This window comes from Diabrotica undecimpunctata, chromosome 4 (genome assembly GCF_040954645.1).
Source record: "Diabrotica undecimpunctata isolate CICGRU chromosome 4, icDiaUnde3, whole genome shotgun sequence".
Classification (NCBI taxonomy): Eukaryota; Metazoa; Arthropoda; class Insecta; order Coleoptera; family Chrysomelidae; genus Diabrotica; species Diabrotica undecimpunctata.
In genome coordinates, this window is record NC_092806.1 from 149,982,649 (window position 1) to 150,271,006 (window position 288,358).

The 288,358-nt window shown below is 33.4% G+C and overlaps 1 protein-coding gene across 3 annotated transcripts; it reads left to right on the forward strand.

The window, feature by feature from the left end:
• The first annotated feature begins 40,556 nt into the window (after positions 1 to 40,556).
• Positions 40,557 to 155,584, forward strand: sr (zinc finger domain-containg protein striped). Of its 3 annotated transcripts, none has more exons than XM_072530504.1 (4): positions 40,557 to 40,771; positions 80,423 to 80,827; positions 139,788 to 140,935; positions 145,811 to 155,584. In XM_072530504.1, exons 2-4 carry the CDS (start codon positions 80,512 to 80,514, stop codon positions 146,021 to 146,023), a joined length of 1,677 nt encoding a protein of 558 aa, XP_072386605.1. In that variant the 5' UTR covers positions 40,557 to 40,771; positions 80,423 to 80,511; the 3' UTR covers positions 146,024 to 155,584. The 3 variants fall into 3 exon arrangements, with proteins under 3 accessions (XP_072386605.1, XP_072386604.1, XP_072386603.1); XM_072530503.1 differs by lacking the exon at positions 40,557 to 40,771 and adding an exon at positions 54,212 to 54,547; XM_072530502.1 differs by lacking the exons at positions 40,557 to 40,771; positions 80,423 to 80,827 and adding an exon at positions 127,948 to 128,429.
• The last annotated feature ends 132,774 nt before the right edge of the window (positions 155,585 to 288,358 follow it).

Below are 288,358 nucleotides of genomic sequence, written 5' to 3' on the forward strand. Positions count from 1 at the left end.
GCCAAATCGATACAGTGAGTAAACAAACAGAAGTACCACTTTTTTCCTCTAATACCAGTTCTATATAAACTTACGTTTTGATCGCATCGATCTACGCCGCCCATATTTCGATTAAATAATTTTACCATAAATGGTTGAGGAACGTTTTTTTTCTTGTCGCGAATATCGCTTTACTTGATGAATAGGATTCGTACCAACTGCGTTCGAGCAGAGCGATACAACACTATTATCGTGCCAGCTGACGATTGTCAATTTCTTATTACCGTCAAACTTAGCATCGTACGAACCTCTTTTGTCTTTTTGTAACTCCTTTGCCGATTTCAGCGGATTTTTTGGTATTCTGTTACTTCTTGTGGTTCCTGTTCCTCTGATATTTTTTTCTGTCAGCATTTCAAATAAAGGCATTGTACTAAAAAAATTATCAAAAAATAAATGAAATTTTTTCAGCTCCCACTTTGATCTAAGAATGTCAACATAACTGAGTACCACACCTACACCGACACCAAAATCCTTGTATTTAGGCGATACGTGTGTTGATGCTCCCTGGTATGGCTCAAACCACGTTACGTACCCATTTTTGTTACATCCAACCCAAAGTTTATATCACCATCTTATCGGTTTACCCTTTATAAACTGTTTACAGCCGTGACGCCCGAAATAAGGAACCATGGCTTCATCAACACTGTGGTTCTCTTCTAAAACTGCATGTTTTAAAAAATTTTGATTTAGTAACCTAAAGAGAGGTCTAACTTTACTGAATTTATCAGAATGATCCAAATTATTATTATCGGCTATATGCAGAACGCTCATTATAAAATCAAACCTATCCCTAGCAAGTGCCCCAGAAACTAAGGAATTACAGACGTCTCTATCCTTTTCCCAATACATCTTCTTCCTTGGGTATTGAGCATAACCACTAAGAATAAGAATTCCTACGAATGCTTTGATTTCTTCGATACATATAGGCTTATTTTTCATACTTGCATATCTATTGGATTCGACAACCAGTAAATCAAAAATTTCTTCATCGAACAACTTCATGAACCAGTCTATGGGAGTATCTTCTGTATCAATATTGAGATCATTATCCTTTGACCAATCAAGTATTTCTGCTTCCTCTGAGGTGGTTGCTACTTCAGACCAGTGGTATTGCCGTGGAATTTTCAAAACTTTCTCAGATTTAACAGAATTTGATAATGGAATATCATCATCCGAGTCTGAGTCAACCGAACGAGGTACATGGATTTCAGCTACTGTTCTCAACATATTTGAAGGCAAATTATCCGGAGACACGTTTTCTTCATCACCAGAATCCTCATCTGTTTCAGCGGCATCTTCCGGAGGTAAGAGAACTATATTAGCTTGAGAATGAGGAAATTCATCTTCTTCTAACATCTCCAAGGCCTAATGTAAAGAAAAATTCCTGAAACAATAAAAGCAGTATGTTCATAACACTATCAACAAATTCTTTTGGGCTAAATACTAAGTAAAATAAACAAAGAAATCCAATGATTACAATAATTACTCAAAATTATAATTTTCATGCCATAATAGTACATAATCCTGACATCCTACATGTAGGACGGTCAAATTTATCACCACCTGGTGGCAGCCAACTGGCAAACATTTTGGATAAAATTATTTCACGATTTGGAAAAATGAACACTTATATACAAATAACATCATAAAAAAGTATATTTTATCAAAAGTTTAATATTCATTTCTTACCTTGCAAATCTGATTCCATGCTCAGCCATATTTTACGTTTTTTACAACCGCACCACAAGTAGACGTTTCAAGCGATAGGAACAAACTAAACAACAATGGGACGATTTGTCCTTGAGTAACATTTTGTGATAGACGGCGTTATCAAATTTAAACAGGGCCGTGTTCAAAAATTATTGAAATTAGCGTCCTACATATAGAACGTCAGGGTTATTAGTTAGGTTAGGTTAGGTTAGGTTATTATTTTATTATGTCGACATAATCTAACAAAACTGCAAACAATTTTTTGGAATAAATGCTGTTTTTAGATGGGTTTATTTATTTCCATGTTTATCCTTATATTATTGCTAGATTTTGGCTCATTTGGCTTATTTTGGAAGCTCGGCGACTATATTACGCAATATGGCTTAGTAGAAGCTTCACCTATAAATACAAAACCCTTTAAAATGGATCTCCCTTAGCAAAGCATACACATTTTCAATACGTATTGAAACGTAATAACAAAACACATATAGTTTGCAAGAATTGATATGTAACGGCCTTCTGCACAGATACATTTCCAAGTGACATTTCTCTAATTGCAAAGAGCTAAGAGGTACTACAAGCTCTAAAAAGTTAGATGATCCGGCTTATCAAAATCATTACTCCAGAATTAAAAAGTTCAATAGAAAATAATTGAGCTGTAATATAACTGTAAAAAAGATGTAATGTATGGTCTGTAAGTAGAAGAATGTCGAAACCAGAATACAGAACAAAAAAAAATAAAGATTATTATCAGGTATTTAATACAAAATTTAATTAGCATTTAAAAATTCCTCATTAAGATACCTGCAAGTTGTGTGATGATCTAGAGCTAAAACTAAAAAGTGCCGACAATGATGATTTAAAAAAACATATTTTAGTTGAAAAGAAGTTGCATTTACGAAAAGCAGATTCAGATAGGGAAAGTTTAAGGAGGGACTCAAGGAAAACAAGAGACACATACATTTGATTTATAAAAGGCTTTGCCTTTCCCTAAGCTGACAATGTCTGTGGCGTACTACAAAAGAAATCTTTATAATCTAGAAATTCATTTCTTCAATACTGGTTACATATATGTATGGAACAAGACAGCTGGTGTGCGCGGTTCGCAGGACATTTCAACTTGTTTAGTGAAGCATTTGAAGTATTATGTTGTGAATCATAGACATATAATTGCTTATTCAGACACATGTAGAGGTCAGAATAGGAATATAAAGATGAGTTTATCTTTGTTGAAATTTGTACAAGATCTAGACTTTGATATCAACATTATGGATCTTTAATTATTAACATCTGGGCACTCTTTTCTGTCAAATGATGGTCAATTCGCTACAATCAAAGGTAAAAGCAGACGTCACAGTATATCTACCATCCTGACGAGTGGATTAACATCATTAAAATCTCCAAACGAAAAGAACCCAGGCTTGTGGTGACTGAAATGCGACATGAAGATTATTTGAGCACGGCAGATTTAAGGAATATGATTACTAACCGGAAAGTAACTACTAATCATGGACGTATAAACATGCTACTAATTGATTCAACTTTAGCTGGCTTAAAATCGCTTTGATTTCAGAGAGAGCAACCCCTTGGATTTCAATTTAAGGAAACTCTAAATCTCTCCAAATTCCAATCTAAAGTGAATTTTATGATGTTGATCTTTTCAAAAAGAAAAATGATGGTAGGCCCATTTGTGGTTTGAACATAATACAAGAACCTCTTTATCTAACAAGAAGGACTGTTACAACTGCAAAGAAGAAAGACATGATGGACTTACTGTCATACATACCACCTGAACGTTATCATTTTTATAAAAACTTGCCCACTGCGTTAGCCACCCGAGCATCTGTTCAACGAAACCTTAGAAGATAGATCTTCTAAGGATTAACTGATATATGATATATGATAATAGCTGTAATAAGATGCAACACTCCTCGTCTGATTCGTATATCTTCGGATGTTGTATGCTACATTTTAATTGTTGCCATTTGGGGCTTTCTCCACGTGCTTCCAGCAGTACAAAACTTTAAATAAATTAATTTAATAATGGGCGTGGTCATCGAAATAGTTTTATGGGCATGTTAATAAATAATTTAATAAATATTAAAAAAAACAGTGGTAATCTGTTTTATTTATAAATTTAATCTATCAGCAATAGATCATGAGCAAATCGTATTACTTAAACCTTGCCATAATATCGGAAAGTACGTTTATGTTTGACAAACCCAAACTGTCTCACAAATGGCAGATCACCCATGGCAAGAAACAAAAGAATACAAATCAATTTCCACAATAAATCGTTTAAAACAAATAAGTCTGTCAAGGTGTGCGTCTCAAACGAAAGAATAAGTGTTTGCATTTAGAAAAAAAGCGACACAAAAAGACCAAGTTGGACATCAACCGCAGACAAAGCCATTTTTTAGGAGTTTTGGTTTTCTTTTTCGGTCTTTAATTGACTTATCTTGTCTCGCACGTTTCAAATCAGAACAACAGACTGCTGAGCAATTAACGCCTAAATAAAAATAAAATTGATTCGCGAGTAAATGAGGAATTCTGCACAATTACAGGGTGAACGAATATCATGTAAATTATATCTTTTAAAGTAAAGGATACAAAATATAAAAACTGAGTAAACTATGAAATATTTGAGTTTTTTGCTCAAGTTATCAAAAATTTTGCAACGAAAAACTTGCTCTGGATGTAGACAATTAATTTTCTACTAACAAATCAGCAAATCCTGCATCAAAGTGGACAAAAAGTCTGGAAAGGCAAAAAGAACGGAATATGCATAATCTGCAATATAGATTTCAAAATTGATGCTTGCAATGTTGCCAGCTTTATCATTTTTCCAATATCATTAGTCACTTTGGTTTTTTAAATACAACACTCTGTATATTGTATTATTATTGGAATACTCACTTCAATACGAGTAGTTCAACCATATGAAACACTTGTAATTTTATCTAGTCACGAGTAACTCTTGCAACAATTGCTATCGAGGATCCATAGTGAGATCCTGTGTCGGGTTAGCAACCCTTGGGAGTCTTGCATTGCCATGAAGTAAATCTGTTTAACTCGTAACCGGTGAGGTGCAATTTCAGTTATATTAAGCGTGATGTTCCATGGACTCCTTTTTAAAAAATAAAAAAAAAATTTAAGTATTTGAAAAAATTTCACTGCAATAAGTTACAACTAATAATCAAATAAAATAATAATAATAATAATAAAATAATCAAATAATCAAAGAGAGGAAAATGCAATACTTGGGTCATGTGCTGAGAGGCGAAAGATATGAATTACTTCAAGTTATACTGGATGAAAAGTACAGGGCAAAAGATCAGTAGGAAGACGCCAGAACTCGTGGCTGAAAGACCTGAGGAGATGGTTCGACCGCTCATCTGCAGAGATCTTTCGCGCAGCAGTTTCCAAAACTACAATTGCCATTTGGATCGCCAACCTTCGACAGGAGACGGCGCAATGAGAAGAAGAAGTTACAACTGGATGAACTTCAATCGCTGATAGTTATATAAGGATTATTTTAAAAAAAGTTATTAAAATATCTTTATTTTACAATAGTACTGAAATCTCTACTTATTATAACAAGCCTCTACAATTTCATCAATTAAAAAAAAAGTGTTTTTTTAAGTTTAAAATATAAATAGCGTTTAAGGGAATACTATTTATTAATTTTTATGCAAAAAATAAACAAATTTATTCAGTTAAAAAATTCTGACAACAGTTGAACTATTACTATAACTATGAACAACATTTATTTTCGCTACGATTATTTTGAACCACATTTTGTGCATATTTTCTTACTACATGATAAACATATGTATAGGCTTTTTACAATCATAGCATAAGTAAAATTGTCTTTCTATGAGGTTTAAATGGGCATAAATGACAGTATTTCCGATTCTCTAATTCTTCTTCGGGTGGAAATTTTACAGGTTCTTCCAGTGCAAGTATTCTTCTTATCGAGTTTCTTATACCTAAGCTAATTCTAGGATTTTTAAATCGTTTCCTCATAAAAGGTTCTGTCAGGCTTTTCGCTAGTGCCTTCATGAATTTGATTCGGGATGTATTTTCATTATGTTTAAAACAATTAGACATGACAAATGCATTTACATAGCTCATGTCTAATCTTTGATAAAAAAATAGCCATTGGCCAACGTCGAGTTCTCCTTGATGAGCCGTAAATGGTGCATTTTTCATCTAGTGCATCAATGTCTCTTTTTGTGGCATTATAGAGTATTATTTCAGGTTTGTTACTCTCAACATCCGTAGCACGACAGTGATGCATAGAGGAAATGAGAATTACAGCCTTGTTTCTCTTTGAAATTTCATGAACTAGCGTTTCATGTTTTGAAAATCTATATACTTTTTTTTATGTTTGTTTACCTTAAATTCTGGAGGTATTTCCATTTTTGATTTTCTCTTGGTTCCGACATAGGTAAGGCCTCTGGACTGTAACTCTTACTAGACGAAAAGAAGCTGGTCGATGCGATCCAAACGAAGATCTAGCAAGTTCTGTATATGTAGACTAGGTATTCCTGAGCCAATTCTGTCCTAAAGGAGAGCAAGGATATATATTTTTTATTTTTTTTTTTTTTATATAAATGCCATGAATTATGGACTGCAACATCCAACAACCATGTTACGATTGGCCAGTACCATTTTTTACTGCGAATTGCTACTGGTAGAATGAAACACCTTAATCCATCAAGTCGGTACCCCCCATATTTTTATTGTATTCAGCAATACAGTGAGATCGACTTACTTGAATGTGGCGTTTTTCTTCATGAGAAAATCTTTTTACCGTGCCTAATGCTGAACTACCACAACTCGTAGATGCAATTAATGTTGTAAATAGCCACGATTTCTTTTAGAAAACCTCTTTTTTTCCAAAGGGACAGCTAGGTGGAATTATGTTTTCCCTTATTGTTCCAATTGTGCCGTACCCCAAAAATCGTAGGTAACTAAATAAATTAAGTCCTGAGAATAGGTTGTCAACGTATAAGTTGTAGTGTAAATCTGACTGATTTATTTCTTTAAGCGTTCGCACCAAAGTGGATGAACACTTGCCAAAAAGTTTATTATATTGTTCATTTGGACGTGGATTTCTTCCTTGGTATAGGTCAAAGTTTACCAGATATAGAGTAGAAGTATTTAACGACCAAATTTTATAATGAAAGCGGATTGGTTTATTTCCTATAAATTGTTTACATTGATGGCGACCATAATACTTTATCATAGACTCATCATATGATAGATTTTTTGTTGGAACAAAATTTTTAAGACATTTTGTTTTTATTCTGTCAATCAAATGGCCGAATCTTTCATGCTTTCACTAACATTAAGCTTTGTATTATCTGCGAAATGCAAAAACCTTTGAATTTGCAGAAATCTATTTCGTCCCATTGAATTAGAAACGAAAGTGTTCTTTACATCATCATATCATGGGTATCCCAATACATTCTCTTCGATGGTAATGGATTGTTCCACGATAGCAGGAGAATACCTATAAAACAACGTATTTCTCCAGATGTAATGCATGGGTCAGTTTGGTTTACAAATTGTGCATATCGTTGGGTTTCTTCCGCTAAGTAGTTTACCGTCTCATCATCAAAAAATATACTGAAGATATCAAGACATGATAGATTTTCATATCTAGAATAATCTTCTTCTGGAAACGAAAAACTTGCTGACTGTAAGTCTCCTTGCACCCAAGCACATTTTTTCATTATTACATATTTTCTTTCATTTTGCCGTAGTTGAAACGATGCTCTAGTTTCTCTTTCGGGTGTCTCCACTACTGCTTGTGACTGTGATAAAAATAAATTTTAAACCTAAGCAAATTAAAAAATTGCTGGTTATACTTACCTCTGTCGGCACTTCTTCATTGTCAGTACCGATCCTTCCATTGCTAGAAAGTTGTATTTCTGCTTGCGCTCGTAGCTGCCCAGTTGTAAAAATAAATAACTATAATATGTAGGTATATCATTATTTGTACAACTAAGCACCGGTTAGATTATTTACGAATCCACCTTCATCTTCATTCACAGAATCCTCGTCTGTATCAGCACCATTTATATCTGGTGGTATTATGAAAATATTATTGATTTGCTCGGTTAATTTCTCGTCACCGTAAACCATATCTAGCGCTTCTGCTAACGAAAATCCACGACTGAAAAAAAAATAAGGTAATGTCTCCGTATTCGCCCACCGCAACCATATGGTAACGGAGTACTTTGACTATTCCTACCAAATTCGCTACATTTATCCATCCATCTTTTTCTATAAACTCAAACCACACTGTCATATAATTACCTCTCGACGGTTGAGAGAAGACTAAAATACGAATCCGTTACGTTTTATGGGCGTCTGAAGTATTCCTGGCCTGTAGTTGTTGGTACAGTCTTACCAAAGACATGAATATCTGATTTTTACTTCTCTGGTCAAAAAATATGCTAAGTTAACAATGTTCATACTATATTATGGTATGTTGTACACGTAAGTATTATAGAAAAACAGATTTTAAAACGAATCGTAACATCCAAAAATATCTTAGCGATAATAAAAAGCGTCAAAATCTTGACTAATTCAGCGATTTATACTCTACTACTATTTATTGTGACAAGAAGGTGTCTTTGATGTCATTGTATATAAAAATAAAATAACAATTACGTCTGATTATTTATTAATGCATTAAAATACAAAATAGATGTTGATTTGCCTTATAGTCACAGACCGACTAAATTTAAAAATGTTAAGGTCGAAATAAAAATATATTTAATCGATAAAAAATGAATTATTTAGTTCGCTGACGCATTAATTGCTATTATAAACTTTATTTTTGTAATATTTGACGTATAACGTAAATGCAAAAGGGGTTTTTCTTCTATTTCTAGTGCTATCTTCGCTACGAATATTGGCTGACATCATGGCAGTTTTAAGTTTTAACTGTCGAGGATGCTTCTCAACACAGTTTAATAAAACTAAAAACGAATTATTCTCTTAGGATTCTTAACGTAGATATGGTTCTAATAATGTTGGGCTTTCTATGAGTCTTTCCTTACATACTCATTTGTTCCAATTGGTCTTTATCTTCCGTGCTAAATTCCTATATACTATAATTTTAATACGTGTAATTAGTACACAAGTTATAATATAATCGCCCCCTCCGTTACCAGACTTAACTCCCCTAGATTTTTAGGAGAACGCTAAAGACTAATTTGTACAGGCATGAATTCGAACTTGGAGCAACTAGGAGAAACGATAGTATATAAACTCAAAGCCATGAGAAAGGCGTTGTATAATAAAATTAGTTTCTGTTTGTCACAAGGTGGTGGAATGTTAATTGTTTGAACATTTAATTCGGTAAAAAATAATATTTCGTTTATATTTTCTAATTTTTTGGAATTGTTGACAAAGTCGAGCTCGCGCTAACGCTAGCTAGTCGAGTTTGCCGAACTTGTAAGCTGTTGATATTATCTCACATTTATATACGACATAATACAAGGAGATATGATTGTTTTTGATTTTTTGATTTTTATTTTAAAACAAGGGAGATTTTTTGAGAAATTTCGAAAAAAGTGTCTTAAAACTATACTTTTTAAACCAGTTAAACTTCCAGAATGTAATGTTTGTATATAAATAAAGTAAACTGTAAATGAACAAAGAATAGTTTTAACCAGGGTGGTTTTGGCGGTGTTGAGTTTGTTACGTTTTATGTCATTAAAAATATAAGCGAACCTTATATTAGTTATAACTGACCTTAATTTTTATACAAATCACTTATACCAGTGGTAATTTAGAAGGTTATTTTACGATCTTTAAAAAAGTTTCTCATGAAAAAGTTACGATTTTCTGATTTTTCTGAAAAACATCATATATTTTCATTTTTTTTATTCGATGAATAAAAGTTTACTTTAGAGCAATAATAACTTTGTTAATGTTAAGTTTACGGTAATAATAATAAACAAATCTCTTTATTTTATAAGCGTTATAATTTTATATCCAAACAGTATTCCCGATAAAATTTAAATTTTTGGAGTTATTCGCAAAAAACCGTTCAAAAACATGCTTTTTTGAAGTGTAATTTGTGAAATTTTAGTCACGACAACTCCAAAACTATTGACTTTTTAAGAAAACTCTAAACAAAATGTTTCTCTTAAAATTCACTATTTTAGCGAGACTGCCATGTTTTTTTTTTATTAAATTTTTCCACCCCAGAGAAAAAGCACATATTGGCATAGGATGATAGATTTTGATCTGAGCTATTTTTTACCTACTGTCAAAATTTCAAGAGAAACCATGCATATAAAAAGAATTCTAAGCAGAAAACCGTCATATCCTGGAGTAGAGTAATTGGTCCATAGTCCAAAACCTACAGCTTTTAATAACCTATTTTATTTCATACCATTTTGATAAATTTTACTACCATATAAAATTACATAAAAAAGTATTGAAAAGTTTCCACAAAATAGACTCGCAAATTGCCGGAAATTTTTATTTAATAATATGTATCTTGTAATAAAGAGCAAAGTCATAAACACGTAAAAGCCTTATATCCTAAAACAGATTCGACAGGCTGTAGGTATTTAATCTGCGAGTGGGATGTAATTGAAGCAAGCACGGGAACGAACACAAAATATTTGTATTTTTATATTCATCGACCATATTGATAATAAAAGTCTAAAAACAAATACGAATTCATAATAGATAGAAACGGAAAAAAAATACAGAAATATTTTACTTTGCTACTAATTTTCCACGAAAAAGGATATAAGTTCATTCTTATGCTAGATTAATTTTTTATATAAGGTCCTATTTAATAAAAGAAAATTGTTATATATCGTACAAGCTAAACTGTATCAGTTTTTTATATTTTCTATTAAATTATTAGTATCCATAACAGCGAACGACTTTTCCTAGATTTGATTTCTACGAATCATAGTCCAGAAAAATAAATGTTGAGAACATTGATCAGGCCAGGTATCTGACAACTTTTCTGAGTTTTCTGGACGTCGATAACCAAAACGTTTATTATATTTATGTTTCCTGCAGTGAATTTGGTGAAGTTTCAAAATTATACTAAGTGACATAGAAATCCGAACACCCAGTTTAAATGATTTTATTTTAATAAAATATTTTGTATAACTACTTAGTACTAAGTGAAGTGAAGTAAATGATTAAAATTTCAAAATGATTGCATTGCTTTAAAGCCCTTTTACCTTTAATAATATGTGGATGCACCCCGATGTGTTACGCATTCTCCAACGCGCCTAGGCATGCTTCTGATCAGGTGGTGAATGTCCTCTTGTGGTATCTCATTCCAGGCAACCACCAACTCCTCTCGAAGTGCTTGTAGAGTCTGATGAGAACGTTGCAAATTGAGCAATCTCCTACCCATCGTATCCCACACGTGCTCAATTGGGGATAATTCTGGAGATCTTGGTGGCCATGCTAACAATGTGACATCATTATGTTGAAAGAAGTCTATTGTGACTCTTGCAACATGTGGTCGGGCATTATCTTATTGGAGTATAAATTTAATTTGCCAGGGTGTCAAGATAGGGTAAAAGGTGGGGTTCTAGAACTTCTTGGATATAACTCTGCGCGTTCATGTTACCTCTGATGAAGATTAAAGGTGACCTGGAACCATAAGCTATAGCACCCCAAACCATAACTCGAACAGTGTGATGAACATGTCTTTCAACAAAAAACTGTGGATTCCTCCTTTCACCACGTCGCCTTCTAACCCTCGCTCGACCATCGTGCATGCCTAAACAAAATCGAGACTCGTCACTAAAGACAATACTGTTCCATTCCTGATTCCAGAGTGACCGTTCTCTGCACCACTGAAGGTGATTACGGCGGTGTTCTGGAGTGAAAGGGAGGACCCAGTGTGGTCGGTATGAAAACAGGCCAAAACTTCTCATTCGTCGGTAAACACTTCGCATGCCAATAGCTCTGCCATGTTCTGCAAACCATTCATTTGCAATGGAGCTGGTAGTGGAGAAACGATCTCTTAAGGCCAATAATCTTGGCGGCGATCTTCACGGTCTGTTGTTCTACGGCGGCATCCAGTGCCCCTTGTTCTTTGCGTACGGCCTTCTTGAAGTCATGCCTAACCACGGTGTCTACACTTCTTTGCACTCTAACTGCAACTTCCCGAAAAGAAAGTCCAGCTTCCCGAAGTCCCATTATTCGGCCCCTATCAAACTCACTAAGTTGACGAAATCGTACAGGTCTCCGTACTCTAGGCATCGTAACCCATCGTGAAGAATGTCAAGTACCACAATCCGCCAAATTTTGAATCTTTACTGCGGGTGAAATATTCATTTTTAGATTATTGGTGAATTTAAAAACAAAAAGTATAAAAACCGGAATCTCCAACTGATAAGGCTAAAAACTTTATCACTTGTTTTTTTCAGTAAGATAAATAAATTACACCAAATTTTATTGAAATAAAATCATGTAAACTGGGTGTTCTGATTTCTACGTCACTTAGTATATTATAAATTCAAGGCAAGAACTTTGATCTACCAGTAAAAAGTAAATCTATTTAAACAAATTTAGAGGTAATTATTATTTTTTTTTTTATTGGCTTTGGCTTTAAACCTTTAGCCACGTTTGTAATTATTTGATAAAACATGTTTAAGGCTTTAAAATGGCGATTTATGTTCATTTACTTTTTTTGCTTAGAAAACTGTAAAAAACCTAAGGAGTCTTAATTTTCAATAAATGTTCATAAATATTGTAAAAATAAACCTACAACCTTGAATTCCGAGAAAAGTTGGCTCTTATAGTGTTAATAATACGGTGAAAATTTCAGAGTGATTCATCAATTAGTTTAAAAGTTATTAAATTTGTTTATTCCACACAACTTTTTTCTGCAATACATACGTCGGTAAAAATGTACTCACATTTAGTTTACCAGTTTGCCTAAGCAAGACAATGAGGGAGACAGTTATTCTATCAAAAGAATTTAAAAAAGAAGAAATAGCCATTTCCAACCACAAATCACCTACCTCATTATTATTAGTGGTCTGTGTTTCCAACATTGCAAAACTTAATTGCAAAAACATTGCAATTATTTGCTTATAAACAATTTTAATAACTTTTTTGCTTTTTCCCAGGGAAAAATTAGTTTTCAAATTCGGAAACTGGCAAGTTTAAAAATAAGGCAGAGCCTCGTATTATTTTAAGCGATTTTGATGCCCAGCATATACTTTGGGCGAAGAAATCGAAGAAATTGTTATGAATGGAAGAAATATCTTAATGATGGAAGAATCATAAGATTTAATATTTTCACCATGGGTCCACAGTAGATTTGTGCCTTTGTGACCCCGTCTTGCCACCCTCTTTGTCATGGGATATGACATCCCATTTGTATGGACGTGATTATAACCATATCTCTTCATCAATAACATCCAAAAAATGGTGTCTGAAAATACAGATTGGTTTCTTTACTCTTCTTTAATTTTACAAAAGATTTCTCAGTTGGTACGGCCCTTCGATTGAGAAAATTGATAATAACAGTTTTTGTATAGTTTTTAAGTACAGTTTTTACAGTTTTAAAACATGCTTTAGACCCATGGTAGAGCTCTGATTGTGAAACAGCAATTAAAGAGTCAAAAAGACGTTCAATAAATTTAAAAGATACCTTTTAAATAACCAGCTGAAGGGGATACTCTAGATACACCTTAAATAAAAGTAAGAGAAAAGTTTGGAAAATATATGTATCATCTTTAAATTCATCTAACCCTACTTCTGAGGTTTGGCAAATGATTAACAGAATACACTAGAAAAATTTATTAAACACCATCCATTATCTAGAACGTGATAACCATATTCACTCAAGAAAGCAAGAAATAGCCTCTGTACTAGCAAACTGTATATCAAGAACATAGCAGTAACAAAAATATATCTAAAAGTTTCCTAGTTCATAAAAATAAATTTAATATTGCCTGAATAAATCTTGATAATTATAGTAATTAACCTCTAAATGACATATTTTTAATGGATGAACTGTTAGAAGTATTAAACAAAATTAAAGACACTATCCCAAGGCCTGACAGCATACCTGCTACATTTTTATAAGCTACGCCAACAGAAGGCAAGCAATATCTTCTGGATCTCTATAATTTTATTTGGGCAAAGAATGTTTTCCCAATTAATTGGTATGTCTCAATTATCGTACTAGTTCTTAAACAGGGCAAGTATAAATCGAACCCAGAGTCTTACCAACCAATCTCTATAACTTAAATATTATCAAATTTATTAGTAATTTCCTGTATAGATGAAAGAAATTTTAAAAAGACAACTTTCTTTTAGACTCTAAAATCAATTCAAACAACATTCCTCGAGGATATACTTTTAGTGTTGCACTTTTCCTTATTACCATTAATGGAATCGCTAAATCATTAAGCCCATTAGTCAAAGTCCGTCAATTTGCTGATGGTGTTATTAAATTCTGTTGAGGAAAAAGTATATCAATAATGACTACCCATATACAAGTAATTTACAAACTATAAAATTGGTCGAAATTTAGTCAAACTCCAAAGAAGCACATTATACCACCAAAACTCTGCTTAAAGAATTTACGAACAAATTATTCAGATTAATTAAATTCTTATAAGTAAATCTGGATACTCGACTATCTTGGCAAGACCAGATCCACTCAGCCCGACCGTTAGCTCAAACCGGACTCAACTTAATAAAAAGTATCTCTTACAAACACTGGGGTGCCCACCTTCAAACTCTTATAACTGTATACAAAACCTTGATTCGTTCAAAATTAGATTATGTTGCTGTCACCTACAACTCAGCCAAAGGTTCTCTGTTGAAAGTGCTAAATCCAGTACATAATTGAGCAATTAGAATTGCACTGGGAGCATACTACATAAATTCAATTCAAAGCATGTATGTTGAATCAGGCGAATCATCTCTTTAACTCAGGAGAGAATTCCTTAGCCTCATATATGCCTCAAGAGTATCAACTGACCCACAGGTACCTCTTACCTCCGTACCTCCGTTTTATCATCGAGTGAAAGCAATGTTACAAAGCTTAGACACAATAATTCCACCCACTTACAACATTTTTCTAAACTCAGCCAATCATGGACAATTCCTCTCCGTGATTGTAATACAAACCTTTCTGCATTCAAGAAATGTAACACACCAGCCAAAATGATCATACAGAAAGTACTAGAGATATAATATATTATATTAGATGGTTTTATCGATTACATCCTTATTTTCCAGATCTGCAAACAGAGTAAGAGTGGATTTCACAATACATAACTGTAACAGTACCTACCAGCTCCCTCCCCAAACCTCCATATTCTCCGCTGGACTCTTGGCTATCACCCTCATCAAATACGCTCTAATCATTAGTTATTCCCTGAGTTCATTAACAGCCCTAGAGCAATCGTACCCCAAACATCCCGTTCTGCTTCAGCGGAACTCTCAACATGCCAACAAAATCAAAGATTAGTTCAGTTTCATTGGGTACCTTCACATTACGAGATAAAAGGAAATGATAAAGCTGAAATATCAGCAAAAAATGCAAATCCGAATCCGTTAACAGAGATTATAACTACCTCTGTTTATAATGATTTAAAGCAATATTTTAAGAATAAAATCGTGACATAATGTCAAAATAAATTGGAATAATTCAAACTCTACATCAAGAACTATTAAACAAAGTGTGTTGATGTGGAAACTTTTTACTAAGAGAAGAGACCAAGTGATCATACAAAGATAACCCATGATTTTATATTAAAGAAAAAACCCCCTTCGATGTGTCATGTGTGTGATAGTGAACTAACGGTGCAACATATATTAACAGACTACAGACTGTTCTCTCTATGTGCTAGAACTACAACAACAGTTACCTAATACCTTTAAAGAATGTTTAAGTGAAAATAGTTCATCTAAAATTCTCAATTTTTTTCGTGTCTGAGGGGATTAGGACTGAGTAACTAAATTTTATATTAACATTTCGTTCCTCTTTCACATTTTATGTAAATACAATGTTGAAGCAAATTGTAAATAAAAAAAAAACGGGTGGTAGAAGTTATACTTCTATACACGCGTTTGCCGTTAAAAATTGATATAGGAGTCAATCTGCATAATCATTACATATGTAATGCTACAGGTAAGAGAGAGCAGAAAGAGAAAAATAATTAGTTATATAGGTATATGATGCATCGTTTGCTGTATATAAACATTTGACCTGTAATAGGAGTATAGTAAATAAATGATTGTATCAATATTTTAATGAAAATATATATTTTTATTTTTTTATATGCAAAAAAAATTTACACATACTCTGCAGTAAAATTCATTGTTTATTTTGTTATTAATATAAAAATTACAATACAATAAATACACTGCAACATAATTCAATACATTAATACAATATAAATTAAAATGTAATATTCATAAGTATTTAAAACTGCCAATATACATAAACTTACTTTACGAAGATAAAAATAAAAAACCAACAACTCGGATTATGTTGTAAATTTTCATTTTATTTTAAAATTTATGGTTTTTTGCGTATATTACATATATTTAATAAGATTAACGTGAGGTTTTTAAATATTTCAAAAATAAAAAATAAAATTGGGATTCGAACTCACAACCACCAGCGTATGAACCAAACACGTAAAGGATTTGCCAATTAGACATGACACTAACGAATTTCAAAATTGACAGTTCTCGGTAAAACAGTGATTATTTTGAAATAAAAAAGCCTAAAATAATTATAAACGTTTAATTTTAAATAATACAAAACATATCACATAAATAATAATATTAATACATATTATATTATATATAATATGTAATATAAATATATATATGCAAAAGGAACATTTTTAGTCTCGAGAGAGGAAGAGAGAGAAATTATATCTTCTGTCTCTCTCTTACTCATTACCTTACATATGTAATGGTTTCACAGATTTACTCTCATGCAAATTTCCAACGCCGACCGTGCGTATAGAAGTATAACTTCAAAAAAGAATACTATCCATTATTCTACAGTCCTAGTTGATTTAAAGTTGGATGATGTCAATCAGATTGAATATGAGAAGATTTTTTATGATTTTAGTAATTGCAATTACAATGCCTTTAAACATCTTTAAAGTCTGACTGCCTCTCACCCTACTTGCTATAGTTTGTAGTTAACGAAGAACTCCAATATATAAAAAAATTGATAACAAACAATTTACAATTTGATTGAGCTCACACTTATTTCGTTCTCTACATGTTAATAAAACACCCGTACAATCCAATGAGTTTAATGATCTAGTTAAATCTTTAATCATGCCTAAAATTAGGCCCGTGCCAATTGAGTGACGTTAATTCATTTTTTTTTTTCGGACCGTTTGTCAAGTTCAAATGCTATTTTTAAATTTTGGTACGGAAATAAATCTAATTTTCTATATTTAGAACCAGAATCATTATGTTCCCTAAAATTATACCCGACGAAGCTGCTCTAAAAATAAGTGTTATTGATCCGAAAACAATTTAAAATGTTACTTCGATTACACTTAGGGCAGGTAGTGAGGAATATAAAAAAATTTTTTTTCGAACTTTTGGATTTACAATGCAATTGAATAGTGGAAGTTTCAAATGAGCTAAGAGCAAAACCAACATTTTAAGATATTTAGTAAAACGTTAATAAAACGCAAGGATTAATTTTTTGTGTTTATTCATACAAAAAAAAGTAATTACTACATGAACACTACATTACAAAAGTATTTTATTGTATTTACTTAATAGCACTTTCAAAAATATTATTTCCTATTTCACCCATCAACAATAAAGTTTCAAGAATCCAACTTCCCACATAGGTCTATTTTGCATTTTCCAGTTACCAAATGTTGCAAAACATAAAGGGCCTTTTATTAGAATCCTTATTTCACCCCATAATCAACCCCCTAGTTCCCACCCACCACAACCAAAAAAGTTTAAATTGCAAAAATACTGTTAAAAATGTTATCCAATGGTATAAATAATAATTCTACATAATGAAGCAAAAATTGTGAAACTTTGGCTTAAATGAAAAATTTAATGAGGTTTTTGTTGCACTACAAATTTGTTAAAAATATCAACTAAGTAAATGTTTAAAGTGGGTTCCGTTGTTTTGTAAACAATAATACAGCCTATTTGCAAGTTCTGCACGAACTTTGGCAATTGTTCTAGTAATAGCGAGACATGCTTGCGTAATTCCTTCTCGCAATTCCCCATTGACGCAGGTTGAGTTTTATAAACAACTGACTTGAGGTAACTCCATAGAAAAAAGTCAGATGGCGGTAAGTCTGGTGACCTCGGTGGCCACTCAATAGGACCTCCCCTTCCAATTCATTTGTGCGGATAATTAGTATCTAACCAGTGCCTAACTGGAGCAGCATAGTGAGGAGGTGCTCCATCTAGTTGGAAGTGCAGCAAATCTTTGTCTAGAGCTAGGTTGCCTTGATCGTCCCTTTGGTTCTCTAACTCATACACAATTAAAGGTTCGATGGTGTTTTACAGCATATCGAGATAATTGCCGCCACTTAAATTGACTGGTATGAACAACGGGCCAATTATAGCACGGCCTAATATTCCTGCCCAAACATTCAGTTTTTTAGGATATTGAGTGTGGCCTTCTCTGAATCAATGCGGGTTCGCATCACTTAAGTATCGACAGTTTTGTTTATTTACATTACCATTCAGCATAAAGGTACATTTATCAGTGAAACAAGTATTTTTTAATACTCTCGGTTCAACACAAATTCTTTCAGTCAGGAATTCACAAAACTCAATTCGTCGATCTGGATCATCATCGCCTAGTTCTTGAAGAATTTGTGTTTTGTACGGGTGAAACTTATGTAATTTCAACACCTTTCTAACCGACTCATATGAAAGTCCTACCATTGCAGATACTTGACGTGTTGATGCAGTAGGCTCTATTTCAAAATTTCCAAGGATCTCAATTTGGGATGCTTCATTCAGTAATCTTGGGGCATCACTTTTTATATTTTGCACTGATCCCATTTCTGTATGTTTTCAAATATGAAAATAATTATGTCCAAGCGTTCACTGTATACTGTAAACCATCGTGACAACTACAGCTAAATGGCAGTACCGATCGTACAAATAATGAAAACTAATGACATTTAAAATTCTCAAATAAACCAAAAATTATTGAATCTGACAAAACCCAAAAAACAGATGGTTTCAACTTGTTTTGCAAAAACGGCAAATTAAGTTTTTATTTAACAAAAAAAATTCCGACGGGCACTTATCATTAAAAATAATAGTCCGGGAGATAGCATTACAAATACAATAGTCATAGTAAACTGGCTGATATTAATACCCTGTATAATTATTAAACAATAATTATATAGGGTCATCAACAGAATCAACAAAAACCTCAATAAATTTTCCATTTAAGCCAAATTTTCACAATTATTGCTTCACCCTGTATAATTATTATTTATACCATTGGATACTTTTTTTTATAGTCTTTTCAATGATGTATCACAAGTAGGGGATTGCAATTTAAACTTTTTTGATTGTGGTGGTTGGGGTCTAGGGGGATGATGGGGGTCAGTTCTCTTTTACGTCTTTTTAGTTACTTCTTACTATCCTAGAACCGTTTTCAAAAATTTTTCGATATCAGCATGTTTTCGTGAGATATAGCCCATTGTAAGTTTTAAAATTGACACACTGTATATATGTATATATGTCGAATTTGTTCCGAAAAATTTCCTCGGTTAGTACAATGATTTAACCTAGAGCTAAGATTAATGCTATTACAGGAATCAATATTAAACTCAACAGTCTTCTGGATTGAACCGCGTCGATTATCATTGCGCCGAGCTTTCGACATCATTTTCAATGTCTTCTTCAGGAATTCCGAGATCTCAGTCTCCCGAGCCCCAAACACTACTACGCTGATCACCAATGCATTACTGGTACTGGGAATAGAGGACAGTTCATTTATACCGTCAAAAGTGACGTGGTCAAACCGTTAAAATTGACGGGTGGAACGGACGATATTTTCTTTATGAGAAGTCGACAAGTCGAAGGTAACCGTATGCCGTCATCTCTTTTATTGAGTCAATTTATTCTTTTTTCAATTTCTATGACTTCTTGGATTATTCTTGTATGAGGGCTATGGTTCTGGAGTTTTCAAAATCAATTTTGAGACCTGTATGAAGATCGTGTTGACCTAGAGCAAAAATTTAGTCGGAATCGAGAACTGAAATGAAATGTTCATAAATCCTATTTTGGATTCTATGATTTGTTTGACCTATATAGGATCGGGGGCAGTCTGCACAAATAATTTCATAAACTCCATAAACATCAAAAACTCCGTGTTGTTAATTTGAAATGTTGTCTTTGATTGATCGGACAAGAGATGAAAGTTTTTATTGGGAGTCAAAAATGTAAATAAATGAATTAAGAGGAATAAATACAATATTTTAGGCAAGAATTCAATTCCGATTTTAAATTTACACTACTATGACCCCCTCCTAAACGTTAGAATACTACAATTTTAGGATACCTCGCTATTTAAGGTTAGGCCTTCATTTTGTTTAACGCGACTGGACTATTATTGATGTTTAATCATTTTTAATAAATTCCTGTCAAAACAATGTTCAATCAAAGTTAAAATTACTTGTACGATAGATTGAAGTAATAAAACTCGATACTACTTTGAATTACAAAATATGTAATTGTTTTTCAAATTCCTAAAGCGTTTTATATCTCAGGCTAAAGAATTTCGTATTGTGAAATACCAAAAATTTTGTGAATTCTCTAGGATCTAAACACCATTTATCTCGAGGCGGCGGTTATGTTTAAATTACTGGAGACAAGCCAGCATTTGAAATATTAAATAAAAACATTGGACACTTTTTTTATTCACAATTATATCACAAGTCACACAACTGACAGAAAAGAATCGTAATTTGCTAAATTTGTTGGGTCTTCAAATAGCTAAAAATTAAGATGAGCAAAATCCTTCCAATTATAGAAGCATGAATCTTTTAAACATAGTTCTGTAATTGATCACCAAAGGGATAATTTAAAAAATAAATACTTTTATATCATTGTCGATAACATACTTCTAGTCAAAAAATAGCCCCAATGTTTTATGTTAGCCATTTATTGATTATTCGAACATTAAAACAAAATAAAATGTATGCCTATAAAATGATACCAACTCAGAAACTCATGGAAGACGACTTTGATAGCAGAACGTATTTTTGTGAATAAATGATGACAATGTTAGATAACAATGTGATCCCATTAGAACATGTCTTGTTTGATGATCAGTGTACCTTTAGAGTTCACAGGCAGAAATTCTAGATCTTTCATTGATAGCAAGTTAAATGGCGATGCTTATTTAGCACTTTTTAAAGATATTGTCTTTGGCTCTTCAGTTTTATGAGTTAACTAAACAGTCAGAGCCACCAACTTCCACTTCCCAAGCTGGTAAAAAATTTTCAGCTAGCAAAGGATGCTATAAAAAGAAATGCATTTCATTGCGGGAATACAAAATTCCATGGTACGACGAAAGGGTGAAAGCACTAGGAAATGAAAATAAACAAGCTTTCTTAACATACAAAGGAGTGAACACACCGGAGGCACGAGAAGACTAAGTGAGAATCAGGAATAGAGTAAACCAAGAAATAGATAACATCAAAAAAGAACACTGGGAGAAATTTACCAAAGATATGGAATACGACCTCTATGGATCCCAGAAAAAGGTGTGGAAGATGATAAGGAGACAAAAAACAGAAATGAATGAATTTGTACTCATAGATAACATTACGGAGGAATAATGGATTGATCATTTCACGAAATTATTTGGAGAAGGAGAAGAAGAGAACAGAGAAAGAATCATTAACAAAACTCACGATAAAGTACTTATATCAGAAAAAGAGCTACAAGAACGAATAAAAAAATTAAAAAACAAAAAAGCACCTGGTCCTGATAAGATTAACAATGAACTGCTAAAATATGGAGGAACAACACTACGCAAATAGCTCCTAAAATTATTCGTCGATATAATAAATAATGGAGTAGTACCAGCGGAATGAAAGGAAAGTCTTTTGCTATCGATACTTAAAAAGGGAGACTCGAGAAATCCTGAAAATTATAGAGGCATTAGTCTGATGAATAGTACATTAAAATTGTTAACGGCAGTCATAAAAGATAAAATCGAGGAAAAAGCGAACATGGCAGATGAACAACAAGGCTTCCGGAAGAACCGCAGCACAATAGACGCAATTTTTATTATCAGACAAATAATTAAACTATTAAATTATTACACTATTAAATATGAAAAACGAGCATACATGTGCTTTGTAGAAGATCACAGAAGAGAGCACTACGGCAGATAAAGCAGCTAATAAAGATGTACAAGAAAGCACTACAGCAGATAAAGCTGCTGCTTTATCTGTTGTAGTGCTCTGTCCTGTGATCTTGATATTAGAAAATGCTTCTTCTTCTTCTTCTTCGTGCGACTAGGATTACTCCTGTTTGTCTGCCTTTTATTCTGTTTCAGTCGTTGTTGATTGTACATTATCTTTCCACTTTTTTGGCGGCCTTGCAACGGGTCTTCTGCTATACGGCTTGTTTTTTTACAGATGTTCGCTAATCTATCTGGTCCCTTTCGGTTTACATGTTCGTCCCAGTTTTTTTTTTCTTGTTTTTATCCACCTGTTAATATTTTGAATTTTGCATTGTTCGCGTGTACTTCTGTTGGTTTGTCTGTCTACTAATGATATGCCCGCTATTGATCTTAATACTTTCATTTCGGTATTGTTGATTTGTTGTTTCGTCTTTCTTGTATCGGTCCTTGTCTCCGCTGCATATGTTAGGATTGGTCTTACTGTTGTCTTGTATACTTTCATTTTGCTTTCCGTGGTCAAATATTTGTTTCTTCATATGGTTTCTCATGTGCTAGCCATTCAACTCTCTATGCCCTGATTTTCTATATTCTTTGGATCTGTGGCGCACCCGGGGGGGGGGGGTTTCGGGGTTAAACCCCCCCCCCCAGGGCATATAAAGTAAACAATATATAAAGAATAGTAGGAAAACGTAACTTGTCTTTCACACATAATACAAAAAATCCAAAACGCTGATTGAATAATTAAATTACCACTTTAAATATGTAGAACAAAATAATTATTGTATTATTGTATAAATACACAATAATTAATAATATTTTTCATTATATTTAGATATCGATACCTAATATTAGGCTTATGAAAAAGTAGACAGAACGAGTCTGTTGCGAGTAGCATGCGCCTACAGGACTGTATCTGCGGCGGCCTTGTGGACTATCACGGGTTGTGTTCCTCTGCCTGTATTAGCAGTAGAAAAGGGACATCTCTATAGGAGAAGGAAGGATTTGACAGCTATAAAAAAAAGAAGAAAGGGAAAGATCAATGGAAAGATGGCAAGAAGAGTGGAACAACAAGGAAGATGTTGCTCAGTGGACAAAGATGCTGATCCCGAGCCTAAGGGACTGGGTAGATTGTCTGTTTTAGGACGTATCTTCATAGGTTTAGAAAGACAGATACAGATAAATGCATATACTGCGAATATTCCAACATTGTTACTCACACAATGTTGGAGTGTAATAGATGTACAGTGGAGAGAAACAGAATGTATAAAGAAATAGGTATGAACCCTGTGACTGTAAGAGAGATGATCGTGAAGATGACGGGAAATACGGAGGGATGGAATAGTGTTCACAATTACATCCGAGCAGTCAATAAAAAGAAAGAAGAAGAAGAGAAACACCAACCGAGCTAACGACAGAGATAAGATCTAATTACTATTTTAATGGGAATAAGTAGCAATTGAAGGTTAAAATAAGTTTATTGACGTTTGAATTTTTGATCTTTGATCTTGCACTGATAATTTGTTTATCATCATCATCATCATCCAGCCCCGTTTTCACATCCATTGTTGGATATAGGCCTCCTCCAAACGTCTCCAGTTCTCTCTATCTCTAGCTGCTGCAATCCAGTTTGTTTCTATTCTCCTTAGGTCGTCGGTCCATCGGGTGGGTGGTCTGCCTCGACTTCGCTTGTCGGCTCTTGGTCTCCACTCCAATAATCTCTTCGTCCATCTTCCGTCTTCCATTCTAGCAACATGTCCAATTTGTTTATCCTCCAACAATTAATAGAAAAAAGAATAGCGGTTAGTACTGAAGTACATCTAGCCTTTATCGACCTAGAAAAGGCATATGATACAGTTCCAAGACTTAAATTGTGGCAAGCTTAACAACAACTCGACATTAGTACCTTTTAGGAATAATCACAGAAGTATACAGGGATAACACTACTTATCTAAAAATCGGATATAGACTATCAGAGCCAATAAAAGTAACTATAGGACTAAAACAAGGATGCAGTATGTTACTCTAACTGTTTAATTTATATATTGAGGTAGCCCTCCAAAATTGGAAAAACCCCTGCCAGGGAATGGGAATCCCCATAGAAAATGACGTACTGTTCTCCCTGAACTTTGCGTATGACCAAGTCATCCTAGCTCAAGATTCTTATGATCTAGAATTTATGATAAAGCGTCTATAGAGAGAATATTTAAAATGGGGGTTACAAGTCAGCATGAAGAAAACAGAATATTTACTTAGTTATCAATTCAGATGCAAGGTTTGAAGTGTTGATAGACGAGGACGTGGAAATCCAACAAGTGGAAAATTTTAAATATTTAGGTCCACTCATTCCTAAGAACGGCTTGGAAGAAACCGAAATTAAACACGAATTAATCAGGGACGTAAAATTGTAGGATGTCTGAACTCCTTATGGTGGGATCACAACATTTCCAAAAGGAACAAAAAAAGAATAGAGCAAACCATGGTTGAATCAGTTCTTTGTTATGGCTCTGAAGTATGGACAATTAATGCAGACCTGAAGAGAAAATTGTTGGCAGTTGAAATGGATTATTTGAGAAGAAGTGCTAGAGCATCAAGGCAGGAAAGGAAGACCAAAGAATCTATAAGAAATAACATGAATGCTACAGAAACGGTCATTGACAGAATAGAAAGAAGAGGTTCAAAATGGTTTGAACATCTATTGAGAATGCCTGACGAACGTTGGCCCCAAAAACTTCACAAATGGAAGCCCCTTGGAAGAACAAAAGAGGTAGACCTCGACGATCATGGAATGAAAGAATTAAAAGAGCGATGGAATCGAGAGGTTTGGAGGAGAAACATGCCTTGGACCGGGAGGATTGGCGGAGGAAAACGGGAATACGGCGATAGCCGTCTCCAAAATGTATTGTATTTACAAGTTGGATTAATGTCAAACGTCAATAACCTTATTGTAACCTTCAATTGTGGCTTATTTCCATTAAAATAGTGATTACTTTAAAATGCCACAAGAAAATAGCTTCAGAACAATAGATAAGATCTAGATACGAGAAGGGAGTGTTCCAAAAATGTCGTCAGCCTTACAGTGGCCACCCCACTTTCGGAGTACGGTACGTGCGACAATCAACTGCGCACAAGTAAGAGAGGGTGGTTTTAGTTGCTAGGCAGGATAATAGATACCTGAATCTTTGGCACCGCTATCTTTAGTACTTTAAATTAAACTAAAACCCAAATTTTAGGGACTCAAAATGAAGGTAGCATAAAAAAATTTCAAACCCCCCCCCCCCTAAGACAAATTCTGGGTGCGCCACTGCTTTGGATCTCTTGTACATCTTTATTAGCTCCTGGTTTGTTCGTTTGCTTCATTTCTCGTTAGCGTCCTTTACTTTACTTTACTAGCCTACTACTTTACTTTAACCAAATTTCTAACTTTTTTCTTCTTTCTGATTTAAATTGCTATTCCTATGTAATTTTCACAGACGGTTTACCTTTTTTGTGAATTGGGCAGGTGAGTGTTATGTTTCATTACTATGGCATTTTTTTTATTTTCCCATATTTTTATGATAAGTCGAATTATCTTTTGCTGCAGTATATCTCCTTTTGCAGTTTTAATATTTCTGCTGGCGCTCAGCTGTCTCTTATTACTTCTATTACCTCCTTCCCTGTCGATTCTTGTGTTTTTTGTTATTATATTTCTTGTGTTTGTTGCTGTTTTTCTGTTTCTGTTAGGCCTTTATCGTTTAATCATTTGTCGAAATACTCTGCCCATCTGTTTAATTTTTTTATCTTCTGGTAACATACCATCTGTATTTCTGCAAAACATTGTGCTTTTATTTTGTGTCACTCGTGACTTTTTACTTCTTAAAAAAACTTCTTTTTTGAATTCTGCACAGTAAGAAGAATCAAGAAGAAGAACTATTAATTTCACTATAATTTTTTAATCACAAAACACACCACTCGCTTCCTTCCATTCCATTTATCATGCTCTGATCAAACTACCGGACTATAACAGTGCTCTTCAATATGTATACAGCTCTGAAAGTACATATTAAGCAAAATAAAGATAATGTTTTAGATTTATATTGATAAAATTTGTTGTCAATTGTCAATAGTCTCGTACGATAAAAATACTGGTAAAATTTGGATCTCAGTGTATATTTGAATAGTGTCTAACTTCAATTATAATCACTATGTCATAGTTAAAGATAAAAATCCAGGAATTTAAACTGTATATCTCACCACATGAAAGGCATCACCTTTTATGAAACCTCGGTACGTCACTAATTACAAACTCATCCGCAAAAATAATGTATCCGACTCAGGGTCTATATTTATCGATTTGAACACCGCTTACAAATCTTGGCAACCGTTTCCATAATCATCTAATTCTGTCCAAAACATCTGACTGGAATAGTCACACAAACAAAAACGAATCGCAAAAACAGTGACATCACACCTGACTTACAGAACCGAAATTAGAATTTTCGTTCGTTTTTGAGTACGAGTATTTTGACTCGGCCGAACAAATGGCTGCAGCTGTTCTTGACATGCGGAATCTGATATTACTTACTACTAACTGAGTTTATAAACGTGAAGTGTTTGTACATTCGATCAATATTTTGAAACATCTAAGTAAAGCTTGTGCAAATGAACAGAGTTACTAAAAATAAGTCATTTTATGCATTCAGGCTCGGTTCTAACATCAAACGAAGGAAATATTTAGGATAATCTCTTCTTTACAGGATTATTCGCAAAGTATGTGTTCTAACGCAACTTGTTATTCGTACATTAAAGAAACTTAGTTAAAAGCATGTAACGCTTCGCGGTATCAATAAGATAATCTTAACCACGGTCCAATCCTTGCACCATAGGAATACACAGCGTACTTGACTCTATTATAAGAACCGATTAGTCTTGATTTCCTCTCTTTTCTACATTTAATGCAACTTACCACCTCTTTGCAAATGTCGTGTTAATCACTTTATATTGATCAAAGTTCTAAGAGACATTGTGATGAATGGCAGAGACGTTTGTATAAATTGCAAATTTACATTGAAATCAAACAACCTCAGTTTTAGTAGACGGTTAGGAATCATAGGCTCATAATATTAAATGAGGGGTAGGTCAGGGATCCCAGGCAGGGAGTTGGCATTACAGTTAATAAGAATTCTCAAAAATATGTTTGTAACTTTGTTCCCCACTCTTCTAGAGTATTGATGCTGTCTCAACTTTCCTTTAAAACGTAAAATAAATATAGTCCAAGTATACGAGCCCACTGCAGACAAGGATGAAGACACCATACAGAACTTCTATGAACCAATTGGCAATGTCTTAAAGCTGACTAAAAGACATAATATAAATATTAAATTAGAAGATTTAAACGCTAAAGCGGGCCAAGGAGAAGTAAAGAATTGTGTGGGGCGATATGGACTCGGGGAGAAGAATAAACATGGAGATCGGCTGGTTGATTTCTGTATTAATGAGGAATTCATAACTGCAAATATCTTGTTTAAACTTCCTAAATGTATATTATATACATGGAGGTCACCAGCTGATAATAACAACAAATAGTCAGATTATATTATCGTCAACAGAAGATATAGAAATTCTATGATATCCAAAACTTATCCAGGAGCGGACATATTCTCCGATCACAATCCGGTTGTTTTGTCGATAAAAGTAAAATTAAAAAATGTAAAGCACCCTAGCTCCAAGCAAATCATGGATAAAAGTCGGCTTAAACAAGAGAACACATCTGTGGAAATGGTAATTAAGGAAAATCAAAGAAGATAATGTAGAAACTCTATTGACCAAAAATTGGGAAAAATTCAACATGCTCTTGTGTCAGTTGGAAAAGAAACCCTCAAACCACTTGGGGAAAAACAAAACCTTAGATTAGATTAGTTTAGATTTAGAGAGAGATAACATTCTCTAGCCTGACTCTTTTTATAAAGACTAGTAGCTTCGAGACTGTACCTTCCATGTAGCTATTTGCCGGTGGATTTTCTTCTCCTAATGCAAAGAACCAGACATTTGCCAGTCTGTCACACTGACATAAAATGTGCTCTGCTGTTTCTTCTTCGAGGTGACAGAATCTGCATAGGCCATCATCTGATAATCCTATCAGCTTCAAGTGCCTATTCAGCTTACAGTGCCCTGTTAGAAGACCTACTATGGCTTTGACTGTTTTGCTGTCTTTGCTTATTAGGCCTGCCGTAAATTTTGGCAAATGTTCTGTAATGAACTGTTTCGCATGTCTTTGTCTTGGTGAATTCCTCCATCATTTTAGAGATTTGTGAGCTACCCACTTCCTTGTAGCCGTTCTTGTTACTGACTTTGCAACGCCACAGAAGGGTTCCGGTCCAATGAATAGCATTGATGAGCCTTGTTTGGCCATTTCATCTGTTTTTTCATTGCCCTTATGACCCTCGTGCCCCGGTACCCAGGCTACTGTAACCTTGCTACGGTCTCCTAGTTTATTTAGGGCACACGCGCAATCCCATACTAGCTTAGAATTTGCCTCTATAGAATTGAGTGTCTTAAGCGCTGCCTAGCTATCTGTGAAGATGGCAACTGAACAGAACGTTCCTTCCTGCCTTTCTATTTCTTCCACGCAGTGATGGATTGCCGTTATTTCTGCCTGGAAAACTGTCTCATCCTTAGATAGACTTACCGGAAAATGTATCCCTTGATTTGTCCCTACTATGCCGGCTCCCACACCCTTCGATGTTTTTGAGCCATCCGTGTACCAGGTAGCAGTAGCTTGTATGGGTACACCTTTATTCCAGTCTTCCCTGCCTGGTATCTTAATTGTGAACTTATTGTTAAAGCTATATCTCGTAGCTGTTGCATTGATAGGTTTCCCCATCACAATATCGGCTTTTAGCTCCTCGATTAGCTTCCTGTTGTCAGTACATTATGCATCTGGCTTATATGTCGTCTGACTAATCTGTACATCTGTACACTAGGAGTTGTTTTTATGGCCCCCGTAATACACAGGCATGTTAGCCTTTGTGTATTACCTAGCAGCCTTATTGCTATCACTTGCTACGTCTTTGTCCACCACGTCACTGAGCCATAGGTTATCGTGGGTCTAATAACCCTTGTGTATAACCATAGAGTCATTTTGGGGTTAAGTCCCAATTCTTACCGCACATTCTTCTACATCTGCCCAGGGACATAGTAGCTTTCTGTGTGGTTTTCAGAATGTGATTATTCCAGGTAAGCCTATGATCAAAATATACCCCAAGGTATTTTGTTTCTTTGGCAAATGAAATCTCTGTTCTTTCCAGAACCGGTGGTTTTAGGCCTTGTAGTGCTGTTTTTTTTTTGGTGAAATTGACGATTTGTGTTTTCTGAGCATTGACTATCAGTCTCTTGCATTCTCTCAGACACCAACCGAGCAAACCTGCCCCTGACAACGATTGCTTTATCGTCAGCATATTCTAGGCAATAAAAGCCTTCTGTGGACAGATTTCTGATGAGATCATCTACCCCAAGGTTGCTCAAAGTAGAGGGGACAGAACTCCTCCTTTTGGACAGCCTCCACCTAGTTTTGCTTTGATGGTTGCTTTACCCAAAGTGGACATTACTCTCCTATTCTCCAAGGATGCCCTTATCCATCTACATATTACAGCAGGTGCGCCTCGTCTACTCATAGCTCCTATCAAAAAGCTGGTGGTAACATTATTAAATGCTCCTTCTATATCTAAAAAAGCGGCCATTGCTATCTCTTTGTCTTCCATTGACTTTAAGATAAGCCTATTTACCTTAGGCAAGTATATTACTTTAACCTTTTGCCATATTTCCGGTACGACCCCCCATGCTAAACTGGCTTTGAGGAGCTTGCATAGGTGAGGTATCAATACCTCTTATCCCATATGCAACAGTATTGGATATATGCCATTTGTCCCTGGAGACTTATATGGCCGAAACTTATTTATAGCCCATCTAATTCTGTTTGGTCTTGTGATTGCTGTGGCTATTTCCCAATCTGTAGACCTTTTCCTAGTGAGCCTTTGGTCCATGTGGGTTTGCCTATCTGCATCATCTTTTAGCTTTCCGAATTTCTTTCTTGTATAGCGTTAGCTTATACCTGTAGGCATCCCAATCTTGATTACTTTTGTCTTTCGAAAAAAAATTCCGAAAAACAAAACCTTGGATGACAATAGAAATTCTTGAACTTATGGAAGAACGAAGAAAACATAAGCAAACATAATAAATACAAAGAAATTCAGAATACATCAAAAAGAAAATTCGAGAGGCAAAATAGAGGTGACTCTCCGACAGATGCAGGAAATAGATGATCTGGATAAAAAGTATGATAGCTTTAGTTTACACAAAAAAATCAAAAAAATTACAGATTCTAGGAAAAACACAAGAACGAATATCCTTAAAAATGATAAAGGAGATATTATTAATGATATCAAGGAAAGATTGTGTCACTGAAACAATTACATCCAAAAGCTGTTTAATGATGAAAGAGAAGAACTATCATTTAGAAACCACAGAGGATACCTGATCACCAATATTACGGAAAGAAGTCATCTGTGTCTTCAAAATCACAAAGGAGGATAAAGCTACCAGACCAGATGATGTGCCCATCAAATTATTAAAATCCATTGATGAAGATGGTATTGATGTAATGGTTGAACTCTTTAATATAATATATCAGACTTCCACAATCCCCAGAGAATAGCTGCAATAAACCTTTGTGGCAATACCCAAAAAGTAATATGAAATATCCTGCTTAGATCACAAAACAATAGCTTTAATGTCACATACTTAAAACGTTTTTGAAAATAATACACAGCAGAATGTTAAAACTCTTGAATATGAAATTAGTGATACACAATTTGGCTTTAGAAATGGTATGGGCACAAGAGATGCTTTGTTCGGCTAGAATGTGCTGGCCCAGAGATGCATGGATATGAATCAGAACATGTACTTATTTTTGTACATTTTAAAAAGGCATTTGATAATGGTTTAATGGTTAAACATGAAAAGTTTGTAGAAATATTAAAAAGCAAAAATATTGACAGTCGTCATATGAAAATAATATCTAATCTATATTGGAATCAAACTGACAAGGTAAAAGTTGACAACCAGACACCCGAGATATCAAAATATAGAGAGGAGTCTGCCAGGGTTGCGTGCTGTCACCACTACTCTTCAATGTCTACGGTGAAGCGGTTTTTAAGAAGCGCTCTCAGATTCAATAGAAGGTATATCTATCAATGGAGAAGTTTTGAATAACTTGCGTTTTACAGACGATACAGTAATAACAACGGATAACAACAATGATTTACAGAATGTAATGCAACGACTTAATGAATGCTGTCATTAATACGGACTAAGGATGAATTTGAAAAAAACTAAATGCATGATTATGACTAAATCAGCAGATGCAAACATCCAATTGATTGTTGAAGATACTGTAATTGAGAGTGTGGATACCTACAAATATTTAGGAACATGAATAACTTTTAGGTTCCTTGCTGTTATTGCTTCATCGATATCATCACGCCAACTTCTTCGAGGAGGTTCTCTATGTCTTTCCTCAGAGGGAATCCATTATAATATTCTTCAAGGCCATCTATCTCCTGCAACCTCGGATGAAAGCTGCCAGGAAAACCACCAAAAAATAACAAGAGAGCTGGTGGTTAGGAATCACAAATAAGACTTTATATTACATATAAATACCGGCCATAGACTTATTCTGTGGCAAAGCATACCTATACTTAAATTTTGATTTTAATAAATTACAAAAAATAAATTCGGAAGGTAATTAATTCACCTTTACACACAATTTTATTAATAAACATATTAAAAATTTCTAAATCAAAACTATGCTACATAGTAACACATAGTAACACAGTATACACAAAGTAACACCCACAAAAATAATGGAGAAAAACGATTAAAATCAATAATTACGGTTCTGTTGGTAAACGTAACGAGTACGAAATCGACGAAATAATACCATTCTAGGACAGCTAAGTTGGTGGTGAACATCACCATGACGTAATAAAATCAAAAAGAGGTGGGAGTATTCGGAGATGACTGCCAGAAATTGTTAAGAGGTTTTCCCTTATTCCCCCACGGTTGGTCGAAAAACAATGTTGCCAAACACTGCACGATTTCCAAACTTTCCTGTTTTGTTCCACTATGCAGTTAATTTAGCAATACTTCTTTTTGTCATTCCACATATTCACTTACCAGTCTCAAATTCTTCTTCTAACAAATTTGCATTACACGTTTTTATTTAGTTTTGATCTACTCCTTAGCCTAGAATACCTACCAAGAGGTAATTAATTAAATCAATGAAACGCTCGGCACAATTCCAAGCAACAATAAGAATATTACATTGTGATCCAAATAATAGACGAATATATGCAAGAATAAACAAAAAAGTAAAAAATCTAGTAACTAAACCAAAAAATACTTTCCGGGAAAGTAAATGCCAAGAGGTCAACAAATATATCCAAAGATATCTGTCTCTGGTCATTTCTTTTAACGCAGGCATAGATCTTTTGCATATTCTGGTAATTTGATGGAATCATCTTGTTGGGGTTCTCCCTTGTGATCTTCAGCCTTTTTCCTTTTCTTGGCTAATAAGTATTTCCATGTTTTCTGTGTCTGCCTCATAACATGTCCAAAGTATTTTAATTGTTAGAGGTTGGACTTTGCTGGAAAGCCGTTTGTTGACCTTTAGTTTAGTTAAAACATTGAATTATTTGTCCTTTGGTCGGTAAGCGGAATTCGTTAGATTCTTCTTCAACAGAACATTTCAGTGGCGTCTATATTTCTTCTTTCCGCATGTCGTAGGGTCCAAGATTCACATCTGTATGTCATTATTGGAAATATTCAGCAGTTGATCAACCTAATTTTTAGAGTTATGTGAAATTTTAGTTCTTCCATATTTTGGGCATCTTTGCTATAGCGACGTTTGCTAGATCACATCTACGTTTTATTTCTTCCTGTATCAATCAATCAATTGTTATGTAGTTTACTCACTATTGTGATCTTTGTGATTCTTTAACATATATCTGAATAAGACCTTTTCAGTGTGGAAAAGAAAGTGCTGCAGTAAGGTTATCCCAATTGAAGACGAGAGATTGTATACGACACAATTCGCTGGCGACCAAGCTATTTTAGCTGAAGACGAGATTGATATGGACTTTATACTTATACACATAGGACATATTAAGAGCCTCTGCATATAACGCTCTGATGATACCGAAGGTTAAAATACATATTAGTGGATGGCAGATGCCCTGCATTGAAATTAAATCTAAAACCTTCTTTCTGTTTTATTTCTTTACTCGGTTTCGACTACCAGAAACTAATTACCCACTAAACTAAGAATTTTTGCCGTAATGAACGACATATGGAATGAAAATTGCAGATTCTCTTGTCGACTGAGTCATCAATATGTCTGCTTTGCAATTTGTAGAAAGCGCAGTGGTAAACATTTGAATTTAGTTTCACCAAGGAGGAAATCTTAGGATTTCTAATGTTACTGTATTACAGTTTAAATTACCATCAATCAACAGCATCCTGTCTGGGGAACTTAACACAATTCTATAAGCGTTAATTGTGATACAAGTTATAATTACTGATTCTCTCAGTTCATTACATAAAATAAAACAGCTGTAGAAAAATAATTCCATAGGCTATCTAATTCAATACAGTTTCATCTTCTAGATGAAGCTAAACTGAAGGTTCGCTTCATGTGGATCCCATCTGATACTGGTTTGCAACACAAAGAAAAAACTGATCATCATGTAAGTGAAACAATACAAAGTGCGTCGTCGGTGTTAGTGAAGAAAGTTTTAGAATCCGATTTTAAGTGTTTTGTTAAGCAAAAGGTGCTAGGTGTATGGTCAAATGAATGGCACAAGCCACAATCGTTTCTACACACCATTAAGACTACAATAAATTCTTGGTGTGAAACAAGCATTGACCGTCAGCTATACGTCTAAGTCGCTCGTTTGGGTATAGGACCCAGCAAAATAACTCATGGTTACCTTATCTCTAAATCAAACCGCCCTTCAGGTGAATATTGTAACTGTGGTATATCTGTAGCACATATTTTGGTAGATTGTCCTAAATACATTCTTTTTCTTCTTCAAATGCCATCTCCGCGGCGGAGGTCGGCAATTATCATAGCTATTCGGACTTTTGAGACGACTGCTCTGAAAAGTTCATTTGATGTACATCCGTACCACTCTCTCAGGTTGCGCAGCCATGACATTCTACGCCTTCCTATGTTTCTCTTTTCTTGGATCTTTCCCTGCATAATCAGTTGGAGCAAGGTGTATTTCTCTCCAAGTGTAATATGTCCGACATATTCCAATTTTCTTGTTTTAATTATATTTAAAACTTCTATTTCTTTATTCATCTTTCTCAGAACCTCTTTGTTTGTAATGTGTTCTGTCCACGATATTTTCAGAATTCTTCTATACACCCACAGCTCGAATGATACCCACAGCTCGAATGATTCCAGTTTTTTCATTGATGTCGCATTCAAGGCTCAAGATTCCATTCCATAAAATAAAGTCGAAAAAACATAGCACCTCGCCAATCTAACTCTTAGTTGCAATTTTAAATCCCTTGTACATAACACTCTTCTCATTTTGTTGAAATTTGCTCTAGCCTTTTCTATTCTGATTTTGATCTCCTGAGTGTAATCATTTGTGGAGTTAATCATTGTTCCCAGATATGCATATTTGTCCACTTGTTCGACGTTGGTTCCGTTTATTAGAAGGTTCTCGTACATATTTTGGTAGATTGTCCTAAATACATTAATGAAAGAAAAAACACTTAATACAGTATACCACCAAGTTTTAAGATCTAATTGCAATTTTAAATACTTATGTAACTATCTAAAAATCATTAATATCCATAACAAATTATACGTAAGTTTTATATTTCATAGATCTTAATAATATAGACCTTTAATTTTTAATTAACAAACCAACTAAAACTGTAATTTACTTTTTAATTTTATATTGTAATTATTGTGTTTTGTCCACCCGCTAAGTAATAACACTCAGTGGTTGATGCATTTAATAAATAAAAAAAACTCTAGAATAAACTTAGATTAATAGTTTCTGCCGTTTCACACATCAGATTATGTCAATTGAAAATAAAAATGCATTTTGCGTTAGAATTTCAAAGTCGTATATACAGTAATAAATTTTGATCTTACTGAGTTCATTTTTATATTTGGTAAATTTAAATAAATATTAACAATTCAATAACAACATTACTTTAAAGTAATAGCTTATTGTTATTATAATATATTGATAACGTTATAACTTTTTTATTGAAAAATTAATTATCAATAAATGTTTATCATATAAATTGTCATGCTACAGAGAGTATAATATTTAAATATAAAATAATAGAATTTTATATTGAAATAGATTCTTATAGACGGACAGTAAAATGTGTCTATTCTAATAACTGACTATTTGAGTGGAAAGATAATTCGCAAGTCATTTGTTTTGTTGGCACTTTGTGTCCATTTCATGAATTATTTTATAATAATTTTGTCTGCATTGCAGGAGGTGTATAAGTAAAAAAAGATAGCATGCTTTGCAACCCTAATTAAACTTACTTCTCCTTTACAATTTATTTCTTACATTACGCTTAGTCAATTTCATCTTTTTTGAATTTGTCACTATTCCTCAGCTTTACTTTTTTTATGTGCATTCATCCTATTACGTGATCCACTTCTTCATTCATACTCTTTCTTAAATCTTGGATCCCACCAATATTAGTTAATTAATTATAGTCTATGTTATATTATAGTTGTACCAATATACCATTAGTTACATGAAAACTTTCAAAACCGTCTGTTGAATTTGCTTGGAAGTGTGGATTTGTTTAGACATGGATCCGCTATCCCAGCTCCTAAATTCCACTGACTGATGGTTTTAGCACCAACTTTGATGATGAAGCTTAACCACTTTTGTATATGAATGATTTAAAATTAATGGTTTCCACACGAAACCACATAGATATATCTCTTCGACAACCATTTTCCATCCACTCCTAAATGTAGGTATTTCTTAATTCCTTCCATATTTCTCTATGTTGCTAGAATCTAATACACTTAGTCAATTTCATCTTCTTTGGATTCGTCACTATTCCTCAGCTTTACTTTTTTTATCTGCATTCATCCTATTACGTGATCCACTTCTTCATTCATACTCTTTCTTAAATCTTGGATCCTACCAATATTAGTTAATTAGTTATAGTCTATGTTATATTATAGTTGTACCAATATACTATTAGTTACACGAAAACTTTCAAAAACGTCTGTTGAATTTGCTTGGAAGTGTGGATTTGTTTAGACATGGATCCGCTATCCCAGCTCCTAAATTCCACTGACTGATGGTTTTAGCACCAACTTTGGTGATGAAGCTTAACCAATTTTGTATATGAATGATTTAAAATTAATGGTTTCCACACAAAACCACATAGATATATCTTTTCGACAACCATTTTCCATCAACTCCTAAATGTAGATATTTCTCAATTACTTCCATATTTCTCTATCTTGCTAGAATCTAATACACTTTTTGGTTGCCACTGCTCCTATGTCATCTACCCATCTCTTTTGAGGTCATTTTATTTTTGTTATTTCTTCCACGATATCCCTGATCTTATTTATACGCCTTATCGTGTTTCTTAATAAAATTCCAAGAATTTTTCATTCAATTGCACTTGTCGTTGTTTCTAGTTTTTTAGCAGATTTCCTGGTAAAGGTCTCCAACCCGAAGGTAAAACTGGTAGTGCATATATTATACACCTTTTTCTTTAAGTTTATAGAAATGGAGGTGTTTTGAAGCGGTCCATGCCAGTTATATTCATCTTTTAACTTAGATCAGATGCTAAAATCTCCAGAAAATTTTAGTATGAACTTCGGACTGAACAAGTGTTGTATTCTTATGCGGCACTTATCCAGTCCAAAGTGCATTCTAACACTTAATATAGCTAGAGAAAAAATATTTTGTATGTAATTTTGAAAAATCCCGAATGAACTTAATCTGACATTACTGCTCTCTTGTCTCTAGTGGTTTTTATTGTTGTTTCTTCTTTATAGGTTTAGTGTTACAGGTTGCATTAGATAATAATACGCTTTCTTTATTTTCAAGTGAATCCTCTACATAACTATTTCATGTTCCCTTCTTTGTTCCTTGGCTATTACCAGTCTGATACCCTATCAACTAAACACCCTGCTCGTTTAGGTCCATAAATTTCTGTAGCTTGTTTGCTCTTTTTATAAAGATTATTCGAACTATTCCTTTGCTCCAATATATTAATTTATTCACACTATTCACATTCATTTATTTATTTTTGGCTTGTCTAATAGCACTTCTTACCTCTTTTATTATGAAAAACAATGAAAGGTATCGATTGCTGCAACTAATTTTACAGGGGAAAGTAAAGTGAAAACGAGGCTCAGGAAGGCGAAGGATTCCCTGGCTGAAGAATCTAGGTACGTGGTTTGACACAACAACCACAAATAATGTTTTCAGCAGCAGTGTGCAAAGTGCACATTGCCATAATTTTCTACGTGAAATATCTGTTCTAAACTTAGGTAAATCCAATCTCTAATATTACTCAGTAAGATTTCCTTTTTCATTCCACTCCTTTTCTTCCATCTATCCTTACATCTTCCTTGTAGAATTTCATGTAAAAGAAAGTATTTATCATTTTAAAGTATGAGCCCCAAGTATGATTTTTTTCTTTTGACTATCTTCTAGAAGTTCTCTCAAAATTTTTTCATTTGTGATTTTAGACGTCCAAGGAATTTTAAGTAGTCCAAAGTACCACATTTCAAATGCCTCTAATTTTTTATATTGGGATTCCAATGTACAAGCTTCTACTCCATATAGTAGCTGCAATCTGTATTTTCAGAACTTACTTTCCATTCTTAGTCCATACTTTCTAAGAATAATAACAGAAGTATACAGGAATAAGACTACTTATCTAAAAATCGAAAATAGACTATCAGAGCCAATAAAGTCTCTAAAGCCCTCCAAAATTGGAAAAACCACTGGCAGAGAATGGGAATCCCCATAGGAAATGACGTACTGTTCTCCCTGAACTTTGCGGATGACCAAGTCGTCCTAGCTCAAGATTCTTATGATCTAGAATTTATGATTAAGCGTCTATACAGAGAATATGTAAAATGGGGGTTACAAGTCAGCATGAAGGAAACAGAATATTTAGTTAACAATTCAGATCCAAGGTTTGAAGTGTTGATGGACGAGGACGTGGAAATCAAACAAGTGGAAAATTTTAAACATTTAGGTGCACTCATTTATAAGAACGGCTTGAGAGAAACCAAAATTAAACACCGAATTAATCAGGGACGTAAAATTGTAGGATGTCTGAACTCCTTATGGTGGGATCGCAATATTTCCAAAAGGAACAAAAAAAGAATAGGGCAAACCATGGTTGAATCAGTTCTTTGTTATGGCTCTGAAGTATGGACAATTAATGCAGACCTGAAGAGAAGATTACTGGCATTTGAAATCGAGTATTTGAGAAGAAGTGCTAGAACACCAAGGCTGAAAAGGAAGACCAACGAATTAAGAAATAACATTAATGCTACATTAGACCTCGGGTCTACCCGAGGTCTTATGAGACCTCGGACCAAGAGAGGTAGACCTCGAGTCTACCTCTCTTTTCCTTTTATGTCCTTTTATGTTCTGCTATACGTTTGTTAAAAGTTCTACCAGTTTGACCGATGTAAGTTTTTGGGCAGTTGCCACACTTAAGTTTGTATACACCACTGTGTAAGTGCTTTTTATTTTAGCTCTTGTTGTTTTTAATATATGTGCCTAAGTTGTTATTTGTTTTAAAAGGTGGTGTTATTCCTTTCTATTTTATGTCTTTGGCTATTTTTGTTGATATCTTGCCTGTATATGTAATCGAGCAGAAAGTACTGGGTTTTTCTCTGTTGGTAAAAATACTTATTACAGGGCTTTCTTGTGTAGTTTTTGATTTAAAATTTTATTTATTGTTTGTTCATTGTATCCACTGTTTACTGCTACTTCGAATTTACTGCTACTTACCTTCGAGATAGAACTGCATACGATTAAGCAAATACCAAGCAAACCACCCAACAAGGGGTAACAGGAAAAAAATATTTTATGCCAAAAAACTGAAATAATAAATCTTGAGTTAGCGACTGCATATGTTTTAAAATATGACCTTATATGAAGAATTACAATATAAAATAGCAAATAGCAATTGGCAAGGATAAAATTAATATAGTTGTTATTAAACAATTATTAGTTAAATTATATTTAAGATACTAACTGCATATGGGACGAATTAAAGGGGTAAAAGAAATGTGCCTCCTTCATGTACGGAGGAGGTTATGTATGTATAAAAAACCCAAATTATAAAAAGACACTGAATATTTGCTAAATATTAACTATAACTTACTTCAAGAAAAGAATTAATAATATAAATGAATTTTCAATCCAAGCGTGCCTTTTTATAGATGAAAGATATTTATAAAAAATATGATACTTCTACAGAATTTTATGTTTCACGGCATAGAACATAATGGGGTCTGAATAAAGGAATTAGAATATTGTATAAAAATAAAAATTGGAATTTAAATTATGACAGAATATTTAGTGCATAGAAAGTCGACCGAAGAGTTGAGCGCCAACTATTTTTAGATTAAAACTAGTAAAGTAAAGATAGTTCATGGATGAATAAAATCGAAAGACATTGAAATAAAATACTTATTTAAAGAAAAATTACAAACATGTAACGTTACATAACCTTTTTGTTGATATAGTACTGCTTTTGTATTTCTGCCGGTCATGATTGTCTTTTTGGTCTAAAACTGATAATTGTGTAGATATCGTTTAAGTATTTCATACCACGTAATTCTATTTGAAATTATCTTACCAAATGATATCTGTCAGGATATAATTTTGTATGATAATGAATTAATTTTGTACGATAATGAATGAATAAGTCAGTAAAACATTATAAAAATCAATAAACAAATACTTTATGTATTTCATTTGCCCAATTTATCTTGCAGGAGGACAAATGCAAAAAATATGATGATTAAACTTGTAACGTTGCAATAACTGAAAAAATCTAATAGTTGTATTATTTTTCGAGTTTAAATCGAGTGATCGTCAATTTTTAATAGAGACCAAGCACACAAAAATTGTATCCCTTTAACTATGAGCACAAGTGAGAAACAAGTCGTGTACCGATCCAAAAATATTTTTGACAACTTTAAATTTCGAAAAAACGGCAACGTCGCGTTCTATTATCAGGAAGGAAACATTCTCGGCGATATACATTCGGAAGAACATACTCTGTGAATAAACGCGTGAAAATAAAACCGAAATCTCTGAGTGGGCCGAAAATCAGTGTGCGAATTGTGGTGGGCCCACACGCGAAAACCGACTGACAACTAATTCAAGGTGGTTGAGAATGTTTTGATTTGATGTTTTGTTTTTCTGATAATATGTGCTGCCGGAAGATTTTACGTACAAGATTGTTGTGCTGTGTGTGTGTTTGTGAATAAGCTTCATGATTAGCGTTTATGAGGTAAGTGAAGCGAATAAGGCATGGACAGTACACTTTTGCTTTTTATTCAATTATGTGTTAGTAAAAACGCGCTTCATTTTATACGATGCAAAAAAATGTAGGGAACGTTTATTTATACGTTTACAGCTAACTCCTATTTATATCTTCTTTTTGAAAAAAAAACAGTATGCAAATAAATTATCCAAACACTTCAGAGTGTTTCACACGTCTTCTGAGTACACCTGTAGACTAGGCGGGATCTGTAGAAATTCAGACCATAATGGACATTTTCCATAGGAAGCTATTTTTTTGCTAGAATCCCTTCAGGATGTGCCCAATATCGATAATCACGATATGCACCAGTTGCAAACCCTGTGCTAAATTTTTTATTTAACAAAATCTGAAAACAATTGAAAATTTCTCATTTTTTTGCTCCTATTTTCTTTTATAATTCGGAAAATATTGATCATAGAGAAAAAATTATCAGAAGTTAAAAGTTTCGTTATTCAATTTTACACAATATTTCGTTAGCTAGACATTGAAAATTTAATGTTTATTGTTGAAAAAATAGCAATAATTGGAAAAAAAGTACAAAAAAATGAAGTTAATCCTTTAAATGTTTTCGACTTTCTAAACTTAACTTACAAGCTCCATATTCCGCCTAGAAAAACTTTTTAATATGTTTAAAACGTGTGCTAAATTTTGTTAAGATCGGTCTGATAGGTTTTGCATAATAATTTTGCAATCCAGCGTACTGGAAAAAAATTGCAAATGTTCAAATTTATAGCAGGCCCTAAATAAGGCATTCAGATAGTTGCAAATTTTTTTACATATAAAGGAAGGCTCAAACTTTTAAACGCTTTTTGTAAAATTCAAATCGGTTCACTAGGAGAGCCTAGAAATTTTTTTAAAGTTTTAAACATTTTTTAGGCTTATAAACAAATTGAATATCTCAACGAGCTTTAAACATATCCTTCCAAAATAAGAAAAAGACTTTAAAAAAAATTATTGAAGATTGAGTCAAAATAAAGTTTATTTATAAAAAAAAAATTTTTTCGTTCGCCTTTGTTTTAACAATTTAAATTATTTATTAACAATTTATAAATACATATTTGTTTACTAAAAGTAACAATTTACTTCAATGTATAAATTGCAAGCTCAAAAAAAATGCATGAAGAAAAAATGCAAATACTTGTTTAACATACAATTGTTTATTGCAAATTTCCCAATTTGCAATTAAAAATGGTATTTGAAAATATATTTATAATCCTTGTCGTCCGAGACAGCGATTCAAAAAAAAGAGCCAAATTGGTTAACAATAAGCCGAGATAATGCAATTTTTAGCGCGCACTATGATTTTGCGCACATTTCGAGTGAATGTCCCCCACCACCACCTCTCATGCATTCCGAGCGACATTTTACGCGAAAACGGTTTTTTATTTGTCTTTTTTATGGATGTTGCCATGAAGCGCATTACGTAAAACTTTTGATATAAAAAGTACTTGAGAAGACGAGGGTATTTGTTTAAAAATGAGCCCTCTATCACTTATGGTTACACGGCAAATGTATGCCAACTTTGACCTTCAATATCTCGGCAACCAGTAAGCCTAATGTATCTTTTTTTTAAAGAAGCATCTTTTAATGTTCTTTAAGTGTATAAATTTTGAAATTGAAATGTTTAAAGCTCGTAAAGTTATTCAATTTGTTTATAAGCCTAATATATATAAAAAAATTTTAAAACTTTTAAAAATTTTCTAGGCTCTCCTAGTGAACCGATTTGAATTTTACAAAAAGCGTTTGAAATTTTGAGCCTTCCTTTAAGTGTAAAAAAATTTGCAACTATCTGAGAGCCTTATTTAGGGCCTACTATATATTTGAAAATTTGCGATTTTTTTCCAGTAGGCTGGATTGCAAAATTATTATGCAAAACCTATCCAACCGATCCTAACAAAATTTAGCACACGTCTTAAACATATTAAAAAGTTTTTCTAGACGGAATATAGAGCTTGTAAGTCAAGTTTAGAAAGTCGAAAACATTTAAAGGATTAACTTCATTTTTTTGTACTTTTTTTTCCAATTATTGCTATTTTTTCAACAATAAACATTAAATTTTCAATTTCTAGCTAACGAAATATTGTGTAAAATGGAATAATGAAACTTTTAACTTCTTATAATTTTTTCTCTAGGATCAATATTTTCCGAATTATAAACGAAAATAGGAGCAAAAAAATGAGAAATTTGCAATTGTTTTCAGATTTTGTTAAATAAAAAATTTAGCACAGGGTTTGCGACTGGCGCATATCGTGATTATCGATATTGGGCACATCCTGAAGGGATTCCAGCAAAAAAATAGCTTCCTATGGAAAATGTCCAATCCAAAACAGATCCCGCCTAGACTACTGGTCAATAAATCAAAAAAGTGTTAAAGTCGAATACAACAGCGATCTAATCTATTCTTACGCTATTACAAAATACTTATGATATTACCGCAGTATGGGAAATGATCTTGCACTATCATTAGTTTGAGGGATATACCATAAAACTGCTTATATAATATGTTCTTCTAACACATTACCGATACAGCTTTGACCATTGGAACCTCCTTATATTACTACAAGACCGGTTTTTTTTTCGAGACTTATCCCACCGAAACCAACATAGCGCAGAGATCAAATAGTTGCACCTCGTGTATTGCAGTACCAATGTTTCATTCACCAGGACATAATCTAAACTTGCACTTAATAGTCATTTTATAGAGATTGTCAAATAATATTCTCACGAGTCAAATTTAAACGGCATCGTGATGCTTTATTAAAAATGGTTTTCAATATTAACTACTCTATTTAATGTGAATAAACCACAACTTTAATTAATATTACGTTCTATTTGGTTTATTACGATCGAATAAAGTAAATAATATTGAAATATTAGAAAAAAAATTTTTACAACCATGCTAAATTTTAATATAGCTCCCCTTGATATATTTGTAACCGCTTGGTCCGAAGCATTCAGTTCGTGTTAGATGACGTAAGCTCTTCTACAACCGCTTAAAGGTTTTTGCAGTTAAAATCGAAGTTACCTTTGCCCGATTTTTCTTTGACAATTATGCCTGGAGCAATTTTAACCTTAATCTGTTTTTGTAAAATGGTTCCACAAACAGTGAATATCAAGAGACTGTTACCTAAGATTCTTGCAACTTACCCAACCTTGAATAAACCTTACCCAAACCCATTCTTAATTAAAGAAAGAGTTCTTTAGTAGAGTTCGCTAGTAACTTCTACTTCATAAAGATGCTGCATTTCTATTTTGTTAATAACTAATTATTGACATGTACGAGCCCCTTCCCATATCAGTGTCAATCCCATCGTTAAAATCTAACTTTTTCACACCTTTACACGACATGCTGCCCTAGATCATGACAGATGCAGGAAATTTTACTTTTTTCTTCAGAAAGTCGGGATGGTAAGCTTCATTTTTCCTGCGAATGACGTGATTCCTACTATCTCCAACACACACTTCAAATCTGGACTCATCACTTTATTGTATTGAATCCCATTGCGACTGAGTCCAATCTTTACGCTCTTTTGACCATCTTAGTCTATTTTTCTTTTGTTGTTATGTTAAAAGTGGCTTTTCCTTAGCCTAAAATAAAATTAAATTTATTAAAAACAATTCGTCCTAATTTTTGCAACTATAAAACTTATTTTGTAAGTGCCAAATCCTAATTTGTGGGCCTCTCGGTGACATATTGATGTAGAAACGCATCTTCCAATACCATTACTCCATAAAACGCTTAACTTCATATAATTTGCTCGTCGATTTTTCACTACAATGCGTCTTAATGGCCTTCAATCTGCTTCGGTTATTTTACTTTTTCGTAGAATTCTAGGTTTTGTGACGACCGAACCTGTAGTTTTGCATCTTCTGACTATATTTCTTACACTATAGCGTGACAATTGCAACATATTCGCGATTTCCAAATTGGATTTTCCAGAATTAAAAAATTTAATAATGATTGAACAAATTTGCTTATCGATAAGTTTACCTCGACCCATTGTACAATCCACAAACAGCAAAAAGCTTACAATACTACAAAATACATTTGACTTTGACTGACAATATTATTGTTTTGATGTCATTTTTCCATAGCTACCTCTGGATTTAACGTAATAATAAAAAAATCAACGTATGTTGACATAAGTGAATGCCTAGCCAGTGTTTAGTGAAATTTTTTTATTGTTGAAAATAAATAACCATAAGGGTAATGTTTTTAATAAGTATTAATAAAAATGCCATATTAATCAATATGGGAACTTATAAAAACATGCAGAGTATAATTTGTTTATGGTAATGTACTTAAACTGCAAATTCCATAGATGGGCCAACTGATATGGGAAGGGGCTCGTATACTATTATCCCTAAAAAATGCTAAACAGAGTACAGAGCTTTTATACCAGTCGCTCAGATGAATTCTGGTAGGATGAAATACGTATAGACGAATATATAGATTCACTATACGTGAAATCAAATCTTAATTGTCTTTCTTTTATTTCTATATAGTCTTTATGAGTTTCTTCTTAAAGTTCCATCTCCTATCGGAGGTTGGATATCATACCGGCTATGGTCACTTTGTTAGCTGCTGCTCTGAAAAGTTGTAGTGAACTACAGTTAAACCATTCTCTAAGGTTCTTCAGCCAGGAGATGCGTCTTCTTCCTATGCTTCTTCTTCCTTGGATCCTTCCTTGCATAATAATTCTCAGCAGCTCATATTTTTCTCCTCTGGTTATGTGACCCAAATATTCTAGTTTTCTTCTTTTTATGCTGTTCATAATTTCTAACTCCTTATTTAGACGTCGTAGTACCTCAGCATTTGTAATCCTTTGAACCCACTGAATTTTTAATATTCTTCTGTAACACCACATTTCGAACGCTTCTATTTTCCTTATGTGTTGTTTCTTCAATGTCCAAGCTTCCATTCCGTATAGTAAGATAGAAAATATGTAACATCTTAGAGCCCTCAATCTGAAATGCAACTGAAGGTCTCTGTTGGTAAGCATTGTCTTCATTTTCACAAATGCTTGCCTTGCAGTTTCAATTCGGACTTTGATTTCTCTGCTTTGGTCATTTTTGTCATCAACCCAGGTTCCCAGATATTTATATGTCTCTACTTTTTCTATTTGGGTTTGCTCTATCATTAATCTTTTATTTCCATGTTGCGTTTTTGAGACAATCATGAATTTAGTTTTTCTCTTATTTATTTTTAGTCCGTATCTAATGCAATAATCGTTAATTCTATTTACCAATTCTTGTAGCGATTCCAGAGTGTCTGCCATTATAACGGTGTCATCAGCGAATCTTATGTTATTTACTATTCTTCCGTTTACAGAGATTCCATCACCCAGATCCGCTATCGCTTCCTGGAATATGGCTTCACTGTACACGTTAAACAGTAATGGTGACAGAACACACTTTATGAGTACAAGGAAGCAATTCGCAAGGATTTTTGCTTAGCTTAGATAAAGAAATATGTTGTGGAATGCAACTTCTAGATTCCCAATACCTCTCCTACACCTACAGTAGAAATCTTTGCATTTCTACTTTGGTGATCTGCATAAAACCTTTGGAGGATTATGACTTATGCTTTCGCGGTACTTTGAGATAGATTAGTGATCTTTCTCTGTTTTTTCTTTAATTTATTGTGTATCCGTGGTGATTTCACTATTCACCATCTTATTTTCTCGGTTTTTCTTGGTTTTCTAGTTCATCTAGCTCATCAAATATTGTTTTTATCAAGTCAAAAATACCTAGTATATAAAAATGAATATAAAACTTAAAAACATCACAAACGAGACACAGATTAACAGAAAATGATTTATGGCAAAGTCACGGTAAGCAGTTCAGTGGATGTTCTGCAATGAGTCCTATATTATTCTGAGCAATAAAAGCAATGTTTCAGCAGATATTTTTTATAACGTTTTAAAAACTCTTACAGCATAGTATCCCTAGTTGTGGATTCGTCGTTGTATACTATATTCTTGATGTACCTCGAAAAAATAATCCAGTAAATTTAGTAGTGGAGATCTTTTGGGCCATTCCACAGTACCACTGTATCCGATCCATCGAGCAAAAAGACAAAAGAGGGAATCTAATCGTTATTAAAAGGAGACCAAAAAAGTGGCCTCTGATGGCGGACATATCCGGAAATGCGAATGCGCCAAATTTAAATTTCATGACACTTCACAATAATCATACAGTGGTGTAGGGGTTCTAATTTATCTATTTATTTGTTATATTACATAATATTAATATTACATAATATTAATAAATAATACACTTAAAATACTTTTTTTAACACTAGAACACAATAAAGTTTTAATTAAATAATAACAATAATAGTCTGAAATGTGAAACAATTGTTAAAAAACTTTAATACAAATACAAATAATCTTTCATGTGACAGTTGGGACAAACAATAACATCAGCAATAACATAACCCAACTAAATTTGATTTCTTAAACAAGGAAAGAGTCTCTCTTTCCTTGTTTAATGTGGCCTCTCAAGATGGCACTTCCAGTCTAACAATATTTTTGCCCCCACTACCTTTACATTCCCTCTTTTCTCTTTTTGCTCGATGATCCGATCCAACTTTCGCTGTAGTTATTATTATTCACACACTTCCAAAATTTATTTTACGATGCGGTGGTGGTCCACCCCCATATTTCGTCTAATTTCCAAGGGAAGATCCTCTAACAAGTCGGGCAACTCATATGTTAAAATACTATGATTATCATTGCCAGTAACCGTTCGGTAGAAGAAGTAAGAGCCAATAACGTATAATCTTCAACAATGCCTCCCCAAACATTTAACGACTATCTGTTCGGAGGCATAACTCGAAATAGGTGAAGATTTTCATCGGAGTAACAATGATAATTACGTCTGTTAACAAACCTATGGTATGGAGGCCTGGACGCTGACGGAGACGCTCACGAGAAAACTAGAAGCATTCGAAATGTGGGTGTACCGACGCATTCTTCGTATATCCTGGACCGAACATGTCACCAACATAGAGGTTTTCCAAAGAATCGAAAAGGAGAAAGAAATCGTGAATACAATTAAACAAAGAAAGCTTAAATATCTAGGCCACATATTGAGACACGATAAGTACCGTCTACTGCAATTGATTGTCCAGAGAAAAATAGACAGTAAGCGAGAGCCAGGCAGGAGAAGACACTCGTGGCTCCAAAATCTGAGGAAGTGGTTTGAGCTCACATCGGTCGAACTATTCAGAAGCGCCGCAAACAAGATCAGAATTGCCATGTTAATAGCCAACGTTCGCAACGGACAGGGCACTTGAAAAAGAAGAACAAACCTATTGCTATGAAATGTCGATTTGTCAGAAAATAAAATATTTTCCAAAAAATTTTCTTTTAGGCTTAACATTTCTTCCGTCTACATACAAAAATTCATTGTTGTTTGAAAATCATTTTCATTTAATTCTTGATGCAACTGAATCTTAAATCGATGAAATTTGTTTTTCTTTATAATGCTTCGAGCTATCGTTCTTCTTCTTCTTTGGGTGCCGTGTCCGTATTCAGACGTTGGCCGTCATCATGTTTATAATTTCCTGAAACCTTTCTCTGTCGGCTGCTGCTCGAAATAATTCTTCTACTGTGGAACCACACCATTGTCTAATATTACGCAGCCATGAAAGTTTCTTTCGACCAATCCATCTCTTTCCTTCCACTTTTCCTTGTATTATAAGGCGAAGTAGATGGTATTTAGGTCCTCTAATTATATGGCCGAAGTATTCTGTTTTTCTCCTCTTTATGGTGTTAATGAGCAGGCATTCTGACGTTCTGAATTGATCATTTGAAGAACATCCTTATTGGAAGTGTGCGAAACCCACGATATCTTTAGGATTCATCTATAGCACCACAATTCAAATGCTTCTAACTTGTTTAGCATTGTGGTTTTTAACGTCCATGTCTCACAACCATACAATAGGATGGACCACACATAACATTTCAGGACCTTTTTACGAATATTCGTCGACAGGTTTCTGTTGCATAAAACTAGTTTCCAGGTCATGCCTCTCTAGTTCCTAGACCGTTTCTAAATCCAAATTGATTATTACCCATCCTACTTTCGCATAGAAAGAATACTCGGTTTTGTATAATTCGTAAGAGTATCTTCAGTGTGTGACTCATCAAACTAGTCTAAAATCGCTGCATTTGGTGGGCCTGCTTTTCTTTGGTAATGTTATAAACAGTGACTCTAACCAATCATCTGGTATTTTTCCTTCGTTGTAAATTTTGTTGAAGAAAGTGGTTAAGCAGGCAATGCTTTCCTCATCCAAAAGTTTAAGTAGCTCAGCAGGGATTTGATCTGGTCCAGGTGCTTTATTGTTTTTGGCTTGTTGTATTGCCTTTTTGACTTCCGAATTCAGTATACTGGGACCTCTCTCTAACTGGTTGTCACAAGCAGTATTTGGAGCATTTTCTCTAGAAGCATCGTCAAAAAGGTCAGTGATGTATATCTCCCATTCTTTGCACTGTTGTTCGTGATCACAAATTTTTCCGTCCGCGCTTTTAAGTATGTGAGCATTTTTCTGTTTTCTAATTCCGGCAGTATATTTTTTAAGTTTCTTGTGGAGGTTGAAACTGTCATGCTTTTTTTGGAGGTCTTCTATTTCTTTACATAAATTCTCAAGCCAGGATTCTTTGGCTTGCTTAATTTTTCTTTTTATGCGTTTATTGATTTCACGGTATTCGATAATATTTCTATTTTTGTGTTTCCGTCGAACTTCCATCAGGTCTAGAATTTCTTGTGTCATCCACTCATTTTTTGCCAACATGGTAGGTGTTTTCAAATACTCTTGTACGTTCTCTAAAATCGAGTTTTGAATATCATACCAGCATTCGTTAATGGTTCTGTTTTCGTTTGATATACATATTTGATATTCTGTGTATTTTACTATTTATCTGCTGTGATATGTGTTCGCGCGTTTGAGGGTTTTTCAGGGGGTCGAGATATATTTTACAAGGCTTAGTTGGCTTTGTTAATTTCTTTAATTTAATTTGCACTTACATAACTCTGTATATAATTGTTTAATTGGTGCGTACTTATTTGTGGATTCTCTAAAATCTATCATAACTCGAAATTTATTTTCATTCTCTAAAACCCTTTTTGGTATTAATATTTTAAATATTGCACATTTCCTGAAGGAACGAAACGGTTTTTCCATGAGGATATGATTATAAACTTTTTAAGGTAGCAAACAGTTTCTGGTGTTCGCTCAATACAAACATCCACCAATTCTTCAGTTGATAAATATTTAATATTTAAAATGTACAAATTTGTTACAAAAAATGCAACTACAACAATACTAAAAGCTTTTGTGACACAAATAGACACTATTTATTTTAATAAATATTTTGACAGATGCATTAACCTTTTCTTTTTTTGTGTTATTAAAAATATAGGTACTTATATACATTAAAAAGTTATTTAACTAAGATTACCGGCAAATATAATTTATCTGACAATAAATTTAGTAAAGGAAAGCGATCATAAATTCATTTATTTGCTAAAAATTACTGAGTTAAACTTTAAAATTAGTTGTTTATTTAATTTTTTAATTAATTTATGGATATTGATTTGATTTATTAGTACAGTAAATATTATTTTGTAACATCTCTAGTCTCTAGTCTAGTCTATAGGCGAATATTCCATCATAAATTGTTGTCTGATGGATTTAAAATCTTCTCTTAAGGAAAACGAAACTGGTACGAATATTTATCCTCCAGAGTTGTATCGATTTCATCAATTGCGAATTTTTAGTACCGATCATAGGCGTCCGTTTTGGGTAGGTCAACGGTTATTTTAACGCATAACTTTTTGTCTTTATCGTTTAAGCACTGATACTTTACAAGCACCCCTACAAGGAGATTTTTCTACTCGTGAAGAATTCGCTAGATGGTTACAAATTCAGAAAAATCAAAATGAAGATTTGTTTCAGATAAATTTTATTTAGCAACAATGCTACATCCACAATAAATGAATTTTTCAATGTGCATAATGCACAATATTATTTGTACGTTCGTGACAATACCCACGTTGTTCAAGAAGTTAAGCATCAGCATAGGTTTAGCATAAAGGTCTGGATTGGAGTAGTTAACGATTATCTACTTGGGCCTGTGCAAAAGTTTTACCTGGTTCGTTAGTTGATGTACCTTTAAATATTCGGCAAAACTTATGTTTTTTACATGACTGCTGTCCCACTTTAGCAGGAATGAACGAGACTTTCTTGATAATAACCACTGGATTGGAAGAGGCTGTTCAGTTGCTTGGCCAGCAGAGTAAATCTTTGCAATTATTGTGTTTATTCCCTTCCGATACAAAATTGTGCACAACTCTGGCTAAGGATACAAGATGCTTGCAACGAATTAAAAAATAACTTTTTTGCAAGGAAATTTTGCAAGAATTTGGCGTTCTCTGAGCAAAAAGGCAAAGTTAAGCATAGAGTTTAATGGTCATCAACATCGAGCATCTTTTGTAACTATCTACTTTTGATGCTTGTGCTTTTGTGTTAGTTTCGTTTAGGTACGTATTATTTTAACTTTCATGACGAAAAAACGAAAAATTTTGAAATCGATTTTTCTAGAAAACAGTGTATCTTATCGACTTAGAGTAAGAGTACCTTTTAGTACTATAATATCTGAAAATTTATTAATCTGGGTATCACGAATGATTAACAGGTAAAGACAAAAAACTTATGCGTTAAAATACCCATTGACCTACCCAAAATGGACGCCTATAATCAGTACTAGAAATTAGTAATTTATGAAATCGATGTAACTCTGGAGGTTAAATAATCGTACCAGTTTTCGTTTTTCTAAATGGAAGCGTTCTAAAGGTTTTTAAAAAAAAACTAATTACAAGGCCCCATCTTCAAAGAGCTCTTAGCTCCTTTAGGAAGCCTTTTCGGGCTAGATGAATTACAAGACTTCTCTTACATCTTTTGCAGGTATCTACCCAGTTACTATCTTAAGTTTCGTAACTTGCAATCATTGTAACATCATTTTCTTACATGTGTGGTAAACATGGCATGTAATAGGTGTCTTAGTTATAGAAAAGGAGATGATACTACTGTTTTCATATTTGTTTTAATATTTTAGTTTTTCATTGCAATACGGATAGTATACTAGGTGTTTCAAAAAGGTATGTCATAAATTAAATCACGGATTCCGGGGACAAAAATAAATTGAATCCAACTTACCTTTGTAAAAAACTGTACACAAAAAAAGTCTCAGCTCTTTGAAGTTACAAAATAAAAATATTTTTTTTGGATTATCTCCTAAAATACTTGACATTTTGTAATAAAAATGGACACCTTACTTTCTTGTTCTGAAAGCATTTTTCATAAAAAAGAAACAATAAAATCTAAGCGCACAGAAAAATTTTAAGGGGGGTGTGCAGCTCTAAATCCCCCCAAACTTTTGAGTACGGTCAAATCAAATGAACTTTGTGGAACACATTATTTTTAAAAATTGTTTGCCTTTATCACTTTTTTCAAAAAACAGTTTTCATTGAGTTATGGCCCTTTTCATTAACCTAAAATTAAAATTACGTACAACTAAATAAATGGCTTAAATAAATTGACAAGTACAAAAAATGTCTATAACCTCTATAAATATGATATTACAATAAATGTTCAAAATGACCCAGACTTTCTTCTACCGAATACACATTCGATATCTTTTTAATAAGGAAAACCGAATGCGCTGAAAAATCATATTTTTTTGACGAAATTGATTTGTAGCTTCAATTATTCTAACCCTCAATTGTTGTTCGTCCTCTATTGTTACAGAATACACTTTTCCTTTCATAAAACCCCAAAAGCAAAAGTCCATGGGGTTAAGACCTGGACATCTGGGTGGCCAAGAAATAGGTAACGTCACGACCCCTTCCAATCCACCGACCAGGATACTGCCTGCAAAGGTATTCCAGGACTTCATTACTGTAATGCGCTGGAGCACCATCTTGTAAAAACCACATATTTTGTCTTATTGCAATATTCACTTCTTCCAAATACTCTTGTAAATCGTTTGCCAAAAACTGCAAATAATTATCACCATTTAAATTGTTGGGAAGAAATACTGGGCCTATTAGATTGTTATCCACAATATCTGTCCAAACATTAAGTGATAGGATTTAAGCAGCTGATCCTTCAAACGCCTTCAAACCCTTACGTGAGGAACATTTAGTTGAGCAGCTTTTACCCTTGTTCTTGTTCCAGGGACTTCTTCAATGATTTCTAGAATGTCTTCATCAGTTGCATCCATTATTGGACGACCACTATTGCCAGCAACTTGCGGTTGGAAAGTACTCGTTTCCCGTAAACGACGATCAATGGTCAGAAATAATCGTCTATCGGGTTCCCGATAGTTTATTGAAATCATAATTTAATCTGATCCAACTTGCCCAAAGTTAAATGCATATCTGCCATTTCCTGAAATGTGCAGGCCATTGTACATTGTACAAATTATTGACTATTATTGATGGAACTGTTTGTAATTATTGTATCCATAGAAACTAATTGTAATTTTATGGCCAACTAGGAAAAAACTAGTTTTTCGAAAAAGTGATAGGAGGCAAAAAAGTTTTAAAAATAATGTGTTAAACTAATGATGCCACAAAATTCATTTGATTTGAACGTACTCAAAAGTTTGGGGGGATTTAGAGCTGCACACACCCCTTAAAATTTTCTGTGCGCTTAGATTTTGTTGTTTCTTTTGTATGGAAAATTCTTTCAGAACAAGAAAGTAACGTGTCCATTTTTATTACAAAATGTGAAGTAATTTAGGAGATAATGCAAAAAAACAATTTTTATTTTGTAACTTCCAAGGGCTGTAACTTTTTTTGTGTACACTTTTGTACTAAGGTAAGTTGGATTCAATCAATTTATTTTTGTCCCCGGAATGCGTGATTTAATTTATGACATACCTTTTTGAAACACCCTGTATATAAATCATATTCTAAGTCTACAAATAATAGATCAATTTTGCATCAACATTTTTCCAACAAAAACAAATACATAGCTTTTAAGATATATATTCATATAAGAATCCAGCATTCACGATTTTAAAATATTTGAAAATGATTTTTATTGACATGGCATAATAAACAATATAAGAATACCTACATTGAAAGCAATTCGTTTCTTTAAAAAGCGTACAATAAATCAGATGAAATCGAATTCGTCCTTTTCCGTTTTCAAACGAGCGTTTTCAAAACTCTGACGCCTGGCCTAATACAAATACATCGAAGAGAGAGTGTTTTAACCATGACGACGCCGTGACGTGAAAATAGCGAGGGCGGCCCAACGTGGGCCCAAGAAAATCCTACGGCCGACTCACATGTATGTCCGCCGCGAGATTTCATTCATGTTTTGAACTTACCCGTCATCGTTCATGCCTAGGACGAACTCTCAGACACCGTAGGTCAGCTGATTGCTCAATTTTTTGCGCCCGATTCTTTACATCGCGGATGAACTCTGATCCGGCTGGATACGTCCGTCAAAGTTCGTCTGGTCCTGACAGTTTGGTGTGCTAGTGTTAAAAACTAGTGAGCCCTAACCTCAAAAAGTGTTTAGGAAGTGATCGAAGACCTTTAGCGATTCGCGTTTAGGTGCAACCTGTTGTTTTGGTGGAGTGGTGAAGTTTTAAGAGGTCAAATGGTATGAAAAATGGTCGTAAATGTTTGTTTTTCAATGTTTTTTGATGTGTTGGTGTTAAGGTTAGTGATTTTCTTTTATTTTTAAGCAATTTTGAAGTGGCTATTGCTATTTTTGCACAATTCACATTTTACATTTTCTTTTATTTAGTCTACTGCTTGATCTATTTTCATAGAATATATTTTAAAATAACGTTGTAATAAACGCAGTGGAAACTATTTTAAATTTGATTAACAGATGGTCAAAAACCCATTGCAAAATATTGTTGTGTAACAAAATTAGAATTATTTCTAGCTTTACTCTAATATATTAAGAGTCTATTCTCCCTACTACATCAATAAACTTCATTGGTCAATTCTCAATATGGTTTGATTTAATACCATGACGTCTATGACGTCATTTACCATTATATATTTTAAATCCATTATTAAATTTAAATCTTCGTGGAATGAGCATTTCTAATTTTAATTACCCATATTTATTAAACAATTGTTTTTGAAATTATAAAATAAATGAAGAATGAAATTGCACAATAGAAACAAACAAATTATTATTTAAACCGTTCAAATATTAGGTCAGTGTCTCACATATAAGGGTGCACAGTGTGTTTGCTTAGGTTAGAAATAAGTCAACTTTATAATATATTTATTATTTTAGTTGCATCTGGAGGAATAATTAATATTTTGTCACCAAGTCAAAGTTTTGTTGCCTTCTTAAATTTTCGCGCACTTTTTGCATAGTCATGAGATTCCATAGGATTTCTAGAACAAAGTAATTAGATATAATCCCCAATTTAAAAAAATATTCTTTTGCATCTACCCTGACAATTTCATGTCCCAAGTACTTATACGATGTAGTCTGCACAATATCCCTTCCATCAACAACAATATTTCGATTTAGCACCAGATTAGTCATTATTTGCGTCTTGTTCATATTAATCTTTAGTCCAACCTCCAAGGAAGCGTGATTTAATTTTTCAAACAATATTATTGCATCATCCATACGATCGGCTATAAGGACGATGTCATCTGCAAATCTCAAATGACTTAACTTCTTTTCATTTATGTTGATGCGATCCATGCTGTCATCCATACGATCAGCTATAAGGACGGTGTCATCTGCAAATCTCAAATAACTTAGCTTCTTTCCATTTATGTTGATACCATGCTCGTTCAGATGTGCCTTCTTACAAGTATGTTGTAAAAGCGTCGGGAATAGCTTTGGAGAGAAGGTGTCTCCTTACCGTACCCCTCGCTATATACAGAATTTATTTGTTTCTTGTTCAGATAATCTTACGATAGCTGTGGCATTTTGGTAGATATATTTGATTATCTTAGTGTAGCGATGGTCTATTCATCATTCTGTCAATGCTTTTAACATTTTCTGATGGCTTTTGGTATCGAATTCTTTCTCGTAGTCGACAAATATCAGTGCCAATGCTTTGTTGTATTCTTCAGACTTCTCTATCAGGTTTTTTATCACTAGTAAGTGGTGGTTAGTGCTGTATCCCGATCTTAATCCAGTTTGTTCTCTAGGCTGATAGAAGTCTAATTTAGCGTCCAGTCACTTTTTGAAAATTTTTATAAGTTTATATATGTGTGAAAACAAACTGATAGAACGGTACTTTTTTTAATCTGTCTAAATTAAAAAAAATCATATATTGAGAGAATTACAAATAAAGAAGTACTGGAGAGGTTTGATAAAGAAACAGAACCAAATACCACTGTACAAACAAGAAAACTGGAATACCTAGGCCAAGTGATGGGGAACCAAAATATGAAATTTTGAGAAATGATAATACCGCTAAAAAATTCATGGCAGAAGATCTGGTGGCCGGAGGCAGAATTCTTGGTTGAAGTATCTACGGGATTGGTATCAATGGAGACCAATTGATTTGTTAAGGGCAGCAAATTTAAAATTAAAAAGGCCAACCTACATAATGAGACTTCACTCTAAGAAGAAAAAGGACAATTATTAAACATTTGGTCACACCATGTCTCCATAATAGGAATATGCTCAACGTTGATAAGACCAGAATAAGATACAGAAGAGTCAGATGATAATTGCCAATCGCATAAGCAAAACTAACAAAAAGAAAAGTTGTAAATTATGCAGCTAAGTAGAAAATTTTTTCATATTAATTGTGGCTCCACATTTATGTACCTTGTTTCTCAAGAGTGATTTCATTATTATAAACACTATTTCGGGCATATAAACAGTAATTAAAAATATGAAAATTGTACCACATTTACCATTTTTCTGATATGATTAGTAACTTTGGTTTTTTAAATACAACACCCTGTATATTGAACCATTATTGAAATCTCCACTTCAATACCAGTTTACTACATTGCAAAATTAATGTTTACCTAATGAAGGGTTCAAAATGTCATCTGTTGGTAATTTGGCTGTATCCTAAACGATGGTAGCAAGCGTCGATTACATTTCTCGATGTTTCTCTAGAAATTAATATGGATAATGTGATGATTATTTGCCTTAGATCTGCAACAGCTCTTGCTGGTTTAGTTTTATAAATTTTACTTTTCAAGTATCTTCAATAAAAATAATCTCTAGAAATCAAATAGGGTGAACGAGGAGGCCATTCAATACTATCTAATATACCAATCCCTCGTTCGGGAAATGTCTGATCTAAATAACGCCGAATATTTACACCAAAATGAGCTGGAGCTCCGTCTTGCTGAAACCATACTTCATTAAAATTGGCTCAAAACTTGTTTTTAAGGGAAGGTAAAATTTAATAATTTTAAAGTAGCATTTCATAATTATCGCTTGTTAAATTTCCTTCTATAAAAAACGTCTTAATGAACTAAGTACCCACTATACTCGACCATACACTTAGTTTTGGTGGTATTTGAGTATGGTTTTCACGTATACTTTAACCTCACTCCAATACCTTAAATTTTGACGATTTACATTCCCACACAGTGTAATATTGCTTCGTCGGAGAAACATATCTTAAGGAAGTTCTCGACGGTTACAATTTTAGTCATTATTACCTTTCTAAACTGTAATGTACGGTCGTAGTCATCTTCATTTAATTCTTGTAACAACTGGATTTTGTTTAAATGAATTCTTTTGTAATACACTCAAAAGTGAAGAATGACCTACATCATGTATTTATGCAGCTCTGCAAATTCTGCACTTAATCTAAAGTTTTATTGTAATTTATAACAGTTTTTGGTCTACCTGTTCAAATATCATCATTAACTGGTACTTCTTCTTCTTCATGTGCCTTGTCCGTTCCGAACGTTGGCAATCAACATGGCTATTCTGACTTTGTTTACGGCAGATCTGAATAGTTCTGCAGATGACAATCCGAACCATTGTCGCAAGTTTTGGAGCCACGAGTGTCTTCTCCTCCCTGGACCCCTTCTGCTGTCTATTTTCCCTTGAACGATCAGCTGTAGTACTCTATATTTATTATGTCTCATAACGTGACCCAAGTATTCCAACTTTCTTTTCTTTGGAATGTGGGAAATTTACTGGTACAATTTCCTCAAAGGGCTTTTTTGGACCGTCACCTTATGAACAGGAGAATGGTTTGGAAAAGTATTGTTAAACAAGGTGACTGCTTCACTATAAGATCTTTTTCTATAGCCGTAGCCCCTCATCAGTAAAACAGTAATTCGCTCTTTTTCATTAAAAACCATCTTTACTGTAGAGCTTTTAAAAACACTTAAAACAACTGTCAGCTTTAGTTATTAATTTAATTTATTTTACACACTTTCTAGTAAACGTCAAGCTATTGTTACTTTTATGAATTTATGTCAAAATCATAGTAGGTATTCTGTACTTACTAAATTACTTCAAAACTATTTGGTTCTGAGAAGTTTTATTTATTTAGGACCTTCTTCTTCTTTGTGCGCCGTGCTTGTATTCAAGCGTTAGCTATCGTCATATTGACAAACTGATGAAATGTTTCTCGGTCGGCAGCTAGATGAAACAGTTCCTCGACCGTTCGACCTGTCCATTGTCTAATGTTACGCAGCCAGGACAGTTGTTTTCTTCCGACCCAACGTTTTCCTTCGATTTTGTCCTGAATGATTAAGCAGAGTAAGCGATATTTAGGTCCTCTCATTATATGACCGAAGTATTGGACCTTTCTCATTTTGATGATGTTAATTAATGCTCGCTCTTTGTGCACGGTCTCTAGCACGCGTTCGTTAGATATGTGTGCTGTCCACTGGATTCTGAGCATGCGACGGTAACACCATAACTCAAACGCTTCTAATTTGTTAAGATTTTTTATTTTTGTTGTCCAGGTTTCACATCCATAGAACAAAGTGGACCAGACGTAGCACTTCAATACTCTTAGACGTGTGGTCAACGACAGACTTCTACTGCATAATACAGAACGCCAGTTAATAAAGTTTTTCCGTGCGAATTCTATTCTGGTCGAAATTTCCTCGTCACTTTCAACCCTCGTCAATCCAGCTACCCAGATATCTAAAGTGTTCCACCCTTTTCAGGATTTTGTTATCTAATCTTAGTACTGGGCCTTCGATATTAATTTTTTCGACCACCATCCATTTTGTTTTTTTTGCGTTGATTGTTAAGCACTTTTCAGTGCATTCGTTGTTTACAGCATTTAACAGGGTTTGAAGATCTTCTAGACTCTCTGCCATTATTGCGGTGTCATCGGCGTATCTAATGTTGTTAATAATTTCACCACCGATCTTAACACCTTCGCGGCGATTATTTAACGCTATTTCAAAAACTGGTTCAGTGTAAGCATTAAACAATATCGGGGACATAACACATCCCTGTCTGACACTACCCTTAATAGAAACTTTAGCTGAAACCTCTTGGTCCACCTTAACACAAGCGGTCTGATTGTAGTAAAGATTTTTAAGCAATCTAATGTCATACGTGTCCAGACCAACTGAGTCTAAGCATTGAAATAATAATGTATGTGGTACTGTATCAAAGGCTTTTTTCGAAATCTATAAAACATACGTAAATATTTTTCCTAAACTCAATGCTCTGTTATAAGAGTATTCGCATGCAAAAAAGAGCTTCTTGAGTACCCATACCGTTTCGGAAACCAAACTGCTCATCACCAGTTATCCCCTCACAAAGTTTCTATATGCGACAATGCAATATTTTCATAAAAATTTTGAGCGTGTGACTCATTAAACTGATAAGTCGATAGTCGCTACACTGTCTGGCATTCTTTTTCTTGGGAATAGTATTTAGGACCTTAGTGACTAGATAAAATACCAAATGATTGAGCTCGTATTGAAGTGAGGATTGCTATAGTAATACAATATACCGAGTGTTGTGTTTAATGCGGCTACTATACTACTCGCGAAGTTAATCAAAGTTCAGCGAGTTCGAGGGTGTAGACAGGTACTTCATACGACCTCGCTTCGCTTCGTTCTACTTCCGTTCTGTGTTGGTTTTTCACGTCGAAGTCAAAGAGCCCGAAGTTCAAATACGAAGTGTCACAGTACATTACTCGACTTCACGAGTATGTATAGAGTCACCTCGCCTCGATTATCTTCACTTCGACACTTCGTCCGAAGAACTTTGACCGAAAGTGTAGACGGCGTTTAAAATCCTATGTGACCAATTCTAGCAGAAAAATGGTAAATCTGCATTTATGAGCATCAAATTTGAAATTTCCATATTGCCAAATTCTTCGTATCTCGGTATTTGTACAATTCAGACCATCTATTCAAGATATAATATATTATTGCTGCCAAAATATCTTTATTGTAACTTTTCCTTGGCCAACCTCTGTTTTCATTATTTAACAATAGTTTATCAATCATAGTATATCAATTTTATGAGATTTATAGAGAAGGCGTACATATTTTTACTTGGTAATAAGTTTCTAAAATAAGAATGCTATGAAATACGTAAGCATGATATTTATATACTTCAGTTAATAATAACTATGCAAAAATGCGTATCCTTGTAGGTATAGCAGTAGAACATACTGCAGTTTTTTCCGTATGTAAACACTTGTACTTAAATTTGTGTCAATAAATAGTAATTGTAATCTGCTGATATATATATTTTCGGCCCAATACCAGCACATTAGGAACTATCTGGTGTCCCACAGCATTTTTTTCTTTTCCTGAATAGAGTCGGGAGTTGTCAAAAACCACAACCGTATTCCATTTATCATAAAAATATGGTCCACCATTACAACTTCTTTTTCTTAAAGTGTCTTATCTACGATGGCGGTTGGCTACTGCAATTTAAAACTCTTCTCTGTCCTCAACTGTTCTTATTAGATGTTTTAAATATAACCCTGTCCATTGTCGGATGTTTTTAAGCTACGGTGGTCTCTTCCTTTCTAGCTCTTTCTTTCCCTCGATCTTTACTTTAACTATTAGTTACACCACAAGCCAAACAGCAGGATGTCGAGGTTTCAGTGAAATACATATAAATGGCTTATACAAGCGGAACCCAAAAGTGAGACACCGATTATATGTGGAATATACTCTTTCAAACTTAGATTAACCGGTTTTCATTAATCTAAGATTACAAACCATCAATTATCTCTAATCGACCGTGTTAAAATGGTGGTGTAAAGCTTTGTTTTTTTTTCTAATCTTTCTCTTTAGGCCTTCTTCACGTGTTTTTTGATCTGCCTACTCTTAAATTTTCTCCCGTGTTAAACTCTAAGAATCTCTTTTTTCTGTAAGAACAGATTTTTTTAAGTTTCTGAAAGTGTGCATGTGCTCTTTGTAATTCGATTTTCTTTTTGTATCTAGCAGTATAGCTGTATGTTTCGTATTAACTTTTTGTAAAGTGTTTTCCTTTGTTAAAACTGTTCCTTCAGATACTTTGCAGACATCTATTTGACATATTTTTTATTATTTTTTAATCAATATCGCCCATATTCATTTTATTTTGTTTGTTTTTTTCCAATCCAAACACTTAGTAGTATCAAAAGCAAATCTTCCTATAGTGCTGATAGACTAACCATAAACATTTTCTTAAATCTCCCAAAAAATGTGTTGGAAGTCTTACTAAGTAATGATTCTTTTGAAAAAAGGTATATTTTCAGAGTGTATAAAGACAGCCATTATTATTCCTCTTCATAAGATTGGTCAAAAATCGAATGTCTGCAACTTTATACTTATTGCCTTACTATCGGTCCTATCCAAAATTATTGAGAGATTTATAAAAGCCCGACTTATGTCCTTTCTCGTTGAAAACAACATTTTATCACAAAGTCAGTTCGGCTTTTTATCTAATAAATGTACCAGTGATGCTATGTTTTCTGTACTACATGAGGTCTATCAAGCACTGTAACGAAGATATTTTGCCTACCGCATGGGGTATTATTATAAGGGGTAGAAAATTGGGGACTGAAATTATGGGGGTCGAGATAGGGCAAGCAAAATAAATCGAAACGTATGCGAACGGCACTCAGGATTTGTTTGGAGAGCTGGGGTCGTGGATAAGTAAATGGCAAGGGGTCGGATTGGGGCATCTATACAAAATGAAACAAAGGGGTACTAACGTGAATCTCTTGGGACAAACAAAACAAAAGGAAATAGGAAATACCTCTAGCAATTTAAAAAGGACGCCGCTTCAAGGTGCCAAATTATAACCATTACAACAGCTGGTTGCAACTATTGAAATAATTATTAAACATAAAAAATATATCTATTCAAATAAAACTCAAAAAAGGGGTTAGAGAGGGAAATAAACAAAATGGTTTACAAAAAATTAAACATTTAAGTATTGTGTCTCACCACAAACAGTTTCAAAAATACAGATAATACATAAAGACAGTCACAAAAGTAAATATAAAAATAACAAAGAAAAAGTTACATGTGTTCTATTCATTTACAAACTCGGGAGATGCTACAAAAACTTATAAATGTTACAGGACTATAAACTGTGGCAAATAAAAAATTATCTTTTTAAATAATGAAAGCAATTATTATTATTTTTTAAAATGTCTATCTTGACTTTAAAATTTAACATAAAAAGTTACCTTAAATTTCACTAAATTTCACTCTGCATATCTGGGGTCGGGAACTGGATACACTAAATTTTCGACAAGAAGATGAGGGTGGAAGCCAGCACCGGCTGGAACACAAACCTTGAAAACTCGTCTCCTTCAAAGACTGGCATAGGCACAACTCAATGTCAACATGAGGCCATCTTCAAAAACTGTTGTAAAACTGCTCGATACAAAGCATCCAACTGCTACTGTCACTTCATACTACATTTCCATGACAAGAAAAGGAAAACGAAAAGATTACGAATTTGAAAATAAATTCGGACTCCAACAAAACTAAACAGCGTTTACAAACAAGATAATATACAATAAACTTCGACCAGGTCGTTCAAGAAAGTAGATAAATATGTTTCTTTGCAACATCCGTCATACCATCGAGAAGAGGTACTCGGACTCGGATTAGGACATATTTGGCTTTTCAAAAGTACTTTAAAATACACATGAGCCTAAAGAATATAGATATAGAACGTTAGGGGCTTGAGACACCGAAATAAAGCTGACAGTGAATAAATAAATACTATTTTGTGCAATTCCACAGCCTTGCCTTATACTGAATATATACGCTATTGAAAATCATTAGAAAAGTGTATCAAGTTAGAAAAAGGCTAATTTGAAAAATTACGATATTTTTTAAATTTTTGTGTTTTCTTTGCAATGCTATAAATAAACTATTGTACAGTTAGATATTATTTAAATAATCAACACCTACAGGTTTTTCTAAGCGAGTAGACAACATCTATAAGCCAGCCTTTAACAGCGTTTGGCTTTACCGAAAGTAAAAAATTATTTTTTAAATTCATTCGCACAATCTTGGTATAAACAAAACATATAAACTGGAACTTTATTTGAAACGCAGAATATCCTAAAAGAGGCTTCGATCAAAAAATACCGACAAAATACGCATCTTGTAAAATATAAACAAACTATAAAATGGTTTACACTAACTTCGGCGACGTAAAGATGAATTGGAAGAATTCGGTGTTGTAATACGTACGAATGGGAAATGAAATACACTAAGATATTCTTTGATATTTTAACAAATACGAGGGGATTTCAATACAATTCAAAGAATTTTCAAATGCTACAGCACTAAACAATAATATTTACACTGCCACTGTTTTTTGTGACTATGCCAAAGCTTTTCATTGTGTAAATCACGACATTTTGATAAAAAACTAAATTTCTACCAAATTCGAGATATTTCCTTCAATTGGTTCCAATCTTACTTGAGAAATAGGAAGCAACTAGTAGAGCAAATGATACTGACTCTGGACACAAAAGCATTATGGGTGGAGTACCAAAAGGTTCAGTATTTAATCCTGTACTTTTCCTTATTTTTATAAATGACATCACTAGCTTAAAAATCGATGGAAATTTTTTTCTTTTTGCTGACGATACCAGTATTACCTAGAGGAATTCTTATAGTGCAACTCTTCATGTAATTATAACTTCTGATCTACTGGATAAAAACCTGCGCCGACTCTAATTTACTCTCTTTTAACGTGAATAAGACAGTAGAATTATCCTTATAAAAGAGCTCTTCAACCCTTGCTTCTTAATAACAGCCAGATCAATATCGCTGATTCTGTAAAATTTCTTGGTATTTTTATAGACAGTAACCTTAAATGGTCCCTTTATATCGATTTGTTAAGTAAGAAACTAGCCTCAGCCTGCTATTCAATATGATCTGTTTTGAATGAAATCAATTTAGCATCCTCCAAAATAACATATTTTTCTATGTTCGAGTCTCATCTTCGATATGGCCTTCCTTTTTGGGGCTCTAGTACAGCTGCCAATCTGATGTTATTTTTAAATTACAAAAAAGAGCAATACGGTCTCTTTTTAGTCTCATTAGAATAACACATTGCGGAAGCTACTTAAAAAATTACGGGACTTTAACTCTTCCCTCTTTGTATATTTTAGAAACTGTTTGCCTAATTTGTAAACACCTACATGTTTTTCCAGCAAGACCTAGTCATGACTACTCCACCAGAAATTCAACCGTTGATGTGTATTTATCGATCCCGTGCACTGAGTTAGTAAAGAAATCTATATTATATTCGGCAAAAAAATTGTACAACAATCTCCCTTTGCAACTTAAATCTACAACGTCTTTCCTCTATCTATCTATATAAGGATTTTTACAGCTGTCGCCACCTTCCTTCTTTCAGCCAACGTCTCCAGTCCTTTCTGTTCTGCCATTCTCCATCTCTAAGGTCTCGTCTTTCCATGGCCTCGTCCACTTCATCCCTCCATGATCTTCGGGGTCTACGTTTTTTCCTCCTTCCTATTGGGCTCCAATCCGAAACCTTTGCTATCCACCTTGTATGATCTGTTCTTCTCATATGTCCATACCAAATTAAACGTTTTTCTTCGATGTAGCTAAGTATGTCTTGTTCTACTGCCATTCTTTGTTTTATCTCCTCATTTCTGATGCGATTCATTTTTGTCACTCTACAGCTTCTTCTCATGAACTCCATTTCAGTTGCTGTGATTTTGGACCTGTTTCGTTTATTTATTACCCAATTCTCTGCTCCATAGGTCATTATACTGCGTACCAAGGTGTTATAAATTCTCTTCTTTGTATTTCCGGTAATCTGTCTATCCCACAGTACCCCGTTCATTTGTTTAATACATGTTCTTGTCTGTGCTAATCTGCTGGTTATCTCTTGCTCGGTGGTTCCATTTTTTGAGAGTATGAATCCTAAATATTTGAATTTGTCAGTGCCGTTAATTTCCCTATTATCGTCCATTTCCAAGTTTCTCACTGGTTCTTGCTCTGTTGTTAAATATTCGGCCTTTTCTAGCTTTATTTCCAGTCCATTTTTTGTGTATTCCTTTTCTAATTTTCGGAGCATATAGCACAGATCTTCTTCATCTTGAGCCGTTACCACTTGGTCATCTGCAAAGCTTAATGTGTAAAGTAGTTGTCCCGGATTGGTATTCCCATCCCTTCACATTTCTTTTCATCAGGAATGTGAATGTGAACGTCTTTCCTTAAGTTCCTAATTTTAGTAAATTTTAATTGTTATTGTTATTGTTTTGACTTTTTGTAAGCTTTGTCCATAAAATTGTACAATTTTCAGTGACAATAAAGCATAAGTATTTCTAGCACATTTGGTGAGACATGTAGAGCAACTAATCGAATATTAATAGTAACATACCAAACAATTATCGAAAATTATATTTGTGAATGTGTTGATCTGATGGCAAATGAATTTTGCTAGGCTCAAACATGAAACTTTCTTAAAATGGCAAACCAGAAATTATGCAATATCTTATTATTCTGTAGTATTTATATACTAAAAGCCAATCAAAATGACTATAAATAATATATCTATAAATATATCCCCATCCTGTACATTTACATAGCTGTGACAAGTATAAATTTGATTTATTTTTGTAGTTATTTCACTGAAATAATGTCAGACATCCTTACTAATGACCAATATGTCATCAACCGACTAATAAAAGCTTGAAAATAAAAGTTAAAATTAGAATATTTTCCTATTGTTACCAAGTAATTAGCACACGATACACAACACGAAATTGGGATCAAGTGCTGTGAACTTTTGTGTACTTGTGCAACTGATTACCTTAACATTATTAAAAGACATTCCAAAAAAATTCTGTCTATCGTAGAAGAATGTTCCTGAATGGTATTTTAAATGTCATGTGGAATAAATCTTAAAACAAAATATACAAGCACTTACAACTATATATTAGGGTCAAATTAAAATATATAACAAACGCATGTGGTTGCCTGTTCATTTTTTATTATATATATATATATATATATATATATATATATATATATATATATATATATAATGGCTATACACCCCAGTGTGGGGTTAAACCGCAAATGCTTTCTAGATCCTATTTCTTAAGTGGATCAGTCTTTTTTGTTTATCTTATCTTCTTGACAATATCTCTCCATTTTTTCCTGTCTCTAGTTCTTCCTCTCCATTCTCTGACTCCTGCCCTTTGGAGGTCTTCTTCAACTTCTTGCAGCCACTTTGATCTCGGTCTTCCTCTTCTTTTTCTTCCTCCTGGATTCCATTCTATCATTGCGTATGTCACTGCCTCATTGCCTGCTCGCCAAATGTGACCTAACTATCTAACTCTGCATTGCTTTATTTTAGTTACGATGTCTTCCTTAAGTTCTTCGTTAATTTCTGCATTTGTTCTGGTTCTGGTTCTGCAGGGTGTTCAAATTTTGTTGAGCTTATTAACAAATTTGTTCTTGATGCTAGGTTACATAGTCTTTGCCCATTGTCATTCGTGTTTTCGTGTATTGTATGCTTTCCTGCAATTTGTTGTAAAAAGTCCTCTTCTCCAATCTGGGCGTTGAGGTCTCCTAGTACAAATATGACATCTTCTTTGGGTATTTTTTCTATCTCCTCTTCGACCCTATCATAAAAGATTTCTTTTTCGTCTGCATTGCTTGTTTCTGTGGGGGCGTATAAATTCAAGACTGATATATTAAATCGTTTGCTGTTAACTCTAACATAGGCCATCCTTTCGCATATTGGCTTGAAATTTATAATTTTCTCTCTTAGGTGCCTTAGTATTATGAATCCCACGCCTTTTTGCCCTTGCTTCTTTCCTTCTGAATATATCATTGTAAAGTCTTGTTTATCAATATGTCACTTTCCCTCCCAGCGTAATTCTTGCAGTGCTGCAATATCTATTTTATACTTTTTGAGTTATTTTCATATTTCTAGCATTTTTCCTGGAGCTAGTATAGTTTTTATGTTTCATGTGCTTATTTTCAACTCTTTATTTTTTTTGTTCTGTAGTCTTCTTCTTTTATTTTTGTTTTCTTGTCTATCTTTCTTTATTTCACTTTTGTTGTACCCGGGTTTATCTGCAGTCATTTCCTGTTTCTTTGCCTCGTCCGTCAACTAATAATGCATCGTCTCATCCCTTGCTAGTTTTTTGAACCACCTCCATGATGGTCCTCCAGCTGGTTGGTGTTTCTATTTCATCTCCTTTCTAGACCATCTATTATAAGTTTGTTGGCTTTAATTTGGACACGTTTACCTTTCTTTATTTCATCTTTTGCTATTCTTCGTATTTCCTTCTGTATTTGTAATTCCTCTGTCGTTAGATCATTGTTTATATATATTTTTTCTTTTTTTACTTATTTAATTTTATTTTTGTTTTCCATAATTTTTGTTTTTTCTTCTTTGTTTGGCAGTCTGACTAAACGTCAGACTTATGTTTTATCTCCTAGTTTCACTGCTTCTTCTATATTTACGGTAATATTTAGCTCTTTTGTCATAAAATTTCCTATTACTTCTTTTAGTATTCTTCTATTTCCAGTTTCTATTGTCATTCCCTGTATTATCACATTATTTTCTTTTCTTATTCTATCCAGCCTTTCAAGGCGTTCTTTTGTCTCATTCAGATCTTTGTTCATTTTTTTTCCAGATTTCACTATTCCTTGTTTTCGTTCTGCTAATTCACTTTTGAGTTCCCTTATTTTTTCTCTGTATTGTTTTTGTTCGGTTTTTACTTCTTTTATATCAGTTTTTAATTCTTGTAACTCTATTGTTAAATTTTTTATCATATTTAGTATTTGATCTATTTTATTTTCATCTTTGTGACTTTTAACTGAACTTCTTTGTACTTTTATATATATATATATATATATATATATATATATATATATATATATATATATATATATATATATATATATATATATATATATATATATATATATATATATATATACCCGGTATTTAGGCGGCCCACGCCCTTCCGGTAGGGATCTATGGAGGAGTATCACCGAGCCGCAAGCCCTTATCTCTTGCCGTACTGCTCCACCATAGGCCGATCAGATACCAGCATATTCTAGACTCTAGACATATTCATTTAGAATTTTAAACTGCTGCGTTAGCCTTTTTGTTTTCTGTACATCGAGCTGGGGATTGAACTGACATCTCTCGCAGTGAAGCGAAGGAGAAGCCAGCCGCCCAGCCCGCTTGGCTATCCGATCGACTTTTACTGGGACCAAATAACAGTTCCTCTTCTTCTCTATTTCTTTTCCGATTGTCATCGGATGTATTATAATCTGAATCCATATTTCTACTGCTACTACTGGCGATAGAGCCAACCTCCCCACTCAACGCGTCGAAGGAAGATGGTTATCTCAAGCAGTAGCTTGTAGTAATTTATTTTCACGTTTTCTTAAAATTATAGTTTTATATAAAGTTTTATTAAAATAATTGTCAGTTACTTTGGAGCGGTTTGATGTGGCAACTCCCACCTCTAGCTTTTAAAACTGATATAGCGTTAATTACCTGGGCCGGTTTTGTTTTCAGTTTTTTGTGTTGAGAGTAAATAAAATTTCCTTCGCCTTCCTAAATGTATCGAGGTTATGCACTTACCTCTCTTCCAATGTCTTTGCTATAATTACCATTAACACTTTTATTCTTCTATTACACACTGCACGCAAAATCAGCAAAATTATCGACTCACAATAACCAAAAATTGAAATTATTATGGAGCAGAATTTACACACGTCTATTCCTTACACTAGAGATCACTAATTTTTTATTAGTTTTTTATAATTATGATATGCATAATAAGCAATATTTTAAATATTAAACATTCAAAAAACGTAATTAATATTTTTTATATAACCCATATAAACTATTAATGTCATAAGGATCATCAAAGTAGGTAAAAATTAGTGAAAATTAAATAATGGGACAGTATAAAGTAACTGCTTGAAACCAAACAAGATAAGACAAATAGGCTGTGGAAACAATGCAGCTACAGTACATTCAACCAACTTACACCTCTAACGGCCAGTTTCACAATCAGTGGTTAACACCTAGGAGTTAAGTAACCTTTACTCCTAGTTTAACTGACAGATGCCGTTTCACATTCACAGATTCGCTTATGGTCACTTAACCTTAGGTTTCGTTTTATTTTTCTTATGTTGGTAGGAAATTATGGGCAATAATCAGATTTTTATGCAATATTGTCAGTAAATATTATGGACATTGACCAGTATAGATGAGTTATGACACATTTTGTCACGTTAGATTCAAAGTAATATACCAATATTATTCTCATTTTCCGGTTCTGTTCTAGTGTGGTAGTCTGTTCTAAGTAGTGGTTGTTTGTTCTTCCAAGTTAAAATTAAAATTATAAAATGGAATCCAGAAAAATGTTCAAGAGATCTATCTTCAGAGATGTATCTTCAATTTGCTCCAAAATATTTTCAACTGTGTTTGTATTTTGTGTCTTAATTTAGGTACGGTATTGTGTTGATTATTATTTTTCTTTCCTTTAAACAGTTCCGTCAGGTATCTTTCCCATTCGTTTGCTGGTATGTTATTGTATTCCTTTAATTCTGCCATTTCTTTCCGTTGGTTTTTTATAAATCTCCATATTTGTTTTTGTGTATCGTAGAAGTCGGTTTCTATCCTTTTTGTAAATTGTTCATAGTATTCATTTTTTACCAACTGCTTTGTTTAATTTCGTATTCTTCTATAGGTGTCTCGGGATTCTGGAGTATTTGATGTTTTGTACTTCTGTTAGAGGTTCTAAATGAGATAAAAACTAGAAAGATTGAATACTTGGGGCACATTGTGAGAGGTGAAAAGTACGAACTTTTAAGAAATATCATGCAGGGCAAAATTAAGAGCAAAAGAAGTGTGGGAAGAAGAAAAATATCGTGGCTTCGTAATCTACGTGAATGGTTCGGGTGTAGTTCGATTGAACTTTTTAGGCGCGCTGCTAACAAAGTCGCAGTGGCCATGATGATTTCCAATCTCCGCTAGGAGTGGCACGAGAAGAAGAAGAAGAACTTCTGTTAGGCATCTCGTTTCTCTTTACATTTCTCTTCTATTTCTTTTCTGAACCATGGTGTATTGTTGTTTCTTTTGTTCAGTACGACTTTGTGTTTTCCTAGAGCTTCTATTGCTGCCTCTACAATGTTGTTTTTAATTTTCTTCCAGCTCGCGGTTATATCTTCGATGTCAATTATTTTTTTCAGCTGTACTTATCTTCTGTGCTAGCCTCATTTGGTAGATTTCTCTTGTAGAGTCCTTTCACAGTGATTCCACATTTAATTTTTCCTTGGTGATTTCCTGTAAAGAATGTTTTGGCGTAATTTTCATTCTTATTTTTGCTAGTACTAGTTTGTGTTCACTCCCTGCGTCTGCTGAGTTTACAGTTCGGATATCTAAAATCTGCTTTGGGTGGATTTTTCTATTAGTGACTATAAAATCAATCATAGATATGCCCCCTGGAGTTTTCAAATGTATATTTATACTGGAGCTTATGGTCGAAAATGTATTATGCAAAATTTGGTAAGATTTATAATCAAGAAACGTATCTCCCCACGTACTAATTATTACTAAGTCTAAAGACAAATAGTTAGTCTACCAAGAAACGTCAGATTCTCCAATTAACTCTAACAACAGAGTATACTGAAATTTTGAAGCTTCTAAATCCAAACGCCTTTCTGGGCACGGAAAAAAAAGTTTATAATTAACCAATCCCTAAAATGGTTACAGTAACAACTTATTTTATATAACTGAATCGAAATAAAAAAAGTTCTTTACCGGTGGGTTTTACAACAACTCGCTAATTTGAAGTTTATTTTTAGGAGCAAGAGGTATTCGAACAAAAAGTCGAAGTATATATAACTAGTCAAAATATAAAGTTGTGTTGGAATTTGTATAATTAATTTTACTGTTTACTGGAACTCTGACTGGTAACAATGAATTAATTACTTGTTTACATTACATAGAAGTTGAATTTTAGGTTTGGAAATGTTTGCTAAATATCTGGAATTGTAAATTCGGTAGTAAGTAAGCTACTGAACAAAATAACGAAAACAAATTTAATAATTTTATCAAATAAATGTCATTGTTGACAGTTAACTGCGATTATAAACTAAATAGACTAGAAAAATTAGCAAATAAAAAATATTGTTCGTGACACTCTTTGATAAAACAACTTTTTATAAATGTCGTTTATCAAAGTGTAATAAAAACGTCTTTTTAGCTTAAAGATTTATTTAACAAGTAGAGTAACTCTAAAAAACCAGTCAGAAAAAAATATTTCGCGCAAGCAAAACACTTTGTCCATACAAGTGGAGTCTCCTTTTATGCTGTTTGTCTTATAGGCTTGGTAACAATATCCCTATAGTATTGGCTGCAGCGGTTTCTTCTTAGACATTTTACTAAAATGTGTAAATTATTAGCAGGCATTATACATTCGCGTGTAATAAGCAAACCTTTGATAATTTCCTCTCTAAATTGTGTTATTTTTATTAATTTATTTGGCACTTTATTCTAAAGTGTCAAGACATTTACAACGACAACATTTAGTAAAATATCAAATTATTAAGGCAAATTTTCGGTATCATTTTAATGACCTCCTTGAAAATTAATTACACGAATTCGTTTGGTCCGATACATCTATGAAGGATTTTCCTACATTACGACCTGCGGTTTAAGTTTGTCTTCTCTTCTTTGCATCACATTTACCACAGAAGGCATATGCTTCGAACTTATAGCAAGCTCATCTCGCCGATCCTTCCAGTTTAAAACCATTACACCATTATCATTTTGCCTTGCAACAATATCACCTTTTTTTAGTTTTATTTTAGTAATATCAGTTGGATTGCATTTCCTATTGGCTCGAAGTATCCCTACTAAAAAGGTTTGCCTATCCAGTAATCTTTCTGCCAAAGTGACACTATTAAACCAGTTGTCCATTATTTCCATAACCACTTTAGAGAATACAGATATACCAGGCTAAGCTTCCTTTCCGGCATAAACTTTATATTGCAAAATGTAAAAAGGGTCGGGGCACAACTTAAAAATTTTAACCCCATACCGATGCCTTTTGTTTTGCAGGTACTGCCTAAAAATTAGTCCACCTTGAAATGGTATCATCAACTCATCTATATACAGTGACATTTCGGGAATTACACAGTGATTAATCTTATCCACTAGGAAGTCAATAAGGGGCTGAACCTTGTGAAGCCGATCTCCGGGAACCTGGAACCTGGTGTTGAGTTATCCGAAATATGAAACATGCTGAAAATAAATATATATTTTAGTAATTAAAACCTAATATAAAATGTTATAGTACCTCAAAATCAACTCAAATCGGTTTCTGGCTATGTAGTATGTCAGTTTGCTATTATATAACTGTGTGTTTTTCCAATAATAAGCCAGAGAGGGCATATCTACTAAACCCATCCACATAAGTACGCCTAAAAAAGTAAACATTTCTTGTCGATTTTTCACTGCTCAGCTTTTATTTCTTGCACTTCTCTTAATATTGGGTCCTCCAAGACATTGTTGAGAATAATTGTTTGTCTGATTTACTAACAGGGATACCACTTCTTCATCAAAAAACAAACAAAAGAAATCAAAAGGGCTTGCACCTTGCATTGTATCTATTAGATAGGGGTTTACGCCTACTTCGTCTGAATTCGTACTGTAATTTATATTTTTAATCCTTTGCTGATCAGATATTTGCCAATCTTCTGAAATGGGAACATTCTCATGTGCTGGTTCTTGTTCATTATTTAACTCTTCATTTCTCAAAACTTTATTTAGACTAATTTCATCACTGTTCGAATCTTCACTGTCTAGTGCATACTCTGCTGGGCATAGTCCGCTGGGCCACTGTCATGAAACTCCGAAATAGACGATGATATGTTCGTATTTCTACAGTCTCAAACAAATGCAGTAGTTAATCTCTTCTCTTCTTTGGAATCCATAATTACACTTTACAATCTCGACTGTATCAGAAAGCAACAACAGATAACTAACTATCTGTTAGAGCTTGCAAAAAGCTTGTTCTATATTTGTCACCACTAATAGGATAGACATCTATCGTTCTTCTTCTTGATGTGCCTATCCGTTACGAATGTTGGCGATCATCATGGCAATATTTATCTTATCTGCAGCAGCGCGGAAAAGCTGCATAGATGTTGTATTGAACCAGATTCTGAGGTTCTTCAACCAAGATGTTCTTCTTCTTCCTGGACCTCGTTTTCCAAATATTTTTCCTTGCAGGATGGCTTGAAGAAGAGCATATCTGGATTCATTTCGCATAATATGTCCGAAGAACTGTAACTTTTGAGATTTGATAGCGGTCAGTACTTCTTGATTCTTACTCATTCTTCTGAGGATCTCCTCATTTGTGACTCGGTCAGTCCACGGGATCTTAAGAATTCTCCGATATTGCCACATCTCAAATGCTTCCAGTTTTCTGCACATAACTTCGTTCAAGGTCCACGATTCAACACCATAAAAAGGACAGAGAAGACGTAGCATCACAGCATTCTTACTTTTGTATCAAGAGAGAGGTTGTGACTCTTGAAGAAGGCCCCCATCCGATTGAAGGTGAATCTAGCTTTTCCGATGCGTACTCTAATCTCCTGGTTATTGGTCCATTTTTCATTTACTATGGTGCCGAGGTAGTTGTAGTGCGTCACTCTTTCTACAGGGGATTGGTTGACGTAGAGTTGACCTTCTGTTATTCTTTTCTTGCTAATTATCATAAGCTTTGTCTTCTTAACGTTTATATTGAGTCCATATTGTTGACTGTAATACCTGATTTTGTTCATAAGAACTTGTAGGTCTTCTAAGTTGTCCGCAAATACTATGGTGTCATCTGCATATCTGATGTTGTTTATCTATCGTTAGCAACCCCTAATATTCTTAATTTTAGTTTACAGAAATTTGCAGGTCGATAAATATTAGAATATACTTAATATTTTATTGTGAGTGGCGGAGGTGGCGCTCATGGCCCCCTCATTGAGACATCACTCGTGGGGCCACCAACATAGGTACTCAGGTTTAAAATGGTGTGAAATACCTAAAAATATATTAAGTCCCAAAAGATTCTTACAAAAGCCTAAATTAAAATAATAAATAAAAATGGTCGTGGCCTTATGCGTCAACATACTCTTGGAGAGCTGTAGCTCAATGAAAGAAAGGATGCCCAATAGATGGAGGGAGAGTGTGATGGTATCATTGTATAAAGATAAGGAGAACATTCATGACTATAACAACTATAGAATAATAAAGTTAATGCCGCACACAATGAAAATTTGGGAGAGAACTGTAGAGCGAAGGTTAAGGAGAGAGACATCAATAGGAAAAGAACAGTTTGAGTTTATGCCAGGGAGAAGGACAAGGGATGACTGTTTTGCTTTGAGATAGTTGGTAAAAATATACAGCGAAAAAAAAGACAGCTAAATTTGGAATATATGGATCTTCAGAACGCATACGATATATTCCCTAGACAAAAGCTATGGAGATGTATGAGAGAGAAATGGGATCCTGAGAAGTACGTAGGGCTCGATTGGCCGAAAGTTTTCCAGTGAAGGTTGGTTTCCATCAAGGATCTTCACTGAGTTCCTACTTGTTTAATCTTGTTATGGATATACTGACATAGAAAGTAACAGAGGGATCTCCTTGGTCAATGCCCTTTGCTGATGGTATTATCACCAGATGGGACGTAAGGGCGTAAAGAATCACTGCCACTTAACAATCCCACGATGCCGTACAGGGGGACTTCGACCAGTCAATTCGAAGTCCACACTGCGTAAATTCCATTATCGATGGATTTTTGGTTTTTCTTACACCAGGAATTGAAAATAAAATAACATTTTGAAAGGTGGAAGCTATCCAGCCACAGAGTCTAAAAGAATAGAGCGGAGCAGAGCCCCGACATTGGACTCCCAGGGTGCAGAGACCCTATTTGGGAGCCGAGAGCAGACTGAGGCCGAGATCAGAAAATGTCCCATATTTATAAGTATACTAGTATTTATACGGCATTTCCAGATCTCTCGGCCAATGATAAAATTGGAACAGTTTTAAGGCGAAGCGATGCGCATCAGGGTGCGTATTAGTCGAGGACTTATGCACCAGGATGACAGTATCGTGTTAGTAGAGGAGAGCAAAGATATGTTGGAGTAGAAGTTGAAAGATTCGAGAAGAGCTATTGAAGAAGGAAGACTTAAGATTAGCATGTCGAAAACGGAGTATATATGGTTAGGAGGTAGAGGAATGGTTTTGGACATGGAATTACTTGAAGAAAAACTAGAAAGAGTAGGAGAATTTAAATAACTTGGTTTCTACATAACGGAAAATGGGACGCTCAATCGAGATATTGTCCACGGGATGCAGACTGATTGATTTAACTGAAAGCGAATGAGCGAGATACTTTGTAATCGAAAAATCGGGGAATGTCTGAATGGAAAGGTGAGACATGGGTTGGTGTACGGCGGTGAAGTGTGGCTTAGAAGAATGATTTAAAAAAATAAGATGAAGGTAGCTCACATGAAAAAGTTACGGTGGATGTTGGATAAGACTAAAAGTGACAGTGTCAGGAACGACTTACTTAGGAAAAGAGACAGGGTGACTACAGTCTCAAAAAAGCTTCAAGAACAAAAACTGCAATGGTTTATGAACGTCAGACGTAGAAATGAAAACTGTGTGAGACGAAGGATAGAGTTGTTAAAAGTTGATAAAAGGAGAAGGTGGAGAACAACCTAGAACAAGATGGAAGCACTGTGTGGTAGAAGACTTAAAACAAAAAAGTTTAGGTGAAAAATACCCGATGGACAGATATAAGTGACGACGAAGAGTAAGAAACATCGACCCCTGAAAGGGGAAAAGCTGAGGAAGTAAGACTTTCTTAATTCATATACTGTATTTTAAACCTTAAATTTTCTTTTCCTGAAACCATGGAAAAGAAAGTGCGAAGGAATGGGTATACCAGTAAGGAACGAACATCTATATACGCTAAGTTTTGCCGACGACCAAATAGTGATCGCACAAGACGAGGATGACCTCAGTTTTATGATGAGAAAACTGGAGCAGGAATATACAAAGAATGGGATGGAAATAAACCTAAAGAAAACTGAATACCTAACAACGGAGAATACAGAAATAAAACAGCTGGAAATAGACGAAGGAAAACAAATCAAAGGAACAGACAAGTATAAGTATTTAGGTTTCATAATATCAAACAAAGGAACAACGGAGGAAGATATGAAAAATAGACTAGGACAAACAAGAGACTGCATACGAAAATTGAACCCGGTGCTATGGGATAAAAACATCAGCATGAAAACAAAGAAAATATATAATACCATGACAAGAAGTATCCTCACTTATGGGTGTGAAAATTGGACAATAAATAAGAAAACCAAAAACAAACTAAGAGCAACAGAGATGGAATTCCTAAGGAGAAGCTGCAGTGTAACAAGAAGAGATAGAATAAATAACATGGAGATTAAGAGGAGAATGGGAATGAACTCCGACATAATAGACTACATCGAACAGAAGAGGTTAACCTGGTACGGACATGTCAGAAGAGCAGACCAGAATCGGTGGATAAATAGAATAACAGAGTGGAGCCCGATAGGAAGAAGAAAGAGAGGCAGACCCCGAAGATCTTTCAGAGATGAAGTGGACGAAGCAATGAGTAGAAGAAACCTACAGAAACGGGACTGGCTAAACAGGAAAAATTGGAGAAAACGGTTGAGTGAAGGAATACAGTGAAAACTGTGGAAATCCTTGTATATTATATAAACTGTATTTTAAAAACCGTCCGACCCAAAAGTCGAAACATCAAATAAAAAATTTAATATTATTTAGTTATAAACAATTAATGATAATGAACACATTCAAACAAATTATTCAATATTAAAGTTCATTCGATTCACTTGACTGTGAATGTTGTTTGTACTATAAAGAGATGGTATATCAGCGTATTTTTATTTATATATAGTCATCCGTCGTTAGCGATATCTTAAATGCATAACGAAGTTTACTCACTCCCGAAAGCGAAAGTGACAGCCAACCACCTACAGCCAGACTCTGACCTAGAAACTTTTTTCTATCCGAAACATTTCCTTTTTTTATTTTGATCTGTTTTTGCTTGTATTGTTGACAAACAAAGAAAATCCAAGATGTTAAATCATTTCTGACACTTTTTAGTTAAGTGGGACGCACGAGCTGCTGCTAGTTTTGATGATCGTGATGCTGGATGACAAAATACCTACGATTTTTTTTGTATTTGTTCCATGTTCCCTTCCACACGCGCCGTTCCAGAGATTTGTCCTAGATTGGAATCGGTGTCTCAAATATCATTTTAAGCACTCGTGTGCAATGAAGGTATTTTCGTGTTTCCGCATTTTTTTTTTATGTGGGCAATAATTGTATTAGACGTTTTTAGCGATAGCGACCGAAATCATATCAATTCTAAGGCCACGTCAAAAACATATTTAAACATTTTTTTAGTACTTGCCTTTGCTTCTTTGTAATAGGAAAAAAGCTAGGTCATCAATTAAAACAAATATTTTAGAGTTAGTCAAGTCATCAGATATTTTATCTCTAAAAACTAGACGAACAAGCTGAATTTGGCTGAGAATGTCAATTTTGGGACCCCAAAGAAGATGTAAAAAGTTTGCCACTCCTAACACCAGATATCTCCCTAAAACGCCTCTCGTAGAGATTAAAAAATGAAAAATATTGATTTACCAAGAATATTTACGCCTTAGAAAGAAATGTTTTAAAAAAAATCTAGCTGAGATTGTTTTAAACAAAAATGTTTATTAGCACTTTTTATAGATTGAACCGTTCTCTCAGAAATAACTCTTAAAGCGCCCGGCCATTTTAAATATCAGTTACGCGAGCAAAATAAATTTTTTAACTAAAATTAGTATCAACTCGAGGGTAAAAATTCATTTACATTTTAAAAAAGAAGAGTGCAGCTCTCGTATAGAATTTTTGTATTTTGCCATAAATGTAGTTTGCAGTTTCTATAAATCTGTTATATGATTCTCATGAGATTAATAAACCTGATCACTTCCATTAACAGGCCACAGTGGAATTTCCATTGGTAGAGCCTAATCTTTAAAACTTATAATATGAAATTTTGATTTTGAGTTTTGGCAACAAATATGAGGTATTTGAAATTTGCCTCAACTTTCACATTACAAACGATCGTACGTTATGGGAAATGCTTCCACAAAGACGGTATTAGACGGAATTTGTAGCTGAAGTTGTATATTTTCGAAAAACGTACTTGTGTAATTGAAAAGAAGCACTTTTATTTATATTATTGAAGTTAATATTAAATTGTTAAATTTATTCTTTAATCAGGGGACTTATTTTGTTAGGAGAAGAAATAACTACATCAGTTCTAAAAAAAATGTATTTCAATAAATAATTGAACTGCAACAACTTTATCAGATGAACAACAAGGATTTAGATCCAGGAATATCCTGCGTAGATGACGTATTTGTACTAAGACAAATCAGAGAAAATGCCATCGAGTACAATAAACCACGATATCTATGTTTTATAGACCTAACAAAGGCGTTCAATTGCATCCAAGTCGAGGACGTCTTACACCTACTGTATAAAAGAAATATACCAATCAATATACAAACCATCGAAAACATCTACTTCCATAATACAGGCAAAGATAAATGGAAAACTTACTCAGTGTATATCAGTACAAAGCGGAGTCAGACAGGGTAACTCGTTAAGCCCACTTCTCTTTAATATAATAATGGACGAAATAATATAAGCAGTACGTAAAAGCCATGGTTACAGAATGGAGAACAAAGAAATCCAAATATTATGTTATGCAGAGACGCCACACATCTGAAAGAACAAACACCTAAGACAAGGCACAAAAACAAGAATCTATAAAGCAGCAAATAGACCCATAATAACATACACGGCGGAGACACCACCTGACACATCTAAAACGAGACTACTACTAGAATCAGCAGAGATGAAAATACTTCGACGAATATCAGGGAAAAGTCTGTTGGATAGGGAGAGAAGCGAAAACATAAGAAGAGCATGCAATATAGAAGACATAAATGGATGGGTGACAAAACGGAAACAGGAGTGGAACGAACACATTAGTAGAATGGTAGAGGATAGAATAGTAGGAATAACACGAGAGAAGTCACCAAATGGACGAAGAAGTATTGGCAGATCCAGAAACAGATGGTGCGATTAATTTAACAATTCAGGAGGCTAATTAAAGAAGACACAGGCTTTAAAGCCTACATACAAGAAGGAAGAAGGAAGAAGGAAGAAGGAAGAAGGAAGAAGGAAGAAGGAAGAAGGAAGAAGGAAGAAGGAAGAAGGAAGAAGGAAGAAGGAAGAAGGAAGAAGGAAGAAGGAAGAAGGAAGAAGGAAGAAGGAAGAAGGAAGAAGGAAGAAGGAAGAAGGAAGAAGGAAGAAGGAAGTAGGAAGTAGGAAGAAGGAAGAAGGAAGAAGGAAGAAGGAAGAAGGAAGAAGGAAGAAGGAAGAAGAAGATAATATTTATACAATTTCTATAACAATTTAAATTTCTTAACCTATGACGACCTTGTGCTTTTAGAAATTAGCAAAAAACATTAACAGAAAGCGACATGGGACAGTCAGGAAAAAAATTTAAAAATGTTACCAAGGTTTAACTTTGCATAACTTTGTTTACGATGTTTTATTACGTTTCTGATAAATAGATCCCTTGTATATGTTACAAAAGTAATCAAAAGGGCTTAAACGTGTTTTATATTACTTTTTGCTAATTAATTTTAGTGTTTTACAGAAATTATATTATTGTATATGCAAATTAGGTCATGCTTATATTTATTAGCGGGGGCGCAACTAATCATCTAAATGAAGAAAGGCTTATACATAGAAAACGTGAAAAAGAGGAAATGTTTAAGAGTAATGTCACGATGCTAATGTCTTTCTGAACTTTACTCATATAAATTACGTGGTAAAAGAATAATCTAGGGTACTTTCTTATTATCATCTGCCAAATTAAAATTCTACCATTACACTGCATCTTAGTAAAATAAATAAAACACTCGCATATATAATATTTTTGTTAATATCTATATTATTGTTTTCAGGTTCGATCGTTAGAGGTCGGTCCAACTTTCGTTGACAAACTTTTGCGGTATGGCAAACGATTTCTTCGTTTGCCTAGTACGTCATCAAAATGTTAACGCTAACAATGCGAAGGGAAGATAGAACTAAAGTGCCAGTGACAAACCCCAACGAAGAATTTGTGGATATTTTACAAGTACAACAGTTGCTGCTCAATGAAACTCGTCGCGAACAACAAGCTTCTTCGCAGGCTTCTCTATCACAAACTTCGGCCATGTTGGTACAACACCAATCTCACGGAAGAGCTGTGGAAGTTCCACCTGGATATTATTATGGAGCGTATCCACCTGCGGCGGGACCTTCGACGCCGACTTCGACGAGTGTTGATGAGTTGGTAGCGATGTGGTTTTCGGGTTCTCAGGCTACCGGTAAGTTAATTTTAGTTGTAAATACCTGCTATAAACCAATTTAATAGAAGTTAAGTTTTTATTTTTCTTTGGTTTAATTAAAAAATATATTCCTAAAATTATTTCCAATAAGAATCATAGACCATATTGTATGACCTTAACGAATGGATTGTATACAAAATAAACTCCTATATTCCGGAAGAAATACTGATTTGGATTAGCTTGATACGTCAGAAAAAATTAGCCAGGAGAAAAATAACAGCATAATCCTCGGCGCCAGTAGGGAGTAGACCATGACTGAAAGTAAAGGATGGTGTGGTCGAAAACGCAAGGAAGATTGGCGCAGCAAACTTGCAACAGTTGACGATGAATAGAACGACTGGCGGAATGGACTTAGGAAGGTCGAGATTTAATTGTAGACTGAAGTACCAGTAATGATGATAAATCCTCGTATGAGGATATCAAGTATTAAAATAATGATTCAAAAGATTTCCTAGAGGATGCAAAAATTTATTTGAATAACAAAATTTATATCACATTGATCAGCAAGAAGCTGATTGATCTAAATTATGTAAAGTATACAGTGCTAGCCTCCTCTACAACAATTTGTAGTATAAAAAGCAAATCATCCTGTAGTACAGATGGATTATCTATTAAAATTTTCTCAAATCTTCCGCATAATGTATTGGAGGTCATAGTCTTGCTAGTAAATGATTCCCTTGAAAAAGGTACATTCCCTAACTGCCTAAAGACTGCCATCGTTATTCCTATTCATAAAGGTGGAGACAAATCTGATGCCTGCAACTATAGACCTATTGCCTTGTTACCAGCACTATCAAAAATTATTGAAAGGCTTATAAAAGTTCGACTTATGCCCTTTCTCCTTAAACATAATATTTTATCGCAAAATCAGTTTGGCTTTTTGTCTAATAAATGTACTAGTGATGCCATGTTTTCTGTGTTACATGAGGTATATCTATCACTAAATAGTAACCTCTCCTCCGCCACCGTTTTCTGCGACTATTCCAAAGCCTTTGACTGCGTAAATCACGACATTCTATTAAAAAAATTAACTTTCTATGGAATTCAAGGTGTGTCTTTGAACTGGTCCAAAACTTACTTGGCAGGTAGGAAACAATTGGTTAGAATAAAAGACACCGACTCTAGTTGTAAAGACATTGAGTGTGGAGTACCGCAAGGTTCAGTATTAGGTCCCATTCTTTTTTTACTTTTCATTAATGACAATAACAAAATTAGTATTCTTTATAATTACATTTGGGTGTCTCAAGCAGTGGCTACAATTTGTCTCATTTGTTGTTGTCTGTACAAGTTATGTAAGTTATACAATAATTTTACTAATTTAAAATTGTATTATAAAGCATGGTCCTAAAATTTTGGGAAAAATTTTACCTGGTCTGATTGAGAAGCAAAATGCATTTAACAAAGAAGGCCATGGAATTGAAATGCCGTCAGTTATTGACATTTAATAAACAAAGCAAAATATTTTGATTTGTGCTCTGCAAAATGTCTTATAAAATTGATATTCGTCGAGGTGTTTATAATATGGTTGGGCGAATGTCAAAACGAGATATTGTTAATATTTATCGAGATCAAAACATAAGCAAATCGACAACTTATCGCACAATCAGAGAATGTGAAGAAGGGATACCATGTGTTAACTTGTGTAAAAGTGGCCGACCGCGGATTTTGAACCATATAAGAGAGACAAGACTGATTGAAGCAGCTAAGAACAAAATTGGGGTCTCACAGCGAAAACTGGCCAGAAGATTTCATGTTGGAAAAACTACAGTATACAGGACCCTATCGAGTAACAATATTATCTACCGGAAAAGAAGGAAAGCTCCAAAATACACAGAGGATCAATTAGAGAGAATTCCGAGATTTTGCCGCGCGTTAAGGCGAGTGCATTTCGTCAACAAGTTGATCGTGATGGACGATGAAAAATATTTTACTTTGTCCAACTATGAGATGAAGGGTAACGATGGGTTTTACACGAACGATTACGAAAATGTACCTGATGAAATAAAATTCAAAAGTAAGAAAAAATTTGAGGACAAAATTTTGGTATGGTGTGCAATTTCTGAGGCTGGCTTTACCTCACAGCCCTACATTGGTGTTGTTCGAGGCGAAGCCTTAAACGCAAATATTTATATTCCAAGATGTCTCTCTAAATTGCATCAGTTTGTGAACACACATCATGCAAATGATCAAATAGTCTTTTGGCCAGATCTTGCTTCATGTCATTACGCGAGGATCACAAGGGACTGGTACGAAACTAACAACATTACCTTTGTACCGAAAGCAGACAATCCCCCCAACCTACATCAGGCTTGTCCAATTGAAGAGTTCTGGGCAATATTAAGTCGGAAAGTCTATAATAACGGATGGGAAGCACAAAATCAGGAACAGTTAAGACGCCGCATATATACAAAAATTAGAGAAATTGACGCCGAGGTCGTCCAAAGGATGATGCAACGTGTCAGGGGAATTATTAGGCAAATCGAAAATAATGGTCCCTTGTCTGTCATTTGAATTTTGATTTATAATAAGGATAGTTAAGTTAAATTGTTGAATAATTTAATAAAAATATAAGATTATTGTGGTCAGAGTTATATGCTTTTGAAATTTTTCCCAAAACTTTAGGACTATACGTTATTTGTTTTTGTTTTATACTTTTTGTACTTTTTGACTGATTTTTTTTAGCTTTGTCCATAAAATTGTTTAATAATTTTCAGTGACAATAAAGCATATTTCTATTCTATACTCTCCCCCTCGTATATTTTGGACGGTTATACTTATAACATTAAAATTTTGATTGTGGAGATAAACGGACCTAAGATCTACCGCTCTATCCGTAGCCCGTGATAAGAAAGCTATGCTTTCAACAATTTATACAAAAAGTGATTATTTTTGTACTTGGTCAACAAAGGGTTTAGGATAGTGAAATAGGATTTATAATAGGTTTTTCAGTCTTAGCTTTTACTGCTACCAGATTTTGATCCGAATTAATGCCACAATCTGGCGCTTAAGGGTCTTGGGGGATTTCTAGGTGTAAAGCCTTCTTTTTGGAAGGTTGAACCGAGGAATAATAAAAAATAACAATTTCTTTGATAGTAAATAAATGTAGCATGTGATACACCCACTAATCTTGAAAATTACTGTAAAGGAAGCACAAGATCTGGTCATACCAGACTGTCACCAATCAACTCTGGAGCCTATCTATAAGACTTTGGACCAAATGATAAAGATAAATATTCCAATTGATTGTAATGAGATTAAATGTAATGGATTATAATTTAATTTTTATCACAATCAATTGTGGCTTAATCCCGTATAAACATAATATTTACAGTTTTTCATAAGAAAGTTTCAGAACCTCTTTGTGGAATAGAGTAGAGTGTGGAGTAGTGGAGGAAAAGCCATAATAAATACTCACCATACTCAAGCAGATATTACAATAGAAAAACTGAAATAAATTCATTACAATAATTATGAACAATATTAAAAATTATTGGCGTTTATGCTCCAGAGGAAGATAAAAAAGAGAACCTTAACAGCGGTCTATCTTTTTCTTAGGCTTCTTAACTAGTCATACCAGATTATATAATGCTCATAGATGACGTTACAGAGCCACTGTGATCGATAATTTTAGATATTACTTTATGGCAAGTGATATCTTGTTTGAAAGGTATTGTCAATACTGTCGGGTGCTGTAGATAAACCTTAGATTCCAAATACTCCACTCCCTCAGAAAAAATCTAACGGTGTGAGTTCTGGTGACCAAGCTTGCCATTTAATTGAACCTCGTCGTCCAATTCATCGACTACGGTATTCCTCATCTAAGTAACGTCTTACTGCAATAAGAAACGGTATTTTTTTTATGTTTTCTTTGACCTGTTCTTTCCATTTCTATTTCGAGTTTTCCCTAAGTCTCGTATTTTTCGGTCTCTACTTCAATAATTTTGTTGGTTCATATTTTAATCATCTTTGATGGCCAAACCATTTCGAACTTTCTATGCCAAATGACACCATCTGCTTGTGTTCTTGTCTTGTAAAAATTATCATCGTCTTTATTTTATAAAGTATCTTGGGGGTCTTTTATCTGTGTTTGTTTTTAAATTTATTTTTGCGTTAACTTTCACAAATGTTACCCTTAAATGAATTCTTCTTTATTTAAAAAAAAATTGATTATATTTTATTTTAACCTATCAACAGCTGGTGCGATAAGACTAGCTGACTGTAGATATTTCTTTGTTAAATTGTTCCTATATTTAGATTTTTTCCAGCATCCGGTCACTTTGAACAGCTCAACACAGGATGGAGTAGATTATACTCGGTGGATGAGATAAGAAATTAGACCAATAATGTATTTTTTTCAATTATTTAACAAGAAAGGAAGTATTTCATACAAAAATTATTAAAATCACTTATTTTTACAGCATTATATGTCTTATAGTGTCACATGTCTCTTAATTTTTGTTGATTATCGTTCTCTGGGACCTTTTTTATTCACACTACTTACTTAGTTGTTACGCTGATACAAGTGTCATGATACCCCGACTTAAGGATTAGACAGGCAATCGGATACTACCTGATTATGTTCCCCTGAGCATATTATGCATAAAAATAAACAAAGTAGCTTATTGCTATTTTTTTATTATAAATTTATTTTAAAATTTGTCTTTTCATATTACGGCCAATGTTTCATACATCTTTTGGACAATGTGTAGAAAATATCGATCCATATTGATTTAGGAGTTTTGTGTGTTGCAAAGAAAGGGGATGTTTCAACAGTTTAAAAAATAAATTTTAGGAAATATTAACAACTCTGAAAATACTTGTTAGTCTTCTTCTTCTTTTGGTGCCTATTCGTTTCGAATATTGGCGATCATTCTGGCTATAATTATTTTATTAACTGATGCTTTAAATAGATTAGTTGTTGTATAGATTAGTTGTTGTTGTGGAGAACCATTTCCTCAGATTTTTTAACCATGTATTCTTCTTCTCCCAATTTCCCGCTTTCCCAATTCGCTTTCCGAATATTTGCCTTGAAGGATTATTTTCAGCAATCTGTATTTAGTGCCGTTTCTTATTATGTGTCCGATATATTCTAAGTTTTTCCTGTTAATCGTATACATCACTTCTCTTTCTTTCCGCATTTTTCGTAGTATATTCTCATTGGTTTATCTTGTCGGTCCATGATATTCTTAGGATTCATCTGTATAGCCCCATCTCGAAGGCTTCAAGTTTTTTCTTGTTCTTTTTCCTACTGGCATCTGTTTAAATATTTTGTTTGGTATTTCGCCTTCTTCCATTCTTTCTACATGTCCTATCTAAACTAAAAGAAATCTAAAATCTAAACTGAAGATTTTACTGAAATGAAACTCCCGATCCTATATAGGCCAAACAAATCGTAGAATTCATTCAACATAGGATTTATGAACATTTCATTTCTCTTCGTAATTCCGATTCAATTTTAGCTCTAGGTCAACACCATCTTCATACAGGTCACAAAATTAATTTTGAAAACTTCATAATCATAGCCCCCATCCGTTTCTATAAACCAAGGATTATCCGAGAAACCATAGAAATTGAAAAAGGCCTAATTGTCTCAAAATATCGTCCGTTCCACAGGCCAAACAAAATCCTACTATCAAAAATGTTCGCGTCAACCCACGCGCCAATCCCCGTGCCAATCCCAACGCTTACCCATGACGCCAACCTCCACCCAAACCACGTCACCATCGATGGTATGAATGAACCGTCCTCCATTCCCAGCATCCGTAATGCATCGGTTGGTGATCAGTGTAGTAGTGTATGGGGGCTCGGTAGACTAAGACTTCGGACACCCTAAAGAAGACATCAAATAGGATGTAGAAAACTCGGCGCAATGATAATCGACGCGATTCAACCCGGAAGATTGTTGAGATTAATATGAATTTTTGTAATAGTATTAATCTTAGCTCTAGGTTTAATGCCATCATCATAAACAGTTATTTCATCCACCGTCGGATGTAAGCCTCCCTTAGGTGTGTTAATTCATTTTTGTTTGTTTTTTGCATCCATTCGTGACCAGCCATTCGCTTGATGTCTGTCTGACAGCATGATAGGCTGTCTCCTTGTCTAAGTACCATCTGAGACTGGAAAATTCCGTTCTGCACTCTAACTTTACACTCGACTCTTGAGAGGGTCGCTTTCACCAATTTTACTAAATGTACTGGTATGCGGAATTATATCATGGCCTTGTACAGTGCGTTTCTTTCAACACTATCATAGGCACATCTAAAATCAACAAACAGGTGATGAGTATCAATACCATACTCATATGTTTTTTCCAGAGCTTGCCTTAGAAGGAATATTTGATCGGTCGTTGATCTTTCTTTACGAAACTCACACTGATATTTATCTATTATGCCTTCACAATATCCCGATAGTCGGTCGTAAAGAATATATGCCAATATTTTGTATGTTACGTTTAGGAGGCTTATTCCTCTGTAGTTGTCACATATTGTTTGATCTCCTTTCTTGTGGATAGGTACAATTATAACTACAATCCAGTCTTCTGGCAACTTTATTTGCTTCCAGATCAGTTCTACCAGTCTACATATACAGTATGTCAGGTTTTTTTTGCCAGGAACTTTTGTCAGGAAATTTAAAAGTTCTGAATGAATGTCATCTGCCCAAGGAGCTTTGTTTTCTTTCAATTTTTGTATAGCTTGGATGACTTTTACCTCTGTTGATATGTTATCTTTCTCTTTTTCGTCGTCAATGTCCTCGAGTTGGATTTCTGATTCGTGACCTTTTCTATATTATTTAGTCCTATTTCATTGGATTTGATTTGATTTTGTATTTAGGTCTAACAGCATTTCCTGAAATTCTTCCTTGTCTTTATCGCAATTGTTATTAACGCAAGATCATCGGCAAATCTCAGGTGATTCAGGTTTTCTACATATATCGTTACTCTTTTATTTCCCTATTCTTAAGTTCGTCACATATCTTCTAGAGCTAAATGGGGTGAGATAGAATCTCCTTGTCTAAACCCTCTCCGTAGGTTTAATATATATATATATATATATATATATATATATATATATATATATATATTGTTATGATTGTTTATTTTGACTTTAATCTTAGTTTATTGAGCCAATAAAAAAATATAACTTATTTGTTATCAAAAGTAAAATAAACTCCTTATATTTCCTGTGTTCGATAAATTCAAAGATTTTCTAGTTGTCTTTTATCGGGATAGAGAAGAAGGATAAGAATAAAAAATATATTATATCACAAAAATTTACGTTTCTTTATTTTATATGAACGAATAAAACAATTATCAAATTCTGTCGTTATCTTATCAATCAGCATACAAGAAAATAAATCAAATTTTTATAATAATAAGATTTTAAATCTACATACATTTTTATTAAGTGAAAACCAATTTTACTTAAATTTTTCTTTACTTGAAACAAGAAACAACAAAACTTTAAACTTTTGATTAGCCTAACAAAACCTCAGTTCTTAAATTTAAATGCTAATGACCATGATGTCAAACCGATCCTTCACAGGTATAAAATTCAATTGTACAAAACACTTACAGCTTATTTTCTTATTGAGTTGTATGTTGGAACATACCCAGAAAAATCCAGTCTCCTCAACGATGTGATCTCTCCTTTTTGGCACCTAGGCTCCTTCCTAACGTCTCTGCAAACCTGCTGCACTAACCAAAAACACCTGATGCACTTCTCCAAAAACTCAACTACTTATTAATGACACAAGGACCTCCTTTTGTCAACTTGATGCCGTAAAACTACTTTCACAAATCTTCTCAAAATGCCAACGGTAGATACAAGGACCTCTTTCAATCTACTTGCTATCTCCTTCTGCAAAAACTATTCAATTCGTTTCACAATTTCGGTATCCAACTCACGAACCACACCCTATCTTGAGACAAACTACTGTTTCCTTCGATGACCAAATTATAACTGACTTCTCCGGTTCTCATGATCGGCTCACAAATTCCCATTTAAAAACGACCATCCAATCAAAAGCTCAAATTGTGTTTACCATGATTTTGGAAAAGCCTAATTTCGATTTCAGAAAAAAACTAAATAGCTTACTTTCAAATTGGTTTTGTCAATACACAATTTATACATATTTCAAAAGATTAGAATATGGTCATTTAATACTCGATTATACAAACAATGAAAAGATTAACTTACAGGTAAAATGTCTTCTAATTCTAAACAAAGGTTTTTTGATAATTTTGTTTGAAAGGTCGTTTGCCAAACAAATTTCTATTCTTATCTACACTAAATCTTATCTTAAATTACTATATACAATTTGTTTATATTGATAGCTTAAAATTTTATTTCGATGGATTTTTTTTATTTATTTTTCTTTGGTTGGGAAAGAAGAAACATAACAATATATATAATCGTCCTAATAAATATTAAATTAATTCTCAAATTTTATATTTCGTTGCATAGTCGTTAAAGCTATAACACAATCAACAGGTTTTGAGCGATCGTCCTAGTTGGAATATTTTTAGTTTACAATATTTGCGTTGCCACACTTTTAAATCGAATATATATGAATAATTATATTAAAAACTGACTAGACCATTAACTTTTATTTGAGTTGAAATCGTAAATAATTAGTACCTATTATTTATACTTTATCTATCTTTTCTGTACTTGGAATGCATTATATTTAATAGGCAAAAACTTATGCAAGCCTATTACGGTGTCATATTATATTTTAGTGCAATTTTTTCTTGTGTTATAATAAAATAGACTCTGACAGGTATGTTATAAATAGAGTAATGAAGTAAGAATCAGAAAATAACTTTAACTGTACACTATAATTTTTAAGTGGCACAAAGTATATATATTATTTTAATACCATACTTAAACGTCTTTGTGTAGGTTAATTGACAACTGATCCGAATATCAATATCACAAGTTGATATACGCCTTTAAACTCCGGAAGCCAGTTGTGATCATCGGCCCCCCTCCTACGTCTCCAATTAATACCTTCATCCCAATTAAAATCATATTAAATATTAAGTGTGTAGTATTTTATTAATCTAAAATTATTTTTATGAATGAGAAATGGCCATGGCTCGAAAAGTTGATATATAATCGCTACCTACACAAAGTTTTCGCCACAAGGTTGATATATCTCTTATTTATTATCAAAATCTGCTAGAAAAATTAATAATATTAAACCATATGATCAATGTCAAACCTTGTAAATGTGTGTTACCTTTTTTTGTGTGAAAAGAATAATTACGTTGTTGTCATGTATAATAAATAAATAATTTGAAGTAACAAGGAGTCGATCCAGAATAAAGACAAAATAATTCTGGCTTAAAATAATTAGTAAATGATATAAAAAAAAAACGGGTGTGGCAGTCCAGTGGGACTGCCGGTGGAAGTTACACTTCTATACACGCATTCGCCGTTACAAATTTATTTGCGAGTCAATCTGCACAATCATTACATATGTAATTCTATTGGTAAGACATATCAGAAAGAGAAACAGAATTAATAACAACTTACTAACAATGAAGGATTGAATCAATATTTTGATGAAAATGTATATTTTTATTTTCATATATGTATGAAAGGAGTTAAATGCAAATTTTTTTTACACATACTCTGCAGTAAAATTCATTGTTTATTTTGTTGTTAATATAATAATACAATTGTGTTTTCATCTTGTTCAGCATTTGTGTTTGGGCATAAAATGTTATGAGTATTAGTGTAGATATGCTTTTCTCGATTTGAACTGTGTTTTAGCAAAGCAAGTTCCATATACGAGCTAGGCTTTTGCTTATATTTAGTACAAGTTTGTTTTTCATTGTTAGAAAAGTCTTTTAATTTTATTTTAGAAAACGTAAAATGATATTTCAAATACCAAAATTTAGACCTCAAATAATACAATATAAATTAAACTGCCATATTAATAAGTATTTAAAAATGACAATAATATACATAAAAAAAATACACTACAATACAGTGCAACATAATTCGATATAATAATACAATACAAATTAAAATGCAATATCCATAAGTATTTAAAAATGACAATAATGTAATAATATTAACAAAAAAGTCCTCCCCGACTGGGAATCGAACCCCGGTCTCCCACGTGTCAGGCGTTGATACTGACTACTACACTACCGAAGACATAACACAAATGTATTTCAAAATTGACAGTTCTGGATCATACAGTGATTTATTGAGATTATTATTTTGAAATACAAAAGAATAATATAATTATGAACATTTAATAAATAATACAAAACATATCACATAAATAATAATATTAATAAATATTTTATTATATGTATAATAGTATATGTATATATATCTTTATATAATATATATAATATTAAATTTTATATACAAAAGGAACATTTTTATATTCGAGAGAGGAGGAGAGAGAAAATATATCTTCTGTCTCTCTCTTACTCATTATCTTACATATGTAATGATTTCACAGATTCACTCCCATACAAATTTCCAACGTGGAGCGCGCGTATAGAAGTATAACTTCAAAAAAGTACAACATAAAGAATCTTCCAATAAGAACTTTCCAACTTTGAGAGTTGGTAGCGGCCATACTGTTGAAGCCACATTTGTCAAATTTTCTATCATTTATACAGTCTGTTTTGCAGTGGATGGATACAGCGTACAACAAAATGTGGAAATGATGAAATTGTTTTATGAAAATGGGTGTCCTATTGGTCTATGGGTGAGATGACTATTCGCAGTGTGGTAAATAAATTTTAGTCCACCGTTTCAGTAAATAATTAACCAATATTTGTACGTCGACGAAATGCAAGACCTTCCAAAAGACTACCAGGTTAAATAAATTGTTTTATTTAAATTACCTCTTCTTCTTGTATGTAGACTTTAAGGCCTGTTCCTTCTTCAATATTAGCCTCCTAAATTGTTTAAATTATCGCACAATCTTTTTCTTGGTCTGCCAATACTTCTTCGTCCATTTGGTGTCTTATGTCGCCGATTAATGCGTCATCTGCATAACATATTATTTAAATTTCTTTGTTCCCTATTCTGTGATCTTGACCTTTACGTACTGCTTGTATTATTTCGTCCATTATTATTGTAGCGTTTTTAAATAAAACGAGCGGTTCTAATTTATATAAATATATTTATTTATAAGTGTACAGCTCGAAAATATCTTATCCACTAAACTTAACTCATAAAAGGTATGCTCATATATACAAGTAATTATGTACTAGAACATTCTGGAGTAGCCCACCTCTAATTCATCTCATGGAAAGGGCATCGAAGACGTGCGCTATTGAAATGCCAACTCTTCGAGTTTTCTAGATTTATCCTTCTACGAATTGTGACACATACCATGCATCGCAGATGGGCTATTTCGTTACATTATATTAAAGAGAAGTGGCTTAACGAGTCGCCCTGTTTGACTCCACTTTGTACTGGTATACACTGTGTTAGTTTTCTATTTATCTTTGTCTGTATTCGATTATAGAAGTATATGTTTTCGATGGTTTATATAATATTGATTGATATGTTTCTTTTATACAGTAGGTTTAAGACGTCTTCGACTTGGATGCGATTGAAAGCCTTTGTCAAGTTTATAAAACATAGAAATGCTGGTTTATTGTACTCGATGGCCTTTTCTGCGATTTGTCTTAGTACAAATACGGCGTCTACGCAGGATCTTCCGGATCTGAATCCTTGTTGTTCATCTGATAAAGTTGTTAGTTTATTTATTTTGTTGGTTGGGACTTTTGGGGTGAGCTGTTCAGTAGATTTATACCTCTATAATTGTTGGGGTTTTCTTTCTTGAACATTGGTATCATTATACTGTTTCTCCCTGCGTCTGGTATCTTGCAGTAATATTAGTTTTTGTATAAGTTTTGTCATCTTTAATAATGCCAGGTAAATTTAATGATGCTGGTACAAGAATTATTAATTAATGATTCGTAAAACATAGTTCAAACTATCCTGAATTGCTGGTGATATGTGATCATCTGTTTTATTGTAACTGTTTGGTAATTAGCGGGGAAGTTCTTGAGGGGGGAAATATTAACAAATGAAATAGGAATAAGGTATTATGTAATTGTTTGTTAAATGAAAGTGATGTTTTATATTATTACCTTAATAACAGTTATTTACATTTATTCCATAGATATATTTTAGAAAATGTGTTAATTTATTGGATCTTTTAATTAAAAGGATAGGTATATGACAATGAATGAAGTCAGATGTACAATTTTGTGGGTGTGCAACTGCTTTTTATCACATTTTGATAAATTAAATTTGGTTTCTGTTTTGGCAGAAAATTGTGATGTTAGATATATTAAAATTACTAAAATTAAAACACTTAAGGACAATCAAAGACAATTAGGGACAAACAGAACACAATTAAAAAGACAAAACAGACATTAAATTAAAAAGGGGTCACTTATTGGTACTACATCACTTATTAGGAGATGAACTGTTCATCCAGAATAGTTTGCAATTGTTCATAGAATGCTTCTCGTTCCTCCTTAGGCTTGCAGTCCTAGGGGCTATAGATAGATATGACATTTAATTTTTGGTAGTCCATTGTGATGTTTATATATATTACCTCTAATTACATCTAATTTTCAAATTAATAATTGGTCCATTTTCCTTATATTTTGCTTTCAATAATGTAAATGTTAGCAGAAACTTATTTTTTGTTCATGGTATTTGTAATACATCATCGATATTTACAGGAACCTGCTCTTGCTATCATAGATCTGATAGATAAACCATCCCTACTTTTTTCAACCTGTGTTTTACTTGGAGTTTTTTTGAGAAATTACCCACCACAGTTATTTTATGTTCGAATTTCATTAGTGTAATTTTTATTAGTTTAATACTGTATTTAGTATTATTTAATTAATTTTTTTTTGTTGTTAAAAGAAACCACTAAAAAAGTAATACCTTTCTTCAGTTAATTGGTTAATAAAACCTAATTAATCTACATGAAAAAGGACATGAGTTTTCATTTTGAACAAAAAAAATGGAAAAGCTGTGGTAGTTAAAAAAGAGAGCCCTGTTGTTATTAACGAGATTACACGAAAATTAATTTTAGAAATGTTCAGTATAAATTGTTAAACATTATTAATTCATCGGGGTGTCCAAAATAAGCCTCTGGTGACGTAGCAAGCAAATAAGCGTAGGTCGAGTTTGTGTAGGTTCCGCATTTACAACTCCAGTCCCATTATCTACATATGATGTATAAATACAAAGATTATTATGTAAGTACAAGATCCGAAAAAGGTGATATTAGGAATAGGTTATAATTACTTATGTTCAGGGACGGCTTCTTCACAAAAAAGGATAATAATTATAAATTAGACAATACAAACCGGAACCGTTCACAGATTAAATGGGAGGTAACTATATATATATATATATATATATATATATATATATATATATATATATATATATATATATATATATATACTACCAACACAGTTTTTCTTCATCAGCTACCTGAGAAAAGATAAAATATGTGTATAAGTTGAAAGGCAACCGTATATACGTATTTCTTACTATTGGTCGTCTTCAGTACGGTGCAACCAAGTTAGAAAAGCAGCATGTTAACTTGGTAGAGTTAACTTGGTTTTACGGTAATGAGAATAACCTCAAAGATTTTAGAAGTTTTAAATTTATTAAAATTTCCAATGTTATAACTTTGCCTGTGTATATTAATGTAACGTCAGTGTTCCAGCTTATCTTAGTTCTGGATATCAACGTGATAAACAAGGATAATCCTTTTTAGTACAAGATTAAAAAGGGTAATTAACTTTTGTAGTGTTTGCTGAGTAAAATACGTAAATAGTATCCTTTATTTTATCGGTTAAAGCTCCGGTCACGTCACACTCAAGTCCTTTGACATGATACTACGTAGGAATGAAGAAAATAAAAGCGAATAGGAATAATAGTACAGGGAAATATGTTTTTTGTCGGAACACTGACTTTTTTGGGTACTATATACCTAACCTATACCTGATACCTTATAAATACAAAAATGTCCGTTACTATTCAGAGGCAATTAAAGGTGACTAATCTACAAATAAAACAGTAAAGGAAAAGGTACAAAAACGCCTAAAAGAAAAAACGTGGGCTCGTACAGAAAAACCATGGGCCCGTACAGAAATAGATAACACAGATGTAGAACTGGAAAATTTGCACAAAGTAAGTCAAGAAATAACAGAGAAATACTTAAAACCTGAAAGAACAAATAAAAAGGAATGGATAACGGAGGAGATTCTATGTATGATGGAAGACAGAAGAAACGCTAAAGATAATAAGAATTACTACAACAACATAAATAACGAAATAAAAAGGGCTATTAAAATAGCAAAAGAAAATTGGTTTAGCTCGAAGGGTACAGAGATAGAGTCATTACAGCAAAAACATGATTCATTTAACCTCGATAAAAAGATTAAAGAAGCGGCAGGCTTATATAAACACAAGAACACTGGATTCCTGACAGATAATCACGGAAACATAGTACTGGAAATAGAGCATAAAAGAGATATTTGGATTAAATACGTAGAAAAAACTTTTGAAGATATACGAAGTAACACTGGTATTACAACAAACACCAATTGCGAATCTGGACCACCATTTACAGTCGAAGAAGTAAAATATGCCATCAAAAGCACCAAAGATGGTAAAGCAGTAGGCCCTGATAATTTTCACTCAGAATTGTTAAACCTTATGGACTATGATGGCATAAAATGGTTGACAAATATATTTAACAGTATATATGATACGGGCGTGGTTCCCCAAGAGTGGTTAGTGTCAACTTTTATAAATCTTCCAAAAAAACCCAATGCGAGAAAGTGCGAAGACTATAGAATTATAAGCCTTATGAGCCATTTACTTAAAACATTTCTAAAGGTCATTCACAAAAGAATATATACAAAATGTGAGGAACAACTAACAAGAACACAATTCGGATTTCGTGATGCTCTGGGAACACGGGAGGCCCTTTTTGCTGTACAGGTGCTACTTCAGAGATGCAGGGATGTGAATTGTGACATATACGTATGCTTTATAGATTACCAGAAGGCATTTGACAGAGTAAAACATGACAAATTAATGACTCTAACGCAAAAAATTGGAATTGACAACAAAGATCTTAAAATTATCAGAAACATTTACTACAATCAAACGGCCAAAATCAAAATAGAAGACCAGTTAACTGATAAAATTGCAATAGAACGTGGAGTACGACAGGGCTGTATTTTGTCTCCATTGTTGTTTATCCAACATTTATTCTGAATGGGTATTTAAGGAAGCTTTAGACGGTTGTGCGAAAGGAATACTAATAGACGGTGAATGGTTGAATAACATTAGATATGCAGATGATACTATAGTTTTTGCCGATAATCTGAATGACTTACAGATATTAACAAATCGCATAACAGAAGTCAGCAACACATACGGACTAGCTCTTAACATAAAGAAAACCATATTTATGACAATTAGTAAAAAACCAATACTAAACGCTCATCTTACAATCAACCAACAGAATATCGAAAGAGTCGAGCAATATACATATCTAGGCACCAAAGCAAAAGCAGCATTCGTTAGAATGAGAACCATTTTCAACAGTCGAGACATATCATTAAAAACAAAATGCCGTCTATTGAACTGCTACATATTCACAGTTCTGCTCTACGGAATGGAGCATGGATACTGACTGTTGCATCTATGAATCGGCTCGAAGCTTTCGAAATGTGGTGTTATAGGCGCATCTTACGTATATCCTGGGTTGACAGAGTTACTAATGTGGAGGTCCTGCGTAGAATGGGGAAAGAATGTGAAATTCTCATGACCGTCAAAACTAAAAAGTTGGAATATCTAGGACATGTAATGAGAAATCAAGAACGTTACGGCCTTCTCCAGCTGATTCTCCAAGGGAAAGTAAATGGTAAGAGAGGACCGGGAAGAAGACGCATTTCCTGGCTTCAAAATTTACGAAAGTGGTATAACACGACTACCACTGAACTGTTCCGCGCTGCAATAAATAAAGTAAAGATAGCCGTGATGATCGCTAACATCCGGAACGGATAGGCACTTTAAGAAGAAGAATCTACAACTGTTAGATATGTATGTCTATCCAGACAACTATCTGTCAGATAGGACAATATTTATCTGGAGGTGAAAAGACCGGCCCTTTTATACAATAATTTTATTAATTTACAAATTAAATTTTTAACTCTTTTAAAAGTTTGTGGATTCTAAGAAAATTGGCTGCGAATTTAGTGATTGGTAATAAACATAATACAAAACTTGAGCTTTGAGAAAGTCCAAAAAATTGATTTGAGTGACTGTAGACAAAATCACTAGTTAAGAAAATGTCAAAAATGCCAGTTTTTTCGCTTAAATCGCTACAGATAAAAATGGGGTAATTAAATATATTATTTAGAATATGCATCCTTTAGTAGATGGGCAAAGGTTTAAAATGCCAGTTTTTGAATTTTGGTCCGATTATTTGTTGCTTGAGAAATTGTAAAATAAAAAATTAAAAATTTTCTTATAATTTTTCCAACAATGAACTTTGATATTGCATAAAAGTTTGAGTTAAGTAGTCCTTTTAATGCAAAATAAAACTTAAGATGAATTATCATTTAGTTATATTAGAGATAAATTTTATTTAATTTGTTTATCCCACAACGCTTTTTTGCAATATTATTGTTCAGAAAATAATATTGATACAGCGATTGTACGTTAACAATATGAAAGAAAAAAACACCCTATATTTTCAAGATATTTAAAAAAAATCAATAAAATTCATTTTTACTAATGCAAAAACATTTTACTAAAGTAGAGTCATTTTTGGGTTAAAAATAATTTGAATGACTTTTAAGATTATAGACTGAATACTCTTTGATATTTAAAAAGCTGTTATTTTAAACGAAGTTTCAAAAATCATGAAATAATATATTAAACTACTATAGTAGAGCAGTTTTTTGTACGAAAATTTTTGGCGCCATTTTTAAAATACACGAACAATGGAGAAAAATAGTTTTTTTTTAAATCTTCTAATGTTGTATACTTATATAAAAAAAAGTTTAATTACTATATATAACAAGTAAAATACAAAAAAAATTGTTGAAAATGTACAATGTTTTATGGTAGTAGTAACCTTAAAATGCTAACTACCCATGGTATATACACTCACAACACTCACATATTTGATAAAAGTATTTAATAAATAAAAATGAAGCAAAAAGTCAATCGATTGTTCTGTAAAAATTGCAATCTCCAATTATCGAAAAGTTTCTCAACAATCTTTTTCTCTTTGAGTTATTTTTGTCAACTTTCTCTTTGATGGCAAATACCAAAATGTTTATCTAAAACGTAACGTCACAACGAATAATCTTTGTGAGTTTAAACAGCTGTAAATCTGACGTACGTCATGATAAAAATCAATAACAGATATATTTGCTGCTAACAGGTATAATTAGTTAATATTGCATATTTAATGAGCTTTGACGTAAATTGAGTAAATCTTTATGAGATATTAAAAGCATTGTTTTCTTGCGTATGTTATAATTTTATTTATTTGGTCCAAAAAAAATTGAAAAAGAATAAAAAAGTTTATAGAAACTGAACTTCATGAGTATCTAAGATCACTTTTGTAGTACATGTTCAAAAATATATGTGAATCAGACAGGTAGAACTGTCAAAAAACGTATAGCTAAACAAAAGCTAGTTTCCTTGAAAAAAAATGTATTCCAATCATTTAAGTACAGAAAAACATCTTTCACAAATTTACATCTTAAAAGTGAGAGATCAAGTACAAAAACCAAATGGACTGGCAAGCAAGTAAACAATTTAATTAAACCCAGCCTGTAAGATATTTTCATCCCTAAGAATTACGTTCGGGTGTAACAATTCGTTGGAGCGAGGTATATTAACTGTAAAAACAGGAGTCACTCCACCGTGCTCCAATGCTCTAGACCATCCCTTTCCCCCCTATAGCACTCTGATGCGCGATAGGGGCACAACTATCAGCCAAATGCTCTTCATGTGGCAGTCCTGGGTAATAGAACCCCAACATGGTTTCCTAACCGAATTCAAAACTCAGGACAGCGCATTGTCGCTATAATCCTGTTCTCTTACTGTGGCTTATCCACTAACTAAAATTGCTTACTTAGGCCTCAAGTCTCCGCTCTGAGCTAGGCTCAGTTCGGCGACTTGGTGCTCAAGGGGTTGGGCCCTACGTGCCCGGGTTTTTGGGATTTTTTGTTAGTTTTTTAAGGTATTACATTATTGGTATTTAGTACAGGTAACACACATTGGTAAAAGATTTTTCTTTTGAGGCATATAGATAGATCTGGTTTAAATACATAGTTTAATTTACCAAACGCTGCCCAGGGTAATCATATGCGACGCAGGAGGTCACAAGTCTGGTTATCCCTGCCCAACCGAATTTTATGTCCTAAGTACTTATACTATGTAGTCTGTACAATATCCCTTCCATCAATAGCAATATTTCGATTTACCACCAGATTAGTCATTATTTGCGTATTTTGTCAATTTTAACATTTTCTGATGGCTTATGGTATCGAATGCTCTCTTCCAGTTAACAAATATCAATGCCAATGGTTTGTTGTTTGTGCTGACTTCTCTATCAGGTTCTTTAGTAAGTGGCCATTAGTACTGTATCTCGATCTAAATCCAGCTTATTCTCTTAGCTGATAGAAATCTAATTTAGCGCCCAGTCTTTTTGTGATATGTTTATACCCATATGTGTGAAAGCAAACTGATAGGACGGTAGTTTTTTAAAACTGTTATGTCTCCTTGCTTGTGTAAAAAAATAATAACAGCATTATTCCGTTGAGGAGTTTCTCCTTGGTAGATGCATTCGGTGAAAAGCTTGACCAAAGCCTGGATAATTTTATTTCCATCTAGTTTGATCGCTTCGATTACTACTCCGTCATTGCCAGGGGATTTGTTATTATATGGAGTTATTTATGGCATTAATTCTGATCCCTGGTTTGTGATTTTGGGCCGTGGCTGATCTTGCCTTTTGTCGGTGCTCTCATAAATTTCGCGATAAAAAGATTCGACAACCTCAAGGTTTTTGGTTCTATCAGTAGTAATGTTTCCATCTTTGTTTTTTATTTTGTACATATTTTTGTTGCCTACGTTGTTCGTATTTCGCCTCAAAACTTATAAACTTTTGTTTTCTTGAATTATTTTAGTTATTTTTCTTGTATTGTTTTCTCTTACGTCTTTTCGTATTGACCGGTGGATGTCTTTATTTAATTTCTCCATTGTTGTGTAGTTGGAGCCGTATTTTTCCTTCAGCTATGGGTCAGAATGCTCGGGCAGCACTCCCTTTCCATATCTTTTAGAGCCTTCGTTATGCCATAGTCCTCATTAATATATTAATAATTTTTTGGTCTCATACCAACAAAAAATCTTTATAAAGAAATTGATTGTTTTTTACCCCTAAATTATATATTTTAAACTTATATAACTTCGGTAAAAATTGATAAAATTTAATTTTTCAAAATTTATTTTAAAGCTTATAACCACAGCTTTAAAATCGGGTACTTCTAATCTTTTTACGTTAAGCAAAAGCAAAGTTATAAGCAAAAATGTCTTATATAGTCGATAATTTGTTATTTTTTAATAATACATTTGTAAATAGATGGATTTTAATGTTTCAAAATTTGTTTGGTTTGTTTTTTAAAAGAAATAAAACATAATTTTAAAAAAGGATTATATCTTTATTTGTTTATAATTTTACAAGTCTTTGAACAATTAAATTGTTAATAACAAATTCTTGTCCTAAAATTCGAATTATCATGTTGAAGATTCGGATTCAGCGGGTCAAAATACACAAAAATCAGTTGTAAAATCTCATAAATCTCATCGTCAATCGGCCACAAAACCCCCCTTTGTCTCTAGACGAATTTAAATTTAGCTTTATTTTTAATTTACCAAATTCTTCACATTCTAATAAAAACATGTTTAAAATTCTCGTTTTATGTGGGTAATACTAAAAAACTGATAATGTACCTAATGTACCCATCCTACAAATTACTCATAGTACGATTATTGGTGCTGAATCACTGTGTTGGGAACGACTGATAACAGCAACCAATCAGAATATTTATAGGCAGTACTAGAAATGAGAGTGAAAGAAAATTATCCTCTTTTTACCTTTTACTAATTAACTTGTTATTACAGTACAGTGGGTGGATCAACTAAATTAATTTATAGTACCACCTAAATGATTGATTTGTATAATTTATTGGTAGTTTATTTTGTAAAATGGATCGTTATAGTGTAATATTCATACATTCTTATTTGAACATGAATTTTAATGATTATAATAATTGAATCCAAGTTTAAACAAAAGGTTTTCTTTTAAAAGAATGGTTTTTTATTAATTATTGATTTAATAATTGTCTTAACTCAGTAAATATTCGAATGATTAGGCTGAAGAGTTGTGATACCATAAAATAAAATATTTCATCAGTATATGTAATTAAAATTACCCAAAAAAAGATAAAAAATCAATCTTTTTTCACCAATAGTTTTCAGGTATTTAAAAGCGACACAGAGTCTTCAAAATTTACCCAGAAAATCTTGTTAATACAAAAAGACACTACACAGAATTAAGTAGTTTTTGCAAAATAATTTTGCAAAGTACGTTTTTGAAAAAAAAATATTAATATTCAAAATTATACAGAGCTAACGAGCTAATAAAAAAAAATTTATACCTAAGTATTCCAGTCGTCAGGGACGAAAACGCCACTGAACCTCTGAAGATCATACGAACAATTAATTATAACATATAACAAGCTGAATTTTGTCAATTTTAGGACGGAAAAAAAATGCAAAAAAGTTTACCACTTTTACCCCCAGGCATTCATCTAAAACCCTCCACGTAGAGGAGGAGAAAAAAATCCATTTACCAAGAATCTGTACGCTATAGAAAAAAATGTTTCAAATAAAAAATGTAGCTAAGATAATCGTGAACAAAAACGTGTATTAGTATTTTTTGTGTAGAATGAATCATTCTCTCAGAAATAACGATTGAAGCGGCCGGCGATTTTGAAAGTCAGTTACGTGTGCGAAATCAATGCTCAATAAAATTTATATCAGCTCGACGGTAAAACTTCGATATCTTTTGATTCAAGTGACCTATCGACAAAAATCAAGATGCATTTTAGAGGTAAAGACGTTTAGACGTGCATTTGTATGCACGTGACCTTTTCATTTAGGTCACGTGGTCGATAAACCAGGCAAATTAGAAAGATATGCAGGGACTGCTTTGCGTCAGTTTTCTCTGTTGCACTGGAAAGAACGTCACTGTAATATTGCAGCTGTAGTGTATCATTTAGTATATATCTGTGGCCATAATAGACCCGAATTTTATTGTTATTTTTATGTAAATTTTTCTTCTTATTCTTCTTCTTTATAAGAATTCTGCTTATGTGGTTATTCCATTCTTTTTTTCTATTAAGTGACTTGTTGATATACTGTACGTTACATTTTCTTTTAATGTCTTCAGTTCTCTTTCGATCTATCAGCGTATTTCTTGTAATCTTCTCAGTATTTCCTGTAATTCTTGTCATCATCATTTTCTTTTTGTTTGCAAAAACATTTGCAAAAAGAGCAACATTTCTGAATATACTTTTTATTTAACATCTCTTTTTCCTCGACATTCCACTTCTACCTTTTCCGGAAACACACACGGTAGCACGTTTTTCCACATTACTACACTAAATTTGTTGGAATATTCGTAAAATATCGTACCGAAGCTTGTCCTTGCTTACGTCAATCCTCAGAAAATTCTTCCTGTGCTTTAAAACTGTCTGAAATTCGAACAGAAAAATTACGAACATAAAGGAAATATTAAACGGATACTTAATTTCAACATGCTGAAAAGAGTGCAATCTATGCAATAGATTGCACTATTCTACAAGCATAGTAGAAAAAAGAGCAATCTACAAAAAACACATAAAGCAGTATACAGAAAGGGATAGTAGAATAAAACAAAACATCAAAAGGAATGCAAGCGTAATGTTGATATCGGATAAAAGGTCTCATAAAAAAGGAAGACAAAAGTCGATGAAGGCTGTAGAGTGTCACCTCGGGGGAACAATTAAGGGTCTAACCACCTTCTGATATCCCCAGGTGCTCTGTTGAGGGCTTCGAATATACTGTCGAGAGCTCCTCTACTTAAGTCTATTTTCGGGTTATGGACTTGGAAAATATTTATCTTCGGTATTTTGTCTTGAAAAAGGCAAGATATTTCTTACATGACAATTTCTTCGTCGAAATAAAAACATCAAGTTAAGTTGAAACAATTCGAAATGCGTACTAGTCCACAGACTATGGCATTCGATGACAAGAGAAGAGCGTAATAGATACCTCAACAATATTTGCGCAGAAATACAGCACAGCTGCTATAGGCGTGGTCACGATTTTTTAGTATGGGTTCCAACAGTGAAAATTGTCATCAACTGTCTCTTCAATGGCTTCTATAATTGCTTCGAGCTGATTTTTGACGACAGCAACTGCCCCAATACGACAAGCCCAACGTGTTTCAAATAAAGATTAAAGTTTTTAACTTATTATTTACGACCTTCACAATATCTTTAAAAACAGGTGTCTTTTTGGACTGTCTCCAACATAAACACCAATAACACCAATTGTGTTATACCAAAAAAATAGAAAATCTTTGGAATTTCAATATGATTAGCGCAAGCCGCTACCAATGCTAAAATAAGGCAATGGGAATAGTAATGAATATACAAAATTTTAATATTTTTCTCTTTACATCTCTTCTGTACACCAGTAAAGTTTCCTAATATTCCTGAAGCTTCATCAAAACATACAGCTTCAACATCCTTTCAGAAACAATATTATCATGCAAAATAAAATTTTTTATTTCAAAAATGGTTTCTGTATCAGTTAAATTCACACGTTTCAATGTTACTAGCCTTTCATCTGAAAAAGTACTACATATTCGTAAAATATCGTATCTTGCATATTCCATACAGTTTTGATGATAAAATCCATTAAAATTAAACACATTCTCTATCAATCCATGCTTGGTAGTGTCGTTAATGTCAAAACATCTACACAAAAAACAGAAAGCTGGATCTTTTCTTGGACTATATTTCAGCCATTTGAAGTTGGAATATATGTAGGTAAAAACAACCGACTTTTAATGTTTTTCCCTTGCCTATTGTTTTGGCTGGAAACTGTTCTAGTTGTGATTGGTAAGCACCTCTTGCTATTCTAGAAGATCTTTCTAATCTTTCTTTTGGCAATTATGGTTTCCTATCAAGTTTGAAGGATGTTTTCTGGGGATATTTGTCTGGGGATGTCTTGGGGATATTTCTAAAAACAATAAAAATCTGCTCATGGCGATTGACATCAGAAGTCTCGTCTGCAATCACAGAAAGAGTCCGTTCTTTCTCTTCCTTCTGAATACCCTTACATTTTTCGGAAAACCTAAACAATTCTTTTTCATTGTTTTCTTCCATTTCATCATGACCATAAAGAGGTTTTCCACCTTTTACTAAAAGTATAATTATATCAATAAGGTTCTTCATATAATCTAAATTTTTTTGTCGCTGCTTCTCTGTGGCTTTCAGTTCAGCCTCTTTTTTTTGGATCTGAAGATCTACGAATTTATTCACGGTATAACTATCTGCTAAATTTACATGATAACCTGTATTTGGATGCATATTCCATACAGTCTTGATGATAAAATCCATTAAAATTAAACACATTCTCTATCAATCCATGCTTGGTAGTGTCGTTAATGTCAAAACATCTACACAAAAAACAGAAAGCTGGATCTTTTCTTGGACTATATTTCAGCCATTTGAAGTTGAAATATATGTAGGTAAAAACAACCGACTTTTAATGTTTTTCCCTTGCCTATTGTTTTGGCTGGAAACTGTTCTAGTTGTGATTGGTAAGCACCTCTTGCTATTCTAGAAGATCTTTCTAATCTTTCTTTTGGCAATTATGGTTTCCTATCAAGTTTGAAGGATGTTTTCTATCTTTTTTTACACTAAATTATAAATAAATCCACAATAAAAACATTTAAAATTATAAACGACGATGTTTATAATTACCTCGTCCTCAGTAGGGCAATCATCTCGACGGTCGCTACGCATATATATCTCCCCTTAGTTATCGAAATAGAATCATATCGCAGTTCTCAGTTAATATAACTATCTCGTCCTCAGTACGACAATCGTTCACGCTCTCTACGAATAATATATCGCTTTAGTTATCGCATAAAATCACATCGCCATCTTCGGTATATAATCATATCGCTTTCTCTACGTATTAAACGTACATACTCTTTTACATAGCAAAGTAGTTATTTAAACTTAAGTTTTCTCAATATTTAGTTATATCTTTCAAACGGGGACCATCTGAACAGCATAATAGGAAAAGAGTCGTCAATCTACAACGTCTCTCCAGTTATGTATTTTCAAAAATATTAACATTGTTCATACATATACCACGTACTGATAATATGGAGAGACTAGTAGTGCAAGGAAAACCGGAGAGAAGAAGAAGTCAAGGATGATCTTCAACCCGATGGACGAATATCGTCGAAAAATAACTAAATACGATACATGCAACCCATAATAGGGATAGATGAAGAGAGAACATGAAAAGAGCAGTACGATCCTTGTAAAAACCGCAACATCCATAATCACTACGAACTTGTTAAAATATACAGATTGGTATATAGGAGCAGATATGTCAGTAAACTTCATAAGAAGCAACAAGTTGCAGGAAAAGAAGTCATATAGTCTAATACAAAATTACTACTAGTATGGTTTTTTCTGAATATAGATTTTCTGTACTGCGCAATTGCTTTTTCAACTTTCAACCTTTGTATTGTTCACCTTTATATAGAAGTATTTAATTATTAAAAGAAAATTTGAACCAAAATATCGTTTACATTAGAACACCTACGCAAATACGCAATAACTAGCACCCTCCGTTTCTTTACCAATTTCCGTATCGCTGACGTCATTACCTAATATATGATAATTCAAGTACTTTACCCAACAAACATTCATAAACAGCTAATCTCCCCGTGGAAACCGAAGTTTTGAGTGAAAATACCTGTTTATACTGTTAACAATATCGATTTTCTCATTTTCCCTTTCCGCTGACGTCATACGACGCAAGCCATTCATATCTTTTCATTGACGTACAAAACAATGAATGAAGTTACATGAGCACACAGCAGAGTGATATAACTTTCAAGAGATTTTCTTGTTATCACATCGTTTACGTATGTTGCTCGATTTAATATTGTTATTTACATACGGATTGTGTTGATAAAAAAATTGATCTAATATTGTGAAAAAAAAGGCAAGATTTTGTAGCAATTTTTCAATTTAGTTTAGATATTTTTCTCCTCCTACGTAATCTTTCACCTTTTACTGTCTTAATCGGCAATTTTTTGTCTTAGATTTTATTTCTAATTTTTTTATATGATCCTTGTTCTTCCATTTTGGTGTCCGGTATGTTTCTACGAGTATTCTAACGAATATAGCTTATGCTTTTTTGACCTGATGGTGTCTTAGATCTTGCATCATAATTTAATTTCTTACCCTTTTTCATCCCTCTTATATGTTCTATGACTTTGTCATAAAATATTTACTCTCTCTCTTCAATATGAAGCAACCCGACTAACAGATTTCTATTTTCTTGAATATCAGTGTTGTTTCTTTGATGAAATATTGGCCGGCACAAAATTTTATTGTTTCCTTAGCTTTTTTATCATTATTTCAATTAGCTTAATCATATTTTTAGTAATGTTTGTGGCAATATTCTTTCTCTTGTGTTTCTATTTCTTCTAGTCTTCACTTGTTGGTTTCTTAACATTGATGACTTTTATTACAACTATAAAACTGTGGTTTTGTCGTTGGTAGGATGTTTCTAGGTCAATGACCTGGTTATTTCTTCTATTATTATTCTTAATATTATATTTCTTAAATAATGTTAACGGTTTGTAGTATTTTTATAATATAGTACCTTCAATAATGACCCCGACTAGCATTTAACATATAATACTGACATTTTTGTTGCATATTTTCATGTCAATTAGTATTTTCATATTATCTAATATTTTGAATATATTTAAGTTAATAAAAGTCATGGATTCTGAAGGAATATTAAATAATAACGGTTTGTATTAGTATAAAATACTGTCAAAGGCAATAAAAATTGTTCTAATCGGAAAATAACGATACACAAACATGGATATTTTTTTAGGAAGAATTATATAACACAACTCTCAAAAGAAGTATATTTAAATCAACGAAAATATCTTGCACGCATTTTCTTCAACCTACGTCATTTTAATGTTATTTTTAAAGAAATATAAAAAGCTTAATCAGCTTAAAAAATCCCAAATGAGTATCTACTGCAACGCGAAACCCATCTACGAGCTGCCGCCCTTTCCGCTCACCCTCCCGATCGTTGGTTGATGCAATGACGTCAATTCATTCATGGAAATCCTCCCCTACGATGTCTAAAGACGACGCACCCCGGTCGATACGCTACTCCAATCGCCCCACCACCGGAGCAAAACATCCGATGAATGTCGAGTTCATGGAAAATCTGCAAGGACACCCAAGGCTGTTCGTGAAACATGGGAATTTTATTTTTCCTTTATACGAGGAGTCCTTCGTATAAAACATAATTTTTGGTAGTTTGAGTATAACTAATTTCAGAAGGTAAATTTTATTCTCTTTTACTAATTTTCTAAAATTGGAGAGGTATCTGGAGGATAAGAAAGACTCATATTTAGAAAAACTGGGAAACTAATCCAAATAATCCAGTGATCCTAAGATCACTGCCAGACATAATAATCATACAGAAATACAAACATCATGATTAAGATGCAGTTAAAGTGAACAGGTCAAATATATATATACATACTGGTAATGGCAGGTATAATTTTTTACATGGGAAACAGAAACACAAGCAATAGGAATAGCAGAGTATAAACAAAAAACGTGGCTTAGGTATGTTTATGACAACTTTATTATACAGGGTGAGTCATGAGGAACTTTACATACTTCTACCATATGTAGAGTCCCTCAGGGAGCATATCATGTGGCCACTAAAAAATGTCAACTCCTCTTCTTTATTAATTAACAGGGTGATTTGTGTAATTGACCATTTATTTCATTTTACTGTAGTGTTTATACGGCTCATTTGATTTTTTAAATTTTTGCATGATACAGTACACTACTATCAAGCATTCGACTGGTATTAGCTAACCTAAAAAATTCCAGGACTGGCTTTGGAAAAATTAATTTAGGGATTCGTATTAAATGTTACACCCTGTATAAATTTTTTTTAAAATGCAATAAGTGATTTTCAAACTACATAAATAGCCAATGAAAACGACATATGCGACAATGTTGTCGCACTTTTATTAAATTTTTAGTGAACGATCAAATCTTACCAAAAATAGAACAACCATAATGAAGTATCAAATTATAAGGTATTAATTTAAACAAATGTTATAAATTTCAAACATTTTAATTAAAATGAGTTCCTACAACATAATCTTATACGTAGAAAATTAACATCTTTACTGTTACTTTGTATTATCTCTACGATAGAATCAATTGTTTTTCAATTTTAAATTTTTACTCATAGATCGTATTGGGGCATTATTTTCGATAAATAATAAATTAAATTGATTAAAAAGTCAAACCTCTTGTATGTGTTAGTTTTTGTTGATTGTAAATGATTAAAATTTTATATCAAATTATAATACATTGCATCAACTGTACTAAATAAAAATAAATCTAAAAAAGTTTAAAATGAAGGTTGGCGTTGACCGTTTGACGTTTCTTGATATTTTATACCCATTGTCATTATTGTCATTATCAATTGTTATTTATGTGTACAAGAATACATATTTCTTCTGTCATATCTACGTTAAGTACATTGTGTTAGTTTTGGTAGAGCTTTTGTTACTTTCGTTCAAAATGCCACATCAGTTTTCGACCACAGAATATGCAGACATAATATTTGTTTATGGATTCTGTAATGGGAATGGTAGGGCTGCTAGTAGAGAATATCGCAGGAGATTTCCTAATCGTCGAACTCCTAGTCATCCAACATTTGGGTCAGTTTTTAATTATTTGCGAGAAAATGGCACTTTTCCTAGTGGAACAACAGAGCGACATGTAGATGAAGCGCAGGAAGATGACATTATGGACGCCGTTACTATGAACCCTACAATAAGCACTAGACAAGTAAGTCGAGAACTCAATGTTACTCAATCAAAAGTAAGTAGAGTCTTACAAAAAAATAATCTATACCCATATCACATTCAAATGGTTCAGCGACTACATGCTGGAGATGAGATCGATAGGTTGGAATTTTGTAGATGGATTAACAATAATCGACCAACGCTATACAGGACACTATTTACAGATGAAGCCCAATTTACCAGAGACGGGATAAATAATTCACGAAATTCACATGTGTGGGCAGAAGAAAATCCCCATGCTATTCGAGAACGTCGTTCTCAGTTAAGTTTTCGGTTAACGTGTGGATTGGTGTCATAAATAACCAATTAGTAGGTCCTCACTTTTTTGATGGTCCTTTAACAGGGCAGGTCTATTTGAACTTTCTACAAAATATTTTGCCGAATTTGCTTGCCAACGCGAACGTTGCTATACGAGGGATGTATTTTCAGCATGATGGGGCACCCCCACACTTTTTACTGGCAGTGAGACAACATCTCAATAATGTTTATGGCAACGGGTGGATAGGACGTGCAGGTCCTATTTCGTGGCCAGTGAATATTAATAACCGACAACAATGAATTGATAGAATTATACATTGTTGTAATACTATTAGAAACGATCCCCAGAGTATCCGTAATTCAATACGCCAATTAACAATTCGGCAACAAAAATGTGTACAGGCTGCAGGGTTCCATTTCGAAAATCTATTTTGAATTATTTTTATTTTGTTACCATTATTGTATCGTTTCCAGTTCTAATTTATGGGTTTATCATAACTATGTACATATTTTTAGTTTTTTTTTTAAATTGTTCTTCGTTATTGTTAGTAGTTACTGTTTTTTGTTGTGCAATGACTCAGTTTATCATTTCAATTAAAATGTTTGAAATTTATAACATTTGTTTAAATTAATTACCTTATAATTTGATACTTCATTATGGTTGTTCTATTTTTGGTAAGATTTGATCGTTCACTCAAAATTTAATAAAAGTGCGACAACATTGTCGCATATGTCGTTTTCATTGGCTATTTATGTAGTTTGAAAATCACTTATTGCATTTTAAAAAAAATATATACAGGGTGTAATATTTAATACGAATCCCTAAATTAATTTTTCCAAAGCCAGTCCTGGAATTTTTTAGTTTAGCTAATACCAGTCGAATGCTTGATAGTAGTGTACTGTATCATGTAAAAATTTAAAAAAATCAAATGAGCCATATAAACACTACAGTAAAATGAAATAAAGGGTCAATTACACAAATCACCCTGTTAATTAATAAAGAAGAGGAGTTGACATTTTTTAGTGGCCACATGATATGCTCCCTGAGGGACTCTACATATGGTAGAAGTATGTAAAGTTCCTCATGACTCACCCTGTATAAGAAAAACTAAAAAACATTCCACTTACCTACCGTACAAGAGTTGAATAACCAACAACTTTCATTTTTAGATTTGCTAGTTATAAAAAAGGAAGACGGGAGCATAAGATATACAGTATTAGTCACAAGATGTAAAAAACTGACAGACGAGGACCATAAGAACGGGGAAAAACGAATTAAAACAGCGATAAGGAAACATGGCTTTTCTGCATCTACAATTAAAAAACACCGAAACTCAGAAACAATACCAGAAACCCAGTTGAAGAAAAAAACCAATTGGTAAAACTATCCTGCCCTATATAAAGGGTACTACAGAAAAAATCAGCAGAGTTCTAAGGAAAAACAAAATAGAAACTCTATTTTAACACCAACAAAAAAAATTTCAGTAACCATTAACAAAAACAAAAATTGCATTGGAAATTCAAGAAGTATATAATATCTTTTGTGACACCTGCGACAAACCGTACATCGGACAAACCAATCGAAGCAGACAGGTAAGAGGAGACGAACATCGAAATCTCATCGAAGAAAAGGAAAAACAGAACCCTTAGCACAACATCTCATAAGCACAGGATATGTCTCTAGCTATAATATTGAAAATGGGAAAAACGTGTAATCACGGAAGGAATAAAAAAAACTAAAACATCAAAAAAGTGAAACTGTAAACTAACGATCAAGCAAATGGTACAAGAGGATAATATGGAAATTAATATAAATGGAGAGGATCCAAACCACCTTAGATTTGCCGATGACATCGTTATAATATCTACAAAATGTTGGTAAATCTACAAAAATGCTGAAAACGCTCTATGAAGCATCAAATACAATTGGTCTTAAAATTAACAATTTAAATACATTTATGGCCAACCTCGTAGTCAGCGAGAAAATTCAGATTGAAAGCCTTAGCATCGACCAAGTAATAGCTTACAAGTATCTAGGGCATCTGATTCGCTTAGGTCGCTATAAGATTCGCGAATAGAACAAAGTATATTGTGTCATTTACCGTTACTCCTATTTGGCAAGATTTTCGTCGTCATATTTTGAGTGCTCCTTACAGGCATATTTTAGATAATAGTAGCACCAAGGAACATCCTTGTCTTCAGCCTTTGCTAGATCAGAAAGTCTTCAGACATTGTCTTGTCTACTGAGACTGCGCTGTCAAATTCTGAGTATAGAGAATTTATAGCTTTAATGAAACCTTTACTGACACCACTGTTTTGCCAACAGTGGCACAGTTGTGCCACTGTTGGCACAACAACAACTTAGGTTGGTTGAATAGTACAGTATCGTAGGCTTGCTTAATATCGATAAAGGTTAAATGAACAGTTGACATCCTTTCTTCTTGATTCTCTATAAGCTGTTTAATAGAGAATACTCCGTCTATGCAAGAGCGACCAGCTCTGAAACCGATTTGATCTTTTGACCTTCTGATTCTTTAACTTCTATGATGGCTCTATTCCATTCTTTGGGTGACACTTCGCTGAGGTACTTATTAATGATATCTGCAAGGATTTCCATTAATTTACCCGGTTTCTAAGCTGCCTTAAACTTTTTTTATGGTTCTGATGCAGTTATTAATACTTCTTGTTGAATATTCCCTTCGTAGATTTTTTTTAATTGTCTTGTATAGTCCTGCAACGTCTTTTCGTAAGCAGCGTTTAATCTAAACAATATGTGTATTGTTAAATAATAATTTCGAAATCCACATGGATCTTACATATTAACAAGTGGTTTAAACAAGGTAAATATGATAGTTAGTGTCGAAATACGTCTGTACTATACGACTTGTCTTGCCGGTTTTTCAGGTTTTGGAATATAACCATTGTTCTTTGAATCGGTACGGAATATATTTCAGCCACAACAAGATTTAAATACAATATTAACATCTAGAAACGTTACAAATGCCTTCCTAATATATGAGCTTTATCCATAAAGTTCAATAACAAACTTAAATACAAATGCATATGAAAGTTGTCATTCGCCTTAATTTCATCAGTGATCAATTTTACGCTTCGCCTCAAACTTCTACACTTTTATTGGAGTTCTAAACGAGTTATAAAGTCACACAAAGTTCAAAGTGTCAAACAGCTACTTATAATCAATAATAGAAGAATGAGAAATGACGTTAACTTATAAATTACCTACAATTTTTGTACAATTGAAATAAGAATATTTTTCTGTTTGATGTTTTGATTTCTCACTCAGAAATAATTAAAAATACACATTGTAAACATTCATTAATGTTTTAAATATAAGGTGTAGTTGTTGGTGTGATGTGTTATTTTTGATGTGTGATTTATATTTAATACAAATTTCGATTTAGAAAAAAAAAACCATAGTAACTAAAGGATTGCGCAGAAGATTTTTAATATGTATTATGTAATATAAATTCGACGTCCTCTATATTCACTTCCTTTATTGAAACTTTTACGTCCTCCTCTTGTATTAGAAGGTAGCGCGTAGAAGACACTCATCGCTCCTAGTTCGGCATCATTCCCAGATGGGCATTTCCTCCTTCCCCACAGTCTGACTCACGCATTCTAACTCATACAGTGTGACCCACTTTTCTAGCTTCACCTTGCAGCATCATTCACTCTTACCTTTAGCATTGGTCCAGCTGTCTTTCTTCCTCTTCCATTTTCTTGATTACTGCACGGATATAGCTCTGTATGTTAGTCCAACCTAATTTATTTTCAATCATTCTCTTAATCATTTCTCTCACTGTAACAAAATTCGCACCTGTCTCTTTCTCCATTCTATTCCTTTCCACTATTCATCTGCTGCAATCTAACATTGTATGTGTCACAGTGTCCGAGTATCCACAGTATAGGTATTCATCTGTATCAGCCTTTCCGATCCTATAGAGGTAGGCCCTAAAACACCCGTGTCCTGTGAGCACCTGCGTCAGGAAATAATCCAGTCGCCTGCGGCCACAGTCCACCCAATCTCTTATGTTCGGGATCAGCATTTTCGTCCACTGTGCCACATCTTCCGTGTTGTTCCGTTCTTCTTGCCACCTTTCAACTGACCTTTCCCTTTCCTGTGTTCTCTCGGCCACAGTAAGGTTTGGGCCTCTTCTCTCATAAATCTCTTTTCTTTCCACCGCCAAAACATGCAACGGAACACATCCAGTGATGGTCCATAAAGCTGCCGCAGACACAGTCCTGTAGGAGCATGCTACTCTCAACAGACTTGTTCTGTCCACTCGTGTCATGAGACTTCTATAGGTCATTATCTCTACCGCCTCGCTCCAGACTGGTGCCGCGTAGTGGACGATCGACTGTACAACACCGTGTAAGACCGTCCTTTAGGATTTGGGTCCTCCAATGTTCGGCATCACCCTCCCCAACGCAGCCGCACTATTCGCAGCCTTCTGGACCACCTCCCGCACGTGTTCCCCCATTTTCCATACTGGTGCAATGTCACTCCTAGATACTTTACTTTTTTTTTGGGTGTTAGACATGCTCCCGCACATTTTAATTCAATATTTTGCCTGTTCCTTGTCCCCTTCACAATGATGGCTTCGGTTTTCTCTGCACTGCACCGTATTGAATGCATTCTTAATATCAAACAACAGCAGAGCCGCCCAGCCATATTCATTCCCTCTGTTGCGAAATGCTTCGAGTACACTCATGATTGCATCAATCGTGCTTTTCCCTTTACAAAAACCAAATTGCCTCCGAGATAAACCACCTGACCTCTCAATCATGTAATCTATGGGTACTCGCAGAATCCTTTCATACAGCTTAGTGATGCATGGAAGAAGACAGATGAGGCGATACTTTTTCCTAGTTTTGGGAAGCAGTATTAACCTCGATGTCCTCCAAGGCTCAGGAAAGGTTTGTGCTTCCAGCGGTGCATTCATGTGTTCCAGAAGCCACGCAAGTTCCACCCGTTCTAGACCCTTCACCGCCTCAGGTGGTATCTGATCTAGTCCGGGGGACCTACGAGTCTTCAGTGAACCCAATGGCTCGATAAGTTCATCTATGGTAAAGGGTACAACATCCTTCATCCCTCCATACACCATGACTTCTGCCGTCCGGAAAGAGCTCTCTTGTTACCTCAAGCTTCTTGTCCATAGGCATTTCGTAAGGAGAATACGCATGGAACTTCTTCATGACGATCTTGTATCCCTGACCCCAGATATCCTCATCCAGCTTTTCATACAACTCTTTCCAGTGCCTTCTTTTTTCTGTACGGATTTTCCTGTACAGTTCCCTCTTCCTTGCGCGGTACTCTTCCTCGATCTCCTCGATGACCTCAGGGTTGATTCCTGCTCTACCTCTTGCTCTTGTTAACCTTCTTCTCATTGCTATACATACATTTCTTAGTGCCTCGATGTCCCAAAGAGTTTTAAATACGTATAAGCGGCTTGCAGATGCCCTGCATAGAAATTAAAAGATCTAATACCCTCTTTATGTTTTAGTTGTTTACTGTTTCGAGTACCAGAAACTAAATTCACTACGAATTTTTACTGTGATAAACGGCATGTGGAATGCAAATTATAGATTCCCTTGCCGAATAATTTATCAATCTCTCTGCTTTGCAAGTTTTAGAAAGCAGTGGTAAAAATTTAAATTTAGTTTCGCCAAGTAGGAAATCTTAGGATTCCTAATGTTTTTGAGAAACACTTTTTCTGTATTTAAGTATAAAAAGTAAAATTATTGTAGGATTCAGATTTACCTATTTAATATAATAAATATTCTATAAAATTCATAGTGTGTTTTGTTGTGTTGAATTGTTTCTGCATATTATTGGCAAAAATTATTTTTTTTACATATTATTGACAAAAATACGGTTGAATGTGTATATTTCCCTAAGTCTGCTCATCACGGATGAACAAAGTTATATGCCACTGTTTGTGAAAATAAAGATCCCATATCATCAGCCTTTATAAACTGTTAAATAGCTTATTTTATAAACAGTTGAAATATCAAAGAAAAGCAATGATATGCATAGTCATAATAACTAAAGGAATGATTCTCATTTCAATTGAAATTTTGTTTATAATTATTAGTCATTTACTCGATGTTTCTGCCAGACAGCTTTTAGCAACTGTCGTGTAACCAAAATCTCCTTTTAGCAAGACATCAAGTAACTGATCTTTACCAAAGTTTCTACGCTAGCAAGCATAAATATTTTCATTTGTGAGATAGACCTACAAATTTAGAATCGACCACTACATACACATATCTATTGATAGTTTTCTCGACCTATTACGAACCAGTGATGTGTCCCGAAGGAATCTCAACAATCCAGAGTTATATTCTTTTAGTCTGAGTCGACGGATTATTTTTGGAATTATGTAACTTTTCGGTGTTCCGACGTCATTGCTAGATCACGGCTGACTCAGATGCCAGTAAGATCTTGGCCAGCTGATCGGTTGTGTTTTATTTTTGAATGTGATGTTGTTTTTATTTTTGTAAAAGCGCTAACAGATGTTTTTTCATCCTAAAATTGTTTTTCTTTCAATTACGTAGGCGCTAAATTTAAAAACGAGTTTTCCTTACAGTATCAGGTGTACACATTTTAATATTTATATAGAACAAAGCAGATATTTCTCATAAATATAAACCGATACTGGTTGGAAGTTGCTTTTCTGTTTCTGTAAAACCTTAGTTATCACAATTTTCTGAAAAAAAAATAATAAAAATAAACTGTTTTTACTGACCTTCTGTTGAACTGAAATTCTTTAAATGACCTAGCTACTACTATTTTTGTGTGATCATGATTTTTAGTTGTTCTGTTGCTTTATGTAAGTTTATGAGAATTTCGCCATTTTGAGTTTAAGATCTCATGTTTTCTTTTCCTCCGTTGTAACAATTATAATTTGCTTATAGGGGGTTGAAAGGGGGGACTAAACAATTACTGGGCTTGGGGATAGGGTAAGCAAATAAAATTGAAACGTTTGCGAACGGCTACTCGTGTTTTGATTGGAGAGCTGAGTCGTAAATAAGGGCTCCTTTATTTGGGGAGGATTGGGAGAACTAACTACAAAAAAGAAATAAATAAATACTTATAAAGATGTCCTGGGTAACACTACATAAGAAGATTGCTAAACTAAATAAAATAAGGTGCAGTTTAAAAGAATCCTCTTGGTACTTAGAAAGATGGTTTTTCTTTCCTTAAAAATTTTAAGGGTGAATATCTTTTTATAAGAAATAATTTTGAACACCTGGTTTTAAGAGAAACATTACATATTTATTTTTATTTCACATAAACAGTTATTACAGATAAAAATATATAAATTTATCAACAAATCTTACATTGGACCTAACAAAACAGACTTTAAAAATATGGTTATGGACCAAATGACAGAAAAGGTGTACTAATTGTCATATGTCAAAATGAAAATACTCAACATTTCTGAATTATTATCAATAGTTAATTTTATTTAAAAGAAACTAAAATATGACAATTAGCTGATCCATAAAATTGATATTTACTTATAAACCTTTAAACTGAAATGAGAACAAATATATTAAAAATAAATGTTTATTTAGAAAAATTTAACAAAACTAATCGCTTTACTAGCTCATTAATTATTTTGAAATTATTAAAAAAAACGGGTGTGGCAGTCCAGTGGGACTGCCGGTAGAAGTTACACTTCTATACACGCATTCGCCGTTAAAAATTTATTTGGGAGTCAATCTGCACAATCATTACATATGTAATGCTATAGGTAAGAGAGCAGAAAAAGAAACAGAATTCATAACAACTTACTAACAATTAATAAACAACATTTGACCTGTAATAGGAGTATAGTAAATGAAGGATTGAATCAATATTTTGATGACAATGTATATTTTTATTTTCATATATGTATGAAAGGAGTTGAAAGCAAAAATTTTTTTAAACATAGTTTGCAGTAAAATTCATTGTTTAATTTGTTATTAATATAAAAATACAATACAATACACTGCAACATAATTCAATATAATAATACAACACAAATTAAAATGCAATATTCATAAGTATTTAAAAATGACAATAATATACATAACTTTTCTACTTACGCATATGTTTAATTTACCATGTAATAATATTAATAAAAAAGTTCTCCCCTGGAACTGGGGATCGAACCCCGGTCTCCCGCGTGACAGGCGGGGATACTGACTACTATACTACCGAGGACATGACACAAACGTATTTCAAAATTGACAGTTTATTATTCATAAATAATAATATTAATAAATATTTTATTATATATATAAGATTATATGTATATATATATATATATATATATATATATATATATATATATACAAAAGGAACATTTTTATATTAGAGAGCGGAAGAGAGAGAAAATATATCTTCTGTCTGTCTATTACTCATTATCTTACATATGTAATGATTTCACAGATTCACTCCCATACAAATTTCCAACGTGGAGAGCGCGTATAGAAGTATAACTTCAAAAGTTTGTTGTCTATTTTTCTTAAAACCGTCGGCTTACTTAGCCTTCGGGACACTGGTCATCAAATCCCTTTGTCACGGAATACAGCTTACAAAACGGTAATTAGCTCAGATTAAAAAGATTGCCATATAGCATTTCGAGCTTAAAATCACCTTTTTCTAACCAAAACTCATCAAATTAAGCCAAACTGCCGGTTTTCGAAACTCTGCGAGAAAGTTGTTTCCTCGTTCAGACCCTCATTAGTTCTCCTCGCTTCTTGTCTCGACCTCGTTTGCTACACACCCCATGTCAAACTTGTCTCCCTGTACTAGTTTTTAATTACAGTCAATCCGAATTTCTCCGTTTTTGGGAACTTATTTAAATTAAAACCCGTTTAAAACCAGGTTCAACTCGATAGTTACGGAGTTAATATTTTCCCCAGATGTCTTCACAACTACACTTGGGCAAACAAACTTTAGGTCTCTGTGACGTATTAGCCACGGGCGTTTAAGTAGTCAACTTCAGATCACTACTACCTATCAGCCAGGGGCGTAACAAATAAATTATTTTTATGTGTTTAAAATTCGATATATAAAGGAAAAAGCATGCTACACCGTCACGTTTTTGTATTTTGTGTGTTTTAATTTCTTCCCGACCAATTTTTGCATTGCAAAGATTTCTGTCTCTGGCCATTTCTTTTAACTTATGCATAGGCTTTTTGAATATTTCTGAAATTTGGTCCATCCATCTTATTGGGGATCTTGCTCTTGATCTTCAACTTTTCCTTGGATAATCTAAAGTCTTTTCATGATATCATATCTGGACCTGGTGCTGTGTTATACTTAAGTTTACTGATCGCCAATCTTATTTCATTCTCGAGTATATCAGCTTGGTGAACAAGTTCCTAGCGTTGATCATCTTTATATAGATCCTGGCATTAGAATCTCCATGTCTCTGCTTTATCCTTTCTGTTGATTCTCGGGGTTCTTATGTGGTCTTCAATGGCCCAAGTTCTGGCTTTAAAGTCCACCGTTATGTAGCGAAGTGGAGCTCTCGGCTGATTGTTTTGATCGTGGCACTCAATTTCTATACATATATTGTAATAGTATTGTTGTTTATCAGCCTTGCATCTTCGTTTTATTTCTTTGTTGAGGTTTCTTAAACTTACTTTTTCTGCAATTATTTTAAGAGTTTCATTTTTGTTATCCGTATAATAATTTCCTGTTAGTAGTTTTCCCCCATAAGATTCTTTAGGCAGTGGCGGTTTGTGACAGATAAGTAGAATATCGCGCAGGATAGACTAGATTATAAAATTTTCATCCCGATACGGCGCATTCCAATGGCTCATAGAGAGCATCCTATGGATGTATAGGATAATAGAACAGGTATGAGTAGAAGGTATAACCAAATAAAACCCACGGATCAAAATATTCGTCCACGAGTCGACTTTTTTGATATCAAGGAGCGTATGCAGCTTTACTCTTGTTATCTGATCATCATACTGATCTATAATCTGATCTATAAAGCTATTCTTGTTTTTGTAATTTTCTGGAGTGCTTCTGGTAGAGGGAGAACGCAGTCTTCTTAGCAACCTATACAGTGTCAGTGCTTCCTCAAGAAGTAGTTGGAGTAAATCAAGCATATTAAATTATTTCTTGTATCTAGTATCACATTTGATCAGTGGCACTCCCAACGGGAAAGTAATAAAGTAAAGCAGTCGCTAACTTAGTTGAAACGTTGTGACGTGTGTTTCTCTTGTTGATAAAAATCTATATGGAAAACAATATAAAACAGTTATATTCTAAAACAATGGTACTGAATAACAGAAATTATAGTTATTGGGTATTGTTTTTAGATTAAAAACTTTTCAAACTGAAAAATACGATGTATTTTATTGGTCCTATAAAAAGTTGATCACAATAAAATTATATGAATGCGATAACAATAAGTTTTATTTCTTAATTTACAAGTACCAGTCTACACCTACAAGTTGCCGCTTCTACATTAACTGATTTGTGTGAGTACAAAACTATTTTTTAATTGCAATAGAAGTTAAGAATAGAACGTTATTGCTACAGTTGATCCATTTATGAGTATATGTCAAAGTGTAGGTACGTGTAATATATATATAATTTAAGACTATATTCTATAATTTTAATCTCGTATCAATGTTGGAGGATGGTAATAATTGTCAATATAAAACTATTCGAAAATTTATTTTAAAATATTTACAATATTAATAGATTATTTAATTTTAACTTAATAATACCGAATTTGTCGTTATAAACGTATCGATTTATATATTAATTAGTAGATGTCTATATTCAATAATGAATTCTTCTTCTTTTTTGTCTTAGGTTCATAGTTTTTAGGTCATATTCCACTTCCTGTCAGCTTTCATTGTAACATTTTCTTTGTTGTTTTTATATCTTCTTACCTCTGAACCTATCACAGCCACGGTAGCTTCTGCCTTCTTACAAATCGCTCAATATCAGGCCCTTCATTCAATTCGTAAATCTTGTGTTATCTTCTGATCCTCCATGTGGCGTCTTCCTCTTGCACCGGACCATATACTGTTCTTATTATCTTTCGGATATCATCTTTTTTTGTGTCATTACACAGGTCTCACATCCATAGGTTACTACGGGTCTAATTAAGGTTCTGTGAATAATAATTGTTGTTCTTTTCTCTAACAATTTTTATGTCTTTTCTTTGCTTTTTATGTACGATTCCCACTGCAATATGTGTATTATTTCGCTACTTTTGGAATTCTTTTGAGTTTTTATTTATTTTAAGCCAACTTTTTCGTGCTTCGGGATCAATTTCTTCGAACACTTCCATTAGTCATTACTTCCTTCTGCTATTCATAGCTACATCATCCGCATGTGCAGTAATTTGCACCGATTTGATATTTATCTGGCAAGTTACATCGATTTTTCCGATGACACCCCAACAACTAGGATAAACAGTATGGTTGATAGTGCATATCCCTGTCTTACTTCCACGTTAATGTCAAAGGGAGTAAGTTCTCCATCATCTACTCTTACTGCAGCTTTTAATCTCTACAACGTTATTTTTATGAGGCTGGTATATTTGGTATATTTGTTAGGTATTAACAAAGGTAAAATATTAATGTTTCCTTTATTATTTACTGGCATTAACTTTTTCTCTCTCTATCTCTCTCTCTCTATATATATATATATATATATTCGCATGAGTATATGGCTCACCATCATTCTCTATCCCTTTATTTAACTGCTACCCCTTTTGTTTCTTTTTTCTTTTCTTGGTTTTGGAACAAATTTCTTATTTTCCCTTTGTCTTTCCAATTTTGTTTTTCTTTCAAATTAAGTTTTTTTTCTTAATGGGCTTTTTACCTATCGACTTCTCCAGTTCTTCTTTATAGGCTGTTGAGGTTAACACAGCTGATTTTCCTCTCCTTTTATCATTACGGTTAATTTTTATTTCTGGGGGAGGAAGGGCAACTAGTTCTTTGGGAGTGACTTGAAATTTATTGACAGAGTACTAACAAGAGGGTATCGCATTAGCATAGAACTTTTTGCAAGAAAGAGAAGGAGTAATATGACAATTTTCCTTATTTTTAAGCACCTTAAGAGATTTTTGTTGTGTAAAAGTATCTGAAGGCAATGTATTTGGAGAATTCTCATTTTCTGCTTCACCATCAACTTGGTTTTGTGATAATGGTGGTGTACGAGGTGGAGAGCTCCGATTATTTTCTAAAACGGGACCAATCATCGGATTGTTCATCGGTGTTTATGTGATTTGAGTTGGTTCAAGCATCCAGTCTTCAAAAATTTCCGGATTGAGAGGTTGAATGCCAGTCTTTCTAAACCAATTCATAGCGGTTTTGATGCTGGTAGCTTTCATATATGCGCTTCTGAAAAGTTTTCCTATTTGGGAGACTGTGATTGGTCAACCTGGATGTTGCTGCATCCATTTTTGAACTTCTGGCGTATAATAAGTGCTGAATGGTGACATGAAACTGACGTCTAGAGGCTGCAATCGATACGTGGTATGCGAAAGGAAGCACAACATTACAACACCAAAATCTCTAGCTTTCTCTATGACGTCAATATTTTTTTGTATCGGTCGTATGTCCGTCCAAAAGTAAAAGAAAAGGAAGTTCTTTGAAGGATTTTGAAAACTTAATAAAATGACTAAACCAATTAGAAAAAATTTCTTTTTGCATCCATCATGACGAATGATAGAAAGATTTACTGCCAGATGAAGCATCATCTAGCTGCTCAGCTCAGGTTTTCCTCTGGACCTGAAAAATGAAGGTAGGCGGCATATAATATATTATATTTTGTATTTTTTTTCAGCTCTTGAAAATAATTGTAAACACAATTGAAAGCTCGAGATAAAAAATAGTTATATAATAGCCCCTTTTATTGACTCCAACCCATCCAAAACATATTTATATATTTTTTCCAAACGAGTCATAAGTACTTCTTTTTCTTATATATATATATATATATATATATATATATATATATATATATATATATATATATATACGCAGTTGATTTTGTTGGCTGACTTAAAATATACGAGTAAATGATAGTTTTGGTAAAGTAACTAAGTAGTGTAGGTATCTATAATCTGCAAAAATATATCTGAATAAGATTAAGTAATATTAGATAAGTAAAAAGTTAATGTAAATAAAAACATCCGCTTACTCTTAGATATAAGAAGCAAGGTTTAACAAAATGAACTTTAATGTTTAACGAAAAACAGAAAATTGAAATTTAACCTACTTTCCTTTTGATTTTTCTTTTTTCAACGTGGACAACTAATTGCATGATCTTGGCTTTATTCAGTATATAATATATACACGTGGCTATAGCCACGTGGGGATTTAATATTTACCGGAAGTAGAACCATCCCCTTACTATGATTATTTGATAGTTCGTTATTGTGTTTTCGTTTTATTTATTATTATGCGTTGTTCTAGTTTTATTGATAAAGAAGCTATGTTCAATAGTGTGATAGTTTCCTGATAAAACATTTTATTCCCCAAGTCTCAGTTCACTGAGAGTCAATTTAAGAGAATTTTCCCGATAGAACGGCGGTCGGTCATTTTAATACACCCCGACGAAATCGCAGAAAAATCTAGGAGCATGTTATTTAATTGAAATAAGGGTTTTGAAATAATGTATAAAATACATCGTAATTTAAATAAATGTGAATGATATCATATGTTTTCAGATGTCAATATATTTTTTAAGATTTTTTTATAGGTTGTATTAAAGTTATGAACGGCAATATCGTTCAACTAAGATAGCTTAAAGAAAAAGAACTAAAAATAATTTAAATGTCTGTCTAAATAATTTAAACTTTTGGATAAACATCTGGGGTACTATAATCGGTTCACAATTTGTCGATAGCTCACTACAAGTTTAACCCTAATTAGAGAACTGAAATTCAGGGAGAATAGGTAATACGATATAATAGTAAAAACCAACCTGAAACTGACGGTTTAAGATGTTTTCGACTAACCCACCTTGTATCTGAAGGAATACAATACCTTATAATCCTATTACGAGGGTATTTTTAATGGTTAGAGATGACCGACCAGTGTCGAAGAGTATATGATTGAAACATTTATTCGAACTAAATAAATATATTTTTTTAATTGTACTTATGTAAATTGTATTTTTTAATAAAATTTATTTATTTTATTCAAAAATAAAAAGTTTCTTATCATTTGTAAAAGATACATTTATTTAATTAAGGAAAAAGGCGCCAAATGTCGCCTGGCAAAATTTCCAATGTGTTTTAACTGTATCCATTATTTTCGAATCCGGAGAAAACTAATAAATATTTTTGAAAAATTTAAACGCGGAATGAAAGATTTCATTATTACTGAGGGCAGAAAGTCCGTGAAAACTTCTACAATGTTTATTTTAATATGTTATGTAACAGGGGTGAAAATAAAAGAGAAAATATAGTATAATTTGTAATTGAAAATATTGCATGCAAAAGAAACTTTTTATTTATTCTAATAAATATTTCATTTTGCCTTTAAATTTTTCAAAAATGCTTTTTAGTTTTCTCAGGATTTGAAAAAAAATGGATACATTTAAAACACATTGAACATTTTGACAGACGACATTTTGCGCCTTTCCCCTTTTATACCTCACGATTACAACTACTATTACTTACCTTATATAATTACGATTAGAAAACTATTCAAATTCAAAATAAATAGGATCAACTTCTGAATCCGAGTCGTCTTGAGGGTTAATAATTAGCGGTTGTGTCTCTACGGTCACATCAATTATGATATACCTCAGGAACCCATGGTTAACACGAAATACTATGAAAGAAGAAGTAAAAGAGTGGATAAAATTATGTCTTCTTCCTATAATATTAATCCGCTACCGTACGTTGCCAATCGTACTGGTAATGGCAATTTTATTTATTGCTACTTTGAAAGATCTCATGGTGAATATTTCAAACTAGTTTCTCGAATTTTTAACCAATCTCATCCCCAACACAGCTCGTGTGAATTGCTAATAGGGAAGATCCTATAGAACAATACCACATCCTCGAATCAATTGCGAACATGACATAGAGGCAGCTACCATTTAGAGTTGTTGATTGAGCGTGCACACACACACACACACACTCACTCACACTCACATAAAATTACCTAACACACGGGTGGTATTTGTTCTACGCTCTTCAGTCTCAAGGTCTATTACAATCATGTTCACAAAATCCATGGCATGTGTTGACTGAACGATGTGGAAGTGGAAATGCGTTCCCCAATCGGACGAACTCTGAGTGATTATAACCTTAGAATGATATCGGTGCCTCAAAACGTTTCGTCCCAACCCGTGAGAATAAAATTGATGCAGAGAACAAATAGCAAACAACCAGAAGAGGACTGAGAAATTAGTGACTCTTCTAAGTCTACAAATAAAAATATAAAAGGCAAGAGTATCTATATAGACTATCTCAGTTACAAAGTCTGTCTGTATCCGAATTATTAATAACCTCAATCAAAACCTTTACCTCTCCCCCTTTAAACATTTGAAGAATGATGAAGACGATGTGAAGATGCTGTGAAAAGAAAAACTGTAATTGGGCATGACATCTCGCAAGACTGGATGCCAATATGTGAACTAAAAGAATTATCGAGCAGAAACCCAGAGAAAAGACTTTTAGAAATAGGAGACGTACTCTAACAAGATAGACCGACGATTTGCTGCATATACACAAAAAGTGAATACAAAGTATACAAGATAGAGAACTATGGAAGCATTTAATAGAAGCTGACAGCCAGCGGTGAACAAATTTATTAGTTAATTGTTGATGATGCTGATGGTGATGATGATGATGACGATGATGATGATGATGATGATAAAGTAAAAAGATTCGCCTGATGCTTATCAAAGGAAAACAGGTAGAGATTTAGAAATTACAAATATCTGAGAATTAATGTTTATGTTTCTGAATTTGTTGTATGGGATGGAAAATGGAACATGAAAGATAGAACAAATACAGAAGTTGAAAGTATTTGAGATGTGGTGCTGTAGACGGATGCCCAAAATACCGACGATTCAAAGGGTTACTAGTACCGAAGTACTGAGACGACTAGTACTAAAAAGAGTGCAAAGTCGTTGAAATGATTAAAGTAAGAAAACACCTGGACCATATTACTAGTGGTGAGAGGTATGAAATACTAAGACTTATCTTATTATGCAAAAAAAGATCACAGATAAGAGAAGGACGATTTACTGGCGGAGAAATATGCGAGAATGGTTTAATTGTAGCCCAGTAGACCTCTTTGGAGCAGCTGCAAATAAAGTACGGATAGCAATGATGGAAACCAACCTTCGATAGGAGAAGGAATCACAAGAAGAAGCTCATTGTTCGGAAATAATTGCACATTTTGGCTCCCAGTTTTCCAGTTAAGATCATAAAATCGATCTCTACCATTATATATGTATCTTTACAATGTTTTATGTATCATTAAATATGTTAGTTAAGAAATAACAAAATAACAATAATAAATAAGACCACACAAAGAACTCATCAACAAAATTAGCAAAAAGAGATCAGTTAGTAAGCAAAACATTATTTAGTGTGAAACATTGTGACGGATCAGTAGAAATATCTCGAAAAAAGTAATACGTTCAATGTTTAGAGCCTTATTAAACAAAAAGATCCATTTAGGCAAACAAAAAAGAAGTAGAATATCATCATCAATAGCTATTCCATCTATAGTCGAATGTAAACCTCTCTTGTTGATGTGTCCATTCATTTCTGTTTGTTGTCTTTTGCATCCATTCGTGACCATCCATTCACTTGATATCATCAGTCCATCTGATTTTAGCCTATACTTCTCTTGTCTTCTATTCTTTTTGATCGTCTTCTTATTATATGATTCTATTAACAATTGGTAAGCTTAATGTTGAGCATTCTTCGTTCCATAGCTCTCTTCAGTTTCAGTCACTTGAATTTTGTGGTTGTTGTAATTTTGTAACATGTTGTAATTTTTGGTTGTTGTAATGTAAATTTTGTATGTTGTTGTTGAAAGTCCATGTTTCAGTTCTATATGTCAGAAACCGTAATACGTACTGATCGAAATTTTTTATCTTTAAAGTATTTGAAAAGTTTGATTTAAATACTGTTTGTAATCTTCCAAATGCTGCCCATGCTAAGTCACATCTACTTAAGTCAGACTTTAGTTTAAACTCTTTTTTTGTCCTAAGTGTATATACGACTCAACCTTTTCTATATTATTACATATTATCCAGAGCTATATCTGCAGATTCGTTTGTTAGATATTTAGGTTTTGCTAGATTTATTTTTAATCCTATTTTTTTATTTTGTAATTACGTTTAATAGCATTTCCTGTAATTCTTCTCTGTCTTTTGCTATTAACGCAACGTCATCGGCAAGTATCATATGGTTAAGGTTTCCGCCGTCTATCGTAACTTCTTTATTTGCCCATTCTATAGTTCGAAACATATCTTCTAGAGCTAAAGGAAATGGATTGGATGAGATAGAATCTCCTTGTTAACTCCTCTCTGTAGTAGAAGAAAAAACAAAAAATATGACAGAGACAGGTACAGTAAAGTAGAATATGCTTTCTAGTTTATTACTACTATAATTGTTATAGATAATCCGGTAGAAGTTTTTTTTAGAACTAGAAGGTTTTTTACATAAAAAATTGGACACAGGAAGTTTTATTTAAGTATATTGAAGTTAATATTTTGTTTGCTATAAATATTTATAAAATAGCAAGAGCAAGTGATATGTTAAATAAACGTCGAAGAAATGATATTTTTTTTATTTTATACTAAATTTAATTCATAACAGAAATGTATATATACATATATATATATATATATATATATATATATATATATATATATATATATATATATATATATATATATATATATATATATATCAAAAATGTATACCTACGAATATAAAATATTCTAGATATTCTAAGTAGATATAATTTTTCGAACGGTAGTTAAAATATGACTATAATTTTCAGAATAAAATGTCCATTTTGTTAATTTATTTAACATTTAAGTAACATTTCGATGCGTTTTACGGCCAAACACTAAATTTCAATTAAGAAAATGTCATCGGAGTTATGTTCACTGACAATTACACCTATCCATCTGTTTCTAAAAACCGAAATAACATCAAAGCGGTAGCACCTACGAGAATTTTGCCTAGTGTAATGAACCCCTCGAATAAAAATACAACCTGTGGCAGCCCACCCAGCTGTTCGGACTACTAAAAACACCTTAAAACCCCCAATTAGTTGTTAAAATAACTGCACGCTCCCTGTAGCACGAGTAAGCGCCAGTGTTACGTCACATCAACGTCACAAAGTGGGGAGGTAACCGGTGGAGGGGTGAGCACACTGCCTCTCTCTGTTATTGGCCAACCCCTTACTTACGACTTCCTAATATGGAACAGTGACTTCATTCATAAAAGTAAAGTCGTCGCGTTCGCCGATCAGTTCCCGATATCAGTTCGGTGCGAGTAGGTGCGCGATTCGTAACTAAACAGCAGAGAGCGTTATTTCTTATAGTTCAGTGCGCGCTTATTCGCGCTTTCGTTGAAAGTGCCCGGGTGGCGTAAAAACCAACCAAAAAGTGGCAAAATGATCATGGACACTTTAGATACGCTGCCTAATCAGCACCACCACCATCATCACCATTCTTCTGCATTTTTACTGACGGAAAGTGCCGCGGCGGCAGCTGCCGGACATCACTTTAACGTACTCAGTTTTGACACATGCTTATACAAAACAGGAACTAGCAGTAATAGTGGAGGTAGTCCAATACCCGCTTCGATTTGTTCCCCTTGCGAGGATCCTTCTCCTTCGGAGGCACAGCCTGGCGATCTAAACACCCCCGTTACAACTTCCAGCGACGCTCCTTCCTTCTTCGGGCCTAGTACTGTCGTGGAACCACCACCTATAACAGGTTAGTCCTCAAAATGTAACAGGTGCAAAATATACTTTGCTCTGGGCTATATTTACATCGACCGCAAACCGTGGCATGCATACAAGTGGATAAAAATAACTCTTGCCGGTATAATGTTATGTCTATAGTCTTGGAATCGCACAAACACACCAATATTGAGTTACGGAATTTAGGAACACGTTCCACTTCGAGATACAAGTCTCTCCTACAATTTATTAGCACTTAAAAGATGAAATAAGTGCTTGAGTTTCTGATTTTTACGATCTCGTCAGGAATAATGCCAAAGTTAGCATACACACATTCACGGTCATGCCTTTTATTGCTTATTAACAAGCGTTTTACATCACTTTTATAGACTCGCTGTTTGTAGTTTGAAGCTTATTGTTTTCTTGAAGTATACTACGGCTTTTAGTAAAAACAATCTTCTACAATTTTTAATTCTCTTTCCAATTTATTTATTTTTGATCTAACCAAACTTACAGCCGAGTATCTTTGTTTACTACCCAAGCATTAGTCACAAAATTTACAGAACTATGTGCTAAAAATTTATGTCCACTGAAAACTATCATCAATGAGCTTAAATAAAGAATTTAATTTGATTAGCAAAGCCGTTGGAGTAAGTACTAAATATAGACGCAAACGTGAGAAACTTTGTTCATTCATTAAAAATATCACAGTCGATAATAAATATCGCTATAGCCGAATTGTTTCACTTCCTCTCTTCCAAGAAAAAAATATTGATCTTGAATTGCTCGGCAAAGCGCAACGAAATATGAGAACAGCTGAGTGACAATTTATCGATGTGTAGTTATTTTATATAATAGGGTGTAATCTTTGTCAAACTGTTTTGTTTTTGTTATCTCTGATATTTTGTATTTATCGTGTTAGGTATTATGATAATATGTTATGTAGACTGGCATTATTTCATTTTATTTCTCACGCAACTGAATATTAGAGTATGTAATAGCTAACTGCTCAAAAATGCGAAAGTATGATTTTTACATCAATGTAATTCGTGTTGTGTAATTCAAGTGGAGTGGAATTTTTTTATTGTCGTTTGAAAAATACATATTTTTTACTGCTAAAATGCATCCCAATAACATTGCTCTTAATAAAGACAGTATCTAATATCACAATATACAAGGATCAATACGAACAAATATAAAGTAGGTAATACATTAAAAAATATTAAGAAATACTGGAAGAAGGAAAAGCATGTTCATTACGCTGATATTAATATAAGATTGTTTGAAAGACACTTAAATATTATGAAATATAGTTATAATAATATTAAAATTGTATATTCACGTATTGTGTGGAAGACGGCAAAAGAACCAATGTCTGTTCTGCTCTCCTGCTATTCCTCCCTTACGGCTACTATTATTATATTAATACTTAAAGGGCAAATAAACTACAGACACTCAGTTTTTTCATTGGAAAATCAATTGGTACCTTTTTGCATAATTCAAATTATATTAGAACATATTTCAACGAGCTGATGTTAACAGCTGTTACCAACTACCCACACGTTTATACAATTTATCAATTAGGTATTTCATAATCATGATTTTAGTAATACGGAAACGATTTTAACTAACATTATCCTTCTGATTGCCACGGTAATTAAGCTTGTATGCGGGTGTTTTAGTTAATTAAAGTAGATGAACGCTGGAAAAGAGGCTGTGTTTTTAATATTAACAAAATATTTTAACAAAAAAAATTTTAAAATATAGATACTATGAGTTAGTGAAAAACCAAAGAGAAAAAAGATATTTAAAGTTTGATAAGTGTCTGCTATTTGTATGATTGGTTAGGTCTTTTTGTTTCATTACTACCAATGTTGTTTATTTCTTATTTTTTGTATTTCTGTTTTTATTTACGTCGATTTCGTAGTCATTCTTCAAGGATCTATTAAAAATAACATCTATGTTAAATATTTTAAATGACATTTAAATAAAAGACGAATATTTAATTTTTGGTCTCATTTAGGCATTCTATTTTTAAAATGATTCATTTGATTAAAAACCACTGGGTATCTAGTGACAGATTATTCTGTATACCCCGATGAAAGAGTCTAGAAGACGAGTAGAACTTGTTTACGTTTCGAAAAAGATCAAAATACATAGACATAGGTAGACTTGATCGATTTCAAACGTGGTGTTAGCAGCGTTGCTTAATACTATTTTGTATAATTAAAAAAAAATTATAAGCAGCACAATAATTAAACAGAGAAGACTGGAACAATACATAAATTGAAAGTATTTGATTATGCTTACATTCATGAAATCAACTTTTTAAAGCAGCTGCAATTTCTTTGCCAATTTTCACTAAATACTCTAGTCGTCAAAGACGAAAATGCCATTGGACCTCTAAAAATTATACAAACAAGCTAAATTTTGCCGAGAATAATAATTTTGAGCCCCAAAAACCTCCCTCGCTGAGGGGTAAAAACGCAAAAAAATCGATTTACCAAGATTCTGTATACCCTAGAAAAAAATGTTTCAAATAAAAAATGTAGCTGAGATAATTTTAAATAAAAATGTTTATAAGCATTTTTCTGTGTAGAATGAATTTGCGTTTTTTATTCATATTTCAAATGTTTCATATTTGTTACCACAACTCAAAATTGAAATTTCTAAATCTCTAAAAATGGAAATTTTACTACAACTGGTCAATGAGAGTGATAAATTTTATTGATCTTACGAAAATCGTAAAAAATAGCAAAAATCGCGCCACGTTAGTTTATTTAACAACTTTATAAAAACTGAGTTTCTTCTCGATAAAATACAATAACTGCATACGAAACACACACTCTTTGACTTTAAAACACGTCTTGATTTTTATCGATAGAACATTTGGATCAAAAGATATCGAATTTTGATCATTGAATTCGCGCGCGTAACTGACATGCAAAATCGACGGTCGCTTCAAGCGTTGTTTCTAAGAGAACGGTTCATTCTACACAAAAAATGGTTATAACCATTTTTATTTAAAATTATCTCAGCTACATTTTTTATTTAAATCATTTTTTTCTACGGTGTACAGATTCCTGGTAAATCGATTTTTTTGCATTTTTACCCTCTTGCGAGGGAGGTTTTAGGGGGAAACCCGTGGTTTAAAGTGATAAACTTTTTTGCATTTTTTTTTGGGTCCCAAAATTAATATCCTCTGTAAAATTCAGCTTGTTCGTATGATTTTTAGTGGCCAACTCTCTGACGACTGGACTAAAAAACAATGACGAAAAAACAGTTTGATTCTATAATAACATAGTAAAAAATATATGCAACAGAAAAATACATAGTATCAACAAACATGAAGCACTAAAAAATAATATGTAGTGATTATCATCACAATAAAGGTAAGATTGAACATCATCGAACCCACAGAAAAGAAAAGATTGTCAAAAGAGAACAGAAAAGTATTTTACCTGAAAAAGAGGACCCTGGCTAAGAAAATCTGAGGAAGATGAGGTTATGATAAAGACACAAATCCTTGTGAAACATGCCCAAATAAAGGATGAGAGCAACATTTAAACTTTTTATTGCAGTTGAAGACTTATAATAATTATACCAAACAAATATTTTTGAACAGTCGTTTAAATCTACAAATAACGTTTCCAGAAAGCATAAAACTTGAGAATGTATTTTTATTTCCATAAAAAAGACTCCAAAAATATAAGTTTAAACACGTATCAATAGAAGAAGAAGCACATATGCACATGAAAAACTTCCAATTCTTCAATATGACCACGAAGCCTACAAAATAATAATGTTCTGTAAGTTTGCTGTATGAAAAAAGAAAAAAAAAGGAAAAGACATAAAGAAAGCAAAAATGTTTAAAAAAAAACAGAATTTTATCAATATATTAATTCAAATTTGTTTTTTTATATACAAAAATGTTTTAAGACAAATTATTTGCAAAAAAATCCCAATCTTCAGGTTGAAAATACTGTATGTACCAAATATTAATCTAATTTTATCTTTGTGGTCAAAAATCTGTGGATTCAATCTCAAATTTTAAAGCAGAATATATCATTACTTCATAATAGTTTGATGATATCATGTAGCAAAAATGTATTGACAATGTAAGTCTTACTTAACTTAGTCGAACCAGTAATAAATTATACATGCGCTGGAGCATTAAGTGTTTTCCCATTCATTCGACTCAGCTAAACATTCGTACGGCTGTAAGATTGATAAAATATATATAATTTTGTTGTTTATACATGGTTATGCACGTTTAAGAAATTATTGAATAATTCATCTATAATATACGTAAACTGTTCTTCGTATTTATTCACTCAAACCTTTTCATCCCATTTTCCTGCTTACATTAAGTATCTTCTTTCCTTACTATTTTAATGTGAATAAGCCACAATTGAAGTTTATTGAGGTATTAATTTCCACTTCGGAAATCGTTTTCACAATACAAACATTACTAAATTAAGCAAAATTTATTTTTTGTTAAATTAAATGACGTTTAGCAAACGTCATTTTATTTTTTTATACATTTTTTCTGACAACTCGAGAACGACTGGACCGATTTTTTCAATTTTTATTTGGCAATATTTTTAGAAGTCCATAGAAGGTTTAAACGGTAAAATATATCATGAAATTTTCAGGAGAATAGTAAAAACAACAATTTTATTTTCACATACAGGTATATAATATACTCGTTCTTTGGATTGACGATTTATTTTTTTCCTTTTCACGCGAATATCTGGACTCGATTCCCCTCCTAAGAGAATTTGTTTATTTTTTAAATCCATTATAAAGAAATATATAATATAAAATAATATGTAATTAAAAAAAAAATTAGGATTTTTTAAATTTGAAAGAACTTAAAGGTGTGTTATTATAAAATAAGTATTAACAATTCAGTAATAAGCAGATATAAAATTTCATTTACCCACATATAGTAATACCGCGCTATAAGATTTATTCACTTCTGTCGGTACTCTCCAAGTGTCACGCGCCATTTTTAGCTAAACAATGTTGTTAAAACATTGTCCGATCTGGAAACCTTATATATAAGTATATATTCGACTCAATTTTATTCTATTTTCTCTCATTATTCAAGTGATAATATTTTCGTCTTTAGTAGATGCATAAAACAATTATCCTAGTCCCGTCCTCGGTCTTGTTTTACTGATTACATTTGGCCATTAAATCCAATTAATTCGCCGAATAGACCAGATTCTAGCGAATTTAGTGTAACTCTCCCGTTTTACCCAATAAATTCCTGCAACAAGTGTCACCATCTGCGAGAATGTGGGTCTAGCCCAAGCATGGCGTTGGGCGACGGCGCAAGCTGGTCGGATATGATCAATACTGCGGCAGGCCATTGATAGAGTTTGAGCGCTAAGGCTTTCATTCAAGAAAATTTTACTATGATGTAACGCCATCATGGCGGGTCTGTTAATGTCAAGTGCATGGTTCATTGTCGGTATTAATCGATAGAGTAAACTGCTTTGTGAGAATCAATTGGGAAAAGTATGCCAAATGTTACAGTTGCCCCCATTTTGTACTGTTAGAGTTAAAATTAAAAAAAATGACAATGTATAGGTATACATATTATACTTCGTTCGAAAATTATTGATAGAACATATTTTACGACGCAGCTAATAATCCCGGACGTAATAGTGAAAGAAATGTTCATGAAAATAAACATAAAATTTCTCATTGTAAATTACTTCCGTCAATATGTAAATCTACTGTGTAGAATTGTTAGTTTAGTACTAATAGCGACAAAACTCCACAAAATTCACAATTGCACACGAAATAAAGTTACTATTATAGTTGACGATCTTATAGTTTACATTAGAATTTGTAATATATCTCTTGCTACAAAAATCCTTCAGTCGTTTCTTTACAAACTGGAAATATGGTCCCTAAAATGTAGTTTTGGTTTTACCAGTGAAAAGACCTATTTTATTATCTTTAATAAAAATAAAACTAATAGCAAACCTATCTTAATTTTAAATGATATTAACATAAAACAAGTAGATTTAACAGACTTTATAGGATTGAGATTCGACAGCCACTTGAAATGGAGAGATCATATTAAAAAGATAGCGTTATCCTGTCAGCCAAAAATGAACCTCCTTCAAATACTTTCTAACAGAAATTGGGTTGCTGATACAACTTTTCTTTTAGATTTATATCGGTCACTCATCCGTAGAAATTTAGAATGTGGCGCAATATGCTACTCAACTGCTAGTAAAAAAGTTTTTAAGGTCTTAGACGTTGTCCAAAGCAAATTAGTCCAGTGGCAAGTCTTCAATCTGCACTAAACTGTATAGCAATATTAACAACCCTACCTGCTCCTACATACAAATAGCATCTCCACAAAAGAAACAGACAATCAAGGTATTTAACCTATAATAAATTATAGATATAACACCAATTTCTTCTTAATAATAACTTCTTCTTTCTCTTTAAAAGCTCTTGTGTTTATTCAATGGTAGCTTGATTGATACTTCTATGGAAGGTTGTCACTTCATATTTTGGGCGCTCAGTCGAAAATTCATCACCATTTGGTGATTTATCTCTTGCTATTAGTTTTCTCTATTCTATTTAAGTGATTATTCCATTTTTTTGCTTAATATCCACTCATTTATGTCCTCTACGTATATATTTTCTTCTTTTGTCTTCACGCCTCGTTCGATCTCTCAGCGTATTTCCTGTAGTTCTGCTCTGTATTCTGATCAATTCCGTTTCCAATAGTCTTTGTGTTGTGGCTGTGCTGTGTCTTTTTTCTGATACTTAAGTAATTATTGCTTTTCAATTATGGTCATATTCTATCAACAAATTCGTGTTGCTGCAGACACAATGTCATGTTCTTAGATGATCCGTGGGTGGGTTTGGTTATGCCATTATTCATACCTGTTCTATATACCCATAGGACGTTAACTATCAGCAATTGGAAAGTGCCTTGTCGGGGATGAGAACTTCTCGACCAAGTCTATCCTGTGTTAAGTGAAGGTGAACTCAGGCTCATAGTCCCAGACCGACACGGCTTAAAAAATGTTAAACAGTCCTAGAATTGTTTGTAGGATTGTGGAAATAATCTAAAACCGAACTAATTTTCTAATTTGTACGAAGAGTAGGACCTAAATCGTTCGAGTAAGCTAAATCGTTTATATTTTAATAGTAAAAAATTATTTAAGTCATTAAATACGTAAGCATGTTCCGAGCTTAGCTACTCATTTGGTATGGTTAAGTAGTCTAAAAGGGATATAAGAAGTTTTCAGCTGGAAGTGAGAACACTTTTTACAAAGGCACAAAAACATCATCTACGTAGTTGCTAATTTAAGAACTTATTCTAAGAAGCAGGCTGCAGAGCATCTTTTTAAGCAAGAAAAATCTAAATTTCTTCATGAGCGACATCTCGATGAAATCCGGCAAGACTCTGTCGAAAATACAGCGTCGAACTATTTGTTAACATCAGACAGATGTTTCCGGAAATAGAGGGTTTCCTAGTTTCCATTCAGGATCAGGTTATTCCAACCAAAAATTACCTAAAACGTGTTATCAAAGTCCCTCAGGTCCAAAATGTCAAATGCTGATATGAGTGTTAAGTCTAATAAATCATCCAACATCTTACCGGGGGCTAATAGGCATTTGTGGAAACTGATTATACAGAACACCATGACTCAGTAAGAAAGATTATTCACCAAGAACTAGCCAATAAACTGACACTTTTTCAAACCAACCATCTCCCTTATTATCAATAAGTTAACTAGGAGTTATACTGAAACCGTATTGGGCTTACAGATCAACCTGTGGCACATGATAGACCGCATCATCCGGATTAAAAAACTAATTAGATAAACAACACTAATGGTTGTAGCGATAAATTTGCTATACATGATAATAATTTTCGTGTTAAATACAATAAGAAGATCATCAAGTACAGAGACCTTGAAGCAATGAAGAATTTAAACTACTCAGGCGATACCTTTTATTTTCTCTATTACTGGAGTCATTCCGAAGAACCTCCTATAGAACGTAAAACAGGTAGGTTTTAGTGAACATCTATATAAGACAATGCAGAGAGCTTAATCCTTTTAACACCTCAGGTATCTGGGGTGGATTTTTCCCTTAAAAGGAGTTAGAGTTGTATGACTTAGATGAAAGAGATAAAAGAGTTTGGATATATATAAGGTAAAGCAATCACTGCCAGCTATTATGTATCTAAATATTCAAGGATTTAGCACAAATAAAATATAGTTATCATGGATAACAAGCCATGAATTGTTTAAAGCAGAATAACGAGAAATAATATGAAAGGACGAAGTTATTTCTAGGTGAATAAATAATATTTTTAGTGTTAAATTCTGTTGTTAGTCTCAATATTTTATATTTTGTGTCAAGAAACAAAAATGAAATCTCAGTCTGGTTTTCTTTAAATTTTGTCGTAATAGTCTCTAACTAGTTCGTTTTCTTAGTTTGTTTTCTTATTCTATTAATTTCTGTATTATATTTCGACTAGAACTGATATCTAATATCCTGTTGATTGTGTTCATTTATACCATTTATCGATGGCTTAAATAGAAATATGTTAGAACTTTATCAAAGGGGAAATTATGCACAAGATATCGGAACTTAGCTTCTAAAAATAAATATCACAATAATTTTTACTTCAAATATAAACGAATTCAATTCAATATGGTACAATTCGAATTCAAATGGTTATACCATTATTTATACCTGTCCTATATACACTCTTCTTCTTTTTTTATGTAGACCTGACTCTGTCTGTTTTTCAATGCTCCTCCAGTATGTTGTCGTTCCATCGTTTTCGTGGTCTTCCTCCAGATCGTCTTCATATTGGTAAACCATCTCTTGGTGTCTTTACTATTCTATTTGTTGTTCATTCGGCTTATATGTTCGTTCCATTCTACTCTTGTATTTCTTACCCAGTTCTTGATGTTCTCCACCTTGCATCCACGTCGTATACCATCAATTTTTCATCTCTGCTATTTCTGATATCCTTTTTTATTTCTCCATGTTGTTTCATTCAGGCAACTTGATACTCTGTTTGCTCTATTCCACTTTTGTTTCGAACTTTTGGTAGCTAGATAATGTAATGCATAGATATTTAAACTCCATCACTTGTTCTATTATCGGACCTTCCAGATCTAATTTACGTCTTAGTAAATTTGCTCTTATAACCATGCATTTTGTCTTTTTTCGGGAAATTTACATGTTAAATTTTCTGGCGGTTATAATAAATTGGTGCAGCATATGTTGTAAATCATCTTCACTTTGAGAGAGTAGTATTGCGTCGTCTGGATAGCAGATTATTTTAAGTTGTTTTTCTCCCATTGGTATCCTTTTTTAGTTCTTACTTTTAGTTACTTTTTTATTATTTTATCCATACACCGAACAATAGAGGTCTCAGGCAATCTCCCTGTCTTATCTCATTGTCAGCTTCAATAGAATCAGTTAGTTCTTTTTAGAGGTCTACGTTTCGTGGACCCTTAAGGTCCACGAAACATAGATAAGCCAGTTTGTTGTATTCTAATGATTTCTCTTGTACTTGCCTCATTATAAATATAGCGTCGGTGCAGTATCTTTCCAACCTAAAACCTTGTTTTAGGTATTACGATGCGTGATCACCATTATTGAGGAAATCTGTTTTGTTCTAATATTTTTTGGATTAGTTTTAGTTGTGGTTTGGTTAGATCTTCTCCTCCGTACTTTAGAAGTTCGTTCGGTATTCTGTCCTCTCCTGGTGATTTTCTATTTTTTAATTTCCTTAATGCTTCCTTCACCTTTTCCTCCTCAATATTTATTTCTTCGTTTGCCGTCACATCTAGTATTGGTGGTTCATTATCGACGCTTTTAGCAAATAGGGAGCAAAAGTAGTCTGCCCATATTTCCTTCTGAATGTGTTTCGTTTTTATTAATTCCTTCATTTTTTTTTTCTTTGTCCCCTGATTATTCTTTATATTTCTTTTTGTGGTCCGTAGAAGTCGTGTTCCATTTGTTTTGAGAAGCTCTGTCAGTGTTGTCTTTTTAATTGTCTAACTAAAGTATTAGTTTCATTTTTGATTCGTTTATAGTGGTTGTACGCCAGTTATGTTTGTTGTGTTCTGTACCCACATAAGCAGAATGGAGGAGACCCGTGTCGTCAGAATAGCAGAAGATAAGTCACCAATCGGCAGAAGAAGTATCGGACGACCGCGCAAAAGATGGAGTGAGAACCTCCCATAGAGCTATTAATCCGCCAATGAACATGCATATTGCTTATAAAGAGGAAGAAGAAGAAGTGTTCTGTATTGTAAAAAGGCTTTCTTCTTTTCTTCACATTATGTCTTCTGTGAAGACAAATTTCTGTCTTCTAACTAATAAACAACCCTCTTTTCACCCCCACCTTTTACCCATCTTTTTTACCCAATTTACAAATTTTCCTAGATGAGAAATTCTAGTAAGTAATTCTGTCCGTCTAAGCTTGGCAACACCTAGGAAAAGGCATTTTCTAGATTGTCGTTATTTGCATCATAACTGATTACTTTTTATCTCTAGTTTGTTACTTTTAAAAATCTTAAAATCATGATGGTTTCGGACCTTGTTCATCGCCTACCATAAAAAGTTTAAAAAATTTTTATTGATATAAATTTTCGAAAAATTTTAGAAAAATTATTTCTTGGTTTACTTTTTTGGAGCCTTGGCCTAAGAACACACTTCAAACTAACTACTGGTTTCCATTTACATGATATTTTATTGCAGAATGACAAAAATGTCCGATTTATCAGGAAAAGTCATTAACTTGTCTGATTAATAAAGTATTGTTCTTTAAGAACGTGTTCCTAAAATTAATTATTAATTATTTCTTATTTTTGACTGAAAAACATAAATTTGAATAAATAATCTATGATTTATTCTTCCTCTACTACTTGATATCTACAAAATATCCATGATTATAACATTTTTTAGATGTTTTTCGACGATTATATATTAGAAAATAGCTTTCAACTGTTAATTTTGCCAAATCCATTGACAAAACATATTATGCGCATAAGTTTCTAATTTAAAAATCTGATATGCCTAATAACATTTAAAATATAACTTGTTTTAACTCGAGTCTAATGCGACTTTGAAATAATTTGAATATTCCATTCATTATAAAAAACGAATAAAATATCCTAGTAAAATGTAGGTTAAGTTAATTCTACGAGGCAAAAACAAGTCGTATAAATAGAAATTCTTTATCTGAAAAAGTATCAAATTCACAATAAAAATTCATTCACAAAACACAAGATGAATGAAATCTCGATATCAGCAGTCTGTCGTTTTATGTTACCTAAGTTGCTTTTTACACTCATTAAAAATTTAATCTCGTTTATTACAGGTTCCTTGGATCCTGAAGAATTGTCAATCGAGCAACAACATACCAGCCCACACCATTCGCCTAGCAGTCATATCACGGAGCGTGCGACGCCCCAGGATTCCGCTTTGTCGCCGAGTTTGAGGGAAGAAGAAAACACAAATCACAGTACTTTAAGTATGTATCCGCATTCGAGTAACAACAACATGGCAAAATTACAACACCGTACCATCTACACATCAGCTGGCAGTCCGAATATGTCGGGTAGTATACAGATGCAGAGTGGCAGCCCATTAGGAATGCCTAATCAGGGTATGGCTCATTCGCCGTCCGCAGTGAACCAATGGTTATTATCTTCAGGTGATAAACCTATGTACCCGTCGATGTTTGGTCTACTACAAGGTTCATCGCAAAGCCCTCAACAACAGTATCCTTCTGCTACACCCAGTCCAGCAGGACCACAATACGATGACAGGTCGCAAACAGATCAACTTATGTTCAGTACGGATTGCAGCAGTAACTTGGCACTCAAACAGCCACCATCTTATCCAAGCTGTTCGGGTACCAGTACCAATATCCAGCTGGATATGCAGCAAGATCTAGTATACTCCAGGGTGGGCCAACCAATGGGCACGCCCAAGTACCAGTGGGAAAGTCAGGACTATGGCGGCCAAAGTTCTAGTGCATTAGTGATCCCAGGGCCATCTTCTCTCATTCCGAAACAAGAACCTTTTAGTGGCTCGTGTAGTGATCTTGGACAGAGTTCTAGTTCGAATTACAACGTGCAATTAGCCGAATACAACCCTTCGACGAGCAAGGGTCACGAGATTCTTAGTCAAGTTTACCAGCAGAGTCCGATTCCTCTGAAACTCGTACCGGTGAAACCCCGAAAGTATCCAAATAGGCCTAGCAAAACCCCCGTACACGAGCGGCCGTATGCGTGCCCCGTCGAAAACTGTGATCGAAGGTTCTCGAGGTCGGATGAACTAACGAGACATATCAGAATACATACGGGACAAAAACCGTTCCAGTGTAGGATCTGTATGAGAAGTTTTTCGAGGTCCGACCACCTGACGACGCATATAAGGACACACACCGGCGAAAAACCCTTCTCGTGCGATATATGTGGCAGAAAGTTTGCGAGGAGCGACGAGAAGAAACGACACGCAAAGGTAATATTCTAATTTACATCTTTTTTAGCTCAATTTTAAACAAAATTGTTAGAAATACGACTATTTTCAAATCAAGCCGAGATTCAAACCGTGAGCGCTAGCACGCCTGGCAGGCAATCTTATCAAAGCTTTTATGAGTTTTATTCGACTACTGCTATCACGAATAAATATGTCACCTTTTAAATGCTCACTTTTCATTACTTATGATTTTGTATTTGTAACTTTTTTATCATCTAAAGCCAATTTTTTGAAAATTTTATGCATTCTTAACATTGTTTTCCTTTTTTTATACAATATTTTGTGACCTCCTTCTTTTGCCTTTAACTTTACTCAGTAACGTTATAGTCCAGTCGGATTAGATAAAAAAGGACTAACTTTGCATGGCGAGCTGCCCCAAATTTTATTACCCTAACTTTTAGAGGGAGGTCGATAGTGGTGTAAATTTTAAATCGCGACTAATTCCACCCCTTCCATTAGCCGCCATCTTGAATTTAAAGGAGAACCGTTTTTGCTTAATATCTCCGCCATTTTCAACTTTTTGACAAAAATGGTACGGACTGAAATTGTTGTAAATGAGATTTCCTACAATTTATTTTTATAATTTTTTTTGTGCGGTCGATATTTTCCGAGTTAAGGGGGAAAATATTGGAAGGGAGGAAGCATAAACAGGAACGAACCTACGACCTTAAATAGTGATTCTAGCAAAAAAATTAAGGAAATCAAAATTGTATAAAATATTATTTCCATCATTTTTGCTTATGTACATTTATTTTGTAAAGTTAATAATACACGAGAAAATTCAATAATTATGCGTTTTCAGTTCCTATCCCTTTTGTCTAAAAGTTGGAAATGGCGAAGATATTGGACAAAAACGCTTTTCCTTTAAATTCAAGATGGCGGCTATCCCAAGGGCAGAATTCAGTATCGATTTTACATTTACACTACTAAGTTTAAATAATAAAATTTGGGGCAGCTTACCAAGCAAAGTCAAATAATATCCCGACTGGACTATAATTTAACAACTTCTCCAAACTCTAAAGAACATAATTTTAATGACATTATTTACATTTTTTTAAATTTCGATTTCTATCATTCTGTTCACTCCTAGCATCCATAACACAACTTCCTACAAAAATAAAGAATATTTGTATATTTTATAAACTGATTATGTGCCTATGTAGTGACATAGTTTTTTCTTCTCCGAAAACGGAATCTTCTGCAGCCAATTCATTATTGAGCAAATTACATTAACACCTGTTGTATATAACACCCGATTGATCTTGTATTTGACCCTAGTTTACTCAGGGTTTTTGTATCAATGCAACATCGATTCATCTTATATCAGCAGTAAGTTTGCCGAAGCTTTTCCTGTTTGCTTACACATTCTACCCAATGAAGACGATAGTGTTACTTCCCGCACTTTGTTTCTTCTTTTTCTTTCTTTTTATGTATACATGACTATATCTGTTTTTTAATCTGCCTCCAGTAAGATTGTCGTTCCATCGTTTTCGTGGTCTTTCTACTGATCATCTTTCTATTGGGAAATAATCTCTAACCATCTTTACAAATCTATTTGTTGTTATTCGGCTTATATGATCGTTTCATTCTACTCTTCTATTTCTTATCCAGTTCTTGATGTTCTCCACCTTGCATCTACGTCGTATACCTATCTGTCCTTTTAGCTCTGTCCTATAGTGCCTTGCCATCAATTTGTTTAAGGGTTTTGCTAAAAAATTATCAATGTTTGCAACCTATCAATCGTAAAAACGAATACTTTTTAAAGAAACTATGAACAGATTTTATTGAGTGCAGTAATCGAAGCACAAATCTGATCGTTCTGCCATGATGGGTTTCTTTCCATTGGGATGCCATTCTTTATAAGGTTAATTTACCCTTTTTAAGTCGCACTTGAATTTCGCCTACTGTATACAAGATATAATAATAATCGTAGAATTTGAACATAATGACCAACCTCTTTTATTAAATATCTCTAATAAATCTTTATTGTTATGTTTTTTCTTATCCAATCTAGATACTATTGGGCCCTTATCTCTTGCGGTAGGCTGTCGTGGCTCCACCATAGGCCGATCAAACACCAGCCGTATTTTAGTCTAAGTAGCAGATTCATTTAGAATTTTAAACTACTGTTGATCATTTCGGGACTGAAGCGAATGCTAGTCGACCGCCTGCCCCGCTTGGCTATCTGACCGACATATAAAATTTATATACGTTTCTTAAAACTATAACCAAAAGTATGTTTAGATGCAAAACCAATTGTTTATTTTTAAATAATAAACCAATCTTAAATTTCATCTTTACACTACACTATTGTGTGCAATCTTAACATCTCATTTCATATTCCTAGGAAGTTAATTTGCCATCAGTTGTAGCTGTTCTGCTTTCTTGTACGGATCTTGTATTGTAATTTCAATTTTTATATCTGTCAATCAGTTTCTTGTGTTCAGAGAAACAATGGCATTTGTGATTGAAGTATACAAGATTAAAATCGCAGAAGAGGGTGTCAGATCTATTTTATAAATAAAAACGGGCTGTGAATTGTTTAGTTCTATTATAATATACTTTTGGCAAAATTTATTCAAAGGGCAAAAAAGAGTAAGTAAGTGAAGGATGCTAAAAGAACTTTTAAAATGTACACAAATTAATTTAAAGCAGCTATTTGGAGTCATGTGAAGAGTAGTAATAGATAAAGCTATTATTAAAAAATCAAGTATGTCATAGTAATGATCATGCTATAAATATAGATTTTAGAAATAAACAAGAGACGATAGAAAGAACATTTTTATGTACGGCCATTCCGAAACATACTAAATATTTCGCAAGCAGGGGTATTGATCGCTATCGAGACTTGGAAAAGAACTGCAAAAGGAGTTCAATCACAGAGTAATAGCCACTGAATATTACAATGAGTAAATACATCGGTGGTGCTACAAAATCAGACGTTTCTTTTAGTTTCTCAGTGATTTACTCTAGAATCTGAAATTAGTTATGGTGGTACTTATATCGAACATACCAACTACAATTCATGGTTCAATTGTAGCCGCGGTTATTTGAAATTGTTTCTTTCAGAAGTTTCGTTTGCAACTGAGGCATTATTAAATGTCAGAAAAAACAATTCTAAAATATGGACTGTAAATTCCGTTTATAAATCACCTTTAATTACCGAAGACTTGGCGATCTTCGGTCTGTGCGGTGAGTCCCGTAATTTGTAAACAAAGCAACGCGGTTCAAAAGAGTTCGGACGTTGGTGCGCAACAAGTACCTATATATATTAAGTGCCATGGGAATGGCCCGATTACATTTTGACGCGCTAACCTTGAAACTCAACCCTTCAAGTCGGTAATGCCATTTCGCGCGCCGTTGGATCTCGGCTTTACAAAATACCTTCCGCTAAAGCCGAATTCCTTAATCAGAAAAGCTCTTAATACTTGCAAGACAAAAAACAAACCATAAAATGTGATTTACAAAAGAGATAAATTGTACTATTAGTACTAGTAAAATAAAATATGTAGTACCGAAATACTGTAAGCAAAAAAAACAGGGAAACATCACTAAAATAAAAATAGAAAAACATTTTGAACGAACACTTTTTTGGCGGAAGAAAACTTTTAATGGCGTCAGTGACAGAACGATTAGAACATGTAGATTAAAGTCTGAACATTTTAAAGGATTGTGTTGTATTATTTTTGTTAGTTCATGAACAAGCTTACACAAACATTGAGCTTTCTCATTTATATCATAAAAACTAGTCCTCGTAATTTATTTTATTTACAAAATTAATTGGTTCTGGCTAATTTAATGTTATAAATCATATTACTCATCAATCTGTGAGTCAAACTTCTACTGTCTAATGAACATGTCAACTTTTACCTGGCCGTTTAACAAAAATTCCAAGAACTATGATTAAAACCTGTTGGAGCTCGATCTCGTCTCGAAGTTTCGTTACATATATTATCAGTTACCTATAAAAACGCCTTTTTTTATTTACACCTTTCGATTGGATTGATTGTAGTGCGTTTGAATATAAAGTCAAACTGGATATATTATACGATTGTAATAAAAATATTTTATAGAGAACGGGACAATGGATTTAATTTAGATTCAATATTGTGTAGTACTTCAGTGGATTTCGTAAGCTGGATATTGAAGCCCGATAGCGGTCATATGCGTACATCAATAAATTTAAAGAGGGATTTCGTTTTTCGACAAAAATTTATTGTCCTTTCAGTCAGTTTATCATTAGAATTGGTTGTTACAGCATTGGTTATTGCAGCATGGATTATTTGCTCTTAGTTCTCTTCTCGGACCTAGTCTGGCCATGTTTTTAGAGTCCTGTGTTAACTTATAAAGAGAACATTTCCAGTAATTGGCTCTATACCATAGTTTAAAAAAAATTAGAAGTCTTTGTTTTCACTTCTGAGGTTGACGTTCCAATTGTCCAAGAAAAACTTCTGTTGACGTCGTTTAAAGCCTTTTGAGTGCCTATATATTGTGGTTATAAATTTTGCCTACGAGTGATTAACACTTTTCTTTAATTTCTTAATTGATTATAGAGCAACAAACCTGCTAACGGTCCACTGCAATATTACTGCAACGAAATGTTGTAGTCATATTGCTACAAATTTTTAAAAATCCTTACTTTTTCTATGTGTCTATAGTGTTTCTAAAAAACACTACTCCTTCAAAGTTCAAATCTTCATTCAAAAACTTCCAATACAATTTTTAGAATTTAAATGTACTAAATATATTGAATAAATGTGTAATTCTAGTTGTATATTACTAAGTAAATGTATATCTTATATTAGAAAGTTAAGTATAATCTGTACAAATTTATAATATTGGTTCTTATTGTTCTAGGTGCATCTAAAGCAGAGGATGAAGAAGGAAAGCAAGTTAGGTAGCAGCTCGTCCCAAACCTCGTCATCTGTTCAACAGCAGACCTCGCAGCAGACCTCCCACCACCACCACCTCCACCCGCACCAACAGGTGGCGCCGCATCTACACCAAAGCCATACGGTGACCAGCGAGGACGCTATGAGCCTTCCCCCTGTCGTCACGACGACGCTTTGAGAAGGCGAAACCGGGCCGCGGCCCGGAGAATGTGTGCTACTCATTCAAGATTACTGTGATTTAGAAATCGAAGAGACCAGGATCATTATCGTTCAACTCGAGTAGGATCCAGGGTAAATTTTGTCGAGGCCAACAGGTTACACATTGGTGGTTCAAGGTCTTCACTTAGGTACGCTCAGCAATGTCTACGTTGGTTCATTGAAGATTATTTTAACCCTAAATTGCAAATTGTAAGATCAGATTTTATCTTTGTACATCCTAATATTACCAAACGGTAAGAGTTGTTTATTTAATAGACATATATAAGATCAATCCAGTACCGCTTTTCAATGAAAGAATTCCCAAACTATTTTTTGTTAGTTCAACTAAATCACGAAGCTGTACTACAAATATGTCTTTATTTAAAGTATTTTAGATCATTTATTTAGTGCCCAAATGAGTCTTTTTTGCCGTGAGTTCATTATTAAACGATATTTCTTAAATTGTGCCATCAGTATTATCTTAGTTTTGCATTTTAATAATTTTTGAAGACTTTCAGTTAATAATATTTATTTAATTAGCTACATTTGTCTTAGTTACCCCTCCGACTTAAGCTGGCGTCCTTTTTCTCATGAAAATTTTTTCAACAATCACCTCTAGTCCTACTAGAGGCTCAAGGACTCTTCGTATTATAGATTAGATGATTTATTAAATATATATGTCTATTAGTAAAACAAGTCATAAGCCAAATCTGTTGAGATCTAGGATTTTTTGTGAAAAGCGAAGATGCACTGAAGATACCTGATTATTTTGATCTCTAGAGGCCTATTATATAGAGCCGAAGTATGTCTTTTAAGTCTGTGCCATTTTTTCTTTTAAAAGTAGTTACAGGGTGTTTACATAAAGGTCTAAAAGAGGCCTTAAACACGAGAGATATTCTTAATAACTGCTTTTACTAAAACTATTTTTCTTAGATTGACTTCTACTACATGTGTAAGTGTGTTGCCATTGTACCGTGCACCCTGTATACTAATTATTATCAAAAAAGTTAAAATTGGCTATTTGATAATAGTAAAACTATGGAAGACAAAATTATAAAGAAAAAACGACTGATAGAAAATAGATTCAAAGATGTTATCAAAAACTTTTCAACTATTTTTAATAAGTAGTTGGATACATTATGAAATCGGCGTCCAAATACCTTTTCCCCCTTTTTTAGCTGTCTTTTGCCAACTTATTCAGTTCTATGAATAATTTTTTATACTTGAAATGTATTTGGACGATACTGTATCACTAGAAAAATGAAATGTCACAGTATTTTGTTCCCAGTTCTGTGAAACACAGACTGATAAAACGCTCTAAATAGGAAGGTTGTTAAAAATTGAAGAAAAAAACTTATTTTTGTAATTTTGGAAACTGGTTGTTGATATTGTATATTTTATTTTAAGTAGTGTTCTAAACACACGATCATAGATTTTTTAACATATTAGAAACAAAGTAACAAAGAGCTTTAATTATTAATATAGGTTAAATTTCAAAGTTCACTTTTAAAATAATTTTTGCCAAATAACAAAATGTTGACGTTTACATTTCAAAACATTCCGTACTATTTTTATCCATTTCGTCTTTTTTGTTCTTGTTCGTAGGTATTCTATTTATTTTTGTGTAGCTTTTAAGAGAATGAACTAAAAAACACGTCAATATCTTTATGCAGTTAATAGACAAGTTGTTTTCCAACGCACATTTTGTAGAGGTACCACAAAAAATTCTTACCAAAAAAACAAAAACTTCTGAAACACTGAAGAAGTGTATTATCTGCTTTATAGACGAGGGAAGTAACGATATTTGGTGATAATAATAAGCAATAAACAAAATATACAAAAGATTAAACGTAATTTATAAGTAAACAATATATAAACAATGAAAGATCGCTATTTCATTTTAAATATTTGAAGACCGGTAAATTATATGAAAAAGTGACACAGTTTTACTGAAACAATTAGAAAATGATTTAAAATGAAAGTTTGTAAAGTTATTTTTGTTAATTTATTGCTGAAATATTGCACAAATAGCTTCAAAAGTGAATTTTTTGAAAATTATTAATAACTTTTCTAAAAATGCACAAAAAACTTAACATATTACAATTAAGATACTAAATTTTACTGTTTTTATTTATAATTATATAAAGTTTAGTTTAGAAGATCCACAGCAACAAACACGACCGAAAATAATAATCTACGAATTAGAACAGGCCATTAGAAATTCAAAGACCGCAAAATCAGTAGGCCCAGATCAGATATCCACTAAGCTAATTAAATGCATTGACGAAGAAACTCTGCATATACTTTTGATCTGTTCAACAAAGTATATGCAACAGGAGTAATACCCGAAGATTGGTTGCTGTCCACGTTTGTAACACTACTAAAATCAGTACATGCGACAGAATGCTCCCAGTTCCTTAATAAGCCATACACTTAAGATATTTCTGAAAAAAATAGAAGAAAATATAGATGACACCTAGTTTGGAGTCAGAGAAGGACTAGGAACGGGAGATGCTCTCTTCGCTTTTAACGTTCTCGTACAAAGACGACTAGATATGAACCAGGATCTCTATGTCTGCTTTATAGATTGTCAAAAGGCTTTTGATAGAGTACGATAGCAGAAACTCGTAAAACTGTTAAAAGAAAAGAATGTAAATCGTAGAGATATACCTACGGATTGTTGTCAATCTGTACTGGAATCAAAAAGCAAAGGTTATAATCAAAAATGTCGATACAGAAACTATAGAAATCAAAAGAGGTGTTAGACAGGGCTACGCGCTGTCCCCATTGATATTTAATCTATACAGTGAAGCTATTTTTAAGACAGCAATATCAGAGGAACAACATGGTATATCAATAAACGGAAAAATCTTGAACAACATAAGATTCGCAGACGACACCGCTGTTTTTGCAGACAGTCCAGACACTTAGTAAATAGATTACATTAAGTTATGATGATTTACATAACTGAAAAGAATGACCAAGGTAGAGAAATAAGGACACGCTTGAAATTGCAAGACAAGCATTTATAAAAATGAAAACAATGTTTGTTAATCGAGACCTTCGGGAGCTGAGGATAAGAGCCTTAAGATGCTACATGTTAAAAAAAATTATTTTTTTCTCAAAATTTATTGTTAAAAGATATTATTTATAACTATAATATATAAAGATTTAAGTTACCTATCTTTATATAGCATTTTCTAACAATAAGAGAAAAATAAAATATTATTATTGTTTAAACAAATTACTCGGTTAAATAAACAATTCACAAATTAACTAATTAAATTTTTAGAATCTATGCAACGAGGTAAAACATCAATTTTCGTGAATTAGAACCGGAAATATTGCGACTTTTATAAATTGCCCTTGTTTATTTCTGGATTTTACTATTTCAAAACAGAATTCATAATTTAAAACTCGGATTTGCCCGAGTCGGAGAAAAAATGACGTCTAATCTTTTCCATATTTTGTTCATTACATTACCAAAACCAGTTTTTAGATATGTCTATCAAAGAGTGTCACGAAAAATACTTTTTATTTGCTAATTTCTGTGTCTCTTAACACATACAATTAAGTTATACAGGGTTTGGACTTTGCTTATTACATATTTGGTACATTTTTATGTAACAATGATGAGTTTAAACTTTGTACATAAAACTAACAACAAATTTTCAAATACCCTGTATAGTATATTCCGATTATGGTTACAAATAGTAAACACGATAAACTATAATTTAGGGGCTTTTATAAAGAAGGATTGAACCAAAAAGTGCTACTTTTATCTTTCTTATTTAGTGAAGGTTTGTAAAATCATTCTCATATTGACAAAACAGGATTTAATATAAGTCGAATAATATCAGTAACAACATGGTAAATGTGTAAGAAAGTGGATGAGACTTTACGAAGACCACGCTGCTCAGTTTGGGAGCTTCATTGGGGTGGGTGAGGATATGATTAATAGAAAATTAACAGATATATAAATGACATAGATAAACGATAGATTGATAAATCTTACCTCATAAAATGTAGGTTTCACCACTGAACTTAAATGAAATATATACGTCACTATGCATTTCGATGGACGACTAAGAACTGGATAATCGAAATAGGCTGTATAGCCTACTTTTTTAACCTTTAGCCTAAGCGAATTAGTTTTTGGGGAGTGGTATACAGTTATTTGGTAAAAGTGGTGATTTTGTTCCCATAAGAAAATCTTAACACTTAAATTTTAATTATACCCAAAGCTAGTTAAATCTTTGGAGGTTATGAGTAGAATTAATACTTGAATGAAGTGTTTAAGACAAAAACTGCACGTGTTCATAGGAAATATAAATACGGGTTAACGTGAAATTACAGTTTCGTCAAAAGTTAAAATTTTTCGTTAAAATTAAGGAAATTGAAATGCTACAAATGGACTCATCATGTAATCGCTTTACATAAGGGGAAAATTTAAGAGTTTCATTATTGGAAATGTGGATCTATTGATAGCCTAAACTAACTCAAACATTTAAGGAAGCTGAAATTGTTTAGCGATATAATAAATAAAAAAGTATGACCCAGAACTTCCTCTAGGAAAAAAGTTCTCATCAAAAGCAGACGAATTGTACAGAAAGCTGGAAGATCACAAATAAGAAGAAAGCAGTTTGTCTGAGTCTCTTTAATTACTTTGGAAAAAAAATTGACAATTTTAAAATACATGTGTCAAATTTTAAATTTTCTTCTAATATTACTGTAGGTATTAATTTTTGATAAAATCCTTCTGTATAACTGACCTCAACAAAGTATTATTGCCATAAATATTGCCATAAACGTTGCCATAAGCCAAACGCTAAAATATATAAGAATTTTTTGAATGTCCTCATAAACCAGCCTGAGAAATAAGGAAAATATCAAGATTGCCTTAAGAAGTGTCTTTAATATAGTAAGATTTCAACATAATGCTGTGCGAGTACCATTCTAGTTACCATTTACTAAAGTCACTTCATCCTAAAAGCGATGTAAAATTTGAAAATCATTGGTCAAAAAAATTAAAAATGTCATTTTGTTTTTGTTTTATGGTTTAAATGCTCATAATTTTATTTCCCTCAACTTTTCCACACTTTCATCTAACTAAACATTTGACGTACTTCCTTCTGGTTTCAGTTTCTGATGTGCAACCATTTGTATGGTTTTTCAGTAAGACTTTATTTAACAATTTGTGCAGATTTTTTAACAAATATATTAAAACAGAGACCACAAGCCGAATGCTTCGATTTTTATCTGTATTATCAATTTAAATAAAACTCTTTCCAAACATCTTGATTTATGAATACATTCTTCCTCGTTATCTTTATTCAAATGATGGTAACTACCGAAAAGTTGAAATACACTCAAAGCCTTTAAAAAACATTCTTAAAAACTGCCATTTTGGACGTTCCTTTACGTTTACGTTCCAAATTAAACGTTTCATCCTTTTAATACCAAAACTTTTGTAAATTTTTGCCACAAGCGTACGTTGTGACAGATTTAATAATTGCGACAATCATTTTTGTAAAAAAAATTGTTTTTACGTAATTTTCCACGTGACTTTTACTAAATGGCGGTCTGTACTCTTTATAAAAAACTATGAGTAGAAAAATCATACTGTATACTGTGGTGCTATCCACCCAAAAAATAGCTGAAAACAATATTATAGATCTAACAGTTTCGTTCAAAGTATTTTATAAATGTGTATATTGTAAATTGTGTACATAGAAGAATAATTTAAATTAAATAACAATATTAAGTTTGTAAATATTGAAGATTATAATTATTAAAAATTGTTAAGAAAGCCGGCTGTTGTAAAAATAACTGTTGTTGAAAGAGCTCATTCACACACTGCTCGAAATAATTAGAGGAACAACGAGTCTCTTCTCCTTAAATGTTTAATAATTGCACTATGCTAATCCATTCATAGATATCTGAAAAACTCTTTTCTATTTTCAGATTACTGTATTATGTATAATGCAGACTTTTACAAAATCTTACTACCTCTTCTTCCACCACAATCTCATGGTTTGTGTTGAAAAGAAGTCTATATCTTCTCTCCGATATGGTAAATGATGCTATAAAAGGTGTCAAGGAAAGATTTGTTCTTCTCTTCAAGCTATCAACAAATATATCGTGGCAAATTACAAAGTAGATTCGGAAAAAGTTGCATCGTCGTTAAAAAAAATATTTAAATGCTGCAGTAGTTATCGGATCGTTGGTGCAAACAAAAGGAAAAGGAGCGTTAGGATCTTTCTAGCTACAGTCTACATCATCGTAGTTTTCTGAGTCTGAAAAGCCTAGTTCAGAAGAACAAAAGAAAGCTGCTGCTGCGTAAGGCTTTGCTACTAGCGAAAAGGCAAAATCTGTAAAGAATAGGACCAAGGCTAAAAAAAACCGCATCAAAGCCAAAGAACACGCCGGCGACGGCCAAATAGTTGAAAATAGAGGCTAACGTAAGAACACCAACTAAAGCGAAGAAATCAAATAAAATTAGTCCTACTAAAAAACCAAAAGCAGCTGGACAAAAAACCGCCAAGGATGCCGCAAGTTTACCAAAAGCTACAAAAACTGCTGCTCTTTCTTCTTCTTCTTCTTCTTCTACTACTACTGGTATACTCCATTACTTGTTTGCGATCACTACATCAAAATGTTATCTATTCTGCCTCACTTAGTAGTTGTTGAACGTTCATGTCCGTCCAAGTTCTGATATTGCGAAGCAATGATATGGCTCTTTTACCTACTCCTCTTTGGTCATATATATCTTCCCTTCAATTGTTATTCGTAGCAGGTTATATTTTTCAGTTCTCATTATGTGGCCTAGGTACGAAGTTTGTCTTTTCTTAATCTTTGTTATATGCAGCTCCTAGGAAGAAGTAATCAGACTAATATCTTCGAATTATTAAAAACTCTTGTGTGTTTGGTCTTAACCTCCTAGCTACATTTTCTATAGGTTCATAAAATAGTCGCTTCATCAATTTCCAATAAATTTTTCCAAGGAAAACTAGAATATTACTAGGTTTAACTAAATGCCTATATTAGTATATCTTATAGACAAGATGTTTGATGATAAAAATGGCATTGGATTTGCTCAGTATTATTTATTAAACAACGTCCTGAGATGCCCGCTAGGACTGCCTCAATTTTTTCGAGCACTGTATGTCGGAAAACCATTGAACAATCTCACAATTCAAACAAAAATCATCTTGCCGAGTAAAAATTTGTAAAATTATTATCAAACAAGTAAGACGTGAAATTTTTCAATGGTTGCCACCGTATTTTATCTCTTCCCTCATTTTGCACATACCTGTCTAACTTGTAAGTATATTTTTATATACAAATATTTGGCTGAAAGTTACAGCTGTAAGGTCATTGTTAATTAGAGTTTTATAATGGTTTCTAAAACATGGATTTATTCAGGAAGAACCGAAGCGAAAGTTTAGTATCAACGTTGGAAACAACAATTCTCAACAATTAGAATTAAATTTTAGTTGTTTTAACTCTTCAATATGCTTTTAATATCAAACAAAATGGTACAATACAAGCAATATTTTTGTTTCAGTTAATAATATAAAAATATATATCAGAGTTAACGTGAAAATTTATCAGGATTAACAGTACCAACATACGATTTACATTTTTGTTCCAGATTTTGGCAAAAGGATGCCGAATTTAGATTTGTGTGTCCAATTTTTTTCTTTATTATCTTTATCAAACCTAACGCACAAGCAGACTGCGTTAATTCTCCTGTAGTCATATGTCTTGAATATTTTTTGTGTTAAGAGTCCCATATTATCTGGTAAATATTCAACTATTGAACTTTTCTTATTCTTTTGTCAGCTCAACCTATATGGCTTTAAGTATTATCCTCATAAGTTTTCTCCAATACTTTATGTCCATGGAATAAATACATCCTTTTTTCTATCTATAAACGACTTATTCCGATTAAACATCCATTTGGAAAACAGCTTTCTCATATCCAAATGTTCGTGAATCATAGGGAAAACACTACCCTTTGATAGCTTATCAAAGTATCAGCTATCTCTTGCGGTTCACAAGTTCACTTTGCGGATTTCCAATAATTTTCACAAAGCGGACTCAGAATTCTTGGTATCGATAAGACCGCGTTTGAATTCAGCAACCCATTTTTTAATGGAATCTACACAGGAAATCACTTTGAATCGTTTTGAACTCGGAAAAAATATTTGAATGACATGAAATTTTGACAATATGCTTTTGAAGGTAGCTACTACCGAAATGCCATATGGATTATCGATTAGTCAACATGTCACTGTTAGGCCCGAGATTTATTGACCGATGTATTCTGTTTAGTTTACTAGAAGTATATTATAAAAACTGACAACAAGATAGACACCTTCGAGTCGAGTCAGAAATACATTTTAATACGATAAAATAACAACGTGAAATATCCCAAAAACTAGACGTACTATACATATATCACGTTTAATAAACCTTAATTAATGTTAAGTGAACCTTTTCTACTTCTAAAACTACAACCACGTCGATATCAGGTCAACTTTCGCATAAGCTCGCGAAAAAATGTCACGTCATTTACCTTTTGGTGTAGGTCAATAGTTGACCTTTTGCCATTTTCTGCTAATAAACTATCTCGTCCAACTAATAGAAAGCAATTTCAGACCTGGTGAAACAAAACGCAAGAGCTAAGTGTGTTCTACTTTTTTGTGTTGTTGTTAACGTTGTTGTTGATCGGTCTCTCGGTTATGTCTCGCTTAAAACTTTATTTTTTTTTTTATTTTACCTTTATAAGTTAACTGACTACAGTCACTTGTATTTCATTACTATATACTAAATTGTTTTAGCAAGAATAATTAAAATGGTAAAAAAATTCATTGAACAAAAAAAAGCAGTCAAATTATTGTCTGTTTATAACTTTCGTCTTCGGTTCTTTATTATTATGAAAACAAATTTTACTACGTTGAAAAAAGCGAATGAATTACAGCGAACAAAATTTTAATTATTGTTTATCACTTTTATTGGTCTTTGGTCTCGCACTACCGAATAATAGGTTAAATTTTTGAATTTTCATCAATCAAGGAGGCTGTTGTTTCATTATTAATGTGATATTTGACTACATATTTCGATATTAAAACTGTTGTCACCCCCACCCAATAAAGAAAACCCTAATATGAATGGCAATGAGGTTCAGAAATTTTTAATTCCACTAAAGGAAAAAAATCAATGGTCCAATGATTCCACCAAAAATTCCACCTTTATTTAAAATAGTATTTAACTTTGTTAAGATAAATGAAAAATATTAATAAATGATAGTTTTAAATTAATTCTATATTCACTCTAGTATTGGTCAAAAACGGTGTTTGTGGTGGAATTAAAAATTCTAAGCTCCGCTGTCATTTTATCAATTGTACATGTTAATTGTTAAATCTTAAGAAACTTTACTAAAACCATAAAAACAACGTTGATGTGTAATACATGGTTGTGTCAGCTATATAAATCTTACCGAATCAGAAAATAAAAAACTGCTGATTGAAATATTTTTTTGTGTTTTATTAAGATCTCCTCGACCTTTATAATATAGGAATAAAATCTAAAAGATATATTTCTGAATAGATGAAAGAGACAAAGTGATTTCAGTGAATTACAAGATCCAAAAAGATAGAAAATCGTATAAAAGCTGAAAAGATTTTCAACAGGCTAAATTATTGTTTGTTCCTTTCAATATAACCATTTTAAAACGCAGATGCATTAGATGGTTACATTCATAAGATAAACTTCTAAAATAATGGTGATTGAGATTAAAGAAAAATTGACATTATCTGTTCATTTTCATGCCGGCGGGCGAACTTTCGACACCAAATTGTCTTTGTACCTGGGGTAATCGAAGGGTCAAATTTTATTATAGGAAATTTCGACACCGCGGCGTAAAGCAGGTAGGTAGGTAATTAGCGGCGATGGACATTTGCACCCAAGCAGGACAAGCGGGTTTTTCCAATATTTATTGTCACGGCGGGGGGCGTGGCACTTGTGTACTTGTGACTAAATTATTTCAGTTGTAATTTATTTCTTGTTTGACGTTGACTTGTGCACGTATACGGATATTTAAAAAATGAGTTTGATAAAAAGTTCCCGTGGTCGAGATTTATTAGTGGTGGAGCATCATTCGTTCTCGAAACAGAAAGTGTTAAAAAGCGGCGAGATATTTTGGCGCTGCATCCAAAGAAACACTAAGTGTTCCGCAAAAGGGTTTACAATAGGCTGTGAGGACCTCACCATCACAAGAAGTGATTTGGTACATAATCATGAAGCCGATCCAAAAAAGCTTGAAGTAAAAATGGTAACCAATGCATGTAAAAGAAAAGTCCAAGAGGACATATCGGAAAAGCCTGCCAAAATTACAAGAACTGCTGTTGCTGAGTGTGATGCCAATTTGCTGACGGTTCCTGACATAGCTAGCATAAAAAAGAACATTTACAACTGTCGTCGTAAACTGTTACCAGGTCCGTTACCAAGAAGCATATCAGAAGTCCATAACACGGTTAGTAATTATTCTCCTTAAACCTGTCGCAATGAAAGTTTTTTGTTTTTAAATCATCCTGAATTAAATGTAATTGTATTTTCATGCGAGACAAATATTCGTTTGTTGTGTAAATTAAAAACTTTGTATATGGATGGTACATTTTCATACAGTACCAAATATTTTCTACAATTATTTACTATACATGGCTTGGAAAATGGACATTATGTTCCTTTAGCATACTGTTTGTTAAAGGACAAATTGTCAATGACATACAAAAATTTATTTTCTTTATTAAGGTCTAAGATTTTTGAAACATTTCAATTATCATTAGAGCCAACTGAAATATTTGTGGACTTTGAAAAAGCAATTCACTGTGCTGTATTTTATATGTGGCCCAATGCAAAAATTAGTGGATGCCGTTTTCACTTACACCAAAACTGGTTTAAAAAAATTCAATCTTTGGGTTTGGTACAAGAATATAAGGATACACATTCAGAAATTGGAAAATGGTTAAGGCATACGTTTGGTTTAACTTATTTAAATCCAGCAGAAGTTGAAGAATGCTTTCTTTATGATTTAATGTCATATAAACCTACAAACGCAACACTTATATATGCAGATTATTTACTGGAAAATTACATTTTCGATAGCGCTCTATTTCCACCACACATATGGTCTAATCAGGATCCGTCTATTGCGAGGACCACAAATGCCTGTGAATCCTTTCATTCGAGATTTAATTCTTCTTTTTATTCAACACATTCTTCTATTTTTATTTTTATTGAAAAGTTAAAAGAATTTCAAGTAGACACTTATGTCAAAATAAATAGTTTACATATACCAGCAAAAATAAAAGATACTACTGTTAAGGCTAAATTGGCATTTTTGGAGAAAATGATGGATAAACTACGATCCCAACAAATACGTAGGTTAGATTTTATAAAAGCTGTATCTTATCATTCCTATAATAGCAAATAAATCATTGTATACAAGTATATTAACGGTAAAATGTACAAAAATTAGGTACTAGTTGTATTATATTTAGATATTATTACAGTTATAAAGAAATAAAATGCACATTACTTTTATTAAAATAAATTAATTAATTAATTATGGTATTTTATTTATGTCGCAGCTATATTTATTTGGTGTCGAATATACCTGTAAGATAAAAACGGGAATTGGGGCTGGTGTCGAAAATTGCCATTAAATTTTAGTCGCTACCTGCTTAGTGTCGAAATTTCCTACGCACTTTCATGCACGTTTCTTTCATGAGATTAGAAAGAGACAAAAAAATCAAAAGAGAAATATCAAAGAAGCAGCTCTCATCTTTCTTAAAAAAAATGTGTAGCAAACCCATCACCAGAATATAGCAGGTTTTAGTTGCCAATAGTGAAAGAAAAAGTGAACAAAGAGAATATTATCAACAATAACGGATCGATAGGAAGTTGGAGATACATCTACAATTTATACACAATACATATGCAATACACAAAACAGTCCAAATTTGATAATCCTCAGATTTTTTAACCAAAAGCATGCAAAGACCTACAAGATCAAGGCCAAGTACGTCAACTATCAATTTTGAAAAGCATTACCTACTAACAACAGCTTGTTGGTTATACATATTCTGTCCCCTATAGCTCTTAAGCTAGTCTGCAGATATATGCAGAGGTTGGTTGTGCTCAAAATTGTGTATAGCACATCAAAAAGAAGATTAAAATACGAAGGGAAAACAATAATTGAAAGCATGGAGCTACTTCTTTACCTTCAAATGGAAATCATCTATAAGACCAGTGAAGGACGAGCATTAAAATACCAACACATAAAAAAATCAATAGTAGACATCCTACCATCGATCGTACAATCATCTTGTTCAATACAACTCCTAAACTGCCAATATGGATATCTGCTATTTAGTAAGCATAATAAAAAATATATAATTAGTGAATAGTAACAAGGCTTTTGACAAAATAAGTCAACAATTAAAGTTATTTTTATAGCCAAACAAATTGTTGAGAAACCTTGGAATAGTTTTTGAATATGAATGTGGAATAGAGTGGAGTATTTATTTTTGTGTGTAGCAAGTTAAAAAATACATAGTATTAAAAAAGGAATATAAAACGTAACTTAAATATATACAAACAAGAACACATATTAAACAGAAAAACATTTCTGGCAAAGTTACGGTAAACAGTTCAGTGGATGTTCTGCAATGAGTCATATATTTTTCACACATATTATCAGTCACATATTAAAAATATGTCATTTTTAATGTTTTACAGTTGACAACCCTTGCTAGTTGGCGAATATCAAATAATGAACTTAATAGCTTTTTCTTTAGTTTTGAGATATGAGCGGACCAGTTCAGTCGATTATCTATGATTATTCCTAATGGTTTAACAGTCCCTTTCTTATCTGGATCATTGTGTAAATTAGTGTGTTTTTTCAGCAGTTTGTCGTACTTTTTTTAGTGGAAAATGCTTTAATATTAAATTGCTATAAGTTTCCTTAAGAAAGACTGTTAAAAAATCAGGATCAAGATTAATATCCTAAAAAAAGTCCATATTTGTACTAGCTCTAGCGTACGTTTAAGCTTCTGTAAACCAGAAGAAGTAATAAACCGTTGAAATATTTGATTAATGTCAACAACTTTATACTCAGAGTTAATAAATAAAAATTGAGCGCGATGGTCAGAAAAACAAGGTTCAAATACACCGACTCTCTAGATATTTTCAGAAAAATTTGCATAATGTTGTCGATGCAACTACTGAACTGTAATGTGATTCTAGTATAATCGTTTATAGTTTCTTTTAGACCAAAAGAAAAAAAAGGGCCAGATTCAATTTTAAAATTTATATTAAAATCACCAAGTATGATCAGTTTGTCTGCTTTACTAAGCAAGGACGTTATGACCTTCTCAAAATTCACCAAAAACAAGCCAAATCACCCTTACCCGATCTGTATACAGTTAAAATATTAATTTAGAAAGAAATTAGCTAATGAAATGTTAATGTTGAGATGATGAGAATGAGATGTTAATTAATTTTAAGTTTTCTTCACTTTACCAGTGCTCCGAAAAACATATGACGTCATATAATTTTAGATCCACAAGAAAAGCATTGATCACATCGACTTTATTGGACATACACTACAAATTAACATGAAACATGCTTACCGTACCTTGTCGAATTAGTTTATTTTGATAAAAGTTTGTAGAAGCTTCTAGGTTTCTTGCTCCTTCCGCTTTATTTGCTAAGAATTTCTTTTGAAGTTAAATCTCCTAACGGCAGCTCCTTTGGGCCAAATATTAGGACTGTAGACTTCGTCAATTTTATTGAAAGGGAAAGATACCTTATATCAAGAGTATTTGTCAGTTCTATGCCATTCCACGCAGTTAAAAGTAATAGAAGTAAAATTATGCTACAGTGTAGTATCCCTAGAAAGTATTTATAGATGGTAAACATCAAGTGATAGCATCCTTAACACAGAAATTAAAACAACACTTTCTGTGGTTTTTATCAAGCTTTTCTACTAAGTAGTCGATTTTTCCATTCATCTTTAACAGAATAATTGACAGAAAATTGAGATTTAAAACTTTATTTCTGATGAATCTGCAAAAATTGGTTAAACAAGCTATACGCTATGGAGATTATTTTTAACCGGAAAGTAAAACTTGCTTATTATTTTAAAGAGATGCGATGCTCGAAGCGCGAAAACTGCTATTGGCTAATGAAACTTTCTCTCAAAAATAAAAATATAAAATCTCCAAAGGTGAAGAGGTGAATGAATTCATGAATGAGTTACTGATCTTGTATAACTACGTTTATAAGGTAATAAGGGGAAATTGAAAAATATTCTTGAAGTAAATAATCTCTTGACAGTGATGTCTAGCTCAATTACGAATAAATTAATTTTTTCACACATCATAACTGCTACATGGTTTGGTTTTAACTGACTGATTAAAAGTAAACCTGTTAGGAAAACTGGAAAGTTTGAAATGTGAATTTTTCGATTTATATTAAAAATATCATAGACAGGAAAAAATACCAAAATAAATGTAAGTAGACTACAGGATGTTCCACGATGTTTTAATATTTCGTAACTGAAGAAGTAATAAATATTTTTACCTATAATACTAGAGGTATATAGTTCGTCCCAAACCCTTCTTTTAGTACGTCATAGTTGATCGAATTCTCTCTAACACATTAAGCTAGAAGTGACAGAAAAAACGTGAGTCTGTGATTATTATACATAGAACTTAGAAAATTATTTATCGTAAAGCTAATTCTACTTACGGATGTATAATTGGTTGGAGTTTAGAATACGCTAAATAGATATCCAATCAATGATGCGCATAAATATAATTTGACGCAGGTCTCGATCTTGACAGTACTTTCACAACGTCAACTGATAAAATAATTGTCATTCCAGGTTAGTATTATCAGACATTTTACAGCGAAAATTTAATTTTGTATTTATTGTCATAAAAATATTAATTTTAAATATGCCGAGATATATCGAGAAAGAACAAAGACTAATATTAAAATTATTAAATTATTTTCAATTAGAAAAAGAGGGATTACGATCCTGCAACTGTCAAATTTAACTAAAATGACATGCAATAATTCTCGACATTCTTAAAATCCTATATTATGTCAAAATTAGTGACGCACTGAAAGAAGGGTTTGGGACAGACTGTACTTGAGATTTGTGACGCCATTATAGGGATTGTGACATCATCCCAATGAAAAATTAACATGAATCAGGTGGATCAAAGTTAGCTAAAATGAAACGGTTTTATCTCAAATTAAACGGTGTGCTACACTAAGAGTAGTAATGTGCGGCTGCGGCCATTAAATAGTTTACACCCTTATATATGTACATAGTTGCCGATTTTTTTAATTTGTACCTTGTTTAAACGCGCATTTTATGTACAAATCACGTTAATTACCAGTGGCAGACCCAGAATAGAGTGATTCATATTAAAAAATAAAAATAAAATAAATTTATTTACAAAATGAAAAAAAAAATCTAAATCCTACAAACAAGTTTAAAAAAAAATTGATTATGTTCTTAATAACGAAAATAAGGAAGAATGGGTTAAAAATGTCTATTTTACTTTAAATCTATTTTATATTAAATAATGATAAACAATAACACAATTATTATTTGGTGGAAGCCCCATTATTGTCATCACAACTTTGCAATCTTCTGTGTATAGATAGTACCAATCTCCTCATGTTATATTCAACAAGCTCCTCCATTGTCTGCTCAATTGCTTACAATTCTATTACGTTTCCTAAGGTTTTGATTTATTTGTCTTTGTCACACATTTTCTATGGGGTTAAGATCTGGACTCCGGGAAGGCTGCGAAAGAACATTAACATGAGTTTCTTCCAACCATTCTAGAACATTTCTAGTCGTATGCACCGGGCAATTGTCATCTTGGACGATGAAGTTGTTATTCGGGAATCTCTGGATCATTGATGGCAATATTATGTTCTCGAGAATATGTTTTTAATATAATTCTGTTAATTTTTGTTCTATATGAGAACAAACGGCCGGGCCTTATTTATCTCCATACGTTGACCGAGAATCCTCCACTATTTCTTAAATGGCGAGTATATCGTTTATCAAACTTATGATTTCTATCTAGCCTATAAATTCTTATTCGACCATTGCTATATGATTAAAACATTTTTTCACCAGAAAATGCAACGTTAGATCAAAAGTTGTCATCGGTAGGACACTGCGATTTTACAGTATAACAATGTAAAAACGAAGGTGTAAACTATTTAGTGACAGCAGCTGTACATAATTATAATAAATAATAATAATAATAATAAATTGCCTTTATTTAGTCTGTAAAAATTTACAAACAAGAGATACATGAGGCGAAGTCTAGCTAGAGCTACTCCACTTAACCTTAAGTTTACAAAGTCAGTTTGAAATAAGTAGAACATGAAAAAAAAAATGATTTATAAATTGACATAAATAATAATATAATATTGATATGGTAGAAATAGTCATGTGGCTACTAGAAAAATAAGATAAAAATAATTTGTGATGTTATGTGATAAATGATATTAATGATAATTAAAAACAAAAAAAAATTCTAAAAATTCTAATGGTAACAATTACGACAACGATATACTATATAATAATAATAACGTTACTGCGATTGTAGTAAAAATTTCTTATAATGCCGCTTCATGAAATCAAGAGATTTACCTCTTAAATTTTTTGTTAAACTATTAAACACTAAAACAGCATTGTAAGTAAACGATCGCTGGAAAATAGCTAGTCTATATCTTGGCAGCATAAGACTATGAGGATATCTCAGATCCAGACTATGAGCGTCTTCACGAAATACTAATTTGTTCCTTAAATAAATAGGATTTGACGACGAAATAATTCGATATATCAATGAGACGAGGTGATATTTGTATAAATTATCTATTGTTAATCATTGAAGTTCTTTAATTTTGCATGATACACGATCATATTTTCTTATGCCAAAAACAAATCTGCAACAATTATTTTGAATTTTTTGCAACCTCAATTTCGTAACTTGATCTAAGCAAGGGTAAAATACCAAGAGCCCATAATTAAGAATTGACATAACCATAGTTTCACAAAGTAACTTACGCAATTTAAAGTTTAAAATGCCTTTACTTCTATACAGTTGACGCATAACTAAATAGCACTTTTTTACTAAAAGGGTGACATGCTCTTGAAAACGTAGCGTACAGTCATATATGACTCCTAAGTTTCTGCAACTATTAACATTTTTTAGAGGTTCATTTTTTATAATTAGTTTTCCGTGTAATATTTATTTTCAACAATAACCAACTCAAAAAGTGAAATAACTTTATAGGAAGTGGTCAAAATGATCTCCATCTGCTTCAACACAAGCGAGAAACCGTCTAAACCATCTAAGTAGTTAACATATACATACACTATGTATGATCTTTGGTGTAATCCAAGTACACGCTAGTCTATATTTAGTTTTTAAATCGTCTACATCTGTAGGTTCCCCATTATAAACAATTCCTGTTATATATTAATTTATCTGGTTCTAGATGTGGTATTCTGGAGGGTGAGCCATCTTGTTGCCATACCATAACTCCTCTTTCGCTTAAAGGAATATTCTCCAGTAATAAAGATAGCTTTTCTTAGTCTTCTATTGTCCATTTTTGGACATAGGCCTCTCCCAACTTCTTCCATCGATCTCTGTCTGGAGCCAACATACTTCCAACAAAGATAGTTCATCTTCCAGAAAATTAAACCTATCATATAACATAGACCTAATATTAATGCCCCATCTAGTTTAAAAGCGAGATTCCCGTTACCAGTGCGGATTTTTCATTGACCAATAATGGCAGTTATGGTAATTTTCGATCCCATTATTTTCGAAAGTAAGTGAATGAAGCACTGCCTGGTGTGATTGCTGGGTGGATTAAGTAGTGCTGCAGTTACCAGCGCCAATCCCAAGCCTAAATAAAATGTGGAGGGTGATTGGCAAAGTTAGCAATCTACCAATCGTAAAAACGAATACTGCTCAAAGAAACAATGTACAGTCTTGGTACCGGATTGATACTATGAAGACACAGCAATTCCATTGTTACGCGACATTCCACCACCACATTTCCGCCGACTCGAAACGTTACAAATAATTTCAAAAAGATTATCAACCACGGAGAACCACCAACATTGAAAAAAACCTCCAAAAGAGACTCAGAAAAGACTATAACTATGCAATTCAACATAACCAACAAAATTGACGAATGGTCTGCATATCAGAAGTGGAATAAACTTATCACACAAAAGCCAGTGTACACAATCGTATCAGGACTGTACAAGATCACATCATAATCATATACACATCTATTACACTACCATCTATAATATTTTGCTGCTGCGGGACAAACCATTAAACATATAATAGAAGAGTACAGTGATAATAGGAAAGCAATCCCCAAGATTTCCTGTTTGGGATGCCACATACGATATATTATATACATAAACTCTGATACATGTCAACATGTCCTTACCTGAAATACATGTCAACCAAAACACAAGAGGCATACCATAATTACAAGACAATTAGAAACAAAACACATGCACTTATAAGAATAAAAAATTATCACTGGGAACGCTTTTCGAAAGAAATGGAACATGATTTTTACGGTCTGCAAAAGGAAATATGGCGATTCCTAAGAGGTCAAAGAACGGAGATAAAGGAACGAATAGAACCAAAACTTATAGAAAAGGATACGTCGATTGGCTACTTAAAAAAGCTCTACGCAGAGGAAGAACATACGACGCTAGAACCGGAAATTCCAGAGAATGTACAGGAAGTTCGGAAAATACTTGAAAACCTGAAGAACCGAAAAGCAGCAGGTAAAGACGGGACACCAAACGAATTACTCATATATAGTGGAGAAGCAATGACAGAACAATTAACAACATTAATTAATAAAATTATAAAACACAATGAAGTACCGGAAGAATGGAGAACGAGCGAACTAATTCTTAATTCTACTATTCAAAAAGGAGATAAAAACAGCCAGAAAACTACAGAGGTATAAACTTGTTAAATATTACGCTAAAACTTACAAATAAAATTTTACAAGTGCTAATAAATCAGAGGATAAGTTTAGCAGATAAACAACAGGGTTTTTGTAGTAGAAGATCGTGTACATATGCCATATTCGTTAAAAAGCAAATTACTGAGAAATCACTAGAGGATAATAGACCAGCATTTTTGTGTCTGATTGACCTGAAGAAAGCGTTTGACAGAGTAAGACTCAAAGATGTAATCGATCTTTTGTATAATAGAGAAGTTTTCCTAAATATTATAAAAATTATCGAAAACATATACCAAAACAACAAAATGGAAGTCAGAATGGATAGACAACTTACAGAACCTATAGAAATAGGCAGCGGAATAAGACAAGGGGATTCATTGAACCCCATGTTCTTCAATCTGATCATGGATGAAATCATCAAAAGCATGAACAAAGGAAGAGGATACGGAATGAGAAACAGAGAAATAAAAATACTCTGTTACGCAGACGACACAATATTGATAGTCCAAGATGAAGATAGTCTGCAAAGACTGGTCCGTAGATTTAACATAAGAGCAAAAGAAGTTAATGACAATCTCATCTCAGAAAAGTAAAACAATAGTAGTCAGAAAAGAACAAACCAGGTGTAAAAAAGAAATTGATGACATCAGTATTGAAAAAGTAATGGAAAAAAATACCTGGGAATTACACTGTCTAACTATGGAGACCTGTACAAAGAAGTGAGAGATCAAGTACAAAAAGCAAATAGACTGGCACCATGCCTTAATAACACTATATGGCGAAAGAGACACACTGAGATGAAATGAACAAGCAGAATTGCTTATAAACGGGGAAGAAGAAGATGAAGAAACTCTGATATTTGGCAAATTAACTAGAAGTTTGTTCACATAGAGTAAATGTGATTTTTCGTTTTTGTTATACTTTTAAATGTATCGAACTACCTTACGATAAATAAAAAATAAATCTCACACACAACTTCACATCAAATTTCACATATACGCAGAAATAATAATATTTTGTCGGTTTTTTAATGAATTCTATTCACCTGAAATAACTATTTAACCTTTCCATTGTCGATATAAAATTCAATATAACCCAGATAAAGGGCCTGCTCATCCAATTTATGCATTCGTCATTGTGTTGTCGATAGAAATATTGAATGATTTAGTCAAAATAGTAGAAACGATTCACTTCACCACTTCAGGTGTTTGAAAAGAAAAGAATGCTGCTGAGTCAATGTTCGAGTTCGAGACGAGATTCAAGTATCAAGATCTTGGTCCAGCGAAGGACGCGAGTCAATTGGACCGAATTATTTATAAAAGCTTGAAATTTCATGCACAACTAGAATGAAATTGAAATGAGTGTTTTAATTGAATCTTTAAAATATTTTCGTTATACTTTATTTTATGATATTATTTACTATCTTTAATAAGATTTTTTTTTATTTAGCTTTACGTGTCTCGACAACGTAGGTCACTGACACAGGTACAATTTTGTTACATTACGTTAGAAGAATATACAGTAACATTACAATCGATAAAGAAATACATTAAATATTGGTACAATTGGTAATTATCAAATTCTAAACTACGTTTTTTCTTCTAAATTTCTTGGTAAAGCCTGGTTTCATAGAGGAAATTAATAAGGTTTTGGAATTGATCTGGCGAGCTGAGAATATTTTGTAGGTTTCGACCCAAATGTTGTTGTTGAAATAGGGACAGTCTACGAGAATAGTCATAGTCATAGTCATACTTTATTGATCCTTTAAGACATAATATGTTTAACAGATAGAATATTACCAAAGTGTGTACATACAGTTGGATTTTGAGAAGTCATGAGTTAGTCTTGTATGGCCGATTCTAAGTCGGCGAATTAAGATGTTGTTTTTTCGTGTCGTGCAAGAAAACTCTAGCTTTTTAACGGTGAGACGTATATTATGGAGCTTAAAAGGGATTTTATTCCAGTGATCTTGCCAAGACATTTGGATAATACTTTTAAAATACGACTGTAAATCTGTATGTAGTTGTTGACCTAAAGAGGTCGGCTAGTTCGTTACCAGGGATTCCTACATGAGACGAAATCAAGATCATGGTTACGGATACTCCCAGTGAGATTAAACTATCGAAAGAGTTTTGCATAGCTTGGACCAAAGGATGTACTGTGTACATACTTTTGAGAGAGTAGATAGACGCTAATGTAGCCAAGTTTGTAGCTTGGAGAATGGAGAATAATTCAGCGGTATGTATGCAGCAGAAGAGCGGGGGATTACAATATATGATTAAATCTGTGTTTAAAGTTATAGCACATCCAACAGCTATAGGACTCTTAGAAGCATCTGTGTATATAATTTGGTCAAATCTAATGTTAGCGATTAATTCTTGTTGTGGCTGAAAGATCGATATTATTCAGATGTGGTGAGAGATACTGTTGCATAGATTGAAGTTTAATAGGAGAAGGAGAGTTTAAAAGGCCATTACTTAGTAATTTATAAGATGGATTTTCGGTATTAGCTGAGATTTGAGACGAATATTTTAAAAGGAGTTGCCGGCGACGTAGCCAGACGAGAAGTTCATTAGCTTCTCTGCATAAACTTTCTGCGAGGCTCGACCTGAAGGCTCCAAAGCAGATTCGAAGTGCATTCTTATGTATATAGAATTAAGAATTATTAAATCTAACGTGCTAGCTGACATATAAATAAAACTGCAGTAGTCTATTTTAGAACGAATAAGACATCTATAAATCTGAAGCAAGTAGTCTTCGTCTGCACCCCAATGATGATTTGACAGAGTTTTTAATATGTTAAGATTTGTCATGCACTTAGTTTAGAGATCTTTTAAATGGCATTTCCAAGTAAGTTTACTGTCTCAGCTTATGTTCTCAACTTACTGAAGTCCATTCAAATAATTGGTCGGTAGCATTCTGAAGCAGTTTACAAGTGGCAACAGTGTCCTTACCTCGGCAGAAAATTATTAAACCATCTGCGTAGAGTGCAAACTTGACTGGAAGCTCAATACACATATTGCTTTATATGTGTTTTACATATATCGTTTAAAACAAGTATACAGAGTGTAAGATTTAATGCCGACCCTTAGGGAACGCTATTTGTTTGTGTGAAAATTGTAGAGATTTTGCGATTTTGAGTTTAGCTATAATAAGAGGACTATAAGGAGTATTGAATGATTTTTCAATATCAAACGAAACAGCTATTACGTCTTGTTTTCACTGAAAGGCGTTTATCATTGATGTTTGAAGAACTGCTAGATTTTCTGCTGTAGTTCGATGTGATCTAAAACCTGATTGTGTCAAATTTATTATTTTATATTTTTCTAGATACCACAGCAGTCTTTTATTGATTATTTTCTCCGTAAATTTGCACATTGTACATGTGCGAGAAATTGGTCTGTAGAAATTTGGATCAGTTGAAGGTTTGCCTTGTTTTTTAACAGAAATAATTATGGAAATGATTTTTTGGTCCATATTAAGTTGTAAATTACAAGCAGTTTAGCTAGACTAGAAAAAGAAAGATTTTTAATAAAGATAAAGTGTTATCTGGACCTACAGCTGAATTTTTGCAACAGTACAATGTGTCTGATAATTCTTGTAATGTAAACGGCATATTTAGAGAAATTTGATCGGATTTTCTGCTATCAGATAAACTGGAGTTTAGATGAGTAGATATGGAAAGCTGCCAATTTTTAGTGAGTCTATTTGTTGCTTTTTATGAGAATTTTCACCCAAGATGTTAACAGAATTGCTTCTGGAAAAATGCAAATATCAGTAGCTGACTATATGGGTATATCGAGAGCAACAGCTTCAAGAATTAAAAATATATCAAACAAATGATGAAATGATCCAAATTGACGAAGGGTTTCATGTCATTTTATGATTTCCAAGAGGCATAGTTGTAGTTATTTGTAGTTTAATACCAATTGATTCTTATGGAAGTGCAAATGCAGAAATATATCGTTCAGAAAAATAATTTTTCTAATAAATGTTTAAAAAATCAGTGACTAGTTTAAAAATTAGAAATATTGTTGCAAAATGGCTGGGTTCTATAGGAATGTTGTGGAAATTAAATACAGGGTATGAAAACGATGATTCCCAATTTTCAAAAATCGAATGAGAATAAATTTGAAAGTGACTATGAATGTAATAGTAGCAACAGCAGTATTTCATAAAATCATCGTAAAGAATGTAGTTTTGTTTCCTGTAGATCATAATCTATATCAACAAGATCACCATTTAATTATAACCATAAAAAGAAAAAAGAAAAAGGAGACAATTTCCCTCAATTTTTTGGGGCATTTCTCGATATAGAAGGAGCTTTCGACAACACTTCCTACGAAGCAAACACTAGACTAGACGAAAATTTAGATTGCAAAATTATTTTGCGAAAAATTCATGATTGGTTATACTGAAATTTTGTGTAGTGGTTTTTCTTATATCAAAATGATTTTCTGGTTAAATTTTGAAGATTCTATGTGACTTTTATTCACCTGAAAAAGATTATCCTTACGATTAATGAGTTTTGCAAATTTTGCAATAATAATATTTTTAAATCTAAAGTTAATTCTATCTTTTAGGAAATTTAATTGGCAAACTTTTTTGTTGTTATATTTTTTTTCTAAAGTGCATAGCTGCCGAGATATAGTAACGAAAGAGAAAAAAAATGTTCTAATTTTTTTCACAAATTGTTTAATTAAAAATTTAGCTCGCCTTTTGAAGTGTCCCCATAGTGAAATTATCATTTCTAATAATATGTCGAGGCAATTAAAGCAAAAAATAGGATTATATATGATTTACCCAACCCAAAACAGATACTGCCTGGTCTAAAAAAATTTTACATATTTTTATTATTTTACCAGATTTTGAGAGATTTTGTCATCTCTAATTTTCAGTATTTCTTCGGTTGAAACATTTCCTCTAGTGATGATCTTTTTTAAGCTCTTAATTTTATTTGACGGTATTTTCCGCTGACAAATTCTTCTACTTTTTTCATAAATAATCCAATTTTAATTTTTGAATAACTTGGAATTTTCTGGATAGTTAATACTTCTGAAAAACCGTAAATAAAAAACAAGTCGAGTTTGAGTGCGGCCTTCTTTCATTTCAAACTAACCCCAACGGTCGCGGCCGGCGCAGGATCAACTTATTAGGTGGGCACTGAGATCTAAGTGCGCCACGCGCGTGACGTCACACACAATATTCGTAGCACGCGCCCCTCCTTAACCAAGCCTTTAAATCTGGGCAAGAAGAAGAGAAGAGAAGAATATTGTATATAAGAAAAGACAAGTTTCCTAAACGGTCGTACAGAGGGAACAGAAAGAACAAGTCATTGAGACTGGGGGTGCGTGGGAAGCTCTATCCCTTAAATCAGGGCCGGTTTATATAAAAAAGACTGGTACATGTGTAAAAAACTATAAAATAGAATCTACTTAATACATACAATATCATTTTACGTTTTTTTGTCTACATTTATAAAGATTTAATGATTTTAATGAATACGTGAGCAGTTTTTAACAAAAAACTATTGATAAAAATCATTAAAGTTAAATCAGTGATAGACTGGGAGCAATTTCTATAAATAATTAAGCAAGAGTAGCTGAATTCAAAGCAAAAAAGAATCATCTTTAACATTGATAATGTTCTTAGATACCGAATGACAAATGACAGTTACACAATATCAAACAAAAGACGGAATCTAATCTACAAATTCTTCGTGAAGCAATAATTAAGTTTAACTCAAGTTAATTAACACCGAGCCTTCATATATGTTGCAATTTTGTATTACAATTTTGTATGATATAATTTAGGAGAATACTTTCGCAAATGGAGGCTACGGGCTAATGCAACGAAAACAGAAGAGTGGTGTTTCGATCTAAATAATGCCCAAGTCAACAAAAAACAACTTAACACCAAAATATCTTGGAGTAACTATTGACAGAAACTTGAGCTTTAAAGAGCACTTGCAAATCACGGCAGCAAAACTAAAAACGCAAAATAATATAATACAAAAGCTATGTAGCACTACATGGGGTTCCTCAACCTCCGTACTCAGATCATTCAGGTAAATATGCTTCCTCGGTATGGCTCAATAGCAAACATACTGAGATTGTTGACTCCCAATTAAATGAGACGATGCGAATGATTTCAGATCCAATTAGACCAACAGCGACCTATTGGCTTCATATTCTCAGTCACATCCCATCGCCGAAACTACGAAGAAGTCATTGTATCCTCAGAGAATATACAAAAATTTTGGCTAACCACCAACTACCCATCCACCATGACAAGCTTGATATCTAAATGAATGAGAGCGATTCACCATAGCAAATACACCAAATAGACTCAGTCAGAAGCTATTTTATGCATTATCATGACTATGTGTGAGTATGATGCGCAACGACAGATTATTCGTCAAATAGTTGAAGTATGTCCACGAAGGCAGTTCCTGCAGAAAGATATATCCAGGAACTAACATTAACAAACTGATAAGTCCTAGATATAATAATTTGGGACTACCTCAGGGATCAGTATTGGGTCCTCTGTTGTTTAATATGTATAATTCTTCTTCTTCTTCTGCCCTTTTGTATGTAGGCTATAAAGCCTGTTTCTTCTTCAATATTAGTCTCCTAAATTGTTTAAATTATCGCACCATCTTTTCTTGGTCTGCCAATACTTCTTCTTCCATTTGGTGACTTATCTCGTTCTATTCGTACTATCATATCCTCTATTCTACTAATGTGTTCGTGTCACTCCTGTTTTCATTTTGTCACCCACCAATATGTATACGGATGTGCATAAAGTTCCCACGAGCATATTTAGATTTCAAATAATATGCTGCTTATTTTCTTCTGTATTCAAAGGACAAAACTTACGATAATTCTGTTCAAACCTTCAATGCTGTGTTAATTCATGGTTCAATCAAAACGGGCTTGAAATTGCTCCAAACAAATCTACTGACTGTATTTTTACTCAACACAATATCCCAAATATATATATATATATATATATATATATATATATATATATATATATATATATATATATATATATATATAATAACGGATTTATTACGGCTGCCGCCGCTTCCCCGCCCCCAATTTCCATCTTTTTCTGTCATATGCAGTTGCCTCTTCTAGGTCTCTTGCCGCCATTGCTTCATCAATATCGTTGCGCCAACTTCTCCGTGGTCGTCCTCTCTTTCTTCTTTCAGGAGGGATCCATTCCAGTACTCTCCTAGGCCATCTGTACTCTGGCATTCTTTTAACATGTCCGAACCAGATTAATTATTTTCTTTCTATGTCATCATTGATATTTCTCTCCATTTTCATTTCGTTTCTTATTTGTTCGTTTCTAACTCTCTCCAGTTTTGATCTACCGCAGCTTCGTCTCAGATAATCCATTTCTGTCGTCATAAGTTTGTTTTTATTAGCTTTGGTGACGTCCCATACTTCCGAACCGTAAAGTGTACTACTTTGGACTATACTACCGTAAATGTGTTTTTTGGTTTCTCGTTGAATTGTTTTTTGCCAGAGAAGAGAGTTTAAGGCACGGGTCGCTGCTCTGCCCTTGTTTATTCTTTCCCTGATTTCATCTGCGCTATTTCCATTCTTGTTGAAAATGACCCCCAAATATTTGCAGGATTGCACGCCTTTGATCTTATCGTCTTCCAAGACTAGGTCACATATTTCATCTGTTCCCACTGAGAGATATTCACATTTTGTCATATTCATGTTTAGACCTGTCACCTCATATTCTTCTTGCAGTTTTCTTACCATATAGCTAAGATCGTAGCTGTCTTCGGCGATTACTACCTGGTCATCCGCAAAGAAAAGTGTATATAGCTTGTTTTCTTCCACCGTTATTCCCATGTTTCTACATTTTTTTACCCATTTCACTAAGGATCTGTCCAAATAGATTTTAAATAAGCTGGGTGACAGACAGCAGCCTTGTCTTAGTCCTTTTGTTGTTTGAAAAGGAGAGGTGATTTCTTGTCCCATTTTAATTCTTGCAAAGTTTTGTTCGTAATATTTTTGAGTGGCGTTAATAAGAATTGGGTTTATTTTCAAGTTACCCATTTCTATCCATAGTTGGGAGATCGGTACACTGTCATATGCTTTTTCCAAATCTATTAAAGCTATATGAGTTTCTCTATTTCTCTGCACTCGTTTTTCCATTGCAATTTTTAATGTGAAGATATTATCCATAGTGGAGCGTCCGGCCCTAAATTCCGCTTGTTCTTCGGGTTGTTTGTCTTTAATATCATTTTCTATCAGGTTTCGTAGTACTACGAATCCCAAAAATAGAGAAGTTAACTTAATCGCTGCGACTATGCATTTTCTTCATCCTTTAAATATTTAGGAATGATTGTGGATCGTAAATCGGCTTGGAAATTATATTGAGTTGGCTATGCGCTAGAGGTGGCTGTAGCTAAAACTGAGTCCATAGGTGTGACTGAATAAACACACAAGATGGGTGGAACAAGCAGTATCACGCAGGGTCGCTCTGGGTGGGATCATGACAATATTAGGGGATACCTACTCGAAAGGAGGAAGGTCCTTCATTCTGTTATACAATCGATCATTTTTTACGTAGTACCGGTGTGGAGTGCTCATACTCACCCGAACAGACATGAAGAGTATGCTAAGAGAGGCATATACCTACAGAACTACCTAGTTTTTAGGGGTCATTGCCAGATGTGTTCCGATATACATGTCAGTAAAAAAGAGAAATACTATACGAGAGAAGAAATGACCAATCGCAATATTTTCCTTAAACGGATTTGTTGGCTTTCTTAGAAGCCTAGATTTGTTGGACCAAATATAGATAGGATATACACAAAATTTTTCAGGTCGCAAGCTAAAAAGTTTTAAGAGGCCGATCCACACATCATCTACGTCGATTACAATACGGTAAGAGGAATGCGACGAGAAGGAATATGAAAAGATGGATGTATTTTAGGTACCAGCATTTGGATTACTTTCTAAAGCATACTTCAAGTCATAACTTATGTTCGAAAAAGTTATGTATAAAAAAGACAATAGAGAAAAACGATCAGGAGTGATCCGACTTGAGGCAGAGTACCCAGCTGCAATCAGGATGATAAATGAATATGCAGGAGAGAGTGATAAGTGTTAAAATTCGGGCATTAAGTAAGAAAAAGGAGTAAATTAGTTTCCAGTGGAGACACTCGTGAGAATTTGTGAGAAACGTGTGATAATTAGAAGACAGATGGATGCCGAATGGACAAGGACTTCTCATCAATCATAGTTCATGGCTAAGGAGGATGGTTTTTAGTATACAGGTCTCTCAAACGAGCAGTCCTTGTGGTAGTCTCAGGTATCCTTGTAGTAACACAAGAGAATCCTGCATATCCGAGGTTTCTAACCGATTCTATCCATTTACTCAGAGCGAGATATATTTAAAAAATGTTTACATCCACCATAAAAAGAAAAAGATATTATAGGAACTTATTACCAGTGAGACTAAGATTGGTAAAAGATTATTGTGAGCAGATGATCTAGCAATAATATATAAATATATAGCAATATACTCATTAAGGGTGATTTAATAATAGACAAAAACTTATTTTACTTTTAGCTGCTATTGGAAGAAAAGTAAGCATTCCATTAAATTCCATCGGTACTTCCCTTAAAACCGGAAACATCTACCAGTTGTCTACCATTTTTCCCCTTATTAAAAATCCTAACCCGGTCCTGTAAAATTTCAGTTAAAGTTTGTGAATGGTCTTGATATGAATGTTTCTCTCTCTTGTGATTTTGACTTGTGTGTGTATGTTGGTGTCACCTGAAGTGAACTGCACTAGTTCATTCTTTTGTAAGGAACGGCGGGCGTGGAATATATATGGCCTCTTTGTTGCTTGCTGTCCAAAGAATTATTACTCGGATTTAACAGATGACTGTCGTGCTTTGCCCTTTACATAAAAAGGTTAATAAACGTCTAGGCCGTAATAATTTTTAATTTTAGAGAGAATGGGGTACGCGAGGAGCAAGAGATAAAAATGGACAGCGTGGAAGATATATGGCTATTAGCCGGATTTCAGTTTAATATAATGGCCATAAGCTTTATAGTAAACGAAATAACAGATGAATAACATAATACAAGTGAATATTAAGTATCGTATTCGTCAAAATTATTAACACTAGCAAATGTATAAACAATACTAAATTATATTTACGTGTCATTGATTTGAATAATGCATAATGTGTTGAAATTGTAATAATTCTAGATAAAACTAAAACTGAAAATTGTCCTTTTCCTGAAAAAGTATAATTTACTAGATGGTTTGATAAGTTACCTTCTTTGAAATGAAAAACGTGTTTTTCCAGAAAATTCTTTTATTTTATTTTATATAGTCTCCTTGCAGCTCAACACACCGATTCCAGCGATTGTCCAACTTCTTATATTTCTTTCATAAATTATTTCTTCTTTCGAGCTGAATTTCGTATTTACGAGCCATTTTTTAAGATTTGGAAACATAATAATCGGAGAGACCAAATCAGGAAAATAAGCCGGATGAAAAAGTAATTCGAAGCCCAACTCATGAATTTTGGCCATTATCAAAACGCTCTTGTGAGTCGGTGCATTGTCTTACTTTTTACACAATATTTTTGCTTCCTGCTTCGGTTTGTCCAATAATGCACAATAATATTATCTATTGATAATTTTACCCTTTTCAAGATTGTTAATTAAAATCATGTCTTTGAAATCCCAAAGTACAGTGGCCATCACCTTTTCGACCCATTAAGCGAATCTTGGCCGCTTCGGAGCACTTTAGCTGGCTTCATTCTACTGCTTTGCGTTCATTTTGTTCTCTGGTGTGTAGTTGTAGAGCCCGGTTTTATCAACGGTTCATTACGGTTCATAGGTGCAAACACTGCTAGGAAGTGGTCACACGATCATGTTTTTGGTCAATGGGCAGCAAACGCGGCACCCATCGGCAGGATAATTTTTTCGTATTAAAAACTTTGTTCAAAATATGACTAGTGCGTTCTTTACTAATTATTGTGGCCTCTACCAATGCACGCACCTTCACTTTACAATCAGCTAGAACCATTTTGAGGACTTTCTTCACATTTTCCGGCGTAACTGCATCAGAGGGCCGGCCATCCAGTACGTGGTTCATCTAAAATGTAGATATACGGCCATTACGATATTCACGGAACCAAAATTTGACAGTATAGTCTAATGTAGCAGAAGTATAATATTTATCCACCTTGTTTTTCCTTCGTCGTTTTTTTTTTGTAAATAATAATGTTTAATGAGAGATCGAAAATCGTTTTTCTCCATAAGCTACTTTTTTCCAAACACGTCAACTTTATGCAGCTGTCAAAAATATACTAATGTCCGCATCGCACTAAAATTTAGACTTTCCAAAATAAAAAAAAAATTAGACTTTTTAGAACTAATGCTTTTTTTAGGATCGCAGAGCCCTAATTGGCGAAGAAGGTTACTTATCAGCTACCAGATATTTTGCGAAAACCGGTCAATTTACTCAACACTAGTTCAATCTTATTTTTAGTGGCGAATGCTCTGAATAATGGTACATTTATCTTTTGTCTTCTTTTTGCTATGGATGAAGTCTTTTGACAGAACTTGGCGTTTGGGGATGGTGTGTGGACCCCTCCTTATTTCGGTCTTAGGTCATTTTGTGGTTTTTTTTGTTTGCGGTAAATTTTCCTGAGGCACTAATACTAATTGCTGCTTATATTTAGAGGGATTATTGAACTTATCAGTAACTATTATTGTTTAACTCATTTATCTTGTTTTTTATAGATGCAGGTATCCTGAAAACCATCAAAATAAACCGTCTAAGATGGATGGTCCACTTTATGCAGATGGATAAAAGTGATCCTGCTAAAATAACCTTGCTGCTGAATAATCCTGTCGGAAGAAGAAGATGAGGGCTACCTAAACTCAAATAACTAGACGATGTGCAGGACGATTTAAGGGAGATTGGAGTAAGAGGATGAAGACAGACACTCGACAGAGAAGGATGTAAGAATGTTTTGAGACAGGCCGGGCACATGAAAGGCTGAAGATCCAACTAATGATGATGATGAATTTGTCGTATTTTTTTCATCTATGAGGAATCTGTTCGCTACAAAGTTGTGTAGTGCTCAAGTGTGCTCCTGTTCACAAGCATTTGTTCTGAGCTGTTTGCAACTTTTTTTTCTATTTTTTACAGAAGTAATTTCAAGCTACTAATGCATATAAGTGTGGGTTTAATAATGATGTTCAATTCCAGGAGGTGTTAATGTCAGTGTAACATGACATTACTTTACCTTCGTTGGCTCATTAAATTTGGAGTCAAAAATTTCTGTGACGTTAACCGAAGATTTTCTCTTCTTTTTAAACAATACAGTCTTTGTTTTGTAGGGATTTACTGCAATCTTCCACTGTGTTCACCAACAGGTATTTTACTAGAGCATATTGTAAATATTTAACCGCTATATCTGTTTGGGTCTTTTTAGCTGCTATTGATATGTCGCTAGCGTATAAAGCTGTGTTTTTAGTGTATAGTTTTGATAACAATATCCTTGAGTATCCTTGGGGAGCACTTTACAAACCCTTAAGGTACTCCTGCTTCAAGTAATTCAACTTCTAATAGCTCTTGTCCAATTTGGACCATAATTTCTTGTTTGCTAGGTAAGAGTCTATCAGTTTAGTTATTAATTTGTCATATCCGTAGTTGATTATGACGTATTATCATCTCGTGATACACTCTATCGAAAGCTTTGCTGACGTCGAGAAATACTGTTCCTGTGTATTGCTTATTGTTAAATCCTTGGGCAGTGTATTCATTTAGTCTCAGTATTTCAAATTTACAGGACTGCATTGCCCTGAATCGAAATTGCGCTTTCGGAAATATTCCTGGTCTTTCTCTCTCTTCTTTTAACCTACATACCATAACTCGTTCGGCAATCTTGCTTACTGTTGACAACAAGCTCAGTCTATAATTTTTTGGGAAAATGTTGTCTTTCCTAGTATAGAAATCATTATCACATGGGCTATTTTTCGTCGTTCTGGGAATGTATTGAATGATAGTATGATGTTGATAACATCATTTTTGTTGAGATGTGGCTCAGGTTTCTGTTATTTCCAATTGTTCTTAATTATTAGTAAGTTATTCGTTAGTTTCTTCCACTTCGCCTATAAGGTCTTCGTCCTCGAATCAGTATAATTTAAAATGCATTCTCTTTCGAGTGTTCTCTTTGAGGCTTCTGCTTTTTCTTCAATTGGAAAAATTATACCTTGTTCTTCTGTTATCCGTGTAGGGAGGGATTGTGGTTTGTTTGGGTTTAGTTGTTGAATAAAATCTTCTCAAATCTGGCATCGATGTTCAAGTAGCTTTTGTTGAACCTGGCGAATAAGTCAATTTTTCCTATTTTTTTACCGCTGGGGTGAAGGTTCTCTTCTGAAGCCCCTCGTCTTATTTTGTTTTGTCCCTTATGAGCTCTTTAAGTTTTAATTACTTAGCTTTACATAGCTCTTTTGATTGTTAAATCTTCGTCTAATCATTGGTGTCCCTTCAGTTGTATTGTTACTCTTCAGTTGTAGTAGGTATTGCTTTGTAGCGTATTAGTATCTGCTCAAGTTCCTCAAATTTTTAGTGGAATTCGTTTGCGCTGTTTTTTTTCTGAGATATTTCCTATCCGTTCACTCACCATTCTTCTAGAACTGCTCCATTCTGTCCTCTTTTTGTAGTGTACTTATGGATTTAGTTTTTACTAGTCTTCTACTATCTCTGGTATTATTGAATTGCATTTACCTCCTACTTCGTCCACACTTTGGATTTTCATTTGGAGTCTCATGTTTCTTACGATTTTACGAAAATGAGTAGATTTTACGGGCACCGCGAGAATTGTTTCCGATCTGTTATCAAGATCATTATTGAGTAATCTTTCACTTCAGTTGGTTGTCTTAGTAAGACAAAATAGTTTGACCAATTGATATCCTAGGGAAGTGTGGACACCTTTAGTAGATACAGAATCAAGTTAGCTAACAAGTTTATTTAAGAAAATTATTGAAATATGACAAATGTCATATTAAAACCTTTTTACGAAACCAAAAATATACTTTGAAAATTAAAGGCAGATATCAAGCACAGTTTTATTAATTAAATCTTGCCCAAGTACTTTCGCTCCCTAGAGCATCTTCAGGGGCATCTGAAATAAGCCAAAAAATGTTTTTTTTTTAATGAAGAAATTGATTAACCTCGATAAAAACTCGAAGTTAATGGATGATAAAAAGTTTTTTGTGATTAACGTTTTAGACTTACTTCGTCAATTTTGGGCTATCCAACAATTGCAGATCAGATCTACATGATTGTGACTGCCCATCCAAGCTGTCATATGTCACATGTCACCTAAACATTTCCTTTAATACTGGGAGCCATTCTTTCTCCTGTTGCCGACCAGAATGTAGCTTCGACTTTTTAAATAATTTTAAGTCCTTGTTTAGTGTAGTGTTATGTTCAACTTTATGTTTAGTTTTATGTGTATGACATACTTCAATTGTTGAATAATCCAAAATTGACGAAGTAAGTCTAACACGTTAATCACAAAAAACTTTTTATCATCCATTAACTTCGAGTTCGTATCGAGGTTAATCAATTTCTTCATTTAAAAAAGCGTTTTTTCAACCTTATATCAATTTAAAACCAAATATGTTTAACAATCACGATCTAAGGAGGCAGGTATTCAATAATCAGTTTGGATTAATGCAGTTTAGATTAACAACATATGCAATTTTCTTATAGGATATTTCAAAAAATATATATAGAGAAATAAATAAACAAAGGCCCATATAGTATTCATTAATTTTGAAAAAGCATATGATAGAATTTCTTGAAAGGTTCTGTGGATGGCGCACAATAAGAAAGGAGTTTTCAATATGTAAAGATTATGAGAGATATCATGTTTAAGGTAGTAACAGTAAAGATACAGATACAGGAAAGTTTTAATTGTACATAGAAATTAAAGGTTTAAAACAAATTACAAAGAAAATTCGGTAGTGGCAAGAAACTGATTATGCTTATCTCTTCTTTAAATATGTTTGAATTTTGTAGGCATTCATTTTATCTCTTGTACTTTTTTATCCGAAATCTCATTTCTACAAGCCATTGCAAATGTTATATTTCGCAATAAATCAGTCCACTAACACGGCGTAGATGCTGTCAAGATAAGAGCGTGTTTCTGAAAATTTGACAATTCATTTATAATAATTCAGCAACATTGCGTTCGACTTGTCACAATAAATATATTATTGTGCCTTCAGTTGTTTTGTGTTGTATTTATCTTCGGCATGCGGTTTTGGGTTCTTCTCATCACCAATATAAACAAGCCATTGGTTATGGTTCGTACAGATATTGCGCGACCATTGGCGGTCCTCAAGGGACAAATAATGATATTTTTTTAAATAAAAATACGATTAAATAAGAATGCGGGAAGAACTACAGAGACTGTAGTAAAATAATGAGGACAAGATAGAGAGGGAATCCAAGTTTGAATATTTTAATCTTTTATAAAGAGAGTGGCAGAAAAACTGATTATCGTAAGTAGATTGCAAGAGTTTGTAATTATAAAAATTAGAGAATTAGTGTAAATATGTATAAATGCAAGTTTCAGTAAATCGTCGCCATCATCAATGGCGTTACAGCCCGTCATGGACCAAATCCTTTTTTAGAACAATCCTCCATCCTTTCCTGTCTCGTGCAACTCTTTTTCACCCTTTAACCCAAATATATTTTATCTCTAAGTTATCCATGTACCTAAGTTTCGGTTTTACTTTGGTTTGTCGGCCTACCAGGCCTCTTCGATCAAATTTTTTTCAGACTTCTGATAGTTCTTGGTTCTTCTGTGTAAATGACCATGTTTCTGCTCCATCTGTTGGCACTGTCCGTATTACACTATGTACTAATTGGGTCTCCGTCGTACGACCAACACTGGGCGTATGAATGTACGAGTAGTGTACGGATAGTACGATCAAAATGGGATAAAAAAACTACAGTATATTCCTGTCAAATTATTCTCTGCCACATGGATGAGGTTGCAGTGATGTTATTCGGCAACATGTACGTATCTGTAGTTGAATTTCAACAGCCAACTGCTCTGTTCGATGGAGATCATCGACGGAATTCCGTTAATGAAATGTACATGAAGCGAAATGAATTGAGCGAGTTTCAACACATATATAAAGAGCAGCGGAGTCTAAAGGATGTGTTTTATCAGTACAAAAGGATGTCAGCAGCAAAAATATTGCTTGTAACATGTAGGTAGGCAGGGCCGCCGCTACCATGTGTGCCAAGTGTGCATCGCACACGGCGGCCAACAATAGGGGCGGCCAAAAGCAGTCCACTGATGATAATACTTTTTTAAAACGAAAATAATTAAATAGTAATGATTCAGATAATTCTGTGAACTCTAATATTCCAAACAATAATAATTATTCAGTACGTGATAATACTTAAATGCGTTTTATTTATCATGTATACTTCTTTTTTTCATCCTAATCTAAAAAAAATGTCAGAAAATATTATTTATTGTATGAGCTGCCGCCCTTTTGCAGGTACAGTCATAAAGCAGTTTCGGGAATACTTTTTAATTCAACGCGGCTGGCGGCTTTCGGACTTCAGTTAATTGAGATTTCACACGTAGATACTTCACAAGAATTTAGGCAAGTGGTTGTAAAGTTTCTGTTATAATATTGTTCCTATGGTTATGTTTATAGATGGGTTATTATGTCTTATGTTCAGTCTTAGTTGAGAATTCGATGAATTTAGACACCCTTTTGATAAAAGATTTTGTTTGTAAAATATAGTAGTGTACCCGTTTCTTTTGCACAGTAGGTACTGTATTTCGAAGTAACGTCGAGATCAGAGCAATTTTATTCGTATACGCGTTACGGCTACATATTATTTGGAGAAACATTATTTGGACAACTTATCTACAGTGTTTTTGGATTTATTTTGTTAAATTCGCCCGGCTTCGGTCTTAAGGGATAATTTCAAAATGTCCGAAAGAAAAAGAAAACGATTTTCAGGTTTTTAATATAGAAAAATAAAAGAGGCAAAAACTGAGGAGAAAAAAAAACTTAGCGGTGCACTGGAATCATTTTTGATGAAAAACATACATGAAAATATAGAAGACTCGGATATAAATTTAGGACCTTCAACTTCAAGCGAAGTCCAAATCATAGAAAAAAGTACCAAACAATTGAATATTCCTGCGAATAGAGAAGGATGATTTGATGACAATAATAGCGATAGTGCGAGTGCTGATGCTGAAACGCCTGAACCTGAAACCACCAACCAAGACAGAACAATTAATGTTCCAGTTAATCTGGATTGCAGTGTAGGAAGCTCCAGCATATACTTGGTTTCAGATGATTCCGGAAAATGGCCTGAAAATATCAATCCAAGTGAAGTTCAATTTGTTGTTAAAAATTTTCCTCAGCCAATTACTAAAATTAACTTCCCCAGAGATACAAAAAATAGGAAATTTTCAGAAACTTATTATTATCGTACATTACCTAATCAAGACCAAATTCATCGCCCGTGGTTACTTTACTCATTATCACTAAATAATGTTTTTTGTGCACCTTGTAAACTGTTTTGTTGTGATAAAAGCAGCCGACAATTACTTAGTGGAATTAATGGGGTAAGTGACTGGCAACATTTAGCTATTATTTTAAAAAGACATGAATCTGGTGCAGCTCATATAAAATATTCTCAAAAACTGTTTAAACTATCTACAACATTAAAAAAAGGATTAACAGTTGACTCTGCTCTTCAAAAATTATATGATATGGAGAAAAACATTGGGGTGCATGTAGAACAAATAACAATTGTAGTAAGATGTGTTTCTGCTTTCTGCAATGTTATCTATAGAATATGAAGTGTCTGCGACATTGGACATTAAAGGTATTGTCAAAAAGTTTTCCGAGACGAAAGCCCGAAAAGTGCATTTTTGTTTTTTTATGTGTTTATGTTTGTATTCACGGTTTATTTTAATTAAATGGACGTTTAAATTAGGATATTAGGATATACATATTCTGGACGTTGGATCATGGTTATTAAATTAGGATAATGGACGTTTAAATTAGGATATTAGGATGGGATATTAGGATATTAGGATATACATTAGGATAATATATGGACGTTGGATCATAGAGATTAGTCTAAATGTTCAAGTAAGTATTTATCTATTTACAAATTATTATTGTTATATTATGCATCTTCTGCACATTTCTTTAAATAATAGTATGTATGTCTAAAGTGTTGGAAGGAGGGCGGCAAATATTAAGTTGCACACGGGCGGCCAATACCTTAGCGGCGGCCCTGTAGGTAGGATCACACACTATTCTATTACACATAGTATAATTTGGCGGTGGGTCCATCGTAATCGGTCCCAGAATAATAAAATACTTACTATTTTTTTGTCAACATTATCGTTGACCGTTATTTAGAAATACGGTAGAATAGCTAAATAGGTTAAAGAAACTATATTTTTAAAATAAACGTGGTAGTTATATAATGTTTCAACAATCGAAATAGGTTAAAGTAAAAAACACTTTTTAAAGATGAACGTAATGGTTATATAATAAAGAAGTTAGCAATCCAAGTAACAAAAATCATTTTTACCAGTCGTCTTGGAAAGTTTCCTCGACTAAATTGGTATAACCCATGGAAGGAGTACCAATTCTTTGGTTTGTGTAAGAATGGCGCACTGGGGATGGTAATGGAGTTGTAGTTGCGCTTGTGGACGAAGCAGAACGTTGGAAATCAAATTTCGTATTTTGCTTCGCAAGCACAGTTTTTGACCAGGCTGCAAGCCCTTGAAAAGTGGAGCAAGCGCATTTAGGAAAGCCTGATCTTCATCAGCATCAGCTTTTTTATAGCTATACTTCGACGATAACTGTATTGTTCTCGATTTCCACCATTCATTTTTGAAATTCAGTCAGTTCTTAAGAATTCGCTACTTTCCCTTTTTTGGATTTTCTGTTAAGTGACGACAGCGTTTCTCTAGGCATGATCTCTGAAACATCAAGTAACTCGGAATCAAGGGGTTGTGAATTAACTGAATGGACTTGTTGAACAGTAGGATTGTCAAATCGTTGACTGGCATTATTTTCTATTTGTGAGTCTTCATCAATCGGTGTAACCTCTTCAGAAGTATCTACAGTGCTTTCCTGTGTAGTCTGGTCTCCTCCAAAATTGTCTTCAGTAGGCCAAGGGAGTCGGTGCCCTGTATGGTGCTGAAAACATCGTCAAACATATAAAAGCTAACCGGATAAGATGGGCAGGTCACGTGGTAAGATCAGAGAAAGACGGAGTGCTAAAGACAGTGTTTTTTGAGAGACCAGACGGTAGAAGATCAGTAGGCCGCACCAGAAAAAGATGGAAAGAAAATGTTGAAGTTTATTTATCTAGAATTGGGGTACAACCATGGGAAATAGAAGTGCGAGATCGTAGAAGATGGAGGGCTATAGCGGATGCGGTGAAGACTCACCCCGAGTTGTAAAGCTAATCAAGAAGTTAAGTGAAACTTTTTGAAATTTTTATTTTTTAAAATAAAAAAAAAATTAAGTTTTTTGTGCATTTTTAGAAAAGTTATTAATAATTTTCAAAAAATTAACTTTTGAAGCTATTTTTGCCACAATTTAGCAATGACTTAATACAAATAACTTTACAAACTCTGATTTTAAATGATTTTCTATGCTTTTCACTATGTGTCACAAAAAAGGCTTTTTATTCTCACTCTGAGTGTTGCTCTAACAAATTAGTGATCAGAGGCTATATCAGTATCTCTACATACTCTTTATTTCCTATGCTATTCTTAATATACAGTGTGACCCATTTAGATTGGAAACACCTCTATAAAATTTGAAGTTGTTAACTGATTTTAACCAAATTTTTTTTTAATGTCATGTAATAAAATGTCTATTGCGGGACAAAATATGAAATATTTAGTTAAATTTTCAGGGCATTCTACGATACTTTTTCTTCGTCAAAAATGGAGAATTTGTATTAGCGATTTTTTTATTAAAAAAGTTTCTACGCCACTGGATTTAGAGTGGCTTCAAATAGCTATGACAAAAATTTCATTAAGATATATTTATTAATAACAAACTTATGACAATTTAAAATTTTAAAACTCACTAAGAAAAAAACCCTCTGTATTAACGTTAAAAAAACACTCTGTATCAACAGAAACATGGAAACATAATTTTAGTTTAAATCCTAGTTGCCTCTACCAATCCACCATCTAATTGGATACATTTGTCGTAGCGTTTATGAATATTTCTAATTACATTTCTTAGTTGTTGGGGAGTAATTTCTGCACATGCCTGTCGAATTCTTGCACGAAGTTCGTTTACGTCTCTTGCACGGGTTTGGTAAACTTTTTGTTTGATAACTCCCTAGAGAAAAAAGTCTAAAATTGTGAGATCTGGAGATCTGGGTGGCCAATCTATCAACAGACTACCCCGGCCTATCCAACGGTTCGGAAATTTTTTATTTAGCCATTGCTTCACGGTTCTGGCGTAATGAACAGAACACCCATCTAACTGAATATACAAATTTAATCGTTCATTAATTGGGAGCTCATGAATAGCATCCCACAAGTCGGTGTTTAAAAATTCTAAAAAGTTCTGTGAGTTCAAGTTTTCTTCAAAAAAGAAAGAACCAATAACTCGCTCGTTCAGTATACCACACCAGACATTGATTTTTTGAGAATACTGGCTTTTACAGTTTATTACCCAATGGGGATTATCTGCTGTCCAATAGCGACAATTCTGTGATGATACTACTCCATTTGTAGTGAAAGTGGCTTCGTCGGTAAACAACACGTTTTTTAGAAAATTTATATTGTTTAAATATTCCCCTTGGGCCCATAAACAATATTCTAAACGTTTTGCTTCGTCGCCTTCTTGTAATGTGTGTAAGAATTTTGGTTTGAAAGGTTTAATATTATTTACCTTAAGACATCGCCGAATACTCTCTCGAGGCACATTCAAATATAAACTGGCATTCCTTAAACTGGCATTAGGGTTATTTCTGAAATGATCTAAAATGATTTGATCATTTCCTCTTCTTCTTTGTAACGGGTTATTTTTTAAAATTAGTTTTGATACTGCACCATATTCATTAAATATTCTATTTATATTGTTTACCGTACCGCAGCTAATATTAGGACGATCCACATGTCTGTCATTAAATATTGTACAAACTTCCCTGGCACTTCTATCGTTATCTCCCAAAAGACGTATAATTTCAATTTTTTCTCTCCAACTTAATCTTGCAGCCATGACACAAAATATTATTAAAAGAATTTGAAGTAAATATTGTTGCAGATATTATGCATAAATTTATGCTAGCACTGAAATTTGTATGACATAAATAATGTCAAACAGTAATATCGTTGTCATGGCAACTGAGATTTAAGTTGTAGCATATAAGGTTAATAATAATGTAAGTGCTTTACTTGCATTAAATTTTTATGCTATTTTAAACATTTTTTTGGCTAGTAGTGGTTTATTATTAAAATTATTTGAAAAATAATTAGTTTTATGGTTACATGTTGATACAGGGTGTTCTTTTTTGAGCTTCGCTTTTAAGCTACTCGTAGCTTAGTGAGTTTTAAAATTTTAAGTTGTCATAACTTCGTTATTAATAAATATATTTTAATGAAATTTTTGTCATAGCTATTTGAAGCCACTCTAAATCCAGTGGCGTAGAAATTTTTTTAATAAAAAAATCGCTAATACAAATTCTTCATTTTCGACGAAGAAAAAGTATCGTAGAATGCCCTGAAAATTTAACTAAATATTTCATATTTTGTCCCGCAATAGACCTTTTATTACATGACATTAAAAAAAAAATTTGATTAAAATCGGTTAACAACTTCAAAATTTTATAGAGGTGTTTCCAATCTAAATGGGTCATACTGTATATTTTGGTGATAATTTGCCGTATATTTGTATTTCTTTTCAAGTTCTCATTAAAATATAGTGTCTTCGATGCCCATTGCTTACTGCTCTGAGTAAACTATTTTTGTTTGATCGTTTCTTCTATGATACTTTTTTACCTTGACCAATTTAGTTCCTCGGCCATCAATGCAAAATTTAATAGAAAACTCTTATCGTTACAAGATGCATCATGCAGCCCTACCTAAATATATTTAAAACACAGTCTTACTAGTAACATTACCTTGCAACGTTGTTCGTATCAAACATTTAATTTACAGGCGACTTCATGTACAGACCCTCGGGACCTAAACGATTACCGCTCAGGGATACTATAAATATTAGTCATCGTCACGGTCGTCATATCAAACAATATTGATGGATTAATAAAACAAACCTTAAGGCTAGGAATTAATTCACTCAACAGCCGAATGACTGCTTAAAGAAATAATTGAATTAAATCCATCCATTTCAAAAAAACAGCTTTTTCAATTACATCTTTTATGTCTAATGAATAATTGATAGGCATTGTATTACAGTGATTGAAAGACAGGCTGGATACTGATGAGTTGTTTGTCAGATATACCGTCGGATATGGTCGGTTTAGGTGAAGATTTCGAGAGATAAAATAAAGTACTAGTTCGATGTTCTAAACGGGCGACAGATTTTTTCTATTTAAATGATTTAAACAAGCTTTTTTGTATGTACCTTTGAAAAAGACGATATTACAAAAAAATTTGGCAACTACCATTTAGACAATACATTTGAAGGGCTTATTGCTATATAATGACAAGCCACATTTGTTCATTTTCTGGATATGTGCCAGGCATAAGCTGGTTAAATCTTTTGGTATAAATCCTAAACCTTTCGGTATGTTATTAGCTGTGAATTGATCTCATATTCCAAGATGGAGTCTGACTCTCTTCATCGTTAATTATAAGTTATAAAAAAACGATAGGTACCTTTTTTTTAATTTATTTTATTTGGTCATTGGCTCTGCCTAGACATATTTAATACGAACATTCATCAATTTTTATTTAATTGTACAAGAAATCGAGAAAATAAATGAAGTAATCCGAGTCGATTTCAGCAATCGCCCACCATCATATAAACAAATAAGGAGAAACGAGAACGACTCGTAATCTCTTTTAAAGTTAAAGAAACGCTTAATTGTTGCTTGACCGAAGAGTGGACATTATTTATGTTTGTAAGAGTGTGTACTAGACAACAGCGAGATGTAGAGGTAAGAAGTTGATGATGAATAAGTTGAACAACAATTTATAAGCAATAATTAAAATATTGTTGGTATATTACATCTACTGAAAGGGTTCATTAGTAGTATTTGAGAAAATTCGGCAAAATCGTTTTCAAGATCTATTTTATTCATTTTTTGACATAAACTTCCCTTGTTCTATTTTACTGATTTTTATATGGTAAAGTTTCCTCATTTGGACCACTTTTTAAATAACTATTGTGTTATACATTTTAATAAATATTTCAAAATTTTATCATAAAAGTCATTTACTAAATACTGTATACAGGGTGAGTCATAACTATTGGGACATAGACTAAGGACAGGTTATTTGGACCAAAATATGGCTATTGGGCCAAATATGCCTTAATAAAATGTTGCTGAGAAAAAAGAAGCAGGGTGTTAAAGTTAATTTTTGTTTTTCGTTTTTTGCAAATAGTTTCCCTGTATATTTATAAATTGCTATCAAAATTGGCACAGAGGTATAATCTTAGACAGGAAATAGTATTTTATTTACAATTAAACTATCAAATACCAAACTATTAAACAAAGTTGCAACTAACGTAAGGTTTCCGTTTTGACGATAAATCAAAACTAAACACACTTTAACTTAAAAGAACTCACAAAAACTCAAACTAAATGTTCTACATGGTCTCCTCCGATTTCTATGCCTTTTCTAATTCTTTTTATAAAGGATTTTCGGACGTTAAAAAAAATATTATTCTGTCCCCTTATAAGATTAGCAGCAAAATAAAAATCTAGCGGGTTGTACTCAGGACTTCTTGGTGGCCATTGAAAATCACTGCCTCTGCCAATCCATCGTTGAGGAAATACGTCATTAAGATGATTTCTAACAGCTAATGAAAAATGAGGTGGCGCTCCATCCTGCATAAACCACATTTTTCTTCTTACATCCAGTGACAGATCATCTAAAATATCACTAAGAGTATTTTCCAAAAAGAATAAATAAGAATCTCCATTTAAATTCGGAGGAAGAACATAAGGTCCTAGTAGTTGGTCGCCTATAATGCCACACCAAATATTCAATTTAAACTCATGCTGAAAATGTCTAGCTTAAATAGCATACGGGTTTTCTTCTTCCCAATAATGACTATTTCGCCAATTAAAAACCCCTAGTCTGGTAAAAGTTGCTTCGTCGGTGAACATAATTTTCTTAATAAAGTGTCTGTCATTGCGATGTTTATTCAGAATACGTTGGCAAAACTGTAACCGTCGTGGAAGATCTGTTGGAAGTAAATTTTGAACAGGAGTGAAGTGATAAGGATGGAGGTTTTTTTTTAGAATTCTAACAATAGACGACTGACTTACTCCTGTTGCTGCTGATAGATGTCGTGAACTTATTTTAGGATTTTCATCTACTCGAACCAAAAGTTCATCTTCTTGATTAGGTGTGATTTGTTTCGGTCGACCACCCCGATTTTTAGTGTGAAATGACCCAGTTTCACCTAAACTAGGATATAATCTTGCAAAAGTTTTGTGATTTGGTTGCCTTCTGTTTGCGTATAACGTTCCATAACTTCTGACTGCCGAGCGACCGCAAAAATTTTCTTGTGCGTATACGCAAATCATATCTCGCATTTCTTCATTAGTAAAATGATTGTGACGAATTTCATAAGTAATGATTACTTTTAAAAAATGCAACATTACACTACACTGTCACATCAAAAATAATTTACTTTGAACAAATGACATTTACCAACAACAATTATCTGACAGTCCAAAGCATACTTTTCATAAATGAAATAATATTTGAAATCCTTTTTTAAGACTCTAAGCAGTTCGACTGCGTTTTTATCGAAAACCTGCGTTTTTATCGAAAACGGTTGAAATTATCATGTTTAAACAAGAGTACCAATTTTACGTAAAAATGATGTTTACGTCATATTTTCTAATAAAAATTACTAAAAAGTTTCATCAGAAAAAGTTTAGACTCAATTTGATCATTAGGAATGATCCACGTGGCGCCCTCTATGAAAAAACGTAAAATTGTAAATAAAATACTATTTCTTGTCTAAGATTATGCCTCTGTGCCAATTTTGATAGCAATTTATAAATATACAGGGAAACTATTAGCAAAAAACGAAAAACAAAAATTAACTTTAACACCCTGTATTTTTTTTCTCAGCAACATTTTATTAAGGCATATTTGGCCCAATAGCCATATTTTGGTCCAAATAACCTGTCCTTAGTCTATGTCCCAATAGTTGTGACTCACCCTGTATATTCCAAAAAATCTACATGGTAGTTTATATTTTATTTTTCAACTAAAAAAAAATATAAACACAAGTCCAATTTTGGATACCGGCTTCTTGGCCGGACCAATTGGACCATTAGAGCGCCCTAAATTGGACCCATGTTAAAACCTAATTTTAGACATGAGGAACGTGTTAAAAAATATATATTAACAAAACATAAACTAAACGTTTTGTAACTGATAAATTTAATCTAAATGTAAAAATCTGTATTGTCATGTAATATTATTAATCTCAGTCTTAAGTTTTACAATTTGAACAATAAAATATCTTAGTTTTTTTTTATTTAAAGAAACAAAGTCGCATCCACCCAGGTTATTAGCGACATTCCTGTAACATTTGTAATATTATTAAATTTAACATTTGTAGCAATCAATCATTGTAACAATTAATTACAATTTGTGAACAATTGAACATTTGTAACAATTAATTAAGTTAAATTTTGTGTAAGATATTTATAGATTTTAAGTAACCTAATAAATTGTTCGGAACTAAACTTTTGTTGAGGAGTGCTTTCAGGTTATTTGGCAAATTGTAAGACTCTCTTTGATTTACATATTTAGGACAGTCTATCAAGAAGTGCTTTATACTGTCTACTGTATTGCATGTTTCGCATTTTGTAGGTTTACTATTTGAGAGAAGAGATAGGCATGAGTATACCTACAGTGTCCAAGTCGTAGACGTGTAATAATAGTTTGGCATCTTCTACTTCTGGCTGTGGACTTCCATGAAAAAATATCACTTTTGATGGTTCTGAGTTTCGAACTAGAGTCATTTCACTCCCGATTCCACGCACTTAACACCTTATTTTTGAAATAAACTTTTAGATCGCCTGCGATAGTCCGACACTCTGTTTCTGATGCGTCAATGGTGATAGCGTTACGCGCACTAGTATCTGCTTCTTCATTCCCTTCTGTGCCTATATGAGATGGTATCCATAGGAAGTGGACTCTTCTGAAATTTTCTTGAGCTGTCATTAATTCGGCCCTGATAATTTTTTCAATGGGGTGTTTAGGGAATACATTTTGCATAGCTTTGACTGCGCTGAGAGGGTCAGAAAGGACTAAACAACAAGGAATGTTTTTAATATTTACTTGCTTGATGGCTTTGAGCAAACCAAATAGTTCTGCAGTATAGATGCTGGAATTTAGAGGAAGTTTAAATTGAAAAGTGTCATTTGGAGTTACCACTGCTACTCCAATGCCAAGTTCACCTTTGGATGCATCTGTATAAATTTTAATCCACTCATTGTATTGTTGATCTGGGATTGAATTTAATTTAACTTTAAAAATAATAGGACTAGTTTCATGTTTATTATATATACTTAACGCTGTAATAACTTTGAGCTGTTCGATAGTCCAAGGTAGATAGTTATTGGTATTCGTTTGAAATACTGTTTCTTAGCGATCCATTGGTACATTTTGCATGAAACCAAATTTTACATTTAAGACATTGGATAATTTCTTCGACTGATTCAGACTAGCATGTTTCACAATACCAGCTGTCAGATTTAGCTACACCTAATTTTGCTACCTTTTTTTCACAACCAATTTTTGACAATTTTAAAGTAGTTTTAACCGATTTTACTTTAGTCAATTCAACTGCGTCCTGGTTGCGGCAAACTTTTGATGATTTTGATTTCTTTATAGGTAACGACAAAATATGCTGAACTGAAATAGTATTTAGGGAAGTTAATGATGCTCTCTTCGTTCGTTTTGCCAATGGAATATTATCTTCCTCAGAAGAGGATGCTTCCTGTTTGGATTCATGGTAAGTGTTTGATGCGCTGCCAAACATCATTGAAGCTGCAAAATCAGTTTCTTTAAAAACATTTTCATCTATAGACCAAATGCCACTAGCACGAAAACTTACATCTTTCCCTGTTTACAGTCCAATTTGGCCAGTGTGAAAACTGATCTGTTTGTACATATATATTGCGTCTAGGTTCAATGCATTTTCTTTTGGATGGTTGTTTGGGTGTGGAACGTTTTTCTTTTTTGTAAAACACCACTGTTAGTTAGTTGTTCAGCTAAAATTGTTTTGAAATTCAGCAGTGGTATAATCTCTTTAGTTTATCTAATTTGTTTTTTGATTCGCCTGTCTAATAGCCAAGCATTGACTACTGCTACATCCAGCATATAATAGAAAATACGGTGGTACCATTTTTTGCTTTTGATTTTGATTGGATATAATTCCAATAAGGAATCTTGTAGATCCACACCGCCCATGTGATGTTAAATTTTTGTACAATGTCTGGGCAATCAATTTCTTTCCTAGTTCTTTTGGTGCGAAAGAATCTTTCCATTTTGGCTGTTGGTTCAGTTCCACAATAATCTGACAGTAAAGATACAATTTTGTTGTGACACCACTAGACTGTATGTATTGCAGTATTCTCATAAGTACCAGCCTTTATAATTCAGAATTTGATTTGTACGGATTGTTGCGATAGAATGTATGCCTCGTGTTGAGAAATATGACACCAGTGGTATACTTCTGTGTAACCACCTTTTCCAGCTAAAATTTCAAAATTATATGAAAATTCTGAGATTCCTGAGAGAACTCACATCTTGTGTCCTCATTTATGAGGCTTTTTGGGATTGTATATCTTCATACTTGAACGTTTTTTGAACGATATAACTTGTTTGTCACAAGATAAGTGATCTTCTAATGGTATCTGCAAACACGATCTTTTTATTTGTTCAATCAGGGGCGAGATTTTGTCGAGACTTCGTCTATTTTCTAAATTATTACTAAAATAAAAAAACCTTTTGATCGTTTTAAAACGATTGATAGGCAATACGTCTGCAACTTGTAAAAGTCTTGTTGTCGGAGAACAATAGTGTCTTGTAGTAGGTTGTCTTATCAGAGACATCCACAGCAATATTCCCATAAAATTTTCAATTTCTACAGGACATGTGGTAATTGTCTTTTGTGGATTTGTTTGAGCGCTGTATATACAAGTTTGTCGAAATACGTCAATTATAAAATCTGGTGTCAAAAAAAAACTGAACAATTTGTAACGAGAATTGAGCTGCATTATCAGAATCTTCTTAAGATTCTGATAATGATTACTCTAGCACTCGTGGTTTCTGCAGCTAAAGGCTCAACGTTATCTTCATCAGATAGTTCCGAATCTTCACTTTCAGAAGGAATCTGTCGTAACTTATAGGGCTGAATAGTTTTTGCTTTATTGTTGTAAAGCAATGTTGTTGGAATACTCTCAAATTCGTCCATTTTTTTTCTGAAAAAAAGGATTACTTCAGGTTTATTGAAATTATTTGATTTAAACTAATAATGCATTAAAGAATTCTAACAACTTTCAAAAAACAAACTATAAAATATTTCCTTTTTTCGGTGTCAAAATTTACCTTTAACGCACAATGTTCCTGTACGGGAACAGTAACAATTTTTGTCAAATACTAACAACAACAAAGTAAATTTATTATTTCAATATATCAGTAGATCATTACAACACTTATAAACGCATATATAATTTTTATTTCCCAAACTTTCATTATTTTTAGCTAATATTCGAATATAAAATATACGTGCTACACTAACATCCTACTCCTAGGTCACTTCAAACAAAACTGCTATTTATTCAAACAACCGATGGGTATATCAGCAACACACAATACACATCTAAGAACGAATGTTCCCAAGAAGGAATAAGATGTGTACGCGGTTAAAATTGTCGATAGTAAATACTCATGAAAATTTTATATTTTGAGTTCCCATTTGGGTCCTTTATGCAATAGAGTGTTAAATATATAAACTTTTACGAAATAGTAGTCACAGTAAACAGTTGAAAGAGTCCATTTCGACGAAGGTGTCACTATACAATGGACATGTTTATACTGTTTATAACATGTAAACTTTTTCAATTTTAATAAAATCTATAAAAATAATAAATAAATAAAAATTATTTTAAAAATATTAAATATTAAATAATATACTGTATCATTTTTAGATTTCTATAAAGATTTGATAGACGTATTGATTATACTCCCAATACTTCTGAAACTTTACAAACAAACATGAACTACAAATATTTTTAATAATATCCTATATTATGCACTACCAATCATTAACAAGTCTACTGTAGATCGATATTGGAAACAGACTGATAATATGTTAGTGTGTTAAGCCATATAAGCCGAGGAAAGTGTTATCTTTGATGTAATCCCATCTCAGACTGGCTTTTTGCTAAATTAAATTCTACACCAACCTCTTATCGAAAGATTAAAGAAACGTAATTGACGCCTGCCAGAAAAAATGAAGCCTCCCGCTCTGATAAAAACTCAGGTAATTATATAAAATATCAGATCAAACGATCTCGATTTGCTTAATGATGTTATTAGAGAGACCGATAATTATATGCACTATTTATTTTCCCTGTAAAATTATAACGTGTCGTGTCAGTATAAACACATTAAGTATGTAGACAAACTTATTAAAGATTTCAATGGAAAACAATACAAATTAACTATGGTACAAAACATATTTTCTTTGCGCCATCAAAGTTGTTTTGAATATCTTTTGACACAGTGTTTAGAGAAAGGAAAGGAGTATTCAACAAACAGTTTTTAAATAAAACAAACTATCTTTTGCTGTGTTGTAATCAAAACAAACTGATTATATTCATCATTATCGTGCTTATCTTTGTTTTGTAAACATAGATTTTCTCCTTATTGTGCTTATTTGTGAGACGCAATTCTTACAGAGAAAGTGATTTACCAAAGGCAATTTGAAAATATACATTTAAATTTTGTTTATTCTCGGTCGCGTTTGCAAGTGTTTTTATTCGAAGATTTTGAGATGATATTTTGAATTTGAAATACGTGAATTAAAACTTAATTCACGCCATCCACAGTACGGGACATTAAAAATGCTACAATCGACGTAACCAAACTTTCTAGATCTAAAGAGCAGATGGGGTAAGACATCTCCCCGAGGTAAACCATTCTTCAGTTTTCTTGGTCAGTTGCCATCACCTCTTGGATCGCTCAGTCGTTCATCATGCTATCAATTATTCGAACGCTGGATTTACATAGAATTGGTCGGATTATCATGTATATCACACCTCTTCTCCAAACTATATCGTAAGCCGTTGTTAGGTCTATAAATGCTGCTACAGTTATAAGTTTTCTCTAGAACCCTACTCAATAACTGTAGTAAGTGAAAGAATTTGAACTGTGCAGCTTCTCTTTGATCGAATCCTATTAAATCGGATTTAATTCAAGGAATTTTGTGCTGATTCTATCGATGAGTCGTTCTTGTAACTTAAACGTCGCTGATAGTACCGTCATTGGTCATTGGCAATAACCTTTGAACGTTTAATGTTTGGTGATATTTTACCGAACTTTATGAACACTATTATAAAGTAAGCCATTCATTTTCTTGCATATTTAACTCAACAACTACCAAATACAATTTTTACAAAATAGGAGATGCAATACTTTCTTAAATAGAATCCGTACTTATGCTTATGTGACTTGTTTATTTTACTCTTATGTTATTGTTCCGCCTCTGTTACTTATCTCTATTAATACTTAACCCATATAATTATAAAATCAGGTCGACGACTCCGCAACACATACTGTAAGTTGTATAATTAGATCCAAATGGATTTAACAGAGATTCTTCAGTTTTTAGACTCCACATGCGGCAATTACTTTTATGTTGAAATTCTAACAGTAATTATAATGTAAATCTAATGTACATATTTTGCATATTTCCAATTCTAAAATTATTACAATAGTGTCAAATGGTCACGAGGTTAGTTAACAGTAACAACAACAACTAAGAATTGTTAAAAAAAAATGTTAAAAAATAGATGACAATAAAAACATTTCGAAGCCTCTGAAAGGGAAGCTTATAAATACTTATAGTTATTAATTATTTTATGTAATTAAATATTGGGTTCTAGAAGTAGTCACTTTTTGTTTGAGATAGTCGTATCGAGAGACAGGAAGATCTCAAACAACTAGTACTCAAAAGCCAGTTAGTTTTTACTTATGGTTCCACATATCACATTCCGATAACTGCAACAACCTAGTGGCTAAACTAAGTGAAGGAAGCCAATATGGTGAAAAAACTGAGCGATGGCAGCTAGCGATCTCAAAATTTGAACATTGGAAAGAACTGAATGGCCATTAGACAGCAGACAACACAATGGTCTCTGAAAATAAAATATAAATTAAAAAAATATAGACCCATTAGCCTGGTATCAGTCTTATATAAGCTGTTTTTAATCTCTATGGCTTCTCGGATAAATCTTGGTTAATAGAAGCGAGTGGGAGCTATGGTTCTGGAGTTTTCAAAATCAATTTTGTGACCTGTATGAAGATGGTGTTGACCTAGAGCGGAAATTGAATCAGAATTGCGAAAGAAATGGAATGTTCATAAATCCTATTTTGGATTCTACGATTTGTTTGGCCTATATAAGACTAAGGCAGTCTGCACAAGAAATTTCGTAAACTCCGTGTTGTTTATTTGGAATGTTGTCTTTGATTAATCGGAAAAGAGATGAAGTTTTTGTTGTGGGAGTAAATATTGTCTTTATTCCTCTTGATTGAGTGGGAGATTGATGTCTGTGGATGCTCCTATTGATGTGTTTTTCACTGTAACCATTTTGGATAAGTGCTGGTTTTAACGTAGAGAGCTCAGCGAGTCTACTTGCACCATGGCAAAGGCGTATTGATCTAGACACACGGGTATTAACGACTGAATTAATTTGTGATGGTAGATGATGTAAGTTGGCATGCAAGGAGCGATTGGTATGGGTGCGTTTTCAATAAACAAAGTGATAAAAACCTTGGAATTGGTTTTCCTGTATGATAACGTCGAGAAACGGTAAAGACAAATCAGTTTCCATCTACATCGTGAACTTGAGACTAGGATGTATACTTTCAGATAGTTTTGAAAAGACACTAAAGCATCCCTACCGTGGTGCCAAATGACGAAAGTATCATCAACATATCGTAGCAAACATGTGGATTTGAGTATTCATGTGGATAGTGATCGAGTCTCGAAGTCTTCCATAAAGATATTGGCATTTACTGGAGATAGTGGGGAGCCTATTGGGGCACCATTTATTAGTCTGTAGAATTGATTTTAGAAGATGAAATAAGTGTTGGACGTACAATGTTTAATGAGAGTTAAGTGGTCTTGCTGGATATTGTATTTAGTTTCCAAAATGTTTACAGTTTCGTCTACAGGAATGGTTGTAAAAAGTGAAACGATATCGAAGATTACTAAAGTATTTGACGGAAAGATACGGTGTTCGATAGAATAAAGAAGTTCGACAAAATGAAATAAATTTTTAACGAAAGATGAAGCATTTTCGGCGAGGGATTGTAGAGTTTTGGCCAAGTACTACTACTATTGTGTAGAGCACACTGACAATGAGACTTAGAGGAATATCAGATTTATATATATATATATATATATATATATATATATATATATATATATATATATATATATATATATATATATATATATATATATATATATATAGAGATCAGAATGATTGCCGCTTGGTTTGTGGTGATATTTTTGTTGCTGGATTTTCTAGGTGTCCTGTTCAGGTGACTGTGTCTCTTTTTCAGAAGGACGTGTTTGTTTTTGGGTAACCGCACTAGTACTGTCGTTGGTCACTGGCAGTATTCGGTGGTGATTGTTGGTGTTCTGTGGAGGAGGTCATCTTCAGAGGGTGGTCAGAGGAGCAAGGGCTTGTATGTTAAAACAGTTCTTTTCAAAATTATCTTTTGTTATGATTCATTATTATAAAATATTATGCATCTCCTTATGGACCTCTATAATTGTATCTATATTGATCAGTAATATTTGCATATAACTGTATGTCTTTTTGCAGTAATTTAGTTACAGTACAGAAAAATCCATCCAAAGCAGATTCTAGATATCCGAACTTTAAACTCAGCAGACGCAGGCAGTGAACACAAACTAGTACTAGCAAAAATAAGAATGAAAATAACACCAAAACATTTTCTACAAGAAATCACCTAGGAAAAATTTAATGTAGAATCACTGTGGAACGACTCTATAAGAGAAATGTACCAAAGGAGACTAGCACAGAAGATACAGCTGAAAAAAATAGACGACATCAAAGATATAAACGCGTGCTGAGAGAAAATTAAAAACAACATTGAAGAAGCAGCAACACAAGCTCTACGAAAACGCAAAGTTATACTGAACAAAAGAAACAACAACAATACACAATGGTTCAGAAAAGAAATAAAAGAGAAATGTAGAGAGACACGAGAGGCCTACACGAAATACAAAACATTAAATACTTACTTCAGGATCCCGAGACACCTATAGAAGTATTCGAAATGAAACAAAGCAGTTGGTAAGAAGAACAAAAAATTAACATTGGGAACAGTTTACAATAAGGATGAAAAGCGACTTTTCATCCTAAAGTCACCAGAACCAGACGGAATAGCCAACGAGCTTCTAAAACACGGAGGAGAAAGTATAACCCTAGAGATGACAAAACTTATAAAAAAACTAATATCGCACTGCAAGATACCAGACGCATGGAGAAACAGCATAACGATACCAATGTTCAAGAAAGGGGATAAATAAGACCCCAACAATTATAGAGGTATAAATCTACTGAACACCGCACTTAAGCTTACCACGAAAGTCCTAACCAACAAAATCAATAAACTAACAACTTTATCAGATGAACAAGGATTCATATTTAAAAGATCCTGAGTAGACGCCGTATTTGTGCTAAGACAAATCACAGAAAAGGCCATCGGGTAAAATAAACCAGCATATCTATGTTTTATAGACCTGACAAAGGCTTTAGATCGCATCCAAGTCAAAGAAGTCTTACACCTACTGTATAAAAGAAACATACCAATCAATATTATACAAACCATCGAAAACATCTACTTACATAATCGAATACAGGCACAGATAAATGAAAAACTAACACAGTGTATACCACTAAAAAGCGGAGTCAGCCAGGGTTACTCGTTAAGCCCACTTCTCTTTTATATAATTATGGACGAAATAATACAAGCAGTACGTAAAGGCCGTGGTTACAGAATGGGGAACAAAGAAATCCAAATATTATGTTACGCAGACGACGCCGCATTAATCGCCAAGACAGAAGACGAGCTCCAAAGATTAACACACATCTTCAATACAACAGCCAAGAAATACAATGTGATAATATCAGCAGAAAAAAACCAAATATATGACATCTAAATACCCACTACGATGTAAAATCGAAATTCATGGGAAAATAATACAGCAGGAAGCAAGGTTTAGATATCTGGGAATAGATATATCTAGTTACAGATATGTTGAAGAAGAAGTACGACAATAAAGCTTAAAATCAAGTAAATCGGCAGGATCTCTTAATGACACAATCTGGAAGAACACACACCTAAGACAAGATACAAAAACAAGAATCTATAAAGCAGCAATTAGACCTATATTAAAATACACGGCAGAGACAAGACCTGACACATCTAAAACAAGACGACTACTAGAAACAACTACTAGAAACAACAGAGATGAAAATAATTCGACGAATATCAGGGAAAAGTCTGTTGGATAGGGAGATAAAAGAAAACATAAGAAGAGCATGCGATATAGAAGACATAAATGGATGGGTGACAAAACGGAAACAGTTGTGGAACGAACACATTAGTAAAATGGAAGAGGATAGGACAGTACGAATAGCACGAGATAAGTCCCCAAATGGACGAAGAAGTATTGGCAGATCAAGAAAAAGATGGTGCGATAATTTAAACAATTTATTAGGCTTATATTGAAGAAGAAACAGGATTTAAAGCCTACATGCAAGAAGGAAGAAGAATTTTGCTATTCGTCAAAAAAAAATTTGTTACAATTTTGTGCACCTATGTCAAAAATTATCTAAACATAAACATTCTATAGGAATACTTGACTATATTTTTCTAAAGTTGATTTTCAGTTACTAAAGTATCGAGATTATGCAAAAATCATAATATATGATTCAATATTCCTTAAATTAACAGATTTCTCCAAAAGCTGACATAACTCTTCATTTTGACTCAGACTCAAATCTTCAAATGCCATCCTAGCAATTTCTGTCTAATTAAATAAAATATATAACTCAGTAACTGTTTTCCAAAGCCACAAAATTTCCGCTTTATTTTAATTTTTATCGAAGACAAGCATAAATTAAAAGACGCTAATCAAAAACCCACACCTCATTTAGTTGGTACCGAAAAATCAAACAGGTGGTAGTGGTACTGGTACTGACCTTATTGGTACCTCTTGAAGGCGCCAGTAACGTCCACGCACTTTGCCGAATTTGTTTGGTACTACTTTAGACACGAGTGAAAGAAAGTACCAGTTTTAATGAACGGTTTTCGAATTTCAAATGAAGCAATAAAATAAGTTGTATATTTTTATGTTCGCTTTGATTTACGTTCGGTAGTTTTTGGTAGATGTTTATGAGATATAGAATGTGAATAGGTCATTGCGGTATGTCAAAGAATAATGCAAAATTTGTAAAATTTAAATAAAGAGAAGTTAAAAAAAAACTTTTAAGATCATTATACGGACTAAGCTACAGCTTTGGTAAAGTAAAAGTCAACATCAGCCAATATGTTTTTGATCCAAGCAGGAACACTTTTTGATTCTTCGATGTTGACTCTTCCTATGATTGCGAAGCAGAATTCGATAAGCATTGGATTGTTCGCCCATGGACAGGGAACTTGGGCTAGGTTTAGACTATCGCGAAATAGATTAGTTTTAACTCACTTGTGACTCATCGTTGTAGTGTAGAAATGCTGTCCAGGAATTTGTTGGTTGCTTATTTAAAAATTTCGAATGGTATGAGGCATTATCCAAAACTATAACAGATGGAAATAGAGCAGGAAAGAACAGACAGAAATACGAAAAATTTTTACAAAAAGATTAAAGAACAAAACAAAAAATACAAAGGCAAAACAAACGGAATAAAAAATAAAGAGGGAACAGTGATAATAGGGGATCAAGAATACAAGCAAGTCTGGAGGGATTTCTACAGAGAGCTCTTGACGGAGGAAACAACAGGAGAAGAAATGAATAACGAGGAGAAAACGGTGCACAAGGAAGAAGCAGACGAAGTAGATGAAGTAGAAATTTCAAAAGAACCAACATTAGAGGAATTTGAGGAACTAATACATAGAAGCAAAAATGAAAAAGCCCCTGATAAAGATGTAATTAATATGGAACTAATGAAATACGGAGGAAGAGAGATGAGAGGGAAAATACTGGCACTATTGAAAAATATATGCAAAGAAGAGAAAATGCCAGGGGACTGGGAGGTAGGCAGATCATAACAATACATAAAAAGGCAGACCAACAAATTCGTGAAAATTGTAGAGGAATAACGTTACTAAATACAACATATAAAATATTGACATGAGTAATAAAAAGAAATAACAGGCGGAAATAACTGCAATCCATCACTGCGTGGAAGAAATAGAAAGACAGGAAAGAACGTTCTGTTCAGTTGCCATCTTCACAGATAGTCAGGCAGCGCTTAAGGCACTCAATTCTGTAGAGGTCAATTCTAAGCTAGTATGGGATTGCGTGTGTGCCCTAAATAAACTAGGAGACCGTAGCAAGGTTACGGTAGCCTGGGTACCGGGGCACGAGGGTCATAAGGGCAATGAAAAAGCAGATGAAATGGCCAAACAAGGCTCATCATTGCCATTCATTGGACCGAAACCCTTCTGCGGAGTTGCTAAATCAGTAACAAGAACGGCTAAAAGGAAGTGGGTAGCTCGCAAATCTCTGGAATGGTGGAGGAATTCTCCAGGACAAAGACAGGCGAAACAGTTCATTACAGAACATTCGCCAAAATTTACGGCAGACCTAATAAGCAAAGACAGGAAAACAGTCAAGGTCATAGTAGGTCTTCTAATAGGGCACTGTAAGCTGAATAGGCACTTGAAGCTGATGGGATTATCAGATGATGACCTGTGCAGATTCTGTCACCTCGAAGAAGAAACAGCAGAGCACATTTTATGTCAGTGTAACAGTCTGGCAAATGTGCGGTTCTTTGCATTAGGAGAAGAAAATCCACCGGCAAATAGCTACATGGAAGGTACAGTCTCGAAGCTACTAGACTTTATAAAAAGGGTCAGGCTAGAGAATGTTATCTAGGACTAGAGGACCACAATAGATCTGAAAAGGTCGCAGTGGAATAGGCCGAAAGGCCACCTCTCTTAATCTAATCTAATCTAATAAAAAGAAGGTTATCAAAGATCATAAAGAAGACAGTGGGACAGTACCAATGCCGATTCACAGAAAGAAGATCTACAATAGATGCAATACACGCAATAAAACAAATAAAGGAAAAATCAAACGAATATAAATTAGAATTGGAAATGTTATTCATAGACTTCAAACAGGCTTTTGATTCAATTAAAAGGAAAAGATTAATGATAGAACTTAAAAAATTAAAAATTCCACATAAACTCAAAAATTAATAGAAAAGACAATGAGAACTATAAAAATTAGCATAAAGATACAAAGAGGAGAGGCAGAGTAATTCAGTATAAATAAAGGGATGAAACAAGGAGATGCCTTATCAACATCGCTATTTAATCTAGCATTAGAATACTTACTACAAAATATAAATAAAGGAAATCTAAGAACAAGAGGTGCTCAAATAATCGCTAATGCAGACGATATTGCTATTATTGCAAAGAACGGGAAAATAATGAAGGAAATGCTAGAAGAAATAAAAGAGAATGGGGAAGTAATGGGAGTTTGAAGAAGTAAAATACTTCAAATATCTAGAAGTTACAATAAGCAAAACCGGAGAAAGGAAGTCAGAAATAAAAGAAAAAATATCAGCAGCGAATAAAGCTTATTTTGCAAACAAAAGATTACTTAAAAGCAAAACACTGACTAAGAAAACTAAGATGAACATTTATAACACCATAATTAGACCAATATTATTATATGCAGGAGAAACAATGACGATAGTCAAAAAGGATGAAGAAGACTTAGGAATAGCGGAGAGAAAGATTATGAGAACCTTACTGGGACCAATCAGAACAGAGCAAAATGAATATAGAAGCAGAACTAATGCAGATATTAAGGAAGAACTTAAGGAAGACATCGAAACTAAAATAAAGCAATGCAGAGTAGGACGGTTAGGTCACATTTGGTGAGCAGGAGATGAAGCAGTGACATACGCAATTATAGAATGGAATATAGAAGAAAGAAAGAGAAGGGGAAGACCAAGATCAAAGTGGCTACAAGAAGTTGTGTAGCGTTTTAAATTTGGTGGAATATTTTCGTTTTTCTGTTTGCAAATGAATTTTAAAACGATCAATATATTATGGCATTTTAAGTTGAGATTCTAAATATCAAGTTTTGGTATTCAGCTGTTTTTGTCTTTCGTCGTTAAAACGCAATAAACTGGAAATATTTAAAAGTTGTTTCGAGTCCCCTAATATAATATTGCAAGTCAGGTATAGAGTTTTTCTAAGACGTATTAACTGAGAATATTATTTTTGTCTTTGTTTACATTAATATTCCCCTATTCTCTGTATGTATTGCGAGGTAAAAAATTTCCAGTTAACCAATTTAAAAGTAAATAATCAAGAAGTTTTTTTGTTGGTTCGTTGCTAAGAACGAGGTCAAAAAAGGGTAGATTGTTTGTTTTAAGTTTGTAGGCAAAAACTAGCTGTGAGACGTAAAGGGAAATTTATTTTGCGTTGAAATTTGTAAAATGTAAGGCATTGAGGAGTCGGACATTTAAGCCCCAAGCATAGCAGACGTGCTACAATGGAGTGAAGCAAGAGATGCCAGAGTAGAAAGATTTTTTTTTTGTGTTATGTCTTAAGACCGGTTAAGGTGATAATACTCTCTGCAATATGGCAGTTTAGAACATAGTAATCACCATAAGATTTGTGAACCGGCACTGAAGAAATTTGGAAAATTATTATATAGGATGTCCCCGTTGTCAGCTTGCTTCCTCCACAGAAAATAATTCTACATCTCTTGATTGTTCGTCCCTGAGTATGGAAATGGTTTGCTTTGTCCCTGTTGGAGAATATGTCCAGATAGAGTCCCATAGATGTTAACAAGTTTTTTTTGAAAGTTAAGTGCTAAACAGTGAAATCAAGGTAACATTTAACATATTAATTTTAAAGTAAAGACAGACATTATTTTTGATAATTATTAATAATTGCTTTCGTTAAAATTTAAAAGGATTTTGTAATAATTAATAAATTGTAAATTTTATGGTTTAACTTAGTTGTCATTTTAATTGTTTTTTTTTAATTTAATGCTAACATATGACAGCTAGCTTCATTTGTTTCGATATTTATTTGTTTTGTTTGTTTTAAAAAAAGGTTAATCTCTGTGCGGTAATATTTGTAAGTTTTTGTAGTATCTCCAACCCCTTTGTAAACGGACACATGTAAGTTTTTTTATTCTGTATTTGGCAACTATTTATATAGTATATTTTTTATGCCATTTATGTGTTGATAACTGTTTATATAAGACAAAAATAAACGTTTTGATTTGTTTCTCTGATCCATTTTTGTTTTTATTTTAGAAAATCTCCTAACCTTTTTGTATGTTTACTTTTTAGGAAGGAAGAAACTTTCTTTCCTCCAGCAGAAAGTTTTCTCGAAGCGGCGTCCCTTTTAAATAGCTAGAGGTATTTCTTCTTGTCTTTTTTTGCCCATTTGTCCAGGAGATTTATATAAGTAACCTTTTTATTTCATTCATTGTGTAGATACCCCAATCCGACCCATTTATTTCAACGTATCCACGACCCCAGCTCTCCAACAACCAACTGAGTGTCGTTCGCACTAGTAGCGTTTATTTTGCTTGCTTTATCTTCGCCCCCATAGTTTCTGCCCCCAATGTTTCTACCCCCATGTTCTTACCCTATGGTAAGCAAAATAACTTCGTTACAGTTGAAGCCATTGTACCATTAAACGAGTTTGATGGAACGTTTGTACTATTAAACGCGTAATTGTATGAAGAATATAACGGTGTGCGTAACTTAAAAGCACAAAAAGTGGCGCTTTGGCGACTTTGATAGTAGAGGCCTCATTTCTGTGTAAAATTATATCAAACGGAGTTACTATAATAACTATTTAGTAATTCTGTAAAAAAAATTATAAAAGGATTTACAGTATAACACTATTTTAGCATTCTAAATATTTTTTAACCTACTATATATTAAAAATTTACGTAAATGCCCACTCTTTTGATTACGGAAAGCTTTATAATAGCCCCAGAATTTTGTATTTAAAATAAAACAGTCAGTAATAATTATTAGTTAAGAAAGTACTCCAACGGTGTGAATAACCATCTACGACAACGAGTAGTCGGGGTCCAACGAACGATACATCTTCAGCCCGTTGGCAGTCGAAGGGTCTGAAGAACCACACACGATGATATGTCGTCGTCTGACCCACTCTGACTTCTATTCTTAGTGTAACTATATTCTATTCCATCTCATTTGCGTCCGACTTTACTTACGTCTTCGTCACTCGTCATTTAGCGAGTTGTAGTTGGCAGTGATTAGAGGTACTGCTTGAATTTTTCATATACCACCCAAGAACGTTGTACGATGAGTATATATGAGCCATGCTCACTTCGTTCGGAAGAATTACACACCCCGAGGATGGTAATTTGTGAAGAATTTAATTAAAAAGTTACTACTTACAAACAAAAACAAACAAGGTTTTTACAACCAGTAAAAAGGGACACAAAAAGATATAAAACTATTAAATATACTGAAAGAACTAGTAATAGTAAAAGTACTTAAAAGCAACATGAAGTTTCGCGCGTTATATGTATATGTTAAATTCGACTTATTTATTGCCAGCGAGGCGTAAGTTGTTTAATCTTCTGAGGTTATCCGTTTAATCAATCGAGGTAGATTTAAAAATTGACCTTAAAAAAATTCATTCTAATATTGCAAACTAAATCTCTAGTACCTAGCAGCAACATCAAGTAGTTACGTAATATATTATAGTTATTCACGTATGATATGTTTTTGAGGTTTTGAGAGAAAATAACAAAAAACAAGAAGGAAAAAATGAAATAGAGAAAACTCATCAATCATCTGAGGATCAAACTGTAAATACCATCTGAGATTGAAATTGATGAAACCCGAACATCCATGTCGACTATTTAACAAAATATATGATATACTGGAACTACAATCTGAGTGGATTAAATCTACGTTTACAGCCGTATCAAAAAAGAACAACGCTTATAATTGTGAACACTGAAGTCTTATCGGCTCTGAGTCATGCTTAGAATATACTCTCTCTCTAATGGTGCTACAGCCCAAATCGGGCCTTGGCCTCCTCCAAACTATGCCTCCAACCTTGTCGGTCCCGCGCCGATTTTCTCCAGGTTCTCACGTCTAGCAAATTTTGCGCGTCCGCTGCCACTTCATCCTCCCATCTTTTCCGTGGCCTTCCTTTTGGTCTTGCGTCCTGCATTTTACTATCAAGGGCTCTTTTCGGCAATCTTTCTGCCTCCATTCTTACTACATGACCAGCCCAGCGAAGTCTCTGAAGTTTAACGAATTCTGAGATCGGTGTCTCTTTGAACAGTTGGTAGAGTTCATGGTTATACCTGGATCTCCATATTCCGTTTTCGTTAATAGGTCCAAATATCTTTCTTAGGACTTTTCTTTCGAAGACTTCCAGTTTTCTTTTTGTCTCTTCTGTCATCACCCATGTCTCGCATCCATAACATACTATTGATCTGATAATAGTTTTGTAGACCCTGATTTTCGATCTCCAGTGTGTGTTTTTGGAGCGAAACATATGATCGAGTGAAAAATAAGCTTTGTTTCCCTTTACTATTCTTCTTTGGATTTCTGGTTCTTCTGTTCCATCCGTGTTTAATGTAACTCCTAAATATGTGAAACTTTCTACCGTTTCAATATCGTCCTCTAATTCAACTGTGCGTCTGTTTCCCCTAGCTCTTGCCTGTGTTAACTTTTTTGTCTTTTGAATATTTATTTCTAGTCCGGTCTCTTTTCTCTTTGATGTTAATTGTGCATATATTTCTGCCGCCGCTTCTGTTCTGCGAGACATGATGCTGATATCATCGGCATAGGCGGCAATCTGTATTGATTTATTTGTTAGGAGATTACCTCTTCCTATATTGAGCTGTCTTATCACGTATTCCAAGGTCAGGTTGAATAGTGTCGGTGCCAGCCCCTCTCCTTGCTTTAATCCCTGGGCTATCGTAAAGTTTTCAGTGAGCTCATTTTGGACTCTGACAGTTGCTATTGACAAATCCATTGTTGTTTTTACCAGTCGGATGTATTTTTGGGGAATATTAAAGCTCTGCAATATTTGATATAACTTGTTCCTATTAATTGAGTCGTAGGCTTGTTTGAAATCTATGAATATGTGGTGGACGTCAATGTCGTATTCCCACGATTTGTTTAAGATTTGTTTCACTGTGAATAGTTGGTCAGTTGTAGATCTTCCTTGTCGGAAACCGGTTTGGTATTCCCCGACAATATTTTCAGTTAGTTGTTGGAGTCGTTTGTTTAGTATGTAAGTAAAAATTTTGTACGCCGTGCACAAGAGGGTTATGCCGCGATAATTTTCGCATTTCAGTTTATCCCCTTTTTTGTAGATTGGGCATATAATCCCGGTTTTCCAATCATTAGGGATCTTTTACCTAATTCATATAGCTCAGGGGGGACGTTGTCAATACCTGGAGCCTTATTGTTCTTTTGTGCTCGTATTGCCTGTTTTACCTCTTCCATCGTTGGGAGTTCTATATTTTCGTGTCTCCCTCATTGTGATGCATGTCCATATGCTCTTCATTTTCTTGTGTCCCTAAAAGAGTTTGAAAATAGGTTTTCCAGACTGATTTTATTTCTTTTGGATCACTGGTTATTTGCCCTTCTTGATTTCTGCATAGATTTGTTCGGGGTTTGTATCCTTCTCTTAAATTGCGTAGATATCTGTACGCCTGTCTTATATTGTTGCTTTGAAGATTTTCTTCCATTTTCTGTATATTGCCGTTTTCGTATTTTCTTTTCTCTGTTCGGCAATTTTATCTGCCCTCCGTCTTGCATCTTGGTAACTTGCCCTTCTTTCTCTGGTTTTTCTTTCCATATATATCTTGTGTTTTTCATTTCTTTTCTGTATGGCCTTATTACACTCGCCATTGAATTATTCCCTTTTTGTATTTTTCTTTTTCTTGCCTATGACCTTTCTTGCTGCGTCAATAACTTTTGTTTTGATTTCTTCCCAATGTTCTTCGGTACCTAGACTGCCTGTGTCTGTAAGTGTTTGTGTTATTTCTCTTTCATAGTTCTGTTTGACATCTTGTTGTTTCAATTTTTGTATATCTAGCTGTTCTGTTCTTTGTTCCTGTCTTTCCCTCCTGTTTCTCTGAATTCTGCATCTGTATTTTATCTGTACTAGGAGATGGTCAGATCCGCAGCATGCTCCTCTTCGGCTTTTCACATCTTGTATGCTTGGCTTAGAAAATACATATTACTAAAAATTCTTCATTGAAGAATATTCAAAAAACATGGAGATGTCAGTGATAAAATCCAATATGGTTTTGTTTTGGCCATATACTGTATACAATTGATTACTTAAATATGTTATGACCTACGGAAAAACGTCTTTATAGCATTTATAGAGGATAAGAAAAATTGATAATAAATATTACAGCAAATTAAAAAAAGTGGACTTTATACAAAGGATCTGCGGAGTATTCAAAATCTATATGTAATAGTTCCATTCAGGATCAGTTTATAATGGCCTTTAAAAAACAAAAATTACCTGAAATATATCGTCAAAGACCTTCAAGTCCAAAACGTTAAATATGAAAGCCAAGCCCAAGAAACCATCCAATATCTTACCAGGGGCTGCCAGGCATTTGCTGCAAATGAATATAAACAATGACATGACTCATTAGAAAAGATCCTTCATCAAGAGATATCTTCTTCTTCTTCTTAATGTGCCCCATCCCTAAGGACATTTGCGATTATCATGGTCCATTTGAAGCCGTTCTGAAAAGTTCTATTGACGTTTTTCCACTCCATTGTCTCAGATTCTTTAGCCAGGACGTGCGTCTACTCCCCGGTCCTCTTTTGCCTTCCACCTTCCTTTGTATAACCAGCCGCATCAATTCGTATTTTACGTTTTTTAGTATGTGACCAAAGTAGCTCATTTTTCTTTTCTTTATAGTGTTGAGTATTTATTTATCTTTTTTCATTCTTCGTAACGTTTCCGCATTTGTTATGTGTTGTGTCCAAGATATTTTCCACATTTTTCGATAACACCACATTTCAAAGTTAATGAGTTTTTCTCCTTCAGAAGTGCTGCGTTATAGAGATATCTATCAACCTGAAACTTCTCTAAACCAACCATCTCTCATATTATCAATACGTTCCTGAGCGTACGATTGAGAATAACAACTATAGGCTATATTTTGTTACATCTTTAAAGAGAAGGAAAATCTGCATACAGACACCTGTGACTCACACAGGTAGTGTTGGGTTTCTAATACCCTAACAAAGTTGTACCAGGACGAGATGCCCGAGGGAGTTAGACCTTTGACACTTCGTCCCGTCACCAGTCCAAGACGGTCGGCGTCCAACTAAAAACCTCTTCTCTGTCACTCAAGACATCAGAATGTTTTGAGGGACAAAGGATGCTCCCTCCGGTAAATATATTTTTGAAATTTAACTTATTTTTAATTTAATTGCTGCTCTATCCATAGCTGTTATACATTACTATTACTCTCTAGTTTATCACTTCTATCTTACTTCTTTTTTTATCTCTTGATCTGGATCTAGAGTATTATAAGCCAAGGTATCTGAATAATAGGCTTCTTAATGTGATTCCCTTTAAAGGATATATTGAGGAATCTCTCAGTCAAATGATATTTTTATTACCGACCAATACTTTAATAGCCATGGACAATGCCAGTTGCCATTCAGAATTAAAGGAACCGTTACCTAACACTAAATGAAGAAAGCAAAAACTCTTGGATTGGCTAATAACCAAAAAAATAGTAGTGTCAGCAGAAGGTTTACTCAAAAAAGAGTCACTGCAGCTATGCAAAAAATATTCACGAAAATTTAAGAAGTTTAGTGTAGATGAAATAGCAAAAGAACATGGAGTTAAAGTGTTGCCATTACTACCTTATCACTGTGAACTTAAACCCATAGAACTAATTTGGGCTCAAATGAAGGGATATATCGTGAGAAATAATACAACATTTAAACTTCAAGATGTGTGTCAACTATTATCTGACTGTATCAAAAATGTCATCCAACAATTGGCCAAAAAGCTCAAAGACGTCTCATAGCAGAGAAAGAAGCATTGTGGAAACTCGATATGTGTTAATAAAGTAAACAATGGAACCAATTATTATTTTTGTGGGAAATGAAGAAACTGATTATGATGATGCCTTCTTATCGGAAGAAGACATGACTTACATGTAGTAATTATAGTAGAAAGGGCCTCACTTCACCCCACGTTGACCTTTTGTTGTGGTAACTGTTCAATGGAAAACGGAATCTTGAATTCTTCCAGTTACTTGTTGCTTAATATTATTAGGACTTCCCGTGGTTTTAGTAAAGAATTCAAGACCGTAAATGAAACTGTTTCATACTTCTATGTAAACGTAAAAATATAAAGAAACTTAATTGTTTGTAATAATGAAATAAAAAATATACAAATATATAATTAATACATGTTGTTAGTTCGATAACTTGAAACAGAATATCTTTGCCGGAAGAGGGTTGATTTCTTAGCCAGTTCTCTTTCCGTTAAGACGTAACGGGACTTCTTATCTTACCTTAAGCCATGCTTGCGCCGTGCAAAGGACGACAGGGGCGTTGTCAGGTCATTTAGGTTTTAACACCTTTGATCCCATTTTTTGGTAGAGGCGTGTATTATGTCACGTTAGGTGTACGTCAGATCACGTTAGGTTTGCGTTAGTTCACGTTAGCTGTGCGTCAGATGACGTTAGGTGTACGTCAGATCACGTCACGTGTACGTCTGGTCAAATTTTATGTCGAATTACGTTACATTTAACATCGTACGTGACCTGATGTACATCTGACTTGACCTGACATACACCTAATGTCATATCTGATGCACTCCTAACGTGAACTAACGCACACCTAACGTGATCTTAGTTACACCTAACTTGATGTAATACACGCCTCCGCCAAAAAATGGGATCAAAGGTCAAAGTGGGATGAAGTAAGGCCCTTTCTACTAATTATATATTTATATTACTAATTATAAGTTTATATGACTCTAGTACATATTTATTATTAAATTGTGAGAAATGTCCTAAACTAATATTTAGTTATTTTATTAAAATCAATGTGGGTATCCAGTTTGTTTAAAAAAAAAAGGTTTTTAACCAGTGCGTTTCACCGGTTCTTACATATGGTGCAGAAACACTGACTCTGACAAAAAGAACAATAGATAAAATAAGAGTTGCACAACGCGCTATGGAAAGATCAATATTAGGTATTACCATCAGAGATAAAGTACCAAACCTAGAAATAAGAAGAAGAACAGGAGTCACAGATGCAGTGGAAAAAATAGCCATGGCAAATGGGCTTTTTATTAACGGATGATAGATGGACCAGAAAGATTCTGGAATGGCGACCGAGGCAAGAGGCATATCGAAGCAGAGGACGACCACCGACTAGATGGACGGATGATATCAAGCGCATCACCACAAACTGGATGCAAGAAGCACAAGATAGGAATAGGTGGAAAATTTTACGGGAGGCCTACGTTCAGCAGTGGACAAATATAGGCTAATTGATGATGATGATGATTGAATGTGGGTACGTAATATTGACAATTTTTTATATTAAAGTAATTTTATGTTAGTATTTTATGCTGCGCAAATAAACTTACTAACCCAACTTCCCAGTCACTTTTTTACTTGTATTCCTCGTTTCAAGCTCTGAATATTAGTTTTCTATTTGGTCATCGAGACTACCACCTCCAAGTTTAAAAAGTTCTGCTGGTTTGGCATTAATTCTTGGGGATTTGCATATTGCAAATCTGGTAGTAATAAAATTCTTCTAATTATTCGTTAAACTAACATTTTCACTAATTATGTTGTTTATTTGTTCATTACTGACTCGAACAACTTTATCTAGTCTTTTTCTAATATTCTAATAAATATTTTTTTTAGTTTACTAAAATATGTTTGCTTTTGATAAAAAAACAATAAATGATTCAACCGAAAATCCCTCTACGACTCTTTGGACAGTTTTAATACACTTTAATGTGACATAGAAAGAGCGTCTTCACCTTTTTTTAAATCCCGCGCCACACCCATCGCTGTCTCCGAGTTTAAAGAAACCCCTAAAAAATATCGACACATCGAATGTAAATTTTTGTGTCCTGATGTCTTGGAAATAAAAAGTCACACATTGTGTAGTTGTAGGAGTGGTTCTCTTCGTTTCTGTCTATAACCAGTTCCTAATCTCTTCTTGACTCGTAACTAGAGATGGGTATTTGTTGATTTTTTAAGACTCGATTGTGCGTTGTCGGTTATTTTCCCGCATTAAAATCTTACTATTTTACGTATTCGATGTTAGTTGCTGGTTTTCTGCTGTTCTATGTAATGGTGATCAGAAGTAGAATATACCAGAATACTGAGTATTCGTAAGATATTATTATTATCTAATTAGGCAACCAATTCTTTAATACAATTATTAACTCTAAATAAAACCACAAATTCTAAAAATAATCTGTATTTTCTAATACATAGGACGATACCTAAACAGTTGCCTTCGGAAGTAGTTCTTATCGAAAAGGAACTTCCCAAGTCAATACTTAGGAACAATAGCGTTTCACAGCTAAAAGAACTGCTTATCTAGGAAATTCTTTCTGAGGTATTAACTCGGGTACGTTTGAACAGGTTTATATGTGTTGGAACAAATAGAAAATGATTTGGAGTTTATTACAGACAAGTATGTGCAAGTTTAAATTAAATGTTACTATATTCATTTCATTTCTTTTTCAGAAACAATTATTTATCGTCCATAAATCAGCTATTGCAAAAGTTGCGATTTTATGCAACTGGAAGCTTTCTATTATAATTAGGAGATTTTGGAGGTGTAAGTGCCAGTACTAGTTGCAGTGTAATTGTGTAAAAACTGCATTATGGAGGTTAAAAGTTACATTAAATTTCCTGATACAGATGAAGAAATGGCATCCACTAAACTAAAATTTTTTGACGTAGCTAGGTTCCGTAATGTACTCGGCACATTGGATTATAGGCTCATTAATACTGAAAACCCAGGTAAAGCATCTTTGACAATAGTGATGTTATTTAAATCTTATAATTATAGGTGGAGATGATACAGAGCTGTTTAGAAACAGAAAAGGCTACTTTTCTATAAATGTGCAGACAATATCTTCACCAGACTTAAAAATAAATAACATTGTATGGCGCTGGCTCGAAGCAAAAGAAAAAAAAGCAAAAGAAGATCAACCCCCAGACGATGTAGAAAACATTGAAAGAGATATTATTGTCCAAAATGTTTTTCAATAATATGTGAATCAAATAGACTAGTTTTTATAGTACAAATCTTAAAAAAATAAAGTTAAATTAAGTAGTTCTAACCTCGAAAGTTAATACTAAAGAGAAACAATTATATAGCATACTTAATGAACTAGTGTTGTCTTTCAAAAAGCCATTTACGATTTCGTTAAAACTGGGTTATTAAAAATTAATAAAATAACAAACAAAAACAGTGAGGTTATGACATCTTATTCTTCTTTTTATTTATCAACAATAGTTCAAATGTACCCGAGTTAATACCTAAGAAAGCATTTCCTAGATAAACAGTTCTTTTAGTTGTGAAACGCCATTGTTCCTAAGTATTGTTCCTTTCGATAAGAATTACTTTTAAAAAACTAACTGTTTAGATATCGTTGGTGAAATCATGCACGTATCTCCCTAAACGTATCCTACCATTAGGTAATGCTTACGCGATTTAGGCAATTCTTAGCGTATGGTAAAATCCGTTTTAGAGTTAGGAAGTACCTAAGCCTACTTAGGTAATTCTTAAATATTTAGTTATCGTTGGAAATCGGGCATAAATGGAGTATAATTAAAAAAATTGGCTAGGTTTTCAACGCCATTGGAAATAATTATTAAAAAGGACTCCAAAAGTCCAATTGCTCTATTCTGGGTACCATTTTAGAGAGAGGATGGGACCAGCCGCTTTTTTTTTATTATTTACTTTGATGTTGACAACCTAGCCAATCTCTTTAATTATACTCCATTTACAGTACATAGATCTCCTACATTTATAGCTGATGGTGACAGAGATGTCGAAACGCGTCCTGTGTATTAAAAAATAAAGATTGTTTAACACTTTCACTGCTAATGTCACGCATGCGTCACCTTAAGTTATTTTGACAGGTGCTGACAACATACTTGCGTGACATCTGACCAGTTATATTTAATAGAGCATTTTAAATACAGCGTATGCAGCAGATAATTCAGATCTTTTTAACGCGTTACTAAGGCACAAAGTATTTAAAATATGTTTGCCGTTTTCAGAATTTTCCAATGAGATGGCATTCGGGCATGCTAGAGTAGGGGATGCAAATTAGCGCGGTCAAGCGTTTAAATAATTCGAGCAGTGCGAATGTATTGTGTAGCATTTTTAAATTCTTTAATATGTATTGAAATCACTAAAACAGCGAAGAATATTTTCCATGTATTTCTGTTTTCTGTCGTACAAGTTAAAACACCGAAAAAGTATTTTCAATCTTTTTGCGTCGCTGAGGTCGATAATAAATACATAATAAACACATTATCCCATATCAGTCCCCTTGTCATTCACTTATCCACGACCCAGTTCTCCAAATAAACCCTGACTGTGGCCGTTCGCAACGTTTCGGTTTGTTTTGCGTGCCCTGTCTCCACTCCAATAATTTCTGTCCCCAACTTTCAACCCCCCCTAGTAATACCCTATATGGTAGGCAAAATAATCGTTACTATCGTATAAGCGGTAATAATCGTAATAATTGTTTCCGTGGAAGGTTGTTTGTTGGCTTATTTATTTTGTTACGTTCGCGTATAGACCGTTTTGGCTTATTAAAATGGCGGACTCCGTACCGGAACCTTCAAAATGTAAAAAACGTAAAGTACTGGTGATAAATCCTAATAAACTAAGTGAAAGTGAGATGTTAGCTTTGTTATATGAATCTGCTGACGAGGAGGACTTATTCAGTAATCTTTCTATTGGCAGTAACACTGATTCTGATATCGAGGGCATTTCTTCTGAATCTGAGGAGTATTCAGACCGTAATAGAGAGAATATAGTTTTATATTTTATGTGATAACAATATTATTAATTTTTTTTTATTGTTACAGTAGTGAAATGCCGATTCAAACCCAAGATGACGTTCCCAACGAAAACGAAACTGTGTTAGACCCACTCATTTCCTGACTAAACAAATATTAATATGAATATGAAAGATTTTTTTTTGAAAACAAATGAACTTTTGGTTCAACCAGGTGGCAATGAGCCAATCGATTATTTTAAAATGATATTTGATAAACATTTTGGATTTAATCGTTAGTGAAACCAACTTGTCTGTAGAAGAGGTAATCCTTTCTAAAAATATACGAGAAAAATCAAGAATTACAAACTGGAAACCACTTTCACGAAAAGAAATGTTAAAATTTGTTGCACTATTTATTCACACTGGAACCATCAAATTAAATAGACTCAATGGTTACTGGAAATCTCATCCGTTATTTAATTTGAAATGTTTTTCGGAGTATATGAGTAGGGATCGTTTCCTTATCATAATGAGGTACTTACATTTTGCTAGAAACATAGCCAGTGGAGAAGAAGTTCAAGATCGATTGTACAAAGTACGACCTATAATAACGTTTATTATCCTGGAAAAAACCTTTCCATTGATGAGTCAATGGTGCTATGACGTAGATGCTTGGTATTCCGACAATATATCAAGAACAAGCGTCATAAATACGGAATAAAACTCTATATTCTTACAGAGTCAAGTGGTTTAGTTCTAAAATCTTTAGTCTACACTGGAGCCCTGGATGATGCTGGTGAAAAAAGCCACTCAACAAAACTAGTTCTAGAGCTACTTCAGGAATATTTGGAACAAGAACATAGTGTATATATGGACAATTTTTATAATTCCAATGAACTAGCTAAAATATTAACAAATCGAAGTACTTACTGCACTGGAACACTAACTGTGAGAAGGAAGCATAATCCCAAAGACGTTATTGAAAAAAAAAACTAAAAAAAGGTGAGCGAATTGCTTGTTTTTTTTTATATTTTGGTTGGTAAATGGAAGGACAAACGTGACCTCCTTTATATCTCAAATAAATTTGGAAATGAAATGATGGAATTTGTTGATAGAAGGAATAGATCCAAAGAAAAACCTACTGCAATTTTTAATTATAACAAGAATATGGGGGGTGTCGATCAGCAAGATCAACTAAATTCTTACTACACCTCTGAAAGAAAATCATTAAGATGGTAAAAGAAGTTGGGCATACATTACATAAAATTGATGCTAATGAATTCGTACTTGCTACATAAACAATTTGTTTTACGCCCGATAAGCCTTTATGACTGCCGAACAGTGTCAAACTAAAGCGAGTTTCTTCAACTGAATACTTTTCTAGCACTGTAGTGCCCATTTGGGACCTCTTCTCTTCACAGGTTTTCTTGATGCTGCTATCAGATCCTTGACTGACTGTGAAATCTTAACACATGTAGATGACAACATTTTGTTCATATTAGTCGAGACTATTGTGATTGTTTTGGGTTACAGAAATTATTGGACAGTTTTGCGAAATGCTTGGTTATCTAATTTCATCGATCACTTGAACCTATGGTATTTAATTATAATTTGGCTAATGTTTTGATTAAGAGGGTTAGTAATGTTACGGATCTAAATGTGGTTTTTCAGAGAAATTTGTCCTTTAATTTGCATATGGATCTTATACGCATCCAGGCTATGAAACAGCTTGGTTTCATTAAGAGGAATATCAGAAATGTTCGTTGGATTGCATGTCTAAAAACTATAATTTTCTTTTGCCCCCTGACAACTTGAAAATTCAACTATGATGTGGTTTCCCTTTACTCAAGCATGTATCGAAAACTTAGAGATAGTTCAAAGAAGATCTCTGATCTACTGTTCTTGTAAATTGTGTAGACTATATTCTTATTCTGGTATGATAAATTTCTTGAATCTGGATACTCTTCTTGGCAAAAGAGTTAACTTTGAATTAATCTTAATTTTTAAGCTTGTTAATGAAATAATTCAATCGCTTGAATTGCTTTAGCTAACTCGTTTTCATATTCCTCCCCGTTCACTGCCTCAGAATTAACATTTTCATGTTTCTCATCGTAGAACTAATTAGGGTTCAAATATAGGTATGGTCTGATTTCTCGTGCATGCAAATCAGTTACCTCATTAGATAGATTTGTTTAACTTATATATCAATAGCTTTAGGTAGTATTTGAAATAAATATTAGTTCTTGATTCGACTAAAATCAGTATGGATAACTATAACCACCAATTTGGATTATATTTTTCGTCTGTTTCTCTTTCTACGGTTCTACTGTTCAGTTTACTAGTTCTCGCCCAAAAATGCTACGACCAACAGAAAGATATATTTATATGCTTTATAGACTTCGAAAAAGCATTTGACAGAGTAAGACACGACCTACTATTAGAACGTTTGCAAGAAGTCGGTTTAGATGGAAAAGACATCAAATTCTTAAAAAACTTGTACTGGAACCAAAACGCCAGAGTTAGGATCGAAGGTTCCACATCCGCAGAAGTAGAAATTAGGAGGGGAGTTAGACAGGGATGTGTTCTGTCGCCTCTGCTGTTTAATCTTTACTCCGAGTTTCTATTTAAAGAAGCATTGGAGGATTCCAAGGATGGAGTCAATGTGAATGGCGTAAATATCAACACTATCAGATACGCCGATGATACAGTGTTAATTGCGGATTCCGACTTAGGTCTACAACGACTCATCGACAAGACCAACTCGACCTGTAAGCAATTTAGTATGAAAAGTATATTAAAAAAACCAAAGTGATGTCAATCCGAAAAAACCAAAACGTACCTCAACCTTGCACAATAAATGGGCACATTTTAGAACAGGTCAATAGATTTAAGTACCTGGGATGTTGGATCGATAGCAACCTAAATCCTAATCTAGAAATAAGATCGAGAATAGAACAGGCCAGAAAATCTTTCGAAAAAATAAAAAAAACTGCTTTGTGATTCTCGAATAAAACTCGAAATTCGACTACGTCTATCAAAATGTTACGTCTGGTCGACTCTTCTATATGCAGTTGAAACGTGGACCCTTAAAACATCAACCGTAAATAAATTGGAGGCCTTTGAAATGTGGATCTACCGGAGAATACTCAAAATTTCATGGACATCGCATACCTCAAACGAAGAAGTGTTGCATAGAATAGGCAAGGAAAGAGAACTTTTTAACACAGTAAAAGTTAGAAAAACATCATACTTAGGCCACATACTGAGAAATAATAAGTACCAATGTGTCCAACTTATAGTGAAAGGAAGAATCGAGGGAAAGAGAGGCCTAGGAAGGAAAAGACTATCGTGGCTCAGAAACATCCGACCATGGACAGGGCTAAATTTTGAACAGCTAATAAGAACAGCTGAAGATACAGAAGAGTTTAAAATTGTAGTAGCCAACCTCCATTGAGGATAGGGCACTTTAAGAAGAAGAAGAAGGTTCTACGGTTCGCTACAGTTTTAGGAGACTTTATTTATGTACCACTGTAAGTAATACCCAACTTTGCTCAAAATTTTTCAATGTTTTATAGCGCCAAGTTGTATTGAAATGATTTTACCGATAATAAAATAAGGGTCGCAACATTTAATCAAACGTTCCACCTCTACCCGGTCCACGTTTAAGAAGAAAATCCAAGAGCAAACGCTACGCATAATGCGACAGAGCGACGGGCTAAGTCTCGAGGTGTTAGTCTTGCTATAACAATCTATTCGTTGCTCACTTCAATAAGAAGAGAGGACAAAAGTATTTCAAGATGACAATACTTTACATTATTGAGATAATCGAAATATCTTCAAAACGAAAGAGTGACATTTGATTACTAAATTAGGCTTCTAAAGTGCTGCTTTAAACAAAATATCAAACTGTGAGGAGATGTAACAACTAAATTCACAATAAAAACATTAAAGTTATTTTTCTTGGATATAGAATGTGAAGTAGCATTAAACAAAACTGTTAATAATATCGAAATCATTGCTAAATCTATTACCGAGGTGTGTAGTGAAACTAAAAAGTCCTGTTACAAAGATAATCAAATAGTCATTTCAATTAAAAATAAATCAATAGAAAAGAACATAGTGTTTACAAAAGCAGACAAATGTAACGCTACTATTGCTATAGATCAAATCGAATATAATAACAAAACAATAGAATTTTTAAATAATCAAAATATTGAAACAATAAACAAAGATCCAACGGAAATGTATCAACAACAAATTAAACTAGCGTTAGAAAATTCAAAATCAATATTAAATTCAATAGAACAAAAATACCTCAGCATCATGAACCCACAGCCTCCTAAATTAAACTCTTTTATTAAACTACATAAACCTGATCGCCCCATAGGACCTATAGTTTCTTTTTATATAGATCCGTCATATAAACTATAAAAAAACTGAGAGATTGTTTTAAAACACACTAAATTCTTATTCAATTTACCGTACAAAATACAATAGAACTAATTAATAAAATAAAACATGTTCAATTACCTAACAACTAAAAATTAATTTCATTTGACGTCAAAAACCCTTTTCCTAGTATTTCTCCTACAGAAACTTTTGTTCTAGTGAAATACCTTTTAGACCATAATGTTACAAATCCAATCATTACGTCTGAAATCTTCTTGAAATTTGCATAAGCCAGGACTACTTTGAATTTAATAATCAAATATATACAAATAACAATGTAGGACTTATAATGGGTAATCCTCTAAGCCCATTGCTGCCAGATATTTTTATGGACCATTTAGAAACAAAGATTTCAAAACATCCCATATTCAAACAGTTTTTGTATTGGTGGAGATACGTAGACGATGTACTGGATGGAATATTTTACAGAAACTAACAGACAACTTGACCAATTCTTATCGTATATTAATTCAATCCCTAGTCATATTAAATTCACAATAGAAACAGAACAGAATTAATCCATAAATTTTCTAGATTTAAAAATTATTAGGCTTAAAAACAAACATGAGTTCTCCGTATTTAATAAACCTACCCATACTGAAACGGCTATACACAATTCATCATCCCATTCTACACAACATAAATTGGCAGCCTACCATAGTGTGTTACATATATTAATAGAAATTCCCTAGAAATGGTTGTTCCACATCTCCAACCCTATTCAAAATATACTTAGAGAAAGTCTTGACTACATGGAAAAGAAAATGCGAAGGCATGGGAGTACCGGTACGGAACGAATACCTATATACGTTAAGCTTTGCAGACGATCAAGTAGTGATTGAACAAGACCAAGACGACCTCAGCTACATGATGAAGAAACTACAAGAAGAATATACCAAGGCTAGCCTAGATATTAACCTCGCGAAAACAGAGTACCTATCTACAAGTGAAGAAGACATAGAAGATCTACAGATTGATGACAACGTAACAATCAAAGGAAAGGATAAATTCAAATACCTGGGGTTTATAATCACGAAAAAGGCAACAACAGAGGAAGAAATTACACAAAGATTAGGACAAACAAGAACAGCAATCCGACAACTTAACTCAGTATGGTGGGTAAGACACCTAAATATGAAGACAAAAACGCAGATTTATAAAACATTAGTACGAAGTATTATGACATATGGGGCTGAAAATTGGATCATAAACAAGAAAAACAGCAGTAAGATAGTAGCAACAGAGATGGAATGCCTGCGAAGATGCTGCAGAGTAACAAGAATGGATAGGAGAAGTAATGATGAAATAAAGCAAAGAACATCAATAGAAACAGACATAATAACATATATAGAACAAAAAAAAACTAAAGTGGTATGGACATGTAAGAAGAACTAGCGACAGCAGATGGATAAAGAAAATAACCGAATGGAGCCCCATAGAAAGGAGGAAAAGAGGACGACCCCGAAAATCCTGGAGGAACGAAGTAGACGACGCCATGAGTAAGAGAGGCGTTAACGATGGAGAATGGAACAACAGAGAGAGATGGAAACGGTTGAGCGAGGAAAGGCAGTGAATACTGTAGAATCCCTAAATATATATAGAAATTCCCATGTCAAAAAATAACTTCGAGATAGAACTGAATATCATTAAGCAAATAGCAGTAAACAATGGGTACAACGAACACACAATAGATAAAATTTTAAATCAAAAACTACATAAGAAAACCCTGAAATTAGTGTTTCCACCGTTAGAGAAAAAATCCAGCACCTTTTGCTTGATTACATATACAGGCAAGATATCAACAAAAATAGCCAAACACATAAAAAAAGGAACAACACCAGCTTTTAGAACAAACAACAACCTAGGCAGATATATTAAGAACAACAAGACAAAAGAAAAAGCAATTACACAGCGCTGTATACAAACTTAAATGCGACGACTGCCCAAAAACTTACATCAGTCAAACTGGTAGAACTTTTATCAAACGTATAGCAGAACATAAAAGGGCTTTTAATAATAGAACAACAGACTCTACGTACTCACTTCACCTTCTAGACCATAATCATTCTTTTAATAACGAATTTCAAATTCTTCACATTTAAAATAAAGGCCTTAAGCTATCTTTATTAGAATCTATGGAAATCAACAAATTAAATAATACAGACATAATTCTGAATGACCAACTTGAGACAAACAATTCTCCACTCCTCAAGATCACTTGAGAAAGGCACTCTGCTGAAACAGCTGTAGTAATAATAATTTAAAATAAACTTGATGAATTTCCATCAAATAACGGTCGAATCCATCACTTATCTAGAAAGGATTAATTAGAGGAGGTGTCTACCAAATGAGAAATGGATTAAAATTGCATTCCTTGCAGATTAAGAAAATAATACTGTAAAAAGTGTTATGGTATATATTATAGAAGAAAGATTTACCATTCATGTTTGCATATTTTCTACTTCAGATTTAAAAACCATACAGGAGATAACTGTTCAAACTAAAAAAACGTACATGTGGCGTTAAAGACTCTCTATTTTGTTGTTTCAGGTGAAATCATCACCTTTAAACACTACAAAGTTACATGTCACGTGTGGAGGAGAAAAGAGTATCATGTTTATTGGTGGTGCGTGAGAATAACTCATTAAGCCATAACTGCTAATAAATTTGATAATTTACCACTAAATCCTGCCATGACGCTGACGATCTCTACAATATCGAAAAATTTATGTCTCCGTTTTCCGTATTTATAAAGAGGTTACAGTTAAATGATTTTAATGGCTTTACAGAAAAAGACGTACGGCAAGCGGTAATTATGCAATTTAATGTTGACGTTAAATCTCTGAAAATACCTAAGAATTTATGAATTCCCTTATAACGTTGAAACATTTTAAAGGACGTTATATTAAGATTTATTCTCTTTGTGCAGTTGTAGTTGCTCCACAGTGTATAATTGCAATTATTTTACCATAAATATTATTGGAAGAAGAAAGCTGCTATGAAAGAAATGTCAGCTATTTCAACCTTAATCACAATTTACGATTTTAAAAGGGTAAATTTTTAGATTCTTTCGATCATATCAAACAGGGAATGACGTTAAAGCTTACTGAATATGTGGATATCTAAAATATTTTAAAGAGGAACTAAGACTAACTAACAACGAGTTAAATATGTAATATATTATATCGAGCTGAAGACTCGAGAAAATCTGGGCTGAGAAGACTTAAGGACGAAGTAAGAAAGAAAGAAATAAGGAAGAACACTGTCACAATATTTTCGACATATAATAGAAAATATAGAAAAGGAAAACAAATTAAAAAGAAGAAAATTAGATGAATTAAAGATTGTACAATGCCGGATAGTTAAAAAAACATCAAACTCAATATACACAATAATTGATATAGGTCATAAAAAAATTATCTAACTTTTTCTAATGTCACTAAACTTATTTCGGTCGTTGTTCTAGAAGGTGAAAAAATGGTAGAGTATGAATAAATAGGTATTTACTATTTTTACTGTGAATGAGCCACAATTTACTTTAAAATAAGTTTATTTTTGACGTTTCGATTTCCACTTCGGAAATCGTTCCCAAAATACCAGATTTTCGGATTTCGATTGTTACTGCGCCGAGCTTTCGACATCCTCTCTGCTGTCTTCTTAAGGGCTTCCATGGTCTTAGTCTCCCGAGCCTCCAGACACTACTACATTGAGTACTAATCACTGAACTAATACTTACTAATACTGCTACTGAGGACAACGGATGGTTTATTTATACCGTCGATGGTGACGTGGTTTGGGTGTGTGTTGGCGTGAGGGTTGGCGCAAAGATTTCTGACAGAGGGATTTTGATGAGAAGGTGAAGCGCACGATATTTTTTTTATGATAGTTTTCCATGTCGAACGTAACCGGATACCGTCATCTCTTTAATTGAGTCAATTTGGCCCTTTTCAATCTCTATGACTTCTCAGATAATTCTTGGTTTATAGGAGCGGATGGGGGCTATGGTTCTGGAGTTTTCAAAATCAATTTTGTGACCTGTATGAAGATGGTGTTGACCTAGAGCTGAACTTAAATTGGAATTGGGATCAGAAATGAAATGTTCATAAATCCTATTTCAGATTCTATGATTTGTTTGGCCTATATAAGATGGAGGGCAGTCTGCACAAGGTATTTCATAAACTCCGTCTTGTTCATTTGAAATAACGTCTTTGATTGATCAGACAAGAGATGAAAGTTTTTGTTGGGGGGTAAATATTATCTTTATTCCTCTTGATTTAAGGATTTTGTCGATTTTGTGACATCTTTGATGCAAGGAAGAAAAGCTTTCGTATCATGAGACTCTGAGTTTTTGGGTTAAGATTAAGTGGGAGATAAGGCGTATTGATCTGGAAACAAGGGTATTAATGACTGAATTAATTTGTGAAGGTGATGATGAGAGTTAGCATGCAAGTAACCATTGGTGTAGATGGGTTTTCGATTAACAGAGTGATGAAAACTTTGGGATTGGTTTTCCTTTATGATAACGTCGAGAAACGGTAGGGATGAATCAGTTTTTATCTCCATCTTGAACTGGATACTAGGATATATACCATTTATGGGTTTGAAAAGGACGAATGTATCGTCAACATGCCGCAGCCAGCATGTGGGTTTGAGCATTGATGTGGATAGTGCTCGGGTCTCGAAGTCTTCCATAAAAATGTTGACAATTGCTGAAGATAGTGGGGAGCCCATTGGGACACCATTTATTTGTCTGTAGAATTGATTTTGGAAGATCATATAATTGTTGAACATGTTGGACATGTTTAATGAAAGATAAATGGTCTTGCTGGATATTGTATTTAGTTTCCAGAATGTTTAGAGTAAAATGATATGTTTGTAAATAGTGAAATGATATAGAAACTTGCTAGAATTTCTGACGGTGAGATAGGATATTTTTTAAGAAATTCTATAAAATGAAAAGAATTTTTGATGAAGGATGAAGCATTTTTGGCGAGACGTTGGAGAGTTTTGGCACTGGTTGTGTAGGACAGTTGTATACACTGACAATAGGACGTAGAGGAATATCGGGTTTGTGCATTTTGGGTAGGCTTTATATTTGAGGTGTGCTAGAAAACTTTTCACGGGGAATAAGATGTTTTATGTCAAAAAGAAGAGAGGTTTTATTGATTATAACTTTTGTTGTTGTCTCTAGATAGGTTGGTATTGGGAATTGGTCTGTAGTCTGGAGTATTAATGAGATTTGAGAGCTTATTAATGTAAGAAGAAATGTTTACGATGACGGTAGCATTTCCTTTCGGGGCTTTTTTTCTCGGATTGGTTAATCTTTGAAGTATGAGGCTTTGAGTTTCTAAGCGATGTCTTGTATAGTTATTTCAGCATTTTCGGAAGGTAAACTGTAGATGGTTTCTTTAGTTTGACAGATGATTGTCTTAAATGATATGTGACTTGGGGTAAAAAAAAATTGAAACCTTTTGCTAAAGCTTGAGTACCAACGGTCGAAATAGAGATATTAAAAAGTTATAAACCACTGTGATGGGTTTCAAAATTATAGGTTTTGGAATTTGTTCGGTAATTAGATTAGTTAATTTGCGTTAATGAGTCTGAATTTTAGTCTTAGACTCGAAAGTGTTTAAGGCTGTCTGTATGTTTATACGGTTTACACTCGTCCAGGCGTTTTTCCATTTCTTAGTTTTTCTTCTATCGTATTCTTCATTACCACTTTTTTCTTTTTGCGAACCTGTAGTGTCTTTTGTTTCCGCCTATAAAAGCTTTTGGAAATATTCTTTCCATCTTGTCATTGTGTTCTCTTTTTTGTCAATAGGTTCACGTTCTCCTTCTTTATTGACGTTACTTCTTTATTTTTATTACCTCTTAAACCTTTTATAACTTTATAGAATAGATTTTGGTTGTACAGAATGGGTGATGTTAAGAAAATTTATATTTTTTTGCATATAATTGAAGAAAGAAAATGGACAATACTTAATAACGGATCTTTATAGACTGCAAGAACGAAAAAATTGTATCCATACTTCGAAGCATTTACGTTATATAGAGTGGATATATTTTTGGGAAGTTCTACGCCACTGTTTCGCGTTAAAATGCCTAGCGGTCGAACAGTACATAAAATACGAGTGCATAATAATTTCTATCCAATATGCCAAGGTGACACACTTCTTCTAACCGTCATAAACCATAACTTCTTCGTTTTGCATCCATCTTCTTATTTTCTCGTTTCGTTTCCTCTGACCGTGCATAAACAAGTGCATTGCGAAATCTAGATTTAAGTCACTTTCAATAAGCTGTCAAATAAATTAAAGACACTCCGTGATATATTATTATTGAATCCGTTGCTCGGAAACCAATTAAAATTACTATAAAAGTTGTCAATCAAATACTATCTGTTCGTGTACCTACCCGCGGATTTATTATTGGGTAACTACTAGTGGTTATGTAGATTTTAGAATATAACGATTAGTTGGCATAACAAAGGCCAACAACGAACAAAAAATATTCCAATCACCACATGTTTAAGCTAACAGATAAAATGTGGAAAACCGTTAATATTTCTAAAAAAATCTTTAAGATAGATCATATAATACTGCTAAAAAGATTAAATTAGACCTCCCTACACTACAAATTGTGATAGATAGACATGGTCATATTAAAGAGAAGAAACTAACAAACGTAAAAGCTAAAATAAACCAGCATTTGTTAAAAAATTGAAAATAACTTAATATCAGCTTAACACGTTTCCAAAAAGGCACATCTTTTCAGAACGTCAGTTTCTCGAAAATAAAATTAAAAGTAATGAAACATGATTCATTATGAATGCAACATATATTTTTGATAAAAAAATAAAAAGCGACAAATACCGTCTTGTCCCTTGCAAAGTATATTTTAATGAGCTGCATACACAACGGCGTTTCCCGTCACACGAAAAATGGGGAACGAACGAATTGATTAAAAACAACAATTTTATTGTCTATGGTTATTTTCGAAACAAGATTCCACACAAAGAGCTGGCCTGATGGGGCAAGTTTTACGAAGGTACTTGGTCTCCTTTTATATAGATTTTAATGCACAATATTTGCATCTCAAATGGTAGGATTTATTTGGATCTCTTGGGTTTGGTATTTAATCGAGAAAGTGCATTTCAGAATGAGTATTTCTCTTTAAAAAACAATTTTAAGTAAAAATCCGTTATAAAAGGTATATGAATTAAAAACCCAAACGCGCTATGTAATGAGGAAAAAACGTTTTCGGAATCCATGTTCCATCATCAGTGTCCTAAAAAGTATATAACCACTTTAATTAAAAAGAACATGAAGTTAAAATTTGACCAAGGTTAATACAAAATGTGGTTAATACTTATTAGGTGTACATGTTTTGAGCCACTAAATATCAGGGTAAAAACCCGTTAAAAGTTATATGTTACAATTTAGTTTACATTATTTGGTATTATATTTTAAGATGTTAAAGTTACCAGTGGATATGATAACATGGCGACGTATGACTCCACATGAAGTTGCTGGTTCTGAGACGAAGTGTCTACGAGGACTTGATGATACCTATGAGATGACTTGATGAGAACTATTTTCTACCCACTTCAAGCTCGTTAACTTATAACTTTTTACATTTCTCATGTACCTAGTGTTGCTTTATAACAGATAGGGCCTTTTCTCCTTAAGTTATAAGCTGAGTCTACCTATCACAAAACCACCCACATATCTGTTTAAACAAGATCATCACCTTTTCATCCTTTCCATCCCTCATCTTATTTTACTTACCCATATAGCTCCCTCGGGATTTGGTTTCGGATCTCTGGAGACCTCAGCCTTCTGTAGTGTCTTTCCTCTTCTCACAATTTTTTAAAATTACTCATTCTCTCTTTTTTACTTAAATTTAACAGAGACACCTACAAACATTCTACTTTTGTAGTTCTTACATATCTTGTCAATATACAACAACAGTTTATTAACTTTGTCTACCCACTTTAAGCTCCTGGACTTATAACTTATCCTTTTATATTTCTCATGTACCTAGTGTTGTTTTATAACAGATAGGGCCTCTTCTTCTTAAGTTATAAGCTGAGTAACGTATGATCAACTTATTACAAAACCACGTTTTAACCATCAATTTCTAATCGTCTCATATAGTTGTTAACATAAAACAACTAACCAACTTTATCCGATAACACATAATCGGTTATTTATGTTCATAAACTTGTAACTTGAGAATTCTTTTATATTTACCAGGTACCAAATGTTGTTTTTTTTTTAACATATAGGGCCTTCTATGCTCAAGTTATAAGTTATATACCTCATGAACACCACATTACAAAAGTATTTTATTGTATTCACTTAATATTATTTTCAAAAAATATTTTTCCTATTTCACCCATCAACAATAAATTCTCAAGCATCCAACTTCCCACATATGTCTATTCTGCATTTTCCAGGTACCAAATGTTGCAAAACATAAAGGGCCTTTTATTAGAATCCTATGTATAGTTGTTTGCCTATCAGTACCCACACAATTCTTCACCACAATTCATTCCACATACATCAATCAATAAAACACTTTTCTCCAGGTTCTTAACATAAATTCAGGACATATTCACAAATACTACAACATTGATGGTTGCTACTGTTAAATTATTTTAACTTTAACTTATTCAATTTTTAAATATTGATGGCTTCTGTTATATTTAGACACAGACATTAAGTTACAATGACTGCTTTGTTCGGACTTCTGTCCTAACATGTCAATTTTGTCATTCAAATCAGTTGCTATCATCAAGTCCTCGTAGACACTTCGTCTCAGGACCAGCAACTTCATGTGGAGTCATACGTCGCCATGTTATCATATCCACTAGTAACTTTAACATTTTAAAATATAATACCAAATAATTTAAACTAAATTGTAACATATAACTTTTAACGGGTTTTTACCCTGATATTTAGTGGCTCAAAACATGTACACCTAGTAAGTATTAACCACATTTTGTATTAACCTTGGTCAAATTTTAACTTCATGTTCTTTTTAATTAAAGTGGATATATACTTTTTAGGACACTGATGATGGAACATGGATTCCGAAAACGTTTTGTCTTCATGACATAGCCCGTTTGGGTTTTTAATTTATATACCTTTTATAAAGGATTTTTACTTAAAAAATTTTGTGATACATGGTATACAGGCAGCTACAGGAACTTAGTTTTCTTGTGGTGTTTCTCTTTGCTATTTCTTAATCCGATCGACGCCTCTTACCACCATGTAATGGTCCAGTCTTCACCAAGTTTCTTCCATCATGGTGATTTTTATCATTTCCCAAATATTCTGTTACAGTTTCTTCGTGAAACTGAAGAAACGATAACTGTTTGTCTAGTATTCTGTTTATTTCAAATACATTCCAAAGAGAAACGTCTAGTAGATGGAACATTACTGTTTTATACCATCTAATACTTTTTTTCGGAAATGAATAATACCTAATTATCTGGTAAATGCGATCAATGCCAGACATAATCTTGTTGTAATTGACTACTTCCTCAGGTTTTACTTTTTCAACGCCATACCTGTTTATAGCAGTAATCAATTTGGGATGATATTCCATGGTAATGCGAAGGACGTCCCGTTTATCTCTTCATTTTGAAACGTATACTTGACCACATCGGCTCCAACGGTGTTCTCCTTTCTTTAACTTTTACGGTTGCGGGAGGATTTCTTTTACGATCTTTTCGTAACGTCGGTTGTATGGTTTTTCGACAAAGAAGAGCCTCAGAAAGGGAGAGGCTATTATAAAAGTTGTTCAAAAGATATGATGTATGACTCCACCAGAAAAGCAAATAGTCGCTTAAGTTTTGGTACACCAGTCGCTTCGGTTGTTTTTCCGGAATATGTTTTCAAATTTAGCACGTAACCATTGGTGATGCAAAGTAAAACATGGTAAAACTTTATTTCATACGTGGTGTTTTTACTGTTAATATACTGCCGAAAGCTCAACCCACCACGAACTAGCATTATTGACTCGTCTAAGGACAAATTATCTAAAAGAACAAGATCACTTTAAAGTTTGATAATAATCTAGCCAAAAATGGTGTAACCTTTTGTAGTTTGTCATCAAGATTTTCGTCAATCTGTTAGTAAGAGCAACTAAAACTCCTTAAAAGTTCTTCAAAACGTCTTCTAGAAATATGATGATAAAAAACAGGGCTGTAATATAATAGAACCATCAAGAACCTTTTCCTTATTTAAGGACATTTGGAGTGTCTATTTAAAATACACAGAGCTAAGAATACTTAGAGTTCAAGTCTAGTGACTGGTTTAATAGAACAATCTATAATTTCGTGTGCGTGTGTGTGTGTGTGGTCTTTTGGTATTCTTCAAAATGTCAGCATATTCATTCATAGAAGTGACAATCATGTTCATAAGGTCACATCGTAACATCGTAACATCATCCCAGAACTTTTCAAAACATTCGGCTGCAATTGGTGTATTTTCAAACACATGTTGGATACCACTACCAGCATTATCAAACTGAAAATCAGGAATATCACGTATCACACCACATATCCTCTGTTGGTTGCAAATTGAGGTCAATAACAATGTTATCCTCATCACTAATATCATCTCTAATCTAGTAGCTCTGAGCTAGTCACTGGAGTCACCATTATCATCATCATTACCACGATAATTAGAGTCATAAGATACTATCGTCTACTGAATGTCTCAGGGTCTGAGTAAGCGTCATCAGATTCAGATGATCCTGTAGTGACTTCATCAGTTGCAAAAGCCTTTATTTGTCTTTCTGATCCATTTTGCGTAATCGCAATGTCGATAAATCAAATTATATTTTTATTTTACTCCTGTAAATAAAAAATCTATGTTTCCGAACACTAAATATTTTTATAAACTAAATTCAGCAATAACTAGCACAGATCCAGGATAGACATTTATAACACGCAGTACATATTTACAAAAATTAGAATTCTTCCAAAAAAAAATAATAACTATGATATGTAATATATTACTAAAAGTTCACACCAAAAACATAATCTTTTCTAATGTACATAATACAGATTAGGGAAAACCAATATACTCACGATGAAAAATGCAGCTTTGAGTATTATATGGAATTGGTTGTTTGCACGGTATATCACGTCTTGTCTCTGTGTGTGAATTTTAACTAGATATTTGAAAAGATGCTTACACTACAGCAAATTCGTTTCTACCTCGAGGAACATTTTGCGTTTTGCATCATAACCGATGAAATCTGCACACACTCCCAAAACCAAAAAATAATCCAAACAGTGAAAAAAAATGTCCTCCAAAAAATGAGGCAAAAATGGTTTTGACAGCAAGATCTGTGTAAAAAAAATGTAAAATAGTACTATAGTATATTACTGAAATTATTATCTTTTATTAGATTCATTAACAACAACAAAAGGACGGGAGTTATTAACGGGTTTGATCAGAAGAAACAACATGAAATTTACATCTACCGGAGAACCTATATATTGGCCAACGAACCCTAACAAAATTCCAGACCTAGACTTCTACATCTACCTCTAGGACTGTGCAAGCATAACACCAGATGGAAAGAATTCCAGGAAATCTGTAAACTCTTCCACTCTAAACTTTTGAGCCACGTGCATATATGAATTTATTTTTGGATTAATTCGAACTTGAAGAAGTTATCAGTATCATTTTAAATTTAAAAAAAATATCATTTTAAACAAATTTAAAACAAAGAAGATTGTCAGAATAATTAGGTTATAATGTATAGTTGACAGATTTCTACCATTTAACTTAAATTTGGGTCGTAGTAGGTACATATTAGGAAAGAAATTTACACTTAAAGTGGACTTTACATTTATTGAATATTCACGTTAAATTGATTATGATATCGGGCGTGATTAAACAGATGATTTTATATTGTTATTAATTGGATAGGAAATGAGACGGAAATAATATTAACTATCAAAAGACGAAAACTTGAGTACTTAGGACATGTGATGAGAGGGCAAAAATACGCATTATTACAACTTATTATGCAAGGCAAAATCCGAGGAAAGCGAAATTAGAGAAGACGAGAAGATTAAAGAGAAGATTAAAGATTAAAGAAGAGAGAAAATTAAAGAACTTTTTAGAGCGGCAGTCAACAGAGTTCGCATAGCCATGATAATTTCCAATCTTCGATAGAAGATGGAACTTAAAGAAGAAGAAGATTAATTGGATGGGATGACATTTACGACTTATGACATTTATTATGAATTTTGACGTTTGAGAATTGTTACGAATCGTTTTTTAATATCGATCTTTTATTTTTCTGTTTGTTTTACCATCTTTCATTGACAGCTATACTTTTAATTCTTTACTTTTAATTTATTGTCTGTACTTCGTTAGTTATTTTTCATGTAATGTTTAATTTAAACCTGTTAAGAGTAAATATATGGTAACTAGAAACAAATTGATCTAGAGTAGTAAATCGATGTGAAGACCCGTTATTATATGACGCTACTCGTGACGACGCCATCTTGTGGTGCTAGTTCCGTGACGCTCGCCTCAGCACTTCACTATAGAGAAAAAAAGAAAATACAACTAAAGTATAGAAGCTTCGCTTTAAAAATTAGATTCAAGTTACACAGACCAAAAGATTAACCAAAAAGATGATTTTTTAAATTGAATTATATTAAATAATCTGTTTCAGATTCTCAGAAATAAAGTCTACCAAAACAACAATATTAGAGTCATAATAGATAAATAACTTATAGAACCTATAGAGATAGACAGTAAGTCATTAAGACCAATGCTCTTCAATTGAATCGGATGAAGACATCCACAGAAAAGAGGATATATAATGGGGAATAAATAAATCAAAATACTTCGTTATCCAGACTTTCGAAAGCCAAAAGAATTTAATATGATTGATGGATTCGACCGTTACTTGATGGAAATTCATTTTATGTAACAATAAAACACTGAAAACTTTGTTTTCAAAACTTCCACAAAATTTATTTTAACTTCTTATCACTACAGCTGTTTCGGCTAATTGCCTTTCTCAAGTGATCTCTTTTTGGCTTTTGTTTACACTTTATAGTCTCTAATGAAATAGGTTGAGGAGGGGAGAACTGTTTGTCTCAAGCTGGTCATTCAGAATTATATCTGTGTTTTTTAATTTGTTTATTTCCATAGATTCTAACAAAGATAGCTTAAGGCCTTTATTTTGAATGTGTAGAATTTTAAATTCGTCATTAAAAGAATGATTATGATCTAGAAGGTGAAGTGCGTATGTAGAATCTGTTTTTCTGTTATTGAAAGCCCTTTTATGTTCTGCTATTCGTTTATTAAAATTTCTACCTGTTTGACCAATGTAAGTTTTTGGGCAGTCGCCACATTTAAGTTTGTACACACCACTGTGTAAGTGTTTTTTATGTTGGCTCTTGTTGTTTTTAATATATTTGCCTAGGTTGTTATTTGTTCTGAAAGCTGGTGTTATTCCTTTCTTTTTTATGTGTTTGGCTATTTTTGTTGATATTTTGCCTGTATATGCAATCGAGCAGAAGGTACTGGGTTTTTTCTCTGGTGGTGGAAATACTAAGTTCAGGGCTTTCTTGTGTAGTTTTTTATTTAAAGTTTTATTAATTGTTTGTTCGTTGTATCCATTGTTTACTGCTATTTGCTTAATGATATTTAATTCTGTCTCAAAATTGTATTTTGACATAGGAATTGCTGTTAATCTATGTAACATACTATGATAGGCTGCCAGTTTATGTTGTGTGGGATGGGATAATGAATTGTGAATAGTCGTGTCAGTATGAGTAGGTTTATGAAATATGGAGAAGTCATGTTTGTTTTTAAGTTTGGTAATTTTTAAATCTAAAAAATTTATGGATTGATTTTGTTCTGTTTCTATTGTAAATTCAATATGACTATGAAGAGAATTAATATACGATAAAAATTGGTCGAGTTGCCTGTTGGTTCCTGTGAAACATACCAGTACGTCGTCTACGTATCTCCACCAATATAAAAACTGTTTGAATATGGGATGTTTTGAAATCTTTGTCTCTAGATGATCCATAAAAATATCTGATAGCAATGGGCTTAGAGGATTGCCCATATACAAATAACAGTACAGGACTTATAATGGGACCTTCTAGATCATAATCATTCTTTTAATGACGAATTTAAAATTCTACACATTCAAAATAAAGGCCTTAAGCTATCTTTGTTAGAATCTATGGAAATAAACAAATTAAAAAACACAGATATAATTCTGAATGACCAGCTTGAGACAAACAGTTCTCCCCTCCTCAACCTATTTCATTAGAGACTATAAAGTGTAAACCCAAGCCAAAAAGAGATCACTTGAGAAAGGCAATTAGCCGAAACAGCTGTAGTGATAAGAAGTTAAAATAAATTTTGTGGAAGTTTTGAAAACAAAGTTTTCAGTGTTTTATTGTTACAATTTAATATGACCTAGAGATAGAAATTAGAGATCAATTACAAATAGCAAAGAGACTGGCAGGATGCGTTAGTAACAATAGGTGTTAAAAAAAAGATTTTTATATACAAGGTTTGAAAATTTTCTTTTAAGGCCTTTTTCGCCTTTCCCAGTCTGTGTTATATTTCAGTATTTACCTTATTTTAATTTTGTTCTCCATTTTTACAAGTATGTGTACAAGAATAAGTACATCCACTCTTAGTTAACTAAATCAAACCTACCAGAAACCAACTTTGTAGACAACAAAATTTTGCAGAAGTAAACTGCAGATTAGTTTTCTATTTAGTTGCTCCCACATTAAAAATGCCTGACGTCACCTCTTCAGCTAGTTAACCTTCCTCGTAACGTAATCCCATCTCCCAATTTCTCCCCAAAGGAAAATTCATACTACATCATGACTTAATAAATTTCCTAAACGAGTTGACACCTCTTTTGATGTTCAGATTTCCATCACTTTGCCGATATAAATTGGACGGTTTAAAAAGGTACACTTTAAAAATTGTCTACTTTTTTTGACGAGTCTGTTTTTTTTGCCGACAGTTATGTTATAATACACACAACTTGTGCGTTTATTTTTATCAATATAATCCGTCCAAAATGATCAATTAACGTTTAATTGAAACTTAAAAGATTCTGAAAAATACAGTTTCATTTAATGATGGATGCATAGCAGGAGCGGCTCGTCCCAGAACTAAAATTTGACAGAACGCAATTTTTTCTTTATAGATTTGTTTTTATTGGAGCCCTTTTCTAATTTCTTCTTACCTACAATTTAAAATTGTCTATAAGTTTATAAAAGCAAAATATAAAATTAAAATATAAAATTTTATAAGCAAGAACAAACACATGAAGCAAATTTAGCGGTCCGTCTTAGCTCGTCACCAAAACATCAAATCTCTTAGCTTGGTTTCTATGGCAACGGCACGTCTCTGTACTTTTGGGATGCCTTAAGTGAAGCAGAATATCAGATTGCTTCAGTTCGTATTTTTCGCCGGCTTCCGTGTATAGCAATTGATTCCGTTGAATGATAAATTAAAGCGTTTATTTGAAAAACAACACTTGTCCAAAAATTAAAATTTTGGCAAATTCTGGCAAAGGAAAACTGCTCAGCTTCAATTTATTTCAAATCTTACTTTTACTAAGATATTCATTGGAAGGAATGTGAATATCAAAATAATTGTACAAGTTTATTTCATATTTTTATTGATATTCTAAACAAAAATCGGTAGAAACTTAGCAACATTTATTGGAAAATTAACATATAGAATATCCTCGTAGAAATAACAAAAAATTCTATGATGTCTATTCGCCACCACTGCTATTATCGTCGCTAAATAGTTCTACGACTGGAGTATGGTCGTTGGTATCCCCTGATTCTGGTTCTAGATTAAGATAAAATTCTTTATTAAGAGAATTCTTGAGATATTTAGTTAATCCATTAGATCGCGAAACTTTGGTTGACTTATTTTATTATTCGCTTTATTTGGCATCAGAGTTATTTGATTTGGTCTTTTGTTTTGGAGTGCGTCAAGGGTGCATTTATCCCTCCTATTATTTATTGTATATGCCGGACATATAATTAGAGCTTCTCTTGAAGATCGCCCTGAAGGTGCCACAGCCAATGGAATCATCATTAACAATATAAGATATGCCGATGACACCGTAGTATTAGCAGAAACAGAAGACCAACTAAAAATATTGATGAACATATTATCAGAAGGAAGTCACGGGCTGGGCTTGGACTTTTCCAAAAATAAAATTCTGGTATTCCACAAAAATCCCCATGAACAAGTTACACCTAACATACAAATAAATGGTATCACCTTTCAGAGTTCCCAAAGCTTCATATACCTGGGTAGAGAAGTAAATAGTCAACTAGATCACTCAAAAGAAATTAGAAGACGCATTGAAATAGCAAGATCTTGTTTCATGAATATGCGTTAAATGCTCTGTAACCCCAAGCTATCAGTCTCAATAAGATTGGGAACACTAAAGTGTTATGTGTGGTCTCTATTACTATATGGCTCTGAGACCTGGACATTAAAACAGTATTACGTCAACAAATTAGCGTAAAGCAGCAATTAGACCTATATTAATATTCATATACACGGCAGAGACAAGACCTGGCACATCTATAACGAGACGACTACTAGAAACAACAGAGATGAAAATACTCTGACGAATATCAGGGAAAAGTCTGTTGGATAGGGAGAGTGCTTGTATTCAAGTGTTGGCTATCGTCATATTGACAAGCTGATGAAATGATTCTCGGTCGGCAGCTAGATGAAACAGTTCCTCGACCGTTCGACCTGTCCATTGTTTAATGTTACGCAGCCAGGACAGTTGTTTTCTTCCGACCCAACGTTTTCCTTCGATTTTGCCCTGAATGATTAACCGGAGTAAGCTATATTTAGGTCCTCTCATTATATGACCGAAGTATTGGACCTTTCTCATTTTGATGATGTTGATCAATTCTCTCTCTTTGTGCACGGTCTCTAGCACGCGTTCGTTAGATATGTGTGCTGTCCACGGGATTCTGAGCATGCGACGGTAACAACATAACTCAAACGCTTCTAATTTGTTGAGATTTTTATTTTTGTTGTCCAGGTTTCATATCCATAGAACAAAGTGGACCAGACGTAGCACTTCAATACTCTTAGACGTGTGGTCAACGACAGACTTCTACTGCATAATACAGAACGCCAGTTAATAAAGTTTTTCCGTGCGAGTTCTATTCTGGTCGAAATTTCCTCGTCACTTTCAACCCTGCAGTCAATCCAGCTACCCAGATATCTAAAGTGTTCCACCCTTTCCAGGATTTTGTTATCTAATCTTAGCACTGAGTCTTCGATATTAATTTTTCCGACCACCATCCATTTTGTTTTTTTTGCGTTGATTGTTAAGCCCTTTTCAGTGCATTCGTTGTTTACAGCATTCAACAGGGTTTGAAGATCTTCTAGACTCTCTGTCATTATTGCGGTGTCATCGGCGTATCTGATGTTAAGAATTTCACCACCGATCTTAACGCCTTCGCGGCGATTATTTAACGCTATTGCATGCAATATAGAAGACATAAATTGATGGGTGACAAAACGGAAATAGTAGTAGAACGAACACATTGGTAGAATGGCAGAGGATAGCAGAGTACAAATAGCACGAGATAAGTCACCAAATTGACGAAGAAGTATTGGCAGACGAAGAAGTATATTAAATTTATTAGGCTAATATTGAAGACGAAACAGGCTTTAAAGCCTACATAAAAGAAAGAAGAAGAAGAAGATAAATTACCTCTAGGCGCAGGATTCTATTATTAGGTATCAATAATAAATACTACTTTCTTGCTAGTAAATTATGTATAATTTGTTTTTCATTATTTTTTTTTCAGTTTTTTCATTTAATATCTTACCAATGTTGGTATTTTCTTTTCATAAATTTGTTGTGGACAATTTCTATTTTGTAAATTATTTCATATTCTCAAGCAGATTTTTATTTGTGAAAATATGTTTTTTAACTGAAATTTTAGAGTGTATATTACCACGTTTGCAACCTACAACGTCACAAGTTGATTGGAGTACATTTTCTGACTCCTTGTCTATTTATAGACAGCGTCTCAACTAGTGTGCAATTGAGTGAATGCGACTGATATCAAACGTCGACGATGCCAAGGATTAAGGATTAAATTATGAACCTGTTAGAGACGAACAAATCCACCCTAAGTATGATTTAGTTTTTTATTATTAAAAAAAGCGTAAACATACCTAGCGTTAATATTTAAAATAATCATAAAGAAATACGATGGAAATGGGTAATAAACAAATCTGCAGTAGCATTGCAAAATTTTATACAGAGTGGCAATTTAGAAACCAATCACCGTTAATATCTTCATTTCAGCAATAATACAAAAAACCGAAAGAAAAAGTTGACTTAGTTTTTAATAGGAAAACTTGCAGTGGATATCTATATCCTTAAAGTTCAACCCACTAGCAAAGCTAGCTAAATGTTATCCTGATAAGTTTAAATGGAAACAAAGTTATAATGACACATAATATTAAAGGGCATTTTATTTTCTTTCCAATGGTATTGCTGAGAAGTTGCCAAAAAATTTGTTCGAAAGTTTAATTAGACTGTTAGCTCTAATGGCTAACTAAAACTTACCTACACTGATATTAATGATTGTAAAGTTATACTGTAAATAAAAATTATTTTATTGAGGTATCTTTCAATTTTTCACCTAAGTTTTGGCTGGTCCCTACACGCATTTTCCACTGTTATAGGCCATAGTGCCATGTGATATTTCTTTATATCGCTTATCGATCTCAAAGCTAACCTTGCGATAAAAATATGAAGACAGTCATTATATACGGAAGGTTAGGATGGACTGGTCACGCAAATGGGTGCATAGAAACCAGGAAAGAAACATGGTTCCTTTTTTGTAAAATCATATATCATTGATCTAGTGTCAAATTCCTCCATTCTTTACGATTTTGTGATCTTTGTTGCCAATTATTGACAACAAAGCTCAACATGTAGTAGGTGGTCTTCCTCTACTAAGTTTGTCTGCTCTTGGCCTCAAATTTGTAATTTTGCTCGTCCATCGTCAGTCGTCCATTCTCGCTACATGGCCTGCCAACTTCTATTTCTATTTCAGTTCCGCTATGCGTTCCACAACATCAGCGATACTCGTCCTTCTTCGCAGATCTTCGTTTCTTATTCGGTCCCGCTACGTCACTTCCAGCATAGACCGTTCCATTCGTCTCTATGCCACTCTCAATTTCGAAGCCGTAGTCTTGGTTAGAGTCATAGTTTCCACTTCATAGGTCATGACCGGTAATACGCATTGATCAAATACTTTTCTTTTGAGACTAATTGATATGTTGGCCCTAAGTGTGTCTCGCAGTTTTCCAAAGACTGTCCAGGCTAAATTATTTCATCTTTGGATTTCGCATGCTTAGTTATCCCTGCCGACTCTTATTTTATGACCCAAATACCAATATTTCTCCACCAGTTCTACCTTCTACCGTGCCGGTCTCAGCTTGCGTAAAGGAGGGACTCTGAACTAAGTAGGGGTCCTTCAGTACTCTGCGCAAGACAGACTAGACGGAGGAGTCCTCAACTCCGACACGGCGCTTCCCAATGGCTGATAGAGAAGTTCCTGTATATATGTAGGATAGGTACGAATAAGGCTTACCCAAATAAGTACCCGCGGATTAACTGAGGATATGATACAGGTCAGCAGCTGTGTCATTAGTGGTCCGTGGCTGCTAGCGGCTATTTTAATGCCAATATACCCCTTAAAACTGCGATGTAAGATTTTAAAACAAATACAAATTTACTCCAGGTGAGTAGCATGCGTCCAAAATCTAACACTGATTTATCAGTCCGTCCCAATGATTCCGGGGAAACAAAAAACTGACTATACGGAAACCCTAGTGTCATCTTAATATTTAAATTAACCATGATTTTCATGTAATACAAAGGTTTCTACACCTAATTACATAGCTAGTTTCAACTATTTTAAATATAAGTATTTTCCACATGTTTTGTAATTCAACAGTCAAAATTTCACCTTATGCTTATGTCATTTTTAAAGTAGAAATATACTTTCTGTCACCATAAGGAGCTTTGGGTCTTGGCAAGAATTAACCCATATTTGCCCCCTAGGTCGAGAGAGCGTCGACCAACCCAATCTAAGTTTCCTCTGCGTTTCTGTTCCAATTTGGTAGGTTAGGTAATTTCTTACAATAAATCACAGTTTGGTAGTAGAAAGGTACAAGCAAAAGAGTCTAAGGACGAGTGGGGACCATAACCCCGTAAAGGGGGCTCCCAGGATGTAGGAGCCGGAGCAAGACTAGACTGCCTTAGCTTCCATCGTTATCTTTTTGTTCTTTCTTTTGATTGCATTGTTTGTGGTTTTTTTTGTTTGGATGTCGGCATTGCGTCGCTGGGTTATGTCTCACTGGTAGTACGAGTCGGTGGATGTAGTTCTGCGGAGGAGGTGGTGTCCAGGATGGTCAGAGGCGAAAGCGTTTGAGCTAAACCGGTTTTTTTCCGAAATTATTAGTTAAAAATATATAGTTATGAATTGTGAATAAATTTAATTAATAAATGCATAAAATGTGTAAATCGCGAAGAGGGCCGCTGTGGCTGTAACCTCACAATAGAAAAGTATAATTGTGCAATGGGATCGGGAAACCACAGAAAACCGTCCGTAGGAAAGCTCGAAGTGAGCTATTTATATGTTACGGCTGTAAAAAAGTGAAATTTCCTCCAGGATATTAATGTATTCATCAGGGAGTTCGTTGCTGGCTAGAGTCAGCAATTTAGTGGGTAGGAAGGGGGGTTTGCGTTAGAGATATCTGATGAATACATTGCCAAAGGATGAGCAGGTAGATTTAATGATATTTTGGGCTCTGAAGTTTTGGCCACGGATAGTTTGGATCGTATAACTCGTCTCTCGTTGATAAGCTAGATGTTCGATAGTTGATGTATGAGGGCGGAGGGATAGTCGTGCCGTTTGTTGTTTACTCTACGCAGAATTTCGTTCCAATCTCAGCAGTTGTTGTGTAAGGTCTTGGTTGAACATGGCATATATATGGACACACTCAAGTGTACTTCGTCCTCCCTTCCGACAAATCGAACCCATGGTCGCTAGTTGGGTTTTATTATCGCCGAGAAGTGTGCCTGTATGCATTAAACCACATACGGTAGGGCAACCAGTGACTCAGAGGCTGCTCCGGGGCCTCAGTTGCTTTTGGGCTTATCAGAAGCTCTTCTGGAGTTTTTTTAAATCAGAATTTATATAAATAATGCTATGTGATGAATAAAGGCCTTTATTATTATGACTATTAAATTAATTGATAACACAAGAGAAATCTGAAACAAGATTTTTGCCAATATATTTATGCAAAAACAAAAGGACATGGAAATTAGTAATAAAATAAAAAATGTTTTTCTCCGTTTCAACAGTTAAAATTGACTGCACATTCGTTTATTTTTACAACATAGCTCTTTGTGTCATTCTCTTTGTCAACCATTTTCCATCCACTCCTGAATGTAGGTCTCTTCCAATTGCTTCCATCTTTCTCTATCTTGCGCCAATCTAATCCACTGTTTGCCTGCCACTGCTCTTATATCATCTACCCATCTTTTTTTGAGATCTTTCCATGCTTCTTGTTGTCGTCCTTGGTTTCCATTCTAGAATTCTCCGAGTCCACCTGTTGTCATTATATCGGGCTACGTGACCTGCCCAGCGCCATTTCATTTTTGTAATTTCTTCCACAATATCCCTAATCTTCGTTCTACTTCTTATCTCGGTGTTTCTAATCTTGCCTCTCAGTGATATTCCAAGCATGATTCGTTCCATTGCTCATTGCGTTGTTTCTAATTTTTTAGCAGATTTTTTGGTAAGGGCTACTGTCTCCAAGCCGTAGGTACAAACTGGTAGTATACATGTGTTATACACCTTTTTCTTTAAGTTTACAGGAATGGAGGTGTTTTTCAAGATATATGCTAGATTACCGAAAGCGCCCCATGCCAGTTGTGTTCTTCTTTTAATTTCAGCATCTTGATTTGGTTTTCCTAGTTTGATGACATGGTCTAGATATACATAATGTTCAACATTTTCATTGGTATGATTTTGTATTGTTATATTTGTCTGGTCTACGCTCAGTATTTTTGTTTTACTGTAGTTCATTTTTAAACCTACCGCTCCGGAAGCTGCATTTAATTCTTGTAACATATCATTTAGTTCTTGGATATTATCGGCTAATAAAACTATGTCATATACGAATCTCAAGTGGTTTAAGTATGATCCGTCGACGTTGATACCCTTGTTGTTCCGTTCTAGTTTCTTAAAAATGTCTTTTAGATCAAGGGTAAATAGTTTGGGAGAGATGGTGTCTCCTTGTCTTACTCCCCGTTGTAGTCTTATGGGATTAGTTTTTGTGCTTTCGTCCAGCTTTATCTGCATGGTGGCATTTTCATATATGTTTTAATTATGTTAGTGTATCTTGAATCTATACATCCATTTTCTAGAGATTCAAGCACTGCCCATAATTCGATGGAATCGAATGCTTTATGGAAATCGACGAACGCCATATGAATTGGAACATTATACTCGGTGCATTTTTCTATCAGTGTTCTTACGGTGTGCAAGTGGTCTATGGTACTAAAATGTTTTCTGAATCCAGCCTGCTCGATAGGTTGATAGAAATCGAGCTTATGTGTTAGGCGGTTGGTTATGATTTTAGTTAGTAGTTTATACAGATGTGATAGCAAGGATATTGTGTCATTAACACAACAGAAACTGATTTAACATATGTCTGATTTGACATCGTATATCTTTATGTGTGATTAGATATGCAGACGATACAGTAATTCTGTCAGATAATATTGAAGGTTTCCAAATTCTGCTTGATCGTATTCACGAGGTAGGAGAGAAAATGGGCAATAAAATGAACTGAAACAAAACCAAATTTTTAGTGTTTAGTCGTGACCCACATCCCGATGCAAAGCTTCAATTAAACGGAGTCCAAGTTGAGAAAGTTCACAAAATGACATATTTAGGACTGTGATAACGGACCAACTAGATCCAGACATAGAAATAAAACGTAGAATAGCAATGACTAAAACTACTTTTATGAAAATGAAGTCATTTCTTTGCAATAATCATCTCAGTTTAGAACTAAGACAAAGAGTGGTTAAGTGCTATGTTTGGTCCGTACTTTTGTATAGTGCAGAAGTGTGGACGTTAAAAGTATCGATCATGAACAAAATTGAAGCATGGGAAATGTGGGTTCATAAATGAATGCTGAAGATACCTTGGACAGCTAGGAAAACTAATGAAGAAGTACTAAGGAGCGTCAACAAAGTTAGAGAACTGCCAAAGACTGTTAAACATCGAAAAATGTCTTATCTGGGACATATAGTAAGGGAAAGTCGATATAAAATATTACAACTGATTCTTTAAAAGGCAAAATAGAGGGACGTAGAGTTGTAGAAAGAAAACAATTTTTTTGGTTAAAAAACATTCGTGAATGGACACAGATATCAAATGCAGGACAATTATTCCATATTGCAGAAGATCGAGAAGCCTTCGCAATGGTGATCGCCAACGTCGGATAATTCTGATACGGTACGCGAAGAAGAAGATATCTTTATAAATTATAAAATTATAAACATTTTGCATTTGTAAACATTTATTTTGTACAATTTCTTTAGTATCGTATATTTTTATAAAACTTTAACTCCTGGGTTAAAGTGTATCCGAAAATAATAATAACAAAGAAATAAGCCGCCTACTATAAATTAAGGAAAATTCTCATTATATTAAACCTTAAAATTAGATTAAGATGCTGCTACACTTTTTTGTCCAATTCTCTGCATTGTTGTACGGCATGGAGAGCTAGAACCATACAGAGAAACTAATGCAAAAATTGGAGGCGCGTGAGATGTAGAGCTACTGACGAATATTAAGGATATTAAGTTTAATATCCTTATTATTCCTTAAGGCTTGATCTAATAAGAAACCAAATAGTTTCAAATAGAAATAACAGAAACAATAAAAATTCGTAAGTTGCAATATTTCGGCCAGATAATGAGACATCCAGAGAGGTATAACCTTCTATGCCCCATAATACAGGACAAGATCGCCTAAAGAAGAGACCCAGACCGAAGAAGAACATCGTGGCTTGGCAATCTCCGAAAGTGGTATTAATAGACATCCGCTAATCTGTTTTGAGCTGACGTAAACAAAGTTATTATTGTCAAAATGATCGTCAATGTTCGATAATCGGACAAGGTACTGTAAAAAGAATAGATTTTCTCTTATTCTAAATTTTCAGATATTGACTATGGCAAGTTTCTCTCAAACTTCATAATTGAAACTTCCACAGAATAATAATGTAAAGAATCTACTAGAACAAAATTTGTACAATCAAAAATCAAAAAAGAAAGTAACTTTTTAGATGTTTACCTATGTCTATTTATTAATATTAAATTTGGCAACGTCGAATTAAAAATGGCTCGTGCCGTGCCATGCGACCAAGACAACCACACAGTTGTTTGCTCTCTCGCAGGCCTACACTAAAAATTCCCTAACAAAATCCCGCTTACTCGATTCAATTCAAACCATTTCATTCCAATCGAATTACTTCCTCACTCACACTTTAACTGGTAAATCGTGTGTGGATGTATGTTTATGTTTGAGTACACTACCTACCTTTATTTTTGCGTTTATGGGTTCATAAACCTGAGCAATTTTTGAGGAAAACTTTTGTTTAGTGAAATTATTGTGTCTGGTGTTTACAATTGTGTACAATAATTTAAGCAAGTGGTAAAAAAAATGATAGATTAGATTAAGTTGTGCCACGCCGATCTATAATCGTAAATGATCCCTTTTATATTTTATTTATCTAACCATCTGAAGATAGATAAATATAAAGAGAAGATTTTGTCAATAGAATGAAGCATACAATCAATTCATCAATCAAACCACCTAATCGAAATAATTAAGACCATCTTAAAAAGTCATCCAACCTCACAACTTCACTGTCCCAATGTTAACATTTACCAGGAGTATGGTTTACTGCGATATTACTACCGCATATTAGTAATATCGCAGTAAATTAAATTTGTTTATTGCCAAATTAGCGTTTTCTCGCCTTGTTTTCTTTGATTACATCCGATTCACCGACATGAAGCAAATTTAAATCGTCCTTCTAAAAATCGTACATTACTCATTGAACGTGCTGTGTAATGTAGAACAGATCTCTGGGAATCACTTAGTACATGTTTCCTTGTGATATTTTATTGAGGTTAGTTCAATTTCGTTGGTTCAAGGTGGCTACTTTGTTGTTGATTTGATAGTGAGCAGTGTAAATAAAACAAAACCATAAAATGTCAAATAGATTTAGTGAGCAAGAGCTAGTGACACAGTGACTAGGCCACTTCTTCTTCTTCCTCAGCTTTTCGCTTTTTAGGGGGCGTTGTTCCTTACTCTTCTGTGCCACTGATTTCTGTCCATCGGAACTTCTTCACTTTAACCTTTCTCTCTTAAGTCCTCTGCCATATATGTAGTCCTTTCATCTTCTCCTAGCTTTTTCTCTACCTCTCCTTGTTCCTCCTTAACTTCTAACAGTTCTATCCTTCGTCCCACATAGTTCTCATTTCTACATCTGATATTACCAAACCATTTTCACCAAACATCTTTGTTCTTAAACTTTTTTTCAGACTGTAGTCACCCAGGCTCTTTCCCTAATCACGTCGTTCCTGATCTTGTCTTTTCTAGTCTTACCCATCATTCACCGTAATATTTTCATTTTAGCTATTATGTCCTATAGAAAATATTGCCGGAATATTGGAAGCGACAAATAAAAATTTAGATCCAACCAAAAAGCAATGTACATACCAAAAGTGATTTTTTCAAAATGAGTTGAATTATTTACGCTATGAGAATGAGTAATATACTACATATTAGAAGAGAATAATGGTCTTTAAAAGAAGAGGAACTATTCCCTGCTTCAGCCTTTGGCAAAAGATTTGACATGGGTTACCATAGATTTGAAGACATTTTGCAAGCTTTAACGTTTTCCAATATATTGAAAATGTGGACAAGTGGAACCCTACCAAATCTTTTGTAGACATGCTTCATATAAAATGGAATGATATAATTTAATCCTGTGTATGAATTATGTGTAGAAGGGGTAATTATGATCCTGGCGGAATGCCAGCTGATATTAAGATAAGAAGAAAGCCTAAAGGTGTAAGTTGTGAATGTAAAACTATTGCTGATGCTCAGTCCCATATTATGCTGCGACTTGAAATTAACGAAGGTAAAGAAAATATGGCTAAAAAGAAATGCCAAAAAGAATTAGGCCCTGGAACTGTCATAACTCTGCGTTTAACGGAACCATGGTATGGATCTGGCCGGATAATCGTTGAAGATTCTTGGTTTGCTTTATTAAAAACGGCAGTCGAACTACATAAACGAGGTCACCGAAGTGTGCGAACGTAACAGTTGATAATGTGAACTTAGTTAGTGTAGGGTGGAGAGATAAAAAATCAATACTTTTATTGGAAGCTGTTCCCAATGAGGATGGAATTCCTTATGTAAAAGAAGTAACTAAGATTAAATTGGTCGAAGAGTATTTTGATGGCGCTCCAGCTATTGATATCCACAAACATATTATAAGACAGTCAAATTTAGCATTGGAACAAGTTTGGAACACACAGAATTGGAAACACCGAATGTACAGCTCACTGCTTGGTATTATAGAAACCAATTCTTTCTTAGTCTATAAATACTTTAGTACAAGAGACTTGGTTTCGCATAAGTCTTTTATATCATATATAAATAAAAATCGTTGAGTTCTTCCGACAGGACATAACCTCTGTCCAACTGACCTGCCGGAAGATGCTTCTGGCAGGACAAGCCACTGGACGTTTTATTAGTATGCGTTTGTGTTTATGTATTGTGTGTTGCCTGTATTATGTACATTCGCCGACGATGTGTCCCCGAGTTTCTATTAACCCGTTAATGTTGGTATTCTTGTTGCTCACTTCTTCTTTAAGTATTGGCAATCAGTGCCTGCTGCATTCTGCTGATGGGTTTGCTACACATTTTTCTTCATTTAGTAGGATGAGAGTTTTCTCTTTTTGATGTCGTTTTCTTTCATGATTATTGATGCATCTTTCCTTTGTACTCTGTGTTCATTGTCCCATGTAAGTTAGCATATCTGTGATTTAGTCTCTATTTTTGATGTATTCTCCTTTATTCTTTATATTAAAGAAACATTACTACAATATCAAGCATCACACTTCATTAAAAAATAGATTTAATTTATTCTAATCTATTTTGTTAAACATTTTGATTATTTTTTCATTGATGAAATGTTTCGTTAAATTTGCGTCTGAAGAACTATGTTGTACGAAATGCCAATTGATGATAGGTAATGAATATCACTTATGAGTACCTCCCCATTAGTGATAAACAAGTCTAATAGTGAAGACCTATTACTCCGACGAAATCTAGTAGATTGTAATAGAAATTTTATTAAAATAAATAATAATAGAATAAACATAATAAAAAATATATTATATAACGCATAATTAATTTCCAAAAAGATGTTTAAAAAGTTGTTCACTAAAAACAACACATTAAAGACATTCGTATTAAAGATAATATTGATTCATGATATAAATACAAATATAACGAGTGAAAGATATGTATATCTGACCCTGATACCTATACACAACGGTTATTTTTTTTTATATCCACGGCTACTGTGATTCGTATTCATAAATCATATTCAAAACTAGTTTTTTAATCGATTACACATTATTTTATTCATTATTATTCATTACGAAAGTTATACAAAAATAATGGTGGGTGACCATATTTGGTCGCGAGGAAAATAAGCTGACACGCATTAAAGCGGTTCTGAATAAAAATTTACCATTTTCAGAGGTCGGAAATTTTATTTGTTTTCGGATTAGAAATGAGCACATTAATTATTTAAATTTATTTGGCGCCAATACCGAGATAAATAAAGGAGCTTTTAGGGACATTACCAGCTTAAAATATACAAAGAAAATGAAGATTTAAATAAAAGAGGCATAAATAAATAATACAGAAAATGAGTATTGCACCATGTTATTATCTGTATTAAAGTCCAGATAATAACATAAAGAATAAGGCTTTGTAATTGTCAATGGAGGTTTTAAAAGTCGTGAAAAATTGTCAGATGATAAATGTACATCTGACAATTTGGTTTGGGAACTAGAAATGAGGGAAATATGTTTCCCTCACATGCTAGTTGTGTTAAATTGACTTTGGCCCTTCTTTTACATTTTGAAAACATTATAACAATTTTTTCTGAAAATATCTACAGAGTGGACATATTTGAACCTTGTTTTTCTGACCATCGAGCTCAATTTTTTCAATTTTTGTTTATTGTCTCTGAGCATAAAGTTGTTGACACTAATCAAACATTTCAACGGTTTATTACTTCTGGTTTACAGAACCTTAAAAGTGCGCTAGCTAGTAGAAATATAGACTTTTTCTATGATATTAATAATGATCCTGATTTCTTGACAGTCTTTCTTATTGAAACTTATAACAACTTAATATTAAAGCATTTTTCACTAAAAAAATTACGACAAACTGCTGAAAAAACATCAGGCAAAGGTTTAATAATGAATTAAGGTCTTACAGATCTATCCTTTCTCTTAATAAACACATTGCAGGTGCCACTAAGGATCCCGATTTGTTCAAAGTATTTAAACAACAAAAATTTGAATATAATCGGCAATTACAAAATTCTAAAAAGTCAGCTTAAGCCGCGTTTACACGATGACAATTGGCGAGACAATTGTCAGAAGACAACTGACTGGCATGAAATATTGTCTTCGTCTTAACACTTCAGGTCAATTGCCTTGCCAACTGCCCTCACAATTGGCCCAAAATTCAGTTGTCTCCGGGAGTAGACTGAGGACAATGAGCTGCGCCCAGTGAGCCCACACCACTCGAAATCTCAATTGTCGCGACAATTGGCGCCGTGTGAATGGTATAGGCCAGTAGTGCTGTCTTGTTTACTCACCAGTTTCCTCACCGGACACAACAGCGGCCATGTTTTAGCTGTCTACGGCCATGGCAATAGTTGGCCCCGTATTGTCATCTTGTAAACGCGGCTTTTACTGTGATTTTATTACTAAGGTAAATGTACCTATTATCGGCGCCTTTTGCACGTTAAGCCGTGTTTACACAATGACAATTGGCGAGAGAAATTGTCATTGGACAATTGTCATCACGTGGTTGCGGATTGTCGGAGGCAAGTCCAGTTGAACGAGATGTTTATACTGGGCCAACTATTGCCATGGCAGTAGACAGCTAAAACATGGCCGACTGCTCGTCATCTGTTGTGTCCGGTAAGGGAACTGGCAAAAAACAAGACAGCACTACTGGCCTACACCGTTCACACGGCGCCAATTGTCGCGACAATTGAGATTTCGAGTGATGGGGGGCTCACTGGGCGCAGCTCATTGTCCTCAGTCTACTCCCGGAGACAACTGAATTTTCTGAAGTGTTTAGACGAAGACAATAATTTCATGCCAGTCAGTTGTCTTCTGACAATTGTCTCGCCAATTGTCATCGTGTAAACGCGGCTTTAAGCACAATGGAGCTTCATTTTATTTAGTTTAGTAACCAAATTACCTGAACAACGTGTATTTAGATTATGGTTTGGGCTAATAAAATCTATCACAATTACACATAAACTATTTATTTTAACCTTAAAGAAACTTATAATATTTAAAATATTAATAAAATGAAAAGTGTCCCAAGTCCCCATTATCGGCATTCTAAATTAAATGCATGCTCTAATTTTCGGCACATCAGAGATACTTTTTTCGGCATGAGTTAGATACCCAAGATTTGAATAATTATATAAGGTACCTAAATATTTAGTTAGATAGGTACTATTGAAGTAAATAAATTATTCTAGGTATGTAAATACACTAAATTGAAAATTCAAATAAAATAACGTATTTTTCAAAAGATAAATATAAAATCTTTAATGTATCTATCAAAATGAATTAACAACCACACATTATTTTAGTAATCATTGACACAAGAGGCATTTCAATTATTTTCTATCATCTTCAGTTAGATCAAGACAAGCCTCATGATAGTATTTCCAGCAAGAACCACAAAGGCGCATGTCCAGCTGATCGTCAGTGTCATACAATGAACAATACCAAGATTCCTGTAAAGGTTTAGATGTTGAAGGTTCGCTAATTAACATGCTTTTATTTTCTTGCATTTCTTGTGTGGAAAATAGATCCTTCGTGACATTCTTCAATTTAGTCTTTGTCCTGCGATTAGAAACTCTTTTATTCAAAGTTTGTGAAAGAGCAACTTTTTTTCTTTTCGTTTTCCAATTCTTTCTTTTGGATGCGCTTTTCTTTCCGCTGCATTTTTAGCTGCTCTTCTTGTTTTTTCTTTTCTTCTTTTTTCTTGTAATATTGTTGCCATTGAGATGAAGTTGCTACGGCAGGTACCTAAAGGTGTAGGCCAAAATAAAATTTTTTTGAACGGGGTTGGAATAGATTTATTCATAAAATTCTTGTCTAAATTCGAACTTGTCTCAGTGTTAGAATCTGAATGATTTTTGAATGGCGATATAACTTGGGAAGTTTCCATTTCTTGAAGGTTTTTTCCAAATATGGAGAAAGCTGCTGTGACGAGGATTGAGCGGAGGAGAATGGATTATGAAATTCCATTTGTAGAAGGTTTTATTCCAAAGGTGGTGAAAGCTGCTGTGACGAGGATTGAGCGGAGGAGAATGGATTAGAAATTATAATAGGAATATCTTTATTCTCTCCTGAGAAATAAATTTGTACAGTCAATCAATTCTGTAACATCAACCTCATCGTCATTTGCTTTTTTAGCAAATGTGTTGTTCTCATAAATAAGCTGGTATGCTCTACTGGTCCTTCCCAAATTGACCCAGAAAGCTCAAACAATCGCAGCATATCAATTGAGATGCATTCTTCTACAACTCTTAGGGCGACTTGAAATTCTGTAGGTTGTCGTTGTTCTTGTATCTTTTGACAGTTTTGTGTTCCCACGTCTTCTTTAAAGTATTTAGAAAATTTAATATTTTCAACATTAAAGGACACAAGTCCGCAACCCTTGAAAGCACTCTTAACTATATCGGGAGTATTTACCATTTTTTGAAAAGTGCTTTACAAAATAGGTACAAATGAATATCTGGTTATCTTTTAACCTTGGTTTTCCATTCTCCACCGATGCACGCTCTTTTTCCATTCACGTTTTAATGGTCGAAAGACTGCAACATCTAGAGGCTGTAAAATATGTGTTGCGTTTGGACACAGAGCTATTAGAGTAACATTATTATTACTACAAAATTCACTTAGGGCCATCGTTAAGTGTGGTCTGTGTCTGTCCAAAAACAGTATAATCGAAACTGCACTTTTTGAGCAACTAACCAAGGGTGGAATATATTAGCGATGTACTCATGGGTGGTAAAATTTGACCGGAGGCACTACAGGTAACCAAAGTTGTCAGACATATATAAGAAAATTCTATTTTTATCCGCTACTTCTATTGCAACATTTCTTCTTATTCAAACAAGCAAGAAAAAACGCCAACAAAATATGTGGTCTAGAGCTTGGCTTCAGAAAAGACAGGAAGGTCGTGGTGTTTTAAGTATGTTGGAAACAGAACTTAAAGACAATGATCCTCAAAAATATAGGTAGTTTTTAAGAATGTGTGAGATACGGTTTAATGAACTTCTTGAGCTTACTCGAGAAGATATTACCAAACAGGATACAATTTTAAGACAAAGCGTATCTGCAGAGAATAGGTAAGTAATTCTATTAAGAATATCTAGTTTTGCAAATAGTATTTAGTTATGATTTTGATTTTAGGTTGACTTTAACTTTACGTTTCTTACTAAAATTTACCCATGAGCAACAGTGTTGTGTCCCATGTAGTTGTTTGCGATGATGCATTTTCCTTATCAGAACACATGATGAAACCTTATCCCACAAGAAATTTATCAAATGATAAAAGAATTTTTAATTTTCGTTTGTCTGGAGCACAGAGAGTTATTGAAAATGCATTTGGCATAATGTCCAATAGGTTTAGAATGCTTTTATCAACAATAAATTTGAGCCCAGATAAGGTGGAAACAATCACTCTTGCCTGTTATGTCCTGCACAATTTTTTAATTTCAAAAAATTTAACATATGCGGAAACTGAGACAATGGATGCAAACTTAATAAATATCAATCAAGGTTCTAATAGGTCAGCAGAAATTGCTTTATCTGTCACAGATAAATTTAAAAATCATTTTATGAATGAAGGTTCTGTACCTTGGCAAAATAAATGTCTTATGTGATTAAAATAGTATTGTACAGATTCATATTTAATAAAACACAATTTTTATTAAATACTATTTAAATGGGAATAAGCCACAATTAAAGGTTAAAGCACGTTTATTGACGTTTCAATTTCCACTTCGGAAATCGTTTTCAAAATACAAACAAAATAGATTTGTATTTTGAGAACGATTTCCGAAGTGGAAATTGAAACGTCAATAAACGTACTTTAACCTTTAATTAATTATACAGGATTTGGCTGTTAACTCCTGCGATGTTTAGGAGCTGAAAAAATATAACTATCGGCCGCCTTTGCGTTCTTCTTGATACTGAGTATGTACCGCACATTTTATCTACTGTGTCGACACCTCCTTCGTGAGAATTATAATCTAAAATTATATTTGGCTTTTTTTTCTCCGGATCTACTGCAGAATCATTATGCATGGTTCATATCAAAGGCACAGCTTTATTTTTTGCAGGGACATATAACACTATAGTTACCTCTTTTTGAAATCCGAAAAGGGACGATCCAACTTCTCTTTCTTTATGTGGTAGGAACTCCAACGGCAGCTCCCGTTTATTTTTCTTTACTGTGCCAACCATTGTTACTTTATCTTTCAAAAGATCATTGGCCAATGAGTAACTTGTGTACCAATTATCACATGTCAAGTTCCGGTTTTTCCCTTTCCAGTCTTGAAGTAAACGATGTACAATATCAGCAGGTTTATTTGATTTGTTGTAAGGTCCTTGTGGCTGATCACCACAATACACCTCTTAATTTGTAACATAAAATGTCTGGGCATCACACAATACAAATACTTTTAACCCATACTTTGCAGGCTTGGACGGGATATATTGAATAAAACTGCATCTACCTCTGATAGGTATTAACATTTCGTCAATTGTTACTTCTTCTCCTAAACAGTAGTTCTTGTTGCAGTTCTCCACAAAACGATCCAGTGTAACTCGAATAGCAGCAAGCTTATCAGTTTCCTTGCGGATCCCTCTACTATTTTTGTCATCAAATCTTAGAGCAGCAAGCAAAAATAAAAATCGATCAGCACTCATGCACGCTCTAAATATTTCTGAGCCGGTTCCGTCTTTAGTCCACAATTCAAGAAAATGTGTATGGTTTTGCTTTTTAGTTCCTGCAAGAAGTAGTAGTCCGATAAATGCCATAATTTCTGTTTTTGTTGTGTCTTTACCCCGTCTCGACCGGTTATACTTTATTCGCATATTTGCAATTTTCAAGTTTGTACACTCAACTATAGTTTCAATAATGTCGTCACTAAAAACTTTTTCGAAAGCACTTCTCTCATTGGTAATATCTCTAGCACTTAGCTTTGGCCCAGGAAGTATTTTTACAATATTTTTGCTGGAAGTTTTGCTATATTTGCTCACCACTGAATATTTATACCACTTTGTTTGTTTATCTTTCGCTATAAAATACTCATCTTCATCGCTTTCTAAACTCTCACCATCGATCTCGTTATCTGAATCAGAAGACTCTTTATCATTTAGTTCTATCTCCGACTCAGTGTTATAATCGTTGTCTTCCGTAATTTCCTCCTCTTCTTCTGACGAACTAGCATCCTCTTCTCCCCCTAACTTCTTCCTCAGGTTCTTCTTCGAACAATGCTTCAGCCATAGCTCTAAGCTCATCTTGTGTAAGACTTTTAGGGTTTCTAACACGCACTCGATCCCTATAAAAAATATTTCTCCTAAGTTTCCATTTCACATTTTTGTATAAAAAGTACAATGTAAGATTTACTACACAGAAAATAACTCGTTTGCAGGTAATTTAAAGTTTAACATTCGTTAAATTTAGTTACATAACTATGTGCGTGGTGTACTGAAGGCACCGTTCGGGAACTCACTTTGATATTTTTTATCACAACTCAACTATTCGATCAAAAATCACGTATCGACTGTAACAGACAATGGTTGATACTATACTGATAGGTTACGTCGAGTGCCATAAACGCAGAAAATAGTTTTAAGAAACGGCAACCAACTTAACATACTTGGTGTACTGTGTACACCGTAGCCCGTAGTTAAAGGTTAAGTAAAATTGATATGTATTATCTCCTAAAAAAATTATTTTAAAAATAAAACTATTAGATAACTAAGATGTCCAATATTTATTCTTTTTGTTCTTTACAACATGGCCAAAATACAACCATCTGTCGAAATAAATTGTCTTTGTGTTAACTGACGTATTTTATTTATTCTACTACCAACAATTCCCCTGATTAAATATTATTTAATCAATTTGTTAGTTATATATCGACCAGAAAGAAAGACCAAGCTGTGTAAGTCTTAGGTAAGTGCATTGATATCATCTAATCAATAATTGTAACTTAGTTTTCTACATTTTTGGTTTTCAGAACTCAATTTTTTTTTAACTTTCTTCTACATGTAAGGTTTCTAAACTTCCTTCACTTATTTACAATAAGTTAAGTTGCGCCCTTAATCTATCTATCATATCATTTTCTTCTTATCTATGCTAATTTTATCTTATCTATCTATCTGTTAGTCTATCCTATTTGATCTTATATCTGATAATTTGTTCTTTGAACCAAATACCAATTTCAATAGCTAGTTTCAAAGCCACGACTCACTCTCCACCACCCATCTAGCAGCCGTTCGCATTATATGAATTGGTGACGTTTCTAACAAATCAAAACAGGGTAACACATTGGTATAATGTCCTAAGTAAGTCGCTAATATTAAAAGAAACATTATATTTGCAAAACACAAACGAACTTTTACCACTTTGATCATACAACTTATGTAATGAAGAAAGAAGTTTGGCGAATAATATGCCTATTTCTTTCAAAAATCAAAGGTAACTACAAACTTAAATCTCTTAAAACAAACTGTTAAAATTGATTTGTAACTTAATATTTTCAGTATCTTAAAAGCATTCGTTCGTTATGGGATGATGGACAAATATAAAACAAATACCACAAAAAAAACCAAAAACAAAAATGCGCCCCAAAAGTCAACATGGTGGCTCTGAGACAAAATCAACAAGATCTCTTACACTGGCGCTTGCTGTTCATATACACATGCACACTACAAATATTTATACAGAGTACTTTGTAAATGACGGACAGTGCTTCTTTCTCGGATCCAATAAACCGCAAAAAATGGTTTTAACGGAAAATTGCTCGTCACGGTCAAAGAGTGGAATTTGTTTAATTTTATTACACTTGGGTTTTAATAAATTCTCAATTAACTTGAATACCGTTTAGTAATGCATTGATCATGATATCAGACAAAAAGAAAATCATTGTGGAGTTTTTTCACCATTGAAAATCAAATTTGACATCAAAACTTACGTAACTCGGTATATTATAAGGTATCAACAATATATCGAACATATAGTTTAATACTTAGGTACAATTTTTGTTATAAAAAGTGTAAATAATATAAAATTTCATATATGAGCCACAAAATTATTATTTGTAATGAAAATCATATTTTTATACCTAGTGTTTGACCTTTCGACATTCACTCCGGAAATCGTTCTCAAAAAAGATTATTATTAAAAATTTCTGGGAAAATGTATAACCAAAGTTATTTGTTGTTAGGTTATTTGATTCCAGAATTGACATACTTGGCTTAGATCTTGTAGGCAACAGCATTTAAATGGCTGAAAAAATCTGAGGGTAATGTTTCCGCCCTGAAAAAATCTAGTATAACATAGATAAGGAAAAATTATTGGCAAAACTCGCAACTCAGTAGAAAAAAATAGATAAAAGTGGAAGACAACCGTAAATACGTATTTCTGACTATTGGTCGTCTTCAGTACGGTGCAGCCAAGTTAGAAAAAGAGTAAATTAACTTGGGAAAAAGATCTACAGGAACTTTGCGAGCAATTGTGGTAGTACTGTCAGAAGTACTTGCATTCCAGCCTCTGCAACACAGCCACGAAAGAAGCAACAGCTATCTGAGAAAAGCATCGCTCAGCAGCAGTCTTACCAATTGTGGCAATAATGTAAGAAGACCCTACAGTTCTAGAGCTACAACTAACACAGCCACGAAGGATTACGCTACTTAAGGAAAGGAAAGTCAAAACTTTTTTAAAAATCAAAAAAAGATGTTAATTAATGCAAGACTGGTATAACATAGATAAGGAAAAATCGTTAGCAAAACTCGCAACTCAGTAGAAAAAAAAATAGAAAAAGATGTCAATAAAATAGAAGTTACCAGGCTGGAATGCAGACACTTCTGCCACACAGACATCAATCTCCCACCCAATCTCAACCCAAAGACTCAGAACCTTATCATACGAAAGTTCGAAATTAAGAGGAATAAAGACAATATTTACCCCCCCCCCTCCCCCATTACAAATTTTATAACATGTCCGATTATAGACAACATTCCAAATTCCAAGTTTAACAACATGGAGTTTATAAAATTCCTTGTGCAGACTGCCCCCGATCCTATATAGGCCAAACAAATCATAGAATCCAAAATAGGATTTATGAACATTCCATGTCTGTTCACAATTCCGATTCAATTGCAGCTCTAGGTCAACATCATCTTCATACAGGTCACAAAATTGATTTTGAAAACTCGAGAACCATAGCCCTCATCCGCTTCTATAAACCAAGAATTATCCGAGAAGCTATAGATATTTAAAAAAGGCCAAATTGTCTCAATAAAAGAGATGACGGCCTACGCTTACCTTCGACATGGAGACCTCTCAAAGAAAATATCGTCGGCTCCACCAGCCAATCAAAATCCTACTGTCAGAAATGTTCGTGCCAACCCCCGCGCCAATCCCCGAGCCAATCCCCACGCGAACCTCCTACCAAACCACGTTACCATCGACGGTATAAATCAGGGGATCCCAAACTGTGGGATCGCGTCCCCCTGGGGGCATAAGGACATCTCAGGGGGGCGCGAGACAAGTTGAAAATTAAACTAAATTTAGGTAGTTTTTCTAAAATTCTAAATTAACCGTGATGTTTAGAAAATTAAAACAAACCACTGTGACATCTGACTTTACACATAAATTTGAAATCGAATACTTGAAAGAATCGAATGTGAGCCATTCAATGTGTCAATAGCGCGTATTTGACAACCTAGCATTTCCAAGCACTGCCTCTCTCCTACTCCCTCCCTTCAGCAGACGCAGACCAGCTAACCGCAGCTAATTAATTGTGACTCAGTAATTGAGATACCTAGGCTGCACGTATTTTTGCATTTTAACAGCGTAAGTGTTGTAAAATTTTAATTGTCGTAGTTGATGAGCTCAGCAAAGAAACGCAAATATAATGATGATTATATTAAATATGGGTTTATTTGTATGCGTAAAGATAATGTCGAACATCCTCAGTGTGTAATTTGCTATGACAATGAGACCTAATCATCTTGAAAGACGTTTGTCATGTTTGTGGACAAACCAAAGGAACTTTTTGCTACAAAAGCTGAACATTTAAAACGCATGAAGTAGGATAGTACTGGTTCTACGGCTCAGTCATCTGAAAAAGTGCTTAAAGCTTCATATGAGCTATCACTTCTGATTCTAAAGAAAAGAAGAGCCATATTATTGGAGAGACGCTCGTTAAACCGTCTTTGTTAAAGGCAGCTGATATTATATATGTTCGGTATATTGAAAACGAAGTAATGAAAGACGAGCTACTCTTTTCTACAGAGTTGGAGACCACGACAAAAGCTATTAATGTTATGAAAGCAGTGCCAGACTTTTTTGGAAAACAAGTCTTGGCAAAAACTGGTCGGTGTACAATTAGTAAGAGAGAAAAATGCTGATGTGACTGGGATACATTGTGTTATACATCGACTAGCCTTGGCAGCAAAACTCTTTCAAATGAACTGAATGCTGTCTTAAAGTTTTGTATATAAGTAGTGAATTACATAAAAAACAGTACTTTGAATAGTCGACTGTTTAAAACTCCTTGTGAAGATTTCGGGAGTGATCACAAAACACTGCTATTTCATACAGAAGTATGATGGCTCTGAAAAGAAAACATGTTGGTAAGATTATTTGACCTTCGAAATGAAGTTAGAGTGTAATGAGTTCCAGAAATACTTTTCAAACAGTTGTGACGATAGTATTTACAGAATGTCAATTGACCCATTCCATGCCAACATAGACTCCCTGCCTGAATCACTTCAAGAAGATGGTTTGCAAATAAAACATGATTCCTCTGCCAAATACAACTTTGATAAAATGGGAAAACCTTCATTTTGGTTAAAATATTTCAAAAGTGTATTCTAGTATATCACGGGAAGCTTTTCGTGTATATTTGCCTTTTTCAAGCACCTATTGGTGCGAAAAAGCATTTTCAACACTTGTGGCAATTAAAACAAAGTATCGGAATAAACTTGATGCTGCTAGTGACTTACGTTGTGCATCTCACTAACCAACCTAACCTATATTTCTTTTATTAATAATTTTTGTATTTTATAAAAACTGATATTATTATATCTTATGAAAGTATAAATAAATGTTTTGTTTTTTATATTATACTTATTGGTTTTTGTTTTGTTCCTAGTCCCATACAATTTATTGTTAAGGGGTGAGGGGCGCGAGAAACTTTCATTTCAACAAAAGGGAGCGTAGTACAAAAAAGTTTGGGAACCCCTGGTATAAATGAACCGTCCTCTGTTCCCAGTGGCAGTAATGCATTGGTTAATGATTAGTGTAATAGTATCTGGGTGCTCGGGAGACTGAGATCTCGGAGGCCCTGAAGAAGATATCAAAGAGGATGTCAAAAAATGACAATCGACGCGGTTCAATCCGAAAGACTGTTGAGTTTAATATTAATTTTTGTAATAATTAAAGCTCGGATTATAGGCAAAATGCCTTTTTGCCTATTTTGCCCATTATAATTGTTTTTTGCACTTTTTGCCTTTTTTCGTAAAGTCCGCCTATTTGTGCCTTTTTTAAAATTTCATGGTACTACCCACGATATTATTCTATTACTAAACCATTCTATAATAAAATTTTGGGTCAATAATAAAATATCAATGGTTTGTTTATATAACAGATTTCTAGGAAAATGTACCTGATCGAGACTTAGGGGTTAACTATTTGGAAATCCCTAAGCTTTATTAGTTTATTATCAGTTGTACAGTCGGTTACTGTATCAGAGTTTAGTCACAAATTGCTATATCCCAGTTTAGTTTTGTTGCGTATACCGAAAAGCAAAGAACACGTTTTAAAACGTTTTAGACATTTGTGTGACAAGATGACATCTTAATTAAGGCTATGGATCGCACCTTATTCGGAACTTTCTCTAGAAGGAGATGGAGCATTTTGTAAACCATGCGGCAAATCGGTAAGTTTTATTTTTTCTCGTCCCACAACATAACTAAATTCTAAAGCGGTTTTAGAATTCTAATTATTTTTTTTTTAATTCTCAGATTTCAAGTAGAAAAAAGTACTTTATTGACCAGCATTGTGGTAACCCACTTCATAAACGTAATTTGGAAAAATTAAATTCCTCTAAGTTAGCCCAAATATATCTGCGGGATAGTTTAAGCAGTTCAAAAAAAAGGAGGAAGACGCATTTAAATTTGATTTATGCAAGATGATGATTGCATCCAACATTCCCCTATATAAAGTTAATAACCCTAGTTTTAAATGCTTTTTCGAAAAATATCTTAATAAATCCTTACCGGACGAGAGTACATTGAGAAAACATACTGTGGAAAAATGTTATGTGGAATGTATTTCAAAAATTAAGCGGGAGTTAGAGGGCAATTTTTTGTATATTATCGTGGATGAAACGACAGATGTATGCGGCAGGTATATAGCTAATTTAATGATTGGAATTTTGAACGAAAACTTTGCGAGAAAACCTTATTTAGTTGCCGTTAAAGAATTGGAAAAAACAAACAATTTAACAATAAGTCGATTTATACAAGATAGTTTAACAAACCTCTTTTTACCCAACGCTATACCAGTGAATAAAATAGTTTTAATGCTTTCAGATGCTGCGGCATATATGTTAAAAGCTGCTGTTAATTTAAAGATTTTTTATCCTAATTTAATGCATTGCACTTGTGTAGCCCACGGGGTAAATAGAATTGCTGAAGAAATAAGAAATCTGTTTCCGTTGGTAAATAATTTTATAAATTTTATGAAAAAAGTTTTTGTAAAGGCCCCGTTGAGGGTGCAAATATATAAAGAAAGACTTCCCGGTGTCCCTTTGCCACCTAAACCAGTAATTACAAGGTGGGGAACCTGGCTCGAAGTAGTTTGTTTTTACTTTGAACACTGCAATGAAATAGAATTAGTTATGTCAAAATTTGATGATGATATTTCCGAAGCCATTCGAGAAGCAAAAAAAAATATTAAAAAATCCCAAATTGAAACAGGAACTCGCTTATATCAATGACAATTATAAATTAATAGTTACCACAATTACCTTATTAGAAAAACAAGAGATAAATTTATGTGAGTCGGTAAAATTAATAGATAATTTAAAGACGAAAATTAAATCGGCACCTGGAAGTAACGGTCAATTAATTAAAAAAAAAAATGAAAAATGTTTTCGACAAGAATGAAGGTTTTTCGTTTTTATCTAATGTTGCTAAAGTTTTGAATGGGACATTTTCCGAGGAATTTCAAATTATGCCAGATTTATTATCCACTCTGAAATATGCTCCAATTACATCTGTCGATGTCGAACGTTCGTTTTCAATGTACAAATTAATTTTAAGTGATCGAAGACATAGTTTTAAGACCGAAAATATTGAAAAACATTTAGTTGTTTCTATTAATGATAAAATTTTAAGTGGTTACAATGTTTAATTATTAATTTACAGTTATTTAGTTACTAGTTTATTTATACTAATGTTATGATTATGGTGTGTAAATATACCTGCCTTAAGTTAATATTACGTTAATTCACTTTGTACAATAAATAATAAGTTATATTCCTTTATTGCCTATATTTTGCCTAAATGTTAATATTCCTGCCTTTTTTAATAAAAATCTTTGCATATATAGGCGCCTTTTTCTTCAATTTTTGTTGCCTATAAATCCGAGCTTTAGTAATAATATTAATCTTAGCTCTAAGTTTAATTGTACTAACCGCGGTAGTAGTACTAACTAACTAAATAACAAATTTGGTAACATAATGATAGAGTATTATCCAGGAATCTGTCTTTTTTTTAATTCATAAAATGATTTGAACCGCGTTATTTAAGCTGAATTTAAACGAAATTATAAAGATTTTAATTTAACTAAATTCATATTGAAACTATCAAGATAGCTGAAAATATTTTTTTATTGCTTTTGATTGTACGGGTTCAATATAATGTTGGATTTAGAAGATATTCCTCGCTACCATATTATGTCGATCTTTTTGCACCCGATTGTAACCTTGGTCAAATCTGCGCAATACATAAATGCCCATTTAGGAATTACCTAAAATTGGAAATAAAAATGAAGAAGAAGGAATTATGTGAGCGGTGTAGCTGCCTTTTCAAACGAAAAAAAATGTCAATCTGATTTTGTCTGAACCACAATAACTTGATCACTGTGATCACCCACTGTGATTCGTAACTTAGTTCTTGATGTCAGAACTGACCCATAGCCAACCAAACTCCGTACATACAAATCAGTAATAAATCTAAACCAAAAACCTTTGCGACCTAGTTACATTTGAAACATACGCATCTTGTTTTTTTTACACGACTCATTCATTAACTTCAAGCAGGAGAGTAAATCAAAGTTGGCTAACATGAGTAAATTGCAAATGAAAATAAACTTTTTATTATCGTACATTTTTTAAGTAGCAATAAACGGTGGTCCTGACTGATTCGTTTAATTTGTTATTTGTATTAACAGCCATTCAAATTTTTTGTCCATGTCAATGTCCACTTGGATTTATTTACAATTCACACGGTAGATGAATGCCTAAATCCAATTATGGCTCGGTAAACATCTCTCACTTGTGCCTCCTGTTTAACTTATATGGAGGGTATTAACATGTGAAGCTCTTCTATTACTAGTAGCGAATCGGTACTAGAAATTTACCGAAAGAATTTTGTATAATGACATTCGCAATATTTCAGAATAACATAAATCAAAGGGTTAATAGCAACAAGAATTTATGATCGAGGATATAAATAATTGAGCTGTCTATAAAGCTAACACGGTAACAAACATATAAAGTCGAAATACATTGCGTTAAATTAGTGATGACCTCACAAAGACGTATTTTGTTGAGATATTGATATTCCCGCAAGAATGATTTAAATTATTGTGAATGTATTTAAACTCTTTGTGAATTTATGTGAACTATCATTTCAAGGAAAATTCAATTTATTTTTATGTTATTCTACTACCTTACTAAAGAATTATATCAATCAATATATCAATCAATTATCAATAGATCAATATTTATCAATAGAATAAACCAATATTAAAAAGGGTAAAAATTGAGACTAAAAATCTTACATACTAAAACAAACAAACAAAATATAACAATAAAACACTGAAAACTTTGTTTTCAAAACTTCCACAAAATTTATTTTAAATTCTTATCACTACAGCTGTTTCGGCTAATTGCCTTTCTCAAGTGATCTGTTTTTGGCATGGGTTTACACTTTATAGTCTCTAATGAAATAGGTTGATGAGGGGAGAACTGTTTGTCTCAAGCTGGTCATTCAGAATTATATCTGTGTTTTTTAATTTGTTGATTTCCATAGATTCTAACAAAGATAGCTTAAGGCCTTTATTTTGAATGTGTAAAATTTTAAATTCGTCATTAAAATAATGATTATGATCTAGAAGGTGAAGTGCGTATGTAGAATCTGTTTTTCTATTATTGAAAGCCCTTTTATGTTCTGCTATTCATTTATTAAAATTTCTACCTGTTTGACCAATGTAAGTTTTTGAGCAGTCGCCACATTTAAGTTTGTACTCACCACTGTGTAAGTGTTTTTTATGTTGGCTCTTGTTGTTTTTAATATATTTGCCTAGGTTGTTATTTGTTTTGAAAGCTGGTGTTATTCCTTTCTTTTTTATGTGTTTGGCTATTTTTGTTGATATTTTGCCTGTATATGTAATCGAGCAGAAGGTACTGGGTTTTTTCTCTGGTGGTGGAAATACTAAGTTCAGGGCTTTCTTGTGTAGTTTTTGATTTAACATTTTATTAATTGTTTGTTCGTTGTATCCATTGTTTACTGCTATTTGCTTAATGATATTTAATTCTGTCTCAAAATTTTATTTTGACATAGGAATTGCTGTTAATCTATGTAACATACTATGATAGGCTGCCAGTTTATGTTGTGTGGGATGGGATGATGAATTGTGAATAGTCGTGTCAGTATGGGTAGGTTTATGAAATATGGAGAAGTCATGTTTGTTTTTAAGTCTAGTAATTTTTAAATGCCCAAAAACTTACTTTGGTCAAACAGGTAGAAATTTTAATAAACGAATAGCAGAACATAAAAGGGCTTTCAATAATAGAAAAACAGATTCTACATACGCACTTCACCTTCTAGATCATAATGATTCTTTTAATGGCGAATTTAAAATTCTACACATTCAAAATAAAGGCCTTAAGCTATCTTTGTTAGAATCTATGGAAATCAACAAATTAAAAAACACAGATATAATTCTGAATGACCAGCTTGAGACAAACAGTTCTCCCCTCCTCAACCTATTTCATTAGAGACTATAAAGTGTAAACCCATGCCAAAAACAGATCACTTGAGAAAGGCAATTAGCCGAAACAGCTGTAGTGATAAGAATTTAAAATAAATTTTGTGGAAGTTTTGAAAACAAAGTTTTCAGTGTTTTATTGTTACATTAAATGAATTTCCATCAAGTAACGGTCGAATCCATCAATTAAAATATAACAAGAACCAAATTTAACAATCCCAATATCTTCTTCTTCTTCATGTACCATGTCCTTTCAGAACGTTGGTTACCATCATAGCTATCTTAATTTTATTCACTGCCACCCTAAATAGCATGCTTGTATCAACACCATTCCAATCTCGCAAGTTCTTCAACCATGAGGTTTTTCTTCGTCCTGGACTGCGTTTGCCTGCTATTTTTTCTTGCATGATATAATCCAAATATACATATCACAAAGCAAGAGATCTTTTTAACTACGTTAAAGTTATATTTCTTCTTCTTCCTATGCCGTCCCCATTAACGGAGGTTGGCGACCACATTTTTAAAAGCTTCTCTGTCTTTTGCAACGTGGAATAATTCGTCTACAGTCATGTTTGTCCAGTCTCGAATATTTCGCAGCCATGACTTCCTCTTTCTACTTATTCCCTTTTTGCCATCGACTCTACCCTGCATGATGACCTCCAGAAGACTATATTTATTATTTCTTAGTATGTGTCCAAGGTATGCAGTCTTGCGTACTTTTATCGTTCTCAACAATTTTTTGTCTCGACCCATCCTTCTCAGCACTTCCTCATTGGTGACCCTGGCAGTCCATGGGATTCTCAACATTCTCCGGTATATCCAAAGTTCAAAGGCTTCAATCTTTTTAACTATTTGCGCTTTTAGTGTCCATGTTTCTACCCCGTACAATAGTTGCGACCAGACGTAACATTCAACAAACCTCAGTCTCACCGCAGTATTCAGATTTTTGTCACAGAACAATTGTTTGAATCTTAAGAACGCTGCCCTTGCCATTTCTATTCGTACCCGGATTTCTTGGTCTGGATCTAATTCTGTGTTGATGTAAGCTCCCAGATATTTATATTTTGTCACTCTCTCTATTTGCTGTCCACCAAGAGTTAGTTGTTCATTATTTATTGGACTCCTTGATACTATCATAAATTTGGTCTTATCTGTGTTGATGTCAAGTCCCATTTGAATGCATTCACTATTTATTGCATCTAGTAATGTTTGTAGTTCTTCTATACTCTCAGCCATAATTACCGTGTCATCTGCAAATCTCATGGTGTTTATGATTTCTCCACCAATTCTTATTCCCTCTTTTTTTCCCATAAGGCTTTTCTGAATATGACCTGTGAGTACACGTTGAAAAGCGTCGGAGACAAGACGCATCCTTGCCTAACCTCTCTCGCAATCGGTATATTATTTGTTTCTATATCGTTCACCTTTACTACTGCTTTCTGGTTCCAGTATATAGCCTTAATAAACTTAATGTCTTTTTTGTCTAAATTGATGTTTTTTAATTCATCTATTAACTTCATATGCTGCACTTGGTCAAGGGCCTTCCTAAAGTCTATGAAGCATACATATGCACTCTTGTTATATTTTCGACATTTCTGCAAGAGTACCGTCAACGCAAATAATGCCTCTCTTGTACCCATGCCTCCTCTGAAGCCAAACTGAGTTTCATCTATCTGCTTCTCACATTTCTTATAAATTCGGTTTTGAACAATTTTCAAGAGAATCTTTAGAGGGTGGCATATTAGGCTTATCAATCTATAGTCATTACATGATTTGGGATTGTTGTTTTTTGGTAGAGGTAAAAATATCGAATTGATGGATTCGACCGTTACTTGATGGAACTTCATTTTATGTAACAATAAAACACTGGAAACTTTGTTTTCAAACTTCCACAAAATTTATTTTAAATTCTTATCACTACAGCTGTTTCGGCTGATTGCCTTTCTCAAGTGATCTGTTTTTGGTATGGGTTTACACTTTATAGTCTCTAATGAAATAGGTTGAGGAGGGGAGAACTGTTTGTCTCAACTATAATTCTGAATGACCAGCTTGAGACAAACAGTTCTCCCCTCCTCAACCTATTTCATTAGAGACTATAAAGTGTAAACCCATACCAAAAACAGATCACTTGAGAAAGGCAATCAGCCGAAACAGCTGTAGTGATAAGAATTTAAAATAAATTTTGTGGAAGTTTGAAAACAAAGTTTTCAGTGTTTTATTGTAAAAATATCGATTTAAGCCATTCTTCCGGGATGTTGCCCTCTACATATATGTGGTTGAGAATTCGGGTGAGTCTCTTTATATTACCGTCATCTAAGGCTTTTAACAGTTCAACTGGAATTTGATCAGGACCCGGTGCTTTTCCTTGTTTTACATTCTGTAGGGTATTCTTTACTTCTGAGTGTAAAATTTGTAGGTATTGTTTTTCTTCACCTATATCTTGTTCATTTTCTCTCTCGTCATGGAACAGATGGATTATATATTGTTCCCATACTTCCTTTATTTTGCTCTCTTCAGTAAGTATTTCTCCATTATTATCTCTTGTTGTGAGTGTTCTTCTTTGTCTGGTGTTGCCTGTAAGTTCTTTTATTTTTTTATGTAAGTTTGAGGTGTCATGTTTGTTGCTGAGTTCTTCCAATTCCTGGCATTCTTTGTTCATCCATTCCTCCTTAGCCTTTCTGATTTCATATTTGATTTTATTCTTGATGGTTTTATATTTATTTTCATCTTTATTTTTGTATTTTCTTTTTTCAGTTATTAGCTCAACTATTTCCGGTGTCATCCAGTCTTTTTTAGTGGTTTTCTCTTCTTCGCCTAGGACCTCCTTTCCCGCTTTTAGTATGGCTTTTTTCATATCTGCCCATTCAACGCTTCCTTCAGTTAATATAATATATAATATATTTCAATATAAAGTTATATTGAAAATATCAAAATCCCGATCATTTAATAGTCCCATGTATCTATCCAATGGCTTGTGAATACCATAGGTTGTTCTATGGAAAGGAATATTGAAAACATTGTGGTAACATAGAGCTTGATGGGGAATATTAAAATTAATCTGGCTTAACAGGTTTGGATAATCAATAAATCCATGTATGATCTTATATATAAATATAGATCCTGACATATCACGACTTTTTTGGAGGGAGGTTAAAGATAATTGTTGTTCGATATGGGAATAATCATGATTTTCAATAGTAGTTTGGACGTGGTAAGCATCTCAAAAGTTTATGCTATGGTATCTATGGTATTAATATTGTTCTGAAAATAGGGTGACCAAATAACTGAACAGTATTCCAAAATAGTTCTAACTAAGCAACAATACACTAATCTTGTTGAATCTATGGAGAAATACTTGCAATTCCTAGTAACAAAACCAAGAAGTTTAGATGTCTTTATTGAAATAGAGTATGGGGTCACAGAAAGTAAGCTTGTCATCGAAAATAACACCTAAATCCCTAATAGAAGAAATATAATTCAGTGGCTGATTATTAATAGTATAGCTTGTTCCAAGTCTATTGACTTTACGAGAAAAACTTATAAAACAACATTATTTTTACATTTAAGTGGAGTTTGTTCTGATTGCACCAATTTTGTAGTCGGTCTAAGTTATCTTGTAACAAGGCTTGATCTTGTAAACCTTTTCAAAATTTCAAGGCATCTGCCAACATTAGAAATTTGCATTTAGGAAATAGGAAGTGATGTCGTTAATGAAGATATTAAGAAGAAGTGAAGAAGTGTGGCCTTCTTGAGGAACTTCAGATGTTACTGAGATACTGTCAGACAGATGACAACCTATCTTGACTCTTTCACTTCTTTCAGATGTAGAGTTTTTAATCCATTCAACAAACCTGACATGAAAGCCTGCATTAATTAATATGCCCAAAAGGCCCAAATTAATATGCCAAATGTATAAATTCCAAATAAATGCCAAACAGTGTAGCGACCATCGCACTATCAGTCTGATGAGTCACGTACTGAAAATTTTTCTAAGAATACTGCACTCGAGAATTTACAAAAAAATAGAAATACAACTAAGTGAAACACAATTTGGTTTCAGAAACATAGAAACATAGACTACTGACAGCAAAAATGGGCATTAATTGGAAACATAACAAGACCCCCTCCACAGAAGAACCGTTGAACACTATAAGAGAAAAACAATACAATATAGAACTACTCCAAGAACAATCAATAAGAGAACTATACCAACAACGTCTAGACCAAAAATTAATAGAATTTAGATACGGCAACATCGAAGAAATATACGAGCATATAAAGGCGAGTATAAAGCAAGCAGCATTGGAAGCCCTTGGGGAAAAAGAACATATAACAAATAAACAGCACTATTATGAAATAAATGAACCAACAAAAAGAATAATTGAAGAAAAAAAGCAACTATACAGAAAATGGCTGACTACAAAAAACGACGAAGTTTATAAAGAATATAGAGAAAAAGATAGAGAAGTGAAAAAACAAATAACACAGCAAAAGAATGAAGAATGGGAAAGAATCTGATTAAATATTGAAACATATATAGGAGGTACAAGAACTTCGGAGTCATGGAAAGTACTGAGAGAATTGAAACAAAACTCAAAAGAAAAAATTAAATTGGGAAATATACAGGACAAAGAATGGAAGGACTACTACAAGGAACTATTAACAGAACAAAGACCACAATTCATTGGAAAAGAAAACAGGCGAAGACGAAGCAGATTCCCACAACACGAAATAGAAATAACAGATAGGGAAATGAGAACGGCCATAAAAGCAATCGAAAATAAGAAAGCACCGGGACCTGGAGGCATCTCACCTGAGCTTATAAAATACGGATCAAAAAAATTACACCAGATGATACAATGGATATTTCAGAAAGCCATAAATGGAGAACAGCTCCCAAAGGAATGGACGGAGGCATATATGACATCTATATTTAAGAAAGGAGATAGAAAACGATGCGAAAACTACAGAGGAATAAGCGTAATATCATCAATAGGAAGATTATATGGGAAGATACTGCGAGAAAAGATAGAGCAAGCGATAAAAGGCAAAATCGGGGAGGATCAGGCAGGCTTCACGGCAGGAAGATCATGCATAGACCACATATACACACTGGAACAACTGTTGGAAAAGAAAAAAGCAAAAAATAGAGATATACACTTGGCATTTGTGGACCTGAGAAAGGCGTATGACTCTGTACCAAGGTCAGAACTATGGGAGGCAATGTACAAATTAGAAATACAGACGGAGCTAATAGAAGCTACAAAAGCTCTGTATAAAGAAAATAAAGTGTCCATTAAAATGGGAACAAGAATCATAGGAGACTTCACCACAACAAAAGGGCTCCTGCAGGGTTGTTTCACATCCCCAACCCTATTCAAAATATACTTAGAAAAAGCCTTGACTACATGGAAAAGAAAATGCGAAGGCATGGGAGTACCGGTACGGAGCGAATACCTATATACGTTAAGCTTTGCAGACGATCAGGTAGTGATTGCACAAGACCAAGACGACCTCAGCTACATGATGAAGAAACTACAAGAAGAATATACCAAGGCTGGCCTAGATATTAACCTCGCGAAAACACCTATCACACACCTAACACACACGAGTACCTATCTACAAGTGAAGAAGACATAGAAGATCTACAGATTGATGACAACGTAACAATCAAAGAAAAGGATAAATTCAAATACCTGGGGTTTATAATCACGAAAAAGGCAACAACAGAGGAAGAAATTACACAAAGATTAGGACAAACAAGAACAGCAATCCGACAACTTAACTCAGTATGGTGGGATACACACCTAAATATGAAGACAAAAACGCAGATTTATAAAACATTAGTGCGAAGTATTATGACATATGGGGCTGAAAATTGGATAATAAACAAGAAAAACAGCAGTAAGATAGTAGCAACAGAGATGGAATGCCTGCGAAGATGCTGCAGAGTAACAAGAATGGATAGGAGAAGTAATGACGAAATAAAGCAAAGAACATCAATAGAAACAGACATACTAACATATATAGAACAAAAAAGACTAAAGTGGTATGGACATGTAAGAAGAACTAGCGACAGCAGATGGATAAAGAGAATAACCGAATGGAGCCCCATAGGAAGGAGGAAAAGAGGACGACCCCGAAAATCCTGGAGGAACGAAGTAGACGACGCCATGAGTAAGAGAGGCCTAAACGATGGAGAATAGAACAACAGAGAGAGATGGAAATGGTTGATCGAGGGAAGGCAGTGAATACTGTAGAATCCCTAAATATATATAAACAACCTTTCAACCAGAGAAGCACTCTTCAGTTGTTTTAGATGTGTTTTATCGACTTCGAAAAGGCCTTTGACCGAGTAAACCATGAGAAACTTATAGGTGTCTTGCAACAGGTAGGAATTGCTGACCGAGACCTTGGTATTATCAAAAATTTGTATTGGCATCAGTGTGCAAACATACGAATTAGACACAACACGACGGAAGCGGTGGAAATACGACGTGGAGTGAGGCAAGGATGTATTCTATGGCCACCACTTTTTAATATCTACTCCGAATCTATTTTCAAAGAAGCCTTAGTTGAAGATACAGGCATTAAAATCAACGGAATTAATGTCAACAATCTCAGACATGCAGATGACACGGTGCTTATTGCCTCCAATGAAGAAGACCTACAACGACTTATAAACAGGATAACCGAAGCATGTGATGAATATGGGCTAAAATTTAATACTTATAAGACAAAACTTATGGTTGTCAGCAAAATGGAGAGCTGGGCCCTTACAGAGACATTAATGAAAAAATTTTAGACCTTTGTTGGGTTGATCGAATAAGAAATGAAATAGTTTTACATCGAATGAGAAAGAGCACAGAAATAACAAAAACGATAAAAATTCGAAGGTTACAGTATTTCGGTCATTTAATGATACATCCAGAGAGGTATAACCTTCTACACCTCATAATACAGGATAAGATCGCCGGAAGGAGATGCCCAGGCCGAAGAAGAACATCCTGGCTCCGAAATCTCCGAGAATGGTATCAAGAGACCAAACAAAGTTCTTATTGCCAATATGATCGCCAACGTTCGATAATCGGACAAGGTACTGAAAGAAGAAGAAGAAAAGTATTTGGTGATCTACACGATCAAATGCTTTGGAAAAATCTGGTGTATATTGCATCTACCTGTTTACGGTCCTCCATATAAGATAATATATCAGATTAATAGCAAACCAAGTTTGTTGCAGGGGATTTTTTGCTGTAAAAACGATGTTGTGATTGAGATATTAAGCATTTATATAACCAAGAAAGTTGCTTTGCTATAAGACAGTCGGAGTGTTTAGTGATTACAGATTGTATACAAATGATACGATAATTTTCAATGTTGTCTTTCTGACCATTTTTAAATATAGGAACAACATAACTGAATAAGGAAACATAGAGGTTTCCAGAGATAATGGCATTACAAGGGTACAGACACACTTTTTTAATAAATTAGGCACTCCATCTTGACCAGCAGTAAGCTTACTGGGCAGCTCATTTATACCATTAAAAATATCAGTCATGGTAATCTTAAAAGGACAAATATTTGTACTAAAGGTTGTTGTTATTTGGTGAATACACAGTTTGGAAGAATGTTATAAATAAATTTAGATATGTCCTGACCATTTGTTGCAGATTGGACTTGATAAAATAAGGAGTTAGGTAGGTTATAACTAGATACCTTTAATATAGTTGCTGAAGCAATAATTTTGTATCAGATACATCTAATCCGATTAAAATCTTTTATTTTCTCTCCTCTATTTTGGCTAATTTATGCATCTTTTACCATCTTTAATGTCAAGTTCATTTATATGCTTCGGCTTTAATTATTACTACATATAATTTCATTTTCTTTTTGTTAATTTTGTAATTTTCAGATGTTTGTCAAATTTTTCCTTCATAGTATCCCTATTTCTTTTATCCATTTATTTTTTATGTTTGACCAATACCAGTTCTACTTATTATCAAATTTCTCTTATGGGATTGTTCCAAGTATGAATTTAGCTTAACTTTCGCAAACATACCAATTATATGAACATTTTATCTGGAGTCTTTCCTTTTTGCGTAAAATATATAATTTTGACTAACAACCCAGCAGAAAAAAGAAACAGATGGCGGCAGCACCTCGACGATGATAGTTTTCTGTCGCAATTTTAAAAAGTTACTTTGTTATTTTCATAATGAATGCGTTCGTGTTTATGCGTAAGAAAATGAGCGGTTGTGGTCACCGATACAAGCTTTTAAATTGAAATTACTGGTAAACATACATGTACTTGTGCTGCTTTTTAAACTGACCTAAGTCTTCTTTCTTCATTATGTACCTAACGTAATTGACACGGCAGCTAAAAGTATATTCTTGTTTAGTTTTATTAGCGTGAGCAATGGTTGCATAATATTCTCATAAAAATCAATTGAAAATACCTGTATTCAATTAATCGATGTCTTTTACTAGAAAGATAATTATAGTGGCTGATCCAATTATTAGGGGTACCTCGTAAACTATAACAATTTAAAAAGGTTTTATAAATTTCCGACAAAACTTGATGAAATCTAAAACATCATGATAAGAAAAAAAATATCCTATTCACAATAAATAAACCTATACAGTGTGTCCCAAAAGTAACGCAAAAATTCATAATTATGTTTCTGATAAAACACAAAAACGCATCGATTTTTATTTTCAATATGTAATTTTTTTTGTTGCACTTCTAACTTTTCCCTGTTATATTTGTCGAAGTTATGACGTCATCAACTTGTTTTTAAATAGAACACGAATAAAGAGTTCCATCTTTATTCTTTAATTTCATTATTCTTTTTTGCCAATTGTCAATTTTCTCCTTAAAATCTTATGAAATATTCGATAAAATATGTATAAATTGCTATAGTATATCAGTTTTGGTTGTTATCATTTATCACCCATTTATTTTTGCATTACAAAGAGATGATACAATGAAAATGAAAAAGTCTCTAAGAATAGCTCAGATGAAGTGATTAACATCATCATCATAAGTTGCTCGACAATCCTTTGTGGATCTTGGCCTGCTCACAAAGAAGTCGCCATTCCTGTCGATTCCTGGCAACTTCCCTTAGAATCTGTAGGTCTTCTTCCACATCATCAATCCATATTGTGCCCTCTGGTTTTGAAAATGTTAATCTCTTCGTGTATTCGTGATCTGACATCCCAGCAGTGTGTCCAGTCCATCTAAGTCTCTGCACTTTAACAAATTTCACAATATCTGGATTTCATTGCACAATATCTGGATCGGTGTATAACTGATATAGTTCAAAGTTGTATCTTCGACGTCATAGCCCATTTTCATTTACGACTACAAAAATCTTTCTAAGAATTTTTCTCTCAAAAATATCAAGAATTCTTTCATCATTTTGAGATAAAGTCCACGTTTCAGCCCCATTGGTATATCAAAACCGGTCTTATTAAGGGCTTGTATATATTGAGCTTTACTGCACGTTTTATATTTTTATTTTTTAAATGTTTCTGGAGACCGTGAACATTTCTGTTTGCTATTACTATACGTCTTTTTATTTCGTCGCTTGTCGTGTTTGTTGCTTTAACTAGCGATCCAAGACATGTGAATTATTTGACTTGCTCAAAGCTATGGTTGTTAATTTGAATTCTCTGTTGGATATTTTGGGGGTTTTTAGAAATCAACATATATTTGGTTTTTTCCTCGTTTATCACAAATCCTAATTCACTTGCCGCAAGCCTTGTAGAACACTGCACCATGTCTGTCATACTTCTGTCCACTATAACTATATCGTCAGCAAATGCGAGAATTTGAGTCGATATATTAAAAATAGTTTCATTTAGTCTAATATTTAATTGTCTGGTTGCCTTTTCCAAGGCGATATTAAAAAGGAGGCATGCCAGCGCGTCCCTCTGGCTTCAATTCTAACGCAAGAACTTACGTTTTGTATTGTTAGTTGGGTCAACTTAACTAACTTAGGTGGGATCCCAAAGTCTATCATTGCATTATATAATGCAGTTTTTTTCACACTGTCATAGACTGCTTTAAAGAAGTCGACGAAGAGATGATGTGTATCTATGTTATATTCTAGTGACTTTTCTAGAATTTGCCTTGTGCTTGAATTTAATGTGTAGATGACTTTCCAGCAGTAAATCCGCATTGATATTGACCAACAATATCCTTTGTAAAATGTTTAAGTCTTTCTTAAGTCTTTCAGTAATGCATCTATAGTTCTTAAACTCCAGTTGATCACTCTTTTTATGCAACGAACATATTATTCCCTTTAACCACTCTTCTGATCCCAATTCATTCTGCCATACAAGTACTATTAGTTTATGGATTGCTGCAAAAAGTTTATCACCAACTTTTTATACATTTCCAAACAGATTTCATCGATTCCTGAGGCTTTATTGTCTTTGAGTTTTAGGATGGCATTTGACACTTCTTCTCTTGTTGGGTCTTCACTGTGTAATTGATGTTGAAGATTTTGTTGATTTTTTATGTTGTAACCTCCTTCAATATAGTTTTTATTTAGATGTTTGCTGAAATGTTGTGCCCATCTGTTAAGAACTGAGTTTTTATCATGTAGAATTTCACCGTTAGTGTCTTTACATATTTTTAATCGCGGTTTAAATTCTCGACGGCTATTATTTAAGGATTTGTAGTATTTCCTCGTTTCATTTTTATCGAATAAACTTTCTAATTAACATCTATAGTAGCGAAAACTAGACGGAATTCGGTAAGAAACGAAGATATCATGCAAAAATATGATGTCTTACATGTAGTTAGATGGGTAAGAGAACGAAAAAGTAGAATTTGGAATCAATATGTAATAATAATAGGAAAAGATAGAATCACAAAAATGATAAATGGAAAACCGGAACGGAACGGAATTAGGCTGGCAGAAAAACCACCAAAGATGTGGCAAGACAACTGGTTTTCGAAATCATAAATAAGACTAAATATTACCCAGTAAATACAAGTCATAGATCTAACGTGAAAAAAATAAACTGAGACATATAAAGGACGGAAAAATTTTAATTAATGATGATTCGGCATAACGAAGGCTTTAAAAGAAATGGAAAGAGAGTTCTGCTGTCCGTTCTGACTTATAAAGAAAAACTAAGTCAAAATACCAAAGAGCTAATAGGTAAAAGAAGACAGCTGACGGAAAAATACGGTTCCAACTACACAACAATGAATAAATTAAATAAAGATATTCACCGGTCAATCCGAAAAGACGTAAGAAAAAACAATACAAGAGAAATAACTAAACTAGTTCAAGAAAACAATAGTTTAAAAGTTTTGAGGCGAAATACGAACAACGTAGGCAACAAAAATATGCACAAAATAAAAAACAAAGATGGAAACATTACTACTAATGGAACCAAAATCCTAGAGGTTGTCGAAACCTTTTATCACAAAATGTATGAGAGCACCGACGAAATACAAGATCAGCCCCTGCCCAAAATCGCAAACCAGTGATCAGAAAATAATGCCAGAAATAACTCTACACGAAATCAAAACGGCACTTAAAAATAAAAAATAACAATACATTTTTTATTTAAAACATTTTTTTCTCTTACATACAGATTCTGGGTAAATCGATTTTTTTTTTTCATTTTCCCACCTCTACGTGGGGGATTTTAGAGGAAAGAACGGGGGGAAAAGTGGTAAACTTTTTTGCAACTTTTATAGCGTCCTAAAATTGACATTTTCGGCAAAATTCAGCTTGTTTGTATGATTTTTATAGGTTCAGTGTTATTTTCATTTCTGACTGGAGTAATTGCAAAAAGGCTTTCTTTTCTTCACCTATAGTTTACAGAGGAACTAAAGACAAAATGTTAAGAGAAAACTAGGTTGACTATCCTAAATATGAAGAATTTTAATAATCGTTAACTATGAATAAAGCAAAAACTAACAAGGTTTGTAAAAAACGAGGCATTTGTTGCCAAAATTACTATTTTGTATGGGTAAAACAATGAAATAAGCTTTTGACTCAATCAACCGAGTCATTTTATTTATTTATTTACATAAAGTACCTCGATAACTATGACCATTGGTGCTATCAACCGAATTAAAGTATAACCAATAGCATTAAAAAGTTCATATTCCTTATAAATTAGAATGAATTTACAAGTTTGCGTGAATTTCACTAAATTGTTATTTTTGTATAATAACAGTATCTGTCCAGAAATTAATAAGAAACAAGTGTGTTCATCCTTTGGAAATAACATCCCAATTTGGAAATAACATCCCAATAGAAGCTAATTATTATAAGTTAAGATAGATAGGAGGCAGAAGTAGCTTCTGGGCACCGCTTAAGTGGGCAGAACCTGAAAAAATTACGCCACACGATAAATAATAATTAATTATTAAAACGAGGGAACGAGACCAATTGCATGTCGACGTTTCGTAACACGAAAACGAGACATATCTACGGGGGTGGTACAAAAGGTTATGTTGGTAAAAAATCACTACAATTGAAAATCGATTACAAATCTGTTCGTTAGACTTGAAAAAGCGGAAGCCACTTTCACTTTGTTTGCAGTAGATCAAAATTAGTGCTCTTAATTTGTACACCATAATTTAAAATGCCTTTAAAATCATCAAATGATGTTGCATCTTTATGTTTTTAAAGAAAGTGGTAAAACATGCTCTGTATTTTATTTTACAGTATACAGCGTTAAGTTGTTTTGTATTGACATTAAAATAATAAACAATTTAGGACTATAACCTTTTTTGTTCTGTGGTAGTATAGAGGAGAAGGTACAAATATGGGCTACCATTTTGATTATTGCTGATATCTTAACTATTTTTTTATCGAAAAAGTTCAAATTACATAATTGGCATGTAGAATTGTTTTGCTCTTTTGATCTAGTCCGTTTTTCTGCCTAGTAAGATATTTTTTCTGTAAAGTCATAAAAACACTCACGGTGTCATTTAAGTAAGAAACGGAAAGGTGATATAAATATGGGCTACTAGTAAAAATATTTTTATTTTTATTTTATAATTTTTTATGTACAATATTCACACACATATTCGTCTCTTTTTGCACCAGAACAATCTATATGTGCCTACAAGTTGCACATAAGGCACTGAATCCATTTTTCATCTCGATAATCCTCACAAAATTTTCCGTCACAAAAAATATAATCTACATCCGTATTTTCCTGATCCATTACAAATCCATATCTTCATCAGCTGGTTGAAATTCCTGCTCACTATCGTAGACAGAAGAACTTTCGATTTCCTTTTTATGCCGCCTCTCTGACTTGTTTTTAATTTTTTTCTCAGTGACCTCACTTGTAGACTCAGCCGTAATGTGTCATTTTACTGCTTGTACATTTAATTTCTTTTTGCTGTTTTGCTGGTCTAATGCTTCCCTGTAAGGTGAAGAAGTTATTACCGCTGATTTCGATGATTTTCTACTACGATTTGTAGATTTTTTCCTGATCGACGGCAATGGCGATATTTCAAATGGACTTACAAACTTCTGCAAACAAGAAGGACCTGGTTCACTGATGTTGCTTGCTTCTGGTGTTTTTGGTAGGATAGCAGGTTCAATAGCTTGCAGACTTACAAACATCTGCAAAACCAGAAGGACCTGGTTCACTAATATTGCTAACTTCTGGTGTTTTTGGTAGGATATCCGGTTCAATAGCTTGCGGACTTACAAACTTTTGCAAACGAGAAGGACCTGGTTCGCTAATGTTGCTGGCTTCTGGTGGTTTTGGTAGGATATCAGATTTAATAGCTTGCGGTTCTACATGGCTGTGGTTGTTACTCTTAATTTCTGCTGCAATAAAATCTGCATCTGTTTTCACTCTGTTTCTTCATCCATGGAGAAATTTCCGTTGGTGACATCATTAAATATAACAGGCTTTAACTGACAGTAGGTTTTATGGTTCTCATGAACAGAAACATGTTTTTGTTTATTAGATGAATCAGATTCAGGCAGATAAGTAGAGTCAACATCAGGAATGTCTGAAAAATAACAATGCTTTAATTATTGCGATACTCCTTAAATAGTTTTATTAAAAATTAAGCTCTTCTTATTTAAAAAGTTACTCTTATCTATAAACCATGCAAAAACATTAGCTTATAACCTCAATTTTTACACGGCTGACAGGTGGTTGTCCATAGAAATTGGACTACCGTCTTTTTAAAAATCGATGTGCCATGCAAAAAAGACCGATGTACCACATAGGGCTTTTTGCAACAAATATCATAGTGGATATCCGACTTGCAATTTTAGTAATATTACCTAAACGACCACCTATCAAGCACTATTCGAAAAATAATACCTTTAAGTGCCTTATTGGCTGCATACCTCCATTTACTGTGAAAATGGAATTCCACCCTTTCAATTCTAACGAACAGAAATATGAAATACCGAGATATCTTAAAATAGTTTTTCGTTTACTTTTTTATTATTGTTTTTATTTTTGAGTAGAAATTTAACATTTGACTTATTTCTAAAATTTCCGTGATTATAGGTGCTTCACAACAATTTTACCTAAAATGGAAATGATAGAGATGGCACGATAATTTTCAATTTCAAGTGGAGATCTTTTTTAAGCGATGGCACTTTTCTTTATTTAAATACACCTTGTAAAGTCCATTCGATCAAACTAATGATATACTCCATTCGTTTAGTTCGGGCATATTTTGACAGATTCATTGTCGGAAACCTACAACACAACAATTCCTACTTCTCAGTATTAATAGCTCAAGTATCCTACTATTGCAGACTTCTTTTCTTAAAAAAAGAAGAATTATTCTAAATAGTGGAATTGTATACTAAACCCATCAAATTTTGGGTAGTATATACTTAAAAAATATATTTTAGTTGTTATAATTTAACATAACTATTTATTATATGGTGCAGATAAATAAATATTGATTGTCGGTAATTTGCAAAGTTCTATTTTATTTACTATTTAGTTTCTTTACTATTAATATTGGTTATGAGTACGTGTGCTTGGTTGTATAGTAATTTCCAGCCACTTTTAGTATGTCAAAAAGTAACTAACTTCGCAAAAAAATAATTACTAAATTCACTAATAGACAGTTCGGACTGGGAATAGCGAACCGAGTATATCAAATGTTTTAACGATTATTTTCATCCCAATAAATGAAAATCAAATTTTGAAGTTTTCAAGTTCTGTAAAACATTCTGGATTTCGATATTACTACCAGCTGCTAAAAACAAAGAAGTACGAAGAGAATATATACCATATAAAAAATTATATATAGTTCCTTTCAACAATCAGATCAAATTAATGTATTACCATTTTACCTACTACAATAAAGTAAAATGAGTACTCAAATAATTTGTTGAAATGGCACATGTACCTCCTTACCAATTAACATTTGTTTTTATGATAATTCATTTCTTTTTAACTACTACAAAATATACTCTTATTAACTGATTTTTTGAAGCGAATCTTCTATTCCTTTCTATTATTCTATTCCTTATAGGAAATGTGACACTGACATGAATGAATTCATTAATGTCAGTGTCCCGTTTAACAAATCTTGACAAAGGCAAGGGTTTCCTGCCGAAACGTTGATTTCAATGGACAATAAAATCTAGTTCCAAATTTAATATCATCATATTATATATATATATATATATATATATATATATATATATATATATATATATATATATAATAATAATAATATATATATATATATATATATATATATATACAGTATACTCCCTCTATAACGAACACGGTTATTACGAGGTTTCGCTTATAACGAGATACATTAGATGTCCCGTGACATTTCTATTAAACTATAACCGTCTATAGCGAGGCAAATTTGGTTATAACGAGAGAAAATAATATCCAATAACGTGTTTTTTACGTTTTTGGTCGGGTCGTGGCTATAAATAAATACCTTTTCAAACAGCCCCTCAATAAACTTAACTGCAGCCCGCAATAAACTTCTTTACAATGAATAAATACAACTGTTTCACATCCTTAGAAAATATGATAGAATGATACTGGACCATTTAAAGCAGTTACAAATGACAGAGTTCTTAAAATTGCAGAAGCAATAGTTTATGTTATCCTTGAAAATACGCTGTATACATTATGTAGTTGGAAAAAAATATAAGTACAAATTTTTTGTTTTAACGTATATCATTGATAATAAAAGTAAACAACTCTTTTATGTTTTAATATATTTAGTTGACAATAAAAGTCAATAACTTTTTTTCAAAAACGCCATTCAAACAATATTTATTAGCATCTTATTTTACTCCGAATGGCTTCACTATAGGAAGTTAAGTTTAGAAAACTACAGATTCATATGTATGCACAGTATTATTATTGTCTGATATAACGAGATCGGCTTATAACGAGGTAATTAGTCTGTCATTTCAGTTCTCGTTATAGAGGGAGTCTACTGTATATATATATATATATATATATATATATATACATTACTAAAAAAGGTTATCTGGTTCTCATGGATTATATATGCGCATTATAATATCAATTTTATTACATGTTTTTTACCTTTTATTGCTATTTTTATTGCATTTCTCGTTGGTCGATAAAATGTATACACAAGAACTTATATAGACAAAGATTTAAATGTTAGATTTTGTTTTCGTTGCAGGAACTTCAATTTGGGCAAAAAGTTACGTCCAAAATGTATCCATCAAGATAAAGCGTTTTAATAAAATACTTGAAAATTTACTATGTTTTTTTTTAAATGAATATAAAATTATATCACCTAGCAATAATATTTTGTTGTCATCATTTAACAGTATGAAATGTTTTCTAAAATTTTAACCGATTTTAAATTCTACAACGTAAACGAACTAAATGCCAAATATCAAAATTGTCTGAAAATTTTTTCATGTCCCAATCTCCCATTCTATCCACTTTTGAATATAGCTCTTTCCCTATCTCTTCTATTCGTCTCTATACAGTGATGCTGTCATTAATCAGAATCCAATATACAGTTAGATGTGGACTTGTAGAGTTTTTTATTGCTCATCGTTATTCTCAGTTTCCTAATTTAAAATTACAATCTATAAAGAATTAATTACAATCTTCCCAAAGTATATTATACTGCTGTAAGGGTTGTTAAATTTTTAAAGAAAGAAAAAATAGGTACTAATAAAACAGATAGAATGTACAACCCATTTTAATCCCTAATTTTAATATTTACAGATACACAGTAAAATTAGCGTATGTTACCCTTCACCTACATGTACAGTTAAACCAGTTTATTAATTATTAATAATAATAATTAAATCTTCGAATTTATAACACTAAACTTCCCCAATAATAAATATCCTAACTTTAAATTGTAACCATTATAAGAATAAAAAAAAGTAAAAATAGTAACAACGAACATATATAGTCTACCAACCTACTAGAAAGAGTATTTTTGTAACTTCGGCGTTCGATCTAAGAAAGATAGGCCAGATAAATATTAAATTTTAATATTTAAGTAAATAGTAATATTTGAAAACAAAAAAATATTCTAGTACTCTCTACGGGTAATCCTGTACACACTTACATGACAGGTAAGAGATTAAAGGGGAGTTATGATCTCATCCTCTGGTAGGCTGTTACTAATTAATACATAATTTAAACGCTATTATTATTTAAAAAAAAAACGGGTGTGGCAGTCCAGTGGGACTGCCGGTAGAAGTTATATTTCTATACACGCGTTCACCGTTAAAAATTTATATAGGAGTCAATCTGCACAATCATTACATATGTAATGCTATAGGTAAGAGAGAGCATAAAGAGAAAAATTATTAGTTATATAGGTATATGGTGCATCGTTTGCTGTATATAAACATTTGACCTGTAATAGGAGTATAGTAAATGAAGGATTGTATCAATATTTTAATGAAAACATATATTTTTATTTTTATATATGTATAAAAGGAGTTGAATGCAAAAAAAAATTTACACAACACTGTGCAGTAAAATTCATTGTTTATTTTGTTATTAATATAAAAATTACAATACAATAAATACACTGCAACATAATTCAATATAATAATACTACAATAAATTAAAATGTAATATTCATAAGTATTTAAAACTGTCAATACACATAAAACTTACTTTACGAAGATAAAAATAAAAAACCAACAACTCGGATTATGTTGTAAATTTTCATTTTATTTTAAAATTTATGTTTTTTGCATATATTACATATATTTAATAAGATTAACTTGAGGTTTTTAAATATTTCAAAAATAAAAAAGGAAATTCATAATTGGGATTCGAACTCACAACCACCAGCGTATGAACCAAACACGTAAAGGATTTGCCAATTAGACATGGCACTAACGGATTTCAAAATTGACAGTTCTCGGTAAAACAGTGATTATTTTGAAATACAAGAGCTTAAAATAATTATAAACGTTTAATTTTAAATAATAGAAAACATATCACATAAATAATAATATTAATACAATATATTATATATATATATATATATATATATATATATATATATATATATATATATATATACAATATTATATATATAATATTAAATATATATATACAAAAGGAACATTTTTATTCTCGAGAGAGGAAGAGAGAGAAAATATATCTTCTGTCTCTCTCTTACTCATTATCTTACATATGTAATGGTTTCACAGATTCACTCTCATGCAAATTTCCAACGCCGACCGTGCGTATAGAAGTATAACTTCAAAAATGAGAATTATTGATTATTACATATTGATTTGATTAAAAAAAATAGAAATACAAATAACAATTTTAAACATCAAAGAAGAAGTAATAAATATTAAAATTTTAAAAGAAGAAATAATTAATTCCAAATATGGAAGTGAACTTTCCTGTCGGTTCCGGAGATTAGGGTGTTGTGCCGTATAGGAAAACTGCCGATGTCCGGAGGGGTCCAGGTGAAAACTCAAAGTAGTTGTTCCTTTCTTCTTCTTTTGATGCCTCTTCGTTTCGAATATTGGCGATCATTCTGGCTATAATTATTTTAATAACTGATACTTTAAATAGATTTGTTGTTGTTGTGGAGAACCATTTCTTTAGGTTTTTTAATCATGATATTCTCTGATCTATGCGTAAAGTGTAGGAAAATAACTTACCAATTAAATTTTCCATAGACTTGTCCACTGCTCGCACCTTAATTACTGTTCTTTAGGAATGGTAATATTTACTCTCCTTTTCAATACGATTTATAGACTTTTAGTATTTTTACAAAATATACTTATTATGTACTATATTAACAATATTGGGCTTCTAGTAATCCATTTATCTAATAGACGTCACATTTTGCACTTTGTTTCATCTGTAAATAAACAGAAAAACAATTATTTTATGTCCTTCCCTCGTATAATAAAAAATGGAAACAAGAATTCATTGATTGAGATATCGCCTCATGCTTTCTGATATGTGCATTTTCTTCGATAAATATGAATAACCATCGGTCGTGACCAGAAATTAGTCGCAACAAATGTACCGTGGGCGCCGTCATATTTTATTACAATTATTTTTTCATTTCCGACAGTAGCGGCAAGCATCGAGGACATTGACAAATTATCGATCGAATACACGAAATCCGTAAATTGCACTCTTGGATACGTAATATTTTCTTCTGATTATTGAAAGAAGCAGATAGATATCAGTCTTGTATTTAACAGTACGGGAGCTGAACCGGTCTAGCTAATTGAGGTTTCCACAGATGTTGCTCCAAAGTTAAATACGTGAGCACAATTTTTGTGTATTAAAAAATAAAATAATTTAAAAAGGTTTTAAAAGGTACTTTAGACAGAAAGTACAAAGGTTTTTATTGTTTCATATGGCAATGAACACTCAAATGTGGAAAAATTGCGGAGTGCTACCATTTAAAGTGGTGCGTTTTGGGGACAGAGTGATTTTTTTAAATATTTATTTCAATAAATTCTAGTCATTAATTAATAGATCAGTACCATTTAAATTTTGCAAAGTGGCAAGTTGCAGAACACTGAAACTGGAAACAATTTCACAGAATAGAATAGAAATATGCTTTATGGTCACTGAAAATCGTACAATTTTATGGACAAAGCTTACAAAAGGTCAGAAAATGACAATAACAATTTAAAATTTACTGAAATTACATAAATCGTCAAAGAAGTGGCAATCGGAGGCGGAAAGAGGCGAAATGCTTACCAACTTTCTACTGCAACACAAACTGTATGCAATAAACACCTTTTTTAAGAAGAAACAGAATTAAAAATGGACGTGGGCTAGTCCAGACGGAAGAACTAAGAGCGAATATGATTATATAATAAAAGACAAAAAGCAAATTATTCAAGATGTCATTGTACTTAATAAACTATCAGTAGGAAGCGACCACAGACCAGTAAGAGCTAGAGTAATGATAAACCTACAAAAAGAAAGAACAAAGATGATAAACAGTTGCAAACGCATAGTTTGGAATTCACCAAATCAGCCAGAAGCATACATAAAAAATATAGCCGAAACTTTACAGAGTAATAATCCCTAAATAAACCTCTAAGTATCGACGATCACAATAAATTAATAACAGACTCAAATTTTGCAAGAAAAATGACACCAGAAGTGAAAAGATTAGCAAAGATACAAAAGCTCTCATGGAAATACGACGAAACCTAAGCGAGAGCGAAAAGAGAAACAAAGAAGAATATAGAAAACTAAATAAAAGAATTTCAGCGGAAATTGGAAAAGATGTAAGAAGATATAATACTAATGTAATTACTCAAACAGTAGAAGAGAACAAAGGTTTAAAGATAATGAAAAGAAAACTCACACAAAGTAAAAAAGAAATATACAAGCTGAGAAATAAACACGGAAAGGCAACAACAGATAAACAAAACATTCTGAAAATAACCAGGGAGTTTTATAAAGACCTCTATACCAACCAAAGACCACAAGACAATTTCCCGACACGAGTAAAGACTCTCATAAGTCAAGGATTGGAAATACTTTTACCCATTACTGTGTCAGAAGTAAGAGCAGCTTTAAAGAAAATGAAGAACCATCGATCGCCTGGTGATGATGGACTCGTTATTGAGACAATAAAAGTAGGAGGAGAAATTCTAATAAAATCAGTAAGCGAACTGTTTAATAAATGCTTACATGCGGGTACGATTCCAAAAGACTGAAAAAATGCGAACAATTGTTACACAAAAAAGGCGATATTACTAAATTAGAAAATTATAGACCCATCATCCTCTTGACACATATGTACAAACTCTTTATGAAAATCTTAACAAAGAGACTAACACCTAAACTTGATTTCTATCAGCCCAAGGAACAGGCAGGCTTCAGGGCAGGATATGGCACAAATGACCATTTGCATACCATAAGGATCTTAATAGAAAAGTGCATCGAGTACAAAATACCACTGGTTCTTGCATTTGTCGATTACGAGAAGGTTTTTGATTCTGTAGAGTTTGAAACAGTACTGGAAGCCCTAAATCAAAGAAACTATAAAAGAAACCGAGGACGACCACCGACTAGATGGACCGATGATATAAAACGTGTAATGGGAAACTGGCTACAAGCGGCCCAGTGTAGAGAACACTGGAAAGAACTGAGGGAGGCCTATGTCCAGCAGTGGACGCGATTGGCTGATTGATGATGATGTGATACCCAAATATATATAAAAATACTTTAGTTACTTGTACATAAACGTACTGTAATTTCTTCGTTTATTATGGACCAAGTTTGCCTTGCAACATTTTTAGAGCTTCCCAGACGGTTCTTATAGTACATTGTTTAGCCGTTTTGATGAGTTTTATATAGGTTCCTCTGTACTTAGAGATATATTCAGTGACAAAGACATTGGTAGTAAATTTCTTAATGTACAATAGTGAACGCGTATTCTTGGCTGTTATGCGAATACCTTTGGTAGTCCAGGGTTTGTGATGTTTTGACTTAATTGTAATTAAAGGAAATGCCTTATTGAAAATACAGACGGGCTTATGTAAAAAATCACTGAAATTATAGTCCACGTTCACAAATGGAAGGTGCCACCCAGAAGTCAAGCACAAATTTTGGAATTTAAGAAAGTTCTGAGCGGAAAAACTCCTACCTAAACGTTGGGTTTTGGAGGATGGTTTGTAGAGTGTTAAACTTGGTATATACTGCTTCATGGTCAGATAGTCCTGCATTAATAATTGTAGAGCGTACATCAAAGGGTAAGAAATCTGAGAAAATATAATAGTCCAATTCTTTGCTTTCAGAGCACTCTTCACTTGTGTTTTTTTCAATAAACTTATTATTCTTAAAGTACTGACTAACTTCTTTCTTAAAAATTAAGTCCTTTGAAAAATATGTTTTGCATATTTGCAAAAAAATAAATTTATATCTATATGCTTTGCTCTTTTAGAATTCTCTCTTACTCGTACTCATACTCATTTGATGATAGTAATAAATGGCATACCTTATCTTCTTCTAGTTTTGAATCAGCATTTTCTAAATCTCTTATAAGAGTATCGAGCACTAGAAAGTGATCTTCAAATTTTACATTTCTTTTCAGCTTCAATGTTAATAATTGACCTTTCAATTTAAATTTTATAAATACATTTTTTTATCTCAAATATGTTTTCCAGACCATAAATCATATATTTTGTAGTTTTTGTATCCTTACCTAAATCCAAGTGTTTATCTGCTAAACATGGTACTATGATGATTTTACCTTTGGAATCTTTGTTTAAATTCTGCTTTCTCTTTTGCTTCACAGTAATTTTGCTCTGTTTTCTTTAATACATCTTATAATTGCCTTTCTTTCAGTAGTATAATTACTCTGGATTTCCAGTTGTTAAAATGTGTAGCATTTTAGCCATTTTATTTTTATTAATTAATATTTAAATGGGAATAAGCCACAATTAAAGGTTAAAATACATTTATTGACGTTTCAATTTCCACTTCGGAAATCGTTCTAAAGAAGAAATCGAGAACGATTTCCGAAGTGGAAATTGAAACGTCAATAAATGTATTTTAACCTTTAATTGTGGCTTATTCCCATTTAAATATTAATTAATTTAAAATGCCACAAGAAAATAGCTTCAGAACAATATTTATTTTTATATTTCAAACTTTTCTTTTTGATTCTTTATTTTCTGTTTTTCTGAGCCCATAACCTGTTAAATACGATTAAAAGTGACAATTAACAACCGGCGTCACTACTTGTAAACAGTGTTGTCAATACAAAACTTAATAGATATAAGTAGTACTCGTAATAATAGCTTTGTTCGCGGAGACGATCCATGATTAGTTTCTGACTGATTCGCATGCGCAGTTGCGTTTTGAGCGTTCGCTGTGTTAAAAATCCGGGACTTTGACAGAAAGTTTGATGTTCGCGGAGTTTTTCTGACTGGTTCATGATCAGTCAGAAAGAGGTCCATTGGGTTTGTGGATTAGACTGCGGATTTTTAGTCAGCGCAAGCGCTATAAAAACTGTAAACTGTCAGGTTTTTTGTTTGTCTTCGTCTCGTACAGTGGTCTCGTACAAGAAAACATAACAAAAACGAAAATACCTGTACCTGCTAAACGAGGAAACATGAATATGAAGAAAGTCAGTTACTACTGCAGACCATAATCTTGATATTTTTTAATACTTTATAATGTAGTTGCCATTTTTAATTCAACAGTTATCTACTACTCAAAACTTAGTTTAATTTTTAATTTTTTCTACAATTTTTGACAATATTTTAAAATGTTTCAAATTTTTTTTACCCAATATAGTTACTTGCTGTTTACTGTGTTTTTTTTTTATTAATTGAAGACTTTTTAACAATGGATATGTTATTTGCCACATTTA

Bases quoted from the DNA above. Each gene is read 5' to 3' on its own strand.
- sr (XM_072530502.1), top strand. From the start codon at position 128,105: ATGATCATGGACACTTTAGATACGCTGCCTAATCAGCACCACCACCAT. The intron at 128,430-139,787 runs GTTAGTCCTCAA...CGTTTATTACAG, and splicing joins GGAACCACCACCTATAACAG to GTTCCTTGGATCCTGAAGAA. The intron at 140,936-145,810 runs GTAATATTCTAA...TTATTGTTCTAG, and splicing joins AGAAGAAACGACACGCAAAG to GTGCATCTAAAGCAGAGGAT.